At 38.6% G+C, this 288,358-nt stretch overlaps 2 protein-coding genes across 3 annotated transcripts; both read right to left on the bottom strand.

Annotated features, from left to right (window-relative positions):
* Positions 1-2,363: 2,363 nt before the first annotated feature.
* LOC111886313 (uncharacterized) lies at positions 2,364-4,270 on the bottom strand. Of its 2 annotated transcripts, XR_006188743.2 has the most exons (3): positions 4,030-4,270; positions 2,949-3,908; positions 2,364-2,862 (listed from the first exon to the last, which is right to left on the bottom strand). XR_006188743.2 is itself a non-coding variant. In XM_023882548.3 (2 exons), exons 1-2 carry the CDS (start codon positions 3,090-3,092, stop codon positions 2,491-2,493), a joined length of 516 nt encoding a protein of 171 aa, XP_023738316.3. In that variant the 5' UTR covers positions 3,093-3,104; the 3' UTR covers positions 2,364-2,490. The 2 variants fall into 2 exon arrangements, 1 of the variants encoding a protein (XP_023738316.3); XM_023882548.3 differs by lacking the exon at positions 4,030-4,270 and having other exon boundaries at positions 2,949-3,104.
* Positions 4,271-135,354: 131,084 nt separating this feature from the next.
* LOC111886275 (flocculation protein FLO11-like) lies at positions 135,355-136,082 on the bottom strand. Its single transcript, XM_023882510.1, has 2 exons — positions 135,746-136,082; positions 135,355-135,701 (listed from the first exon to the last, which is right to left on the bottom strand). The coding sequence occupies exons 1-2, from the start codon at positions 136,080-136,082 to the stop codon at positions 135,355-135,357; spliced, it is 684 nt and encodes a 227-aa protein (XP_023738278.1).
* Positions 136,083-288,358: the final 152,276 nt, after the last annotated feature.

Genomic DNA, 288,358 nt, shown 5'->3' with positions numbered 1-288,358 from the left:
ACATCATCTGAGATCGATCCCACCAATCATATTCTTTGACTTTGGCCATAGCAGAGTGCGAATATTATGATTTTGGCCACAACAGATGCTGACAAGTACACCTCCACCATAGAAGACACCTATGAGTCTTCCTTCACCACTGTAGACACCAATGAGCCTTAATTTCTAAAGCTCTCTCCCTCTCTTGGCGATTTCTTGCAGCTTTCTAAGTATTCACTTTGTGTTTATCGTCTTCCAGTGTTGTTGAAAAACTGATACTTCTACATTAAATCTTAGTTTTTTACTCTATTTCTTACGACCAATAGAAGCAAAGTAAAAACCATTAAAGAAAGGAGTTCGATCCGTGCAGTTCTCTAAGATCAAGATCAGCCATCAACACGTCAGTTTTACCTTTTTGTCTCGTGTTTACTTTCGTCCACTAACATGACACTCTTCTTCTACCTTTCTTGTAATCAGATCTAATCAAGAAGGATTAATCTGGTTTCTAGACGAAACTTGGTAATTATATTAATAATAATTGGATTTATTATTCACAAATAATCGACATATAATTCTTAATATTATTTATCGGTTTCCTTACGTGTCTGCTGGTTTGGATATTCAACATCTAGGTATGGTGTTGTAGTTAGAGATCATTTTATTTTTCCTTCTTCAAAATCGATATTGGTGTCTCCTGTAAATTTGAAAGCTTTTTCTTTTCCCTTTGCATTTTCTCAGATTTTGAAACATTTTTTCTCAATACGAACTACAACTTTTCCTTCTTTAAAATTGATTTTTCATCATGGGTGTATGCTATCTTTTGAATCGTATTGTTCTTTATTTATGGTTATTAAAGAATTGAATCATCAAGAGTGACCAATAATCTACCTAAATTGAGGAATTGACTCCACCACTTTTAGTCTATATTAGGGTTGTAATTCCTTATGATCATAATTCACAAACTAGAATATGACATGTATGTAAATGTAAGAACATGTAAAAGTTGGGTAAATGGTAGCTTACACAAGTTCTACTATGATTTTGGCCAAAGGTTAACATCGAGATCCATGTCAACATGAATTAGTGGAATTGAACATGTGTATTACAAATCAATTTGCTCCAATACTACTAAAATGGAATTGAACATGTGTATTACAAATCAATTTGCTATTTAATAGCTAACTATAATATGTACCCAAAAATCTTGTATATGCATAACTTAATATAACATGTGTTTAAAAAATAATAGAGAATAAAATGATAAGATTGTCATATTTAGCATTCAACACAGACAGTCAGATGTATAATCAAACAATGTGGCTTCAGTAAGAACTAGAAAGAATCAATCGAATCAGAGCTTCATACTCGGTTAGACCTCTAACTCAGTTAGCTTTATACCCGGTTAGACCTCTAACTCAGTTAGCAAATATCAAACAACCCATTAAAAAGAAAGGAAAAATAATTATTTTTTTAAAATTTTTTAATCTTAAAAAAAATCTATTATATGAAGTTATTATTAATATTATAATTATTAATATTATGCATAATTTTATTATTATATGTTTTATTCACATTAATGTTTTTATTATTTTTTATTATATGTACGTGTGTGTATATATATATATATATATATATATATATATATATATATATATATATATATATAGAGAGAGAGAGAGAGAGAGAGAGAGATAGAGACAAAATAGAGAGAGAGAAAGAGAGAGAGACAAATAAAGATCAAAGTTCTTTTAAGAATCAAAAAATTTGCGACAAGTTGAGAACTCCTAATTTGTTCTCATTTTTCAAAACAAAAACAACCAATATTAAAAAAATACAGCGTCTAAGCCATATCTAAGCTAAAAGAATAGTATTTGACTATTTGTTTTATTAGAAATGTTTTCATAAATTTGAGTCAATATATATATATATATATATATATATATATATATATATATATATATATATATATATATATATATATATATTTACGTCTGCAGTCCATATGATCGCGGTCGCGTAGTTATAACTGCGGATGCTTTAGTTCTCAACCACTAACAAATCCTTAAGTTCTCACAATAACTCAGAACTATATATATATATATATATATATATATATATATATATATATATATATATATATATATATATATATATATATATATATATATATATATATATATATATATATATATATCAAGGTTGCAGAAAACGCTAGACGTTACCTAGGCGGTGGACTGGGGTCTAGGGATTAATCGGCTAGACGGGGATTAATCGGGGACCATTAATTATTAGAAAAATAATTCAAAAAATTGTAAATCTAATTTTAATACTAAGAATATAAGTAAATAAGCATAAAAGTTTAATAATATCTTAATAAGTTTAACAAACACAACCATTTATCATCCAAAATAAACATAAAAGTTTAATAATAAGTTTAACAAGCACACCAAATCATATCCAACAAGTCCATAAAAGTTTAAAATAAGTTTTAACAAGCACAACAATTTTCTTCTAATCTTCACCACATACTTCCATTATTTGAACCCCATCCGACTCATATTCGTCTTCTTCTAACACTTGATCCTCACTCTCGGACTCAAAATCTTCATCAAAAAGTTCCCTCGTTTTTGGACTTTCTCGGGGTGCTTGACTAACATCGGTTTCAAGAGTTTCATCAACCGTTTTGGGGTCTACTTCATCTACATCACAATCATCGCAATCAACAATCCATTCTTGAGCGAAGAGAGAATGATTTGATAATAGCACTTCTATGTTTCTATCTTTTCTCTTTTTGTTTTTCTCCATTAAATTAGCATTGAATTGAACATAAACAAGATTGTTCAATTTGCTTGTCTCCAATCTATTTCGTTTCTTTGTGTGTACCTACAAATTTAAACACAACAGAGAGTTTAAACATGCTTAATATTTAAATTTTATAAAATATAAATTTAATGCTTTATATTACTAACCCCTTCAAACGTGCTCCAATTCCTTTCACAACCTGATGAACTACTAGTTAAAGAAAGAATCCTCATTGCAATCTTTGTCAAATGAGGAGTTGTGCCACCAAATAGTCCCCACCAACTAGCTATGATTTTGAAACAAAAACACATTATTAATCGATAAATATCAAAATTTTATAAAATAGATAAATAGATAACTAAAAGGAAAACGAATTACCCGGATCAAAGTCGGCATCATTCACCTTACAATGTTTAATTGCAAGATCGGAGCCAAATCTATCAACCTTCTTCTTGTACTTTGGCAAGTCAATAGTTACGACTTTCCTTTGTATCTCTAAATCTCCAAGAAATAATGTATCAAAAAAATCAAGAACCGCATCCATTACATCGGGATCAAATTGGAGTTGTGCATCATTATAATGGTAATACGGATTCAAAAGATAAGATGTCAAATGTAAAGTTGAATCTAGTCGACCTTTCATCTTTGTGTTTATGATATCTATAATAGGCTTGTAGTGTTTCTCGTTACCACCCAAAGATTTGATAATTTCTTCTTTTGCAACTTTAATCTCCCCATAAACAAAACCCATTGAGGGCTTCCAATCCGCATCAACCATTCGAAGGACTTTCACCAAAGTAGAGAACACTTTTAAACATTGTGTCACACCGGACCAAAATTGAACACTTGTCACCGTTTTATATGAGGCGATCCCTTTAGGCTTACCGGAAAATTTACATTCCTCCCATTTGTTGCTAGAGAACATATGTCTTAGTTGTTCCTTTTTTCGGACAAACTTTGTAATGTTAGAAAGGCCGAAGCAAATCTTGTGACTCCCGGTCGGATAATTTCCCTTTTGTTGGTGTAACTTCTTATCATCACCAAGGTTTTGTGGTGAGCGTAAATGAATATGGTTAGTTTCTTTGCTTGATCTAGGATTTTCTTAAACCTTGGGAGTGCTCCGATACCTTGAAAAACAAACACGATTAAATAACAAATTATAATATATAATTAAACATTTTTATACTACATAAACTACTAAAAAAATAAAATAATAAATACAATAAATAAATAAAATAATGTAAATACCTTCAAGCATGAGGTTAATGGTATGTGTTGCACATGATGTCCAAAAAATAGATGGTCTTTTCTCTTTTAGCAACTTCGCTACCCCCATGTTATTTGTGGCATTATCGGTCACAACTTGAACAACATTCTCAGGACCAACTTGTTGAATACAAGATTCCACATACTCATATATGTGTTGGCTTGTATGTGCTTCACCGGAACATTCTTTTGAAAATAAAAAACGGTACCCATCTTCGAATTAACACATAAAGTCATAATGCTTCTCCTCTTTCGATCGGACCAAGCATCCGTCATAATCGAGCATCCATCCTCTTTCCATTCGTTTTCGTTTTTTTTCAACAAATTTTTTGTTCATTCAACTTCAAGCTTTAGAAGTGGGTTACTCAAAGCATATCTAGTAGGACATGGAAGCCCGGTTCCAAATTGGCCAATAACCTCTAACATCATTTTGAAGCTATCCCTTTCAAAGGCATGAAAAGGAATCGCACTCTCGTATGCCCACCTACTAATAAATTTATGGACCGCTAATATTCTTTCTTTCCGGACAATATTGTTAAGATCAATATTTTTTCCCTTTCCCGCCTTCAAAACTTCTTCGGGGTTTATTATGTTTGTGAAGTTATCCATGGGGCCTATAACATTTGGAGCCTTCAACCCCAAAGAATTTTCTACTTCATCCACGCTATCATGCAATTCTTGTCTCGCCTCTACCCTTAAATCTTCAATATGAACTTTTTTAGCTTTCTTTTTCAACTTCCCTTCGTTAAGATAATTTAGACATTTCAATTGATCATCTTTTGTAGACTTTGGACATGAAGATACATTTCCCGTTACATGAGCAATATGTTGTTTCATCCTATAAATCCCCCCACCAAACACTTTTCCGCACAAGGTACATTTCAATCTATCCATGTTGCTTTTATCTGGGATGACACCATATTCCCAACCAACATCATCTGAATTACGTTTATGTGCACCAGTGGCGGTTGATCCAATAGATGTAGTAGATGCATTACATGCCATTGATTGTCAACTGTTATAAAAATATACATTAACACATTAAAAATTCTCACTAAATCAACAAACTTTGTATCATATCCATTTATCATCACTTCATCTAATATTTATTATTGAGTATATCATGATTATCATCACATTAACACATTAAAAATAGTTGAAAACTCACTCACATATCACTAAAAAAATCACATTAACAATAACACCGTATTGGTGTTATTCATATCAGAGGCTCTGTAAACAAGTTCTGTAAACCGACTAAACTCAATCATATTTCCAAACTCGCTTCTAATTAATTTTTAGCAAAAACAACCTGTTCTGTAAACTCAATCTCAGCTCTATATGAAGCAATGATACTGGAACTAAGTAAACTCAATCACATTAACAGAATAACAAGTACGAATGTTACCCAACTTTCGTATTCAACAGGTAGTAAAGATTAAAGAATCAGGCCAAAATACTGGAAACAAGTGTATAAACTAAACAAGTTGATACCGGAATTGGGCCAAAGTACGAATGTTACCCAACTTTCGTCTTCCATGTTTAACATAAAAATAAGCATATATTTCATCATTATTTTATCAGAAATCAATTGATTAAGACCTTAAACCGAGGACAATAGATAAAATTGAAATTTGATAGCAAAAATCGAGTTTGATAAACTAACCTGTGTCGATTATGAAGATTGTTGTCGAACACCGAATACAATGCAGCCCTAACAGCGGCTCTAACAGCAAAGATGGTGGATTTCACACATTGGGGTTGTAACAGGCGATGGCGATGACACTATTATCTTCTTCGATTTCATCTTTTAGTCAAGAGAGAAACCACAAAAAAGTTTTCAGCTTTTCGTCGAGAGAGAAACCACAGCGACGGGAATGAGCGAAGTGGGAACGAGCCCTAGAAAAAATTATCAGTTTTTACGATTTTGCCCCTAATCTTTTTTGAAAATCCGTTGACCGATGTTGACTAATTAAAGGCCTAGATCCGCTTATCTCCGATTAGCTCCGACTTTGACCGTCTTTGACCAGCCCCGATTACCTTGAGCGATTACACATAAAACGTGGTCGGTTGCAGTCCGCCTAGCGCCTAGGCGCCGATTAATCGGCCGCCTAAGCCGATTTTTATAACACTGATATATATATATATATATATATATATATATATATATATATATATATATATATATATATATATATATATATATAACTATGTGCATGTGTATGCATATGTATAGATGTCTATTTATGTTTTATGAATATGTACGTAATTGTACATTTTTATGATACATATACTTGCACATACATACACACGCATACAAATAAATTCAAATTAATAGACATGAACTCAAATATTTATTCCCGATGCATAGTTGCTTTAAAATAAAACTCATAACATTCAATAAATTAATAATGTGATTACTTGTAATGCCTATAAGCCAACCATAAGATATAGACAATAATAGCAAGGTTAATAATCATAATCACGATTAGGGAGGATGGAATCGTCCCCGTCCTTCCCGCTACCTGCCAAAGCCTCTGTGGAGGGAGTCACACCCGCCTAAACTGCATCCCTCCCAACCCATCTTCCCTATTTTTCTTCTGTGATTCAACCCTCCAGCGGTTTCTTGAACCCACTCAACACCCTCTCTTTCTCTCCTGCTCTCCTCCCGGTGCTTCTTCTTCTTCTCCTTGCTGGTCAAAACCGCTACCATTCTGTTCTCTCTTATAACATTAACTTTAATGAGAATGGTAACCATAAATGGTCTCTGCGGTTTTACAAAAGTCACAAATTCAATCGATGCTAAAAAAAATTTATTGAACACGAGGTGCGGCAGTAGAAAGGGTCTCATACCAAAAGTTAACAAACAACCAAACCATAGTATTAAAAAGATTTACAATTTACAATAATTTTTGATAAATTTTGAAAATAATTACAATATTATCGAAAATAACCCATGCATAATGCTTCAACAAGTGTTGTCTCTCTATGTGTCACTTACCATATGATCCTTGAAAAAGCATGTAAAATGAGCGGTCAACTACTGAAATAGTTGGGGAGTTCACATGTTTATAGCATAACATAGTTTCAAATCATGAAAATCAGAACATTGATTAAAGTTTCCTTAAATGGAAGTTTGTTGCTGAAACGAGTAACATGTTTGCATAAAACAGTAGTTTGTTGCCAATGTAAGTAAACACGTTTGCATAAACAGTAGTTCGTTGCTAAAGTAAGTAAGCATGTTTGCATAACAAAGTCCGTTGTTATCATAAGAAATAAATTATGTTGCTAAAAAAAGAAATAAAGTTCATTTTTTTCATCAGAAATAAACTTCTTTGCTAACATGAGATACAAAGTTCATATTTTCATGAGAAATAAAGTTCGTTGCTAATATGAGAAACAAAGTTTGTGTCACACCCCCAAACCAGAACGGCGGAAACCTTCGGGGGCGGAGGACGTCATGCTCAGTATCATAACCATAGTGAAGAAAGTAAACACAACCATCATAAATATAATTTAAAAGGTTACATCGTTTCATAATACATGTTTCCAAATAAATTACATATGATGTAAAAATAGTTCACAAAAAATCTACGCCTTAGCGTCTTGTCTTCAAAAAGTCTTGTGGTTACCTGTATTACTGATTACCTAAGAATACAAGTTGTTTTTTAAAGAGTATCAACATTAAAGCTGGTGGGTTCATAAGCAACTTATAAATGAAAAATGAATGTTGTTCCTTAAAGTTTGTTATGAGTTTGATTCCAAAAAATCCAATATTTTCAAAAAGGTTTATTGTAGTCTTAACTGAACCAGGACTTAGTATATGTAAGTAAATCATCATACGTATACGTGGTTTTATATGTAAATAAAACTCCTTTTTGTGAAATCCTTAAATTCCTGTGAACGGCGTGTTTGTTAATTTCCCATGTGAGTTGTTATAACCATACTATGACTCGAAGACCTCGTACTTGACGTTCTTCAAGCATCGGAATGTTATGACACTTGTCACCCCAGACCTGCCAGTCTAGCTGTTGCAAGCAGCTTAGGTGCGGGTTGTCAAACCCAATATAGATCTATATACAATTATCACGCTCTCCCTATAAGAGATTCTACCTATAATTACAGGACTTTTCTATAGTACTAAAGAGTACTCCAAAGATGAATGTCTCACAAATTTATTCATTAACATGTTCACGTAGTTTGTAATAAAATACTCACTTTGTAAATCGATAGTATTATCATTTGAGGTGCCCAAACTATACCTATTATAGTTTTATCAAAATGTTTTATGTTGTAAATGAAACCTTGTTATGCATGACCTTGTATTTCAATAGAATGACATTGAAAATGCTAAATATAAAATCTTACACACCTTGCTCAGCATGTTACAAGGTGTGAAAAATACTCTTAAACTTGTTTTAACAGTTTAATTATTAACTGCCACTGTTTTAGATTATTTATAGAAAAATCATCGTGAGTTGAAAACTAAATCCGTAAACTCAGAGAGTTTGGAAAACGAGTCTATTATGTTCACAAATTTTCTTATAAGGTGACAAGTGAGAGGGTGACACATGGAAGGCAAGTGGGTACACTTGACCCACTTGTGGGGTAAATATCCTCTTAATATAAAATAATGATTTTAAATTAATAAATCCTTGAGAAATAAATAAAATATGAGTTCTGGGAGTTTAAAATGGTAAAAATATGAATTTGGTGAAAAAAATCCCGTCAAAAACGTCAAAAACGGGCTTAGGAGGCGCAAGTAGTCGAAAACCGGAAGAAGGAAGAGAACCTGCGAGGTTCGGTCCTTAGGAGGTGAGAACCGAGAGAAGAGAGGAGTAGGGACCGATGGTACGTGAAGGGACCGAAGGTGGAGGCTCTGGTCCGAAAGTGGAGGTTCAGCTCGCAGATTTCGGTCCAAGGGGGGCTTCGCTTCTAACAGCTTCGGCCCTTATGAGAGGTTCCCTCTAAGAGGGTTCGGTTCCTAAGAGGGTTTCGGCCCTAAATGGCTATTTTTCAATATAACTTCTCGTTTTGAGTGATTTTTGGCCAGGTTAAGGGTCAGGATGACCCGATTGACTATAAAAAGTTGACAGAAATTTTGAGAGAGATTTGGGAGAGACTAGGAGAGATTTGGGAAAGATCCACTTTTAGCCATTTTCATTGAATAATCTTACAATGCAAGGTCCGTGGACCCCGTTATACTTTGTTTATGATTATTTTAAGTCCCCAAAAGGGTTCATAAACATGTCTTGATGCGTTTAACTCCCTTCTTAGGGTTTCACATTGATAACACATAGATTTACCGAGACACTCGAATTCTTGACACACAAATGTACGTTTTGATAGAATAACATTTAATCATACAAATATTATACAAGATTGACCGGTTTGACTTGTTGACTTAACTTTGACGTGTTGACTTTGGATTTGACTTGTTGACTTTGACTTTGACTTGAATTTGACGGTTGTCACATTATCCCCCCGTTAGAAGGAATTACATCCTGAAATTTGCATTTTGAGAGGGACTTTAAGGTTTGGGGAATAGATGTGGATACTTTTGCTTCATTTGATCCTAATGCTCCCATGTAAATTCGGGTCCTCGCTTGGCATTCTAGCGGACCTTTACGATGGGGATTCGACTTTGTTTCGTCGATTTGACCTCTCGATCCATGATTTCAACAGGTTCCCTCTATGAATTGGAGGTTCTCATTGATCTCAATTTCTTCCAAAGGAATGACAAGGGTCTCATTAGACAAATATTTCTTTAAGTTCGACACAAGAAAGGTAGGGTGCATGTTGCTGAGTTGCTGTGGTTATCGAAGCTTGTATGCCTCCGGGCCAATCCTGGCGAGGATTTCAAATGGCCCGATATACCTTGGATTTAACTTCCCATGTTTTCCAAAACGTATTAATCCCTTCCAAGTTAATACTTTCAGTAGTACTGTAACATCCCGAAATATCAAGAGTATGGTAGAAGGGCTAAAAAAGTAAATTGGGAAAGAGTGACTCGGCGAGTCCATGGGTGGACTCGGCGAGTAGAGTCGCGACTGGGTCGCATGTTAAGTAGCCGACTCGGCGAGTCAGTGAGATGGACTCGGCGAGTAGACGCTGAGTGGAGAAAACCCTAATTCTCGGGGTTGAGCCCTATATAAAGAACATGACAGCCCTCTCTCAGCCTCCTTATTCCCCCTTGAGTCCCAGAAACCCTAAAATCATGGAGAAGCACCATTGTTGAGCAAACTGGATCTTGGAGAGGTGATTGTGGAAGAGATTATAGAGAAGGAGAGGCTTAGAACAAGGGGCTTTGCTTGGATTCGAATTTCATTGCAGTTGGGACGTTCTTTGGAGGTAATATCTCGTCCTTGGGTTGTTGTTATGTTGTTTCTTCATTTTGGGGGTATTAGAGATTAGATATTTGGATGTGTTGGAGTTTAGAGGTTAGATCTGAGGTTGCTACCTCAGATCTTGTATGGAGAAGAGTTGGAATGCATGAAAGTCCCTGTGTTGAGTGTTGGATGGAGCTATCATGTCCCAAACCTTAGCCCTAATGTGTGAAATGCATAGATCTCTTTGGATTCACGTAAAGTTTGCCACTTTACGTGATGGATGAGTTGTAGGAGGCTAGATCTATGTTTTGGAGCAATTGCATGGCCTGGAATGCTTCTGAATGGATTCAGACCGGTGGTACTCGACGAGTCACATGGGTGTACTCGACGAGTTGCTTGAAGATGAGCCAGAACTCGACGAGTTGGAAGAACAACTCGGCGAGTAGGATGAAGATGGCCTGGAACTCGGCGAGTTGTATGAACAACTCGGCGAGTAGGTTGAAGATAGCCTTAGACTCGGCGAGTCTGTTCTTGGGCTCGGCGAGTCTTGTCGAAGAGTCCCAATATTTTTCTGGTTGAGTCGAGAATCGGCGAGTCAAGGGATGACTCGGTGAGTTGTGGACGAGTGGACTCAGAGTTGTTGGACTCGGTGAGTCTCGGGGTGACTCGGCGAGTTAGGTCGCGGATTGATGGAAGTTCTGTGTATGGGGACTCGGCGAGTCATCGGGTTGACTCGGCGAGTAGAGTCAGTCAGGGGTTGACTTTGACCTTGTCTTTGACCAAGGGTTGACAAGTGGTTTCCAGGGGCATTTTGGTAATTGTTGATTATTGTTTTGAGTTCAGTGCATTGGTGGTTGTCCAGTGGTGGGGATTGTATCAGTGATCGAAGCAGCTTGGGTTATCTGTTCAGTCGGCAGTTTCGAGGTGAGTAATCCTCACTATATCGACAGGGTCTAAGGCACCAAGGCCGACCCTTATCGGATTGAGATCCGGGTAGTTATTGTTATGTTGTTGCTATGTTATCTTTGCATCCCGAGAGCTAGGGTGGCATATAGAAACCTGTTTGAGATCGGTACCCTGAGAGATAGGCAGATGCTATGCTGGTGACCTGTTAGGTCGGTATCCTGGTTAGGATGATGATATGCTATGTGATCTGTTTGATCTGCTTGTTGAATGTGAATTGCTATATGATTGTATGTATATGTGCACATGGTTGTTGGACTGGAGTTGGGTTGAGGCGGGTCCTACTGTGTGTTGTAGGCCAAGATACCCAGGGCGGACCGGTTGTCCCAAAGGCCAAGCGAGTGGTCCGGATAGGCTGTAGGCCCTGAAAGGGCGGACCAGACGTGCCGAAGGCTCGGAGAGTGGACCAGATAGACTGAAGGCCCGACGTGGGCAGACCAGTCATACTGTAGACCCGGAGAGTGGACCAGGTGGATTGAAGGCCCGGGAGCGGGCGGACCAATCACACTGTAGACTCGATGTATGTGGATAGACTCAGAGGGTGGACCAGGTGGACTGAAGGCCGGTGCGGCGGACCAGTCACACAGTAGACCCGAAGTGCATGGCTGTTATGTGATCGGATATGTTATGGCATGTTATGCGTGTATGGTATTTGTGGTTGGTATTTTGGGGATATCTCACTAAGCTTTTGGGCTTACAGTTGTGGTTTCATGTTTTTCAGGTTCTTCAGGAGACTGTGGCAAGGCGAAGGCGTGATCGTACCGCTCCTCATGATTTTGTAGCATTGTGATTCTGGGATCATGTTATATGTTTTGTATTGAAAACCTTTTCGTAAAGATTTAATGGAATCGAGATGTTTTTGAAAAATTTAAAATTGGTTGTATTTTTCGGTCGTTACAAGTTGGTATCAGAGCCTTGGTTTGAGTGAATTGGAGGAACATTCATGTGACTCCAGTCTCAAATCGAGGAGAGTTTTCAAAAGAGTATTTACAATGGTTTTCAAAATGAGTAAGGGAGGATGCGGAGGTACGATCAGTTGGAGCCAGTAAGTAACCCCAAAATACCATGCATGTTATTTGTTTTTGAGCTTTGATAGAACAGCATGCTAGTGATAGGCTAGGGATCTTCAGGATTTCATGATATGTTGCCTGATTTGTGATGCCTGTAGCCTAGGGTTCCTTATGGGAGATTTTCAGTGTTCCTCTAGTGGTGAGGGTTGAGCGTTGTTATGCATGTTTCTCTAGGGTGTTGTGGTAGTACTTCATACAAATATGGGTAGGTGTGGAAGGTAGTATGGGCCCGTACTACTGAAAGCACAGGACCCATACGCGTATCAGGGAAACCATGATCTCTAGGGTTGGGTTGAGAGAGTTGGATCCCAGGTTGTGGGAAGAGTATGAGATTTTGTGTGGTGTTTTCAGTATGGAGATTCCGAGGCATGATGAGAGTGGATCCGGATCAGGATCGGGAGCTGGAGAGGGAGTTCCGGGCGGATCGGTGCCACCCGAGGTTATCGGTCAAATGAGCACGAGCGAGTTGGATGCGAGGATTCGTGAGATCCTGCGTGATGAGATTGTTGAGTTGTTCCGGGCTGAGTTGCCAGAGCTGTTCGGGTCAATTAAGACCGCCATGGTTGAGTATTTTGATGAGCGCTATGCAGCTCTCGCAGAGACGGCTGCCGCGACGGCTACATCGGCTGTAGCAGCGGCAGGGGGAGGAGCTAGTCGGGGTTTTCAGTATCGGGACTTCGATAATACGAAGCCTCCCACATTCGATGGAGTTCAGGACCCGATTGTTGCTATGAGGTTATTATTGTTGGGTTTTGAGCAATCTAACACTTCCTAAGTGTGCATGCAACCCTAATAAACCTTGGATCTATGTTTGTCTAAATACATGCAAAATAATAATTTTCCAAGGTTCATAACCTATCTAACATGGCATGGGGTACTTTTAAACATAAAATAATTAGATGAGATTACGTACCTTTTGATGATGAGTTCAATTCCTAAGGAGTTTGAGGGCCAAGCACCAATAGTGTGAATGCCTCAAATGGAATCACAAATCTCCACAAACTCTTGGAAAACTTTGAGAGAGTGTATACACACATAGAAATCGGTCACACACAAACACATATTCTTTCTAGTGACACTAGTCACAGTAGTGTGCATTTCATGCAACATAAGCATGCTTATATAGTGTACATGATTAGGGTGAAACCCTAATAACCCATGACCTTTCCTTTTCCAAGGATCCATGGGTTAAAAGCTCCATGGATCATCCATGGACTTTCATACAAGCCTAGCCCATTAACAAATGAGTATTAGCCCACAGCATATAAAACAATAGCCCACAATTTAATTAGTCTTCATTTTAATCTCTAAATTAATTCATAATTAATTTAAGACTAACACTAATTAAATAACTTCATATTAATATATTATAACTTACAATATATTAATAAACATATGTGTATAACTCTCATAAAATTATCCATAAATAGTTTGGATGAAATGCAACCCAAATGGACCATGCCGGGTCGGGTCAAGTATATACCAAATAAGTTATGGACTTAGACACCTTATCCAACAAACTCCCACTTGGATAAGTCTAATAACTATATTTGCGTATGTTACTTCAGGAACCAACCAGCAATCGTAGCTCTCGAAAACTCTGTTGAACTATGAAGCGCCATTTTAGATAAGTGATCATATGATCGTCTGTTCTCATGATATCAGCCGGACAAATACATGGAACAACGTCGTACTTATTGTCCAGCAATTTGTTTCCCGATTTTCGATTTGTTTGACAAAGAACTTAATCGAACACATCAATTTAGTTCTGACCGGCCGGTACATGGGTCACAACAAACTCATCGAGGGGCCCAGATATCGCTTCTATTTCTAGAAGTAACAGATAAACTTCGACTCATATGCTTGTTCTACTACTTGTTGAATTGTACACAAAGGCACGTTTTATAACATCAAGTTACTGATGCGTTTACGTGCAATCAATGCACAACCAACTCATAGGTAACAACTCATATCTCTAGGTTTGAAGATTTATATGATATTACCGTCTCACGATCACTCGAGATAAATTCCATGAAGTGATACAAGTGAGCGTGGGTTTATTCCAATATTCATAACTTATGAGCACTCATGAATGTTGTAGCAACCATTGCTATGACTAAACCCATTTAGCCATCTACAAACTCGATTCATGACAGTCTTGATTCATACCTACTTGCAACATATGAACGACTGTGGAGTGTTTAAATAACTTAGTCATTCGGAAAGAATAACCTAGCTATTTTGGAAGTCAAAACATGCAAAGTGAAACACAATAATAATCGAATCCAATATGGTCTCAGAACCCTTTTGAAGATAAATAGAACCACCTTTTATTTATCACCATATTGATTACACATTATTCATTGTAAAATGTTTCAAACAATCAACTTAAGACTTGAATAAAACAACAGTCGTCCCATGCTCCTAGCATGTACACTTTGTTTTTCTAAACAATAGTTATGCCATACTCCAAGTATGCACACTATGATCCTTACATTGTGATGTAGATCAATTGAACATGATTCCATTGATACTCATTTCACAATCCCAAATCCTTATTTTAAATGTGAGAATCCCCGATTCCTATCATTTACCAAAAAAAACTTTTAGATTTTAAACTTTTATGCAATGTTCCTCTTGTAATGATTATTCAGAAAGTCACCAAAACCTTGTCACCAGTCATTACAGAGTATTCCAAAGAAGGTCAACCTCTATGGAACGGAAGTCTCATATTCAAAGTACATTGCTTTGAACATCCTTCTTGCACTAAGGTTTTCTAATCTTACATAGATTGAATAACTTCCACCTATGGAGACATTTCCATAGTCCCATTTTGACTATCACTTCCAAACAAGAGTTACTTCTTTTCAGAATATGTCAATATGGTCCTTTCCGACAACTTACATCATACTTCCAACTTTCCCTGAGCAACCAATCTTTGGAGAACCGCATATTGTCCTCGACAATTGCTTAATCACTTTAGTCATATCCAGTTCTAGACTTTTCCCTTCTAAATGCCCTGAGCATTTGGAAAATTTAGAAAGGATGAATATTATAGCACATGCAATCGATCCTATATCTGAAGCATATGGGACACAATTCATGATGTTTGACATAAAGACATGATACTAGACCAGTCTTTTGCTACAATATCTTTTAGTTGCCATGTTTTCAAAATTTAACTATGAAGAGGGATGCCGTAATCATAATCGAATTTTGAAAACGCAATATATATAGAATTTCTTCAAGTTGAACCATTCCAACATAAAATTCATATATATATATATATATATATATATATATATATATATATATATATATATATATATATATATATATATATATATATATATATATATATATATTCTTGACTAAACATGATTAAAATCTCAATTTTTGAGAACGCAATATATATAGAATTTCCTTAAGTCGAACCATTCAGACATAAAATTCATATATATGTCCTTGACTAAAGATGATTAAAATGTCAATCTAACCTTTAGAATTGAAATGAAGTATAATTTCCTCTCCCTTAATTATAGCAAAACAACATTTCAACCCCTGCAACTTCACGAATTGAAACTTTGTTTTCTATAATTAACATTGCTAACTTGCAACACTAAACGTAATAATCATGCTCCCACTAACATGATGATTATCAGCAAAACACTTATGCTCCCACTAGCTCTAACATATTTCCAGAAATCTGCTGGACTTCTGAAATTTAGATTCATACACCCTTTCTTAGATAGCTCACATGTGTGTCTAAACAATTTTCAAAACTATGAAAAGGGATACCGTAATCATAGTCTTAATTGTTTAGACCGTTACCATTTCTCACAAGTCCATGTTAGTGTGCCGGTGAACCACACACGCTCCACTAACGACTTTTGAAAATGCAAATAACACAATTGATATCTACGTAAAATCTACTTAGTGAAAGCGTTTCCTCACCATCATTTTCATGAATCGGAGAGAAACCTTATGACACTTAGATTTTATAGTGTATGAGTTCCTATCCATGTGAATTTGTCAAAGCCATAATCACAAGATAAGATTAGTGACAAATTCAGCCTTACATGGATTAAACTTGTTCAATCTTAGTTTCTTGTCACCTTGGTAGCACGAGGCCCACCAATGCTTCCAAGTTGAACTCTGATAACTCACATGCAAATTCAACTTATTTGAAGTAGGTACAGAAATAAGAATTATGTCAACAACATAGGTTGCAAACCTTAAGTCGTGTGCTAGTGATAAATTATAGGTTTTACTCTTGATTAAATCTTGAAACTCTTTCAGGATCTTTAAGGCTCCCAATGACACCTTGACATATAAGTTTCCCGAGTAAGGAACCATTCCTTGACAAAACAAATATTCAAGGGATAGTGCGGATTCTTATCAAGACTAACACTTCACACAATTGGTCTTAGTTGGTCTTTTTCTCATCCAAGACATCACAACTTACCAATCTCAAATGTACAAGAGTAGAAAACATTTTACTCTTACATTTGACTAGTGTTAATAAATCTTCCTTTATGTCACTCAAAGTTACAATCTTGGAGTATGACTCTAAGAATTGTTTTGGAACGAAGTATGACTCATCTTCTTGATTTTAACCAATCCAACAATTCATGACCTCTCTTCTTAGCCATAACAATGCACTAAGACGTCCTTAGAGTATGAATTTGTGATATGGTTTCATAATCATTAAGATGATCATGAAATACGATACTAAAGTACTCTCCCATCCTTTCAGATTTGAGAAACTTTTATCTTTCTGCCTAATTTGATTCTTCTCATTTGTTTTGTTATACATTGTAACCTTTCCAATGTTACAGAATTATACTTAACCTTATAAGTATAATCATATTTACTAATCTTTAGTAAATCATGACAAATCAATCTTTGTGGTGGACCTTGACCAGCGCACACCCAGTGTACCTAATTCGTTAGTCCTTCAATTGACTCACATATACATGTGATCAAAGAATTAGTCTTAATTTTCAAAGATGAAAATTCTCATTCATCATACAATACAACTTGTATGATTCCAAGTTTCTATCCAATTGAAACTTGGGTGATGAAAAACTTTCTTCATTTGGTAAATTCAGACACTACCACAAATGAAAGAATCAAATCCACTTTCCAATATTGCTATTACTGGAAACATATAAGCAACAATTTTCCACAGATTCCATTGTAAGGATATTTTTAAAATAAATAAAATTAAAACTCTTTTTTTTTCTTTTATTTTAAAACTTTGCGGAAAAACTTATCCTTACAACCCACATGAAAACCTTGTTGTTATCTATTCATGAGCAATATATTATAACTCTTAAGCAACAGCTCAAAATTCTGATTACTGAACCATGCGATCGAAACCCACCTTCGCAATCAGAATCAACATATACTTATTTTAAGCTTCCTATTTGATTCTTAAAACATCAGCATGTGACCCATTCACATTATGTAATAAGAATCTCCAAATAGGAACTTAATAGAGTTAGACATTGGACTTTACCCGAAGTAGAGTCAAACCTCTTGACTTGATCAACCTTATGACCTTTCAGGTGAATAGGGCAGCTTCGCAACCAATGCCCCTTCCTTTGGCAACAAAACACATGGACCCTTTGGCACATGAGACTATCTCAGACTTAGCCTTTCTCTTTACCATTTGGTCAACCGAGTTGACTATGGCCGATCCCTTTCCATTGGGAAGAGAAATCTTTTTCTGGATATCCAATGCTACCATTGTCAATGTGCATTTAAGACTTGGGAAGTTGTTCTTTTAATCTAATTTGCTTTACTGGTGTTCCAAATCATTGTTGATTCCACAACACCAAGAAAATAGATAACATCATTAAGGGTCATGTCATAGTCCGTCTCATAGTAGTCCCAAAGAGACTCACTATGTTACAAAGAAAGTGATTGAACATCCAACTTTCACAGGACTTTGACACCCAACTCTCCCGGCTTGTCAATATGTGACTTTATCTCCAGGATGTGAGCACACATAGACTATGCTTGCCAATAGGGATTGAGTGACTTTAAACTTTTCAAGAACTTGTGGGTGAGGGAGAATAATTGGAGGAGGTGGAGGAAGTGAAGCATGATGTTGAGGGACACCATCTTCAAGAGATTTGGGAAGATCATAGTTGCCTGAACCAGACATCTATAATGGGAGAAAATCAAGTTAGTTGATTCAAAATCCTTAATATAACACCCAATATGAAATATTAAGGCTAGGACCCAACACAATATTTTATAATTTGGAAGAGGGATGCCGTAATCCAAACTATAAAATATTTGAAGGTAGGCGAATGACGATTCACCAATTTTCCACCATGAAAAACGAAATAATATATTAGGTTTTAATTGGATTTGAAATTCCTAGATCTTTTGAGATTCATTGAACTTTTCAATGGCATGTTTCAATCTCGAGTGTGCCCTCTCAAATTTTGTGACTGGGATGCCGAGGATCACAAAACAAGGTGTGAATAACCATACCAATTCACTTGGTACCCTTAATATTATCACCTAATCAATGTGCCGGTTAACCACACACGCTCCATTGATCTATGACAAACATTAAGTCACCCTTCGTGATCCTTACTAGTCCAAGTTAGTGTGCCGGTTAACCACACACGCTCCACCAACGACTTGGTAAGGTACAAAGTGTGAATTCCATGGGCTAGCACCAAATTCACATTTTTCCTAAAGTAACTAAGATTGGGAATTAAATAAAAAAATATTTAGTTACTTTATAATATTCATTATACTTTTAATGAGAATTTAAAGTCATTGTCCTACCCGTTCGGCTAACGACCCTCCACCGATCAAGCAAGCGGTGGGTAAGAGTGGACACCCATTAAGTCGCCATTTTATAGGCAACAACCTTATACCCACCTTATAGACCGGCTTCGTGAATGAGGCCTACTAACGGTAAAACGACTTGTTCTTATACATATATATAATAATTAACCATTAATTTTATAATAGTATAAGGGTAGAATTTTAACTTTTAAAACTTCTAGGGGTTGGAATTAAAGTTTATTAAAGTGTGTGAAACTTTACAAATACCAAAACTTGAGGGCAAGTTTTGTAACTCTTCAAAACTTCTCATTTCATAACTTATGAATTAAAGGTTCATAAAAATGAAGACTCTTCATTTTCATGTAACTTATGTGTTTAAATGTGTGTTAAAGAAAAGTGACCTTTGGATATCCATAACTTGAGGACAAATTATGGACTCCATTAAAACACATAAATGATCAAGAATTAATTCTAAACAATTCAGCAAATAATTCCTATCATCTTCTAAATTCATAAGAACATGAACATGATCATCAAAATTTCAAGAATTATATGAACACATAAAAAACATGGAATTTTGATATATGCTATTGCAAATGGATTAGAACAACCATTACACCAACTAAAATAAGTTTTAAAACATCAAAACAGTTTAGGGTAAAGTTTCTAGTCCATTTCCAGCAGCAAAAGTCGAAAATCTGCATTCTGAACCTTCTACTCGCCGAGTGCACGAACCTACTCGCCGAGTAGGATGAATTTTGCCTTGAACTCGGCGAGTCCCCCCATGGACTCGGCGAGTCCATCAGCCAGACATCAACAATTTCAACCTTTTTCACTATTTTGCATCAAGTATCAAACAAGCAAGCCTAGGCTCTGATACCACTGTTGGGTTTTGAGCAATCTAACACTTCCTAAGTGTGCATGCAACCCTAATAAACCTTGGATCTATGTTTGTCTAAATACATGCAAAATAATAATTTTCCAAGGTTCATAACCTATCTAACATGGCATGGGGTACTTTTAAACATAAAAGAATTAGATGAGATTACATACCTTTTGATGATGAGTTCAATTCCTAAGGAGTTTGAGGGACAAGCACCAATAGTGTGAATGCCTCAATTGGAATCACAAATCACCACAAACTCTTGGAAAACTTTGAGAGAGTGTATACACACATAGAAATCAGTCACACAAAAACGCATATTCTTTCTAGTTACACTAGTCACACTAGTGTGCATTTCACGCAACATAAGCATGCTTATATAGTGTACATGATTAGGGTGAAACCCTAATAACCGATGACCTTTCCTTTTCCAAGGATCCATGGGTTAAAAGCTCCATGGATCATCCATGGACTTTCATACAAGCCTAGCCCATTAACAAATGAGTATTAGCCCACACCATATAAAACAATAGCCCACAATTTAATTAGTCTTCATTTTAATCTCTAAATTAATTCATAATTAATTTAAGACTAACACTAATTAAATAACTTCATATTAATATATTATAACTTACAATATATTAATAAACATATATGTATAACCCTCATAAAATTATCCATAAATAATTTGGATGAAATGCAACCCAAATGGACCATGTCGGGTCGGGTCAAGTATATACCAAATAAGTTATGGACTTAGACACCTTATCCAACAGTTATCACACGTGGAGGGGTGTTTCTTCACGTGTTCATGCCCTACGGATCAGAGGGTGAGGTGTGCTCTGAACCTGTTGAGGCTCGGGGCGAAGGATTGGTGGAGATTGACCACGGGGTCATATTCGGAGGCGTAGAGGGCTGCGGTATCATGGGATCAGTTCCGAGAGATGTTCATCACTCGTTATGTTCCGCAGGTTGAAAGGGAGAGATTGGCTCAGGAGTTCCTTGAGCTGAAGCAGGATTCGGAGTCGGTGATTGAGATCACCAGGATGTTCACTGAGAGGGCGATGTTTTGCCCAGAGTTCACTTCGAAGCAGGCTCAGATGTCTCGATATCCGAGCATGCTCGAGAGGGACATCAGGCAGTTTGTGTCTGCGCAGAGGTGCGGGACATTGTTGGAGTTGCAGGAGGCCGTTAGGCGGCGTGAGTTAGAGATTGAGTTGCAGTTACGTGAGCTAAGGCAGGCTCTGGTGCAGTCGCAGCCAGCGCCGAAACGGTCCAAGACTGTTGATGTTAGAGTGGGGGATCTGAGCAGCCACACTTGTGTGAAGTGTGGGAGGGGTCACACCGGGGTTTGTAGGTCCGGTGGTGCATGCCGCAAGTGCGGAAAGGAGGGGCACTATGCGAGGGATTGTCGGCAGTCAGCGCCAGTTCGGGATTTGAGGATTTGCTATCATTGTCATCAGGTTGGGCATGTGAGGGTCAACTGTCCACAGCTTGTTGCAGGACCGGTGCAGGCTCCAGCACCAGCCACTTTGAGGATCACAGGTGGAGGTCAGGGTGGAGCAGAGCCCCCAAGGGCTTAGGGTCGTGCTTTTTAGCTGGTAGCAGAGGAGGTCAGGGCAGTGCCAGATGCAGTTGCGGGTATGTTTCTTTCTTGATGTCTTTTTATCTTGTGATTTTTGTGGTGTAATGTTTATGAGCTGGTATTTTGTTTGGTTTTCGATGTGGTATTCGTTATTTTGCGGGTTGTGGTTTTCGTTATGGGTTATTATTTTGCGAATTTTGTTGGTTATTATTAGTGGAGACTCGGCATTGGGTTGTAGGCCGGGTAGTATCTGCTTTCTGAGGAGTGGTTAGATGCAGATTGAGTTTCTTTCGAGCAGGATGATCGGTGTTGATGTGAGATCTCGTTGAGGTTGTTTATGCTTGTGAGAAGTAGTCCGCGTGTAAGTGTTTTCTTTGTGAAAGAGTTGTTCTGGGAGGTCGGTGATCGTGACCGGTGGTTGATAGTTAGTGCCCAAGTGGGGGAGACTTGGAGAATTCTCCGGGAGATCGACGAGCATTCAAGAGTGGTTAGCTGTTGGGATTCAGCAAGTGTTCTGTCATCCCAGATTATAGGCTGATAGGAGTAAGTGTCGGGCATGCGGGGCGGGATACAGACCTAGGGCATTAATTGTGGAGGGCTTGAGAGCAGGCCAGGATCGAGTATGTATGATGGAGTTAGAGTTCGGAACCCATTGAGGGCTAGAACGGTATACATAGGAGGACTTCCGAGGGGGATAGCTCGGAATGTTGAATGCTAGTTGAGCGGTCCGGATAGACTGAAGGCCGGAAGGCATACCAGTCAAACCAAAGGCTCGGAGAATGGTCCAGCCAAACTGAAGGCATTGAGAGCGGTCCAGATTGGCTGAAGGTTTTGAGAGAGTGGTCCAGATGGGCTGAAGGCCTGGTGAGGCGGTCCAGTCATGCTGAAGACTCTGCAGGTATTGTGGATCAGTTTGAGAATATGGTTTGTGTATGTTGCAGTGTGATTGCATTAGAAGGTCTAGCCCCGGGTAGTGATCTTGATTATTGGAGATAGTGCATGGGCTTGAGAGTCCCTGCGATGAGAGTCAGAGTATGTGTATTGGATGGATAGCGGATACGCTAAAAAGGGTGGTGTAGCGTTAGGCGAGCACCGTGGCACTTGTTGGAGTCGCAATATGGCCAAGTGGATTCCTTGGAAAAGGAAGTGAGAGAGGTGTGTAACTCCGAGAGGGAGTGCAAGTTCACGAAAGTGAAAGCGGCAGAGCAGAGTTATGATTAGAGTAATTCGAGTATGGTTTTTGAGCAGAGTGTTTGCGGCAGTGGATTAGAAGCTCATACGATTTGGGATGTCTGCTGGGGTTGCGGAGGAATTCCGCAGACGTAGAGCCAAGAGGCTCGGAAGGGATGCAGGGAGAGAGCCTTGGGCTCTCAGTGTGATTCTGATCAGGGTATTGGATATGTATTAGTGGTTCATCCTGGGGGGATGATGGGGGATATCATCAGTGTATCAGGTCTTCCCAACCTGAGGGTGCGGGAGCAAGTTCAGCCTGTGTATGTGATTGCAAGGGGAGAACTCGTGGGAGTTGCTCTGAGATTGAGAATGGGTCTTTCCGTCGTCACGGAACCGATAAGAGTGGGATTCGGATCGGGGATCCGATGGTTCATGGCTTTCTAAGCCCTTATGGGTCGAGTGATTGTTGAGATTTGGGGCAGTGATGCGTCATGGGTAATTTGCGGTTATTGAGTGTGATTATCAGAGGGTACAGCCGATGCCCGGCTCGAGACGGTAGTCAGGACACTGCAAGGAAAGAGAAAGTGTGTTTGAGTTTCGAAGGGTATGCCTTGAGGGACCTGGCCCGGTTAAGGCCAGGTGGCGCGTTGTGGGAGTATCATTGGGATTGAATTGCAGTAGGCTTGGAGGACGAAGCCTAATTTAAGTGGGGGAGAATTGTAACATCCCGAAATATCATGAGTAGAGTAGAAGGGATAAAAGAGTAAATTGGGAAAGAGTGACTCGACGAGTCCATGGGTGGACTCGGCGAGTAGAGTCGCGGCTGGGTCGCGTGTTAAGTAGCCGACTCGGCGAGTCAGTGAGATGGACTCGGCGAGTAGACGCTGAGTGGAGAAAACCCTAATTCTCGGGGTTGAGCCCTATATAAAGAACATGACAGCCCTCTCTCAGTCTCCTTATTCCCCTTTGAGTCCCAGAAACCCTAAAATCGTGGAGAAGCACCATTGTTGAGCAAATTGGATCTTGGAGAGGTGATTGTGGAAGAGATTCTAGAGAAGGAGAGGCTTAGAACAAGGGGCTTTGCTTGGATTCGAATTTCATTACAGTTGAGACGTTCTTCGGAGGTAATATCTCGTCCTTGGGCTGTTGTTATGTTGTTTCTTCATTTTAGGGGTATTAGAGATTAGATTTGGATGTGTTGGAGTTTAGAGGTTAGATCTGAGGTTGCTACCTCAGATCTGGTATGGAGAAGAGTTGGAATGCATGAAAGTCCCTGTGTTGACTGTTGGATGGAGCTATCATGTCCCAAACCTTAGCCCTAATGTGTAAAATGCATAGATCTCTTTGGATTCACGTAAAGTTTGCCACTTTACCTGATGGATGAGTTGTAGGAGGCTAGATCTATGTTTTGGAGCAATTGCATGGGCTGGAATGCTTCTGAATGGATTCAGACCGGTGGTACTCGGAAAGTCACATGGGTGTACTCGACGAGTTGCTTGAAGATGAGTCGGAACTCGACGAGTTAGAAGAACAAATCGGCGAGTTGGATGAAGATGGCCTGGAACTCGGCGAGTTGTATGAATAACTCGGCGAGTAGGTTGAAGATAGCCTTAGACTCGGCGAGTCTGTTCTTGGGCTCGGCGAGTCTTGTCGAAGAGTCCCAATATTTTTCTGGTTGAGTCGAGAATCGGCGAGTCAAGGCATGACTCGGTGAGTTGTGGGCGAGTGGACTCAGAGTTGTTGGACTCGGCGAGTCTTGGGGTGACTCGGCGAGTTAGGTCGCAGATTGAGGGAAGTTCTGTGTATGGGGACTCGGCGAGTCATCGGGTTGACTCAGCGAGTAGAGTCAGTCAGGGGTTGACTTTGACCTTGTCTTTGACCAAGGGTTGACAAGTGGTTTCCAGGGTCATTTTGGTAATTATTGATTATTGTTTTAAGTTCAATGCATTGGTGCTTGTCCAGTGGTGGGGATCGTATCAGTGATCGGAGCAGCTTGGGTTATCTGTTCAGTCGGCAGTTTCGAGGTGAGTTATCCTCACTATATCAACAGGGTCTAAGGCACCAAGGCCGACCCTTATCTGATTGAGATCCGGGTAGTTATTGTTATGTTGTTTCTATGTTATGTTTGCATCCCGAGAGCTAGGATGGCATATAGAGACCTATTTGAGATCGGTACCCTGAGAGATAAGGAGATGCTATGCTAGTGACCTGTTAGGTCGGTATCCTGGTTAGGATGATGATATGCTATGTGATCTGTTTGATCTGCTTGTTGACTGTGAATTTCTATATGATTGTATGTATATGTGCACATGGTTGCTGGACTGGAGTTGGGTTGAGGCGGGTCCTGCTGTGTGTTGTAGGCCAATATACCCAGGGCAGACCGGTTGTCTCGAAGTCCCAGCGAGCGGTCCGGATAGGCTGTAGGCCCCGAAAGGGCGGACCAGACGTGCCAAAGGCTCGGAGAGTGGACCAGATAGACTGAAGGCCCGGCGCGGGCAGACCAGTCATATTGTAGACTCAGAGAGTGGACCAGGTGGATTGAAGGCCTGGGAGCGGGTGGACCAATCACACTATAGACTCGATGTATGTGGATAGACTCAGAGGGTGGACCAGGTGGACTGAAGGCCGGTGCGGCGGACCAGTCACACATTAGACCCGAAGTGCATGGCAGTTTTGTGATCGGATATGTTATGGCATGTTATGCGTGTATGGTATTTGTGGTTGGTATTTTGGGGATATCTCACTAAGCTTTCGGGCTTACAGTTGTGGTTTCATGTTTTTCAGGTTCTTCAGGAGACTGTGGCAAGGCGAAGGCGTGATCGTACCGCTCCTCATGATTTTGTAGCATTGTGATTCTGGGATCATGTTGTATGTTTTGTATTGAAAACCTTTTCGTAAAGATTTAATGGAATCGAGATGTTTTTGAAAAATTTAAAATTGGTTGTATTTTTCGGTCGTTACAAGTACTCGATCTCCAACTTGGAACTCCAAAGGCTTCCGTCTTTTATCGGTGTAGCTGTTTTGTCGTTCTTGTGAAGCCTGCATCCATTCTCGAATTTGGACGATCTTTTCTGTTGTTTCCCTTATGATCTCCGGGCCAGTGAGTGTGTTGTTAGGAACTTTCCCTTTTGCTAGTTGTGTATCGCCCACCTCAGCCCAGCACAGGGGTGATCTGCACTGACGGCCATAAAGGGCTTCGAACGGGGCAACTTTGATACTAGTGTGATAACTATAATTGTATGATAATTCGATAAGAGGTAGGTGAGCATCCCACATTTTACCAAAGTCACCACACAAGCTCTTAGCATGTCCTCTAATGTTTGAATGATCCTTTCACTCTTCCCGTCGGTCTGTGGGTGGTTAGCTGTACTTATGTCCGGCCTAGTTCCCATAGCTTTCTGAAGTGACTGCCAGAATCATGACGTGAACCGACTATCTCTATCGGAGATAATGGATATCGGTACCCCGTGAAGTTACACAACTTCTTTAATGTAGATCCTTGTCAGTTTCTCCATTTTGTCAGTTTCCTTTATTGGCAGGAAGTGAGCGGATTTGGTTAATCTGTCGACGGTTACCCAAATGGTGTCAAGTCTACCCGTTGTCTTAGGTAACTTAGTAATGAACTCCATTGTAATTTTCTCCCACTTCCACTCGGGTATCACTGGTTGTTGAAGTAGTCCCGAGGGCTTCTGATACTCTACCTTGACCTTTGCGCAAGTCAGACACTTGCCCACGAAGGTAGCTATTTTCGGCTTTCATGTTCGGCCACCAATACACCTTCTTGAGGTCTAAATACATCTTGTCTGAGCCGGGATGCACCGAGTAACGAGTTTTGTGAGCTTCGTTCATGACAACTTCTCTGAATCCACCAAATTTCGGTGTCCAAATCCGCTTCATGAGACAACGAACATTGTCATCCCTGACTTCAAGATTTTTGTCCATTCCTCTCATTGCTTCGCCTACCACATTCTATGGTTTCAAGGCTTCTTCTTGTGCCTCCTTGATTTGTGTAGACAGGTGTGAATGGATGGTCATGGTTAATGCCTTTACTCGGTGGCCAGAGTATTCCTTTCTGGTTAAAGCGTCTGCCACCACGTTGGCTTTTCCTGGGTGGTAACGAATCTCGCATTTGTAATCGTTTAGCAATTATACCCATTGTCTTTTTCTCAAGTTGAGTTCTTTTTGGTTGAGGATATGATGAAGGCTTTTATGTTCGGTGAAGATAGTGCATTTGGTACCGTAGAGGTACTGCCTCCAAATTTTTAGGGCGAAAACTACCGCTCTTAGTTCGAGATCATGTGTCATATAGTTTACCTCATGCGTCTTCAGCTGTCTTGAGGCGTAGGCAATGACCTTTCCTCGTTGCATCAGCAAACATCTAAGACCTTGGTTTGATGCATCGCAATAAACCAAAAAGTCCTCTTTTCCCTATGCTAGGGACAAGATCCGAGCACTACACAAGGCTCGTTTCAGTGTTTGGAACGCAACCTCTTGCTTATCCCCCCAGGCGAAGGTTACTCCTTTTTGAGTCAAGGTGGTGAGTGGTTTTGTGATTTTGGAGAAGTTTTGGATGAATCTTCGATAGTAACTGGCGAGTCCTAAAAATTGTTGTATTTCTGTGGGTGTTCTTGGCATTGCCCAACTTTCGATTGCCTTGATCTTTGAAGGGTCCACATGTATTCCTTCCTTGCTGACTACATTTCCGAGGAAATCCACTTCTCGAATCCAGAACTCGCACTTTGAGAATTTTACGTACAATTTCTCTGCCCTCAGTGTTTCTAGGACTTGACGTAAATGTTGGCTATGTTCTTCCTCACTTCGGGAGTAGACTAGTATATCGTTGATGAAAACAATCACGAACTTGTCTAAGTAAGGTCAACACATCCTATCCATCAGGTCCATAAACACCACGGGTGCATTTGTTAAGCCAATGGGCATCACTACAAACTCGTAGTGACTATAGTGCAGTTCTGAAGGTTGTCTTGGGAATATCCTCCTCTTGAGCTTGTAGTTGATGGTATCTAGATGTAAGGTCAATCTTCGAGAATAAACTCTTTCCCTGTAGTTGGTCGAAGAGGTCATCGATTCGAGGCAAAGGGTACCGGTTTTTGATGGTGAGTTTGTTTAATTCGCGGTAGTCAATGCACATACGAAACGATCCGTCCTTCTTCTTAACGAACAAAATCGATGCTCCCTAAGGCGAGAAGCTTGGTCTAATGAAGCCTTTGCTCAGTAGCTCGTTTAATTGACTGGATAGTTCCTGCATCTCGGCTGGGGCTAGACGGTATTGCTATTTGGCTACAGGAGTAGCTCCATGAATTAGGTCGATTCGGAATTCGACTTGTCTAGCAGGGGGCACTCCTGGAGGTCTTACGGGAATACGTCAGGGAAATTACAGACCTCCAGAATGTCCTTTATATTTTTAGCTTCTTGATTCTTATCCACGACGTTGGCTAGGAAGGCGTGGTACTCCTTGCGGGGGTACTTTTAGGCCTTGACACACGAAATGATCTGAAAGTTTGAACTGGGGTTGTCACCATAGACGAAGAGGGTTTCGCCATTTGGTCGATTAAGGCGAACGGCCGTTTCGTGACATAGGATTTCAGCATGGTGAGGGCATAACCAATCCATGCCAATAATGACATCAAAACTTTTTATGGTGACTAGCATAAGGGCGATTTGGAAAGAGTGATTGTTTAGGGTGAGGGTACACTCAATGTAAAGGTCGTTAATGTTTTCTGTTTTTCCATTAGCAATTTCTACGGTGAATGTGTCTTTTAGTATTTGTGGTTTTTGTTTTAGCAGGCGTTTAAATTGACGGCTCACGAAGATTTTCTCCGCGCCACTATCGAAAAGAATGCATGCGTATGTATAGTTGAGGAGAAACGTACCGGTGACCACAATTGGGTCTGCAACTGCTTCCTCATGACCTATCGCCAGAACTCTGCCCACTCCACTAGTGTTGGGGTTTCTTGCCTTTGGGCAGTTCCGCTTGAAGTGTCTTACCTCTCCACAACCATAGCAGGTTTTACTTGCTCCTGTATTGGCAGCTTGTGCGTTTTGTTGGACTGCAGCTTTACAAAATCAAGTGGTGTGCCCCTTTTTGTTACAGTTGGTGCAATGCATTTCACGGCAAGCGCCATTATGGTGAAAGTTGCATTTGTTGCACTTTGGCAGGTTCCCGGTGTATTGCCTTATCGGAGTTGGGTTGGCAGCAGTTGTGGCGGCGTTTATAACAACCACTTGTTGTTTCTTGGCAGGATCTTTAGCAGGTTGACCCTTCTTCTTGTTCAAGAACTTCCTTTTGTTGTTTCCTCCTTTAGCTTGCTCGGAGGTGGTTGTCACAGTATCATTACTGGCTTTATGATCGATGGGTTGTTGTGCCAGTTCTTTGGCACTATCATAGGTAGTTAGCCATGAGGCCAATACACTTCCTTGCAGTTGGGAAGATAGTCCCCAAATGTATCTTTCGACCTTCTGGCTTTCCAACGGAACCATTCCTGGACACTGTTTGGCTAGATCATTAAATCTTGAGGTATAAGATAGGATGTTGAAGCCTGTCATTTTGAGACCCCAAAGTTCCTCTTCCAACTTTTGTATCTCTCCCCTTGGGCAGTACTCCTTCATCAACATGGTTTTCAGGTCTTCCTATGTTATCGAGTTAGCCACCGGAAGTGTCAATGTCTTGGCGTGGCCATTCCACCAGGGCATGCACATATTTGAAAGACGGATTCAGTTTTCTCGAACCATTGTAGCAATGCTATGACACCTCCGCTCCCATTGAAAGTTTTGGGTTTCGCATTAGTAGAGTGTTTGTAGGTACACTCTCTCGAGCGTCCGTGACTATCCTCGTTGTTAGAATTTGTGGGACCATTACTCGCACCACCCGCATTATTGGTGCTGATTTGGGACATTGTGGCTGCTATTGCGGGTCTTACGACAGCCTCAAACATTACTGGGTCAAACTGAGGGGGTGGTGGAGGTGGTGGTGGTGGTGGTGGAGCTCTTGCTGCGCCACCACGTCTAGGATTTCTATGAGGTGGAATTTTCTGCCATAACAAGAATGAAAAGACAATAAGTCTTTGAAATCGCTCCAAAAGTCGAGAGTGAAACTAAACATCATTAGTTCTTTATGCACATAAAGATTTCGACCTGTAAGGTTATTGTATGAATCCATTCATACTAGAGGTCTATATAGAATTTATGAATGCTGATGGATTTGATTTACATGAAATATTGAGATAGAATCCATACCGGGTCCATCCATCAATCGTCTGATGTATAATATTTATATATGATTAAGATTTAATAAACTTTCGAATCTAATTGTTCTACCCTGGGCCCACAACCAAACAAGGAACAGGATCCAAGGCGGAACCACCATTTCTAGGTCGACATGGTCTTAATTATATATAATTTGACTTATAAATCAAACAATCATAAATCGGACACCAGTAAATTTAGTCTGAAAACAATCCGTATTATGAACTTGGTGTGATAAAGTAATTAGTGTGTTAATTTCATTGATATAACTTAGTATACAATATTGGTAAAATTTGACCCTAAAAGGGTCTATGTTACACCAATGTACGGAAACATTTGACCGCCTAACTGATCCCAGAAGTGTAAACACTTAAATTGCGGGATCGAACATAACATACTAGAAAATAATAATAATATTTATCCGCAAAACTAGATTAAGCTGAAGCGAGCAGTGCAAGTACTACTTGCGGTGGTTGAAGCTCTACTGATCATGAAATGAAGACACGAAGTTCCTCATTTCGGCTGTCGATTCAGCCGCCTGGCGTTCTGCGTCCGTCAGACGTCCTTCTAGAGCAGCTCGGTGTTCTTGGAGTTCTTGTACTTCAGCTCGGGTCGCGGTCATCTCCTGTCGAAGAAGCTCGGTGCGGTCTCGAGTTCGATCGTGGTCATCATCCAACCGACGAATACGAAAGGAGTTGACTTGGCTGGTGGCACCAACTTGCATGAGATGTCGTGTGTTAACTCTTGATTTGTGACACCCCAAAACCGGAACGGCGGAAAGGTTCGGGGTTGGAGGACGTCATGTTAAGTATCACGAGATATGTATATGGTAAGCAAGTAATAAAAAACCATTTCATTTCAAAAGAAAGTGTTTACAATGTGTGTTCACAAAACATAGAATCCATACACAAATAACAAAATAAGACTTGAAGCTGAAATGCTTCATCTTCTAAATCCCCAACACGAGCACCTGTCTAATAGCCTCCTGAGCATACAAGTTATTTGAAAGAGTTAATCAGCAATTAAGCTGGTGAGTTCATAAGATTTTAGTGATGTGAGTAAGCTGTAAAGCGTTGTTGAAAATGTATATGTGAAAGTGATGTAATATGTAAAATGTTATGGAAAAATTTATATGTAAAACCGATGTACGCTGAAGTTCTATTTTGAAAAGTTCGCCTGTTCGTCTAGAAAATCCTATATTTCCTACTTGAATGAATGTTAAGTAAAATGACACTACAAGCCTTTGTATGAGTACTAAGCGAGTACAAGTTATATATAACTCAGAGTAAACAAACAATCGATTGAGCGCATCTTCCCTAAGCTCACAACCCAACGGGGAATAGAAAGTGAGGCGGATAGCACACATCCCATTGGTTGTTAGATCATTGTCATATATAACCCTGGTGTATTCACTTGTTACTCATGGAGTTATTTGTAATGGTTCCTTTAAATCTAATGAAAAGTTCTATTAAGAAAACCTATATTTCTTATAGTAAAATATTGACCACAGTGACCACTTTTATAATAGCTTTGTTTATACTACTATATATAACCTGATATCGAGTAGAAAGTTAATTGGGTGAATCTGCCCTAAGTCCACAACTCAACAAGGAACAGGAGGTAAGGCAGAAAACACACATTTAACTACCTATTGGGTATTAGTTTTATACATAAACATGGTGTATAAACTATGGTATTATAGAGTTACTCACCAAAAGTCTTTAAAATTGTATTGGCTTAATAATATGGATTAAACCCTTATCTGGAAAATCTCTAGTTTTGTATATCAAAAGTACTGACTTTGAGAAGTATGTTTTGTACTAGAAAAAATGTGCTTTGACACTGTGTCCTACAACCTGATCCATACTTGGTACCCTTATGATGACTTAATGTATACTAAGCATAAATATATATAGATTCGGGTAGATAATAGATTGGGGGAACTCGGTTCAAGACCACTATCAAACGAGAACAGGAAATGAGGTGAAGAAACACATCCTATTAGCTGTCGGGATCTATTAGTATATATGTATCCTATAGTGTATACATTAAGGAATCATAAGATTAGCATTATGGTCCTAACTTTTAAAAGTAGCCTTCTACCAAGACTCGACGGTTTTGAAAGTAGTCTTCTACCAAGACTAGACTGTTTTGAAAGTAGCCTTCTACTAAGACCCAATATGTACGGCTATTATTAATTAAATCTAATCTACCTCATCGATTATGTGAATATGACACATGGCAAAGGTATTAATAATATTGAAAATAGAATTTTATATCCTTCTGTAATTGTCATGTTGACAGTGTAAGTACAACAGTATTTGTAATAAGGGACTACTTTTAGTACTATTGTGCCTTAATTGAGGGTTAAGGCATAATTTGATGGCTAGATCCCATGCTAGACGCTCCCTTGTCAAGAGGTTCTAGGAACTACACGCGACCCCTGCATGAGTGCAAGTCGTGAACGTCCACATTACTATGATAATGTATACCCAATATAACCATCACAATGTAGAAGTGATTCATTGGTATAGTTAGATCCTAAAAACGTTCCATGCTATAGCACCTTATTATGTTCTGTTCTGTTATCATGTATTGATATCGTATTTATGTAAATGTATTCCATGTAAGCGTATCTATGTAAATATATTTATGTAAACGTATTTATGTAAACGTATACCACTTGTATAGACTCATGAAGTGAACTGACTCTTTTTGTGTTTCATTGTAGCGTTCTCCTAAACTATACCTATAATAGTTTATTAATGTGCTAACTGTACTGTTACTGAAAAGACTCCTTTATTTAATATTTTATGCTTATACTTTAAAAACGGAGTTTTGTATAACTATAAAGTAACATAACCTTTAAAAGAGTTTTGAATGGGGTTTACAACTTATAAATAACATAAGTAACATTTTGAAAGATGTTTATAACAAACATTTACACAATTATCATTTTGTTGAACTTGTATCCCCCCCCCCCCCCCCCTTAAAACAGTTAAAATAGTTTAAAAGATTCATTACCGGGTATGAACTCACCTGATGTGGGTGATTCAAATGGGTATGCGCGTACGGATGAGAAGTTCCACGAATGAAGTCTCGTGACACAATAAGTCCTAAATGACATATAAGGACACATATTGACATCAATATAGTGTTTATAAACAACTATATGAAAGGAAACACCTTCCGGGACTAGGAGATACCTTGGTTAAGTGTTGGAATCACATGTGATTCAACAAAGGGAAGTGAAAAGGCACTAAGAGGTGTTTACAGTTTTAGGACCAACTCCATTTGAGTTTATGGTCGTAAACCCATGAGTTTACTATCGTAAACTCATGTTCCTTTGACCATTTTGTGCTTTGAAGTCCTAGAAGTCATTTTGAAGCATCCTAACTTCAAGTCTAATCCTTACGAAGTGATTTGGGGATCATTTCACTCCTTAATGGAGTTTACGGTGCATGGACCGTTTCTCCATGTGTTTGCTTCCGTAAACTCCTAGGGACCATGGTATTTTGATTTTTTTGGGTACTAAACACATCATGGTAAGGTGGTAGGCTAGTTTCTTGGCTTAAGAAAGAAATATGGGGCATTATAACCCTCGTTGGGGTGTTTACGGTTTTGGGAGCTCCCCAAACCATAAACACACATACATGGGACATTTTTGTTGTTTTCATGTGCTAAACACATCAAACGAAGGTTCTATGTTTGCTTCTAAGGTTTGACAAGAGTTTAGGGACACTTTGGCAACCTTTTTAGGGTTTACGGTCCAAGAAGATTCCTGGGCCGTAAACACCTTATCTGTAACGTCCCAAAATTTAGGCTAAAAAAAATTCTTTTATAAAACATTACTTAAAACACAATTATCAATCCATAACATAATCAGAGTATTAATTTCCAAAACATATATTCATTATCAGAGTAAAACATCCCAGACTGTCTAATTTATGGTGTGTGCCATGCGATCACCCTGAGCTCTTCCCTCCGCTACCAGAAGTACCTGAAACCAAAACTGAAAACCGTAAGCACGAAGCTTTGTGAGTTCCCGCAACCTACCACATACAATGCAGAAACACACACTACACATACTAGGCCACACCCGTTATTCTAGGCCTCACCCCCTACCTCGGGCCTCGCCCGCTATAACGGCCACACCGCTCCAAGCCCTGCTTGGCTTCGAGCCTCGCTCGGATATAGATCTATTTCGCTTAGGCCTCGCCTAGCACTGGGCCTCCCTTGCCGACATATACTAACACATAAACATATCACAACACATAAACTAAACAGATACTACCAATCCTATTCTAAGGCCTCGCTTGTCTTGGATCTCGCCCATGTCCTGCAACTGATGGTTCCTGGAACCCTGTCCACTCTTCTACTGATAGTGAGATACGGGCCCGGCCCACACTCACCCTTTCCCTAACCTAGTCCTTGCCCCTACTCTGCTGCTAATGAGGTATGGAACACCGTCCACACTCTGCTATTGGTGAGATACGGTACCTCGCCCACACTCACCTCCCTACCAGGCACATACGTGTATCACACAAACAACAAGTATAACTATCATGCAAACTATTCCTTGCGCGCCCGCTCGCTAACATTGGACCTCGTCCTGAATATCATACTAGCATATTGTATCTAGGGCTAACCCCCGGGTCTTCCTACTCATAACTACATGGGCCGGTATTGTGGTCGTAGATCCATCCAGACAAAAGGGAAACTCACCTCGAACTACTAAACTTGCTGATAACCCCTCTGGATGATGACTGACAATTCCCTGAACTGCTGCTCCGCTCCCCTAGCTCCCTGAGCTACCAATATCAAAACATATATCACTTAGCTTAATTGGTCCACAAAATTCAACTAAGTCAACTCTGGTCAAAGTCAACCTTCTAGGTCAACCCTACTCGTCGAGTCTACCTACTGACTCACCGACTTCATATGCTCAGGGTCCTTCTATTCGCGACTCGACTCACCGAGTCAGCCCATGACTCGCCGAGTCCACCGATTTCCGAGTCCTATCCTGTCCAACTCACTGAGTCTCCTCTCGACTCACTGATCCGAGTCTTAACAGGAGGGGTTTCAGGGTTTCGCAACCTGACTCGCCGAGTCTGAGAACAGACTCGCCGAGTCCAAGGCAATCTTCAATAGACTCACTGAGTTGTTCTTCCAACTCGCCGAGTTCCTGCCCAACTTCGTCTAACTCGCCGAGTCCACCCATGTGACTCGCCGAGTCGCTCCTGATCTTAATCCATTCAGTGGTTTTTCGAGCCATGCAGGGGCTCCAAACTGTAGATATATCCTTTCCAAGCCTATTCCTCACGTAAAGTTGCAAACTTTACGTGTAGAGAAGGAGATCTAGGATAAACACACCATAAACTAGGGTTTAAGACAAAGAGGCTTAACAACCAACCCAAAGACTGATGCTTTATGATTTCCTAGACCAGAATACACTTAGATTTGAAGTAGCAACTTCAGATTTGGGCTCCAAATCGAAATGATTCAAGGACATGGCATAAAAGCCCCAAAACTCATATCCAAGATAGATCTAGATGCAAAGGAGTCCAAGTACTAACTTATTACCTCCAAATGCTCTGAGATGTCTTCCCGATCCCGAATCTATAGCCCCTTCTTGCTCCTCCAAGATCCCTCTTCCTTCTCCAAGCTTTAATGCACTTCTTCACGGCAAGAATTAGCCCAAAAACGGATATGGTGGCTAGGGTTTGGTGTTTAGGGTTAGAGAGGCAGAAAAGGAACCCTAGGGAAGAGAATGAGATGTTTAAATAGGCTCCAAGTCGCGGATTTAGGGGTTTCCTCGTTCAGATCAGACTCGCCGAGTCCCCTTAGCCGACTCGCCGAGTCGGTCACTTACTCTTCGACCCGGATCCCACTCGGACTCGCCGAGTTCCTCCTTGGACTCGTCGAGTCTGCCCCCTTTAACTTAGGGTTTCTTTCCTTTCTTGGCCTTCCTGATTTTGGGTGTTACAACTCTCCCCCACTTAAACTAAACTTCGTCCTCGAAGTTTGCCATAGCTAACCGCCTGCGATCGGCTTCCAATACTCTACTTATTAATCCAACAGTAGTTGCCTATCTTCACTGGCCTTACGCCCGGTCCTCCTGATGACCATTAATCCTTGCGGACAATAATCTCGGGTCAACCCTAACCCTGAACATTCTGGAAATACAACTTACTCAACCGACAATCCTTCTGGTACTCTTCGAGTACTGCAACTGAACCTATAGGAGTTCACCCCCTCTTTCCTGGTGTGTTTTCTTGCCTTCCCAAGGCGATGTTCCATAACCAACTATTTCCTTTGTCACTGTGAAGGTCCTATCCTTCACCAAATCCATTACTCCCGCTACCTCCAGTACGAGTCATTACCGCCAGTATCCACTGGGCATTTCTCTCTACTATAATTTGGTGTCGAGCACCCCACAATCAACTAACTGAATTCTACCATAGATTGCTTGCCAACCCTGCTACTGACCAAAAATTTTTGTTATTCCTTCTCTGCCTTCCGGATGAATCGAGACCACCCTGGTCTCCATCGACCTATCCATATCTGGACTACCGGCTCCCACCGGTTGCTGCGCCCCATCGCGATCTCCTAGTCGCTCCTAGCGACTCCCGATTATACCTCGACTATATATAGTTTCTCTATCTATTCTGCCACCCTGACACTACAAGTCATGGGATCCTCGATCCCCTATCTTGACACTACGGTCCCTACCAGGTCTCACATGCACTACTATAATCTCACGGGCCTCGCCTACGGGTCCCACCCGCCTAACCTTAAGTGATCTATCCTTCTAGTCTCACTTGTCTACCCACTCTGGCACGGACCTCGCCCACGGGTCTCACCCAACCATACTACTTAGCAACCCTGCTCTCAGGTCTCACCTATACTGCTACTCATATACGGGCCTCGCCCACGGGTCCCACCCAACTATATCCTGGAGCAGCCTCTCCCAAGGTCTGACCTTTCTAGGGCTATACCGGCATGCTCCCTACAATCCTCCACCACTACCCATTCTTGATCCCTACCTTGATCACTAGGAGATAAGGGCCTCGCCTAACTCCGGCTAACTGGAAGATACGGGCCTCCGCCCGATCTAACCGATCTAGCACTTAACAGCACCCTCCTGAAACTAGTGGGACACCTCCGAGCCCCACACAGATATGCTACAGTTACTGCACCCTATTTAATCTGCTCTATGGAAGAATTACGTCTACTCATCAATCTAGGATCCAAGGTATGTAGATGGCATATATAACACTCACAAGCAGGCCACACCATAATACAATACTCATACTAATAAGGATGCAGAACCATAACAGAATAATCATAAATAAAAGTCAACAAGGAATAGAAATTACACACCTGCAACATCTGGTGCTGCTCACGCCTCCATGGTAGTCATCTGAAAAGCCCTGCCTCCTACCGTAGACGCCTCTGCTCGGCCCTGACGTCTGTCTGTGATCCTCAATCTTGCAGGGGCAGGTGCCATCACCCGTCCTGCTGAAAGCAAACTGGGGCACTAGGCCTTCTTGTAGCCCCGTTGGTTGCAGTGAAAACATATCCAATCTGATCCCGGTTGGTGGTAACAGTGCAATCCCTGCTAAAATGACCAGTCCGACCGCACTTGAAACAGCCAGACTCACCACCGCTACCGCTCCTGCACGCACCCCCGTGCGTCCTGCCACACTTCCCGCACCGGCCTCAGTCCTGATAATCCCTCGATCTCGAATCTGATCCCTTTGGCCTTTTGCCCGAACCTGTGGCTACCTGAACCTCATCCGGCTTCCTCTTCCGGATCTGCTCTAAATCAATTTCCCTCTCTCTAGCCCGGGAAATCATATCTTCCAACGTTTTGCAGTCGGACCTGCTCACGAACTCCCTGATGTCAGCCTTCAACATCTAGTGATATCGGGCCTTCTTCATCTCCTCATCCGCGACATACTGCGGTACAAGAAGAGCCCTCTCCCTGAACATGGTGGTGATCTCCGCCACAGTCTCAGTAGTCTGCGTCAAATCCTGAAACTCCCGTGCCAACTGCTGCACCTCAATAATCGGTGAAAACTCAGCCCTAAACCTGGCTGAGAAATCGCTCCATGTCATCGCATCCAACGCGGAATCATCACTAATGGCATGACTAATCTCGTCCCACCAATCCCTTGCTCTGCCCTTCAGAAGACAGGAGGCGAGTCTGACCTTGTCCCCCTCGGGACACTGGCTCGTACGAAAGGCGTTGGCAACATCAGACAACCACCTGCTGCTAGCAATGGGGTCCCTAGCCCCATGGTAATCTGGTGCCTCGCAGGCCCTGAACTCTCGGAATGTCAAAGTGCGAGCCCCAATCAAATCCATCACCTCCGTACGGAAGGCTCCCAGCCTCTCATCTAAAATCTGCAGTATACCCTGCTTGACCGTGCCGAAGATCATAGGAGTCTGGTCTAGTATGTTGCGCGTAACCTCTGCTGATATAAACTCTCTCATACGCTCCTCGAGCTGCTCAGTCCCTGAACCCGAGCCTGATCCCTCTCCGGCGCCTGATCCGCCCACTGGCCTCTCTCGGAACGTCACCATGCTAAAAATATAACGCAATCACTATCAGAATACTTATCACTTCTGCGAGACCAAACACACGCACTACCAGGTTCCCATTCTTGTCTCGACCTTTCCCGAATCGAGTACAGATCCTCTGCTTTCAGTAGTACGGGCCCATACTACCTTCCACATCTATCCGTACTTTCCTCGAGAACTGCTTCAACTCCACCAGGTCCCTTTTCTACTACTATTGCTCCCAGCACTACCTCTTCCTAGGCTTGCCCTAGGGAAACCTCTGACTCAAACCAAACCAGTCCTCAGCCGCTGAAGGCCTCCTTGTGATGCCAATTAGCCATCACCTGGATACCATCACATGTGACGAGGCTCAGATAATCCTTCGAGTAAAAGACTCGTCCCTACAACGGTTGGACTCAAACAAGAGCTGCGCAATAGGGCCAAATCCAGCACTCTGAGATTATTCAACCCGGATCACATGTGACGTGACGTATCCACCTAATGGCTAACTCCCATCACTCAGAATCCTACAATGCACAAAGCAAGCAGCATTCAGACAAGGGAAAATCTAACCATAACATACTCAAGCAGTCATAATCTCATAAGCTCAGGCATAACCTAAACAGGCTATCCTACTACTGTCTAACCAGTATTATCATGCAGCTCCAAAAGCGCATATAACAGGAACATAAGGCATCCTTCCTAGATCCTTAGCCCTAATCTAGCATGCTGTTCTATTAACTGATAATCATAACATAAACTTGTATGGATATTTTGGGGTACTTACTTGAGCTCGGCTGATTGCATGCACCACACCCCTTTTCTCTTTTCAAAGTTCTTTTCTTTCTGAATTCTTTTTGCTTTTCTAAAGCTGTTTTCTTTCTCAACAATCTTTTTACAAAACTATCTTTTTATTTTGAAAACTTCTATACCAATTCCTTATTTTGAGTTTAGACACACAAGAGAGTACGTCCGAATCCCTTAAACCAAGGATCTGATACCAACTTGTAACGTCCCAAAATTTAGGCTAAAAAAATTCTTTTATAAAACATTACTTAAAACACAATTATCAATCCATAACATAATCAGAGTATTAATTTCCAAAACATATATTCATTATCAGAGTAAAACATCCCAGGCTGTCTAATTTATGGTGTGTGCCATGCGATCACCACAAGCTCTTCCCTCTGCTACCAGAAGTACCTGAAACCAAAACTGAAAACCGTAAGCACGAAGCTTAGTGAGTTCCCCCAACCTACCACATACCATGCATAAACACACACTGCACATACTGGGCCACGCCCGCTATTCTAGGCCTCGCCCCCTACCTCGGGCGTCGCCCGCTATAACGGCCCCGCCGCTCCAGGCCCCACCTAGCTTCGAGCCCCACTCGGATACAGATCTGTTTCGCTTAGGCCTCGCCTGTCACTGGGCCTCCCCCGCCGACATATACTAACACATAAACTAAACAGATACTACCAATCCTGTTCTAAGCCCTCGCTTGTCTTAGGCCTCGCCCATGTCCTGCAACTGATGGGTCATGGAACCCCGTCCACACTCCTACTGATAGTGAGATACGGGTCCGGCCCACATTCACCCTTTCCCTAACCTGGGCCTCGCCCCTACTCTTCTGCTAATGAGATATAGAACACCGTCCATACTCTGCTATTGGTGAGATACGGGACCTCGCCCACACTCACCTCCCTACGAGGCATATACATGTATCACACAGACAATAAGTATAACTATCATGCAAACTATTCCATGGGCGCCCGCCCGCTAACATTGGACCTCGTCCTGAATATCATACTAGCATACTTTGCCTAGGGCTAACCCCCGGGTCTTTCTACTCATAACTACATGGGTCGGCATTGTGGTCGTAGACCCTTCCATAAAAAAGGGAAACTCACCTCAAACTGTTGAACTTGCTGATAACCCCTCTAGATGTTGACCGACAATTCCCTAAACTGCTGCTCCCCTAGCTCCTCGAGCTACCAATATCAAAACATATATCACTTAGCTTAATTGGTCCACAAAAGTCAATTAAGTCAACTCTGGTCAAATTCAACCTTCCAGGTCAGCCCTACTCGCCGAGTCTACCTACTGAATCGCCGAGTTCATATGCTCAGGGTCCTTCTATTTGCGACTCGACTCGCCGAGTCAGCCCATGACTCGCCGAGTCCACCGATTTCCGAGTCCTGTCCTGTCCAAGTCACCGAGTCTCCTCTCGACTCACTGATCAGAGTCTTAACTCGAAGGGGTTCGGGGTTTCGCGACCTGACTCGCTGAGTCCAAGAACAGACTCGCCGAGTCCAAGGTAATCTTTAACAGACTCGTCGAGTTATTCTTCCAACTCGCCGAGTTCCTCCCCAACTTCATCTAACTCGCCGAGTCCACCCATGTGACTCGCAAAGTCGCTCCTGATCTTAATCCATTCAATGGCTTTTCAAGCCATGCAGGGGCTCCAAACTGTAGATCTATCCTTCCCAAGCCTATTCCTCACGTAAAGGTGCAAACTTTACATGTAGAGAAGGAGATCTAGGCTAAACACACCATAAACTAGGGTTTAAGACAAAGAGGCTTAACAACCAACCCAAAGACTGACGCTTTATGATTTTCTAGACCAGAATACACATAGATCTGAAGTAGCAACTTCAGATTTGGGCTCCAACTCGAAATGATTCAAGGACATGGCATAAAAGCCCCAAAACTCATAACCAAGATAGATCTAGATGCAAAGGAGTCCAAGTACTAGCTTATTACCTCCAAATGCTCTGAAATGTCTTCCCAATCCCGGATGTATAGCCCCTTCTCGCACCTCCAAGATCCCTCTTCCTTCTCCAAGCTTTTATGCACTCTTCAAGGCAAGAATTAGCCCAAAAACGGATATGGTGGCTAGGGTTTAGTGTTATGGGTTAGAGAGGCAGTAAAGGAACCCTAGGGAACAGAATGAGATGTTTAAATAGGCTCCAAGTCTCGGATTTAGGGTTTTCCTCGGTCAGACCAGACTCGCCGAGTCCCCTTAGCCGACTTGCCGAGTCGGTCACTTACTCTTCGACCTGGATCCGGCTCGGACTCGCCGAGTTCCTCCTTGGACTCGTCGTGACTGCCCCTTTAACTTAGGATTTTCTTTCCTTTCTCGGCCTTCCTGATTTTGGGTGTTACGTTATCCTTTGTGATTTTGGGTGTTTTCTTGATGCTCCTAAGGTTTAAACATGTCAAGGATAGTCTCTAGGTTCAGCTCCAAGGTTTGGAGGGACATTGGGCACATTTTAGCCACATTTTTAGTGTTCATGGTCCAAGAATATCTTGGGCCGTGAACACCTTGTCCTTGGGATTTTTGAATGATTTCATGATGTTTAACACTTGATCTAAACATATTAGGGCTAGAAACACTTATAAGTTGACGATCTTGAAGAAAAACGGGATGATACTTGAGAGAGAAATGGCTCAAGTCTTGGAAATGTGAAAAAGTGAATAAAATATCGAAGTCTCACTTATATAGTCTTTAGGGTTTACGGTCCCAATTCTATTTTTGGACCGTAAACTCCAAACTCTTGAAGTTTTGGGCACTTATTGCTACATAATAAACCATAGGGTATCCACTCTCCTGATATCTTCTGAAGCACTAACATTAAAACACTCAAACTTATTCCAAAAAGCTTGAAAGTTAGTAGAAATAGTTTTGACTCCTATTGAAGTGGATGGTTGTACAGAACAAAATTTTTTTGTTGGGTTGTCACATCATCCCCCCGTTAGAATGAATTTCGTCCCGAAATTAGCTCTGTTAGCATTGCTACTGGAGTTGCGCTCTTCTGATTTGCAGAATACTCACTCGTAGACCTGGCAACTTGCCCCAGTGTTCTTGATAGGATTCATAGTTGATCCATCTATCATTACCTCGTGTATACAAGCCGTATATAATTAGGATTAGTAGGACTGTCGGATGTGCGACTCTGCCCCAGGTCCACAACCCAACAGGGAACAGGAGATAGGGCAGAAACACACATACTACATCTGCGTAATCATACTCATATACCACCCTCGCGTATATACTAAATAATAATAGGCGGGTTGTATTCGTCCTTAGCCTCTGTGCTCGAACTTGGTCTGGCAGACGAGTGGTATTTCGTGACGGTCTGTGGACATCTAACGATAAAGCTTCGGAGGACAAAGTACTCTTCGCACGAGTACTTCGGGGGTTTAGAATGCGAACGATAAAGTTTAGTTTTAGGTCGCACTTTCGATACGAAGGACGAAAGTTTTGAGAACTTGCCGATCGAGGCGATAGAAACATATGAACTAAGTATGGTGAGGACCACGCTAACTCATGATGAAAGAAAACAACGGACTCTATACTAAACAAAGTTTTGGTCAAATGAAAGAAACGTATGATAAATGACGATGTATCCCTGGTATGCTCGATACTGTACTCCTAGTATGTTTCAACAATGTACTCCTTGTAACTGTTCTCTTGTTTCCTGTTTTCTATTTGAAGTTAACACTCCTATGTATTGTACCGCTATGTGCGCATACATACAAATAAAAGCGCTTTATTAACTGAAGGGATACTTTTATACCATAATCTCCCTTGGTACCACTATCATCGCCCGTCATATACAAGTTGTGAATTATTAAGATGGGTCAGGCAGTCGACTGAGTCTCTCTACCTCAAATCCTCAACCAATTAAGGAAAAGGAGACCTAAGCGGAGTCACTCACTCTAGGGCTGCGACATCTTAGTTGTGCACAACCTTGATGTATATGGTGAGCCATAATAGCTTCTCTAAGGGATCTTTTAGTTCTATTGAATACTATGACCTATTTCAACATGTGAGTTGTTATAGTTACTTTTAAGTGTCATCCCCAAATTTTAATCTTATATGAATATAAATTAATTTTAAAAGTAATTACTATTTTGAAAAACGTACCACTACTCGTCGACGACTCCGGGGTAGATTCTCCTGCGGTGATCATCAGAATGCATCCATCCGCTCCTGAGTTCCTTATTATTGGGCAGTTGCTCTGACGGTGTCCAGTCTCATCACAGCCATAGCAGGCTTGGTTTTCTTCAGTTCCGAGGACTTGGGAGATCGGTTGAGCCGGTGCCCTGCAGGAATGGACTGTGTGTCCCCTTCTGTGGCAGTTCCGACACTTCATTTCTCGGCGTACTCCAGTGTGGTGAAAGTTGCACTTTCCACACTTTGGAAGGTTTCCAGCATATCGACTAGCAGGTGCTGAAATAATAGGTGTCGTAACGGCGTACATAGTACTTGTTTGTTGCTCTCTCGGGGTATCTTATGTTGTTCGCTTCTTCTTCCTCTTGTTCCCGACTTCTGATTATTGTCCTCTTCCCTCGATGGTTCGGGAATAGGGATTTTTACGCTGTGGAGGACTCCATGATCGATGAATCTCTGAGCCAAGCGTTTAGCACTATCGAACGTGGCTGGTTTAGAAGATAACACATTTCCTTGGGTCGGAGCAGTCAGACCCCAAATGTATCTCTATCTTCTTCTTCTCCAAGTTAATCATCCCGGGGCATAGAGCTGCTAGTTCGCTAAACCGGTCCGTGTAGGTTACTATGTCTTAACCGACCATAGTGAGATCTCACAGTTCTTGTTCCAGTTTTTGAATTTCGCCTAACGGGCAATAATCTTCCCGCATTAACTCTTTTAGGTTTTCCCAACCTATTGAGTTTTCCACAGATAGGGTCAGTGACTTAACATGGCTGTTCCACTAAGTTAGGACCTTGCCATCGAAGGTGCAGGCAGCAAATTTCACTTTGCTTCCTTCTGGGCATAAACAGATTTCAAAAACCGACTCGGTTTTCTCGAACCATTGCATAAGGGGAACGACTCCTTCAGTCCCATTAAAGGACAATGGTTGGCATCTAGTGAAGTCCTTGTAAGAGAATTCTCTCGGGCGCATAGGGACCTCACCTTGAGTAGGATCAGTAAGCATTTCACCTCCACCTATACTGACGAGGTGATATTGAGCCATGGTTGTTGCCACCGCCGCAGCCACTGCAGCATTTATAGTTGCCATATCGATTTGCAAAGAAGGCGGTATCGAAGTTATCGGAGTAGTGTGTCTAGGTGATCTGCGAGGAGGCATCTTTGCTAAAAAGAAAACAAAGATGAAACGGGATAAGCTTAAAGCAATGGACACAAGCCGAAAGCTAAAAAAACAAGGTTATCCTAGTTCCAGATGTATCGGGTCCTGACGTCCACAGGGTTCTAGAAACAATTCATACATGAGTCTATACCTAATAAACTCTATGAATTTGAATTAACTATCCTAAAATGAATATTTGTTTCCTGAATAACTGTTACCAGCTGTATGTAAGAAAATAATTCTAACACATGTAATGTGAGCAGTGTTTCCACTCGCTCGATAACTTAATCTAATCAATATTTATTAGTGTGACGCGTAAGATGTTTTGGTTACTTCGGCCGATATTTCCTCGAAAACTTCTCATGAACTTGTCCTTGTTCCTCCTGGACTCTTCTGTTGTATACTCTGAGGATGTGGTTATATTTATCTAGGTTTGTCGTGCGAGAATGAAAGTGACTAAAGAACCTATGAGCTTTAGGGTAACTTTATGGGGTGATCCTTACGGAATCCTCCAATAATTGTACAAGGTACACAAGTTTGTATATAATGGGGGATTAGATAGACTTTCGAATAATTGTTCCCACCTCAACACTACACCCTTAAGAGGAATGGATAGCGAAGCTTACGCCATAGATTCTATGTCTATAAAATCCCGATTATATGTAACACTTTAGGAATATACCTTGCAAAATTATAGACTTATCCGTAAGGGTCTTTTAAATTCTCACATAAGTTATTTATCTGGACAAAAATACTCCTATAGTATCCTAATATAATGTACTTGGTATGATCTAAAATCGTTATCATGCTATCATATCATAGAATACTCCCATAGTACTCTAATTCTAACTGTACTTGTTCTGGTGATCTCTTGACTGGTGTTCAGGTAAGTTTTAACCCTGTTGCAACACCACATCATTCCCAAATACATGTTGGTCACATCTCGAATGAATATAGTTGATCAGACTATATTGATCCTAGCTATGGTTACATAATTGTTCGGGTTGACGACATTGCCTAACCTTTAAATACTTTTAGTTCTGTTCTCCTCGTGACACTAGTTCTATTATGTACATGTATAAGCAAGTAGGTATATTTTTATAACTTGAAGCTATATTCTAAAATATATCATTATCCAGAGCACTTAAGCCCCATTGTATTTATAGTTGTATACCTTTTATCGGTTGATATACTTAGTTCACTAGAAACAATACTCTGATATCAATCTGTCACACCCCAAAACCGAAACGGCGGAAACGTTCGGGGGTGGAAGACGTCATGTTAAGTATCACGAGATATGTATATGGTAAGCAAGTAATAAACAACCATTTCATTTCAAAAGAAAGTGTTTACAATGTGTGTTCACAAAACATAGAATTCATACACAAATAACAAAATAAGACTTGAAGCTGAAATGCTTCATCTTCTAAATCCCCAGCACGAGCACCTGTCTAATAGCCTCAAGAGAATACACGTTATTTGAAAGAGTTGATCAGCAATTAAGCTGGTGAGTTCATAAGATTTTAGTGATGCGAGTAAGCTATAAAGCGTTGTTGAAAATGTATATGTGAAAGTGATGTAATCTGTAAAATGTTATGGAAAAATGTATATGTAAAACCGATGTACGTTGAAGTTCTATTTTGAAAAGTTCGCCTGTTCGTCTAGAAAATCCTATATTTCCTACTTGAATGAATGTTAAGTAAAATGACACTACAAGCCTTTGTATGAGTACTAAGCGAGTACAAGTTATATATAACTCAGAGTAAACAAAAAATCGATTGAGCGCATCTTCCCTAAGCTCACAACCCAACGGGGAACAGAAAGTGAGGCGGATAGCACACATCCCATTGGTTGTTAGATCATTGTCATATATAACCCTGGTGTATTCACTTGTTACTCATGGAGTTATTTGTAATGGTTCCTTTAAATCTAATGAAAAGTTCTATTAAGAAAACCTATATTTCTTATAGTAAAATATTGACCACAGTGACCACTTTTATAATAGCTTTGTTTATACTGCTATATATAACCTGATATCGGGTAGAAAGTTAATTGGGTGAATCTGCCCTAAGTCCACAACCCAACGAGGAACAGGAGGTAAGGCGGAAAACACAGATTTAACTACCTATTGGGTATTAGTTTTATACATAAACATGGTCTATAAACTAAGGTATTATAGAGTTACTCACCTAAAGTCTTTAAAATTGTACTGGCTTAATAATATGGATTAAGCCCTTATCTGGAAAATCTCTAGTTTTGTATATCAAAAGTACTGACTTTGAGAAGTATGTTTTGTACTAGAAAAACTGTGTTTCGACTCTGTGTCCTACAACCTGATCCATACTTGGTACCCTTATGATGACTTAATGTATACTAAGCATAAATATATATAGATTCGGGTAGATAATATATTGGGGAACTCGGTTCAAGACCACAATCAAACGAGAACAAGAAATGAAATGAAGACACACATCCTATTAGCTGTCGGGATCTATTAGTATATATGTATCCTATATTGTATACATTAAGGAATCATAAGATTAGCATTATGGTCCTAACTTTTAAAAGTAGCCTTCTACCAAGACTCGACGGTTTTGAAAGTAGTCTTCTACCAAGACTCGACTGTTTTGAAAGTAGCCTTCTACCAAGACCCAATATGTACGACTATTATTAATTAAATCTAATCTACCTCATCGATTATGTGAAGAATACACATGGCAAAGGTATTAATAATATTGAAACTGGAATTTTATATCCTTCTGTAATTGTCGTGTTGACAGTTTAAGTACATCATTATTTGTAATAAGGGACTACTTTTAGTACTATTGTGCCTTAATTGAGGGTTAAGGCATAATGTGATGGCTAGATCCCATGCTACATGCTCCCTTGTCAAGAGATTCTAGGAACTACATGCGACCCCTGCATGAGTGCAAGTCGTGAACATCCACATTACTATGATCATGTATACCCAATATAACTATCACAATGCAGAAGTGATTCATTGGAATAGTTAGATCCTGAAAACGTTCCATGCTATAGCACCTTATTATGTTCTGTTCTGTTATCGTGTACTAATATCGTATTTATCTAAATGTATTCCATGTAAGCGTATCTATGTAAAAGTATTTATGTAAATGTATACCATTTGTATAGACTCATGAACTGAACTGACTCTTTCTGTGCTTCATTGTACCAGAAGAAATGAATAGCGTTCTCCTAAACTATACCTATAATAGTTTATTAATGTTCTAACTATACTGTTACTGAAAAGACTCCTTTATTTACTATGTTATGCTTATACTTTAAAAACGGAGTTTTGTATAACTATAAAGTAACATAACCTTTAAAAGAGTTTTGAAATGTATTGACAACTTATAAGTAACATAAGTAACATTTTGAAAGATGTTTATAACAAACATTTACACAATTATCATTGTGTTCAACTCGTATTCCCCCCTTAAAATAGTTAAAATAGTTTAAAAGATTCATTACTGGGTATGAACTCACCTGATGTGGGTGATTCAAACGGGTATGCGCGTACGGATGAGAAGTTACACGAATGAATTCCTGTGACACAATAAGTCCTAAATGAAATATAAGGACACATATTGACATGAATATACTGTTTATCAACAACTATATGAAAGGAAAAACCTTCGGGGACTAGGAGATACCTTGGTTAAGTGTTGGAATCACATGTGATTCAACAAAGGGAAGTGAAAAGGCACTAAGAGGTGTTTACGGTTTTAGGACCAACTGCATTTGAGTTTATGGTTGTAAACCCATGATTTTACTGCCGTAAACTCATGTTCCTTTGACCATTTTGTGCTTTGAAGTCCTAGAAGTCATTTTGAAGCATCCTAACTTCAAGTCTAAGCCTTAGGAAGTGATTTGGGGATCATTTCACTCCTTAATGGAGTTTGCGGCCCATGGACCATTTCTCCATGTGTTTGTTGCCGTAAACTCCTAGGGACCATGGTATTTTGAATTTTTTGGGTACTAAACACATCAAGTTAAGGTGGTAGGCTAGTTTCTTGGCTTAAGAAAGAAATATGGGGCATTATAACCCTCTTTGGGGTGTTTAAGGTTTTGGGATCTCCCCAAACCATAAACACACATACATGGGACATTTTTCTATTTTTCATGTGCTAAACACATCAAAGGAAGGTTCTATGTTTGCTTCTAAGGTTTAGCAAGAGTTTAGGGACACTTTGGCAACCTTTTTAGGGTTTACGGTCCAAGAAGATTCTTGGGCCGTAAACACCTTATCCTTTGTGATTTTGGGTGTTTTCTCGATGCTCCTAAGGTTTAAACATGTCAAGCATAGTCTCTAGGTTCAGTTGCAAGGTTTGGAGGGACATGGGGCACATTTTAGCCACATTTTTAGTATTCACGGTCCAAGACGATCTTGGGCCGTGAACACCTTGTCCTTGGGATTTTTGAATGATTTCATGATGTTTAACACTTTATCTAAACATATTATGGCTAGAAACACTTACAAGTTGAAGATCTTGAAGAGAAACGGGATGATACTTGAGAGAGAAATGGCTCTAGTCTGGGAAATGTGAAAAAGTGAATAAAATATCCAAGTCTCACTTATATAGTCTTTAGGGTTTACGATCCAAATTCTATTTTTGGACCGTAAACTCCAAACTCTTGAAGTTTTGGGCACTTATTGCTACATAGTAAACCATAGGGTATCCACTCTTCTGATATCTTCTGAAGCACTAACTTTAAAACACTCAAACTTATTCCAAAAAGCTTGAAAGTTAGCAGAAATAGTTTTGACTCCTATTGAAGTGGATGGTTGTACAGAACAAATTTTTTTTTTGGGTTGTGTGACAACCCAAAAATTTCTATTTTGTACAACCATCCACGTCGATTGAAGTCAATTCTGTTTTTGCTAAATTTCAAGCTTTTTGGAATAAGTTTTAGTGTTTTAAAGTTAGTGCTTCAGAAAGGTATCAAGAGAGAGGATACCCTTGGGTTTATTACGTAACAATAATTGTCCAAAACTTCAAGAGTTGGAATTTACAGTCCAAAAATGGTATTTGGACCGAAAACCCTCGAGACCATATATGAAAAACTTAGCCATTTGGAATTCATTTCTTACATTTCCAACTAGAGAAAACTCGAATTCTCTCTCAAGGATCTTCACCCGATCACCCCCAAGTGTAAGTACTTCAACCTAGAGTGTATTGAAGTGTGTTATATGCCTTAATAACATGAAAAATCAGCCAAAACACCAAGGAAATGGTGTTCACGGCCCAAGATCTTCTTGGACCGTGAACACTAAATTTAGGGCCAAAGTGTGCCCAATGTCCCTCCAAACCTTGGAAACCAAACATGGAACAACCCTTGACATATCTAGACCTCAAAATCATTAAGAAACAAGGGGTAGAAGTGAGTTCATGGCCAAGGATGTTCTTGGGCCGTGAACTCCATTTTATGGTGCCAAAATGCCCTAAATGCCTTCCTTAAGCCAAAAGACCAGCCTAGAACTTTAACTTGATGTGTTAAGGACCCAAAACAATCAAAATACCATCACCCATAGGTGATTACGGCCGCAAACACAAGCCAAAATGGTCCAAGGGCCAAAAACTCAAGTTAGGGGTGTTTTGATGCCACAAACACTTCCTAAGGCTTAAGCTTGAATTTAGGATGCTTCCTTATGACATTTTAGGACCTCATAAACATAAATGGCCATAAGTTTATGGTAGTAAACTCATTTGGGCTGTGAACTCCTCAAAAACTCCAAAAAAAAAAGTGGTTTTTCTTCGTCCTAGGATAGAGCTAAGGTCCCTAAATCATTCCCTAGCCTTCAAACTTGCATTCACACATGAGTAACCATGAGTTTACGGCCGTAAACTCCCTTGGGCCATAAACCCATGGTATTAAACTCATGTGAGTGCCTTTATACCTTCCTATGTTGAGTCACATGTGATTCCAACACTTGGTCAAGGTGTTTCCTAGTCCCGGAAGGTGTTTCCTTTCATATAGTTGTTATAAACACTATATTCATGTCAATATGTGTCCTTATATGTCATATAGGACTTATTGTGTCTCGGGACTTCATTTGTGGAACTTCTCATCCGTACGCACATACCCGTTTGAATCACCCGCATCAGGTGAGTTCATACCACGTAATGAATCTTTTAACTATTTTAACTGTTTTAAGGGGGGAATACAGGTTGAACACAATGATAATTGTGTAAATGTTTGTTATTAAACATCTTTCAAAATGTTACTTATGTTATTTATAAGTTGTCAAAACATTTCAAAACTCATTTAAAGTTCTGTTACTTGATAGTTATACAAAACTTCGTTTATAAAGTAAAAGCATAACTTAGTAGAGAAATGAGTCTTTTCAGTAACAGTTCAAGTAGGGCATTAGTAAACTATTATAGGTATAGTTTAGGAGAATTCCATTCATTACTTCTAGTACAATGAAGCACACAAAGAATCAATACCATAACAGAACAAACAGTGAAGAGAATCAAAAAATACCAGAACATAACAAACAGTGAAGAGAATCAAACAATATCAGAACAGAACATAACAAGTTAAGTTGCTATAGCATGATAACACACAAACAAGATCTAATTATACCAATGAATCACTAACGCATTAGTGATAGTTATATTGGGTATATATGATCATATAACTTTAATGTGAATTACACCGCTTGCATGGATTTGCTGGGGTCGCGTTTAGTTCCCTCAATCTCTTTACATTGAGAGCGTTTAGTAAGGGATTCTAGCTTTCACATTATGACAGTAATAAAACAAATATGTTTTAGGTTATTAGTACATCTGCAGGTCATTATAATCGACATCAGTGTACTTACTTCTCCCATTACTTTCATAAAGTGTCGGTAACACTTGAAAGTTGATCTATTTTCTAGTCGAGATAGTTATAAACTATGGAGAACATACTTTTACATTTGACAAAGGAATAATAGGGTTTAACTCGGAACAGAGGGTGCCTTGGTAGAAGGCTACGATTAAAGGTTAGGATCATGATTCTAGCTTTATGATTCCTTAATGTATACGCTATAGGATACATATATGCTAGTAGATTCCGGCAGCTAATAGGATGTGTGCTCTTCACTGTAATTCCTGTTCCCGTTGGATGTGGGCTTCCACCGAGGTCAACCAATCTATTATCTACCCGAATCTATATATATATCTATGCTCAGTATACATTAAGACATCATAAGGGTACCAGGTATGGATCAGGTCATAGGACACAGAGTCAACGCATAGTTATTCTAGTACAAAACTTACTTATCAAAGACAGTAGTTTTGGTAGACAAAACTAGAGATTTCCTAGAAAAGGGCTTAATCCATTTTATTAAGCCAGTACAGTTTAGAGACTTTAAGTGATTTAACTCTATAACACCTTAGTTTATACACCATGTTTATATATAAGACTGATATCCAATAGATAGTTAAATGTGTGTTTTCCCCTAACGTCCTGTTCCCGTTGGATGTGGGCTTAGGGCAGATTCTTCCAATTAACTATCTACCCGATATCAGATTATATATAGCAGTATAAACAAAGCTATTATAAAAGTAATCACCGTAGTCAATATTTTATTATAAGAAAAACAGGTTTTCTTAAAAGAACTCTCCATTTGATATAAAGGAACCATTACAAATAACTCCATGGGTAACAAGTGAATACACCAAGGTTATGTATGACAACGATCTAACAACCAACGGAATGTGTGCTATCCGCCTTACTTGTTGTTCCCCGTTGGGTTGTGAGTTTAGGGCAGATGTGCACAATAGATTGTTTATTTACTCCAAGTATATATAACTTGTACCCACTTAGTACGCATAGAAAGGCTTGTAGTGTCATTTTACTTAACTTCCATTAAAGTAGGAAATATAGGATTTTCTAAAGGAACAGGCGATCATTTCAAAATAGAACTTACAGCTTACATCACTTGTACTTATACATTTTCAACAACACCTTACAACTTACTCACATCACTAAAATCTTATGAACTCACCAGCTTAATTGCTGATCAACTCTTTCAAATAACTTGTATTCTCAGGAGACTATTAGACAGGTGCTCGTGCTGGGGATTTAGAAGATGAAGCATTTCAGCTTCAAGTCTTATTTTGTTATTTGTGTATGAATTCTATGTTTTGTGAACACACATTGTAAACACTTCCTTTTGAAATGAAATGGTTGTTTATTACTTTCTTACCATATACATATCTCGTGATAATTAACATGACGTCCTCCACCCCTGAACGTTTCTACGGTTCCGGTTTTGGGGTGTGACAGGTTGTCACATGTTTTCTCTTCGTAGCGTGTGACACGGTGAACTATGACAGGGAGGGCTCGGTCGGCTGACCCTCTTCTGCTGAGATCGTAGAAACCCCGTTGCATGCCATAGTGAGGTCGTTGGCCTTGGGGCGTCGGGCCCTGATAGTGTTGCGGAGGAACAGGGGCAGGGTGTGGATTGTAAACTTCGGGTTCCGAATCGGTTCCATCTGAGTCTTCTTCTTCTTCTTCACCGTCTACTAATTCTTCCTCTTCCATGGGTTCTTCATCCTCCATGGGTTCCACTTCCTCCATGGGTTCCTCTTCAGAATCTTCCTCCGGGTCTTCCACAATCCATCCAGCATTCCCTTGGTTGCGGAAATAGGGGTCACCCGGCAAGTGAAATCCTGCCATCGCGCCTGTACGAGAATAGGGATGAGAAGGATATGGAGAGAAATTTTAGTATAAGAAATTAGTTATTGTAAATATATAATGTGATCATTACCGTTTTTGTGTTAAAATACTCCTATAGTACTTTTATGTTTGCTTTACGAGATTTTGGTAAGTTGAAGACTTGTTGCTCATCATGATCCTTCTTCGGCATACATTGGTCATACCTTGGCCAAATATAGTTGATCTGGCTATATTCATCCAAGGTCTGACTACATACCCCAAAGCTGGATCATGGTGTCCAACTTGTCTTAATACTTTTACGTTATTGCTATTATGATACTAAACTAGTGAGTGCGATGGTACGAATACTTTTATAAAAACACGAATTTTTACTTTTAAAAGTATTTTTGAAAGGCTACGTCAAAGAATTTTGTCCCGTTGTATATAGTTTGTATATCTTATGTGGTTCGATATACTTAGTTCACTATAAACAAAGCTCAGATACCAATCTGTCACACCCCCAAACCGGAACGGCGGAAACGTTCGGGGGTGGAGGACGTCATGCTCAGTATTGTAACAATAGTGAAGAAAGTAAACACAACCATCATAAATATAATTTAAAAGGTTACGTCGTTGCAAAATACATGTTTCCAAATAAATTACATATGATGTCAAAATAGTTCAAAAGAAATCTACACCATAGCGTCTTGTCTTCAAAAAGTCTTGTGGTTACCTGTATTACTGATTACCTGAGAATACAAGTTGTTTTTGAAAGAGTATCAGCATTAAACCTGGTGAGTTCATAAGCAATTTATGAATGAAAAATGAATGTTGTTCCTTAAAGTTTGTTATGAGTTTGTTTCCAGAAAATCCAATATTTTCAAAAAGGTTTATTGTAGTCTTAACTAAACCAAGACTTAGTATATGTAAGTAAATCATCATACTTATATGTGGTTTTATATGCAAATAAAACTCCTTTTTGTGAAATCCATAAATTCCCGTGAACGGCATGTTTGTTAATTTTCCATGTGAGTTGTTATAACCGTACTATGACTCGAAGACCTCGTACTCGATGTTCTTCAAGCATCGGAATGTTATGACACTTGTCACCTGTAACACTTGTGTTTCTAGCCTAGGCATTTATATTGAGTTGATAGTCTAGGTTAACCTTTGTAACTCACTTTGAAGAAATGAAAAGCAATTATCTGAATATTATGTGAATTATGTGTTTTAGTCTTAATTATTAGGGCTTAATTAATTAAGATTAAAAATAAGCGTCAAAATTAAAGTGTGAGATAAGCCCAATATCTTTACATAAAGTTGTAGTGGTCGAAACAAGGATTTCGGGGATATAAAGAATACCAAAATCCGAGTTATAACGAAGAAGTTATGACCTGTCGAAGTTTCGCGACAAAACCGGCACGGTGCTGAATGTCGTAAAAAGTGAGTTTTTGATAAACTACTTTTTAGCCCTAGTAATCTAAACGAAAGTCGTAGTATTCGTTAAACCGAGAAGTTCGATAAAAAGAACACCCAAATCTGACTTCGTATGAGAAAGTTATGATTTTTCGAAGTTTCAGCTTAGCAGTAGACAGCTAAAAACTCGAATTTTAGATCGAGCGATTTTTAGCCGACACAACCTAAACGAGAATTGAAGGTCTCGTCATTAGGAGCACAACGGTAAAAAGTCTGACAAAAACGGACGTCGGATGAAGAAGTTATGAATTTTTAACGGATTTCCTATCCCGGTCTGTTAAAAATAATAATATAAAATTTAAATTCAAAATTAGCCGACGAAGTCTAAACGGAAGTTGTAGATCGTAATTTTAGCTATGCGTGCATATAAATAACGTCAAAAACGGAGCACGTATGCGAAAGTTATGGATTTTAGAAGTTTTGGCGTGAAAACCGAGAAATTTCGCATAGTCACAATTGCCACGTCACCCTCGCTTAGAAAGTGACACGTGTCCTGCTGAGTCACCTGGCTGCTGAGTCATTAGGCTGCTGAGTCACCGAGGCTGCTGAGTCATGCGAGCCACGTGTCCTCTTCTGATTCGACCGAGGAGGAGGCCCAATCCGAAGCAGCCAGCTCCCCAGCCGAAGCTTCGCCCAGCTGCCGCGTGTGTCCGAGCCTCGCATAGCCTAGCTCCGAGCCTCGCAGGTGCGCCAGCAAGCCGCGGTCCACTTAGAAGCCGACAGTGAGCCCTCGCATGTGCGAGGCATGTGCGAGCCATGCGAGCCATGTGCGAGACACCCCCTGCGAGCCGTCGGATCTCCGAAGCGTGCCATCTTCTCAGCCGTTGGATCAAACTTCGGACCCTATAAATAGAAGGGTACCTGCGAGGGTTTCCGGTTACTTTTGGAATTTTGCCACTTTTAGCCCCTTTCTCCATATTTTCTTCATCTTAACATCCCGCAAAGCCCCGGTATCAATTGTAAAGCCCGGAATACCCCACAAAGTGCCCGAGAAGCCCGGAAAATTTATCTTTTCGGTTTCGAAGCCCGACTTTTGCAGAGCCCGGTTTCTCAATAAAACTCTCGGTTTTATTAGAAACGATCGTTTTAGGAAACGAATTGCTGCACGATTTTCACCAAAATACGTGAGTGTGTAGTTACTTTCAATTTACACATAGATATGAAGTATTTACCTTGAAATACATGTTATGTGTAAATATGCTAATTGTTTATTCGAGGTGACTGTTGAATTGATGTTTTATACAAGTTTTAAACTGTATATGCTTTTTATCTACAAAATATGTTGGGTAGAACAAGGGTAGATGAAATAGTTGATGTGTGTTAAAATGGTGAGAGGCCTCGATGTCGATGTTGTTGTTGTTGTTGTTGTTGTAGTCATCTAGCGAAGTATAGATGACGACCACGGACTTTCTAGATAGTCCAGTGGAACACTAGCAGGTTCGCAACTTGTAGGTGTTGATGAATTAAATTTTCATTGGCGTACTTCATCCCCCTCATGGTTGCCTTAAGGACATGTATGGCTGAGGAAACCCCTTAGCAGTAGTGTCCATCCCGATGATAATCCTTAGGCTAGGTCCCTTGTGATAGGTGTTTAGGGACGTAAAGTGAGGACAACGGGAATGGGTAATCAGGGTTATTGTTGATTGGTGAACTTAATAAGTATATTATTATTGTGGGTTGAAAACCCTATATGCTCACCAGGCTCCCAAGCCTGACCCACTCAGTTTTATGATTACAGGTAGTGGACCCCGAGCATAGTCGGAGGATGACGAGAGATTTTTGGATTATAGGCCAGTAGTTGTAAATAACTGTTGAAAGGCTTATAATGTCTTGTTTATGCTTTTGATCTGTATCGAAACTGATGGGTTTTGAGCATTCTAACACTCCTAAGTGTACATGCAACCCTAAATACCTTGGATCTATGTTTTTCTCTATTAAACATGCAAATAAGAACTTCCAAGGTATTATCCTAATCTAGCATACAAATCAATGAATGTAACAAGATAGAATACATACCTTTTGATGTAGCTTGATGTCTTCAAGCTTTAAGAGCTTAGCCCCAATAGTGTGGAAGCCTCAAGTGGAATCACAATCACCAAAACACTTAGAATAGCTTGAGAGAATTCTACAACTCATGAAATCGGCTAGCCCTTTCACTTCACACTCTAGTGGCCGATTTTGGTCAAGAATAAGATGCTTATATAGTTAGGGTTACACCATGTAAACCCTAATGGCCTTTCATTTCTATGATCCATGGGTACAAATACACCATGGAGCATCCATGGACCATCCTATGGGTTTTATCCCAACTTGATTATCCATGGAGCATTAGCCCACTATACAAGTATGGATGATTTACACAATCAACCCATATATTTAATTAGTCTTCTTTTGATCACTTAATTAATCCTAGATTAATTCTTGATCAATACTAATTAAATAATCTTATTATTCTTATTATTAATATACTAGAACTTATAATATATTAATAACCATAAGTGTCTTATTTCTCTCATTATAGTCTATCCAAGTGCATGATGGTATGCAACCCAAATGGACCATGCCGGGTCGGGTAAAGTCTTACCAATTATAGTTATGGACTTAGAAATTAATCCAACAGGAACATGACATCCCGAGGTTTTGATATATATGTGGAAAATATATACCTTCTTAATGAAGGATTTTGATAAACTTTTATCATATATTGTTTGGGGACCAATTCCGCAATATCTTATAAAAAGATTTCTCTGATTTTATTTTAAAAAGCATAAATTAAATCGGTCTTTTCTGGCCGAGAAATATGGGGATGTCACAGTTGGTATCAGAGCATTAGTTTAAGTGAACTAAGAAATAGTAGAATTTATAGACTTGAACTTAGAATGCTAAGTGATGATTATGAGATGAGTGTCTACCATATTTTAGACACGAGCACTACTTTATTTTAGGCAAGATGCCTAAAACGCCCTTATGTGCTAAATGTTATGTGTTTGCCATGTGTGCCATTATTTGTTCGGATCTATGGTCTGTTGCCGACCGGATCTGGAAACCTTATGTGTGTAGCATTCTAAGCGTATGAATACGAGATTAGAACTAACATGTAAACGTTTCGGAGTGTTAAGGGAATTGACATGTCTAACAAGGATAAAGACCTAAATTTCGCCTTATTCGGTGTATAGATTGTAATGGCAAGAACTCGGAGTGGAGCTGGAAATGCAAACAGAAACCAACAACCTCAACCTCCAGTGGTGGAACAGGTGCCTATAGTAGGAGCTGCACCCGAACCCATCACTATGGCTGGAGTACGAACTATGATTCAGGCCATGTTGGCTGAACAGAGGGAGGAATTAAGGCAAATGTTGCTGAACGACAGGGATGAACCTTCAGTTCCTGTTGAACAACGTGAACTAAATGACGATCGATCTGAAGAAGGGAACAATAGCAGATCGGTTGGTCATAGTGAACCGCTTGTGGTTGGGAGGAATAACCATGAGGGTAGAGTGGAGAGAAATGGGTGCAAGTATAAGGACTTTATGACTTGAAAGCCATCGACCTTCAATGGAAAAGAAGATCCTGTCGGAGTAATGGACTGGATCTCGGAAATAGAGTTGGCTTTCATGACTTGTGATTGCCAAGGCAAGTTACAAACTACGTTTGCAGTACGTCAGTTCAGGGGTAGTGCTGCTCGTTGGTGGAGCACTTTGGGGAAAACCCTAAGCCCTAATGAGCCACTGCAATTAACTTGGGCAGAGTTCTTGGTGCACTTCAAGCACAAGTACTGCTCGGCCCAAAACGTACTTGAGTTAGAAAACCAATTTCTAACGTTGCAGAAGGGGAGTATGACCGTTGACAAATATACAAATAACTTCATAGACAAAATGGAGTTTGCTTTGCGTATTGTCCCAGATGAGTTGGCAAAAATAGACAGGTACGCAAAGGGACTTCCATGGGAGTATGCGGTGCCAGTACGTCAGGCACTTACTTTGGAGGCAGCTATCTGGGCTGCCAAGTCTGTTGAAGATATGATAAAAGGGAGAGCCGCTAGTAAGGTTGAAGTTGGCGAAAAGAGAAAGTTTGAAGGAACTTCAGGTTCCAATAAAAAGAACAAATTCTCGAAGACTGGTTCGAGAAAGTTTGGAGGAGGAAGCGAAGCCAAGTGGTGTGACAAGTGTAGGAAGAAACATGCTGGGAAGTGCAGCGTGGAACTCACTTGTTACAAATGTGGAAAGCCAGGGCATTATGCCAATGAATGCACCTTCAATAAGAACATATGTTTTGGGTGCAATGAAGAAGGGCATATTTTGAGGGACTGCCCGAAGAAGAAGGACGCAGCAAAACCCAATCTACCACCAAAGCCGAAGGCGAGAGCCTTTCAGATGACACTCGAAGCTGCGAAAGAAGAAGTCGATGTCGCTTCAGGTACCTTTCTCGTAAACGAATTGCCTGCCCAAATTTTGTTTGATTCTGGAGCCAATTACTCCTTTATATCGCATGAATTTGGTAGAAAGCTAGCTTTGCCTGTAGATATGCAAGTTAATGCTATAATAGTCGAGATTGCTAGTGGCAAGTTTGTACCTGTTAGCCATCGTATGAAAAACATCCTCATTGACTTGGATGGGAATAAGTTCCAAGAGGAATTATTTCCTATCGAGTTAAATGGATTCGACATAGTTTTAGGAATGGATTGGCTTAGCGCCAACGACGCAGAAATACTATGTAGAAAGAAGATAGTAAAAGTAAACCCGCCAGGGAAAGAATCGTTTATGGTGTACGGAGACAAACGCAGAGTAAACTCTGGAATCATTTCCCTAATGAAAGCCAGAAAGTGTTTGGCCAAGGGATGTACATCATATCTAGCGTTCGTGATCGATGCCAAGATAGAAAAGAAGGAGGTGCAGAATATTCCGGTGGTGTGTGATTATCCGGAAGTCTTTCCCGAAGATCTTCCCGGATTGCCCCCTGATCGACAAGTAGAATTTCGTATCGACTTGTTACCAGGAACGACGCCGATAGCGAAAGCACCGTATCGATTAGCGCCAACCGAAATTGTAACAACCCGAAGTTGTTCATCGCCGAAAACCCGTTCTACCCGAATAACTTGTCGGAAATCGAAATGTCCCGTTATCGTTTTTGGGCTTAGTTATCTAAAATTATATGTTTATTATCATTCAATGAGGGTCCAAACCATTTAGGAACTCATGAATTTAGCCCAAAACATTTATTTCTTAAGTTTTAGAAATATCCTCGTCGGGTGACGGAAACTCAATCGGGTGCGACCCAAAGCTTCGTTTAAGGCCGGTATCGGGTAGAATTCCACCGTGTCCAAGTTTTAGGAACTATATAAACATGTTTAAGCACTCATTTGAAGCTTTTTCCTTCTCTCTCTACTCTCTCTCTAACCTCTCTCCTAAATCCAAAGATTAAGTGTCCAAAACTCAATTTTAAGGCCTCAAATCTTTAAGGTACCTTCCTAGCCTTAATCTATAGCATGTTTAGCTTCCAAATTAGACACTTAATCATGAAATTGGACAATATATGTGAGTTTACGGCCCAGGAGGCTGCCTAGGCCGTAAACACCATTTTGAAGGGTTTTTAGCCCTTAAACTCCTTCCTAGACTCAATTGGACTTTAGATATGGCTAAGGGACTTCAAGATATGGACTTAGAACACTTAAAACTTTGATTTTGAGGACTTTGAAGGAGTTTACGGCCAAGGCATAAGCTTGGGCCGTAAACTCATGTTAATGGGGTTTTTCATGCCTTTAAACCCTTCCCAAATCACTTATATGGCTTAGATATGAATTATAGGACCTTGGTATTAGCATTTGGACACTTGAAACATAATTTTTGGGGGATTTAGACGAGTTTATGGCCAAGGATAGTCCTTGGGCCGTAAACTCCCCAAAACTTGGCATAAATCCAATTCTAAGGTGTTAGAAAGCCATCCAACACCACCAAAAGCCTTGGAATAAATCAAGGGACCAACCAAAAATAGTTTAAGGGCCTAAAACACATCACTTGTGGGATTTCTAAGAGTTTACGGCCAAGACCTGTTCTTGGGCCGTAAACTCCAAATTTTTTGGTGTTAGAATGCAAACTAAACACCCCTACAGCCTTTAGATGAATTTTAGAAGTCGTTTCATGCATGTTTTAGACCTTGAAACACATTGTAGCTTGACATATTAGAGTTTACGGCCATGAAGGGGGTTTCATGGGCCGTAAACTCCATAAATCCCTCATATGTCCCATATAAACTCATTTCTAGGCTTGTGGGAATTTTTAGAATCACATGTGATTGGTTTTAACAACATTTAGCATCATTTTCATAAGGATTAAGGAGTTTACGGCCAGGAGCCTATGCTAGGCCATAAACTCCCATAAATTAATCATTTTGGTGATTTTAGTCCATTCCAAGCATTTAGAACAAAACCTAGAAACATTTCCCATGTCCATGTAAGCCATTTAAGCCATTTAAACACCCAAAACCACACCCAGATGAGTTTACGGCCGTAAACTCATGTATGTGTGTGTTTTGTGGTTGTAAACTCATTTAAAAGTTTACTCATGGGGAGTAAACTCAAGTCCCAAGTCCCTAGTGTCATTTCCCATCCCTAAACGCCACCCGGGTCCTTCCAAACACTCGTATCGGAGTGTTTTCGCGACTAGAAGAAATTGTCCCTATCCAACAATCAATCTAAGTCCTAATTAGATACAAATGTGTATCTTTACCTTATAATTAGGAACCTTGTGTATTTACAAGCCCCAGATCAACTCTTAGCGTCCAAATCGACACATTTCTAGTCCGGTGAGTTCATACCCCTATGCCTTTTTCCGTGTTTTTCAATGTTTTCAGGGGGGGGGGGGGGGGGGGAATACAAGCAAAACCAAACTGTTTTCAAATCATAACATTTATGTGTTTCAAATAATATCTGGCAATCTTATAAACTCTTTTACTCCTTATGTATTTTGTTGAGCATAAGGAATGATTTATCAATTACAACTAAATGGATTTTAGTTAAGAAAATAACCAAACTAATCAAATTATTATGGGAATAATTTGGGGTTCTATGATTCTTTTTATATCGTGTACTGATATCTGTATTAAGTTATTAGATAAACTATGTCTGATTCAGTTTATCTCCGTATCATTCGAATGTTTTGCCAGATAGTTTCATTATATGTATCTATTTTTCAACTGTATCATGTCTTAAAATCTTTGTATGTTGTTATCGTATGAGAATCCTCTGAATAGTATAATACTAGCTTGTGAGATAGTCACTACCCTTTTATGGATGATCAAGTAAATCCTCTCCGGAAGTGTAACCAGAGTCTCCTGGAGGGAGAGCGAAGAGTTTGTGAATAGATCTATTCGGGACTGACAATCCCACACCTTAACTGCTAGCTACAGTTAGGCGGGCACGCCTGGGGTGACAAATTCTGGATATCATTCGACGTCTGACTAACGTCAAGGAGGTCTCGTTGTCATATCAGCATGGTTACCCGACTCACAATACATATTAATATAAACTTATTCACAGCTAGGATTTGTTTAGAATCTATATCTCGTTCGGGATGGTAATCCCATGGTTTTATGTCTATATTTCGTTCGGGATGATAATCCCATGATCTTGTATCTATATTTCGTTCGGGATGGCAATCCCATGGTTTTGAAACTAAATCTTATACGGGATGATAATCCCATGGTTTATCAAGCTATCTTATATCTACTTTCGGGATAGTGATCCCATGATCTTTATCGAATTATCTTATAACTGGTTCGGGATGTTAGTCCCAAGGTTTTCAAATACTAACTGGTCCGGGATGTTAGTCCCAAGATTTTCAAAATACCTTCTATCTATAGTTCGCCTAAATTATAGTTTTGTATATTAAACTATACTATGTGTTATTCAATCAATCTTGCAATTAGGAAAATATGGGATATTCCTGGGGTTAACTTATATCTTGTAACAGAACTGTAACGAAAGATAACTTAACTACTTTACATAAGAAAATATGGGATTTTCTTGGATATCAAAGCTTTTCAGAAAACTAAAGAAAACCAATACATTTTCACAAAACAAAACCGCTTATGAACTCACCAGCTTTATGCTGATTTTCAAACTGCTTGTATTCTCAGGTCCAAGTTAGACAGGTACCCGGCGATATCTTTTGGTGAAGACGAAGTGCTCCGAAGACTCGTCTCGTTTTGTTCATATGATATATGTATAACTTTTGTACAATTTACTTTTGAACCAAATGTAAACTTTCCTATATATGTAATGTAATGGTTGTTTACTGTGATTACTATGTACATTGGATTTGATACTCAACGTGGAGTCAACCCCGGGAACGTTTCCGCCTTTGGTTTTCGGGGTGTGACAGAAATGAAAGAACTTATGACACAACTTCAGGAGTGATTGGACAAAGGTTTCATTCGACCTAGTTCATCACCCTGGGGAGCCCCTGTGTTATTTGTAAAGAAGAAAGACGAAAGCATGAGAATGTGCATCGATTACAAAGAGCTGAACAAAGTGACGATAAAGAACAAGTACCCGTTGCCAAGGATCGATGACTTGTTCGACCAGTTGCAGGGTTCGAGCTATTTCTCGAAGATCGATCTTAGGTCGGGATACCATCAACTAAAGGTGAGAGAGCAGGACATCGAAAAGACTGCTTTTAGAACGAGATATGGACACTATGAATTTTTGGTTATGTCGTTCGGACTAACCAATGCCCCAGTAGCTTTCATGGATTTGATGAATAGGGTTTGTAAACCATTCTTAGATAAATCCGTGATAGTATTCATAGACGATATCTTGATTTATTCGAAAAGCAAGCAGGAGCATGAAAAGCATCTACGTGAAGTGCTAGAAGTCCTGAAAAAGGAGAAGTTGTATGCAAAGTTCTCCAAGTGTGAATTTTGGATTCAAGAAGTCCAATTTTTAGGTCATGTGGTTAACCAAGAAGGAATAATGGTTGACCCAGCAAAGATTGAAGCTGTAATGAAGTGGGAACAACCAAAAAGTCCTACGGAGATTCGAAGCTTTTTAGGATTAGCTGGATATTACCGAAGGTTTATCCAAGGCTTTTCTTCGATTGCTACTCCCTTAACAGCTTTGACCCACAAAGGAGCCACTTATGCTTGGAATGAGAAGCATAAGGAAGCCTTTGAGAAGTTGAAGAAGAGATTGTGTGAAGCACCGATTCTTTCATTGCCTGAAGGAGTTGATGACTTTGCAGTTTATAGCGATGCATCTGGAGTTGGGTTAGGTTGTGTTCTGACCCAAATGGATAAAGTGATCGCGTATGCATCGAGGCAATTGAAGGAGCATGAAAAGAACTACCCCACTCATGATTTGGAATTGGCAGCGGTAGTATTTGCCTTGAAGATATGGAGGCATTATCTTTATGGCACCAAGTGTAAACTTTTCACTGATCATAAGAGTCTCCAATATCTCTTTAATCCGAAGGAATTGAACATGAGGCAACGACGCTGGCTAGAGTTACTCAAGGACTACGACTGCGAGATACTTTACCACCCTGGTAAAGCAAATGTTGTTGCCGATGCTCTCAGTCGGAAGGTAAACCTTGAAAAGAAAAGGCCAAGAGCGTTGAGAATTGAAGTTGTCTCGACAATTGTGGAAAGTATAAAGAAAGCTCAGGAAGAAGCTTTAGAGAAAAATGACCGAAAGGAAGAACGTTTGGGAAAAACGTTAGTGTTCGGTACAAACAACCAAGGGTTGAAGGTATTTCAAGATAGAATTTGGGTACCTAAGACGGGCGGAATAAGAGATCTTCTGATGGAAGAAGCTCACAAGACCATGTACTCAATTCATCCCGGCAGTACGAAAATGTATAGGGATCTAAAACCCTATTATTGGTGGCCGACGATGAAGCTCGATGTTGCTAAGTATGTGGCCGAGTGTGTAACTTGTGCTAGGGTTAAGGCACAACATCAGAAACCGTATGGGAGTTTAGAACCTTTACCCGTACCCATGGGTAAATGGGAAGACGTCACCATGGATTTTGTGACTAAACTGCCCAGAACAAGGAATAGTCACGACATGATTTGGGTGGTCGTTGATCGCTTCACTAAGAGTGCGTATTCATAGCGGCCAAAGAGAAATGATCTGTGGATAAACTTGCGAATTCTTACGTGAAGGAAATTGTGAGGCTTCACGGTGTTCCGTTAACGATTGTGTCCGATCGTGACAGCCGTTTTACCTCAAGGTTTTGGAGGAGTCTACAAGAGGAATTGGGTACCAAGTTGTGTTTGAGTACAACTTACCATCCGCAAACCGATGGTCAGAGCGAGCGAACGATTCAAACATTGGAGGATATGCTGAGAGCATGTACCCTAGAATTCCAAGGTAACTGGGATGAACACTTACCTTTAGTAGAATTCTCCTATAATAATAGTTTCCACTCAAGCATTAAGATGTCACCTTATCATGCTTTGTATGGGGAGAAGTGTCGAACGCCCTCATGTTGGCTGGAAGCTGGGGAAAAGCAGTTTATGGGACCTGAAATAGTCCATGAGACTGCTGAAAAGTTGAAAGTGATAAGGGAAAGGATGTTAGCTGCTCAAGATCGACAAAAGAGTTATGCTGACAAGAAAAGACAACTGATATCCTTCGATGTTGGAGATTCGGTTTTACTTAAAGTCTCGCCGTGGAAGGGACTTATAAGATTTGGGAAACGAGGGAAGTTGAGTCCAAGGTTTATTGGACCATTTAAAGTTCTTCAGAGGATCGGGAATCAAGCTTACAAGCTAGAGTTACCGGAAGAACTAGAGGGTATTCATAACACCTTTCATGTGTGTTATTTGAGAAAGTTCACAGGAGATGTGCCCGACATAATTCCGATTTCTGAGTTAAGGTTGGATGAAAACAAGAGGTTGATCGAAGCACCTGAGGCAATCATTGACCGTAAGATTATGAAGTTACGACGCAAGATGGTCGATTTATTGCTTGTGCGTTGGAAACATACGAATGGACCAAATCTCACTTGGGAAACGGAGAGTGACATGATGAGTCGCTACCCGCAGTTGTTTGGTGATATGTGATTCCGGGGACGGAATCATCCTAAGGGGGAGAGAATTGTAACACTCGTGTTTCTAGCCTAGGCATTTATATTGAGTTGATAGTCTAGGTTAACCTTTGTAATTCATTTTGAAGAAATGAAAAGGAATTACGTGAATATTATGTGAATTATGTGTTTTAGGCTTAATTATTAGGGCTTAATTAATTAAGATTAAAAATAAGCGTCAAAATTAAAGTGTGAGATAAGCCCGATATCTTTACATAAAGTTGTAGTGGTCGAAACAAGGATTTCGGGGATATAAAGAATACCAAAATCCGAGTTATAACGAAGAAGTTATGACCTGTCGAAGTTTCGCGACAAAACCGGCACGGTGCTGAATGTCGTAAAAAGTGAGTTTTTTGATAAACTATTTTTTAGCCATAGTAATCTAAATGAAATTCGTAGTATTCGTTAAACCGAGAAGTTCGATAAAAAGAACGCCCAAATCTGACTTCGTATGAGGAAGTTATGATTTTTCGAAGTTTCAGCGTAGCAGTAGACAGCTAAAAACTCGAATTTTAGATCAAGCGATTTTTAGCCAACACAACCTAAACGAGAATTGAAGGTCTCGTCATTAGGAGCACAACGGTAAAAAGTCTGATGAAAACGGACGTCGGATGAAGAAGTTATGAATTTTTAACGAATTTCCTGTCCCGGTCTGTTAAAAATAATAATATAAAATTTAAAGTCAAAATTAGCCAACGAAGTCTAAACGGAAGTTGTAGATCATAATTTTAGCTACGCGTGCATATAAAGAACGTCAAAAACGGAGCTCGTATGCGAAAGTTATGGATTTTAGAAGTTTTGGCGCGAAAACCGAGAAATTTCGCATAGTCACAATTGCCACGTCACCCTCGCTTAGAAAGTGACACGTGTCCTGCTGAGTCACCTGGCTGCTGAGTCATTAGGCTGCTGAGTCACCTAGGCCGCTGAGTCATGCGAGCCATGTGTCCTCTTCTGATTCGACCGAGGAGGAGGCCCAATCCAAAGCAGCCAGCTCCCCAGCCGAAGCTTCGCCCAGCTGCCGCATTTGTTCGAGCCTCGCATAGCCTAGCTCCGAGCCTCGCAGGTGCGCCAGCAAGCCGCGGTCCACTTAGAAGCCGACAGCGAGCCCTCGCATGTGCGAGCCATGTGGGAGCCATGCGAGCCATGTGCGAGACACCCCCCGCGAGCCGTCGGATCTCCGAAGCGTGCCATCTTCTCAGCCGTTGGATTAAACTTTGGACCCTATAAATAGAAGGGTACCTGCGAGGGTTTCCGGTTACTTTTGGAATTTTGCCACTTTTAGCCCCTTTCTCCATATTTTCTTCATCTTAACATCCCGCAAAGCCCCGGTATCAATTGTAAAGCCTGGAATACCCCACGAAGTGCCCGAGAAGCCCGGAAAATTTATCTTTTCGGTTTCGAAGCCCGACTTTTGCAGAGCCCGGTTTCTCAATAAAACTCCCGGTTTTATTAGTAACGATCGTTTTAGGAAACGAATTGCTGCACGATTTTCACCAAAATACGTGAGTGTGTAGTTACTTTCAATTTACACATAGATATGAAGTATTTACCTTGAAATACATGTTATGTGTAAATATGCTAATTGTTTATTCGAGGTGACTGTTGAATTGATGTTTTATACAAGTTTTAAACTGTATATGCTTTTTATCTACAAAATATGTTGGGTAGAACATGGGTAGATGAAATAGTTGATGTGTGTTAAAATGGTGAGAGGCCTCGATGTCGATGTTGTTGTTGTTGTTGTTGTTGTAGTCACCTAGCGAAGTATAGATGACGACCACGGACTTTCTAGATAGTCCAGTGGAACACTAGCAGGTTCGCAACTTGTAGGTGTTGATGAATTAAATGTTCATTGGCGTACTTCATCCCCCTCATGGTTGCCTTAAGGACATGTATGGCTGAGGAAACCCCTTAGCAGTAGTGTCTATCCCGATGATAATCCTTAGGCTAGGTCCCTTGTGATAGGTGTTTAGGGACGTAAAGTGAGGACAACGGGAATGGGTAATCAGGGTTATTGTTGATTGGTGAACTTAATAAGTATATTATTATTGTGGGTTGAAAACCCTATATGCTCACCAGGCTCCCAAGCCTGACCCACTCAGTTTTATGATTATAGGTAGTGGACCCCGAGCATAGTCGGAGGATGACGAGAGATTTTTGGATTATAGGCCAGTAGTTGTAAATAACTGTTGAAAGGCTTATAATGTCTTGTTTATGCTTTTGATCTGTATCGGAACATGACATCCCAAGGTTTTGATATATATATGGAAAATATATACCTTCTTAATGAAGGATTTTGATAAACTTTTATCATATATTGTTTGGGGACCAATTCTGCAATATCTTATAAAAAGATTTCTTTGATTTTATTTTAAAAAGCATAAATTGAATCAGTCTTTTCTGGCCAAGAAATATGGGGATGTCACATCACCCTAGACCTGTCGGTCTATCTATTGCAAGCAGCTCAGGTGCGGGTTGTCAGAACCAATATAGATCTATACACAACTATCACGCTCTCCCTACAAGAGATTCTGGCTATAACTATAGGACTTTTCTGTAGTACTAAAGAGTACTCCGAAGATGAATGTCTCACAAATTTATTCATTAACATGTTCACGTAGTTTGTAATAAAATACTCGCCTTGTAAATCGATAGTATTATCATTTGAGGTGTCCAAACTATACCTGTTATAGTTTTATCAAAATGTTTTATGTTGTAAATGAAACCTTGTTATGCATGACCTTGTATTTAAATAGAATGACATTGAAAATGCTAAATATAAAATCTTACACACCTTGCTTAGCATGTTACAAGGTGTGAAAAATACTCTTAAACTTGTGGGGTAAATATCCTCTTAATATAAAATAATGATTTTAAATTAATAAATCCTTGAGAAATAAATAAAATATGAGTTCAGGGAATTTAAAATGGTAAAAATAGGAATTTCGTGAAAAAAATCCCGTCAAAAACGGGCTTAGGAGGCAAAAGTAGTCGAAAACCGGAAGAAGGAAGCAAACCTGCGAGGTTCGACCCTTAGGAGTTGAGAACCGAGAGAAGGGAGGAGTAGGGACCGAAGGTAGGTGAAGGGACCGAAGGTGGAGGCTCAAGCCCGAAGGTGGAGGTTCGGCTCGCAGGGTTCGGTCCGATGGGTGGCTTCGCTTCTGACGAGTTCGCTTCTGATGAGTTCGCTTCTGACAGTTGTGACCCTTATAAGAGGTTTCCTCTAAGAGGGTTCGATTCCTAAGAGGGTTTCGGCCCTAAATGGCTATTTTTCAATATAACTTCTCGTTTTGAGTGATTTTTGGCCAAGTTAAGGGTCGGGATGACCCGATTGACAATAAATAGTTGAGAGAGATTTTGAGAGAGATTTGGGAGACACTGGGAGAGATTTGGGAGAGATCCACTTTTAGCCATTTTCATTGAATAATCTTGTAATTTAGGGTCCGTGGACCCCGTTATACTTTGTTTATGATTATTTTAAGTCCTCAAAAGGGTTCATAGACGTGTTTTGATACGTTTAACTCCCTTCTTAAGGTTTCACATTGATAAACACATGGATCTACCGAGACACTCGAATTCTTGACACACAAATGTACGTTTTCATAGAATAACTTTTAATCATACAAGTATTATACAAGATTGACCGATTTGACTTGTTGACTTGACTTTGACTTGTTGACTTTGGCTTTGACTTGTTGACTTTGACTTTGACTTGAATTTGACGGTTGTCACAGTTTGTTTCCAACAAGAGAAACGGAGTCCGTATGTGCATAATGAACAATCCATGAGTTCACAACCCAAGACTAAAGACCGAGTTCCCTCGTAAATACTATGTCTACCGCTAACATAGGAAGAACTATAGTAAAATGCACTCTGCGAACCGTGCGAGTGAGGATTTGTCTACCTCCTAATAGCGCTATCATAATTATCATCGGCTTAGAAGAGTTAATGAATTGTGTGAAACATTCCAGGGACTTAGTGTGATATAGGCCTCACGAATCAAAGTAGCATACACATACATAGAAAAACATAGTAAACAAGTTTGATGCAATTCAAATTTAATAAAACGAACCAAATTATTTTTGGACATGCTTTTCCACCCCACAATGTAAAAACCGAAAATAGGTGTTTTGATTACTCACCACTTATTTCGTGATGATGCTAACGATTCCTTGAAGTAACTTTCACTTGTACCACTATCGATGTCCTACAATAGTGGTATACACTAGTGCTCTAGTCGAAATCTAATACTAGTATACTTTATCTTATACAATAGAATTTTGCTAACAATGTGTCAAAATTTTGATATTTATAACTTACAAACATTTTTCTATGAAATTTAGATTTCAATGAATCAATTTGTTATATAACAAATTCAAGTGTAAATTCTCATTTATGAAAGGAGACTTGCAATGTATTTTTAACATTTTAGGAAGTGTTTTAAAAGTTAAACATTCAAAAACTCAATCAAATAAGTTCTAAAATTTCCCAAACTTTGTCTTTCAGTTTTAACTAAAGTCAAAGACATTAAGATATATTTTCTTATATTTTGTATTTGACTAACTATTTTTCACCATTTTAATTCCTTGAATAATCATAAAATCTAGGAAAACTAGTAAATGGTCATGAAAAATTCTTAGATTTTTTTTGTAACTATTTCACAATGTCCCTAAACAGGGAAAAATATTGAAAGTCATTTTTGAACAGTAAAGCCTGATTTTTAAAAATTAAGTGTGTTTAATACCATGAAAAGAAGAAATAAATAGTAAAATGCTAAGATGAATCCTCAAAATTTTTTATTTGTGATTATAATGTAGTAAAAATGTCGTGCTAAAGTTTTATAATTTCTCAACAAGTTTAACTATTTTTACATTCTTTAATCCTTTTAATATACAGTAAATTTGGAAAAATAGTAAAAGGTTGTGAAAAATTCTCCAAAGTTTTTTGTGAAGGTTCTATAATGTATAGAAGCTTCGAAATATAATAAATGTGGTTTTTGTAACTCAGAAATTGATTTTTGTTATTTATTTGTGTTTATTAACAATAAAATCGAAAATAATGGTAAACAGTAATAGCAATTGCTCAAACTTTATGAAAGATGTTTATTTAGAATGTAGGTCCTTCATGAATTTTTTTCAGAGTTTATTTACTAGTGTAAGTATTTTATATGCTTTAACACTATTTTTAATTATTCTTATATAAAAATAAAGAAACTATATTTGGAGCTGAATTTTTCTAGAATGAATATTCATACAATGGTGGAAAATCGTGTTCTCATTTTGGATGTTGAAAACATTCGTAAAGGCTTAATAGATTATAGAGAAAAATTTGGTTATTGTGATTTTGGTAAAAATTGTTGATGTCACTTTGAGAATTTTTATAACATTTTGTGACTACTTTTAAGTTAGGATCTTTTTGTCCCTATAATTTTATGATGCTAGGAGTTGAAAATATATTTTTGAAGGATTTTTAGTGATGATTTACTCTCTTTAACATGCAACTTAAAACTAGTACTCCCAAGAAAAGAGTTGTTGGATCAACAGTTTTGCAAAGATTGTTCAAAATAGAAATCTTAATGATTTCCTGTAAGGCTTTTTTGTTTAGAAGACTAACTCAATTTACTATATCTAAAATAATCTCGATTTTTGGTTAAGAAATAAGTAAGAAATGGAAGTTTAAAGCCAAGTGTAGAAATCTAACAGATTGCATGCATTATAAGTGGTTGGAAAAGTGAGCTTTCATCATTACTTAGAGTAAATCCCTTGAAATATTTTAAAGATATCATAATCCATTTATGAAATGGTCAGGTTTCCAGAAATCAAATAGATTTAAAATCATAAAATACATACATGCATACGCATACAACAATCTTATTTCTCATGAACTCTGAAAATGAGTTTGGTGTTCTTAACTAGAAAACCGATTTTTGTGCTAAGATCATGAACATGAAACCAAGTTTTTCCACATGCATGGAGCTAAAACACATGTACATGATGTTCTAAAAACCATTTTAACCAAAAGAAAACAAGTTTGAAGAAGATGAAATAGTAGAAGTCGGTTTTTGAGGTAATATTCACATGCATGGCTTAAATCATGATCTTAACATCGGTTTGATCATGAATTTTCATCATTTCTAACACATATAAAATGTGATGGTGAGAATCTACAAACATTAAGATAAAAGAAATGATTCTAGTCCTTAGAAGGACATAAAATTCGAAAATGAGATGAAATGAGAGATATTTTGAAGTAAGAATGGAAAAATCATAAAAGAGATTATGTGCTTCATACCTTGACTTTGATTTGCGCTTCAAAAACACCAAAAATATTTACAAATTTCATGGGTTGAAGGTTGATTTTAGTGGGGGAAAGGTGGGGTTTTAGAGAGAAGAAAAAAGTGAAAATAATATCACATTTCTCTCGTCATCGCTTTGGGGTTATACTCCACCAAAATCACACACCAAAATCCAGAAGTGTAACTTGATTTATGAAAAATTGAGTGGGTAAATCTCTCCCACAAATTATTCTTCTAAGTTCATATTTTGCTAGAGAGAAGGGAGAGAGGGAAAGTTTTAGAGAGACAAGTGGAGAGATGAAGTTTGTAAGATGGCAAAATGACTATGGTTAGGGAAATGGTTATATTGAGGAGTGTATGTCTGATTTTGGGTGAGAAAAGAGGGAGATTCTCTCTCCTTTTTATTTATTTAAATTGTTTCATTCAAATTTTATAAACTTTTTCAAAATTTTTATAAAATTTCCATTTTAAATTGAATTTTGTTAATAACTCTTGGACTTTTGGCTTGTAAAATAAGGTTAAATATTAATTGCCTAAATTTTATTTTCTTGATTATATTTTCATAATTTTAGTTAATCTAAGATAATATTATAAGGTTCATAATAGTTTTTATAGAATTTTATATGTTAAATTTTATAAATTTAGGTTTTTAGAGCATTTAGGGTTTTTAGGAGTTTGTTATCTTTGGATATCAAAATAATTTGAGTTTTTGAGACTTCAAATTATTTTAGATTCTTATAACTCTTTTCCAGTTATAAAAATACATCAAATATGTTTTTGTCGGTTTATCGTCATTTCTATGTAGTGATTCTGAGATTCAAGTGAAATCGAAGAATCAAGCATACTAGTCCTAGTTTTCAACTTTGAATTAAGTTCCTATTACACTCTAATCTAATTTCTGCTTCTAGGTGAAGTGCATGATGTGCCTACATGAATGTACAAAGATGCTCGAGTCAAGGAATTACCAGAATTTGATAGTTGTTATAGTTCAAGTAGCTATAGAAGTTACGTATCAATGTGAAATCTTAGAAGGTTATTCCTTAGCTTCTAACTACAAAGTCTAGCATGTGTCGTGTCTATATGTGCAACTAAGTTTAATCAAGTCTAGAACTAACTCCAATTTTGATGGTGGTCACAAATGGTCCTTTTGTTCATACCGTAGGTTGTTTTCCATTAGTATATAAGTAATTTGGTTTTTTTGAGGTAACCATGGACTCTGTGTGTGTGTGACCATGCGCAAACCATAAGGACCGCTTATGTAATTTTGTTCTATATTTTATGTTTATGAGTTTGTGGCTTTTCCACTCATTTACTTTTAAAATGTTATTTTGACCACTCCATTATCTAAACTTTTCATGTTTATCCGCGTAGAATATATTATTTGATTTTCTTTAATAAATTTCGTTCATAAACCTAAAAAATAATAATTTTTATGAGTTGATTTTATGTATATGCTGGTATAGATTCAAGGTGATCAATGTTTCGATGTGAATTTACAACCCACTTAGTTATTAAAAAAATAAAAAAATAAAAAAATAAATCTTACCTGTTTTTTAATCCACATGTCGGTTTAAATTCGAGTTTGTCTATCTTTCGGAGTATTTTTTTGTTTTCGTGCTTAATTTTATGTTCGTTTCCTACGTATGAATCGGGTTACATATAATAACTTTTGTTCTTTAATTTAAAAATAATAATAATAATAATAACATTCGAGTTTATCTATATTTCAACGTTAATGTTTTTTTAATGTTTTTGTTCTTTTTTTTTTGAAAAAAATGGTGTTAATGGTCCTGTGGTTTACCAAATGTCACAAACTCAGTCTTTGCTAATTTTTTGATGAACATGTTTCCAAAACCTGCATGAATGCTTCGTTTTGCTAACACCATTAGTTTTCTCCCATTAGTTTGTGTTAATTTGGTCTTTTCATGTAGTAGGGACTGAGTTTGTGACCATGGATAAACAATAGGAACCATTTATATAGACAAAACTGCAAAAAATGGACCATGTGGTATGCGTTTTTTTCGGGTTTTCATCCAAACTCGACTTTTTTTTGGTGTCATCGTCCTTTCGACCACATTTCTATGTGTAAATAGTCCCTCTTAAAAATAAAATTACTATTATAACTTGTTATTTTATTTTTATATTATTTAATATCTATTTCAATATTTTAATAATTAAATCAATTGAAGGAGGCCTATACCTATCATCTCTCTCTATCTCTCTCTCTCTCTCTCTCTCCCCCTCTCTCCCTATCTAACTCTCTCAAACACATATCGATTACTAGCCACACCCTCCATTAAAGCAACCACCAAACACCATCATCAATTTGTGTTCTTCATCTTCTTCCCCCTTTCACTAAAAATCATATATCCAAATCTGATGAACACCTAAGAACAAAAATTGTATCCAGATTTGATGAATCTAAAGCAACCCCTTCGTTCACAAAATCACTTGTTCACTTTTGATTTTGTTGTTAAAGAGAGGAAAGAGAAGAAAGAGAGTTTAGATCCACCCAAGAACACCTTGACATAAACATTTTGTTGAACTACACACCCATATGTTTTTTTCTAGAATCGACTTCACACACACATACACCCACACATATTTGTTCAAGTTAGAATTCACACACACACATAGAGACACACACACTCGCACATATATGAAATTTTCATATTCGATTTCACACACCCACACGCAACTACATTTCCATCTGAAGAGAGAGAAAAGAGCTAAAGAACAAACATATTTGATTTCGAGGTTTATTCTTGAGAGTTCGATGTAAGAAAACCCAACCCTACATATTTGCAATGTATCTCTGCAACTATAAGCAATTCTAGTTTCGATTGATTTGACATCGATTTTAAGAGACATGAAAGAGGAGAAATGGATATATTGCAAGAGAATGAGAGCACACGACTTTGTTTGAATGATGATATTATTTCATGTGTGTGTGTTCATCAGATTTCGTGTGTGTGTGTGTGTTCATGTCACACCCCCGAACTAGACGGCGGAAACGTCCGAGGGCTCGCGTGACTTAAATTGAAATATCATCACAATGAGTATATATGAAACATAACACATTCAGCACCAAACATTACATAGTACGACTGACATTGTTTACATCAAGTACATGATTTACATTACATGATCCCAAAATATAAAGTGTTTGATGATTAGCAACTACAAAAGAAACTTTCAACACACTGGATGCTTCCTCGTTCTAATGATTTCCTGAGAATACAAGTTATTTTGAAAACGGTTAAGATATATAATGTTGGTGAGTTCATAAGTATGTTTGATGTAAAATAGTTTATGTCGTTTGTAAAACCCATAAAATCCGATATTTTCTGTAATAAGACTTTTCATGAAAATGTTGTGATGATTCTGTAAGCATATGCGTGAATGATTTCAAAACGTGTATAAATGAGAAGTTTTTCATTATAGTTATTGAAAGTACAAGTGAATAAGATTGGTTTCCCTAGAAAACCCGATGTTTTTCGATAAAATATTATGATTGATTTGTATTATTGTATCGTCACAGGGAATGAATATGATTTCCCATGATTTCTTAGATGGAATTGGATCTCTATGTGAGTCGTTATAACCAAGCATGATAATTACTAGTTCGTCTGTCTTGGCATTCTAATGAACACCGGAATTGATCTTAAGATTTTGTCACCCTAGACTGGTCGAGTCTAACTGTAGCGAACAGTTTAGGCGTGGGGGGGGGGGGGGGGAGGGGGTCACCCCCGTATAGATCTATACACAAACTCTCCCTCTCCCTCCAGGAGACTTTGATTATAACTACAGACTACGACTGACACTTATTGGTGTCGCCCGTTATTACTCACTTATTCCAAATGAATTTGATTAACCTTGATTAACGACCTGATTTTTTTTACTTGAATAGAAGGTAAGCCGAACAAACGAGGAGAAGAGGACTACTAGGCCCTACTAATTACGTATGTTATTTAAGGCTGTCGAGTATACGAAAGACGCGCTGGCACATTTCGCATAAGATTTATTTGGACCTTACTAGCAATGCTAATGGGCCACTGAGGCCCAATAGCATGTAAAAGCCATTGAGGGTCCCTTAAGCATGTAATTGGGTCACAGGAGGCCCAATAACATGTATTATTTATGTTAGGCCCAAAAGTCGTGTCAATGGGTTACGAAGGCCCAATAAGCATGATTAGAATCTTTCAACCCCATCAATTAGAATGTTTACTTGTTTTATATAGTATTAATGCTGCGAAATTGTTTAATCGATATGTCGTAATAATCACCAAATTGTTTTATAACGATTCATATATTTTTTAAAATATATATATATATATATATATATATATATATATATATATATATATATATATATATATATATATTTCTATTTAACCCGTATGTTATAAAGTTTCATATATCTTGACTCAATTATTTCATTATTAACATAATTTACTAAAAATATTAGTTTGGCCAATTCAGCCCTTAGTTTGGTAATGTTGGCAATTTTTAGCCCTTTTTATGAAAAATGACACATTAGGTCCTTGAACCATTTTTCTTGACATTTTTGACCTAAGCACTTAGTTAAATGATGTTTTAAGCCCAAAATTTTATTTAGGACAGTTTCAGCCCCTTAGTTAAAAGATTTGCATTTAAATCCACACTTTTCGCAATTTTTACAATTTTTACCCAAAATCCAAAATCTTTCAAATTTTGTCCCTTTTGATAAATAAGGCCATTTGACCCCTGAAATGGGTTTATTTACGTTTATAGTCCCTGTTTGGAGAAAACATTCCATTTCAGCCCCCATAAATTTGGTTTTTCGCATTTTTGGGCATAAATAGCCGAAAACCCAAATTTTAGCCCATTAAACTAAAATTTACATTTTTAGTCCTTTAGAAAGCCTAATATTTATAAAAGTCTTATTTTAGCTGTTTTGACCTTTTGATCCTTGTAGAAACTGTGAATGACATCTTTTTCCCCAACTTTTGTTTATTTATCAAAAAATGGACCAATAACAAATTTTATGTTGTAGTGTATTTATTATAAAGCTTGTATGGTATTTTATCTTGATGTGTTAAGTGAAATATAACCTAGATCACAAATTTTTCCTTCTTGAACTATAGATCTGGAAATATATATCATTTTTAGCATATATTTACCTCATAAACACAAGAAATTACACATAACATACAAATACACATAGATCTTCACAATTTAACTTGAATTCTCCCCCATAAATCATATGAAAACCGAAAATAGAGGGGTATGAACTCACCTTGAGTTTGTGGATTCGGTTTTTGAAGAAGATGTGGAAAGATGAAGTGATTTTTCGGCCCTAGCAACTCCCTTGAGTAGATCTCAAAGTCAAGAGGATTTCTAGGAGTATGATTAAAAATATAAGGTGGTAAGAAGAGTGATTAAGTTGTAAAAAGCAAGTATGTTTTCAAGATCTTACCACAAGTATGTATCTTGGAGTGATTCTTGGATGAAAACCTTCTTGAATGCCCTTAATCTTGAAAAATTTGAAGAAGGAATGAAGGTGTTCTTGAGAGGATTTGGAAGTGAATTAAGTGTGTGTGTGTGTGTGTGTGTGTGCGTTTGGTGATCCTCGGCCAAGAGTAGAAGAAGAGAGGGGAGAGAGTGAGATGAGCTAACATGTAGAGATATGATAATGGTGCATGGATATCCTATGTACATTTATGAGGTGGCGCCACAAATTTCAACCCTCATTTCAACCTTTCATTTCTTTTCTTTCCTTGGCTCGAGTTCAAGAGGCCCATAAGGAAAGCTTACGGCCCATTGGGCCCTTAGGGTAGCTCACGGCCTAATCTTTGTATAATAGAATGGATTTGAGTCCATTAAAGCTAATTGGATTTGTTATGACCCAATAAGGCCCATTAAAGATAAACTAGTCCACTTTAGGCTTATAAGACCCAAAAAGCATAAGTCTCATGAGAGTGGGTCCAATGAGAGCCCATTTAAGAATTCTAAGCCCAAAATAGTCAAATTGGCAGCTTATTGGCCCATTAGGCCCAATAAGGAAATCCTAGTCCATATAGGACTTAAACCGGGATTTCTAGGGTTTTTCAACTTTACTTGATGAATCTAGGTTTGACTGTGTTTCCATAGGTTAAACTTCAAGCATAACATGAATTAGGGTTACGAGTTTACAGTACATAATGTTTACAAGAGTATAGAATTTCCTAGCTAGAATGCTAGTTGTGACATCATCCCCCGTTAGAGGAAATTTCGTCCTGAAATTCTTTTTGAAGCTAAAGTTCAAGAATGCGAAAATAAGTGAGGGTACTTCTGTTTCATCTGGTCTTTGCGTTCCCAAGTGAATTCTGGTCCACAGTTTGCGTTCCATCGAACCTTCACTATTGGAATGCGACTTTGCTTAGTACGCTTCACCTCCTTGTCCATGATCTCGACGGCTTCTTCCACGAACAGGAGATTCTCGTTGATTTCGATTTCTTCCAACGGGATGACGAGAGTCTCGTCGGATAAGCATTTTTTCAAATTTGAAACATGGAACACGGGGTGTACATTGCTAAGTTCGATAAGTAGGTCCAAAATAGTCAAATTTGCAGCTTATTGGCCCATTAGGCCCAATAAGGAAATCCTAGTCCATATAGGACTTAAACTAGGATTTCTATGGCATTTTAGTCTTTTTAGTTTTTCGAGGTTCCAAAATCATAGACAAACATGGTCAAAAGGGCCATCAATCCAAAGAAAGTCAGGCTTTGGACAAAAACCCAGAAAAATAGAATACCATATGGACCATTTTTGCAGTTTTGTCTTTTTTTTTTAAAAAAAAAACATTTACTTGTTTTTTATGCATATGTCGGTTTAATTATGTTATGACGTATTTTGGTTTTATGTTTTCATGCTTAGTTTTATGTACATTTACTATATATATGAATCAAGTCACATATAATAATTTTTGTTCGTTAACTTAAACAAGTGTATTATATTCCAATTTGTCTATGTTTTGACGTAATTATTTATTTACATGTTTGTGCTTAATTTTATACACGTTTCCTAAATATGATTTGAGTCACATATATTAACTTTGGTTCATTAACTTAAAAACATATTTACGTACTTATTTTTATATATGTGTCGATATAAACCGAAAGGTCATCAACGTTTCGACATAAAATTATAAGTTTCGTTCATTAGTTTAAAATAATAGATGTTTTTTAAGTACGTGTCAGTATACCTTCGATTTTTCTACGTTCGACATAGTTTTTTTTCTCGTGCTTATTTTGTGTACGAAAAAAAATAAGCATGAAAACATAAAAAACAAATTACGTCGAAACGCAGACGAACTTGATATAAATAAAAAAATAAGTTTTTTTTTTTAAATTAATGAATGAAATTTCTAAATTTACATCGAAACATTGACCATCTTAACTTTATACCTGCACGCACATAAAAAAAATGTTTTTTCTAAGTGAACGAACGCAAATTATTATATATGACCAAACTCACAAGTTTCTTTTGTTTTTTATTTTCACAAAGTTTTGCACCATAAGTAAAACAATTAGTCTCGGATACCACTTTTGGGGATCAGAAGCATCGAGTACACAATGCATAGATAGCAGAAAAATCAAAACTTGATATACCTAAGTAAACATGCAAACTAGGATGTATGTTTTACTATTGCAGTATCCTACATTGAAATATGACATAGAACAAAATTACTAACCACTAGTTGACTTCCTTGTATCTCGTACATGCCAGCTTAGTTGCAATATGAAAGATCCAAAGGAGAAACCGTTTAATGGAATTAGACCCACACACCATATTACAAAAGGAATAACCTATAAACTAGGGTTTATCGAAAACTCAAGAACCCTATGAGATGGGGTGAGAATGCGTTTATAGAGAGGGATAGAACGAGATTGGAAGATTTTAGGTTAGAGAACACCTTGCTTTAGGGTTTACCCAAATTGCATAGTTATTGTTAAGCATGGAGTATTCAAGAACGATATAAACTCTAGGTTTATCCTTATCTAAAACAAACCTGACATATCCCTATCCAAGTGTAACAGCCCAAAAACTTAGGTAAAATTTTTCATATATTTACTAAAAACAATATCCATAGTAGTTCCCACAAAACCATTATACAATACAATGTTTAAAAGATAAGAGTAAACAAAATAACTAGTGTGGGATACTGGAGAGTGCATGATGTGCCATTAAGTCGAGCCCTTGCCCTTAGGGCCAGAAGAACATGAAACACCCAACAAACTGTAAGTAAGAGCCTAGTGAGTTTCCCAAAATACACCACACATACAAGCACATAAAAACTAAGAAATAGAAAGATGTACAAGAATTGCCATGGACTCCCTCCAAGATCTTTACTTGGAATGCTACGGCCTCCCCCATAGTCTGACAACCAAGTGCTACAGGCTCCCCCCATGGTCTTTACCTGGAATGCTACGGGCTCCCCTCATAGTCTGATAACCAAGTGCCACAAGCTCCCCCCATGGTCTTCACATAAAGAAATCCATACCACAAAGCATACAATTGCATAAAACAATCCGTACTGTGAGACCAATAGTGCCCTCACCAGAAACTTGGCGGTGATCTCCGCCACAGTTTCTGTAGTCTACTGCAAGTCCTGGAACTCTCTCACCAAAGTTTGCACCTCAATGGACGGTGCAAACACTTGATAAAACCTCCTCACAAACTCCTCGGAATACATCTCAGCCACACCCGCCGACCCCTCCTCACGTGTAACCTCCTCCCACCAGTCTCGTGTTCAGTCCCTCAACATACAGGATGTGAACCCCACTTTTTCCACCTCAAGGAAAAATCTCATGCGTTCGGCATCCTCCATGTCTGCCACCAAACATCGACTGGTGATAGGATCCCTGACCCCGAATAACTCAGGCGCACCACACGCCTTAAACTTGCAGAACGAGGGAGATCGGGCCCCAATCTGGCATGCAGCAATATCGGTTCAGAAAGACGTGAGTCGCTCCTCCATGATCTCCTTGATGCCCTCCTTGACGGTACGAAAGATCACCCGGGTAGCGTAAAGGATGCCACGAGTAACCTCAGTCGCAATAAGGTTGCACATCCTCTCGTCAATGGGATATGCACCACAGCCTGAACCCAAACCTCGCGTGATTATCATCATCCTCAACTGGAAAAAAAATACCACTTGACAAAAATGATAATGAATTCAAGGGGATTCCTCCTCACTGGACTCCTTAAAGCTTCCAGGCCTGACATCATTCGGGTAAAGGTTCTGTGCTTTCAGTAGTACGGTCCAATACTACCTTCCACACCTACATGTACCTTCCCCAAGGCCAAACCTGATACCTCTAATTCAACCAACCACAATTCATGAACGACAAAACACAACACCAATTCAAATCCTAGACTATTCTAGGATATCTCAATCCTTACCAAACCAGAAGCTTAAAGTAATCATAACAGGTTGCCCTATGCATGCAAGTTATACACAAACAGAATCACATAGACTGTCAAATAAGCTTCTACCCTAAACCACAACCAAACAAGGAACAAGAATAAGGCATAATTCATCATTCTAGGGCTATGCAATCCTAGAAATATACAAATTTGAAAACAAACTTATAGCAAGTAATCAATTCTTCAAACATAACAATAACATGCTGGTACATTGGAACCACTTACTTGAGCTCGGCCGATTACGCGCATTGCACTCTCCCTTTTTACTTACAAAAACCATTTTAAAGGGAATCTTTAACTTTTGGTTTCTTTTTGAAAAAGAGTATACCATTTCCTCAGTTTGAGTCTTGACACACCGAAGAGTGTGCTTGAATCCCTCAAACCAAGGCTCTGATACCAACTTGTAACAGCCCAAAAAACATAGGTAAAAAAACTTCATTTATTTACTAAAAACAATATCCATAGTTGTTCCCAAAAAAAACCATTATACAATACAATGTTCAAAAGGTTAGAGTAAACAAAATAACTAGTGTAGAAAACTGTAGAGTGCACGTTGCACCATCAAGTCGAGCTCTTGCCCTTAGAGCCAGAAGTACCTAAAACACCCAACAAATTGTAAGCAAAAGCCTAGTGAGTTTCCCAAAATACACCACCCAAGAATTGCCATGGACTCCCTCCATGGTCTTTACATGGAATGCTACGGGCTCTCCCATTGTCCGACAACCAAGTGCTATAGGCTCCCTCCATGGTCTTTACCTGGAACACTACAGGCTCCCTCCATACTCTGATAACCAAGTGCAACAGGCTCCCCATGGTCTTCACATAAAACAATCCATACCAAAAAGCATACAATTATATATCAACTAATCATTATATTTTAGATAATGGATCGGCATTGGCGCCTTCAACCCATGAGTACGATGGGAAGACTCACCTCAAAGATAGCCAAATCCTAGAAATGATGTGGCTGTTGTGAATCAGCTCCTACCACTGGAACAAAACCCAAGACTAAACTCAATAAATAACTATAGCTAAATTTAAACACTAGGCCCAACAAACTAGACCCACATATGGTCCAAGTCCATTGGGCCCACTAAGACCCAAACACGATCCTAGGCCCAACCGAGCAAGTCCAAAAGACAAGAACTCCAACACTAAAAGGAAACATTCAGTCCAAGCCCAACAAACAACACCCAACTCAAGCCCAAATCTCAAGAGTCTAAAAGATGGCCCAAGGAAAACTCCAATGATGAGCCGAAAAATGGGTGTTCCCACATGAGACACTGGGCGTTCGTCACCAGCCATAGATCGCGATCCTAAGTCGGAACGCAGAGCGTTCCTCAAACCTACGTGCGGTGTTCTCACTCTGTCTTCCAAAAATCGCCATTAATCATTTAATGCTTAAAGCCACACATCCCAAACATAGATCCAAGTTTTAAAGGACATCTAGAACCATAAAATCACTAACTTGGTGGCTTTGCATGCCCCAAAATGTCCCAACTTTAAGATATAGCATTCAACTTCCATAAAAGGGCTTAATCTCATGCATGGGGATTTTTCAACACTAAAGATGCAAAGTTTATGGATCTAAAACCTCAGAAAGACCAAGAGGAGCAACTCAAAGCTTCTGGAGAGAATACAAACTAAAAGACCTCACTAAGGGACCTAAAGGGGCTAAAATCCATTAATACTAAGATCTAAGCTTCTAATGAGCTAGGTTAGAGCTTTAAACATCAAATGAACTGGAAATGGAGCAGATAACCAAGATCTATAAGCTCCTACTTGAACCACCACCTTGCACCAAGCTTTAGTTCCTTGAATATGCTTCAAACATGCACCAGAACACACACAATGAGCTCACAACACTCTTGGAGGCTCTAGAGTTTCGAGATTAAGGTTTGGAGACTATGGAGGCAGGAAATGAGGCCAACACCTAGGACTTAAGGTGTTTAAATATGTCACAAACCATAAAAATTAGGGTTTGCACTTTACACGTGAACGTCATGCGTTCCCCAAGGGAACGCCCCACGTTCGAGCTCCGCTTCCAAAAATCCAAACTTGGCAGAAATGGTCCCTCATCCCCCTCAAACTCGCAAAACAAGGCCAAAAAGCGACAACTTAATATATAGGTGACCAAAAATAAATAATATATGGATCGAGCGTTACACCAAGGGATCTAGATATCGTCCCTGACATCTCTTTAGGAGGGTCTAGAATATTCCAATTAATCCATATAATTAATTAATATTCAACCTATTTAATTAATAAATCCTTTTAATTAATTTACCAAAATAAAATCTAACTAATTTATTAATAAATTAACACATTATTAATCTCCATTTCCGTATGCAATTGGGGCATGAAGCAATCCAAAAGAACCCTATCATTATAGGAAATATTACTAAAACAATTAATGATCTTGGAGATTATATATTTTCAACAAATTATTGGTGTGTTTAAAACATCGACGTCTGAAACTGTAATTAACCTCGTTAACTTTCACACACATTTCCTTCCATTTGGAGTTAACTTGATGTGTTGAACGATCTGAACATTCATGTTCTTTTTTAAAGTGATCGAGAACTCTTCCCCTTAAAAGCAAACGATCTTTGTTGATTTCCAAAATCATTATTTGCTAAAATGTAAATGTAAACTTCAATTAATTCCACTTCTTCCTTTCCGTACCATTGCTTGCACCGGTGGGATTTATTAGGAGTAGGATCCATTTGAAATGAAAGTAGATTGGTACTAGAGAAAGTGAGAATGAAATGGAGAGAATTAGAATGAAATTGTTGGAAGGTGCTTTTCATAGTGGTATAAGGTTATATTATAGTGACTAAAAACGATATAAAAAAATTAAAATGTGATTGTTGGTCAAAGAGGGAGGGAGGGAGGGAGAGAGTATCAATGATTTACATATCCCGATATCTCTTTTAATTGGTGGTACCGTAAGAGGAGGGTCGGGTGTAACAAACAATATCGGTGGTACCGGGTCCGACTCGCGACTCATGACACTCGGAGGCGAGCCTATGTTGCACTAAAGGGTGTCTATATACATCCCTTGTTATGGAATTCTCTATATATATTATATAGTAAATTTGGGATGGACACCTATGGAAATCACAAAATGACACACGTGACTTTGTGAAACAAGATTAAACAAAGTAGAAAAGTTCTAACTGTTTAGGAATCCGTATATTAAGTAATCTACAACTAACAAATGAATGTGCTTAATTGTAAAATATACGAAAAGAATCAAAGATAACCAAAGCCTTGAAAAACGATTTTTCATTTTTTCTGGGTCATTGGCCCTGCCGCTCAACCGTTATCCCCAAAAAAATTTCTTTTGATGCCTTTGGACATGGTCCTCTTCATTTAGGTGTTGTTTGATTTTCTGAAACAAAATTTCATAAAGTCTGGGGACCAGCTCTGCAGTAGAAGAAATTGACCAAACGGCTGCAGACTGTAATAAGAAGCATGTTTGTTTTTTTTAACATCTGCATACTGTTGTAGATATTAAAAAATTAAAATAAATTTTATTTTATAAACCGGATATAGTTTTTTAATACGGAAAATTTAATAATGTATAGCATTTCGACAAGAATTAATGATATTTCAGTAAAAGATAATGATATTTCAACAAAAAAATAAAAATATTTTAGTAAAAATAATGATATTTCATCAAAAACTATCATTATTCAATATAAAAAAACGAAAAAAAAATTCAACAAGAATAAAAAAAAAAAAAAAAAAAAAAAAAAACGAAATAAATTTTGAAATAAATTTTCAACAACATATAATCAAAATTTCAGCAAGAAAAAAAAAAAGGTTGGAAGAGACAGTACAAGTGTTGCGCCAAACAGAACACGCGCAAATGTTTTTGACTCCGAAACTTCCAAAAAACAAACAACTACGAGATTAAAAGTGATGCGCGTATGCTGCGCCTCGCAACAATAAAAGGTCTGAAGATGTTTTTCGAAAAAAACAAAAAGCACCTTAGCTTCACGAGTGGGTCAACTCTGAGTCTAACCATAAATGTCATTTTTTATGTCTTCAACTTTTCATCTCTTCCCAAATAATATTTTATTTTATTTGGTAATTTACTTAACTAATTTTGTATATGGTGTTGTTTGATTATAATTTTGTTATTTTGTTATATAAATCTTAGAATTATTATAATTACGACTTTGTAACTATTATTATGTGTAATGCACAATGGTGTAATTTATGACCCAATCCGAAACTAAATTATATTTTAACTTGTTTATATTTCTTCCAAGTCAGACATATGTCAGTTAGAATCGTAGATTCCTCACTTATGATGCTCCATTATTTCAACCTGAATAAGTCATTAATTTAATTATTTTTATCTTCTACTCCTAGCTCCATGGCTTCATTCCCATAAAATCTAGTGTTAACTTAATCAAACAATGTGACAGAGATAAGGTGTGTCGAGCATGTTGGATGTACTCTTGAAGCAAGGTCATGTGAATATCATGGATAAAAAAAAGAACCCTTAAAGACAATGTCATAGGTATTCTAATTATAAGATAAGTTGAATAATGGGTGACACTGTACACAAGAATATTGATCATTAATGGCGATAGGCATCCCTAAAGGGTCATCGTTATTGGTTCGTCGCTAATGCTCCAATGGTCGCCAATATTGCTAAAGGTGTCTCGCGCCTAATGTTCTATATCACCACTCATGCTTCGTCACCTGTAATACTCTTTGTCGCCCCTAATGCTCCTCGTTGCCACTTATTCTCTCTGTCGCCAGTAAAGGTGCCGCCACTAAATGTAGGTTTCTCTCTCTTTTTTTTTTCGTTTTTTTATTGTTTAGCATTAAAAATACAGAAAAATGGTATAAAAGTATAAAAGCTGCTATGAAATATTAATTGTAGAAATATAGATTAAGTGAAAGTTATGTTTTAATTCTAACAAAACATTACATAAATCCTACAGGTAGCAACTTCTAATCATCACTCCCATCGCTCCCCTCGTTCCTCCGGTATCATTTCGTGGTGGAAATGATCGAAACCATTCTTCAAGTGTCGTACTACATGGCAAGTCTTTTATTAGCATTGTTTGAAGCATATCCAACTACAAAAAAAAAAAAAAAAAAAAAAAAAAAAAAAAAAAAAAAAACACAATCTTATATGTTAAACCAACAACTTACTAAAATATAAGCAAAATACAAAATATATTACCAATATATCAAACCATAAATTACCAACCGTTGAGAGAAAAACTTGGAGAAACATTTGAACAAACATTAGTACAAGAGTGTAAGTTGCGGAATAAGTTAATCTCAAGGATCTTATCAGCTCAAGAATAATAAAAGTTAGAAGAGTTAGATTTTTAGATGCGGAAATGTAAAGGAAAAATAAATAACAAGAAGTTATATCAAGGATACACCAAGTTGTTTCAAAACAAGATTTGCATTCAAATACATGTTGGTAAACAAGAACAACTTAAGGTGAAGAGGAACTTGAGAGTTCTTATAAGATAGAGATATAGAGAGAATGATCTTTGTATTTCAATGAAGTTCAAAAAGATCGTAAAAGTTGTTGTTATAAAGAAAGGGAGTCTCTATTTATACATCCCTGAAAAGATACATGAATAATAAATTAATACTATTCTACTGACTTCAGTGAACATCCAAAGTTCACTGGACAAAACTATGCTAACAAGCTAAGTCAGTAATGTAGATCATTCTTCTCTTCGGTAGTAGATAAGGTTGTGGTTCACTTCAGTTCATTAAGTATCTTCTTTAACTCCGGTAGGAAAAATTCAATTACGGTAGCAACTCCAGTTGCGGTAGAAAAAACAGGACTGCGGTATCACTTCTCACTACAGTATCAGTAACTTATCAGGCCGCGGTTCCTTTAGCTAAAGAGGGTCACTTTTTGTATCAACAATTTCCCCCAAAGTGACCTCTTAGCTATCTTGTCTTCACTTGTTAAGCTTTAGGAACTGGATGAGAGTCTACCAAAATTTTCTAACTTCAAATAACCATTTAATTCCTCTTGACATTTCAGATCTGACTTCAACTATAGTGTGCTTCGAATATTGAAATGAAGCCGAAGTGGTGTCAAGTTGTTTCTTGGTGAGTCGGTGAATTGCGATCACTAGAATAAAATACTTTGGACCGTCTTGAGCCCATTTGTAGACAACTCCTAACTCTGGAAAATTAGTTGCCCCGAGTGACATTTCTTGAAACCCATTTGTGAAGGCTGGAACTGGATCAAGTGTTGGCAAGTTGAATTTTTAGGTGAGGATTGGGTAGATTTCTGCATCAATTCTTGCAAAGTCACACACCAGGGCCATGAGAAATTCACAATACCTTTCACAAGAAATTTTCATCATGTGATGCTTTTCTGATTTCAATTGAAGTACACGAGCAATGAAGAATATTTCCTAAAGGGTGACGTTCATGAAGCATGCCTGAGTCTGAATGTACTCATCACCTCTGCGGATCAAGGTGTATTGAAAGAAATCAGCCTACATAAACATTCTTGCCTTGTAGTTTTTGACTCCTTCTGGTCTATCATTAGACCAGATTCGCTTGAATTCAGAACCGTGCTTGGCTTGAAAGAGGTTTAAGCGCTCAAACTCCATTGGAAGTCTCTTTTCGTCTGGAAGATTCAAATCAAAAGATTCAAAGAATGGAAAGAACTTGGAGCTTGGAGATATTGGAATGTTCCAGTAGCCATCCGAAGGAGGTGCAACATAATAAGGACTGGCTTGTAATCATCATCCAATAACCTTCGGGTAGGATTAACCCAAGAGTTTACCAATGATTTGACCATCATTGTATCAAAGCCATGAGCTCTCCAAATCTGCTCAACAAATTTTGCTTCCCTCCAATCATATTTCCGTTGGGCCGTAGCTGGAGAATCATCAGAGTGTTCAGAAAACATTTCTGATGCAAGATTCTTGAAGTGCGGGGGAGTTTCTTGTCATGGAGGAGATTCATGCTTAGAGCCTTGAGAAGTAGATTTTTGAGGAGGTGATTACGGTGAGCAAATTTGAGTTAGTGTTTTGTTATGTTTTGCGGTAGGAGTTGGTTGAATTCTTGGAGGGGTTTGATGTTGCTGCTGAACCAAAGGAATTTTTAAATGAGACGGATCATGTTAAAGTTGAATTGAGGAATCTTGTTCTTGATTAATTCTGGTAGGGCTTTCACTTCCCCCTTTTGAGGAATCAACCACCTGTTGTTCCTCAAACCATTGCTTGAGTCCATCGATTTTGGAGAAGGTTTCATTGAACTGAGACTTGATTAAATAAGAGACTTGGAGATTGTTGGGAATTTCAGTGTTGAAGAGAAGTTCATATATTTCCTTTGTTAGATGCAGGATTTCATCAACACTGGAGTTTGCAGTAAGAGAATGCCTTAAGCCATTGATGGTATATTGGAGAACCACAAGACTTGCTTCATAGGCATTATAGGTTTCTTCTACAATTTTTTTGGAGAGAGTTGCTTGGTTTGCAAGAGTAGTCTTGATCTCATCTTTCAGTGCGGTAACTTCCTTGATAAGTTTTTCAACAGTGGAGAGAAATTCATTATGATCTTTTGTTCTTCTCTTATCAAACTGTCGAATACCCATTTCAACTCTTATAATCATTCTCTTTGCGGCCATGCACTCCCTTGTTTCCAATCGTTCCACTCGATCAACGAGTGATTGCGATGTGGCCGCATCAGGGTTCTGCGGTGGATTGGTGGCGACTACAGCCAAGATTTGATCAACTTTGGCCTGGGGACTTAAAACTTCCTTTCAAGAGACCGTAATCTTCTTCTTCTTTGCATTAGGTTTTGAAGTGGAATGTTGTGATCCACTGGACTCATTTTCGTCTATCACCATTAAGAAATCATCAGATGGAATGAGGTGTTGAACATCTTCAAGGTTTTCTTCATCGATCCCAAACATTGGGCTGAGCTTATTTCGATTGCAGTTCAATCATCATTAGATTCATGCTCTTTTCTTCCTGTTGAGGTGGCTTTGATGGACCAACACCACCTTCCATGACTTGAGCTTTTTGCATGGTTGCTTCCATTTTAGTCATCCATTACTGAATTTTTAGAATATCATGAACAACTTTGGCATTGCTAAAAGCATTTGACCAATACTTGGCTACTGATTGAATGGCTTCATCATTTTAATGTTGTTGTTGTAGGTGATGTGCTCTTCTTACTTTAACTACTCTCTGAAAAGCTTCAAATTTTCTGATTCCAGACTCAGTACGTGGACGGTATCGAGTCCAGGAATCATTAGAACCATAACCGTCAATTCCTTGTTGCCCCGAGGTGTCCCATAGTTTCATGGTTCCTTGCACATTCATGCTCCCCATGCCTAGACCACTTCTGAGTAATGTTGATGGAATAGGATTTCCTGAGCTTCCTTGGTCTCTTTGAATTGGAGTCAAGTTTGGCCTCGGCTCAGTTCTGGTAAAGGCTGAAGAAGTTCCTTGCGGTGCAACTAATGGTTGTAGTGTTTGTGTGACACGAACAAGAATAGAGTTCAACTCCTCAGGCTCAAAAAAGTGCAAGAGTGATGCCCTAGAGACCTTAGGGTGTCTCGAACCAATAGGACCCACTTGGGATCCGACTGGGGGGTGTCTCCATGGTGTGAAGAAATAGATACACTTAAAATATCTGAGTGTTGAGATAGGGTGTGAACGGGTGAGCCTGCGATAGCTCCAATGACTACCGGAGTCTTTTGAGAGACTGCTGTATTTTTCGTGCATCACATATGGCTCTGACTGGGGGTTAACTTTAGTTTATTTCTCCTAAAGATGTCACCAGATGATGAAGACTCTTGGTGAGTGTCATTGATGACATTCACAGAGGGATCAAGAGTCTTGGTAGGAGAGTTATGGACCGCAGCAGAGAAGCTTGCAGTTTTGGTTTTGCGTTTATTTGATATACCAGCTCCTTGTGTGACAATGTTAGCAGAATCTTTCTTGGAAATAACAAGAGATTTGAGTCTTTTAGGTTTGGGTTGAGTGTTTTGGTTTGTGGTAGTAGAAAGAACTTGTGTTGCGGTAGGGGCTGTGGTAAACTTACTCGGTCTTGGCGGGGAAGAGTGGTATGGTTCAATACCACTCATAGCCTTAATATGGTCAACTAACTCAATGTTTTAGATTCCAATGGACACAAGGATATACATGGCCAATCGTCTAAGAGGTCCAAAAATAGTTTGATCTTTAGAGGCTATGTACTGTTTTAGATCGCGAGTTGAAAACAGGTTTATGTCATTGCCCATATCGAGCTTTGCCTCCTTGTGAAGGTAAAAAATGCAGAGTGACCGAAATCGGTAAAAATTTAGTTCTGTAGCATCTTCTTTTGGAGCCTCCTTGGGAATATAATTCAAGAAATCATCCTATAAAATTTTACCATAATTGACCGCGTTGCCTGTGTAGATACTCCACATGATTTCCAGGAGCTTGATACCCATGTTATCAGTTCCACTTGTTCTTCCAGACAGACACCTGATAATAAAGTGACATACAAACTACCACACAGCCAGAAGATGATTCTTCTTAAACTCGCCAACGCCCTTGAGCTTTTTTCTGGTAAGCCATTTGGTACAGAGTTGACAACTCATCAGTTGGACTTGGAGTGTAGAATTTGGTAGATGGAAGAACTCGAAGGTTGATTGCTGAGAGAAAATTCTCTTTGGTTAGGACTACCAAAGAATCATTTACCAGGTTCAGATGAACCTCTTGTAGATTGTGACCAGATTGAAAAGAAGAGAATGTGTGATAGCCCGAACCTTTTTCCATTAACATTAACTGATTTCGTTAAATAAAATTAAAATTTTTATTTTAGTTCCATCAAATTCCTATGGTTTGGAAAATTGTTGGAATGATATTCCTTAATGATCGATAGATTGAAGCAGAATAATAAATGACAATGTAATAGATAACACAATAAAGAACACATGAATGGTTTAACTGGTGTCGAATGATTAAACTTTAACACCTCAGAAGAGCTCGATTAAGAACTTCGACTGTAGAGGTGTTTTGGGTTACAAAGCAATAATGATGATAATAAATGACCTCCTATCTAAGGCATATATGCATGCACTATAAATAACATAACCCTAACCTATAATCACGGATGGACAGGCCCAATCTGCATATACAAAAATAGCCCATGACACAACACTAAATACCCAACAATCTCCCCCTTTGCGTCAATGGAGCCGAGAGCTTAGTTCGGTTGAGCTATAGTAGACTTTTTGACGGTCTTGAACACACTTGGTATAATGGCTAAAATAGTTTGTCTAAAATTAATACACCGAATCATGTCCGTAAAATTCTTTTTGTCTAAGTCAGAGTTCTCCTTACACTGATGAATAAGATTGAGAATGTGTTCCAAGCAATCGGTGGAGAACAAGTGCTTATATTGAGTTTATAATCATTCTAGAGAGCTTATATTGAGGTTTTAATCACCTTTTGTCAAGAATATATATATATATATATATATATATATATATATATATATATATATATATATATATATATGAATTTCATGTTGGATTGGTTCAACTTAAGAAAACTCTATATATTGCGTTCTCAAAATTCGATTATGATTACGACATCCCTTTTCATAGTCAAATTTTGAGAATATGGCAAACAAAATTATTATGGCAAAAGACTGGTCTAGAACCATGTCTTTATGTGAAACATCATGAATCTTGTCCCATTTACTTTGGGTACAAGATCGATTACATGTACTATAATATTTATCCTTTCTGAATTTTCCAAATGCCTTGGGGCATTAAGGAGAAATATGTCTAGAATTGGATATGACTAAAGTGATTAAGCAATTGTCGAGGACAATCTAAGGTTTACCAAAGATTGGTTGTTCAAGGACAGTTGGAAGTATACTGTTAATATTGGAAGGACCATATTGACATAGTCTGAAAAGAGGCAACTCTTTTTCAGAAGTGATAGTCAAAATAGGAATATGGAGTTGTCTCTATAGGTGGAAGTTATATGTGTAAGATTAGAAACTTAATGCAAGAAGGATGTTCAAAGCAATGTGCTTTGAGACTTTGTCTCCATGGAATTGATCTCCATTGGAATACTCTGTAATGTCTGTTAACAAGTCATTGTGACTTTGTGCATGATCATTACAAGAGATTCAATGCATATAAGTTTAAAAACTAAACAGATTTTGGTAAATGTTAGGAATCTGGAATTCTTACATTTTTCTGATAAGGATTTGGGAGTGTGAAAAGAGAATCATTGAAAGTACGTTCAATCGATCTATTTCACAAAGTAAGGATCATAGACAAACATACAGAGCATACTTGATGTATTGCAAAGCTATTGTTTAGAAAACATAGTGTACATGCTTGGAGCATGGGACAACTAGTGTTTTTAATTCAAGTATAAAGTTGATAAAACCGAAAAAATGAATAATGAGTAATCAGTATGGTGATATATAGAAAGTGTTTTATTTATATTCATAGGTTTTGATACCATATTAGATTCATTTATTCTTGTGTTTCACTTTGCATGTTTTGACTTCCATAATAACTAGGTTATTCTTCCAGAATGACTAAGTTATTCAAACCATCCACATTCGGTCATATGTTGGAATTAGATATGAATCAAGACTGTCATGGGTTGGCTTGTAGAGGTCCAAGTTGGTGGACAATGTTGTGCTACAACACTCATGAGTGCTCATAAGTTCTGAGTGTTGGATTCAACCCGCTCTCATTTGAATCACTTCATGGATTTTATCACGAGTGATCATGAGACGATAATATATTATATTCTTCAAACCTAGAGATATGAGTTGTTACTATGAGTTGGTTGTACATTGATTGCACGAAACCACATTCGGTAACTCGGTGTTATAAAACGTGCCTTTGTGTATGATTCAACAAGTAGTAGAACAAGCCATATGAGTCGAAGTTTATCCATTCCTTTTACCTTCGGGATAAAAGCGATATCTGTGGTCCCCTCGATGATTTAATGATGACACATGTGAGTGCTTGGCCAAGCTAAGACTGATTTGATTTGTTCAATCAGTCAGTCGTCATGAATCGGAAATCGAGAAACTGTAGGGTCCATTAGGTGTTGCGTATTGGGCTCGGTCCATAGTCCAAATTTTGTATCCGGATTGGGCCTGTCCATCCGTGATTTTATTATTAGGGTTTAGTATTCATAGATGCTTGCATGCATCTTTGTACGTAAGTTTTCAGAGTCGATTATTCACAAAATATATCTTTTATCGATTGTAACCCTAGAAAGCCTGTACAGCGGAAGTTCTTTATCGAGCTCTGCTGAGGCGTGAATCTATTGAATCATTCATCATATTTTGATTCATTCTCTTGTTTGATATTTCTGTTTGAATTATTTTGATCAACCCATTTAAGATCTAATCGATCAAAGAGTTTTTCAACTCATCAATTGGTATCAGAGCAGGAGACTGTGTAATTCATACACATCTCTTCTGTGAAAGAAGTGATTAGGGTTTATTCCGCATTCATTGATATTTATTGAGCCGTCACTCCATAATTGACGTATCTCATTAATTATTCATCTTGCCCTAATATTACATATTACAAAGTCTGATCTTATAACAGGTTAAACGATCAAGCATGGACGATTCTCAATCCAATCCCATCAACATCTCTAACAGCATCGGATCAACCACCAAGATTCCAATCCTCCACACTCAAGACTATGAAGTGTGGACGCACCACTTTGAAGGTTACGTTATTGGATCTGAAGATAATGGGTATCTGATATGGGAAGCTATCACATCTGGCCCATTTGCTCATTCAAGTACTTCTAGAATCATTAAAACTCAAAAGGAGTATAATGATCTATTAAAAGATGTGAAAGACGTCGCTCGGGACGAAAAGGAGAAGTTCCAATGCAACATTAAGGCATTGAGATTAATTTGATTCGCTCTTCAATCCGACACGTTTCGATTAGTAAGTTCTTGTGGTACAGCAAAGGAAATATGGGATCGGCTGCGAGAGCTGTACTCCACAGATGAAGATCTGGAGCACTCAATTCAGACCCTACTTCTCTCTGAATTTGGAGAATTCAAGCAGATGCCAGAGGAGGTTGTTACACAAACATTTTATCGATTCAATCATCTTCTCAGCAAGATGATCAAACATGACATTGAATGAAAGCTCATCGAACAGAAGGTCACTTTCTTAAATGGCCTAAGACCCGAATGGAGGGCAGTTGTGTCGACGGTTAAAGCGCATGAGCAGTTCGATATCGTATTCCTTGGCAAAACTGGTGGGGATTCTGAAATCCCAGGAAAAGATTGTGCTACAAGAGAAGAGCGTGGTTTCAAACTTGGGGTCTATGGCTCTTCTGTCTAAAGGTAAGAATGCAGCAGAAGAAGAAGAAGATTTGAATCTGGGAGACTATTATTTAACATCTGAAGACTATGCAATGATGGTGTCAAATCCCAGAAGGTTCATCAAGAAGAAGTTCCCTACCAACAAGAACCGAAACTGGCAGGGAAGCTACAGCTCTGAAAAGGTGAAAGAGGATTCGAAGGTTGAGGAATCAAAGAAAGAAGCAAAGGGTGAAGCTGACTCTGGTGTCAGTTGTTTTTACTGTGGTGGGAAAAATCACTATGCAAAAGATTGCGTGTAGAAAAAGATGGCAGAGAAAGATGAGGAGAAGGATGAAGAAGCGAATCTCCTGAAAAGACTGGAGGAGATTAAAAGGAAGAATTCTAATACTAATCCCTCTATGAATGCTCATGTTGTGCAGGATTCGGTAGATGATGATGAGTTCGGTGGCGTACAGGCATGGTCAACCGACTCAGAAGATGATGAGGTGAGAAAGCCTTCTCATGGAAAGGCTTATGTGGCGAAGAGTAGTGATGCTGGTGGAAGATGTCTGATGGTGACGGATGTATCCCAGATGAGAGGATACAACACTGATGGAGGAAACGAAGTGGATAAGGAGCGAGAGGACGTGTGATTTATAGCGAAGCCTCTCAGTGTGCAGATCAGTGAACTAGATGAACTGATCAAGCAGGTACAATCCATTTTTATTTCATTTAAAATTCCACAAACATCATATGAAAAGGAATTAAATAACCTAAATTCAAGAATTTCAAATCTAGATAGTTGTTTAACTCAAACACGTGTCACGAATTCTAATCTAACTGACCAAATAAGCTGGGTATCATCCAAGAGTGAGGAGCGAAGGATATGCATAGAGCAGAAGGAGTTGGATCTGGTTAAGTCTAGGGATGAGAATATCTATTTGCAAAGAGACAATCTTAAGTTGTTGAAATAGAGAAATGGTTTTTGTTTGATTGCAAAAAGACTTTATACTAACATCACTCAGCTGCATTTAAACTGTGAAATAGGCCAGAAGATACATCGCATGATTTTGCCCTTCCTTGAGTTAAAGTAGGATGAAATCGATGCCGAAGCATACAACTGTGAAAGTGTTGTATCTTCAGATGATGTAAATCCCACTTATATGTATGGTCTGGACAAAATTAAATCTTTTATAAAGTCCAAAGACCATAAGGACATGCTTAAGAATGTTTTGGATGCAAATGATAAGTTGAAACTCAGGGCCGAAACTATAAACAAATTTGACTCATTGAGTACCAAATTAAGTTCAGAAAATAAAATTGATGTTGAAAATGCATCTGAACTTAATGAGGATGATGAGATGAGTGAAATCTCTGTAGAGGATGAGGTTGACTGTTCCGAGTTTATTAGGAGCGAACTCGAAAACCACAAAAACTTAATTTCTGAAAATTCTGTGGAATTCGCTCATCTGTCCAAAAACATGTCCCCAATCCTTAAAGAAAAGGCCGTTGTATATCAAAAGGATAGAACCACTCCAAATCAGGTTTATAAGGTCACAAGAGTAACCGAACATCAGACAGCCGAACTCACTGCCATAGTGAATGAAGATAATGCAAATGGTTGTGATGAATTTTTCTGGTCTGCACCGATAGACAACACAGATGAAACAATTCGTTTGTCGGAGCGAACATCATGGAAGGCCAAAGGTAGATATGTGGCAGAACCACTGAATAAACCTAACAACTTTGATGTGCCTAGTTCCAGCGGAACAAAAGAGGTTCCAGTGGAATATGTCTCCTCAACTAGCAAAACCTCTTCCATGAAAAGTGAACCTGTTGCTAAGAAGCCGAAACAGAAGGCAAATATTCACAGACACCCGAAACAGGTGAAAAATCAAAAGCAATAGAGAAATCTGAGATACAAGAAAAATCTCTCAGAGCGAAAACAATTTTGGCGCTCCCAAAATCCCCACTATACTCACTTTGACAGAAATTCCAAGCCAAAAGGAGAAGAAAATAAGAGTAAAAGGAGCTTCGGTCCATCAGATCAAAAGAACCAGAAGAAGACTTTCGGGACACAGGAAGAACAAAACCAGAAGGATAGGTTCGGTCCCGAAAGTAACAACAACCGAAAGGCTGGTTTCGGTCCACCAAACAACAGACAAAGACCAGAGTTCATCCCATCAAGCTTTTACAGTAGAAGACCCAGCTTCGGTCCAGCAACTCACAACAACTGGAAAAACAGTTTCTGTCCATCATCAAACAGCAACCGAAGGTCCAGGTTCGGTCCCTCAAATGACCACAACCGAAAGGGTCATTTCGAACCTCAAGTCAGGAAAGATTCTCATTCTGATTTCTTTTCCTCTAATTCTTCTCGTTCTCATTCTTCTTCTAAGCCTAATTCTCGTCCTACACCAAACTCACAATCGTCAAAGGATTTGAAAGGAAAAAGGAAGATTTCCTCAGCAAATGAAGACCGAAAGCAAGCTAAAGTCCAAATGCCTGAACATGAATCCAAAATACCTACATCTAACTCCAATAAAATCAAAGTGTTTACCATTAAGAGGAAAGATGAAACAACCTTAATAAAACGAACATATCTTGTTGATGTTTCTCTTACTATTCCTGTTTCTGTAAAAGGCTCACGAGGACCCAATAAACTTTGGGTTCCTAAATCTGCTTAACTTTTGCAGTTTATAAGTGACGTGCAGTTCAACGAAGAATGGTACATAGACAGTGGCTGCTCACGTCACATGACAGGAAGGAAGGAAGAGCTAAGGAAGTTTCGGTCACTTCAAAACGGTGGCAATGTCAAGTTTGGTAACAACTCTTATGGAACGATAAAGGGTTATGGGATGATAACCAATGAAGATTTTACAATCAGGAAGGTGGTGTATGTAGAGGGCTTGCAGCATAACCTCAGCAGTGTGTCTTAATTGGTGGGAGGTATAGGTCTCAAAGTCTTATTCGATGACGAAGGTTCAAAGATAATAGAGAAGAAATCCAACAAATTCATTCTCAAGTCTGAACGAAAAGGTGAAATGTTCCTTCTGAATCTCAGACCAATCAAAGGGAATCCAACAATATGTCTTTTGTCCAAAGCTCATTCAGACGAAAGTTGGTTGTGGCACTAAAGGCTCTCACATCTCAACTTCAAAGACATCAACAAGCTAGTCACCGGTGGTCATGTTCGGGGACTTCCATTTCTCAATTTCGATCGTGAACACTTATGTGCTGCATGTGAAATGGGGAAACAAAGTCGCCAAAGTCACCCAACAATCATAAACACCAAAGTTGTTAAACCACTTGAATTGTTTCACATCGACTTATGTGGTCCATCATCAATAGAGAGCATTGGCGGTAACAAGTACATCCTTGTGATTGTTGATGACTTCTCACGTTTTACTTGGGTTTTCTTTCTAAAGCACAAATCTGAGGCGACTCCCAAACTGAAGATCTTTATCAAGCAAGTCGAAGTGCAACTGAGAAAAGTCGTTCGAAACATCAGGAGCGACAATGGACTTCAATTCAAGAACAAAGAATTCGAAGATTTTTTAGCAGAAAAAGGCACCAGTCACACCTTCTCAGCCCCTATATACCTCAACAGAACGGAATTGTTGAAAGGAGAAACCGATCACTGTGTGAGGCGGCCCGAACCATGCTGAGTTTTGCTTCTCTTCCTCTATATTTCTGGGCTGACGCCATTGCTGCAGCTTGTTTGACTCAAACCAGATCTTATCTCAACAAGCGTTTCTCACTCACCCCTTATGAGATTATTAACAATAGGAAGCCGAATGTCAAGTTCTTTCATGTATTCGGTTCAAGGTGCTTCATCTTCAACTCCAAAGAACATCGCAACAAGTTTGATGTCAAAGCTGATGAAGGTATCTTTCTGGGATATTCTCTTACTTCAAAGGCATACAGGGTTTTGAATAAGCGTTCTAAAAGAATTGAAGAAACCTATTATGTGACGTTCGATGACAATTACGTCAAAAAGATGAAGTCTACTGAAGAAGCAATTAGAGAGATTTTCTCTCAAACAGGTCAAGTCACAGCATCGATCGCCAACTTCTTTGACCAGTTCATGGATTTGTTTGATGAACCTGAGAAAGCTGCTCACTCTGAGGCCACGGCAGTAGACAACAAGATTGATCACCTTAAGAAGATTGTCGAAAATGCAGCCAAACAAATGGGAGAAGAAGAACCAGTTCGAAAAGAACCTCCTCAGAGCGGTACTTCGGTCGAGGGGGAGAATCAGTTTTCTTCAAATCATCAAGACTCACATATCCAGGGGGAGAATCCAATCTTTGACGCACCCGAAAGCTCTGTTGAACCCCAAAGTCCTGTAGCACCCGAAAGCCCCGCTGCACCGGAAAGCCCAGTTGCACCCGGAAGTCCGGATCAACCCGAAAGCTCAGTCGAAGAAAGACTTCTTGGTTCATCATCTGTCGATGGGAGAACTCAGATATGCTCTATGATGATGACATTCAATCAGAGTTAGAAGAAATGGTAAATTCTGAATTGGATCCATCCTATGATCCAAATTATCCTCCTCTCACCAAATGGATCAGAGATCATTCTGTATCTCAAATAGTGGGTGATGCATCTGAAAAGGTTCTAACTCGATCTCAACTGAAGGCGAAGCAAACTACCTTATTCTCCAAAGTAGAATTCTGCATGTTTAATTCTTTCATCTCCAAAATAGAGCCGAAGACTGTTAATATTGCTCTCGATCATTCTGATTGGGTTCAAGAAATGCAAGACGAACTCAATGAGTTTGAAAGAAATAAGGTCTGGAGACTCATTCCAACACCAAAAGATGCATCGGTTGTCGGTCTCAAATGGGTGTTCAAAAACAAAATGGACAAGGAGGGAAATGTGATTCGAAATAAGGCTCGGCTAGTGGTGAAAGGTTATTGCCAGAAAGAAGGAATCGATTACGAAGAGACATTTTCTTCGGTAGCAAGGCTGGAATCCGTTCGAATATTTCTTGTCTATGCTACACACAAAAATTTCGAGGTCTACCAGATGGATGTGAAGTGCGCCTTTCTGAATGGGGAACTTGAAGAAACTGTGTACGTGGAGCAACCTCCTGGTTTTGTAAATGAAAAGCATCCAGATTACTGCTACATCTTGGATAAGTCTGTTTATGGTCTGAAACAAGAACCTAGGGCATGGTATGAAACATTAACTAAGTTTTTAAAGATGTCTAAATTCAAACAAGGTTCGGTTGACCCAACCTTCTTTCGTAAAAAGGAAGGTAACCACCTTATGATCGTTCAAATCTATGTCGATGATATCATCTTCGGCTCCACGAATCCTAGCCTAACAACTGAATTCAAGAAGTTGATGGAGACTAAATTTGAAATGAGCTCAATGGGTCCGATTAACTTTTTCCTTGGTTTAAATATTAGACAGGGACTCAAAGGCATCTTTATCAACCAGGAAGCATACACAAAGACCCTCCTTGCCAAATTTAGCATGATGGGAGACTCGAAGGTCAAAGTCCCTATGGCGTTTGGTACCAAGCTCACACCATCCTTGGAAAAACCAGCAGTCGACATAACGCTATATCGCCAAATGATTGGTTCCCTGATGTACCTCACCGCTAGCAGGCCAGATATAATGTTTTCAGTGTGTTATTGTGCCAGGTTCCAAGGAAATCCTCGTGAACCACATATGTTGGCAGTGAAAAATATATTCCGGTATTTGAAGCGAACCACCTCTCTCGGTCTCTGGTATCCGTCAAACTCAGGTTTCTTCGTTCAAGCCTACTTAGATGTAGACCTAGGAGGATGTGGTCTAGACCGGAAAATCACTACAGGAGGCTGTCAATTCCTTGACGAGAAATTGGTGAACTGGCAATCTAAGAAACAAACATGTATTTCTCTGTCTACAGTCGAAGCAGAGTACATTGCCGCTGCCTCCTGCACATCTCAAGTGATTTGGATCCAAAGCCAACTCCGGGATTATGGACTCAATATGAAAAAGATCCCACTATATTGCGACTCAGAAAGTGCAATTAGGATATGTCATAACCCAGTGCAACATTCCAAGACAAAGCATATAGCACTGAGGTATCACTTTATTAAGGATCATGTGGAAGAAGGAAACGTAGAAATTCACTTTGTTCGAACCAATGATCAACTGGCCAACATCTTCACCAAAGCCCTTCCTGAAGCAAGTTTCAATAAAATCCTACAAGGCCTAGGTATGATGGAATCGGAGTCGGTACCAATAACACCTTCTCAAAACTAAAAGTTGGAAGCGAAATGAACCGAACGCTCGGTCTATTTCGGGCTCGGTTCACATGGGAACCGAAATGAACCGAACACTCGGTCTATTTCGGGTTCGGTCCCACTGCACTTATTTTCGCTTATCTCAAAAAGGTGATATCTTTGGTTGTATACTTTTGTACAATTGTTTTCTAAAAATTCGAAAAATATTTTTTTTAAAACCGAAATAAACCGAGCGTTCGGTCTATTTCGGGTTCGGTTCAAAAAAATTTCAGTTTGGTTTGTTTTATTTTTCTCTTTACAAAAAGTATCAAAAATTCCAAAAATATTTTCTTTCTTTTTGTCTCTACTTCTGTTTATTTGAACAGTTTATGGAATATTGATGGGGCAGGTATCATTCTCACACTTTTTACTAGCTAAGTGTCCCTAGAAGCATGCTGCTGCATGTTGTCCAAAGCCTCAACTGATTTTGAATAAAGCCTTATTGACTCGGTATATACAAACCTTGTCTTCCCAATTAGGCTGCAACATTTATTCTAATCATGAGCTACCTTACTCTTTCCTCACATGAGTTAAGAGTTTTCTGCTTGGTCACTATTTTTATAGCAGAGGTACTTTAGTTTTCTTACACCACCTCAAATAATTTTTCTCCATCATATTCACTTCATACAAGTAACCCTTGAGACTCTCAGAACTTACCACTGAGTTTTTTATGGTTACACAATCTCTCTGTTTGTAATCTTAGATTCGTGTCACTACATGCTAAGTGAAACCCACAATTCAATACCCACTATGCATTGACGGTGAACAATTAAATTTGCTCTAGCTTTCACTTATGAATTAACGAATCCACTCAAGTGGTTGTACCATGAAATCTCTATTTTCCCTTTGCGTGATTCTTATGAAATTGTTACATACCATAACATTTCTTCACACAGAATCCGGTTTTAAATTTTCTTGAGATTTCACACCAAACATTTTCAACAAGTCACTAAAATATTGTTCAAACCTACTTGTTCAATAGATCACATCGGTCTCACAAGTACTTCATTCGGTTTCTATCTTATGTCAAGATCAGGAATTCTAAACTGAAGCGAAAGCCACCTTTATAAGCCTCATTAAAAGATGCCTTTCAACACTTCTTAACAAGTGCTTGATCGTAATTTAACGGGAAACCACACAAACACTTTAAAGTCTCTCGTGACTTTGAAGGAAGAGATTCGTGCCCGGGATGCATTGTTTGGTGTCTATATTGGCATCACAATTTCCCACATATATGTTGCTTTATTTCTTTATTCTTGACACTCTACGCATGAAAATCTTTTTGATTTTCCAAAAGTCTGGTTTCGTTCACTACAAGCTATTTTTATAGTTCTGGTATTTAATGCTATATTCTCAACGGGATGCTGTGGTTTATTTACGTGGTTGCTTTTATTTAGTGAAGATAGCTCATTTTAAGGATAAGATGATGACTCAGCCGGGAGACTAAAGGTTTCATGGAATTCAAAAAGGTATCTGATGGGAAGCGTGCAAAATGGAAACGTTTTTCTGTCTCATGCGTAATCATAGGAGCTGCTAACTGTCACACGTCAATCAACTCAGGAACCGATTCGTTTTTCAAGAAGATTTGGGGGCGGATTTTTCTTTCACCTCTACACACGGTATAAAGGGTAAACCCTAAGTTTTTTTTTACCTCTTTACTGCACCCAATTTTCTGAGAGCAAACAAAGACACTTTTCTACCACTGTTCATCTCCTTCTTCGAAGCACTTAACAATGGCGGATTCCTCCTCTGTTCATGAAACCTCCCACATTCTCCCTATCCGACCCCAGCAAAGCTCGGTCATTGATCTCACCCCATTTTCGTACGATGCCTTCATGTACCCTATAGTGGAGTGTCTTAAACACTCTCCACTGGTTCTCGCACTGACCAAGGTCGAAATCGTACCTATGGAGTGTTTATCCCTGATTTTCTCTACTGCCCACTACGACAAGTCTATTGATAGCATTTTCGTCGACATTCTTGATACCAAAACCTCCATCTCAATATAGCAATTCTGCTCGCTTCTAGGGTTTGAACCTGATGAGTCGAGGGTTAACCCTGAGTCGATTTCTGTGGGACAGTTGTTCTCCATGTTTTACAACATGGGTTACACTGAAATCCTGACCACTGTCACGAAGTTCAAGAAATCGTGTCTTCCTCCTCAGCGGAATGGCTTTTTCACAATCCTGTTCAAGGGTCTATCAGAGAGGAGCGCAGGTTCTGATGGGGCTATTCGTCTATTCATGACGATTCTCTATGGGCTGTAAACTGGTGTCAACCTCAACTATGGCTCAGTTTTATGGCAGCAGTTAATCCAAAGTCTTGCCTTTACTTCTCGCCATTTTGAAATTTCATATGCAAGGTTCTGGACGCTCGTCACCAAATGGGCAATGGACAAGTATCATGTCCCGATTGTGGCTACATCTCCACTCTCATCTATCGGAGTCTTCCACACTACGAAGATCATTGTGACGGATCCTTCCAAGTTTTAGTTTGTTGGTTCTATTCCAGAATCAATGTATACGTGTGTATCAGGGGAGAGTCGCATCATCAAGACCTACAAGGAGTTTCTTCCTTCGGGTCCCAGAGAGCTCACTCTAGAGATGATCCAGTCAATCCATGACGCTGACAAGCCTGCTCCCAGGGGCAAGAAACCAGAAAAGGGGAAAGACAAGAAGGTGGTCAAAGGGGCGAAAGGCCCTTCTCCTAAAAAGAGAAAACCCACGAAGGCAGCCCAATTACCTTCACCAAAGAAGAGGAAAACCCAGCCCAGGTGAAAACTCATTCTTGCCTCTTCCTCCAGTGAATCAGAGGATGAGGGTTCAGACACAGAGGAGTCGTTTCGTGGTGACACTCCTCCTCGCTCGCCTTCACCTGAGGTACCAATTTCAACCAAACCTGTTTCTCCTCCCCAATCTATATCTTTATTTCCATTCCCCCCATAACCTCCACTACTCATATTCCACCCACTTCTATTCCTGTACCACCTCCCATTTTCTCAGACGCTACAACAACAACAACCACTGGAGTTCGAACCAACGTATCTGATATGGGGGCTTGCACTTCAGCACCCAAACACACACTTGCAACCGAACCTACTTCCAAACCCGAACCTACTACCTCAACCGAACCTCCACCTTCGCCTTCATCTCCAAATCACTCAGCAGATACTGAGACTTTTCTTGGAGGGGAAGACATGACCTTCGATTCTGTCTACTACAGTCCCTACCAGGTTCAAAGCGATGATGACGATGATGCTCCTGTCACCAAAAAGCACATCAAGGAACTTCATGAGAAAATTGAGAGTCTCATCGCTTCCTCCTCCTCCTCTTGGTCCAACATCTCATAGACTGCCATTCAGGCCCTATTTGATTCTTTCACCAAGGCACATGAAGCTTCTATCAACTCCGCCACTGCTACTATAGAAGCATCTACAAAGGCCTGTGCTGCTGCGACTGAAAAAGTCAAAAAACTATTTCACGATGCTAACAGTCTTTTACAGTCTTTACAGGGAGCAGCTGACTCTAGTGCAGCGAAGGTCGATTTCGTTGTCGAGAAGCTGGCTACTTCATTCGCATCAGAACAACAATTCTTTGCCGGTCTTCGTCAGTCTCTTGAAGCTGACAATAAATCTTTCCAGGCGACTGTTGAGGAGCGATTGACCAAGCTCCAAGAAGATCTTGCTTCGGAGAATTCAGTGATGGATGCGCTTGCTTGTAAAACCACTGCTCTAAAGGTCAAGAGTCTTCAGCTTTCCCAATCAGAAAAGGAGGTTGCGTCTCTTCGATCTGAGCGAGCGGTCATTTCAACTTGTGTTTCGGATGTCCACGGCGCCCCCTCCAACATTATTGAAGCACACGAATCTATCCTCAACTACTCAGTAAGGAAAACTCTTGCTGAGAAGCTTGCTCCTGCCCTTGCCTTGCTCAGCAAAATTGAGGGGCTTCCTGAGTTCGTGGCCCATCCAAAATAAGGGGGAGAAGGAGTTTCAAAGGGCGAAAATCAATCTCAACCGCCTCCTACTTCTACATCAGCTTCAACTAAAGAAACCGAAACTCCAACAACTGGTCAGGCTTCGGGTTCGAGAGCTCAAGATAAAGGGAAAAAGGCTATGGTTGACAGTGATGGTGATGATGACAAAGAGACCATTGCTAATCTCTTGAAGAAACAGTCCAGGGATAAAGATTCAGACATGAGTGCTCGAATCGCTAGAGAGGCAGAAGCGAACGAAAGGAAGATGAAGGAGGCTCATGATCTCCTTGAAAGTCGAAAAACCCTATTCCCTCCATGGACTCTAGATAAGCTTATCAAAGAAGCTATCGATACTCCCAGTATCCTCTGGCTTGAACCGGTGATTTCCTTGGACAGGGTTAATTTTGTCGACTCTCAGTTCGACATGCCTTTGACCTGAAAGCCCTTCATATTTCATGCATTTTCCCACGTTGTTGATGTCCCTCATCCTCACCGGAAGGTCGATAGGGAGCTTGTTGAATTTTATCTGAGGTCTGCTCAGCCTCAGTATCAGACGTGGAGTGCGCAGAAGATCATCAATGTTCGGGTCCTCAAACCGTTTCGGGAGGGTAACTTCATAAATGCCAGGTTCAAAGTTTTGAGGGGGTCAGCTAAAACCTAACATGCCATTTCACTTACTGATCTTCCTAACCTGAATCCATATGATTGGATCATTTTGCATAACATCCTCCTCACCAATAAAGCTGAATATGGGCCGATCATAGATCACTTCAAGAGGATGTTGGTTTGCTACATCATGGAGGTTGCCAAGATGGATCAGGAGATTGCAAGTGTCTTCAAGAAGAAGCCCACCATCTCTCCAGTTGGTTCTGCAAGTGATTTGAATATGATGCAGATGGGGAGAATCAATCCAAAGTGGAACTCAATCATGTTCACCAGGAATGAAGGCCAAAAATGCCTATTCGCCTTGGCAGACAAGCATCTTTATACCACTTCGTGCTTGGAGCATGTTCTGGGGATCATTAATCGGTGCAAGCAGAATTCTGAAGATGACAAGAAGTATTTTGATGATATGATCCAGTGGTACATTCGTTTCAGACAGACCATTCTTGCCATCATTCCTCGTCTGTTCGATACCACGAAGAAAGTTCCTGCAGCAGGACCCAGCAAGCCTAAGTAGAGTCTCGCTCCAATTGACGCAAAGGGGGAGATTGTAGGGTCCATTAGGTGTTGCGTCTTGGGATCGGTCCATAGTCCAAATTTTTTATCCGGATTGGGCCGGTCCATCCGTGATTTTATTATTAGGGTTTAGTATTTATAGATGCTTCCATGCATCTTTGTACGTAAGTTTTCAGAGTCGATTATTCACATAATATATCTTTTATCGATTGTAACCCTAGAAAGCCTCTATAGCGGAAGTTCTTTATCGAGCTCTGCTGAGGCGTGAATCTATTGAATCATTCAGCATATTTTGATTCATTCTCTTGTTTGATATTTATGTTTGAATTATTTTGATCAACCTATTTAAGATCTAATCGATCAAAGAGTTTTTCAACTCATCAGAAACAACAAATGGACAGAGAGAATGATTATAATCCATGTCTCAGTCCATATGATATCTAGAATGGAAGAATATATGATCCCTTATCTAATGGACAAGTCATCGACAAAGGTTAGAGTTCGTTAACAAGATCAGAGTTCGACAGCAGCTTTAAGAACTATGATTGCCAGTTAGGTTTTGAAGTCATACTCAATAATAGTTTTAGACTTATCCAAGTGGGAGACTGTTGGATTAATGTCTAAGTCCATAACTATATTTGGTATATACTTAACCCGACCCGACATGGTCCATTTGGGTTGCACTTCACCGGCACAATTTATATGGATAATCTTTTGAGACTAGTATATATGATTATATTAATATATTATAAGTTCAAATATATTACTATGGAATCATATTATTTAATTAGTATTGATCAAGAATTAATTCAATGATCAAAATGAACTAATTAAATATGGACTCTTAGATATATGTGTGTGATGGGCCAAGTTCATTTAGGTTGGGCTAAGCTTTCATAGATAGTCCATGGAGTGTTTAACCCATGGATCATATGAAATGAAAGGTCATGGGTTTAACCCTAGTCTACACACTATATAAAGATGTCCTTAGTTGGTGAAATTGGCACTAGTGTGGGTACACTAAGAGGGCTAGCCGATTTCATTAGAGAGAACCAAGTATCCATATTCTCTAAAGCCTTCCAAGCTGTTTTGGTGATTTGTGATTCCACTTGAGGCTTCCACACTATTGGGGCTAAGCTCTTAAAGCTTGAAGACATCAAGCTACATCAAAAGGTATGTCATCTAACTAGTACTTTGTAGTATAAGAGCTTCATAATATGCTAGTTAGGATTAAGGCCTTAGAAAGTCCTTATTTGCATATATAATAGAGAAAACATAGATCCAAGGTTTATAGGGTTGCATGTTGTGACAACCGTCAAAATTTGAGTCGGTTCTAGATTTGAATAAACTTAGTTGCACATATAGGCATGGCACATACTAGACTTAGTAACTAGATCTTAACATATATAACCTGTTAGAAACTTGGAAATATTAGAAACAACGGATAATATGCTTGGATTTCACATTGGTATGTGAATTCTACTACCACTTAACTGTAGAGGCAATCCATATTTGGGTCACTCTTTGACTTGAACACTATTTCATGAATCATATACACACATCATGCACTTGACCTAGTGGTAGAAATTAGGTCAAAGTCACATAGAAACTTAAGTCAAAGCTGAAGACTAGGACTAGTATACTTGATTCCTCAATTTCGCTTGAATCTCGAAACCACTACATAGAGTGCCAATAAGCCAATAAAATAAGTTATAAACATTCTTATAACTATAAAAGAGTTATAATAACATAAGATAAATTTAAGTCTCAAAGATTCTATTGATTTTGATATCCAAAGATTTACAAACTCTCAAAAACCCTAAATGCCCTAAAAACCTAAATTTATGAAATTTAACCTTAACAATTCTATAAAGATAGTTATGAACCTCATAATATGATCTTATAATAATTAAAATTATAAATATGCATTCATGGAAAATAAAATTTAACTCATTAACATTTACCCTTAATTTATAAATCAAAAATTAAGGTTTTATGAATAAAAACTTGATTTTAGTGCAGATTTTATATAAAAATTGAGATATTTTATAAAAGAACTTAAATTTTATAAAAAAAAAATGAATGAGAAATGGGTATTATACTAAAAAATTTGGATCCCTCTCTCCCCATATCTCTCTTACCCTCTCATTCTCCAACACACACACACATCTTTCTTCTTTCTCTCTCTAGAAAACTCTCACTACCTTCTCTCTAATTTTTTTCTCCAAACAACACTCCATTTTCTCTCTTCATTTCTCTATACCTACGAAATTTTCCAGAGAATAAGTTTAAGAACACACCTCAAACTCAAATCTTCATCATCTAGTGGTGTTCATTAAGGTAGAACACGATTTCCTTTCATTTTCCTCCATGTTTTCAAGGTTTTTCTTGCATTTCCTTCTTCATCTTCTTCAAACTTGTTTTTTTTTTGTTAAAATGGTTTTTAGAACATCATGGATGTGTTCTAACACCATGCATGTATGATAAAAAAGGTTGCATGTTCATGATCTTAGTGCAAAAATCGATTTTAAGGACTAAAACATCAAAATCAAGTTAAGAGTTTTTGAGAAACAAAATTTTGTTCATAAATGCGTGTATACATTTTGATAAGTTTTAATCTTTTGATCTCTGGAAACATGACTAAAATATGAGTTTATCATGATATATTTAAAATATTTCAAAAGATTTACTCAAGGAAATGATGAAAACTCACTTTTCTAACGAATCATCATGCATGCAATCTGTCAGATTTCTTTACCTGACTTTAAAATGTCATATCTCACTCATTTCTTAACCAAAATTCATGATTATTTTTCTGAAATATAATATTTTGAGTTAGCTATCACACCCATCTGACCTCAATGGAAAATTCCAGTATTTCGATTTTTAACAATTTTTACAAAACTGTTGCTCAAACAGCACTTTCCTTATGAACATTTGTTTTGTGGTGCATGTTCAAAGGACTTATTCATCACTAAAAATCATTCAAAAATTATTTTCAACTCTTAACATCATGTATTAAGAGGTACAAGAAGATATTGATTTCAAAGTCTTTGGAACATGTTTCAAAGTCTTTAGGCATGTTTTTCGACATCAAAAATAAGAAAACAATTTTTCATTGTTATTAAAGTGTATGAAGATGTGTTCTGGAAATTTTCAGCTCAATATACATTTTCTTTATTTTTACATGAAAATAATAAGAAAATATAGTTTTAAATCATATAAAATACTTAAACTAGTAAATAAATTCTGGAAAAATTCTTGGATGATCCTTGAAGTTACTAATCGTCTCCCATTAAGTTTCATCCATTTTTGTTACTATTTAATATGGTTTTGAAATTTCTTTTTGTTTAGCTCTAATAAATCATAAAACCATATTAGGGAATATAAAAATGGTATCTAATAGTTTTCGCAGCTTATACTCTCCATGGAAGGCTTAGAAAAGTATTTCCAGAATATTTCATAATGTATTCCTATTTTTCTCCGATTTTTGTATTTATAATGGACTAAAAACAGGAAAAATAGTTTTACTCATCCAAAAATTATGCAAATTTACCAGAACACCTTGTAGTAAATTAGAAGGCTACATAAAATTTTGATGATTTTGCTCTTCTGTATACTATTTTTCTTCTATTTTCCCAAGATTAAATACACTTAAACCCAATTTTTATTAGAATAAATGCTCAAAAATCATAAAATTGGGTTAAACAATTTAGAAATTCATTTTTATATTTTTCGGAGCTTAATAATGTTTAATAACAGTGTTACAAAAATATTGGGCAGTTTTGGAAACTGGTTTCTATTTATTTCAATTTTTATTAGAATAAATGATTAAAAATCATAAAATTGGGTTACATAGTTTTAAAATCCATTTTTATATTTTATCAGATTAATTATGTGTAGTGGTGGTATTATAAAAAGTTTGGTGTATTTTGTTAACTGATTGCTATTTTTCATGAATTTTAGAACTAAATTGATTTATTTTTAGAATATTTAACCATTAGAACGACTCTTAAGATGTTAAATATTAGCATTTCAATAATGAGAATTTTCCACTTAAATTGTTATATAACAATTGATTCATTGAAATTAAATTTTCACAGAAAAATGTTTGTAACTTATCAATATTAAATTTTGACACACTATTGGCATAATTCTATTGTAGTAGTAAGTATACTAGTGTTAGATTTCGATTCGAGACTCACTAGCGAATACCATTATTGTAAGAATTGATTGTGGTACGAGTAGATCATAGTCAAGGCACCATTTGCATCATCTCAATGCATATTGTTAGTATTCACGCACTCCCCTATTTTCAGTTTTTATGTTTTGGGGTGGAAAAGCATGTCCCGAAAAACTATTATTTGAATTTTAAACTATATTATGTTATAAATTTGTGAGTACTCAACAACTATTTTTATAGTTGATGCTCGTTTTACATGCTTTTTCAGGAATTATCGAGTAAGTGGCACTTAGTGACACTTCACTTTTAGGTGCATTCGCATGTGTTGCATTTCTATTTTCATTGTAATTTCTTTTAAAAGTTGTTCAAACCCATTGTAAATTTGTAATGATTTTTAATACTATTGTTGGTGTTGTGTTTTAACTTTTGCTATGAAACCCTTTATACTGCCACGCCTCGAGTTTCCGCTTTAGCGGGGTGTGACAGAAAATGGTATCAGAGCTGAAGGTTATATAGAATACCGGTTTTCCTTTGGAAAACCACAACTATAGCCAAAAAATTTCTAAACGTTTTTTTTTAAATACTGAACATACTACTGGTATAACTAATTCGAGTACGCATTATTGGACTTTAATTAAGTATAGCCTTGGCAACGATGCTTAATTAAGGAAACTTAATGTGAGGCTAGAAACGGTTATACTAGAATTATGTTCAAAACAATTTTCAACTTTGAAAAACAAAATTTTTCGGTGTGCGTACGGGTGCATATTATAGGCATTCATCTAGATATACTTAGAAACTAAGTGCACTATTATAACAATGCCTTTATTTAGAAAATATTCTTGTCCCTTATCAAGTGTTAGGTTAACCACTTAGGTTATATCACTAGCCACTCTAGGAGCAATGCACTTAGTACTGAGAATGGGTATTCCTCGGTAGCTATTGACTTTAGATATAAGGTTAGTAGCAAGATATACACTAGTAATAATCTTAAGTCGAAACATATACCAATTATTCCTCAATACCTCATCATCGTCTTCGTACTAGAGTTACAACTAGAAAAAAACATTCCGATATCGACGCAAATGATAATTGGAGCATCGCGTAAGGAGGTAGATGAGTTGCCACTAAGTAATCATTTGGATACCATTAGCGGACATTCCAGATTCGACTCACGAGGAGACACAGAGGTTTAACCCATTGCTACCCATACATGAGACCTTATTAATATGCTACGATTTAATTCTACGTTGTTTCCACCTTGAGCTTAAAACTTAACATAGGATGTCCCTTTGACCTCTTTAAAAGGCGGTGAAACTGCATTGACACCATAAAACATTTTTCAAATAATTTTTTTTTCTTGTTCTTTATCTTGGGGAAAAGACACCGGTACTGGCCTTAGACTTGCCTTGTACTCGCCTTAGTATTTAGGTACGATCAACTACACTAACATGCTTATTCCTTATTTCTTAATCTTCCATCAAAAAGTTAGTTTGTTTCATCGTTTTTATTTATAATCGATAAAATACTTTATAACCACTTCATACAACTTACTTGACAATTCCTAGCAATGTAAGCCATATTCTCGCTAAAAATCTTTTTACAACTTGCTTTAACTTAACACTTTTCTTCAAAACTCAATTTAACCAATATTGTTTTTAACATTGCTATTTCAATTTCATTTCAAATCCATTTCAATGGATATATGTGCTTTTAAGGGCATATAAACCATTTTAAACCTTGCTTACCATTTTGGCATGTTTTCGAAAAACTTAGAAACATTTTCTTTTATAAAAAGTGCTTAAACTCTATGCTGTAAAACTTAAACATATGATGTTAAAGTTGATATTATGTGAAAAAGCTTCATCGGATCTTCAAACCACTTTTGTTTTAAGTCTTTTGACTACTTTCTCATTTAAGCATTGTACTTACTTAAATGTGTTTTCTTGAATCCCAACATTATCTTTTCACAACTTTCTACTTCACACATGTTTCTAAGATATCTCTAATTCCTAAATTTCCAACACACATCATTTGTTTATTTTATTTCATATTTTTTTATAATCAGTGTTTATAAAACTTACAGCATTGCAAAACTTAGTGTTCACTATTAAACTTCCAGCGACGTACTTTTGACAATGCACAGTTATTCATCTAAATACGTTAAATATTTAACTTATCCGTTTTAACCATTGTTGCACACCAGTCAAAAAGGTCAAAACTGTCATATTTCAATTGCAAGTTTTAGTGTTTCTTCTTTTTCACAAATGGCGTTTAACTTAATAGATAACTCGTGAATTTTTAACAAAACTTAGAAAACACTTTAGAACTTCTGCATTTCTTTTTAACCATTAATATACATCAAATATTAAAGTTTGAAATATATCTCAACCTGGTTTTAAATCTACATATGTGTATTGTTCTTATAATTTTAACAATAACAATCATTGTCGTCGCTACCTTCCTTTTTTCTTTCTTTCGTCCAAACTTTATTTCTTGCTCTCCTTTTGATTTTAGATCTCGCACGCCATAATATTAACATAATACATTGTCTAACTTTGTTTCTGTCTATTTTGATTCTCGTGGTATCATGTTCGTACACATAAAGAGTAGAAGTCTACCCTTTCTTTTTGAGCGATTAATATGTGTATAGTCTTGAAGAATAATTTTGATTTAGTCAACTTTGACATATTCAAATACGTTATTTATCATATCCTTTTTATTTATATTTTGAAATCTACTCTTAAACAAGTAATCCTTATTTACATTTGCTCTTTCGTTTTAAAGTCGGAAACTTGATTTAAAATGTAATTTTCATTGTATTTTTGTTACAATTAATAGACAAGATGAATACCATTGTTCTTATCATTTTTCTAAATCCATAAAATATATGTGAAGGAATACATTTTCTAATGCTTCTTCTTTTCTTTAAATACATCAAAAGTCTTGAATTTTACTATTATATATTCTCTAAATGATTGTTTTTGTAGAAACACTAAACTATGAATGCACTATTTCCAAAGACTGACATTTATTTTTACACCTTTCTTAAAATAGTATTTTACTTTGCAATTTTCAGTGAGTTCCTAAACTCTCAAACTTGTTTTCATAAGTATTCTACTCCTTATAAACTTGAATTTGTCCTGAGTTTGACAATTGGACAATTTCTCGAAAGTTAATACAAATATTTCTACACAAATTCCTTTAATGACGACTTAAACCTTTAACCATAATTAATCTTTATATTATTTCACTACTTTGTTGGATCGCCACATATGTATCTTCATTATCATAGAATTATTACACATTTTGATAATAGTGAGATTAATTATCATTTCTAAACACACATTTTGATAACAGTGAGATTTTTATCACTTCTAAGCACTTAAAATGCTATCTACACAATGTGATTTAATTTATCATAAAGTTTCACCGCCTTCATTAGAAACAATGACTCTCTAATTATATATACTCTTCGAATATAGTTCTATTATTGTAAGAGTAACCGTAGTAGTAATTATAGCCTCGGAGATCCTCAATCATTTCGTAATTTATTTTGTAGACGACACTTAAATAGCCTTTACATTTGAGATGTACCAAAACTTCGTTGCCTACCCTAACTACGTATTTTTAGGAACTTACCCTCGATCGCTTCCCTTTCATTCGTGCTACCCCTTCTTATTTCGAAATATATCTTTTCCAGAGGTAATAGCTAACCCAGAAGTGAACAAATTGTTCCTAATCTCTTCTTTATTAGGTGGTAAATTTACACTTAGTGCTAATTTAGAGTGCGACTTAAGCATCAATTTTGATTTAACGTTGAGTGCAGTTGGAGATTCAGCAAAGCTTATACCGCTCTCTTAATTCAAATAATATCTAACTAGATAATCTTTTTCAACTAGGTCAACATGGTTGGATCATGATTTCCTTAATCCTAATTTCTCGCAATCTAGACTGTAGGACTCGAATTAGGGAAACATTAATTTGATTATAGCTAAAGAGTTGGGCTCTTCCCTTGAGGAATTAACCCAAAATAATAAAAGAGCTCTTCAAGTCACCACCTCTCCAATTATACAATTGTATTCAGCTGAGTAATAATAGAATGTGTCACGAATTGAATTTCGGGACGAAATTTTTCAACCGGGGGAGACTGTGACAACCGTCAAAATTCGAGTCGGTTCTAGATTTGAATAAAATTAGTTACACATATAGGCACAACACATACTAGACTTAGTAACTAGATCTTAAGATATAACCTGTTAGAAACAATGGATAATATGCTTGGATTTCACATTGGTATGTGAATTCTACTACTACTTAACTATAGAGGCTATCCATATTTGGGTGACTCTTTGACTTGAACACCATTTCATGAATCATATACACATCTCATGCACTTGACCTAGTGGTAGATATTAGGTCAAAGTCACATAGAAACTTAAGTCAAAGTTGAAGAGTAGGACTAGTATACTTGATTCCTCAATTTTGCTTGAATCTCAAAACCACTACATAGAATGCCAATAAGCCAATAAAATAAGTTATAAATATTATTATAACTATAAAAGAGTTATAATACCATAATATAAATTTAAATCTCAAAGATTCTATTGATTTTGATATCCAAAGATTTACAAACTCTTAAAAACCCTAAATGCCCTAAAAACCTAAATTTATGAAATTTAACCTTAACAATTCTATAAAAATAGTCTTGAACCTTATAATATGATCTTATAATAATTAAAATTATAAAAATGCATTCATGGAAAATAAAATTTAACTCATTAACATTTACCCTTAATTTATAAATCAAAAATTAAGGTTTTATGAATAAAAACTTGATTTTAGTGCACATTTTAGATAAAAATTGAGATATTTTATAAAAGAACTTAAATTTTATAAAAGAAAATGAATGAGAAATGGGTATTATACTCAAAAATTCGGATCCCTCTCTCCCCATATCTCTCTTACACTCTCATTCTCTAACACACACACACATCTCTCTTCTTTCTCTCTCTAGCAAACTCTCTCTACATTCTCTCTAATTTTTTTTCTCGAAACACCACTCCATTTTCTCTCTTCATTTCTCTATACCCACGACATTTTCTATAGAATAAGTCCAAGAACACACCTCAAACTCAAATCTTCATCATCTAGTGGTGTTCATTAAGGTAGAACACAATTTCCTTTCATTTTCCTCCATGTTTTCAAGGTTTTTCTTGCATTTCCTTCATCTTCTTCAAACTTGTTTTTTTTTGTTAAAATGGTTTTTAGAACATCATGGATGTGTTCTAACACCAGGCATGTATGATAAAAAAGGTTTCATGTTCATGATCTTAGTGCAAAAATCGATTTGAAGGACTAAAACATCAAAATCAAGTTAAGAGTTTTTGAGAAACAAAATTTTGTTCATAAATGCGTGTATACATTTTTATAAGTTTTAATATTTTGATCTCTGGAAACATGACTAAAATATGAGTTTATCATGATATATTTAAAATATTTCAAAAGATTTATTTAAGGAAATGATGAAAACTCACTTTTCTAACCAATCATCATGTATGCAATCTGCCAGATTTCTTTACCTGAATTTAAACTGTCATACCTCACTCATTTCTTAACCAAAATTCGTGATTCTTTTTCTGAAATATGATATTTTGAGTTAGCTTTTACACCCAACTGAGCTCACTGGAAAATTCCAATATTTCGATTTTTCACAATTTTTACAAAACTATTGCTCAAACAGCACTTTCCTTATGAACATTTGTTTTGTGTTGCATGTTCAAAGGACTTATTCATCACTAAAAATCATTAAAAAATTATTTTGAACTCTGAACATCATTTATTAAGAGGTACAAAAAGATCTTGATTTAAAAGTCTTTGGAACATGTTGCAAAAATTCTCAAAGTAACATCAATAATCATTACCAAAATCACAAGAACCAAGTTTTCTCTATAATTTATTGAGCCTTTAGGCATGTTTTTCGACATCAAAAATAAGAAAAAAATATTATCATTGTTATTAAATTGTATGAAGATGTGTTCTGGAAATGTTCAGCTCAATATATACATTTTTTATTTTTACATGAAAATAATAAGAAAATATAGTGTTAAATCATATAAAATACTTAAGCTAGTAAATAAATTCTGGAAAAATTCTTGGATAATCCTTGAAGTTAATAAACATCTCCCATTAAGGTTCATCTATTTTATTTACTGTTTAATATGGTTTTGAAGTTTTTTTTTGTTTAACTCTAATAAATCATAAAACCACATTAGGGAATATAAAATTGGTATGTAATAATTTTCGCAGCTTATTTGTGGAAGACTTTGAAAAATATTTCCAGAATATTTCATAATTTATTCCTATTTTTCTCTGATTTTTGTATTTATAAAGGACTAAAAACAGGAAAAATAGTTTTACTCATCCAAAAATTATGAAAATTTACCAGAACACCTTGTAGTACATTAGGAGGCTGCATAAAATTTTTGATGATTTTTCTCTTCTTTATACTTTTTTTCTTCTATTTTCCCAAGATTAAATAAACTTGAACCCAATTTTTATTAGAATAAAAGTTAAAAAATCATAAAATTGGGTTAAACAGTTTAGAAATTCATTTTTATATTTTTCCCATCTTAATAATGTTTTATAACAGTGTTACAAAAATTTTAGGCAATTTTGGAAACTATTTTCTATTTATTTCAATTTGTATTAGAATAAATGCTCAAAAATCATACAATTGGGTTAAATAGTTTTGAAATTCATTTTTATACTTTTCCCAGCTTAATAATGTTTAATAACAGTGTTACAAAAATTTTGGGCAATTTTGGAAACCGTTTTCTATTTATTTCAATTTTTATTATAATAAATGATTAAAAATCATAAAATTGGGTTACATGGTTTTAAAATCCATTTTTATATTTTCTCAGATTAATTATGTGTAATGGTAGTATTATAAAAAGTTTGGTGTATTTTGTTAACTGATTGCTATTTTTCATGAATTTTTATCTATTTAGAGAATTAAATATATGAAAAATGGTGAAAAATAGTTAGACGAATCAAAAATTCAAGAAAATTTATCTTGATGTCTTTGACTTCAATTAAAACGGAAATGCAAAGTTTGGGAAATTTTAGAACTAAATTGATTTATTTTTAGAATATTTAACCATTAGAACGACTCTTAAGATGTTAAATATTAACATTTCAATAATGAGAATTTTCCACTTAAATTGTTATATAACAATTGATTCATTGAAATTAAATTTTCACAGAAAAATGTTTGTAACTTATCAATATTAAATTTTGACACACTATTGGCATAATTCTATTGTAGTAGTAAGTATACTAGTGTTAGATTTCGATTAGAGACTCACTAGCGAATACCATTATTGTAGGAATCGATTGTGGTACGAGTAGAGCGTAGTAAAGGCACCATTTGCATCATCTCAATGCATATCGTGACTATTCACGCACTCCCCTATTTTCAGTTTTTATGTTTTGGGGTGCAAAACCATGTCCCGAAAGACTATTATTTGAATGTTGTATTTAAATTGATTTGTATCAAACATGATTGCTAATTTATTGCTACATCTCTCTATGTATGTCTATGCAACACGGAACATGAGAACTTATCGTATTAAGACCCTTCCCTTATCTCTAACCATTAACTCTTTGAACCAATGGTCATTATGGATAGCGTTATTAGGAATTAACAACTCCTCACTTGCCCTATTGTTGGAGTGCATGATACCATATTCATCTATGGAACGATAAGCATAGATCTTGATAGGGCTTCAATCATAGGTTTGGTTGAGAACTTATTGTTTGCTCATACACATACAAACTCGTTACTCATTATAGCAATAAACTTGTTATTAGTTATGGCAATAAGCTCGTTTATAAATTATAGCAGTCAACTTTATTTCCCATGAGGATATGAAAGTTGCATCTCTTTTGGGCAACATACTTTATTTCTCATTATGACAACGAACTTTGTTTACAAAAACTTATTTACTTATTTTAGCAATGAACATTTGTTTATGGAAGCTGTTATAAATATTCAGATTATCATGAATTTCAAACTATATTATGTTATAAATTTGTGAATACTCACCAACTATTTTTATAGTTGACGCTCGTTTTACATGCTTTTTCAGGAATTATCGAGTAAGTGGCACTTAGGGACACTTCAATTTTAGGAGCATTCGCATGTGTTGTATTTCTATTTTCATTGTAATTTCTTTTAAAAGTTGTTCAAACCCATTGTAAATTTGTAATGATTTTTAATACTATGGTTGGTGTTGTTTTTTAACTTTTGCTATGAAACCCTTTATACTGCCACGCCTCGTGTTTCCGCTTTAGCGGGGTGTGACAGAAAATGGTATCAGAGCCGAAGGTTATATAGAATACCGGTTTTCCTTTGGAAAACCACAACTATAGCCAAAAATTTTCTAAACGTTTTTTTTAAACTGAACATCCTATTAGTATAACTAATTCGAGTACGCATTATTGGACTTTAATTAAGTATAGCCTTGCCAAATATGCTTAATTAAGGAAAGTTAATGTGAGGCTGGAAACGGTTATACTAGAATCATGTTCAAAACAATGTTCAACTTTGAAAAACAAAATTTTTCGGTGTGCGTACGGGTGCATATTATAGGCATTCATCTAGATACACTTATTAACTAAGTGCACTATTATAACAATGCCTTTATTTAGAAATATTCTTGTCCCTTATTAAGTGTTAGGTTAACCACTTAGGGTATATCACTAGCCACTCTAGGAGCAATGCACTTTGTACTGAGAATGGGTATTCCTCGGTAGCTATTGACTTTAGATATAAGGTTAGTAGCAAGATATACACTAGTAATAATCTTAAGTCGAAACCTATACCAATTATTCCTCAATACCTCTTCATCGTCTTCGTACTAGAGTTACAACTAAAAAAAACATTTCGATACCGACGCAAATGATAATTGGAGCATCGCGTAAGGAGGTAGATGAGTCGCCACTAAGTAATCACTTGGATACCATTAGTGGACATTCCAGATTCGACTCACGAGGAGACACAGAGGTTTAACCCATTGCTACCCATACATGAGACTTTATTAATATGCTACGATTTAACTCTACGTTGTTACCACCTTGAGCTTAAAACTTAACATAGGTTGTCCCTTTGACCTCTTTAAAAGGCGGTGAAACTGCATTGACACCATAAAATGTTTTTCAAATAAATTTTTTTTTTCTTGTTCTTTATCTTGGGGAAAAGACACCGGTACTGGCCTTAGACTTGCCTTGTACTCGCCTTAGTATTTAGGTACGATCAGCTACATTAACATACTTATTCCTTATTTCTTAATCTGCCATCAAAAAGTTAGTTCGTTTCATCAGTTTTATTTATCATCGATAAAATACTTTATAACCACTTAATACAACTTACTAGACAATTCCTAGCAATGTAAGCCATATTCTCGCTAAAAATCTTTTTAAAACTTGCTTTAACTTAACACTTTTCTTCAAAACTCAATTTAACCAATATTGGTTTTAACATTGCTATTTCAATTCATTTCAAATCCATTTCAATGGATATATGTGCTTTTAAGGGCATATAAACCATTTTAAACCTTGCTTACCATTTTGGCATGTTTTCGAAAAACTTAGAAACATTTTCTTTTATAAAACGTGCTTAAACTCTATGCTATAAAACTTAAACATATGACGTTAAAGTTGATATTATGTGAAAAAGCTTCATCGGATCTTCAAACCACTTTTGTTTTAAGTCTTTTGACTACTTTCTCATTTAAGCATTGTACTTACTTAAATGTGTTTTCTTCAATCCCAACATTATCTTTTCACAACTGTCTGCTTCACACATGTTTCTAAGATATCTCTAATTCCGAAATTTCCAACACACATCATTTGTTTATTTTATTTCATATTAGTTTTATAATCAGTGTTTATAAAACTTACAACATTGCAAAACTTAGTGTTCACTATTAAACTTCCAGCGACGTACTTTTGACAATGCACAATTATTCATCTAAATACGTTAAGTATTTACCTTATCTATTTTAACCATTGTTGCACACCAGTCAACAAGGTCAAAACTGTCATAATTTAATTGCGAGTTTTAGTGTTTCTTCTTTTTCACAAATGGCGTTTAACTTAATAGATAACTCGTGAATTTTTAGCAAAACTTAGAAAACACTTTAGAACTTCTGCATTTCTATTTAACCATTAATATACATCAAATATTAAAGTTTGAAATATATCTCAACCTGGTTTTAAATCTACATATATGTATTGTTCTTATAATTTTAACAATAACAATCATTGTCGTAGCTACCTTCCTTTTTTTTTCTTTCGTCCGAACTTTGTTTCCCGCTCTCCTTTTGATTTTAGATCTCGCACGCCATAATATTAACATAATACATTGTCTAACTTTGTTTCTGTCTATTTTGCTTCTCGTGGTATCATGTTCGTACACATAAAGACTAGAAGACTACCCTTTCGTTTTGAGTGATTAATATGTGTATAGTCTTGAAGAATAATTTTGATTTAGTCAACTTTGACATATTCAAAAACATTATTTATCAGATCCTTTTTATTTATATTTTGAAATCTACTCTTAAACGAGTAATCCTTATTTACATTTGCTCTTTTGTTTTAAAGTCGGAAACTTGATTTAAAATGTAATTTTCATTGTATTTTTGTTACAATTAATACACAAGATGAATACCATTGTTCTTATCATTTTTCTAAATCCATAAAATATATGTGCAGGAATACATTTTATAATGCTTCTTCTTTTCTTTAAATACATCAAAAGTCTTGAATTTTACTATTATATATTGTCTAAATGATTGTTTTTGTAGAAACACTAAAATATGAATGCACTATTTCCAAAGATTGACATTTATTTTTACACCTTTCTTAAAATAGTATTTTACTTTACAATTTTCAGTGACTTCCTAAACACTCAAACTTGTTTTCATAAGTATTCTGACTCCTTATAAACTTGAATTTGTCCTGAGTTTGACAATTGGACAATTTCTCAAAAGTTAATACAAATATTTCTACACAAATTCCTTTAATGACGACTTAAACCTTTAACCATAATTAATCTTTATATTATTTCACTACTTTGTTGGATCGCCACACATGTATCTTCATTATCATAGAATTATTACACATTTTGATAATAGTGAGATTAATTATCATTTCTAAACACACATTTTGATAACAGTGAGATTTTTATCACTTCTAAGAACTTAAAATGCTATCTACACAATGTGATTTAATTTATCATAAACTTTCACCGCCTTCATTAGAAACAACGACTCTCTAATTATATATACTCTTCGAATATAGTTCTATCATTGTAAGAGTAACCGTAGTAGTAATTATAGCCTCGAAGATCCTCAATCATTTCGTAATTTATTTTGTAGACGACACTTAAATAGCCTTTACATTTGAGACGTACCAAAACTTCGTTGCCTATCCTTACTACGTATTTTTAGGAACTTACCCTCGACCGCTTCCCTTTCATTCGTGCTACCCCTTCTTATTTCGAAATATATCTTTTCCAGAGGTAATAGCTAACCCAGAAGTGAAAAAATTGTTCCTAATCTCTTCTTTATTAGGTGGCGAATTTACACTTAGTGTTAATTTAGAATGCGACTTAAGCATCAATTTTGATTTAATGCTCAGGGTAGTTGGTGATTCAGCAAAACTTATACCGCTCTCTTAATTCAGATAATATCTAACTAGATGATCTTTTTCAACTAGGTCAACATGGTTGGATCATGATTTCCATGATCCTAATTTCTCGCAATCTAGACTGTAGAACTCGAATTAGGGAAACATTAATTTGATTATAGCTAACGAGTTGGGCTCTTCCCTTGAGGAATTAACCCAAAATAATAAAAGAGCTCTTCAAGTCACCACCTCTCCAATTATACAATTGTATTCAGCTGAGTTCTAATAGAATGTGTCACCAATTGAATTTCGGGACGAAATTCTTTCAACCGGGGGAGACTGTGACAACCGTCAAAATTCGAGTCGGTTCTAGATTTGAATAAACTTAGTTGCACATATAGGCACGACACATACTAGACTTAGTAACTAGATCTTAAGATATAACCTGTTAGAAACTTGGAAATATTAGAAACAATGGATAATATGCTTGGATTTCACATTGGTATGTGAATTCTACTACTACTTAACTATAGAGGCTATCCATATTTGGGTCACTCTTTGACTTGAACACCATTTCATGAATCATATACACACATCATGCACTTGACCTAGTGGTAGAAATTAGGTCAAAGTCACATAGAAACTTAAGTCAAAGTTGAAGAGTAGGACTAGTATACTTGATTCCTCAATTTCGCTTGAATCTCGAAACCACTACATAGAATGCCAGTAAGCCAATAAAATAAGTTATAAATATTATTATAACTATAAAAGAGTTATAATACCATAATATAAATTTAAATCTCAAAGATTCTATTGATTTTGATATCCAAAGATTTACAAACTCTCAAAAACCCTAAATGCCCTAAAAACCTAAATTTATGAAATTTAACCTTAAAAATTCTATAAAAATAGTTATGAACCTCATAATATGATCTTATAATAATTAAAATTATAAAAATGCATTCATGGAAAATAAAATTTAACTCATTAACATTTACCCTTAATTTATAAATCAAAAATTAAGGTTTTATGAATAAAAACTTGATTTTAGCGCACATTTAATATAAAAATTGAGATACTTTATAAAAGAACTTAAATTTTATAAAAGAAAATGAATGAGAAATGGGTATTATACTCAAAAATTCGGATCCCTCTCTCCCCATATCTCTCTTACACTCTCATTCTCCAACACACACACATCTCTCTTCTTTCTCTCTCTAGAAAACTCTCTTTACCTTCTCTCTAATTTTTTTTCTCGAAACACCACTCCATTTTCTCTCTTCATTTCTCTATACCCACGACATTTTCCAAAGAATAAATCCAAGGACACACCTCAAACTCAAATCTTCATCATCTAGTGGTGTTCATTAAGGTAGAACACGATTTCCTTTCATTTTCCTCCATGTTTTCAAGGTTTTTCTGGCATTTCCTTCTTCATCTTCTTCAAACTTGTTTTTTTTTTGTTAAAATGGTTTTTAGAACATCATGGATGTGTTCTAACACCATGCATGTATGATAAAAAAGGTTTCATGTTCATGATCTTAGTGCAAAAATCGATTTGAAGGACTAAAACATCAAAATCAAGTTAAGAGTTTTTGAGAAACAAAATTTTGTTCATAAATGCGTGTATACATTTTTATAAGTTTTAATATTTTGATCTCTGGAAACATGACTAAAATATGAGTTTATCATGATATATTTAAAATATTTCAAAAGATTTATTCAAGGAAATGATGAAAACTCACTTTTCTAACCAATCATCATGTATGCAATCTGCCAGATTTCTTTACCTGACTTTAAACTGTCATACCTCACTCATTTCTTAACCAAAATTCATGATTCTTTTTCTGAAATATAATATTTTGAGTTAGCTTTCACACCCATCTGAGCTCACTAGAAAATTCCAATATTTCGATTTTTAAAATTTGTTACAAAACTGTTGCTCAAATAGCACTTTCCTTATGAACATTTGTTTTGTGTTGCATGTTCAAAGGAGTTATTCATCACTAAAAATCATTCAAAAATTATTTTGAACTCTTAACATCATTTATTAAGAGGTACAAAAAGATCTTGATTTAAAAGTCTTTGGAACATGTTGCAAAAATTCTCAAAGTAACATCAATAATCTTTACCCAAATCACAAGAACCAAGTTTTCTCTATAACTTATTGAGCCTTTACGCATGTTTTTCTACATCAAAAATAAGACAAAAAAAATTTCATTGTTATTAAATTGTATGAAGATGTGTTCTGGAAATTTTCAGCTCAATATATATTTATCTTTATTTTTACATGAAAATAATAAGAATATATAGTGTTAAATGATATAAAATTCTTAAACTAGCAAAATAAATTCTGGAAAAATTCTTGGATGATCCTTGAAGTTAATAAACATCTCCCATTAAGTTTCATCTATTTTTGTTACTGTTTCATATGGTTTTGAAATTTCTTTTTGTTTAACTCTAATAAATCATAAAACCACATTAGGGAATATAAAAATGGTATCTAATAATTTTTGCAGCTTATCTGTGGAAGACTTAGAAAAATATTTCCAGAATATTTCATAATGTATTCCTATTTTTCTCTGATTTTTGTATTTATAATGGACTAAAAACAGGAAAAATAGTTTTACTCATCCAAAAATTATGAAAATTTACCAAAACACCTTGTATTACATTAGGAGGCTACATAAAAATTCTGATGATTTTTCTCTTCTTTATACTATTTTTCTTCTATTTTCCCAAGATTAAAAACACTTAAACCCATTTTTTATTAGAATAAATGCTCAAAAATCATAAAATTGGGTTAACCAATTTAGAAATTCATTTTTATATTTTTCCCATCTTAATAATGTTTTATAATAGTGTTACAAAAATTTTAGGCAATTTTGGAAACTATTTTCTATTTATTTAAATTTGTATTAGAATAAATGCTCAAAAATCATACAATTGGGTTAAATAGTTTTGAAATTCATTTTTATACTTTTCCCAGCTTAATAATGTTTAATAACAGTGTTACAAAAATTTTGGGCAATTTTGGAAACCGTTTTCTATTTATTTCAATTTTTATTATAATAAATGATTAAAAATCATAAAATTGGGTTACATGGTTTTAAAATCCATTTTTATATTTTCTCAGATTAATTATGTGTAATGGTAGTATTATAAAAAGTTTGGTGTATTTTGTTAACTGATTGCTATTTTTCATGAATTTTTATCTATTTAGAGAATTAAATATATGAAAAATGGTGAAAAATAGTTAGACGAATCAAAAATTCAAGAAAATTTATCTTGATGTCTTTGACTTCAATTAAAACGGAAATGCAAAGTTTGGGAAATTTTAGAACTAAATTGATTTATTTTTAGAATATTTAACCATTAGAACGACTCTTAAGATGTTAAATATTAGCATTTCAATAATGAGAATTTTCCACTTAAATTGTTATATAACAATTGATTCATTGAAATTAAATTTTCACAGAAAAATGTTTGTAACTTATCAATATTAAATTTTGACACACTATTGGCATAATTCTATTGTAGTAGTAAGTATACTAGTGTTAGATTTCGATTAGAGACTCACTAGCGAATACCATTATTGTAGGAATTGATTGTGGTACGAGTAGAGCGTAGTCAAGGCACCATTTGCATCATCTCAATGCATATTGTGACTATTCACGCACTCCCCTATTTTCAGTTTTTATGTTTTGGGGTGGAAAACCATGTCCCGAAAGACTATTATTTGAATGTTGTATTTAAATTGATTTGTATCAAACATGATTGCTAATTTATTGCTATATCTCTCTATGTATGTCTATGCAACACGGAACATGAGAACTTATCGTATTAAGACCCTTCCCTTATCTCTAACCATTAACTCTTTGAACCAATGGTCATTATAGATAACGCTATTAGGAATTAACAACTCCTCACTTGCCCTATTGTTGGAGTGCATGATACCATATTCATCTATGGAACGATAAGCATAGATCTTGATAGGGCTTCAACCATAGGTTTGGTTGAGAACTTATTGTTTGCTCATACACATACAAACTCGTTACTCATTATAGCAATAAGCTTGTTATTAGTTATGGCAATAAGCTCGTTTATAAATTATAGCAGTCAAATTTATTTCCCATGAGGATATGAATGTTGCATCTCTTTTGGGCAACATACTTTATTTCTCATGATGACAACGAACTTTGTTTACAAAAACTTATTTACTTATTTTAGCAATGAACATTTGTTTATGGAAACTATTATAAATATTCAGATTATCATGAATTTCAAACTATATTATGTTATAAATTTGTGAATACTCATCAACTATTTTTATAGTTGACGCTCGTTTTACATTCTTTTTCAGGAATTATCGAGTAAGTGGCACTTAGGGACACTTCAATTTTAGGAGCATTCGCATGTGTTGTATTTCTATTTTCATTGTAATTTCTTTTAAAAGTTGTTCAAACCCATTGTAAATTTGTAATGATTTTTAATACTATGGTTGGTGTTGTCTTTTAACTTTTGCTATGAAACCCTTTATACTGCCACGCCTCGTGTTTCCACTGTAGCGGGGTGTGACAGAAAATGGTATCAGAGCCGAAGGTTATATAGAATACCGGTTTTCCTTTGGAAAACCACAACTATAACCAAAAATTTTCTAAACGTTTTTTTTTTAAAACTGAACATCCTACTGGTATAACTAATTCGAGTACGCATTATTGGACTTTAATTAAGTATAGCCTTGCCAAATATGCTTAATTAAGGAATGTTAATGTGAGGCTGGAAACGGTTATACTAGAATTATGTTCAAAACAATTTTCAACTTTGAAAAACAAAATTTTTCGGTGTGCGTACGGGTGCATATTATAGGCATTCATCTAGATACACTTAGAAACTAAGTGCACTATTATAACAATGCCTTTATTTAGAAATATTCTTGTCCCTTATCAAGTGTTAGGTTAACCACTTAGGTTATATCACTAGCCACTCTAGGAGCAATGCACTTAGTACTGAGAATGGGTATTCCTCGATAGCTATTGACTTTAGATATAAGGTTAGTAGCAAGATATACACTAGTAATAATCTTAAGTCGAAACCTATACCAATTATTCCTCAATACCTCTTCATCGTCTTCGTACTAGAGTTACAACTAGAAAAAAACATTCTGATACCGACGCAAATGATAATTGGAGCATCGCGTAAGGAGGTAGATGAGTCGCCACTAAGTAATCACTTGGATACCATTAGCGGACATTCCAGATTCGACTCACGAGGAGACACAGAGGTTTAACCCATTGCTACCCATACATGAGACCTTATTAATATGCTACGATTTAATTCTACGTTGTTTCCAGCTTGAGCTTAAAACTTAACATAGGATGTCCCTTTGACCTCTTTAAAAGGCGGTGAAACTGCATTGACACCATAAAATGTTTTTCAGATAATTTTTTTTTCTTGTTCTTTATCTTGGGGAAAAGACATCGGTACTCGCCTTAGACTTGCCTTGTACTCGCCTTAGTATTTAGGTACGATCAGCTACACTAACATACTTATTCCTTATTTCTGAATCTTCCATCAAAAATTTAGTTCGTTTCATCGGTTTTATTTATCATCGATAAAATACTTTATAACCACTTCATACAACTTACTAGACAATTCCTAGCAATGTAAGCCATATTCTCGCTAAAAATCTTTTTACAACTTGCTTTAACTTAACACTTTTCTTCAAAACTCAATTTAACCAATATTGGTTTTAACATTGCTATTTCAATTTCATTTCAAATCCATTTCAATGGATATATGTGCTTTTAAGGGCATATAAACCATTTTAAACCTTGCTTACCATTTTGGCATGTTTTCGAAAAACTTAGAAACATTTTCTTTTATAAAAAGTGCTTAAACTCTATGCTATAAAACTTTAAACATATGACGTTAAAGTTCATATTATGTGTAAAAGTTTCATCGGATCTTCAAATAACTTTTGTTTTAAGTCTTTTGACTACTTTCTCATTTAAGCATTGTACTTACTTAAATGTATTTTCTTGAATCCTAACATTATCTTTTCACAACTTTCTACTTCACACACACATTTGTTTATTTTATTTCATATTAGTTTTATAATCAGTGTTTATAAAACTTACAGCATTGCAAAACTTAGTGTTCACTATTAAACTTCCAGCAACGTACTTTTGACAATGCACAGTTATTCATCTAAATACGTTAATTATTTACCTTATCCGTTTTAACCATTGTTGCACACCAGTCAAAAAGGTCAAAACTGTCATATTTCAATTGCAAGTTTTAGTGTTTCTTCTTTTTCACAAATGGCGTTTAACTTAATAGATAACTCGTGAATTTTTAGCAAAACTTAGAAAACACTTTAGAACTTCTGCATTTCTATTTAACCATTAATATACATCAAATATTAAAGTTTGAAATATATCTCAACCTGGTTTTAAATCTACATATATGTATTGTTCTTATAATTTTAACAATAACAATCATTGTCGCCGCTACCTTCCTTTTTTTTTTCTTTCGTCCGAACTTTATTTCTCGCTCTCCTTCTGATTTTAGATCTCGCACGCCATAATATTAACATAATACATTGTCTGACTTTGTTTCTGTCTATTTTGCTTCTCGTGGTATCATGTTCGTACACATAAAGACTAGAAGACTACGCTTTCGTTTTGAGCGATTAATATGTGTATAGTCTTGAAGAATAATTTTGATTTAGTCAACTTTAACATATTCAAATACATTATTTATCATATCCTTTTTATTTATATTTTGAAATCTACTCTTAAACAAGTAATCCTTATTTACATTTGCTCTTTTGTTTTAAAGTCGGAAACTTGATTTAAAATGTAATTTTCATTGTATTTTTGTTACAATTAATACACAAGATGAATACCATTGTTCTTATCATTTTTCTAAATTCATAAAATATATGTGAAAGAATACATTTTCTAATGCTTCTTCTTTTCTTTAAATACATCAAAAGTCTTGAATTTTACTATTATATATTCTCTAAATGATTGTTTTTGTAGAAACACTAAACTATGAATGCACTATTTCCAAAGACTGACATTTATTTTTACACCTTTCTTAAAATAGTATTTTACTTTGCAATTTTCAGTGAGTTCCTAAACTCTCAAACTTGTTTTCATAAGTATTCTGACTCCTTATAAACTTGAATTTGTCCTGAGTTTGACAATTTGACAATTTCTCAAAAGTTAATACAAATATTTCTACACAAATTCCTTTAATGACGACTTAAACCTTTAACCTTAATTAATCTTTATATTATTTCACTACTTTGTTGGATCACCACACATGTATCTTCATTATCATAGAATTATTACACATTTTGATAATAGTGAGATTAATTATCATTTCTAAACACACATTTTGATAACAGTGAGATTTTTATCTCTTCTTAGCACTTAAAATGCTATCTACACAATGTGATTTAATTTATCATAAACTTTCACCGCCTTCATTAGAAACAATGACTCTATAATTATATATACTCTTCGAAAATAGTTCTATTATTGTAAGAGTAACCGTAGTAGTAATTATAGACTCGGAGATCCTCAATCATTTCGTAATTTATTTTGTAGATGACACTTAAATAGCCTTTACATTTGAGATGTACCAAAACTTCGTTGCCTACCCTTACTACGTATTTTTAGGAACTTACCCTTGATCGCTTCCCTTTCATTCGTGCTACCCCTTCTTATTTCGAAATATAGCTTTTCTGGAGGTAATAGCTAACCCAGAAGTGAACAAATTATTCCTAATCTCTTCTTTATTAGGTGGTAAATTTACACTTAGTGCTAATTTAGAGTGCGACTTAAGCATCAATTTTGATTTAACGTTGAGTGCAGTTGGTGATTCAGCAAAACTTATACCGCTCTCTTAATTCAAATAATATCTAACTAGATAATCTTTTTCAACTAGGTCAACATGGTTGGATCATGATTTCCATGATCCTAATTTCTCGCAATCTAGACTGTAGAACTCGAATTAGGGAAACATTAATTTGATTATAGCTAAAGAGCTGGGCTCTTCCCTTGAGGAATTAACCCAAAATAATCAAAGATCTCTTCAAGTCACAAATTGAATTTAGGGACAAAATTCTTTCAACCGGGGGAGACTATGACAACCGTCAAAATTCGAGTCGGTTCTAGATTTGAATAAACTTAGTTGCACATATAGGCACGACACATACTAGACTTAGTAACTAGATCTTAAGATATAACTTGTTAGAAACTTGGAAATATTAGAAACAATGGTTAATATGCTTGGATTTCACATTGGTATGTGAATTCTACTACTACTTTACTGTAGAGGCTATCCATATTTGGGTCACTCTTTGACTTGAACACCATTTCAAGAATCATATACACACATCATGCACTTGACCTAGTGGTAGAAATTAGGTCAAAGTCACATAGAAACTTAAGTCAAAGTTGAAGAGTAGGACTAGTATACTTGATTCCTCAATTTCGCTTGAATCTCGAAACCACTACATAGAATGCCAATAAGCCAATAAAATAAGTTATAAACATTATTATAACTATAAAGGAGTTATAATACCATAAGATAAATTAAAGTCTCAAAGATTCTATTGATTTTGATATCCAAAGATTTACAAACTCTCAAAAACCCTAAATGCCCTAAAAACCCGAATTTATGAAATTTAACCTTAACAATTCTGTAAAAATAGTTATGAACCTCATAATATGATCTTATAATAATTAAGATTATAAAAATGCATTCATGGAAAATATAATTTAACTCATTAACATTTACCCTTAATTTATAAATCAAAAATTAAGGTTTTATGAATAAAAACTTGATTTTAGTGCACATTTTATATACAAAATTGAGATATTTTATAAAAGAACTTAAATTTTAAAAAAGAAAATGAATGATAAATGGGTATTGCACTCTCATTCTCCAACACACACACATCTCTCTTCTTTCTCTCTCTAGAAAATTCTCTTTGCCTTCTCTCTAATTTTTTTTCTCCAAACACCACTCCATTTTCTCTCTTCATTTCTATATACCCACGAAATTTTCCAGAGAATAAGTCCAAGAACACACCTCAAACTAAAATATTCATCATCTAGTGGTGTTCATTAAGGTAGAACACGATTTCCTTTCATTTTCCTCCATGTTTTCAAGGTTTTTCTTGCATTTCCTTCTTCATCTTCTTCAAACTTTTTTTTTTGTTAAAATGGTTTTTAGAACATCATGGATGTGTTCTGACACCATGCATGTACGATTAAAAAGGTTGCATGTTCATGATTTTAGTGCAAAAATCGATTTTAAGGACTAAAACATCAAAATTAAGTTAAGAGTTTTTGAGAAACAAAATTTTGTTCATAAATGCGTGTATACATTTTGATAAGTTTTAATCTTTTGATCTCTGGAAACATGACTAAAATATGAGTTTATAATGATATATTTAAAATATTTCAAAAGATTTACTCAAGGAAATGATGAAAACTCACTTTTCTAACCAATCATCATGCATGCAATCTGCCATATTTCTTTACCTAACTTTAAACTGTCATATCTCACTCATTTCTCAACCAAAATTCATGATTATTTTTCTGAAATATAATATTTTGAGTTAGCTTTCACACCCATCTGAGTTCACTGGAAAATTCGAATATTTCGATTTTTAACAATTTTTACAATACTGTTGCTCAAACAGCACTTTCCTTATGAACATTTGTTTTGTGTTGCATGTTCAAAGGACTTATTCATCACTAAAAATCACTCAAAAATTATTTTGAACTCTTAACATCATGTATTAAGAGGTACAAAAAGATCTTGATTTAATAGTCATTGGAACATGTTCCAAAAATTCTCAAAGTAACATCAATAATCTTTACCAAAATCACAAGAACCAAGTTTTCTTTGTAATTTATTGAGCCTTTAGGCATGTTTTTCGACATCAAAAATAAGAAAACAATTTTTCATTGTTATTAAATTGTATGAAGATGTGTTCTGGAAATTTTCAGCTCAATATATATTTTCTTTATTTTTACATGAAAATAATAAGAAAATATAGTGCTAAATCATATAAAATAATTAAACTAGAGAATAAATTCTAGAAAAATTCTGGGATGATGCTTGAAGTTAATGAACGTCTCCCATTAAGTTTCATCCATTTTTGTTAGTGTTTAATATGGTTTTGAAATTTCTTTTTATTTAGCTCTAAGAAATCATAAAACCATATTAGGGAATATAAAAATGGTATCTAATAATTTTCGCAGCTTATACTCTCTTTGGAAGACTTAGAAAAATATTTCCAGAATATTTCATAATGTATTCCTATTTTTCTCTGATTTTTGTATTTATAATGGACTAAAAACAGGAAAAATAGTTTTACTCATCCAAAAATTATGAAAATTTACCATAACACCTTGTAGTAAATTAGGAGGCTACATAAAATTTTGATGATTTTTCTCTTCTGTATACTATTTTTCTTCTATTTTCCCAAGATTAAATACACTTAAACCCAATTTTTATTAGAATAAATGCTCAAAAATCATAAAATTGGGTTAAAAAGTTTAGAAATTCATTTTTATATTTTTCAAAGCTTAATAATGTTTAATAACAGTGTTACAAAAATATTGGACAATTTTAGAAACTGGTTTCTATTTATTTCAAATTTTATTAGAATAAATGATTAAAAATCATAAAATTGGGTTACATAGTTTGGAAATCCATTTTTATACTTTTCTCAGATTAATTATGTGTAATGGCAGTATTATAAAAAGTTTGGTGTATTTTGTTAACCGATTGCTATTTTTCATGAATTTTTATCTATTTAGAGAATTAAATATATGAAAAATGGTGAAAAATAGTTAGACGAATCAAAAATTCAAGAAAATTTATCTTGAGGTCTTTGACTTCAATTAAAATTGAAATGCAAAGTTTAGGAAATTTTAGAACTAAATTGATTTAGTTTTAGAATATTTAACCATTAGAACGCCTCTTAAAATGTTAAATATTAGCATTTCAATAATGAGAATTTTCCACCTATATTGTTATATAACAATTGATTCATTGAAATTAAATTTTCACAGAAAAATGTTTGTAACTTATCAATATTAAATTTTGACACACTATTGGCATAATTCTATTGTAGTAGTAAGTATACTAGTGTTAGATTTCGATTAGAGACTCACTAGCGAATACCATTATTGTAGGAATCGATTGTGGTACGAGTAGAGCGTAGTCAAGGCACCATTTGCATCATCTCAATGCATATCGTGACTATTCACGCACTCCCCTATTTTCAGTTTTTATGTTTTGGGGTGGAAAACCATGTCCCGAAAGACTATTATTTGAATGTTGTATTTAAATTGATTTGTATCAAACATGATTGCTATTTTATTGCTATATCTCTCTATGTATGTCTATGCAACACGGAACATGAGAACTTATCATATTAAGGCCCTTCCCTTATCTCTAACCATTAACTCTTTGAGCCAATAGTCATTATGGATAGCGCTATTAGGAATTGACAACTCCTCACTCGCCCTATTGCTGGAGTGCGTGATACCATATTCATCTATGGAACGATAAGCATAGATCTTGATAGGGATTCAGTCATAGGTTTGGTTGAGAACTCATTGTTTGCTCATACACATACAAACTCGTTACTCATTATAGCAATAAACTTGTTATTTATTATGGCAATAAGCTCGTTTATAAATTATAGCAGTCAACTTTATTTCCCATGAGAATATGAACGTTGCATCTCTTTTGGGCAACATACTTTATTTCTCATGATGAAAACGAACTTTGTTTACAAAAACTTATTTACTTATTTTAGCAATGAACATTTGTTTATGGAAACTGTTATAAATATTCAGATTATCATGAATTTCAAACTATATTATGTTATAAATTTATGAGTACTCACCAACTATTTTTATAGTTGACGCTCGTTTTACATGCTTTTTCAGGAATTATCGAGTAAGTGGCACTTAGGGACACTTCAATTTTAGGAGCATTCGCATGTGTTGTATTTCTATTTTCATTGTAATTTCTTTTAAAAGTTGTTCAAACCCATTGTAAATTTGTAATGATTTTTAATACTATGGTTGGTGTTGTGTTTTAACTTTTGCTATGAAACCCTTTATACTGTCACGCCTCGTGTTTCCGCTTTAGCGGGGTGTGACACATGTATACCATAGGAGTGTTACAATGCTCTATTCCCAATAGTTTGAACCTCGGGTTATTTTGAAATTAACATTAACAAATTTCCCTGCAGGCCTAGGTTTCAACACCTTAACCGTTGTAATATTATGTGCACTCCAGGTCAGATACTGAGGTTGACCAAAGTTGAGATAGAAATCAACGAGTTCACGATCAACTTGAGGATGTGGGAAGGGAACTTCAACAGTTGAAGCAAAGAAGCGAAAAGTAAATGCCTTTCATGTTATAGGCATATCAAACTGTGAGTCCCTCGTATTCTCACAATCAAACAAAGTAACAGATTCTAGCCAGTACATGCTAGGAAACTCTATTTCTTCTTTGATCAGTGTTTCCCTAGTCCAAGGAGGGAAAAGAGTTTGTTTGCAAATAATAGTATCATGCTCTTCTTTCTTCTTTCGTTCCCTTTCTTATTCTTCCCCTGCAACCCGAAGATTTAATTTCATCTATCTCCTTATCCCTTTTCATGCGTTTCAGGGCATCAACAATAGTCTCTTTGTCTTCATCACTGTCATCATTTTCATCAGTGGCACCTTTCTTCTTCTCTCGATTACCAGAATTCGAAGCTACATTATCCTTCAGTTCGGTTTTGACAATCACCTTCGGTTTAATAGTAGGTTGAACAGGAGAAGCTTGTGATCTACCCTCTCCCCCTTGGTGCGGAGAAACAATCCTCTCCGAAACACCCTTCATCTCACGTAAAAGTTCAATCGCTGGAAGGAGCTTGGAGGAAAGGTGATTCCTGACGGTAAGAGTAAGAATCGGATGTAACTTTAGGATTATCTTCAGTCTTTTCTCCCACATCAGATGTGTTGACTTGTACTGGAGATTCGGTTGTGGTTGTGATGATCGGTGTAGTGGTGATAGTTGCTTGGGAAATAATTGGAGGTGGTAATGGGGTTGTGGATAAGGATATTGAGTTGACAGGTGGTGGTGGTGGAACAGTGGTAGTATTTTGAGTTGTAGGAGATGGAGGAATTGGGGCAACCGAAACTTGAACAGTAGTCTTCGATGGTGATGGAGGAGGAGTGGGAACAAAATCATTATGAGTGCCTTCTTGAGTTAAGACCGAGGTGGTGTATTACCCCTAAGAGAACCTTCACGTTGATCTTTCTCTTCCTCATCAGCATACTGCTCCTCATCATTACCAGAGCTGGAAGGTGAATGAGTCTTCGGTTTCCGAGCCATCTTCTTAACTTTCTTAGGAGCCGATGAAGCAGCTTTTTCAGCTTTTCGCTTCTTGGATTTAACAGGTTTGGAAGAAGGTCCTTCGGTTTCCACCTTCTTGGAGTTTGCTTTCTTTCCTCGCTTTGTTGGCTTCTCAACATCATCTAGAGCAACTTGCATTTCATGAGTCAATTGTCGTGGATTCTTAAGAGGAAGCAATCGGTACTCGGCCATCACATTACTTTCCATAGAAACACATCGATACATTGTTTCAAGAATTGAACCAATGTGTGGAAATTTTGTTGGATCAGCAACAATAATCTTCTTGGTGTGAAAGGTGCTATAGAGGAAAGCACAACATCCTTCATGACAGGGATCTGAAGAAAGTTAATTTCCCGACGAGTGACAAGAGTCTAGAAACGACCACAAGAAATTTCAGAGTGTTTGTTCGATAATGTCAAACTCTGCAGCGGTTGAGACCGGAGCAAGGAACCTTAATCAAAGTTGAGTCCATTGTAGAGACCATACAGAATAGTCATGAAACACTTGTTTAATCCATTAGACCCACCGACCCATTCAGATAACCCCTTGTGAAGAATAGTAAGTAAACCATTCCATTGTGGAGGTAAAAAAGATTTCTTGAACTTTGTGAAAGTGGTACGTACCTCAGTATAATCCATTTCATAGAACATTGTAAACAGCTGAGTTGTGGTGATGAAATCCGGAGAGATAACTAAAGCATCGACAGCAAGCCCTAACAGAGAGCAGAAACGACCTTTTGAGATTGATGCCTTATGATTAAAAATTTGAAAGTAGATCCTCTCCTTGGTCTTGACGTACGTCGCAGTAGAATATACTTGAGACAGCAGGGACATGGGAACTGATTCCACCTGCGTAAGAGCGATTACCAGTGGGGAGTACTTGAGACATTCAACGACATGTAACATATAGGAATCATATAAGAATGGAGATAGGTGAATGATCATGTTCTGATTAGGTTCGATTGCAAGCAATGAAGAGGATGCAGTTTGATCTTGAAGAGATGATGAATCCGCCATTGTTGATGTTAAGAAGAAGATGAACAGAAACAATCGCCTATTGTATCAAAGAAGGTAGTGATGTACAAGAGGTGTGAGAATCCTCTTGTATTAAAGAAAAAAAATTGTCTGTAATGATTATATGATCGCTGAAACGTCGCCTGAAAAAGCGAGATGTGACAGCTTGGATTCCTTAGATAGATGTCATCACGCGTGGGTATAGGAACCGTTTCAAATTCAGGCGCCCAAATTTAATACATATCTTATGATTCGATGCAAAATCTTATCCACATATTGTTGCTTCAAAAGAATCTTCAACTTACGGCCCAAACAAAACATAACTCATTCATTCGCTTCAAAGTGACCACTTTCGCTCCGTTTGACAACAAAACAAGCCATTGGTAACATGAACTAGAATTTTGGAAAATTACAAAGAATTTTCGTGCGAGAGTGTGCCAAAGATAAAGAAATAAATCAAAATATGTATCGGATGTGAGTGATGTCAAGTATGACATGAAGCAGATAATTTCGGGCACGAATCTCTTCCTTCAAAGTCAAGAGAGACTTGAAGTGCTTGTATGGTTCCCCAAAAAATAGAATCGAGTGTTTGTTAAGAAACACCGAAAGGCTTCTTTTTAGATAATGGCTTTAAGGGGTGGCTTATCTTCAACCGAACTTCGATACTTAATATAAGACCAAAAGATGAGTGAAGCAATTGTGAGACCGATGTGGTCTGTTGAACAAGTGGGTTGGATATCATTTGTTGTGACTAAGTATGTAATTGAAATCTAAAAAACAAAAACTAATCTGGATCTTTTGGGAAGAAATGCCTTGGTGTTAGGAAATTTCATAAAGATCACGCAAAAATAAAAAGAGATTTCGATAAGTAACAAGTGAGATCTTGAATTTTAAAATTCGCCGTCAATTCTTTATAGGTGTTGGATTTTGGGTCTCACTTAGCACATGGTGTACGCATCTAAGATCATAGACACAAATTTTGTGTAACCATAAACCTTAGTGGTAATAGCTGAGAGTCTCAAGCGTTACGTTGGTGAAATGAAATTTTATGGAGAATATAGAGGAGGTGGTTAAAGAACCAAAAGTACCCCTGCTATATAAAAGTGACAAAGCAGAAAACTTGTAGCTCATTTGAGAAGAGTAGGGTAGCTCATGACTTGAGCGAATGTAGCAGCCTAATTCGGAAAAAACGATAGGTATAGATCGAATCATTAAGGCCTTACTCATAGTCTTAGAGACTTTGGGCTACATGCAGCAGCATGCTTCTAGGGACACTTAACTAGTTCAAATAAGAATTGTCATAGATGCCCTAGCTCCAAATCATGTTGCAACATTATCCTTGGTACCTAGTAAAGAAATGAATAAAGACAAACAAACCACATACAAGCAAAACAAATATATTCACGACAAATAGAAGATAAAATCCTTTTGGTATTTTTAATTTTCTGAAAAATAATAAAAATAGAAAAATAAAAAAGAATAAATGAAATTAATTTTAAAAACTTTAGAAGAAATGAAATATAAAAAAGAAGAGAAAGCAAATATAAAGCTTAAAATAATTTATAAAGTATACAACCAAATCCAAACCTTTAAAAAAATGAAGCGAAACAAGCCGAGCATTCGGTTCATTTCGGTCCCCGAAAATTCTGGAGCCGAAATAAGTCGAGCGTTCGGTTCATTTCGGTCCCCAAAAAATCCGGAACCGAAATAGATCGAGCGTTCGCTCTATTTCGCTTGTCTAATTTTTAGAAAGAGGTTTGAGGGTTCGGTACCGACTCTGCTTCCATCATCCCCAAACCTTGTAAAATTTTATTGAATGTTTTTTATGGTAAGGCTTTAGTGATGATGCCAGCGACTTGATCAGAGGACCGAACGAAATGAACTTCCATGTTTCCATCTTCAACATGGTCCTTGATGAAATGATATCTTAGTGCAATATGCTTTGTCTTTGAGTGTTGCACCGGATTGTGACATATTCTTATTGCGCTTTTAGAGTCATAGTAGAGAGGTATTTTCTTCATACTTAATCCGTAGTCCCTTAATTGGCTTTATATCCAGATTACTTGTGAGGTACAGGATGCTGTAGCTATGTACTCAGCTTCGGCTGTTGAAAGAGACACGCAGGTTTGCTTCTTACACTGCCAGCTAATGAGTTTGCCATCAAGTAATTGGTGTCCACCAGTTGTGCTCTTTCGGTCCAGACCGCATCCTCCATGATCGGAATTAAAAAAGGCTTGAACAAAGAATCCGCATCTAGCAGGGTACCAGAGACCGAGAGACGATGTTCGCTTCAGATAGCAAAAAATGTTTTTCACTACTACCATGTGAGGTTCTCTTGGATTTGCTTGAAACCAGGCACAATAACAATCAGAGAACATAATGTATGGTTTACTAGTCGTTAGATACATAAGAAGCCCTATCATTTGACGATAGAGTGTTACGTCAACACCAGGTTTCTCTAGGGATGAAGTTAACTTCGTGCCAAAAGCCATGAGAACCTTCACCTTTGAATCTCCCGCCATACCGAACTTCACTAGCAAATTCTTCGTGTAAGCTTCCTGGTTGATAAAAATGCCTTCTGGTCCCTGTCTTATATTCAATCCACGGAAAACATTAATTGGACCCATTGCGCTCATTTCAAATTTAGTCTCCATCAGCTTCCTGAATTCAACTGTTAAGCTAGGATTTGTGGAGCCGAAGATGATATCATCGACATAAATCTGAACTATCATTAAATGTTCGTCTTCTTTCTTTCGAAAGAAGGTTGGGTCAACCGAACCTTGCTTGAATTTTGACATTTTAAGAAAGTGAGTTAACATTTAATACCAGGACCTCGGTGCTTGCTTCAGTCCATATACAGCTTTATCCAACACATAGCAGTGATCAGAGAATTTCTCGTTTACGAACCCAGGTGGTTGTTCAACGTATACAGTTTCTTCTAGTTCTCCATTTAAGAAAGCACATTTTACATCCATCTGGAAAACTTCGAAGTTTTTATGTGAAACATATGCCAAAAAGATTCTAACCAATTCCAACCTTGCCACTGGAGCGAAAGTCTCCTCGTAATCTGTTCCTTCTTCCTAACAGTATTCCTTCACCACTAGCCGAGCCTTATTGCGAATGATGTTGCCCTCTTTGTCTAATTTATTCCTGAAGACCCATTTTAAGCCGACTACAGAAGCATCCTTTGGGCGGGAATTATCCTCCAAACTTGATTACATTCAAACTCATTGAGTTCATCTTGCATAGCTTGTACCCAATCAACGTGATCAAGTGCAGCATTAACCGTCTTCGGTTCGATTTTGGAGACAAACGAATTAAACATGCAGAATTCAACATGAGAGAATAGAGCAGTTTGTTTCGCTTTCAATTAAGAGCGTGTGAGAACTCGCTCAGATGATTCACCAATAATTTTTATTTTGGGATGATCCTTAGTCCACTTTGTTAGAGGTGGGTAATTCGGGTCATAAATAGGATCCAACTCTGCATTTACCTCTTCTGCGAATTCTGATCGATCGACTTCATCCTTTGAATTTTCATTCTCCCCCTCAAATGGCAAAGTGTATCCCTTGTCAGGTTCAGGATCCTCCCCCTCGATTGGAGTTGGATTCTCACCCTCGGTTGGAGTTGGATTCTCCCCCTCGGTTGATAATTCGTTTGTATTAGATATAGATGAACCATCCCCTTGAATATTGAGCTGTTATTTGAAGGTTCAATTGAGGGTTGATCATCAATTTGTTTAGAAGGATCCTTTTCCATGTCTTTCACAGCTTCATCGATGATCCTTTTTAGATGGTTGATTTTGTTGTCTGTTGCATTCACCTCCGAGTGTATAGCCTTTTTTGCTTCATCAAATAGCCTTCTGTACTCTTCAAATAAGTTGGAAATGGGAACCAAGACTTGTCCTAATTCTGGAAATATTTCCCCCATGGTATTTTCGCTAGGTTGAACCTTCTTCATATAGTTTTCATCAAAGGTTACGTAATAGGTTTCTTCAATACGTTTAGAGTGTTTATTCAAAACCCTATAATCCTTTGAAGTGAGTGAATAACCGAGGAAGGTTCCCTGATCGGCTTTAACGTCGAACTTGTTTCGGTTCTCTTTGGAGTTGAAAATGAAGCACCTAGATCCGAACACATGAAAAAACTTAACGTTGGGCTTTCAATTGTTCAGAATCTCATACGGAGTGATTGAGAATCGCTTGTTAAGTAAGGATCAGTTTTGAGTATAGCATGTAGTTGCAACAGCATCAGCCCAGAAGTATAATAGAAGAGAAGCGAAGCTCAGCATGGTTCTGGATGCCTCACATAAGGAACGGTTTTGTCTTTCAACAATTCCATTATGTTGTGGAGTATAGGGAGTAGAGAAGTTGTGAGATACTCCTTTTTTGGCCAGAAAGTCTTCAAACTCTTTATTCTTGAACTCAAGCCCATTATCACTTCTAATGTTCCTCACCACCTTTCGCAGTTGTAGTTCCACTTGCTTGATAAACACCTTCAACTTGGGAGTCGCTTCTGATTTCTGTTATAGAAAGTAAACCAGGTGAAGCGTGAAAAATCATCTACTATGACAAGTATGAACTTACTACCGCCGATGCTTTCTATAGCCGAAGGTCCACATAAGTGAATATGCAGAAGTTCAAGAGCTTCAATGATCTTGGTATTGATACGTGTAGGATGGCTCTTTCGGATTTGTTTTCCCATCTCACATGTTGCACACAGGTCTTCCTTATCAAACTTAAGAAGAGGGAGGCCTCGAACATGATCACCAAGCACCAACGTATTAATATCTTTGAAGTTCATGTGTGATAGCCTTCGGTGCCAAAACCAGCTTTCGTTAGAGTTCGCCTTTGACAAAAGGCATATTGTTGGTTTTCCTCGAATTGGGTTGAGTTTTAAAGGATACATCTATCCCTTGAGCTCAGACTTCAACATCACTCTTTTGGATTGTTTTTCAATAATTTATGATCCCTCATCATCGAATGAGACTTTCAGTCCTGTTCCCACAACCAATTGAGATAAACTTATGAGATTGTGCTGCAATCCTTCCACGTACGCCACTTTTCGAATTGTGAACTCTCTGTTGGTTAAAATCCCATATCCTTTGATAGTTCCATAAGAGTTATTGCCAAACTTTACACATTTACCATCCTTAAGGGACCGAAACTCCCTCAGCTCTTCCTTCCTTCCTGTCATGTGACGTGAGCATCCACTATCTATTTACCATTCGTCATCGAACTGCTCGTCACTTATAACCTGGAAATTCAAGAAGATTTAGGAACCCAAAGTCTTTTGGGCCCTGGTGAGTCTTTTACAGAAAAAAGGAACAACAACAGAAAGATCAACCAAATAAGTTCCTTTTATTAGAGTGGTTTCGTCTTTCCTTTTGATGGTGTAAACTTTTATTTTATTTTTGTCTTGTCTAAATTGTAGTGTATCGATTGAAGTTTTGTTAGTTGGTTTTGGAATATTCTTTTGAGACCTAGGGTTAGCTGACTTTTTCTTATGATTGATGTTAGAGTTCGAATCAAGCTTTCCCTTTCCTTTAATATCCTTCGCTGAATAAGGCTTTTGTTGATTGCGAGAATTACCAAAACTAGACTTTCGGTTCTCAGTCTTGGTGTTGGGACCAAAGCTTGAAGTTCGGTTCTGAGATCTGGGGTTGGAACTGAGACTAGATGTTCGGTTCTGAGATAAATTGGGACTCAAATAAGGCTTTCGGTCCGAGAATAGTAAGAGTTTGGACCAAAACCGGACTGTCGGTTGTTCTTTGACTTGCATTTCCTTTGACATTTGTTTCTTTCTTGGAAGGAACATGGTTATGGTTTTGAGACTCCCAAAACCATTTTCGCTCATGCAGATTTTTCATGTATCTCTGATATCTTTCCCGTTTCTATTCAGCCAACTGCTTTTGAGATTTATGAATATTGAAGCTTGACTTCGGCTTCTCCTTGTGAGCTTCGGTTGTCTTGGAAGATACATTGGATGCTTTCTTTGATTCTTCCGGTATCTATTTGGTTCCACTTGATCTTGGTTTATCAAAACTTGAGTGTTTGTTAATGGGTTCAGCAACGTACCTTCCCCTTACTCTCCATGATGTTCGCTTTGATAAGCCGACAATTTCGTCTGCACTATTTGTCACACCCCAAAACCGGAACGGCGGAAACGTTCTGGGGTGGATGACGTCATGTCAAGTATCACAACACATGCATTATAGTAATCAAAGTACAACAACCATTGCATTAATAGTAATAGTTTTACATGGTTTACATATCAATGCATCAAAGTAATACAAGTAATAATATAAGTACTGCCTGGTACTAAGCTATCTTCATCAACAGCTCCGGGGATGTACCTGTCTAATGTTGACCTGAGAATATAAGTTATTTGAAAAGCAAGTATCATTTTATCCAAATAACTTCAATAAAAGTGTTAGTTTTAGAGTGTCCATTACATTAGTGTCTTTTCTAGAAAATCCTATATTTTCTTTAATAAAAGCAGTCTTCTACCAAGACTGGACGGAGTTATGTGGTAAAAACTAGTTTTCCCTTAATCGCTATCACTATCAACATACAGAATTTGATTATTAAAGAAAGCAAGAGAATCAGGGAAATAACATATGCCTCAGCAGTGAAGACTGCTGACTAAGGCAAAGGAATCATAGAATCCAAGAGAGTATCGAACAAACGACACACCAGGCTCAGTCTAACAAAGAGAGACACAGACCCCAGATGGTACCAAATGAAAGGTACAGCTAGCAAGGTCTAAGAACAGGGAATACAGACCCCAAATAGTATCAAATGAAAGATACAGCTAGCAAGGTCTACAACAGAGGATACAGACCCCAGAAAGTATCAAATGAAAGATACAGCTAGCAAGGTTTAAAAACAGTGTGACTCTGAGAGTGGGTTCCCAGCATACAGTGTAAATTGCTGGTAAAATATCGTTACCTTAAGGCCATAAATTATAAAGTAACCTGGGATACTCGTAACCATACTAACCAACACTAGAGTACCTAACGCCCTACAAGCATCTATAAAATGTGACATTTGTCACCCCTTGGCTTGGTAGGCCGTGGACTGTAGCTAGCAGTCAGGGTGTGGGGGTGTCAATCATGTATAGATCTATACACACAACGTCCGCTCTCCCTACAGGAGACTCTGGTTATCAACTAGACGACGGAGAAGGTCGTGTCCCGAAGACGCATCCCAAATAGTGGGTAGTGTGTTTCCAATATAAGTGTTGAACTAGAGGTAGAGACTCATAACTGAACTGACTAGAGTGAACCTATATGTCTATGCTCGTATACATAATATATAACTAATGAATCAAATGACCTTCTGACGGACATCCGATCCCACCAGACCACATCTCACCGAAGAAAACGAAATAGGGCGAACAAACCTTCCTAAGTCCTTCAACCATTATTTATATGCATCTATACAAGCATAGGCATACATCCAAATACGCTTGAGTGTGTAACAAGTGGAGACATATCGTGAAGTATAACCAAATCATGTGGAATAACCAAATCATGAAGTATAAGTGTACAATGTGGAATAACCGAATCGTGATGTATAATGAACAGTGTGGAATAACCGAATCGTGGGGTATAAGCGTACAGTGTGGAATAACCGAATCATGGAGTGTAAACATACAGTGTGGAATAACCGGATCGTGAAGTATAAGCGTTAACAGGTATAAGTGAATCACGAAGTGGAAGCGACTACAGGTGAAGTAAGAGCATCTAACAGGTATAAACGACTACAAGTACAAACGAAATAGAGGCAATAACAAGTATAAACGCATCACGGCGTGAAAGCGTTATCAAGTAGGAGTTTAAAACTAAGAAGGAGTATCAAACATGGAAGAAAACCTTTATTCTTGAGAAATCACGACAGGGTATTCTTTTGTAAAATAAGTTTGAAAACCTTTGGAAATTCTTTGGTAAACTCTCATAAATCAGTTTTAAATGAAACATTGGTAAAACAATATAAGTAAAAGATTTTAACGAGTGAAAACATTTTAGAAAGCCATTTATAGTGTCATACTCGGTAAAACAGTTTACAGTGTGGTAAATCCTTGTGCATGCGGGTTATCAATCACATGTGATTGATATGATAACTGGCATGTTTAACTTGTATCCCCCCTATAAAACATGTAAAAACATTTAAAAGTTTCATTCAGGGGTATGAACTCACCTGGTGTAAGTGGATCCGACGAAGGTGCCGGTTGGGTGCTCGGTGTCAAGTAAAGACTTGGACACACTTAGTGACCTATTTAACATATGATAACATATGTTCACATACAATTAGTACATTTAATACTAATTAAATAAGTATACACACTCTAAGGAGTGGAAAACACTTTGGTTAAGTGTTTGGGGTGTCCCGGGTAACATTTAAGGGTGTGAATCGCTTAGGAATGGAGTTTACTCTCCAAGAGTAAACTCTCCATACGGTGTTTACGGCCCTGGGACAGCTCCCCATGAGTTTACGACCGTAAACTCATGGTGAGGGGTTCTAGGATGTTTAAAGGCTTTATCTCGATCGTGGAATTTTGCTAGGTCCAAATCCAAAAGGTATGAATGGGTTTAAGGCATTTAAAGGGACCAAATGGGAGTTTACGGCCCATGAACCACCCCTATGGGAGTTCACGGCCGTGAACTCCTATACCTTGATTTTATTGAAGTTTTAAGCCCTTACTACACTCTTAGTAATTTATAATGAAGTATAAGGTCATTTAGGGGGATTAAAACTACCATTTGACATGGTTTAGAGGGTATTTACGGCCTAAGCATGTTCTTGGGTCGTAAACCCTCTTTTATGTCCCAAAAATGATTGTATTGTGGTGCAAACACTCCTAGGCTAAATCCCCAATTGGTTTCCAACCTCAAGGATGAATTTAAAGGCAAGTTTGGCATCATTTTAGGGGTTTACGGCCCTAGAGTGTTCTTGGGTTGTAAACTCCTTACTCCTTGCCTTCTTGGACGATTATTGAGCTATAATGACATGCAATGGGTTGTAAAACAAGCTAGGGTATAAGAACTTACGATCTGGAGGCGGAAACTTGCGGTTTTCGGGACGAAATCGGGTTTTATGAGAGAGATATAGAGAGAGAGTGAAAAGGGGTGGAATGAAGTCCATTCCCCCTTATATATGGGTTGGAGTTGGAGCTCAATGGGAATCTACCCGATACTGCCGTTAAACGGGGCTTTTGGTCGCACCCGATTTAGTGGTCGTGATAAAATTTAACCTTTTTCCAAATTACTATGGAAATGTAATTTAAGTGTTTTCATTTATTTTATTACGACTATAATGACATAAAATATAAATAAATAAAACATTTATTTATTTGGCAACCTTAAATTAACGGAACTTTTATAAAATGGAATATTCCGTTAACCGTAACAGGGTAATGTGACGGAATAAACTTTGGGTTGTCACACTATCGATAGAGGGAATTTCATCCCGAAATTCAGGTCTAGGCAAGGAAGTAGGTATGAATGATAGAGGCAGGAGGGTACTTCCTATTCGTTTTGTCCTCGCATTCCCAAGTGAACTCTGGTTTGTGCTTGTCATTCCAACAAACCTTCACTTACGGGATGCGGATTCCGTCTTGTGCAGTTAGCGTTTTCCGACTGGTGTATCTACGAGGTTAGGGTTCTCAATGGTTTCTATCAAGATGAGTGGGATACGAAGAGTGACGTCGGGTAAACACACATCAAGTCTAAGAAGTGGATCGATCGGTTGTGAAACTTGTGGAATATCCGGAAGTAGTAGTGTTCTGACGAGGGTTGGACCAAATCTCCATGAGGATTCTCAGATGGTCCTGAGCTCTCGGAAGGGTAGAGCTTCTCAGCACTTAGAACATAGTGTACTTCTATGGCAAGATCATCACTGGCGTGATCACCATTTCGAAGTTCCTAACGTTCTCTATTATACTGGTAGTGTAGTCCTTCAGGTTGGTTCTTAGGAAGCTCGGGTTGTCTTTAGTTTCGTGTTTCCTGTAAATTGGTTTTTAGAGGCTTTCTAGATCATCGGATGGGTTGTGTATTTATGGTTATCTGTCTGTTGTAGAGTGTCTATCTCAAGCTCGTGCAAAACGAACCTGCACTTGCGAATCTTGAGATATTTCTAACGGAAACCCTTGGGGTCATGGAGATAGGGTTTCACCAGACGAGTGTTGGACTATCTCGGGAGATGGTTCTACTATCTCTGCGTGAGATAGTATTCTTGGAACACCTGATAGTCCAATGAATCTCTAAGGCTTTGGTTTATTCTAGTGTGGAAAGTGCATGCTCCTGCATAACCCCTCGACTAACACCAAGGCTGGTGTTAAGTCTATAATCTCTTCGGGATCTGGGTCATGAGGCTTAACGCAACTAATTTTGCACTTTGATCAAGTATTCTTGGCTGCGGAGGTTTATAGGCACTACTTGTCTGTAACAGGGTGGACGAAGTGCCTGAGTAGTGCGAACATCTTCTGCAACTACTTTTCCAAAGTTCCTGAGTGTTTCCCGGTCTAGGTCAAACCTAGTGAGTATAGGTTCCCATCACTCGAAACTTTAATCTCTTTACTAACTGAGGGTGTTAGTTATCATGTGAGCTTAACCGGTATGACAACAAATTTCGGGTCTGTGGTCAGTATAGTGGCTCAACCCACAGTGGTTCTCTTGACTCCAGCTCCTATTTTATGGAATAGGATGAAGGGCTTTACTATGAGGTTTGTGGTAGAGCTCATACTTGGCTTAACCACTAATACTTGGTGTATGCAGGAGGTATATAATTGAGGTCGGTAGGATGTTCAGTTGTGCAACTCCACCCTAGACCCACAACCCAACGAGGAACAGGGAGTAGGGAGGAAGCACACATCTTAAATCTTCTTGATCTCAACTACATACCACCTTATGCATATACCTGGTTATAGTGGTCGTTCCTATGAGTTCTATTCTCTGGGTTCACGAACCTGATGTGCGAGGTGCGAAGGGTCTTTATGGGGAATCTACGAAGTATGCTTCGGATGGTTATTGTCTTCTGGAGTATCTTGCAGTGTCTTTCGCTTCGGTTTCCATATGACTAAGAGGGGTCGGTCAACAGCGCGCGGTACCCTTCTCTTGGGTACTTCGGAAGGTTTGAAATAAGAGGGACGACTGACGGATCGTATTAGGTTTGATTATTTGTATTATGTTTAGGTTCGGAAGAACCTTTATTTGCCGACATGGCTACAGAGAAAGTTCCTTTTACACAGCACAAAGGGCATACACATGGTTGCACTACGTCAAACCATGATAGGTAGAGTCGTCGAAGTTTGCATACTTCGACATGACATAAATGAAGATCAATAGGGTCATGCGCCGAACAGGCACACAAGTTCTAGGCATCTCGGGTTTCGTCCTGCGTATCACTTCCGCGGATACTTGGACCGATAGAGTCGACGTGGAACTATAGAGAGTCCTAAGTGTTTCCGAGTAGAGTACCTTCTCATGAATGGATTCTCACGAGGCATTTCTATAATCGCCTAACATATACTAGTCATGTATAATTAAGGTGGGGAGGACTGTTGACTGAGCGACTCCTCCCTAAATCCACAACCAAACGAGGAACAGGAAATGAGGCGACATTCACTCACTCTAGGTCTATCGATCTTAACTATACATGGCCGTAACGTATATGTTTAGCCATTATAGTTTTACCTGATGAATTTTAAATTTTATAATAGTGATGCGACTTTCGCCTTAATGGGGGAGTATTTACATTTGAATTAGCCTTTTAATGTTTTCAGTTTAGTTATATGAGATCGAGAGACATACCAAAATCTTTCGGGTTCCTTGATGCTTCTCCCTAAGTAGTAGAGTTAGGCTCCTCCTGTGTCCTTGTTGTTTCCTTCAGTTGGGCAATCTCTTTTGAAGTGTCCAATCTCACCACATAGTCGGCAAACTGGATTGGCCGTCACATTGGTGATTGATGCAATACGCTCCACTGGAGCTCTGCATACACGAGCAGTATGCCCCTTCATGTTGCACCTAGCACATATGAGTTCCCGGCAGACACCATGATGATGGTAGCTGCACTTGCTGTAGTGGGGGAGGCTTCCTAGGTATGGTCTTCTTGGAGTCAGGAGGGAAGGATTGACAAGGGTATTGACTGTCTCAGCTCGTTGACCTTCGGAAGGTCCTTGAGCCGAGGTACCTCCCTCCTCGATCTTGAGTTTTCTCTTTAGTGGATTCGGTTGAGGTCCTTGGGTGGCTGGGTATGCAGGTGTTGGTTGTTGCTGTCCATTTCTAGGATCAGAAATCCTGAGTTTGGACCAAAACCGGACTGTCGGTTGTTCTTTGACTTGCATTTCCTTTGACATTTGTTTCTTTCTTGGAAGGAACATGGTTATGGTTTTGAGACTCCCAAAACCATTTTCGCTCATGCAGATTTTTCATGTATCTCTGATATCTTTCCCGTTTCTATTCAGCCAACTGCTTTTGAGATTTATGAATATTGAAGCTTGACTTCGGCTTCTCCTTGTGAGCTTCGGTTGTCTTGGAAGATACATTGGATGCTTTCTTTGATTCTTCCGGTATCTATTTGGTTCCACTTGATCTTGGTTTATCAAAACTTGAGTGTTTGTTAATGGGTTCAGCAACGTACCTTCCCCTTACTCTCCATGATGTTCGCTTTGATAAGCCGACAATTTCGTCTGCACTATTTGTCACACCCCAAAACCGGAACGGCGGAAACGTTCTGGGGTGGATGACGTCATGTCAAGTATCACAACACATGCATTATAGTAATCAAAGTACAACAACCATTGCATTAATAGTAATAGTTTTACATGGTTTACATATCAATGCATCAAAGTAATACAAGTAATAATATAAGTACTGCCTGGTACTAAGCTATCTTCATCAACAGCTCCGGGGATGTACCTGTCTAATGTTGACCTGAGAATATAAGTTATTTGAAAAGCAAGTATCATTTTATCCAAATAACTTCAATAAAAGTGTTAGTTTTAGAGTGTCCATTACATTAGTGTCTTTTCTAGAAAATCCTATATTTTCTTTAATAAAAGCAGTCTTCTACCAAGACTGGACGGAGTTATGTGGTAAAAACTAGTTTTCCCTTAATCGCTATCACTATCAACATACAGAATTTGATTATTAAAGAAAGCAAGAGAATCAGGGAAATAACATATGCCTCAGCAGTGAAGACTGCTGACTAAGGCAAAGGAATCATAGAATCCAAGAGAGTATCGAACAAACGACACACCAGGCTCAGTCTAACAAAGAGAGACACAGACCCCAGATGGTACCAAATGAAAGGTACAGCTAGCAAGGTCTAAGAACAGGGAATACAGACCCCAAATAGTATCAAATGAAAGATACAGCTAGCAAGGTCTACAACAGAGGATACAGACCCCAGAAAGTATCAAATGAAAGATACAGCTAGCAAGGTTTAAAAACAGTGTGACTCTGAGAGTGGGTTCCCAGCATACAGTGTAAATTGCTGGTAAAATATCGTTACCTTAAGGCCATAAATTATAAAGTAACCTGGGATACTCGTAACCATACTAACCAACACTAGAGTACCTAACGCCCTACAAGCATCTATAAAATGTGACATTTGTCACCCCTTGGCTTGGTAGGCCGTGGACTGTAGCTAGCAGTCAGGGTGTGGGGGTGTCAATCATGTATAGATCTATACACACAACGTCCGCTCTCCCTACAGGAGACTCTGGTTATCAACTAGACGACGGAGAAGGTCGTGTCCCGAAGACGCATCCCAAATAGTGGGTAGTGTGTTTCCAATATAAGTGTTGAACTAGAGGTAGAGACTCATAACTGAACTGACTAGAGTGAACCTATATGTCTATGCTCGTATACATAATATATAACTAATGAATCAAATGACCTTCTGACGGACATCCGATCCCACCAGACCACATCTCACCGAAGAAAACGAAATAGGGCGAACAAACCTTCCTAAGTCCTTCAACCATTATTTATATGCATCTATACAAGCATAGGCATACATCCAAATACGCTTGAGTGTGTAACAAGTGGAGACATATCGTGAAGTATAACCAAATCATGTGGAATAACCAAATCATGAAGTATAAGTGTACAATGTGGAATAACCGAATCGTGATGTATAATGAACAGTGTGGAATAACCAAATCGTGGGGTATAAGCGTACAGTGTGGAATAACCGAATCATGGAGTGTAAACATACAGTGTGGAATAACCGGATCGTGAAGTATAAGCGTTAACAGGTATAAGTGAATCACGAAGTGGAAGCGACTACAGGTGAAGTAAGAGCATCTAACAGGTATAAACGACTACAAGTACAAACGAAATAGAGGCAATAACAAGTATAAACGCATCACGGCGTGAAAGCGTTATCAAGTAGGAGTTTAAAACTAAGAAGGAGTATCAAACATGGAAGAAAACCTTTATTCTTGAGAAATCACGACAGGGTATTCTTTTGTAAAATAAGTTTGAAAACCTTTGGAAATTCTTTGGTAAACTCTCATAAATCAGTTTTAAATGAAACATTGGTAAAACAATATAAGTAAAAGATTTTAACGAGTGAAAACATTTTAGAAAGCCATTTATAGTGTCATACTCGGTAAAACAGTTTACAGTGTGGTAAATCCTTGTGCATGCGGGTTATCAATCACATGTGATTGATATGATAACTGGCATGTTTAACTTGTATCCCCCCTATAAAACATGTAAAAACATTTAAAAGTTTCATTCAGGGGTATGAACTCACCTGGTGTAAGTGGATCCGACGAAGGTGCCGGTTGGGTGCTCGGTGTCAAGTAAAGACTTGGACACACTTAGTGACCTATTTAACATATGATAACATATGTTCACATACAATTAGTACATTTAATACTAATTAAATAAGTATACACACTCTAAGGAGTGGAAAACACTTTGGTTAAGTGTTTGGGGTGTCCCGGGTAACATTTAAGGGTGTGAATCGCTTAGGAATGGAGTTTACTCTCCAAGAGTAAACTCTCCATACGGTGTTTACGGCCCTGGGACAGCTCCCCATGAGTTTACGACCGTAAACTCATGGTGAGGGGTTCTAGGATGTTTAAAGGCTTTATCTCGATCGTGGAATTTTGCTAGGTCCAAATCCAAAAGGTATGAATGGGTTTAAGGCATTTAAAGGGACCAAATGGGAGTTTACGGCCCATGAACCACCCCTATGGGAGTTCACGGCCGTGAACTCCTATACCTTGATTTTATTGAAGTTTTAAGCCCTTACTACACTCTTAGTAATTTATAATGAAGTATAAGGTCATTTAGGGGGATTAAAACTACCATTTGACATGGTTTAGAGGGTATTTACGGCCTAAGCATGTTCTTGGGTCGTAAACCCTCTTTTATGTCCCAAAAATGATTGTATTGTGGTGCAAACACTCCTAGGCTAAATCCCCAATTGGTTTCCAACCTCAAGGATGAATTTAAAGGCAAGTTTGGCATCATTTTAGGGGTTTACGGCCCTAGAGTGTTCTTGGGTCGTAAACTCCTTACTCCTTGCCTTCTTGGACGATTATTGAGCTATAATGACATGCAATGGGTTGTAAAACAAGCTAGGGTACAAGAACTTACGATCTGGAGGCGGAAACTTGCGGTTTTCGGGACGAAATCGGGTTTTATGAGAGAGATATAGAGAGAGAGTGAAAAGGGGTGGAATGAAGTCCATTCCCCCTTATATATGGGTTGGAGTTGGAGCTCAATGGGAATCTACCCGATACTGCCGTTAAACGGGGCTTTTGGTCGCACCCGATTTAGTGGTCGTGATAAAATTTAACCTTTTTCCAAATTACTATGGAAATGTAATTTAAGTGTTTTCATTTATTTTATTACGACTATAATGACATAAAATATAAATAAATAAAACATTTATTTATTTGGCAACCTTAAATTAACGGAACTTTTATAAAATGGAATATTCCGTTAACCGTAACAGGGTAATGTGACGGAATAAACTTTGGGTTGTCACACTATCGATAGAGGGAATTTCATCCCGAAATTCAGGTCTAGGCAAGGAAGTAGGTATGAATGATAGAGGCAGGAGGGTACTTCCTATTCGTTTTGTCCTCGCATTCCCAAGTGAACTCTGGTTTGTGCTTGTCATTCCAACAAACCTTCACTTACGGGATGCGGATTCCGTCTTGTGCAGTTAGCGTTTTCCGACTGGTGTATCTACGAGGTTAGGGTTCTCAATGGTTTCTATCAAGGTGAGTGGGATACGAAGAGTGACGTCGGGTAAACACACATCAAGTCTAAGAAGTGGATCGATCGGTTGTGAAACTTGTGGAATATCCGGAAGTAGTAGTGTTCTGACGAGGGTTGGACCAAATCTCCATGAGGATTCTCAGATGGTCCTGAGCTCTCGGAAGGGTAGAGCTTCTCAGCACTTAGAACATAGTGTACTTCTATGGCAAGATCATCACTGGCGTGATCACCATTTCGAAGTTCCTAACGTTCTCTATTATACTGGTAGTGTAGTCCTTCAGGTTGGTTCTTAGGAAGCTCGGGTTGTCTTTAGTTTCGTGTTTCCTGTAAATTGGTTTTTAGAGGCTTTCTAGATCATCGGATGGGTTGTGTATTTATGGTTATCTGTCTGTTGTAGAGTGTCTATCTCAAGCTCGTGCAAAACGAACCTGCACTTGCGAATCTTGAGATATTTCTAACGGAAACCCTTGGGGTCATGGAGATAGGGTTTCACCAGACGAGTGTTGGACTATCTCGGGAGATGGTTCTACTATCTCTGCGTGAGATAGTATTCTTGGAACACCTGATAGTCCAATGAATCTCTAAGGCTTTGGTTTATTCTAGTGTGGAAAGTGCATGCTCCTGCATAACCCCTCGACTAACACCAAGGCTGGTGTTAAGTCTATAATCTCTTCGGGATCTGGGTCATGAGGCTTAACGCAACTAATTTTGCACTTTGATCAAGTATTCTTGGCTGCGGAGGTTTATAGGCACTACTTGTCTGTAACAGGGTGGACGAAGTGCCTGAGTAGTGCGAACATCTTCTGCAACTACTTTTCCAAAGTTCCTGAGTGTTTCCCGGTCTAGGTCAAACCTAGTGAGTATAGGTTCCCATCACTCGAAACTTTAATCTCTTTACTAACTGAGGGTGTTAGTTATCATGTGAGCTTAACCGGTATGACAACAAATTTCGGGTCTGTGGTCAGTATAGTGGCTCAACCCACAGTGGTTCTCTTGACTCCAGCTCCTATTTTATGGAATAGGATGAAGGGCTTTACTATGAGGTTTGTGGTAGAGCTCATACTTGGCTTAACCACTAATACTTGGTGTATGCAGGAGGTATATAATTGAGGTCGGTAGGATGTTCAGTTGTGCAACTCCACCCTAGACCCACAACCCAACGAGGAACAGGGAGTAGGGAGGAAGCACACATCTTAAATCTTCTTGATCTCAACTACATACCACCTTATGCATATACCTGGTTATAGTGGTCGTTCCTATGAGTTCTATTCTCTGGGTTCACGAACCTGATGTGCGAGGTGCGAAGGGTCTTTATGGGGAATCTACGAAGTATGCTTCGGATGGTTATTGTCTTCTGGAGTATCTTGCAGTGTCTTTCGCTTCGGTTTCCATATGACTAAGAGGGGTCGGTCAACAGCGCGCGGTACCCTTCTCTTGGGTACTTCGGAAGGTTTGAAATAAGAGGGACGACTGACGGATCGTATTAGGTTTGATTATTTGTATTATGTTTAGGTTCGGAAGAACCTTTATTTTCCGACATGGCTACAGAGAAAGTTCCTTTTACACAGCACAAAGGGCATACACATGGTTGCACTACGTCAAACCATGATAGGTAGAGTCGTCGAAGTTTGCATACTTCGACATGACATAAATGAAGATCAATAGGGTCATGCGCCGAACAGGCACACAAGTTCTAGGCATCTCGGGTTTCGTCCTGCGTATCACTTCCGCGGATACTTGGACCGATAGAGTCGACGTGGAACTATAGAGAGTCCTAAGTGTTTCCGAGTAGAGTACCTTCTCATGAATGGATTCTCACGAGGCATTTCTATAATCGCCTAACATATACTAGTCATGTATAATTAAGGTGGGGAGGACTGTTGACTGAGCGACTCCTCCCTAAATCCACAACCAAACGAGGAACAGGAAATGAGGCGACATTCACTCACTCTAGGTCTATCGATCTTAACTATACATGGCCGTAACGTATATGTTTAGCCATTATAGTTTTACCTGATGAATTTTAAATTTTATAATAGTGATGCGACTTTCGCCTTAATGGGGGAGTATTTACATTTGAATTAGCCTTTTAATGTTTTCAGTTTAGTTATATGAGATCGAGAGACATACCAAAATCTTTCGGGTTCCTTGATGCTTCTCCCTAAGTAGTAGAGTTAGGCTCCTCCTGTGTCCTTGTTGTTTCCTTCAGTTGGGCAATCTCTTTTGAAGTGTCCAATCTCACCACATAGTCGGCAAACTGGATTGGCCGTCACATTGGTGATTGATGCAATACGCTCCACTGGAGCTCTGCATACACGAGCAGTATGCCCCTTCATGTTGCACCTAGCACATATGAGTTCCCGGCAGACACCATGATGATGGTAGCTGCACTTGCTGTAGTGGGGGAGGCTTCCTAGGTATGGTCTTCTTGGAGTCAGGAGGGAAGGATTGACAAGGGTATTGACTGTCTCAGCTCGTTGACCTTCGGAAGGTCCTTGAGCCGAGGTACCTCCCTCCTCGATCTTGAGTTTTCTCTTTAGTGGATTCGGTTGAGGTCCTTGGGTGGCTGGGTATGCAGGTGTTGGTTGTTGCTGTCCATTTCTAGGATCAGAAATCCTGATAAGGCCCTTGCTAACATTAGCGTTGCTAGCATTCAGGTGAGCCATGACAACTGCTACGGCTATCGAGACCGCAACTTGGAATGTAGCTTCATCGAATAATAGAGTAGGTTTCTTGCTTGTGGACTGGTTACGCTTCTTCGGAGGCATGGTTTTTCCTACACGGAAAGGAATACAAGATAATGAGAGATGATGGCTAACCCTGGACATATCTGTCCTGACTGTATTAGGCATAAATTTTTCCCGTGCCTTGGGTACTGGTTGTCTGAGTGTCGACCTACATCCCTATGATGTAGTCCTGGTGTACAAGGTAGGAGTGTGAGTATCGGAAAAATTCCATAAGATGGGTGTCGTTCCTACTAAGTTACCTTAATACTGGGAAAGGTTTCACTCTCCGGCTTGGAGAGATTTGAGAACGGTTCGGAACGAGAATCGCGGAAAGAGAGGCATCATGAAAGCTCATGGCTAAACACTCTCAATAGAGGTGCGGGGATCCGCTCTAATCGTGTTACTGGCAACGGGAAACGACGATTTTACCTAACACGTAGCGTGAGTAGTGTCACCACTAAGTCACTAAATTGTAATATTTTATGGGTGTATTAGTGTGACGAACACGAGGAAAAGACACTTCTCGGGTTCCATGTACTGGCTCCCTCTGTCTGCCTCGTATCTTTGACTTGTATCGGCGTTGGTTTCCTTCGGGTAGTTACCTAGGGTTCTCTTCTCGTGAAGACGCATTGAATTTCTACTCCCCCTTACTTCCGAATCCGACTCCGGGTGTCATCAGTTCATGATGGATGACAGGAAATCTCGGAAGTTTAGGCGAATTTCTAACCGATGTCCCTAAAAAGATATAGGCACTTGGTGAATTCAATAGTCTCAACCCAGTTCATTTATTTCCGAGCAGGAAATCTTCTCAATGAACCTCTTCTGGTTCTGCATCAACTCTTCTGTCAAGCACTGAAGTGGATAGGGTTGTCTACCGGGTTCGTGCGAGAATGGAAATGTCTAAAGAATCCTAAGAGATTATTAACATTTCACTGAGTGATCCATATCGAGTCCTGCTACAATTACATAGGGTATACAAATCATATATAACTTAGATCCGATAGGCCTTCGAATATATGATACTACTCGGTATCCACATCCAAACAAGGAAAAGGAAGTAGAGCGAAACCACACATTCTTAGCCTATGGGATCCTTATTATATATAACCTTGGGAGTATACTCTCTGCAATTGTAGGTATATCAATAAGGATCTTTTTAGTTCTTCACACAACGTTAATTATGGATCCAAAAATACCCCTATGGTATTTTAATTTCTTGTTTGGTTCTTATCTTCTGATTATGGTTCTCGGATTAGTGTGAATCTTTTAGTGTTCCAAAATACTCCTATAGTATTTTTAACTTTATGTTTGGATCTAGCATTCCTAGTTGGTAAGTTTCAGACCTGTTGCAATACCACCATCACTCCCAAGCACACGTTCATCGCATCTCGAATAAATGTAGTTGATCAGGTTACATTTGTTCCAACTTACGATTACATAACTACCCAGGTTTGACGGTAATGCTTAACATCTGAAGACTTTTATTATTGTTCTTCTTGTGATACTTGTGTTCGAGTGTTTAGGTTTTGGATGTTCTTATACTTTGGTAAAATATGGTTATATTTTAAAGTATAATTCTTGGTCAGAGTGTTTTATCCCTTTGTATTTATAGGTTGTATATCTTTTATGAATTGATATACTTAGCTCACTATAAACAATGCTCTGATACCAATCTGTCACACCCCAAAACCGGAACGGCGGAAACGTTCTGGGGTGGATGACGTGATGTCAAGTATCACAACACATGCATTATAGTAATCAAAGTACAACAACCATTGCATTAATAGTAATAGTTTTACATGGTTTACATATCAATGCATCAAAGTAATACAAGTAATAATATAAGTACTGCCTGGTACTAAGCTATCTTCATCAACAGCTCCGGGGATGTACCTGTCTAATGTTGACCTGAGAATACAAGTTATTTGAAAAGCAAGTATCAGCATTTTTACAAATGCTGGTAAGTTTATAAGTATTTAGTGTCATTTTATCCAAATAACTTCAATAAAAGTGGTAGTTTTAGAGTTTCCATTACATTAGTGTCTTTTCTAGAAAATCCTATATTTTCTTTAATAAAAGCAGTCTTCTACCAAGACTGGACGGAGTTATGTGGTAATGTCACAACTAGAAATTTTGTGTCTTCTAATCACAACACTCAAGTAAAATGTTGAATCAAAAACTTAAGAGCATGTAAGATACTTACTTCATGGCAACAAAATTTCAATCAAGTACACCATACAAGCATTTCAAATAGTCAACAAGTAATTGGAAACCCTAGAAGTTCTTGTGTAGGTCCATTTTGGACTAGGACTTCCTTATTGGGCCCAATAGGCCAATAAGCTTCCAACTTGGCTATCTTGGGCTTAGAACCTTAAATGGGCTCTAACTGGACCCACTTTCATTTATTTCCAACATTTTGGGCCATATTGGGCCTAGAATGAAATAAATCAATTATATGAACTACTATGGACCATAATTAACCTAATCTAGCCTAATAAAGCATAAAAATCACACTTATATTTTATAAGGCCAACAATCATTCAACCTAATTCTAATATGGGCTTAGGGGAAAAAAGCCCAAAAATCCTTTCTCTCCTCTCTCTATTCTCGGCCCAAGACAAGCCCAAAAGAAAAGGAAGAGTTGACTTATTTCATGACACCTCATTTTTGTCCTTAGGTTTTCCATGCAACACACATATCTCCATGCAACAATCTTGTCAAGCTTCTCACTCCTTCCCTCCCTTCTTTTTTCGGCCGAGAGCACACACACACACACACACACACCTCACAAAAACATTCTCTAAATTACTCAAGAATCACCCACTCTCTCCATCCAAGATCTTGAAAATTTGGCTAGAAGCTTAAGGATCTTCATAAAGTGATTCATCATCTAAGGTAAGTTAATGGCTAACTTATGATCTAACTCCCTTCACTTCATAAAAATCTCTTCAAAATTCATTCAATCTTGTGATCTTGCACCTTAGAAGCTCCTAAACTCGAGATCTTCAAGGAAAGGTTGCTAGGGCCGAAAATCACGTCATTTTTTTCCATCTCTTCTCCAAAACCGAAACCACACCCAAAGGTGAGCTTCATACCCCCTATTTTTCGGTTTTTATAAGTTTTTTTTTGGAGGAGAATACAAGCAAATGTGTAGATCTATGAGTGTATGTATGCTTTGTGTGATTTCTATGTTTATTTACATATTCTTATGTGATTATGGTGTTGGATCTAGTCAAAAAGGAACTAAAAACCAAGATCTACATTATGTTGAATGAAATAAGTATAAATCATATTATTTCATACAAATCAACTCTAGAAAACTAACCAAGTTGGTTAATATGAACTCCTTTGGGCTAAAATCCCATTTTTGGACTTTAAATGTTAAAAATATAAAGTTAAAGGGCCCAAAATGTCAAAATACAAATTCTGATGGTTGAGGTGAGTTAAAACAGTTTCAAAAATGTATTTTCTGGAAAATTACTCTTTTGAAGGACTAAAATGGAAATTTTTAAACCTAATGGGCCAAAAATGCACTTTTCGGCCCAACAAGGCCCAAATTGCGAGATTTTCAAACTAGAGGGGCTGAATCTGTATTTTTCTATAAAACAGAGGACTACTAGTGCTCCAAGTCCATTTCAAGGGTTAAAAATACTTTTCATATTCAAAAGGGACTGAAGATGCAAAAATTTTCTATTTTGGGCCAAAAATGTAAAAATTGCGAAAATTGAGGTTTCAGCCGAGAAAACTTCATCTTGAGGGACTAAAACTATTTTTCAAATAAACTTGAGCTGAAAAATACCCTTTCAATAAGTTTTGATACTAAAGTGTTAAGAAAAATGGTTTAAGGACTAAAACGGAAGTTCTTTTATACAAAGGGCCAAAATTGAAAATTTATCCAAAAGAAAGGGGCTGCAAAAGAAAAATTCTAGTGATTTTAAACAATAAATCTGTTAGGATGGAATACTAGTACCACGACTATCGACGAAATATAATACACCTTCAACACCCAAAATCGTTATCAAACGAACTGATTCGGTCTCGAATCAATAACGAATCCGAACTTAATAACACGACGCTACTTCAATACACACGCGGAAATTTCGGGAAGTCAATACACACGTGGGAATACACCAGATGTCGATACACCATCTTTGGGCCCGAAAGTTTCAAATTGTGCTTGTTGGGCCTAGCTAGCCCAATGACATGATCTTTAGGCCCGAAGGAAACTCGCTTACATGTAGTTGGGTCTTATATGACCTAATTCCGTGTAAAAGGAATTTCAACGGCTTTTGTGCTGTTGGGCCCCAAGGGTCCTTTGGTACTACTACCGAAGTCGAGAATTCACCAATGCGAGTCGGGCTAAGGGCCCTTCGCATTCACGATAGCCTTGAACGACTTATGGAATTATCGGGGGCTTCGTACCCTCTTTTCCTCCTCGGTTGTGGGGCTATGAGAAGTCGGGTGGTTGGATTAAGTGAATAGTACGGACGGCGCCAAAGGGATCGGTTGTATAGTTGTAAACTAGTCATTTTCATTAATGTGTGTTTATAACAATTCACAATCCATAATTAATCCAATGTCACCGGGACTCATCGAATACACACGTCGCAACAAAATAACAAAATATAAGACGCTTAATTCAAAGTCTTAGGAAAACATCGGGTTTTCCTAGGGTTTTTCAATTCATACACCTACGAGATGCATACCAAGTTTAACAAATTCCTTTTTTTTTTTACATTTATAGAAACAAACAAGCATACTTACGGATCTTCACACTTTTTATACTATGCTCTTTTCAGAAAATATCGGATTTTCTGGTGGTTTTCAAAACAATACAAAACATTATATTTCAAACATTACTTATGAACTCACCAACATTTCATATGTTGACGTTTTTCAAAATACTTGTATTCTCAGGTAACAGGTAAATCGAAAGGGAAAAATGTACTCAGTAATGTCTTGCTGTTTGTTTAATTAGTATCGAACAATTTACTTTTGGGAATGTAATGTTATGGATCAATGTACTGAATGTAAACGCTACCAGTTGTAATACTTCAATGCTTGGTGATGTATGATGTTATGTTTCATGTATATTCATTGTGATGGTATTCAATTGAGTCACAATAGCCCTCGGACGTTTCCGCCGTCTGGTTCGGGGGTGTGACAGGTATAAAGTAGTTTTCCCTTAATCGCTATCACTATCAACATACATAATTTGATTATTAAAGAAAGCAAGAGAATCAGGGAAATAACATATGCCTCAGCAGTGAAGACTGGTGACTAAGGCAAAGGAATCATAGACTCCAGGAGGGTATCGAACAAACGACACGCCTCGCTCAGTCTAACAAAGAGAGACACAGACCCCAGATGGTACCATATGATAGGTATAGCTAGCAAGGCCTAAGAACAGGGAATACAGACCCCAGACAGTATCAAATGAAAGATACAACTAGCAAGGTCTAAAACATAGGATACAGACCCCAGACAGTATCAAATGAAAGATACAGCTTGCAAGGTTTAAAAACAGTGTGACTCTGAGAGTGGGTTCCCAACATACAGTGTAAATTGCTGGTAAAATACCGTTACCTTAAGGCCATGAATTATAAGGTAACCTGGGATACTCGTAACCATACTAACCGACACTAGAGTACCTGACGCCCTACAAGCGTCTATAAAATGTGACATTTGTCACCCCTTGGCTTGGTAGGCCGTGGACTGTAGCTAGTAGTCAGGGTGCAGGGGAGTCAATACCATACAGATCTATACACACAATGTCCGCTCTCCCTATAGGAGACTCTGGCTACCAACTAGACGACAGAGAAGGCCGTGTCCCGAAGATGCATCCCAAATAGTGGGTAGTGTGTTTCCAATATAAGTGTTGAACTAGAGGTAGAGACTCATAACTGAACTAACTAGAGTGAACCTATATGTCTATGCTTGTATACATAATATATAACTAATGAATCAAACGATCTTCGGACAGACATCCGATCCCACCAGACCACATCTCAACGAAGAAAAGGAAATAGGGCGGACAAACCTTCCTAATTCATTCAACCATTATTTATATACATCTATACAAGCATAGGCATACATCCACCTACGCTTGAGTGTGTAACAAGTGGAGACATATCGTGAAGTATAACCAGATCATGTGGAATAACCAAATCATGAAGTATAAGTGTACAGTGTGGAATAACCGAATTGTGGAGTATAAGCGTACAGTGTGGAATAACCAAATCGTGGAGTGTAAGCGTACAATGTGGAATAACCGGATCGTGAAGTATAAGCGTTAACAGGTATAAGTGTATCACGAAGTGGAAACGACAACAGGTGAAGTAAGAGCATCTAACAGGTATAAGCGACTACAAGTAGAAGAGAAATAGAGGCAATAACAAGTATAAACGCATCACGGCGTGAAAGCGTTATCAAGTAGGAGTTTAAAACTAAGAAGGAGTATCAAAACATGGAAGAAAACCTTTATTCTTGAGAAATCACGACAGGGTATTCTTTTGTAAAATAAGTTTGAAAACCTTTGGAAATTCTTTAGAAAACTCTCATAAATCAGTTTTAAATGAAGCATTGGTAAAACAATATAAGTAATATTTGAACGAGTGAAAACATTTTAGAAAGCCATTTATAGTGTCGTACTTGGTAAAACAGTTTACAGTGTGGTAAATCCTTGTGCATGCGGTTTATCAATCACATGTGATTGATATGATAATTGGCATGTTTAACTTGTATTCCCCCCTATAAAACATGTAAAAACATTTAAAAGTTTCATTCAGGGGTATGAACTCACCTGGTGTAAGTGGATCTGACGAAGGTGCCGGTTGGGTGCTCGGTGTCAAGTAAAGACTTGGACACACTTAGTGACCTATTTAACATATGATAACATATGTTCACATACAATTAGTACATTTAATACTAATTAAATAAGTATACACACTCTAAGGAGCGGAAAACACTTTGGTTAAGTGTTTGGGGTGTCCCGGGTAACATTTAAGCGTGTGAATGGCTTAGGAATGGACTTTACTCTCCAAGAGTAAACTCTCCGTATGGTGTTTACGGCCCTGGGACAACTCCCCATGAGTTTACGGCCGTAAACTCATGGTGAGGGGTTCTAGGATGTTTAAAGGCTTTATCTCGATCGTGGAATTTTGCTAGGTCCAAATCCAAAAGGTATGAATGGGTTTAAGGCATTTAAAGGGACCAAATGGGAGTTTACGGCCCATGAACCACCCCTATGGGAGTTCACGGCCGTGAACTCCTATACCTTGATTTTATTGAAGTTTTAAGCCCTTACTACACTCCTAGTAATTTATAATGAAGTATAAGGCCATTTGGGGGGGATTAAAAATACCATTTGACATGGTTTAGAGGGTGTTTACGGCCTAAGAATGTGCTTGGGCCTTTAACCCTCTTTTATGTCCCAAAAATGATTGTTTTGTGGTGCAAACACTCCTAGGCTAAATCCCCAATTAGTTTCCAACCTCAAGGATGAGTTTAAAGGCAAGTTTGGCATCATTTTAGGGGTTTATGGCCCTAGAGTGTTCTTGGGCCGTAAACTCCTTACTCCTTGCCTTCTTAGATGATTTTTGAGCTATAATGACATGAAATGGGTTTTAAAACAAGCTAGGTTACAAGAACTTATGATCTGGAGGCGGAAACTTGCGGTTTTCGGGACGAAATCGGGTTTTATGAGAGAGAGTATAGAGAGAGAGTGAAAAGGGGTGGAATGAAGTCCATTCCCCCTTATATATGGGTTGGAGTTGGAGCTCAGTGGGAATCTACCCGATACTGTCGTTAAACGGGGCTTTTGGTTGCACCCGATTTAGTGGTCGTAATAAAATTTAACCTTTTTCCAAATTACTATGGAAATGTAATTTAAGTGTTTTCATTTATTTTATTACGACTATAACGACATAAAATATAAATAAATAAAACATTTATTTATTTGGCGACCTCAAATTAATGGAACTTTTATAGAATGGAATATTCCGTTAACGGTAACGGAGTAATGTGACGGAATAAACTTTGGGTTGTCACACTATCGATAGGGGCAGACTATAAGTAATCGTCGCACCCTTCAGCATTGTCTGTGTCAACCAAGATTTTCGATTCTGCTGTTTGTTTTTCGATGATACCTTTAGCAACATACACATGATTTGGCACCGTTTGAACTTTTTGATAGACCATTGCTTTATCTTTGAGTTTCTTTGATTTGTCTTTAGAAAAGTTAGCATATTCAACCGAGTTTTCAGAGATGAGGGGTTTTTCTGTCTCGGTTTCACTCTTCAAAAACTCAGAACAATCAACCACATCATCCACTGAGATATGGCCCTTCTCACTTTCCTCATCAATTTCAAACGTGTTTTCTACATTCATTTTATGTTCTGAACATAATTTGGCATTTGACGAGTCAAATGTTTCTATGGTCTCGGACTTGATTTTCAACCTATCATTTTCATCCAAAAGATTTTTAAGCATACATTTGTGCTTCTTGGAGTCGATAAAGGTTTCAATCTTGTCTAGTCCATATTTGTAAGTGACCGAAATCTCATCTGAGGACATTATTCATTCCCATTCAACAATGACTTCATCCTCCTTAAATTCAAGGAAGGGTAAAATCATCTTATGAATCTTTTTCCCTATTTCACAATCTAGGTGCAGCTAAGTTATATGTGTATATAAGCGTTTTGCAATCAAACAAAAAACATTTTGTTGTTTCAAAAACTTTAAGTTATCGCTTCGTAAATAAATAATCTCATCCCTAGTCGTAACTAACTCCTGCTCCTTCAGTTGTATCCATGCCCTCCTTTCCTCACTCTTGGAAGACTTCCTTCTGAGTTGGTCAGTTAGGTTAGAATTCGCTGGGCAAGTTTGCATGACACTACCACTTAAGTTGGAAAATTTAAATTTTAGTTCGTTTAATTCTTCTTCATAATTAGTGACAGGAACTTTAAGTGATTCAAGGATGGTTTGTACCTTTTTGTTCAACCGATCGCAGTCGTTGATCCTTTCACTCACGGGCTTGGCTACAAAACACTTATTCCCTGTCAGGTTCGGCTCCTTATGCTCATCTTCGGATGTTCTTCCAGCAGTAACCATTAGACATCTCCTTGCCGAACTAGTAGCTTCCTATCCTACCAAGTATGCTCTTCCATGTTAGGGTTTTCTAACTTCTTCATCCTCAGAATCGGTTGAACAGACTTCAACGCCACCAAACTCATCTTCATCCACATTTTCCTGCACAATCAGGGCATTCATTCAAACATTAGTTGCCCTCTTTTTCTTTATTTCTTCCAACTTTCGCATGTAATAATCTTCATCATCTTCACCATCCCTTTTCTCAGCCATCTTTCTCAGCATACATTCCTTGGCAAAGTGGTTCTTGCCATGACAGTAGTGACAATCATACCCTGAGTCTCCCATAACCTTGCTTTCTTTCTTTTCATCTTCCTTATAAGAATTGCTCTTCGTCTCTTCCTTCACCTTCTTAGAACTATAGCTTCCTTTCCAGTTTCAGTTCTTATTGACAGGAAACTTCTTTCGAGCAAACTTCTTTGGGTTTGTCACCATCAATGCATACTCCTCATTGGTTGGATCACATTCTGACATGTCAGATTCTTCTTCCTCTTCAGCTACACTTTTGTTCTTTGAAACCTATGCCAGAGAACTTATACCTGACACAACCTTCGCTTCTTTAGTTACTGTGCTTTCATGTGATTTTAAGATACCCATCAGTTTCGCCAGCGAGTATGATTTAAATTGTTCATGAGCCTTTACTGTTGAGACCACTGCCATCCACTCAGCTCTCAAACCATTCAAGAATGTTACTTTCTGTTCGATCTCCTTCCTTTCAATACCATGCTTCATCATCTTGCTCAGCAAATTATTGTAACGATAAAACGTCTGGAGCAGTGTCTCTTCAGGTTTTTGTGAAAATGCTCCAAACTTAGAGAGCAGTCGGGTTTGGATCGAATGCTTTAGATCCTCATTGGTTGAATACAGTTCTTTCAGCTTCTCCCATATCTCTTTAGCGGTAGTGCATGAACTGACCAGACGGAAGGTATTGGCTTGTAATGTAAATCTGATCATCCTCAAGGCTTTGAGATTACACAACAACTTATCTTTTTTGTCCTGAAGTATTTTTCTACGTCCACCAAAAGTTGATTATACTCTTTTTGAGTCTTCACTGTCCTGTTTGTTCCATAATGAATAAACGAAATGATCGTGATAGCTTCCGAGATGAGATAACCATTATCTTCAGATCCAACTACGTAATCTTCAAAGTGATGCGCCCATACTTCGTAATCTTGGGTGTAGAGAATAGGAACCCTTGTAGTGGATCCAATATTGTTTGAGATGTTAATGGGATTGGTTTGGGAATCGTTGTGTGACAGGATGATCTTATTCCTCGAATCTGCTAGAATCAGACTTGAAAGCTTGAGATTAGGGTTTTATCAAACACTATAAATACCGTCGACAAGAAGAAGACGGCCTTAATATATTTGACAAAAGCGGAAACCCTAAAGAATTCTTCACACAGAAGGAATTCGTATGAGTAAAACAGACTCCTGCTCTAATACCAATTGTTGGAATGATATTCCATAATGATCGATAGATTCAAGCAGAATAAGAAACGACAACGTAATAGATAACACAATAAAGAACACATGAATGGTTTGACTGGTGTCGAATAATTAAACTTTAACACCTTAGAAGAGCTCATTTAGGAACTTCGACTGTAGAGGTGTTTTGGGTTACAAAGCAACAATGATGATAATAACTGACCTCCTATCTAAGGCATACATGAATGCATTATAAATAACGTAACCCTAACCTATAATAACGGATGGACAAGCCCAATCTGGATATACAAAAAGAGCCCATGACACAACACTGAATACCCAACAAAAATCATCTAAGATATATATATATATATATATATATATATATATATATATATATATATATATATATATATATATATATATATATATATGGGTCAGAACCAAAATCGAGCGATAACCCGAATTTCCTTCAAAAATCAGCAGTTTTCGGCCTGACTGGTGTTGACAGCGATAAACCCGATGACAGCCGTAAACTAGTTCACGGCTGGTGGACCCCACCACCGACCATGAACCCCCTCCTATATATACGTCATTACTACCCTCATATACACTTTTCTGGCCGAAAACTCCCTCATTCTCTCTCTAACCTCTCAACTGCAAACAACAAAATACCCTCTTTTCTTCCAAAAATCATCAAGAATCACCTTTGGGCGTTATTGTGGAGCATCTAAAACGTGTTTTTCGTCGGATCAAGCATAGTTGTTCTTGAGTTCACATCCGTACACCCTTCAAATCTTCAAACCTTCAAGGGCCGCAAACCGGTCACGACCGTGAACCCTTCAAAAATTCATAATTCCTTCAAGATCCCCGTTCAACGCCGTAAATGTCACACCCCAAAACCGATAACGGCGGAATACGTTCCGGGGTGGAGGACGTTATGTACAGTATCATCACGATTGCATAATAGTAAAAACAAGAAACAACAACCATTTCATTTACATAGTGAGTTTAATTACAAGCGTGTTCTGTAAAGTTTCAATAGACACCAAAAATATAACAAAAATAAGAGATGGACCTTGTATGCTCCATCTTTTCCAAAATGCTGCACCTATACCTGTCTATCTTTGACCTGAGGATACAAGTTATTTTGAAAATGAGTATCAGCATAAAGCTGGTGAGCTCATAAGTATTTAGTGTGGTTGAGGTATAAAATGTGTTAAAACTTATAGTGTTAAAAGCTGCAATCTGCATTTATAAGTAGTAGAAAACTCTAGAAAATCCTATATTTTCCAGAAAGTATATCGTAAGTGAAATCCTTTGAGCTGCGTGTAAACTTTATCATTGAAAACTTTTAGTTGTACAGGCACAGTAGTAAATCTCAAGTACGTAGTGTAGATAAGGAAAAGTTATGCCTGTTGTCAGTAGTAGTGGTGCAAACTTCCATTAGTAATAGATACTTACTTACTTCGGGATGTTAGCTTAGACTTTAGTCTTAGTGTATTAATGTGGATATAAGTGTATTCCTTTTTATGTGACCAATAGTGTGAGAAATAGAGAGTCCGATGACCTTCCCGGTCATACGTAGTGTAGTGAAGTAGTGCCACCCCTGAGCCTGGTCGGCTCGGACTATATTTAATAGTCGGGATATAATAGTGTTTGTCCTATATAGATCTATACATGTAGTGTCGCCTTCCTTCTGGAAAGCTCTGGTCACAAGATGTAAGCGCGGTAGAGTGTCTTATAGAGGAATAGTGTGTTATACTCTAGATTAGTGTTTTCTCTTGTATTATAGAGTAGTAGTCTTTTGTATAGTTCATAGAGCGTTCTCTTATACATGTATCATCTTGTAATGATAATAGTTATAGTGTGTTTATTAGTAGCAGTAACGAGTCGTAGTAGCCTTAACTATACCTATTATAGTTAACTTAGTGTGTATGGTTCTTGGCTTTTGTATAACAAAGGTATTGAATATGATGAAGACTTTTATATCTAACACAAATATACATGATATATAACTAAGAAATCAACGACAGTCGGACGGATAACAGATACCCTAAGACCACATCAAACAAGAAAAGGAAATAAGGCGAGCTATCGGTCCTAAGTCCTTCAAGTCTTACTTATATAAATATATTAATGTAGATACATTTTTTTTATAAGAAAAGTAACTTAAACACAGTTTGAAAATAATTTAATAACAATTTAACAAAAAGAATGCATTTAGATATTTTCTAAAAATAGTTTTGTTCTCAAAGCAGTTTTTTAAAATGTAGAGATCTTTTATAAAGAATGGTGATAAATCACATGTGATTTTTACTATGAATTGTAAATCACATGTGATTGATTTTCATAAATTGTACATTTGACTTGTATCCCCCCCTAAAACATGTAAAAACAGTTAAAAAGGTTCATTAAGGGGTATGAACTCACTTGAAACGAGTAAATCGGGTGAATGTGTTGGATGAGCGTTTGGTGTCAAGTAAGGACTTGTACACCCTTTATGACCCTAGTATCATATGAGATATATGTTTTACAAGAAATTAGTGACTTATACTTTTATTAAAACATTTACACATCCAAAATTGATTAAAAGTCTTATGGTTGAGTGCTAGAAGGTTAATGAGTTGCATGGAAGGAGTGTATGACCTCACACTGGAGTTTACTCTCCTAAAACCCACCCTAAGTGAGTTTACGGTTAGGAGGCCACATACCCCATGAGTTTACGTCTGTAAACTCATGGGAGGAGTGTTTTTGATAGCTTTCAAGTTTCATATGGAATTAGAAGTGGTTCTAGGGAATTATACAAGGCCAAAGGGGTGTCTAAGGGTCCAAGAGTTTACTCCCTTGGAGTTTACGGCCCAAAGGCCACTCCTTGGGAGTTTACGGCCGTAAGCCCCATGGCTTAGGCCGTGAACTCTTGTGCACCCTCAAATCTTTGATTTTAAAGTCCTTGTTTCAATCCCAACAATTTCTAGTGAAGGTATAGGGCCATTTAGGGGACTTAAACTCTCATTTGACATGGTTTGGGGGAGTTTACCCCTCAAATGATGATGTTTAATTGTTCCAAACTCGAAATGGAAATTCCCTAAGCCATATCTCAAGCCTAAACATGATTTGGAAGTGTTTTTGGGGCATTTTTGAATGGTTAGAGGGTGTTTACGGCCTAAGCATGTGCTTGGGCCGTAAACCCTCTTTTATACCCTAAAAATTATTGTTTTGAGGTTTAAACACTCCTAGGTAAATTCCCCAACCAGTATCTAAGCTTAAAAGAAGGAAAATCGGGACATTTGGCACCATTTTAGGTGTTTACGGCCTAAGGAGGTTCTTAGGCCGTAAACTCCTTTTTGATGGCCATTTTGTGTGATTTTTGAGCTATTGCAACAATAATTGATGTTTAGAACAAGTTAGGGTAGAAGATCTTACGTTTTGGAGGCGGAATTTGCAGTTTTGGAGTAAAAAACGAGCTAGAGAGAGAGAGTAGAGAGAGAGAGTGAAGCTTGAGTGGTAAAAGAGTTCTAGGAAGTGTTTCACCTTCCTTATATAGGTCTCGGATGTTGCACCTGGTACACGACTGCCCGATGCTAAAGATTAGCGAGGGTTAAACTTTTTACCCGGGTTAAATGGTTGAAATATTATAACTTTATCCCATTAAATGGAAATAAAATTTACAAGTTATATTTATTTTGTTATGACAATAATCACATGAAATACAAATAAATAAATATTTATTTATTTGACGACCCCAAATTACGGAACTTTTATAAAATGACATATTCCGTTAGTGGATACGGATTAATATAACGGAATAAACTTTGGGTTGTCACATCACCCCCCCCCCCCCCCCCCCCGTTAAGGGAATTTCGTCCCGAAATTTAGAATTCAAACAGTTAAGTTATTACAGTACTACTAAGCGAAGAGATGGGATATTTGAGCTTCATTTGATCCTCGCGCTCCCAAGTGAATTACGGTCCTCGTTTGGCGTTCCATCGAACCTTCACAATTGGGATGCGGCTTTGTTTCTTTCGTTTTACTTCTCGATCCATAATCTCCGCAGGCTCTTCCATGAAGTTGAGGCTCTCGTTAACTTCGATCTCGTCGAGTGGAATGACGAGAGTCTCGTCGGACAGGCATTTCTTCAAGTTTGAGACGTGGAAGGTAGGGTGTATGTTACTTAGCTCGTGGGGTAGGTTGAGTTTGTAAGCTACGGGGCCGATTCTAGCAAGAATCTCAAAAGGCCCTATAGACCTTGGGTTTAGCTTTCCACGCTTTCCGAAGCGTACCGTGCCCTTCCAGGGTGAGACCTTCAAAAGGACTCGGTCTCCCACCTGGAATTCCAAGGGTTTTCTTCGTTTGTCTGCGTAGCTTTTCTGTTGGTCCCTGGCGGCTTTTAATCGTTCGTGTATCTGTACAATCTTCTCGGTCGTTTCTCGAATGATCTCCGGACCCGTGAGAGCGCTGTCAGGAACTCGTCCTTTAGCAAACTAAGTGTCACCCACCTCAGCCCAACACAGAGGGGATCTTCACTTCCAGCTGTAAAGGGCTTCGAATGGAGCTGCCTTGATGCTCGTATGATAACTATTGTTGTAGGAAAACTCCACAAGAGATAAGTGCGTATCCCACGATTTACCAAAGTCAATCACACAGGCTCGCAACATATCTTCTAAGGTTTGGATCGTCCTCTCACTATTTCCGTCAGTCTGCGGATGGTAGGCTGTACTCATGTCTAGCCTCGTCCCTAATGCCTTTTGTAGTGATTGCCAAAATCTCGAAGTAAACCTACTATCTCTATCCGAGATAATAGATATGGGGACGCCATGCAGCCGTACTATTTCCTTAATGTATGTTCTCATGAGTTTCTCCATCTTGTCTGTTTCCTTGATGGGTAGGAAGTGCGCGGACTTGGTCAATCTTTCGACGATGACCCAAATGGTATCCAATCCACTCGTTGTCTTGGGCAGCTTGGTTATGAAATCCATTGTGATCCGCTCCCACTTCCATTCCGGTATCTCCGGTTGTTGGAGAAGACTCGATGGCTTCTGGTATTCGACCTTAACCTTTGCGCAAGTAAGGCACTTACTCACGAAGGTAGCAATCTCTGCTTTCATATTAGGCCACCAGTATAGCTTTTTGAGATCCAGATACATCTTATACGAACCTGGGTGAACGGAGTATCGAGTGTTATGTGCTTCCTTCACCACCAGGTCTTTGAAACCTCCATGGCACGGAGTCCAGATTCGGTCCATGAGATAATAGGCTCCGTCATCCTTGACCTCCAAACTCTTATCCATTCCACGCAGGGATTCTCCCGTCACATTCTCAAGCTTTAAGGCTTTGAGCTGAGCCTCCTTAATCTGTGCAGATAGATGCGAATGGATAGTCATCGTTAACGACTTGGCTCTTCGACCAGAATACTCTTTTCTGCTTAGGGTGTCTGCTACCACATTGGCTTTCCCTGGGTGATAACAAATTTCGCAGTCGTAATCATTGAGTAGTTCGACCCATCGACGTTGTCTCATGTTGAGCTCTTTCTGGTTCAATATGTGCTAGAGGCTTTTATGATCAGTGTATACTATGCTCTTCGTTCCATACAAGTAATGTCTCCAGATTTTTAGAGCGAAGACGACCTCCCCTAACTCGAGGTCATGAGTGGTGTAGTTAACCTCATGTGTCTTCAGCTGTCTTGAGGCATAGGCGATGACCCTACCTCGTTGCATCAAGACACAACCGAGCCCTTGGTTCGACACATCGCAGTATGCCACAAGAGATAAGACCGGTGCAGTGCGTAGAGCTCGCTTCAAGGTCTGGAATGCTTTCTCCTACTTCTCTTCCCAGTCAAATGTTAGGCCCTTCTGTGTCAACATGGTGAGAGGTTTCGCAATCCGAGAGAAGTTTTGAATGAATCTGCGGTAGTAGCCCACGAGGCCTAGAAATTGACAAATTTTCGTAGGCGTCTTCGATGCTGACCAGTTCTCGATAGCTTTAATCTTGGAGGGATCCACGTGGATTCTTTCTTCACTAACCATGTGTCCTAAGAATTCAACTCTTCGGATCCAAAATTCGCACTTAGAGAACTTCAAATATAACTTCTCTGATCGTAGGGTTTCTAGGACGCGTCGTAGATGATTCCTGTGTTCTTCCTCGCTCCGAGAGTAGACGAGTATATCATCAATAAAGACGATGACGAACTGATCTAAGTATGGACGACACACCCTATTCATCAAGTCCATGAACACTGCGGGTGCGTTATTCAATCCAAAGGGCATCACTACGAACTCGTAGTGCCCGTAACGGGTTCGGAAGGCTGTCTTCGGGACATCCTCCTCTAGCACCCATAACTGGTGGTACCCGGACCTGAGATCAATCTTGGAAAAGTAACTCGCTCCTTGTAGTTGGTCAAATAGGTTGTCGATACAGGGAAGAGGGTAGCGATTTTTGACCGTGAGTTTGTTGAGTTCCCTATAGTCGATGCACATACGGAATGATCCGTCCTTCTTCTTCACGAACAAGACCGGAGCTCCCCAAGATGAGAAGCTTGGTCTTATAAAGCCATTGCTAAGTAGCTCATTAAGTTGACCGGACAGTTCTTGCATCTCAGTAGGTGCTAAACGATAGGGAGACTTAGCTACGGGGGTAGCTCCTGGGACTAGGTTGATTCTGAACTCAACCTGACGTTTGGGAGGTAGACCCGGAAGGTCCTCGGGGAAGACGTCAGGGAAATCGCATACAACGGGGATGTCTTTTGGATCTTTTGCTTTCTGGCTTGTGTCAACGACGTGTGAAAGGAAGGCATGATATTCTTTACGCAAGTATTTCTGGGCCTAAATACTGGAGATGATACGAAGGCTCGTACCGGGTTTGTCTCCATAGATCAATAGAGTTTCGTGTTTCGGTGGATTAAGGCGAATGGCTTTGTCGAAGCATAGGATATCGACGCGATGAAGACTCAACCAGTCCATGCCAACGATGACATCGAAATTCTTGATTGAGACTGGTATGAGGTCGATTGGAAATGAGTGGTCGTCTAACGTGAGGGTACAGCCTATGTAGATTTCGTTAGAGCTTTCGGTCTTCCCGTTAGCCATTTCTACGACGGATGTTTCTTTTAGTGGTTGCGGGGATTATTTAAGTAAGTGTTTAAAGTTTTGGTTTATGAAGCTTCTTTCTGCACCACTATCGAATAAGACACAGGCATAAGAGTTGTTGAGAAGAAACGTACCCATGACTACTGTGGGATCCGCCACTGCTTCGTTGTGACCAATATCGAGTAGTCTTCCGGTTCCTCCTGCATTCCTAGCCTTCGAACAGTTTTTCTTGAAATGGCCAGCTTCACCGCAGCCATAAGAAGTCTGGGTCACTCCCGAACCGGGAACTTGCGAGTTAGGTTTGGGTGGGGCTCTGCAAAATCGGACAGTATGGCCCTTCCGGCCGCAGTTGCAACATTGCAATTCACGGCAGGGGTCGTTGTGGTGGAAGGGGCACTTGGGACACTTGGGCAGGTTTCCAACATAAGCTTTTGCCTATACAGGAGTAGCAGGAGTGGTGGCAGCATGGACAACCATGATTTGTTGGTTTTTGGAAGAAGATCGATTCCTTTTGTCCTTCTTCCGATCCCCACACTTCCTTTTGTTATCGGATGAGTTGGGTGGCACGGTGGTATTTGTCGGGGTTGTTGCTGTTGTGGAAGAAACCTCATGATTGATTAAACTCTGGGCCAATTTCTTGGTGTTGTCAAAGGTCGTAGGGCGTGAAGCTAGAACGTTTCCTCAATACGAGGGCATTAAACCCCAAATGTATAGCTCGATCTTCTTGCTCTCCGATGGGATCATGTTGGGACACATAGCCGCCAAGTCGCAGAACCTGGCGGTGTAAGCTGCTATGGCGGTCCCTGTCATCTTAAGGTTCCAGAGTTCCTCCTCAAGTTTATGAATTTCACCCTAGGGCAGTACTCCGCCCTCATGAGGTCCTTCAGTGTGTCCCAGCCCATGGCATTGGCTGTTACCAAAGAGAGTGCATTGACATGGCCGTTCCACCATGTAAGGGCTGTTAGTGAGGGTGGCAGTAGCGTACTTAATTTTGCTCTCCTTGGGGCATGAGCACATTTCAAAGACAGCCTCAGTTCTTTCGAACCATTGAGACAATGCTAGGATTCCTCCGGTCCCATCGAAGAAAGTAGGTTTGCAGTTCATGAAGTCCTTATAAGTGCATCCCCGCACTCTTTGATGGACTTCACCAAATCTAGAGTTGCCACCGCTCATATATCCAGAGTTCATTTGAGCCATGGTTGTCGTTACAACTGCAGTCACAGCTGTTTGAAACAGCACTGGATCGAACTGCGGAGGAGGAGGTGGTGGAGGAGGGGTTTGAGTTGCTGGTCTGCCTCTGTTTAGACGCTTGCGTGGAGACAACTTTCACTGAAAGTTCATAGAAGTGATAGCAATAGTAAGAGTCTATTGCTAATATGATAAGGGTGTTTTATGGACTAAATCAACATAATCCAAAGATCAGAAAGAGATTCATAGCAATAGAGTAGTTAACTGCCAATTCACTGGTATTAATGATGTAATGCAAGTTCGTGAAAGTGACCTAATAGTAGGTCTTACATCAAACCATAAGGAAAATGTTGGCAGTCTAGAGGCCTAATTAGAGTACTTTCAAAGCTGGAAATGTTTACAGACAAGTGCTCTCCGGAGCATAAAAAGGAAAGGCTAGTCCTTAACAAAAGGGTGAGGTAATTAGACATCCTCTATGGGCGACGGGTACTCGTTGGGCGGACCCTCAGATAAGCTAGTTGAAGCATAACTTCTTGGAGATGTCGTTCATGAGTCCTTTGACGTGCTTGCAGTTCCCTAACTTCGGCTCGGGATGCAGCTAGTTGTTGCTGCAGAGCCTCGTTCGTCCTCCTTGTCATATCCATAGCTTCTTCAAGTTGGCGGATGCGAACAGTGTTGAGATTCGAGCTGGCGTCCACTTCTACAACTCGGCAAATGGCTGCTTGACCCTGCTCGACATTCCTGGCAATCCTTCGGACCATGATGGGCAAAACTCGGTCCGCTGATCCTCCATCGCTTATGTTGTAGAAGCTTCGGTCTCCATTGTAAGGTAAAGGTTGGTCCTGCTCCTCGCTCCATCGGTTTAAGGATATTACCCACATGGGAGTGGGACCTTGAAATGCCGGACGAGGGTTGGGGTTTGGAGCTTCAGGGGGTAGGTTGTTAACTTCTGGCTCTGAGCTGGAGCTATCCAAGAAGCCTCCAACATGATGATCATCCAAAGGGATCGGGTGGTGATCGTCTGACTCCTCATCGAGCCATCCTCCGTTGCCCTGGTTTGGATAATACGGATCGCTGGGATGGTGGAAGTCAGCCATGCTATCTATGCGAGAAAGGGGGACTGAAAGTTAATAGACGTACTAATCTAGGATACTTATAAGATGAATCGTTATTATTCGACCCAATACTTGCGTAGTGCATACCAATTACATGTAACCGAAGCAAGATAGTCCTTCGAATAAGCAACCCTAACTTCAGATCCCCAATCAAACAAGAATAGGAAATGAAGCAAAGGCCACAGATTCTGAGTCTATAGCGCCCTAGTCACATGTAACCGTGGTGTATCCACTTAGCAACTATTGTCCTACCAGTAACGACCCTTTTAGTTATCACATATGCAGTTAGTGGTATCCAGAATATTCCTATAGTATTCTTGTTCTAACGTTCTTGTGGTAGTGTTGGTAAGGTTTTAGACTTGTTGCAACACCACAATCACTCTTAGGCACATGCTAGTCACTCCTGGATAAATGTAGTTGATCAGGCTACATCCCCCCAGATGTGACTATATGTCTCTAAGCTTAATTGTGTTGTTCAACAATCTTAATACTTTTGTTTTGTTCTAGTATGATACTGACCCTTTTGTAGTAATGAGTGTATATATATACTTAGTTAAATCTTTTAGCATTTAGAAGTATATATTCTTGGTCAGAGTGTTTTAGTCCCGAAGTGTTTATAGTTCGTATATCTTTTATAGGTTGATATACTTGATTCACTATAAACAATGCTCTGATACCAATCTGTCACACCCCAAAACCGATAACGGCGGAATACGTTCCGGGGTGGAGGACGTCATGTATAGTATCATCACAATTGCATAATAGTAAAAACAAGAAACAACAACCATTTCATTTACATAGTGAGTTTAATTACAAGTGTGTTCTTTAAAGTTTCAATATACACCAAAAATATAACAAAAATAAGAGATGGATCTTGTATGCTCCATCTTCTCCAAAATGGTGCACCTGTACCTGTCTATCTTTGACCTGAGGATACAAGTTATTTTGAAAACGAGTATCAGCATAAAGCTGGTGAACTCATAAGTATTTAGTGTGGTCGAGGTATAAAATGTGTTAAAACTTATAGTGTGAAAAGCTGCAATCTGCATTTATAAGTAGTAGAAAATCCTATATTTTCCAGAAAGTATATCGTAAGTGAAATCCTTTGAGCTGCGTGTAAACTTTATCATTGAAAACTTTTAGTTGTAAAAGCATAGTAGTAAATCTCAAGTATGTAGTGTAGATAAGGAGAAGTTATGCCTGTTGTCAGCAGTAGTGGTGCAAACTTCCATTAGTAATAGATACTTACTTACTTCGGGATGTTAGCTTAGACTTTAGTCTTAGTGTATTAATGTGGATATAAGTGTATTCCTTTTTATGTGACCAATAGTCTGAGAAATAGAGAGTCCGATGACCTTCCCGGTCATACGTAGTGTAGTGAAGTAGTGCCACCCCTGAGCCTGGTCGGCATGGACTGAATTTAACAGTCGGGATATAATAGTGTCTGTCCTGTATAGATCTATACATGTAGTGTCGCCTTCCTTCCGGAAAGCTCTGGTCAATAGATGTAAGCGCGGTAGAGTGTCTTATAGAGGAATAGTGTGTTATACTCTAGATTAGTGTTTTCTCTTGTATTATAGAGTAGTAGTCTTTTGTATAGTTCATAGAGCGTTCTCTTATACATGCATCATCTTGTAATGATAATAGTTATAGTGTGTTTAGTAGTAGTAGTAACGAGTAGTAGTAGCCTTAACTATACCTATTATAGTTAACTTAGTGTGTATGGTTCTCGGAATTTGTATAACAAAGGTATTGAATATGATGACGACTTTTATATCTAACACCAATATACATGATATATAACTAAGAAATCAACGACAGTCGGACAGATAACAGATACCCTAAGACCACATCAAACAAGAACAGGAAATAAGGCGAGCTATCGGTCCTAAGTCCTTCAAGTCTTACTTATATAAATATATTAATGTAGATACATTTTTTTATAAGAAAAGTAACTTAAACACAGTTTGAAAATAATTTAATAACAATTTAACAAAAAGAATGCATTTAGATATTTTCTAAAAATAGTTTTGTTCTCAAAGCAGTTTTTTAAAATGTAGAGATCTTTTATAAAGAATGGTGATAAATCACATGTGATTTGTACTATGAATTGTAAATCACATGTGATTGATTTTCATAAATTATACATTTGACTTGTATCCCCCCCCCCCCCTAAAACATGTAAAAACAATTAAAAAGGTTCATTAAGGGGTATGAACTCACCTGAAACGAGTAAATCGGGTGAATGTGTCGGATAAGTGTTTGGTGTCAAGTAAGGACTTGTACACCCTTTATGACCCTAGTATCATATGAGATATATGTTTTAAAAGAAATTAGTGACTTATACTTTTATTAAAACATTTACACATCCAAAATTGATTAAAGGTCTTATGGTTGAGTGCTAGAAGGTTAATGAGTTGCATGGAAGGAGTGTATGACCTCACACTGGAGTTTACTCTCCTAAAACCCACCCTAAGTGAGTTTACTCTCCTAAAATTGTTATTAGGATCCCGTTAAGTGTCGCGTACATTAATCCAGAGGTCTGCATTTGCAGTTTCGTTGTCCGACATTTCACGCAACCAACTGTGAGTTAATACCCCTATACTTTTATGTTTTTAATGTTTTCAGGGGGAGAGTACAAGCCAAAATCAAATTATTTGTGAATTTATACAAAAGGATTTCAAAACACTTAAAATTGAAGCAATGAATATAGTCATACGGTTTCCACATTTCATAAAATATTTAGGTATTTTGTCCCTTTTGTATTATGCTAAGCATAAGGGACGTTTTCGACTTACTGCCAAATTACATAGTTTTCAGAATCAATTCATGAACCAAATACATAATATTCATGCAAACTATAATAAGTATAGTTTGGGGTTTCAAAATACAACATCACAAATTCAGAGTTTATACATTGTTAAAGATATAAACTATGACATACTTAGTTTATTATATTCTCGGGTAACAAGTATACTTTATTACATAATTATTTAAGTATAATTGTTACTCTATAAAGTATACACACGAGTAAATACAACAGATTAATACAGAACTACATGTAAACTAGATTACACAGAATTGTGAGACTCTACTTCAAAATTGTACCCTTTGGTGTACTGAACTAAATCCTGTCATAGTATAACCAGAGTCTCCTGGAGGGAGAGCGTGAGATTTGTGAATAGATCTATTCGGGACTGACAATCCCACACCTGAACTACTAGCTACAGTTAGGCAGGCATGCCTGGGGTGACAAGTATCATATATCCGACACTTGTAGAACGTCGTAAAGGTCTTTAGGTTTAACATCCAAAATTTCAAACAAATTTAAACTTTTAAAAACATGTCAATTTCATCAAAATATTACAACTTTATTTTCAAAACATTGATTATCAGAGTCTTTTCCCAGAAACATGAACTGAACGATCACGCCTTGGCCTTGCCGCGATCCCCTGAGGTACCTGAAACAATAAACTAAAACTGTAAGCCCGAAAGCTTAGTGGGTCACCCCAAAATACCGATACACATACAGTCCACAGAGCAATATCAACATTAGCATATCATATCGAAACAGAACAGCATACACTGGGTCCCTAGCTTTACAAGCTGGACTACCCCCAGGCCCTCAGTACGAGTCTGGAATTTCTACTAGGCCCTCAGCTCGTATCTGGAATGCCATCGAGTCCTCAGTATGTGTCTGGAATGCGTACCGGGACATCAGCTCATATCTGGAATACTCTCGGGTTTGTTGGCTACCGCACGGAGCAGTATAACCTCAACCCACCCCACATAACATGTCGACATGTAACATATAAATGCACATACAGGTAATCAATCAGTATCACAGGCAGTCCTACAGATCTACCCGACTAGCACATCAATTGGCATACATCACCAACTCAAACTCAACATAACAATAACTACTAGGATATCAAATCCCATGGGCCGGCCTTGGTGCCTTAGACCCCTTAGTATAGTGAGGATAACTCACCTCGAAACGTCGACTCACAGAAATTAGCTCCAACCTTCGGGTTACTGACACGAGTCCCACCACCTATATTTATCACGAATTGCATACGAAAGTTTCTTATCCTTCTAGAACTGTCCTCAAAAGTCAATAGATCAACTTCGGTCAATGGTCAAAGTCAACAATCAAGGTCAACAGTCCATGTTGACCTGACTCGCCGAGTTCCCTCAGCTACTCGCCGAGTTTCCTTGGCTTTCGGTGCACTCGCCGAGTCATCGACTGACTCGTTGAGTTTCCCTTGTTTTTCGACTGAACTCTAAAGCCACTCGTTGGGTTTCCTAAGCGAGAATCGACGGGTACATACTGATGGGATTAAAACAACTTTTAATCTAAGAAGATCGATTAGATCTTGAACAAGTATATGAATTTAAAACAGTAAAAACGCAATAATAAGAACAAACAGCTTAAATCAAACGTGTCGAATGATTAAATAAAATCCTTAGAAGAGCTCGATTAAGAACATCAACTGTAAAGGATTGGAAGATTACAAGAACGATTACAGGAAAATATTATACTCTTGATCAATCGCTATATCGATAATCTCTCGAATCTTGACCTAATATGCATGCAAGCATTAACTTAAATACTATACATAAAAGGCTCTCGGTTGGACAGGCCCAAACCGGAGAATAAAATGCTAATCTAACGAGCCCAAAAGACGCAACATCAAAACTCTTTTCAGCCCAACAATCTCCCCCTTTGCGTCAATTTGGAGCGAGACCTTCACTTTCTACTTGGGCCGACGGCTGAAGCTGGTACTTTCTTCTTCACGGTACTAAACAGACACTTGGTTATGGAAAGGATGGTCTGTCTAAACCGGATGTACCAATTGATCATATCATTGAAGTACTTGATATCATCAGCCGAATTGTCTTTACACTCTTGATGATGAATAAGATGTGCTCCAAGCAAGTCGTAGTGTAAAGATGTTTGTCAGCTAAAGCGAAGAGACATTTTTGTCCTTCGGCTCTAGTGAACATCACAGAGTTTCGCCTCGAATCTATCTTGCCCATTTGCATTTGATTCAGATCACTGGCCGATCCCACAGGCTTGACTTTCGGTTTCTTCTTAAAAACTGTGGCAACCTCCTGATCCATTAGGGCCACCTCCATGATATAGCATGCCAGCATCCTTTTGACATGGTCTAAGATGGGACCATATTCGGCTTCGTTTGTCAGCAGGATATTGTACAAGACTATCCAATCATGAGGGTTCAGATTGGGCAGATCCGCCAGAGAGATCATGTGAGTAGTTCTTGCAGATCCTCGGATAAGCTTGAACTTGACGTTTGTGAATCTCCCCACGGCAAAAGGCTTCATCACCCGAACATTGACAATCTTCTGGGCGCTCCATGTAAGGTACTAAGGGCGAGCGGCCTCCAGGTAGAAGTCAATGAGCTCCCTGTCAAGCTCATCGTTCGGATGCGGGACTTCAGAAATATTAGAGAAGGCGTGGAAGATGAACGCCTTTCGAGTTAGCGGCATATCAAACTGCGAATCAATAGTGTTGTTGCAGTCGAAAGATATCACCGGCTCGAGCCACAGTATGCTTGGAGTCTCTATGGCCTCTTTTATCAAACGATCCCTGGTCCAGGCAGGGAAGAGCAACTTTCGGCTCTCAAGGAGATCGTGGGCTTCTTTTTGCTTTCGTTCGGCTTCTTCAGCCTCACGCGCCACACGACTGGCATCACCTTCAGCATTGCGACTGTTCTTTCTTTTTAACATGTCCGCAATGGTATCCTTGTCTTCATCTTCATCTTCATCCTCTGCTATGTGTTTGCCCTTGTTCTTCACACCCGAACCCGAGGCATGACCAGTTGGGGGTGGTTCGGTTGTGTGAGTAGCTTTGGAGGACGGAGGTGGTTTCGATCCTTTCTTCTCTTCTCCCCCTTGTTTCGGAATGGACACGAAACTGGGTAGGCCTTCAATTTTGCTTAAGAGGTCCATGGCCGGAGATAGCTTTTCAGCAAGGGTGCGCCTCACCGAATGATTAAGGATGGGATCGTGTGCTTCCAGGATGTTAGATAGAGCTGCGTGGACATCCGAAACACACGTCTTTATGACCTCCCTCTCGGATCGAAGAGCTTCCAATTGTTGTTCGGAGTTGGAAAGCTGCGTGCTCTTGACCTTTAGGGCAGCTGTTTTACTCGCCAGAGCGTCCATCAGAGAGTTCTCTGCCGCAAGATCCTCTTGTAGTTTTGCCAGACGGGCATCGATAGAGGCACGGAGTGCCGAGTTGTCGTCGCTGATATTTTGTCGGAGGGTAGCGAACGAAGTCAACTCCGTGGAGACGAACTTGGCCAATTGCTGAACAATCGGTTCCAGAGTTGTCTTTGTGGCATTGGCGCTTTCCTGCAGAGACTTCAGCAGGTCAGAAGCGTCATTGAATAGTTTATCGACTTTTTCGGTCGCAGCCTCACAGGCTCGGGTGGAGGCGGCTATCGCAGCAGTTGCTGAGGCCACTGAGTCATGTTGAGCCCTGGAGAAGGCATCAACTATCTTCTGAAGGGCAACTTCAGACAAGGATGACTGCTGGTTGGAAGAGGAGGCGAGAAGTTGATCAACCTTCTCGTTAAGGTCGCGGAGATGCTTCTTTGTCACTGGAGCATCATCCTCCTCATCACTTTGAACTTGAAACGGACTATAGTAGACCGAATCAAAGTTCATGTGATCACCACCAAGGTATTGATCATCGCCATTGGAGGCGTCTTCTGGAGATTGAGGTGGTGGTGAAGCTGATTGATCCCGTTGTATACCCCATACATAATCGACAGGAAAAGACGACTGGCCCCGTCCGATCCTGAGCTCCTTTCTGACAGTCCCTTGAAGAGAACTGTAAATAACCCATTCCACTGGGGCGGTAGGCAGGACTTCTTGAACCTTGCGACGGAGGTAAGAACTTCCGTGTAGCCCATGTTGTAGAACATGTTGTAGAGCATACCAACCGGAATCGTCTCCGGGTGAACACGCGATGGGTCAGCAGCAAACCCAAGCATGGTGCAGAAGCGGGGTCGAGAAATCGACGTTTTGTGTTCCGCCACTTCGAAAAAGACCCTGTCGACGGCCTTGTCGTAGTAAGCCGTTGCGTAGACCTGAGATAAGGCCACCATTGGCACCGTTTCAATCCTTGACAGTGCAGGAGCAAGCTGGGAGTATTTGAGACATTCGATGACCGGCGACATATAAGAATCATACGCCAGTGGGTTGAGATCAATCACGAGGCATTGCTGAGGACGGATTGGAAGAATCTGAGAAGTAGCATGGACGGAAGAGGATTCAGCCATTGTTGCAGGTTTGGGGAAGAAGATAACCGGGAGAGAGTTTGGAAGTATTTTTGCTTTGGAAATTATGGGGCAGTAAAGAGGTAAAAGGTGGTGTTGATGGGTTTTTATAGTAGGTGATAGGAGAGAGAAAAATCGTTTCAAATCTCTTATGGAAATACGAAACGGGTTTTTTGGAGTGACTGATTGGTGACAGTTGGGACGTGCGATGATCACGTAGGAGAGAGAGTGTCAGATTCCTAGGATCACGCCTCTCAATAAGCGCCGGTTCAGAGAAAGAAATCGTTTCCATTTCCACACGCGCCTGTAACTCCATAGATATGACGCTTCGATATTGCACATGCGTACTCAAGTGTCAGAAAAAGCGCGGCCGTTTCAAATTCACGCGCCCTCCTTTTTACCGTCGTTTGAATTTCTATCCTTTTAACTCCCGCCGAGTCAGCAACTTTTTGTCTTTTCCCCTTTTTTAATCAGCTGTATTCAATATAGGACCCACGTGGCTGATTTTTGGCCTCAACTTCATTAGCAACGCTTCAGTAATAATCCAGCCTGTAAAGTAATTAGTAACGGAATTTTTGAAAATCTAGGATTTTCGTGCAAAGAGTGTAAAAGAAAAAGAAATAAAGCAACTCTTTTTAGGATAATCTGTGATGTCCATAAGGACATGAAACTGATGATCCCGGACACGAATCTCTTCCTTCAAGGTTAAGAAGAACCTCAAAGTGTTAATGTGGAATCCCGTTGAATTACGATCAAACATTTGTTAAGAAATGTTGAAAGGCTTCTTTTAATTAGGCTAAGTAATGGTGGGTTCGCTTTGATTCAACAATACAATTCTTGATATAAGAACGAATGTGAACAAAGTACTTGTGAGACCGGTGTAGTCTGTTGAACAAGTAGGTTGGAGTTGATTTTTGAAGTGGCTTGGATTAATATGAAATCTCAGATAAAAAAAATTTAAAACTAGATCCCTTGGGAAGAAATGTTATGGTTTGTAACAATTTCATTGGAATCATGCAAAGAGAATAAAAATTGAGACTCCATGAAGGTACATTCGTCAATTCATTGGTGAAGACTTGATAAAGTTAATTGGTCACCGTCAATTCGTTGGTGTTGAATTTTGGGTTTCACTCAGCTCGTAGTGGCACGAAACTAAGATCATAAACACAGATGTTGTGTAACCATAAACCTCAGTGGTAGTTTCTGAGAGTCTCAAGGGTTACAGTGATGAAACGAATGTTATGGAGAAATATAATGGGGATGGTGAAAGAAGACATAGTACCTCTGCTGCGAACAAAAGGACCAAGCAGGAAACTCTTATCTCATGTGAGAAGAGAGTGAGGTAGCTCACGATTAGAATAAATGTGTTAGCCTTATAGGGAAGACAAGGTTTGTGTATACCAGGTCATGAAGGCTATTATTCAAAATCTTATGAGGCTTGGGACACATACAGCAGCATGCTTCTAGGGACACTTAAGTAAGGCATCGAATATATTCCCATAAACAAATGAGCACACAATAAAAACATTTTTGGATTTTTGATATTATTAGAAAAAAAATATAAAATATTGAAAAGAAAAAAAATATGATAAAAAAAAAACTTTCGAAAAATGGAAAAACCGAACCCGAACGTTCGGTTGGTTTCGGTTGGAAAAAGTTGAAAAACCGAACCCGAACCTTCGGTTGGTTTCGGTTCTTGAAAATTTTGAAAAACCGAACCCGAACCTTCTGGGGGTTTCGGTTTTGGAAAATTTTTAAGAAACCAAGGAGTTTAGATATGCAATATGAAAAAAACTTTTTACACAAAGAAAAACAAATTTTGCACAAGAAATATACAACACAAAAAAACTACCTTTGAAGTAATGAGCGAGTGAGATGGTTGAACCGAACCCGAACGTTCGGTTGGTTTCGCTTCTTACGTTTGAGATTGAGAGGTAGTGTGAGGTACTGACTCTGATTCCATCATTCCTAGCCCTTGCAATATTTTATTGAACGATGGTTCTGGAAGAGCTTTGGTAAAAACGTCAGCCAGTTGATCAGTGGTTCTTACGAAGTGAACTTCGACATTTCCATCTTCCACATGATCTTTGATGAAGTGATACCTCAGTGCTGTGTGTTTGGTTTTAGAGTGTTGCACTGGGTTATGACAGATCCTAATTGCACTTTCAGAGTCACAATATAGAGGGATCTTCTTCATATTGAGTCCATAGTCTCGAAGTTGACTCTGGATCCAAATCACTTGTGATGTGCAGGATGCAGCGGCAATATATTCCGCTTCAGCAGTAGACAGCGACACACATGTTTGTTTCTTGGATTGCCAGCTGACCAACTTCCCATCAAGAAATTGACAGCCACCAGTTGTGCTTTTGCGGTCGAGTCCACATCCTCCAAGGTCAGCATCAGAATAGGCTTGAACGAAGAAGCCTGAATTGGATGGATACCATAGACCTAAGGAGGCGGTTCGCTTGAGATAGCGTAGGATGTTCTTCACTGCCAGCATGTGAGGTTCGCGTGGGTTAGCCTAAAATCGAGCACAATAACACACAGAAAACATGATATCAGGCCTGCTAGCAGTTAGATACATCAGTGAGCCTATCATTTGACGATAGAGCGTGATGTCGACAGCCGGTTTGTCTAGAGAAGGGGTAAGCTTGGTGCCGAATGCCATTGGGACTTTGACTTTTGAGTCTCCCATCATGCCAAACTTTGCTAGGAGAGTCTTTGTGTAAGCTTCCTGATTGATAAAGATGCCTTCGGGTCCCTGTCTTATATTTAAACCAAGGAAAAAATTAATAGGACCCATTGAGCTCATTTCAAACTTAGTCTCCATCATCTTCCTGAATTCAGCTGTTAAGCTGGGATTCGTAGAGCCAAAGATGATGTCATCGACATAAATTTGAACTATCATAAGGTGGTTACCTTCCTTTTTGCGAAAGAAGGTTGGGTCAACCGAACCTTGTTTGAATTTGGACATCTTTAAAAATTTTGTAAGCGTTTCATACCAGGCTCTCGGAGCTTGTTTGAGGCCGTACACAGCTTTATCCAGAATATAGCAATGATTTGGATACTTTTCGTTCACGAACCCAGGAGGTTGCTCCACATACACAGTTTCTTCAAGTTCTCCATTGAGAAATGCACACTTGATGTCCATTTGGAAGACCTCAAAGTTTTTGTGAGCAGCATAGGCCAGAAATATTCTAACCGATTCTAGCCTAGCTACTGGAGCGAACGTCTCTTCATAATCTATCCCTTCCTCCTGACAGTATCCCTTGACAACCAGACGAGCTTTGTTCCTTATGACATTACCTTCCTTGTCCATTTTGTTTCTAAAAACCCATTTAAGACCAACAACTGAAGCATCCGGAGGAGTTGGAATGAGGCGCCAGACTTTGTTCCTTTCGAACTCGTTCAGTTCGTCTTGCATTGCTTGAACCCAATCAGAGTGATCGAGGGCAGTGTTCACTGTCTTCGGTTCAACTTTTGATACAAATGAGTTAAACATACAAAACTCAACCTTTGAGAATAGGGATGTCTGTTTTGCCTTTAGTTGAGATCGGGTCAGAACCTTTTCAGATACATCACCAACTACTTGAGAGATAGGATGATCTCTGGTCCATTTTGTAAGAGGAGGGTAATTCGGATCGAAGGTTGGATCTAGTTCAGCATTGATCATCTCTTCGGGCTCAGATTGGCTATCGTCATCAAGCGTCATATCATCATGCTCCCCCTCAAATAATGAGTCTTGAGAAACATGAGGCTCAGGATTTTGTTGTGGTGCTGGATTTTCAGACGTTGAAGCACCTTCGTATGGAGGGGCATCTTCGGTTGGAGAGGCACCTTCGGTTGGTGAAGGACCTTCGGTTGAAGTAGTAGAGCTTGGCTCCCCCTGGACTTGTGAGCTTGGCTCCCCCTCGACATGTGAGCTTGGCTCCCCCTCGACAGAAGCAGTGTTGGTTGGAGATTCATCAGTGAGCGATTCTCCTTCATGCATTCTTTTCGCAGCATCTTCGACAATTTGTTTCATATGATCAATTTTGTTGTCAGCTGCACCTGCTTCTGAGAGAGAAGCTTTTTCCGGTTCATCAAAGAGTTCCAGAAATTTCTCGTACAAATTGGCGATTGAGACCGTGACTTGGCCAGTTTGAGGAAATATTTCCCCGGCAGTGTCATCTATGGCCTGTAGCTTCTTGACGTAGTTATCGTCGAAGGTCACATAGTATGTCTCTTCAATCCTTCTTGATCGTTTGTTTAGGACCCTGTACGCCTTGGATGTAAGTGAGTAACCCAGAAAGATTCCCTCGTCAGCTTTGACATCAAACTTGTTGCGGTGTTCTTTAGAGTTAAAGATGAAACACCTTGAGCCAAACACATGGAAAAATTTCACGTTGGGCTTTCTGTTGTTTAATATCTCATATGGTGTGAGCGTGAATCGCTTGTTGAGATAGGACCTGTTTTGAGTATAACAAGCAGCAGAAATAGCGTCAGCCCAAAAATAAAGAGGTAAGGAAGCGAAACTTAACATAGTGCGGGCAGCTTCACACAGAGATCGGTTTCGTCTTTCGACTATCCCGTTCTGCTGTGGTGTGTAGGGAGCTGAGAAATTATGACTAATTCCCTTTTCTGCAAGAAACTCTTCAAACTCCCTGTTCTTGAATTCGAGACCATTGTCGCTCCTGATGTTTCGAACGACCTTCTTGAGCTGGACTTCAATTTGCTTGATAAACACTTTCAGCTTTTGAGTCGCTTCAGATTTGAGTTTAAGAAAGAACACCCATGTAAATCGAGAGAAGTCATCAACGATAACAAGAATGTACTTGCTACCACCGATGCTTTCAATAGATGAAGGACCACACAAATCGATATGAAGCAATTCGAGTGGTTCAACAACTTTTGTGTTAATTACGGATGGGTGACTTTGACGACTCTGCTTTCCCATTTCGCATGCAGCACATAAATGCTCTCTGTCAAACTTGAGCAATGGAAGACCCCTAACGTGACCTCCAGTGACAAGTCGGTTGATATCTTTGAAATTGAGATGAGAGAGTCTTCTGTGCCACAACCAGCTTTCGTCGGATTGAGCTTTTGATAGCAGACATATGGCTGGGTTTCCTTTGATGGGTTTCATGTTCAGAGGAAACATTTCACCCTTTCGCTCTGACTTCAGAATCACTTTCTTTGTCTTTTTCTCTATGATTTCAGAACCTTCATCATCGAATGAAACTTTGAGACCTGTACCTCCGACAAGCTGAGATACACTGATGAGGTTGTGTTGAAGTCCTTCCACATAGGCCACCTTCCTTATGGTAAATTCACCATTCGTTATCATCCCATATCCCTTTATGGTGCCGAAAGAGTTATTTCCAAACTTAACGTTGCCACCATTTGCAAGAGATCTGTATTCCCTGAGCTCCTCTTTCCTCCCTGTCATGTGACGCGAGCAGCCACTGTCGATGTACCATTCTTCGTCAAACTGCTCGTCACTTATAACCTGCAAAAATTAAGAAGATTTAGGAACCCAAAGTTTCTTGGGTCCACGTGAGCTTTTCATGGGAAAAGGAATAGTAAGAGAGATGTCAACTAGATATGTTCGTTTTATTAGAGTTGTTTCATCTTTCTTTTTAATGGTAAAGACTTTTATTTTATTGACATTAGGGATGTTCGTTTTGGACTCAGGTTTGGATTCATTGACCTTCTGCTTTCCCTTCTGTTCAGCAGATGGATGAGGTTTTTGAGAACCAACGGAATTAGCGTTAGAGTAAGATGGAGATGAATGGTTGGAAGTGGAAGAACGAGAAGAATTAGGAAGAGAGGATTTGGATTTGGATGGAGATGTCTTCCTTGCTGATGACTCTAGGTGACCCTTTTGCTTTTGATCGTTGGTGGGGTTAACCTTTGAGTCTTGTTCCTTTTTTATTTCAGAGCCGAACCTCTGTGTTCGGTTGGAGTTGTTCTTGGAACCGAACCTTTGTTTTCGGTCGAAGTCCTTTTCAGAACCGAACCTTGGCTTTCGGTTGGTGTTTTCTTGTGAACCGAACCTTAGCTTTCGGTTGGTGTTTTCTTGTGAACCGAACCTTAGCTTTCGGTTGGTATTTTCTTGTGAACCGAACCTTGGCTTTCGGTTGGAGGAACTTTCAGGCTTTCGTACAGGATTGTTTTCATACTTCAGATTCTTGTCCTTGTGTGTATAGTATGCGTTCTGGGAGTGCCAGAATTGTTTCCTTTCAGAAAGATTTTTCCTGTATCTTTGGTTCCTCTCTATCTTCTTATCCCTCATCTGCTTAGGTTGATGATGAACGTTCGCTCTTGTTTTTGCTGTCACTTTGACTGATTCCTTTTGAACTTCAGGAGTTTTTCTTTGAGCAGAGGGAACAGATGGAATATCGGAAGAAGATTCAGTTTGCCCTGAGGAAGTGGAAGGAGTATCTGATGAAGTTTCGCTTCGAGCTGTAGGTGTTGAAGGAATGTCTTCTTTTGCTAAACGATCATCCTCTTGAGGAATTTCTTTGGTACCACTGGTGCTTGGTTCACTGAAATTATCAGGCTTGTTCAAGGGTTCAGGTATGTATCTCCCTTTTCTCATCCAAGAGGTTCTTTCAGATAGGCCGACGGTTTCGTTTCCATTATCAATAGGAGCTTCCCAGAAATACTCATCACAGCCATCAGCATTGTCTTCGTTAACAATAGCTGTGAGTTCAGCTGTTTGATGTTCGGTTACTCCAGTCACCTTGTATACTTGATTTGGAGTGGTCCTGACCTTTTGATACACAACAACTTTTTCTACTAATTTCGGGGACTTTTGTTGGGACAATCTAGCGAATTCCACAGAGTTTTCAGAAATAAGATTTTTGTGGTTTTCAATTTCGCTTTTAACAAATTCTGAGCAGTCAACCGTATCCTCCACAGAAATTTCACTCATGTTTTCGTCCTCGTTAAGCTCAGATGCATTTTCAACATCGATTTTGTTTTCTGAGCTTACGTTGGCGTTTAGAGAGTCAAATTTTTGCATGGTTTCGGTTCTCAGTTTAAGTCTGTCATTTTCGTCCAAAAGGTTTTTGAGCATGTCCTTGTGGTCTTTGGACTTAATGAAGGACTCAATTTTGTCCAGTCCATACATATAGGTCGGATTGACATCATCAGACGATATCACACTCTCACAATTGTAGGCTTCGACATCGATATCATCCTCCTTAAATTCTAGAAAGGGCAAAATCATGCGATGGATCTTTTGTCCTATCTCACAATCCAAGTGAAGTTGAGTAATATTGGAATATAAACGTTTAGCTATTAAACAAAAAACATTTCGTTGTTTTAACAATTTCAAATTGTCTCTCTGCAAATAAATGTTTTCGTCTTTAACTTTAATTAATTCCGACTCTTTTAACTCAATCCACATTCGCCGCTCCTCACTCTTCGACGCCGCCCTGCTTAATTGATCAGTCAGGTTAGAATTGGTGACTCGAGTTTGAGTTAGGCTACTATCTAAATGAGAAATTCTTGTATTAATATTTTTTAGTTCTTTCTCGTAAGAAGATGGTGGTACTTTAGATGAAATAAAAGCAGATTGTACCTTCTTTATCAGTTCATCGAGTTCATTGAACTGCTGGCTGAGTGGTTTGGCCGTAAAGCACATATCCTCCTGCACCTTCGGTCCATTGCTTCCTCCATCGGTGTTGTATCCCCTTATTTGAGACCCTTCAGACACCATGAAGCATTTTCCACCACTGCTTTCCTCCTTAGCCACATATGCCTTTCCATGAGTAGGCTTCCTCACTTCTTCGTCTTCTGAGTCAGTAGACCAAACTTCAGTGCTACCGAACTCATCGTCATTGACCGAACCCTGCACAATAAGAGCATTAATAGAAGGGTTAGCGGTAGACTTCTTCTTTCTCAACTCATCCAATCTCTTCTGCAGCACAGCTTCCTCATCATTTCCATTGTCCTTTTCAGCCATCTTCTTAAGAACACAGTCCTTAGCGTAGTGGTTCTTGCCACCACAATAGAAAACAGCTTACTCCGGAATCGCCATCTGCTTTCGGTTCCTTTTTGGGCTCCTCAGCTTTCGGTTCATTGTTTGCTTTTTCTGAGTTGTAACTCCCCTGCCAGTTTCGGTTTTTGTTGCTGGGGAATCTCTTCTTTATGAACCTCTTAGGATTGGATACCATCATGGCATAATCCTCAGTTGAGAGGTCATATTCTTCCAAGTTGAGCTCTTCATCCTCCACCACAGCTTTACTTTTAGATAGGAGGGCCAACGAACCAAGACTGGAGACAACATTCTTCTCTTGAACCACAATCTTCTCTTGGGACTTTAGAATACCCACCAGTTTCGCCAAAGAATATGATTTAAACTGTTCATGGGCTTTGACTGTGGAAACAACTGCTCTCCATTCAGATCGCAGTCCGTTCAAGAACGTAACCTTTTGTTCGATGAGCTTCCTTTCAATGTCGTGTTTGATCATCTTGCTGAGAAGATGATTGAAGCGATCAAACGTCTGGGTCACAGTTTCTTCGGCCCCTTGCCTGAATTCACCAAATTCAGATAGAAGCAAGGTTTGGATGGAATGTTCAAGATCTTCGTCTGTGGAATACAGTTCGCGAAGTCTATCCCACACTTCCTTCACCGTAGTGCATGAGCTGACCAGCCTGAATGTGTCGGACTGAAGGGCGAATCTGATCAACCTAAGTGCCTTAATATTGCACTGGAGTTTGTCTTTTTCATCTTGCGCGATATTCGTCACGTCCTTGAGCAGATCATTGTACTCTTTTTGCGTCTTAATGATTCTGGACGTCGTAGAATGAGAAAACGGTCCACTGATGATGGCTTCCCATATGAGATAACCATTGTCCTCCGATCCAATCACATAATCTTCGAAATGATGCGCCCATACTTCATAGTCATGGGTGTACAAGATTGGAATCTTTGTCGTTGAACCGATGCTGTTGGAGATATTAATAGGGTTTGATTGCGTTGCGTCCATAATGATCGTAAAAACCTGTTCAAAGATCAGACTTGTAATAAAGCAGATTAGGGCAAAATAATAAATACTAAGATACGTCAATTAAGATTAGGTCAATAAATATCAATAATTGCGGAAAAACCCTAATGGTAATCTTTTTCACAGAAAAGATGTGTATCGATTACATAGTCTCCTGCTCTGATACCAATTGATGGGATTAAAACAACTTTTAATCTAAGAAGATCGATTAGATCTTGAACAAGTATATGAATTTAAAACAGTAAAAACGCAATAATAAGAACAAACAGCTTGAATCAAACGTGTCGAATGATTAAATAAAATCCTTAGAAGAGCTCGATTAAGAACATCAACTGTAAAGGATTGGAAGATTACAAGAACGATTACAGGAAAATATTATACTCTTGATCAATCGCTATATCGATAATCTCTCGAATCTTGACCTAATATGCATGCAAGCATTAACTTAAATACTATACATAAAAGGCTCTCGGTTGGACAGGCCCAAACCGGAGAATAAAACGCTAATCTAACGAGCCCAAAAGACGCAACATCAAAACTCTTTTCAGCCCAACACATACATGTGCATATCTTTGGGGGAAGTTCATCCAACTTGCTGAGTTGTTCATCAACTCGCCGAGTTTCATGACGATCTTCATCGGACTCGCCGAGTTGTTCATCCAACTCGTCGAGTTCACGGCTTTCTTCATTAGACTCGCCGAGTCATCCTTGCGACTCACCGAGTCCATTCGGTCCTTTTTCCATATAGACATATTTCGACCCATGCGGTAGCTCCAATTCGTAGATCTAGGCTTCTATGTCATACTTATCACGTAAAGTCAGAAATTTGTGTACATGCATTGCCTTTAAGGCTCTAAATGCCAAGTCTAAGTTCTTAATGGGGATTCATGCCCAAGAGGGACCTCATACATGATCAATTTTGAGACTTTATGTTGCTAGAGCTTAGAGAGGGTTCAGATCTAAAGTTACAACTTCAGAAACAACTCATTGTTCAACTTATCAACCCATAAAGTCCATAGAAAACCATAGAACTTCAAAAAAAAAAAAGGAAAAATCACTGAAGAGATGGTGATTTAGGATACCTCTGGAAGATGACAACTGAAATAGTGCTGATTTCCCCACCTTACTTGCTCCAACCACCTCTTCCTTCATGCCTTCTCCTTCAAAATCTTCAAACAAGCTTCACACACTCACTAAAGTACACACACTTGAATCAAGGACTCTTTAAGACTGTAAAGAGACCCAAGGGAGGATAAGGCTCCATTAAATAGGGACACAAACCCTGGGAATTAGGGTTTCACTTGCCAGCTCCTACTCGCCGAGTCCCACTAGTGGACTCGCCGAGTCAGTCACTTAAGTTGCGATCTAATCCCGCTGCTACTTGACGAGTAGGGCAACCGACACGTGAAGTAGGGCCAAAATCAAGAAACTTTAATTGAACAATACCCGAGAATCGGGGTGTTACAACTCCCCCCCTCTTGAACTAGACTTCACCCTCGAAGTTCGCTGGAATAAACAATGTCGGGTAGTGCTCGCGCATCTCCGCCTCCGGCTCCCATGTCCACTCGGATCCCCTCCGATGATCCCACTGTACCTTTACTAAAGGTATTTCCTTGTTACGCAAAATCTTCGTCTTTCTTTCCAAAATTCCCACAAGCCTTTCCACATAGTTCAGGCGCTCGTCGATCTGAACATCATCCAATGATACCACAGCCTCCTGGTCTGTAATGCACTTTCGCAATTGCGATACGTGAAAAGTATTGTGGATCCGACTAAGCTCTTCCGGAAGCTCTAGTCTATAAGCCACCTTGCAAACCCTTGTAGTGATCCTGAATGGCCCAATGTATCGAGGGCCCAATTTTCCCCTTTTCCTCAAATGGATCACACCCTTCCAGGGCGAGACCTTCAGAAGTACCATGTCGCCTGTCTGAAATTCCAATTCAGATCAGCGTTTGTTGGCATAACTTTTCTGCCGACTCTAAGCTGTCTGTAATCTCTGTCTGATCTGCTGAATCTTCTCGGTCGTCTGCAAAACCACCTTCGTCCGGCCCATTACCCTGTGAACCACCTCCCCCCAACAAATCGGGGTGCGACATCTCCGCCCGTACAACAACTCGAATGGCGGGGCGCTAAGGCTAGAATGATAGTTGTTGTTGTAGGCGAACTCTGCAAGCGGTAGGTGAGAATCCCAGCTCCCAGCGAAGTCGATGGCACACGCCCTCAGCTTGTCCTCGAGGGTCTGAATAGTCTGCTCGCTCTGGCCGTCTGTCTGAGGGTGGAATGATGCGCTGAAGTGCAACCGCGTGACCAGTTCCTCGTGAAACTTCTGCCAGAAACGGGAGGTAAACCTCACATCCCGATCCGAGACAATGGAAACGGGAATTCCATGGCGAGACACGATCTCGCGAACGTACACCTCGGCCAACTTCTGGGCCAACGAACTCTCCCGTATGGCCAAGAAATCGGCACTCTTGGTCAATCGGTCCATGATGACCCAAATGGCATCGAACCCCTTCACCGTCTTTGGCAGCTTGGTGATAAAGTCCATCGTGATCTGCTCCCACTTCCACATGGGAATCTCTAGGGGCTGCAGCTTGCCATGCGACCTCTAATGTTCGGCCTTGACCATCCTGCAGGTCAAGCACCTCTCGACGTACCAAGCGATCTCGCGCTTCATACCCGGCCACCAATAGCTCAAACTCAAATCCTGGTACATCTTGGTGGCCCTCGGGTGGATGGAAATGTGAGGCTTATGAGCCTCTTCCATAACCATCTGCCTGATCCCACCAGACATCGGAACCCAAACCCGACTATACCTGGTCAGTAATCCCCAACTATCCTGCACGAACCTGGTGTTTTCACCCTTGATCCTTTCCCTCTTCAAATTTTCCAGTCGCATGCCCTCCATCTGGGCATCCCTGATCAAGCTCACAAGCGGGGAGTCTACAACTATTTTCATATATGTTACGGGAGTGGGAGACCCTGCCGACTTGCGGCTCAAAGCATCCACAACCACATTCGCTTTACCATGGTGATAAAGGATCTCGCAATCGTAGTCCTTGACTACATCGAGCCACCTGTGCTGCCTCATGTTTAGGTTTGGCTGGTCCATGATGTGTCTCAAGCTCTTGTGATCCATGTACATGGTACAGTGGACCCCATAAAGGTAATGTCTCCATATCATGAGGGCGAACACCACCACCCCCAGCTCCAAATCGTGCGTAGGGTATCGAGTCTCATGCGGTTTCAACTGCCGCGATGCGTAGGCTATCACTCGTCCTCTCTGCATGAGAACCGCCCCTAACCCTATGATGGAGTCATCATAGAACACCACAAGATCCTCAACTCCCTCCGGGAGTGTCAGGATTGGCGCCTCACACAGACGCTAACGGAGAGTCTCGAACGCTCCCTGTTATTCGGGACCCCACCGAAAATCCACCCTTTTTCTCGTGAGACAAGTGAGGGGTACTGCAATCTTAGAGAAATCCCGTATGAATCTCCGGTAGTATCCTACCAATCCCAAAAAGCTCCTAATATCCGAGGGGGATTTCGGAACCCCCCACTGCATAACCGCCTCGATCTTGGCCGGATCGACCAAAATCCATTCTTGGTTAACGAGATGTCCAAGGAACTGGACCTCTCGCAATCAAAACTCACACTTCGAGAACGTGGTGTACAGCCGTTCCCACCTCAGGACCCCCAATAGCTCTCGCAGATGCTCCTCATGTTGCTCTCTGGTCTTGGAATACACCAAGATATCATCTATAAACACTATGACCGAGTGGTCGAGCATCGGTCTGCAGACCCGATTCATCAGGTCCATAAACACCATTGGCGCGTTGGTGAGCCCAAACGGCATCACCACGAACTCGTAATGACCATAACGAGTTCAGAATGCGGTCTTCTCCACGTCCTCCTCCCTAACCCTTGCATGGTGGTACCTGGACCTCAAATCGATCTTGGAAAACCAAGATGCGCCCTGCAGATGATCCGAGAGGTCGTCTATCCTCGGGAGTGGATAACGGTTCTTCATTGTTAGCTTGTTTAACTCCCGGTAATAAATTCACATCCGGTGTGATCCGTCCTTCTTCCGGACGAAAAGAATCGGCGCTTGTCACACCCCAAAACCGGAACGGCGGAAACGTTCGGGGGTGGAGGACGTCATGTTAAGTATCACGAGATATGTATATGGTAAGCAAGTAATAAACAACCATTTCATTTCAAAAGAAAGTGTTTACAAAGTGTGTTCACAAAACATAGAATTCATACACAAATAAGAAAATAAGACTTGAAGGTAAAATGCTTCATCTTCTAAATCCCCAACACGAGCACATGTCTAATAGTCTCCTGAGAATACAAGTTATTTGAAAGATTTGATCAGCAATTAAGCTGGTGAGTTCATAAGATTTTAGTGATGTGAGTAAGCTGTAAAAATGTGGTTTAAAATGTATATGTAAAGTACTGTAAGCTGTAAGGTGTTGTTTTGTAAAGTTTGACTGTTCCTCTAGAAAATCATATATTTCCTACTTAAAATGGGAGTTGAGTAAACTGACACTACAAGCCTTTCTATGCGTAATAAGTGGGTACAAGTTATATATACTTGGAGTAAACAAACAATCGATTATGCGCATCTGCCCTCAACCTATAACCCGACGAGGTACAGTAAGTAAGGCGGATAGCACATATTCCATTCGTTATTAGATCGTTTTCATATATAACCTTGGGGTATTCACTTGTTACTCATGGAGTTATTTGTAATGATTCCTTTAAGTCTAATGGAGAGTTCCTTTTAAGAAAACCTATATTTCTTATAATAAAATATTGACTATGGTGATTACTTTTATAATAGCTTTGTTTATACTGCTATATATAATTTGGTATCGGGTAGATAATAGATTGGGTGACCTTGGTGTAAACCCACATCCAACGGGAACAGGACGTACAGCGAAGAACACACATCCTATTAGCTGTCGGATATTAGTCTTATATATAAACATGGATTAAGCCCATAACTGGGAAATCACTAGTTTTGTATATCCAACAGTAGTGACTTTGAAACGAAAGTTTGGTACTAGAAAAATTGTGCATTGACTCTGTGTCCTATGACCTGATCCATACCTGGTACCCTTATTATGACTTAATGTATACTAAGCATAAAAATATATAGATTCGGGTAGATAATAGATTGGGTGACCTCGGTGTAAGCCTACATCCAACGGGAACAAGACGTACAACGAAGAAAACACATCCTATTAGCTGTCGACATCTACTTAACAATTATGTATCCTATAGTGTATACATTACGGAATCATAAGGTTAGCATCATGGTCCTAACTTTTAAAAGTAGCCTTCTACCAAGACTCGATTGTTTTGAAAGCAGTCTTCTACCAAGACCCTACTGTTTTGAAAGCAGTCTTCTACCAAGACTCTACTGTTATGAAAGCAGTCTTCAACCAAGACCATATTGTTATGAAAGCTGTCTTCTACCAAGACTCTACTGTTATGAAAGCAGTCTTCTACCAAGACCCTACTATTTTGAAAGCAGTCTTCTACCAAGACTCTACTATTATTGTCAACTGTAAAGTACATTCTCCCTAGTTTATAACCTATCTCGAATAGAGAATAGATTAACCTTCAAGTGTTACCTACACTTTATGAAAGTAATGGGAGAAATGAGTACCCTGATGTTGTTTATAATGACATACGGAGGTACTATCAACCTAAAAACATATGTGTGACTTATTACGGTCATAATGTGACAGCTAGAACTCCTACTAACTCGCTCTCATGTATGGAGATTGAGGGAACCAAACGCGACCTGAGAAAATCCATGCAAGCTGTGTAATTCACATTAAAGTTAGATCATGTATGCGTGTTGTCATGCTATAGCAAATTAACTTTTTAGTTATGTTATGTTCTATTCTGTTCTGATATTGACTCTTTGTGTGCTTCATTGTACTAAAAGTAATGATTAGTATTCTCTTAAACTATACCTATAATAGTTGACTAATGCTCTAACTGGACTGTTACTGAAAAGACTCATTTATCTACAAAGTTATGCTTATACTTTAAAATGAAGTTTTGTATAACTATAAAGTAACATAACCTTTAGAAGATTTTTGAAATGTTTTAACAACTTATAAATAACACAATTAACATTTTGAAAGAATGTTTAACAAAAAATAATTACACAATTATCATTGTTTTCAACTTGTATTCCCCCCCTTAAAACAGTTAAAATAGTTAAAAGATTCATTACGGGGTATGAACTCACCTGATGTGAGTGATTCAAACGGGTATGCGCGTACGGATGAGAAGTTCCATGAATGAAGTTCCGAGACACAATAAGTCCTAAATGATATTTAAGGAAACATAATGACATGAATATAGTGTTTATAAACAACTATATGAAATGAAACACCTTCCGGGACAAGGAAACACCTTCCGGGACTAGGAAACACCTTAACCAAGTGTTGGAATCACATGTGATTCAACCTAGGAGGGTATTAAGGCACTTATATGAGTTTACTACCATGATTTCATAGCCCAAGGTAGTTTACGGCTGTAAACTCATGGTTACTCATGGGTTATTGCTAGTTTGATGTCTAGGGAATTATTTAGGGACATTAGCTTTAGCCTAGGGTGAGAAATACCACCTTCTTTGGAGTTTTTGAGGTGTTCACGGCCCAAATGAGTTTACTACCGTAAACTCATGGCCAAATATGTTTATGAGGGTCTTAAAGGTCATAAAGAAGCATTCTAAATTCATGCCTAAGCCCTTGGAAGTGTTTGTGGCATCAAAACACCTCTATTTTGAGTTTTCGGCCCATGGACCATTTGGTCATGTGTTTGCGGCCGTAAACACTTATGGGAGATGATATTTTGGTTGTTTTGGGTCCTAAACACATCTAGGTAAAGTTCTATGCTTGTCTCTTGGGTTATGGAAGGCATTTAGGGCATTTTGGCACCCTAAAATGGAGTTCACGGCCCAAGAACTTACTTGGCCGTGAACTCACTTTTGGTCCTTGATTTTAATTGCTTTTGATGCCTACACATGTCAAGGTTTATCCCATGTTTGGTTTCCAAGGTCTAGGGGTCATTGGGCACACTTTGGCCCTTGAAATGGAGTTTACTCTCCAAGGTGTTCTTGGGCGGTAAACTCACAGATCTTGGTGTTTTCCTATGATTTCTAGTGTATTAAGCATATATAAAGCTTTAAAACAACACTAGATAGAAGTACTCACTTTCCGGAACAAAAGTTCGAAGATCCTTGAGAGAGAATTTGGCTTTTCTCTAGTTGGAATTGTAACTAATGAATAATTTGGTTCAGAATTCTATATATAGTCCTGGGATTTTTGGCAGAAAATATTTTATTCCCGGAAAAAAATCTAATATCATAGAGTTTTGGAATAACAGAGTTGCACAAGACCCAAGTGCAACCTCTCTCCTGATATCTCCTTAAGTTTAAATCGTGAACTGCTCAAACTTATCCCAAAAGTTTTGAAAGTTACCAGAAACAGACTTGGCTTCTATTGAAGTGGAAATTTTTGGGTTGTCACATCATCCCCTCGTTAGAATGAATTTCGTCCCGAAATTAGCTCTCTTAGCATTACTACTGGGGGTTGAGCTCTTCTGTTTGGTAGAATACTTACTCGTAGACCTGGCAACTTGCCCTAGTGTTCTTGATAGGATTCATACTTGGTCCATCTATCATTACCTCGTTCATAGAAGTCGTATATAATTAGGATTAGTAGGACTGTCGGATGTGCGACTCCGTTCTAGGTCCACAACTCAACGGAGAACAGGAGATAGGGCGGAAACACACATACTAGATCTGCGTAATCATACTCATATACCACCCTCGCGTATACACTAAATAATAATAGGCGGGCTGTATTCGTCCTTAGCCTTTGTGCTAGAACTTGGTCTGTTGGACGAGTGGTATGTCGTGACGGTCTGTGGATATGTAACGATAATACTCCAGAGAATAAAGTACTCTTCGCATGAGTACTTCGGGGTTTGGAATGCGAAAGATAAAGTTTAGGTTTAGGTCGGACCTTTTATACGAATGACAAAAGTTTCGAGAACTTGCCGATCGAGGAGATAGAAACATATGAACTCAGTATGGTGAGGACCACGCCAACTCATGACGAAAGGAAAAGAACAGACTCTATACTGAACAAAGTTTTGGTCAAATGAAAGAAACGTCTGATAAACGACGATGTATCATCAGTATGATTTGTATTGTACTCCTTGTATGTTCAACAATGTACTCCTTGTAACTGTTCTCTTGTTTCCTGTTTTCTATTTTGAAATTAACACTCCTATGTATCGTACCGCTATGTGCGCATACATACAAATAAAAGTGTTTTACTAACTGAAAGGATACTTTTATACTATGATCCCCCATGGTACCACTACCATCGCCCGTCATATAAAAGTTGTGAATACTTAAGATGATTCAGGCAGTCGACTGAGCATCTCTGCCTCAAATCCTCAACCAATTAAGGAAAGGGGACCTAAGTGGAGTCGCTCACTCTAGGTTTGCAACATCTCAGTTGTGCACAACCCTGATGTATATGGTGAGTCATAATAGCTTCTCTAAGGGATCTTTTAATTCTCTTGAATATTACGACCTATTTCAACATGTGAGTTGTTAAAGATACTTTTAAGTCTCATCCCCAAATTTTAATCTTATATGAATATAAATTAATTTTTTTAAAAGTAAGTACTATTTTGAAAAACATACCACTACTCGACGACGACTCTAGGCTAGATTCTCCAACGGTGATCATTAGAATATGTCCATCCGTGCATGAGTTCCTGATTATCGGGCAGTCCTTCTGACGGTGTCCAGTCTCAGCCATAACAGGCTTGGTTTTCTTCAGTTCCGAGGACTTGGGAGATCGGTTGAGCCGGTGCCCTGCAGTAACGGACTGTGTGTCCCTTTTTGTGGCAGTTTAGACACTGCATTTCTCGGCACACTCCAGTGTGGTGAAAGTTGCACTTTCCACACTTTGGAAGGTTTCCAGCATAACGACTGGCAGATGCTGAAGCAGTAGGCATCGTAGCGGCGTACATAGTACTCTCTTGTTGCTCTTGTGGGATGTCTTGTGTTGTTCGCTTCTTCTTTCTCTTGTTCTCCGACTCTTGATTATAGTCCTCTTCCCTTGATGACTCGGGAATAAGGACTTTTACGCTGTGGCGAACTCCATGATCGATGAGTCGCTGAGCCAAGCGTTTAGCACTATCGAACGTGGCTGGGTTAGAAGATAACACATTTCCTTGGGTCGGAGCAGTCAGACCCCAAATGTATCTCTCTATCTTCTTCTTTTCTGAGGTAATCATCTCGGGACATAGAGCTGCTAGTTCGTTGAACCGGTCCGTGTAGGTCACTATGTCTGAGCCGACCATAGTGAGATCCCACAACTGTTGTTCCAGTTTTTGAATCTCTCCTAACGGGCAATATTCTTCCCGCATTAAATCCTTTAGGTTTTCCCAACCTATGGAGTTTGCCACTGATAGGGTCAGTGACTTAACATGGCTATTCCACCATGTTACGGCCGTGCCATCGAAGGTGCAGGCAGCAAACTTCACTTTGCTTCCTTCGGGGCATGAATAGATTTCGAAGGCCGACTCTGTTTTCTCGAACCATTGCAGGAGGGCAATGAATCCTTCAGTCCCTTTAAAGGACAGTGGTTGACATCTGGTGGAGTCCTTATAGGAGAACTCCCCCTAGCACACAGGGACCTCACCTTGAGTAGAATCGGTAGGCACTTCACCTCCACCTGTACTGGTGGAGTGATATTGTGCCATGGCTGTTGCCACAGCCTCGGCCACTGCAGCGTTCAAAGTTGTTGCATCGATTTGTGGAGAAGGTATGGGAGTTATCGGAGTAGCGTGTCTGGGTGATCTGCGAGGAGGCATATTTGCTAAAAGAAAACAAAGATGAGACGAAATAAGTCTATAGCAACGGACACAAGCCGAAAGCTGAAAAGACAAGGTTATCCTAGTTCTGGATGTATCGGGTCCTGACTTCCACAGGGTTCTAGGAACAATTCATAAATAAGTCTATACTTAATAAACTCTATGAATTTGAAATAACTATCCTTGAATGAATATTTGTTTCCTGAATAACTGTTATCAGTTGCATGTATGAAAATAATTCTAACACATGAAATGTGAGCAGTGTTTCCACTCGCTCGCTAGTTTAACCAAGTTAATATTTTATTAGTGTGATGCGTAAGACGTTTTTGGTTACTTCGGCTGATCTTTCCTTGAAACCTTCTCATTGGTTTGTCCTTGTTCCTCCTGAACTCTTCTGTTGTCTACTATGAGGAAGTGGTTATGTTTATCTTGGCTTGTCCTGCGAGAATGAAAGTGACTAAAGAACCTATGAGCTTTAAGGTAACTTTATGGGGTGATCCTTACGGAATCTTCCTATAATTATACTAGGTATACCAGTTGGTATTGTATATAATTGAAGATCAAATAGACCTTCGAACAATCGATCCCACCTCAACACTACTTCCTTAAAAGGAATGGATAGCGAAGCGTCGGTCACAGATTCTATGTCTATAAGATCTTGACAATATATAAAACTTTAGGAATATACCCTGTAAGATTATAGGCCTATCCGCAAGGGTCTTTTAAGTTATCACATAAGTTATGTATCTGGACTAAAATACTCCTATAGTATCCTAACGTAATGTACTTGGTATGATCTAAAATCGTTATCGCGTTATAGTATCATAGAATACTCCCATAGTACTCTAATTCTAACTGTACTTGTTTTGACGTTCTCTTGACTGGTGATAAGGTAAGTTTTAACCTTGTTGCCACACCACATCATTTCCAAACACATGTTGGTCACATCTCGAATGAATATAGTTGATCAGGCTATATTGATCCTAGCTATGATTACATAACTGTTCGGGTTAACGACAGTGCCCAACCTTGAAATACTTTTAGTTCTGTTCTCCTCGTGATCCTAGTTCTATTATGTACATGTATGAGCAAGTAGGTATATTTTTATAACTTGTAGTTATATTCTAAAATATATCATTATCCAGAGCACTAAAGCCCCATTGTATTTATAGACGTATATCTTTTATCGGTTGATATACTTAGTTCACTATAAACAATGCTCTGATACCAATCTGTCACACCCCAAAACCGGAACGGCGGAAACGTTCGGGGGTGGAGGACGTCATGTTAAGTATCACGAGATATGTATATGGTAAGCAAGTAATAAACAACAATTTCATTTCAAAAGAAAGTGTTTACAAAGTGTGTTCACAAAACATAGAATTCATACACAAATAACAAAATAAGACTTGAAGCTGAAATGCTTCATCTTCTAAATCCCTAGCACGAGCACCTGTCTAATAGTCTCCTAAGAATACAAGTTATTTGAAAGAGTTGATTAGCAATTAAGCTAGTGAGTTCATAAGATTTTAGTGATGTGAGTAAGCTGTAAAAATGTGGTTTAAAATGGATATGTAAAGTACTGTAAGTTGTAAGGTGTTGTTTTGTAAAGTTTGCCTATTCCTCTAGAAAATCATATATTTCCTACTTAAAATGGGAGTTGAGTAAAATGACACTACAAGCCTCTCTATGCATAATAAGTGGGTACAAGTTATATATACTTGGAGTAAACAAACAATTGATTATGTGCATCTGCCCTCAACCTACAACCCGATGAGGTACAGTAAGTAAGGCAGATAGCACATATTCCATTGGTTATTAGATCTTTGTCATATATAACCTTGGGATATTCACTTGTTACTCATCGATTTATTTGTAATGATTCCTTTATGTCTAATGGAGAGTTTGTTTTAAGAAAACCTATATTTCTTATAATAAAATATTGACTGTGGTGATTACTTTTATAATAGCTTTGTTTATACTGCTATATATAATTTGGTATCGGGTAGATAATAGATTGGGTGACCTTGGTGTAAACCCACATCCAAAGGGAACAGGACGTACAGCGAAGAACACACATCCTATTAGTTGTCGGATATTAGTCTTATATATAAACATGGGGTATAAACTAAGGTATTATAGCGTTAACTCACTTAAAGTCTTTAAAACTGTGTTGGCTTAATAAAATGGATTAAGCCCTTAACTGGGAAATCACTAGTTTTGTATATCCAACAGTACTGACTTTGAAACGAAAGTTTTGTACTAGAAAAACTGTGCATTGACTATGTGTCCTATGACCTGATCCATACCTGGTACCCTTATGATGACTTAATGTATACTAAGCATAAATATATATAGATTCGGGTAGATAATAGATTGGGTGACCTCGGTGTAAGCCTACATCCAATGGGAACAAGACGTACAGCGAAGAACACACATCCTACTAGTTGTCGGCATCTACTTAACATATATGTATCCTATAGTGTATACATTACGGAATCATAAGGTTAGCATCATGCTCCTAACTTTTAAAAGTAGCCTTCTAACAAGACTCGATTGTTTTGAAAGCAGTCTTCTACCAAGACCCTATTGTTTTGAAAGCAGTCTTCTACCAAGACTCTACTGTTATGAAAGCAGTCTTCTACCAAGACCCTACTGTTTTGAAAGCAGTCTTCTACCAAGACTCTACTGTTATGAAACCAGTCTTCTACCAGGACCATACAATTTTGAAAGCAGTCTTCTACCAAGACTTTATTGTTATTGTCAACTGTAAAGTACATTCTCCCTAGTTTATAACCTATCCCGAATAGAGAATAGATTAACCTTCAAGTGTTACCGATACTTTATGAAATTAATGGGAGAAATGAGTACCCTGATGTCGTTTATAATGACATACGGAGGTACTATCAGCCTAAAAACATATGTGTGTTTTATTACGGTCATAATGTGAAATCTAGAACCCCTACTAACCCGCTCTCATCTATGGAGATTAAGGGAACCAAACGCGACCTGAGCAAATCCATGCAAGCCGTGTAATTCACATTAAAGTTAGATCCTATCTGCGTGTTGTCATGCTATAGAAAATTAACTTTTTAGTTATGTTATGTGATGTTCTGTTCTGTTCTAATATTGACTCTTTGTGTGCTTCATTGTACTAAAAGTAATGATTAGTATTCTCTTAAACCATACCTATAATAGTTTACTAATGCTATAACTGGACTGTTACTGAAAAGACTCATTTATCTACAAAGTTATGCTTATACTTTAAAATGGAGTTTTGTATAACTATAAAGTAACATAACCTTTAGAAGAGTTTTGAAATGTTTTAACAACTTATAAATAGCATAAGTAACATTCTGAAAGAATGTTTAACAACAAATAATTACACAATTATCATTGTGTTCAACTTGTATTCCCCCCCCCCCCCTTAAAACAGTTAAAATAGTTAAAAGATTCATTACGGGGTATGAACTCACCTGATGTTGGTGATTCAAACGGGTATGCGCGTACAGATGAGAAGTTCCACAAATGAAGTCCCGAGACACAATAAGTCCTAAATGATATTTAAGGCACATAATTACATGAATATAGTGTTTATAAACAACTATATGAAAGGAAACACCTTCCGGGACTAGGAAACACCTTCCGGGACTAGGAAACACCTTAACCAAGTGTTGGAATCACATGTGATTCAACCTAGGAGGGTATTAAGGCACTTATATGAGTTTACTACCATGATTTCATAGCCCAAGGTAGTTTACGGCTGTAAACTCATGGTTACTCATGGGTTATTGCTAGTTTGATGTCTAGGGAATTATTTAGGGACATTAGCTCTAGCCTAGGGTGAGAAATACCACCTTCTTTGGAGTTTTTGAGGTGTTCACGGCCCAAATGAGTTTACTACCATAAACTCATGGCCAAATATGTTTATGAGGGTCTTAAAGGTCATAAAGAAGCATTCTAAATTCATGCCTAAGCCCTTGGAAGTGTTTCTGGCATCAAAACACCTCTATTTTGAGTTTACGGCCCATGGACCATTTGGTCATGTGTTTGCGGCCGTAAACACTTACGGGAGATGATATTTTGGTTGTTTTGGGTCCTAAACACATCTAGTTAAAGTTCTATGCTTGTCTCTTGGGTTATGGAAGGCATTTAGGGCATTTTGGCACCCTAAAATGGAGTTCACGGCCCAAGAACTTACTTGGCCGTGAACTCACTTTTGGTCCTTGATTTTAATTGCTTTTGATGCCTACACATGTCAAGGTTTATCCCATGTTTGGTTTCCAAGGTCTAGGGGTCATTGGGCATACTTTGGCCCTTGAAATGGAGTTTACTCTCCAAGGTGTTCTTGGGCGGTAAACTCACAGATCTTGGTGTTTTCCTTTGATTTCTAGTGTATTAAGCATATATAAAGCTTTAAAACAACACTAGATAGAAGTACTCACTTTCCGTAACAAAAGTTCGAAGATCCTTGAGAGAGAATTTGGCTTTTCTCTAGTTGGAATTGTAACTAATGAATAATTTGGTTCAGAATTCTATATATAGTCCTGGGATTTTTGGCAGAAAATATTTTATTCCCGGAAAGAACTCTAATATCATAGAGTTTTGGAATAACAGAGTTGCACAAGACCCAAGTGCAACCTCTCTCCTGATATCTCCTTAAGTTTAAATCCTGAACTGCTCAAACTTATCCCAAAAGTTTTGAAAGTTACCAGAAACAGACTTGGCTTCTATTGAAGTGGATATTTTTGGGTTGTCACAACGCTCCCCATGGAGAACTACTAGGTCAAATGAACTACTTGCCCAACAGTTCCTGCAGCTGCGACGACAGTTACTGCATCTCAGGTGGCACCAATCGGTACGACGACTTAGCGATAGGGGCCGCACCTGGCACCAGGTCGATCCTGAACTCGACGTGCTTCTCCGGAGGTATCCCTGGAAACTCCTATGGAAACACATCTGCGAACTCTCTGACCACTGGTACATCGGAGACCGAAATCTGGTCCCAAACTCGGTATCTACCACGTACGCTAGATAACTCATACACCCATGTTGAATGTACTGCGGAGCCCTGGCGGCTGAGAAAAAACCTAAGCCTACTCTAGTGCCCTCACCGTATATAACCAGTTCTCCCCCACTTGGGGTTCGAACCACCACTCGCTGACCCTCGTAATCAATCATAACACCGGACCTACTGAGCCAATCCATGCCCACAATCACGCACACCTCCCCCATGGGAATCGGAATCAAGTCTATCGAAAAAGACACCCCAAAAATCTCCAAGTCACATCCTCGATAAACTGAAGAAGCAGAAATGTCGAGTTCGTTAGCGATGGATAATCGCAACGGTCACTCTAACTCGCCTATAGGCGTACTAAACTCCCCACTAAAAGACTGAAATACAAAAGACTGACTCGCCCCCGAGTCAAATAAGACCAAAGCAGGAAAATAATTCACCAAAAACATACCTAATTACAGGTACAACAGATAAGTATATAACAGATAAATAAAACAAGATGAGGATAGAAACATACCAGCAACCACATCTGGTGCTGCTCTGGCCTCATCCGGCGTAAGCTGGAAAGCACGACCCTGAGCCTTCGGAGGCTCTGTCCTATCTGATCTCCCGTCTGTGATCTTCAAAGTAGCCGTTGCTGCAGCCTGCACCGGCTTGGCGGTTTGTACTGGACAGTTGGCCCTCATGTGGCCGACCTGATTGCAGTGATAACATAAGCTCTTACCCTGAACTGTGGCAGTCTGGCGACAATCTTTCGCGTAATGCCCCTCCCTGCCACATTTGTGGCACTCACTACCAGCCCGACATATCCCCGAATGACCCTTGCCACACTTCCGACAAGTTCGGCCCTGTTGACCCCTGGTCCTAGTATCTGCAGTCTTAGGCCGCTTCGGTGCTGGCTGTGACAGTACCGGGGCCGGCCGCTGCTCCCTCAGCTACAGCTCAATCTCCAACTCCCGCCTTCTGGCGGCCTCCCGTAACTCTAGAAGAGTATCACATCGCTGGGTGGATACAAACTGTCGGATATCAGTGTTGAGCATACTCAGATAACGGGTCATCTGAGACTGCTCGGAAGCAAACTCTAGGCAAAGCATCGCCGTCTTAGTGAACATATGGGTGATCTTCTTCACCGACTCTCGATCCTATCTCAGACTCAGAAACTCCTGTGCCAAACGTTCCCGCTCAACCCTCGGAATGTAACGACCGTGGAACATATCCCTGAACTGCTCCCAAGTAACAGCAGCTCTCTGATCATCAGTATAAGCCCCAGTCGCAAGTCTCCACCAATCCTTGGCCCCGGAACTAAGCAGATTAAGAGCACACCTGACCTTTTGGTCAGTAGGACACGAGCAGGTAAAGAAACACCCCTCCACATCCGAAATCCATTTCATAGCCTTGATGGGATCCTATGTCCCATCAAAAGTAGGGGGCTTCGTGTTCTCGAAGTCTCGGTACTGAAAACCCCTACCTACTCCTCCCCCTGTCGTAGTTACAGCTGATGCAGCTGCTGCGGCGGCTGTCTCTATGAGGGCTGCATAACGCTCATCGAAATACTCCACCATGGCGGTCTTAATTGACCCAAACATTTCTATCAATTCGGCCCAGAACAACGCAACAACCTCTTCATGCAGGATTGCTCAAATCCTGTTGTCTATCTCCTCCGGCCTCATTTGGCCGATCATCTCGGGTGCTGTCAGCTCCCCCTGTCTGCCCTCTCCTGATCTCGACCCTGATCCTGACCCGGATCTAGTCACAAAGCTCCTAGTCATGACCATTCTGAAACACAACAAAAGGTATTAGATAACTTCATACACAACAACTAGGGGCCAACCCCCAACAAAACCCTGGGAGTTGTGACTTCCTTGTCACGCGTATGGGTCCTATGCTTTCAGTAGCATGGGCCCATACTACCTTCTACACCTACCCATATTTCTTCCAAGTATCACCACAACGCCCTGGTAATACATATAATCACATCGAGCACTCAATTCTGGTTCCTAAAGGAATGCTAGACAACACGAATTCGGCGGACTTATCCCAACAACCTACCCACTCACAAAACTTCCACCAACCCTGCAACACTAATGTATGCTAGCCATACATAACGCTGGACCCGATAGACTTTTGAATATTCAATTCTACCCTAAGCTCCCAATCAAACAAGAACAGAACATAAAGCTAAATCAAACATTCTCAGGCAATAAGGACTTAATTATGTATAGCTGTGATGCATACACTAAATCACTACAGTAATGATGTCAATTTCATGTAAAGGAAACCCTGGGCTAGCAGACACCACGTAATCAGGCAATTTTATCATGCAATTCCTGAAGATCCCTAGCCTAGCACTAGCATGCTGTTCTGACATGTCACATAATCAAATAACTGTATGGTATTTTGGGGTTTGCTTACTGGATCCGGCTGATCGTACACCCTGCATCCTCCTGATTTATTTTGAAAACCAATTTATTACAACATGTTTGAAAACCGCTCCTTGATTTGAGACTGGATTCACACGAATGTTCCTCCAATTCACTCAAACCAAGGCTCTGATACCAACTTGTAACATCCAAAATTTCAAACAAATTTAAACTTTTAAAAACATGTCAGGTTCATCAAAATATTACAACTTTGTTTTCAAAACATTGATTATCAGAGTCTTTTCCCAGAAACATAACATAGTAGGAGGAGCTATACGATCACGCCTTGGCTTTGCCGCGATCCCCTGAGGTACCTGAAACAATAAACTAAAACAGTAAGCCCGAAAGCTTAGTGGGTCACCCCAAAATACCGATACACATACAGTCCACATAGCAATATCAACATTAGCATATCATATCGAAACAGAATAGCATACACTAGGTCCCCAGCTTTACAAGCTGGACTACCCCCAGGCCCTCAGTATGAGTCTAGAATGCCTACCGGGCTCTCAGCTCGTATCTGGAATGCCATCGAGTCCTCAGTATGAGTCTGGAATGCCTACCGGGCCCTCAGCTCATATCTGGAATACTCTCGGGTTTGTTGGCTACTGCACGGAGCAGTACAACCTCAACCCACCCCACATAACATGTCGACATGTAACAGATAAATGCACATACAGGTAATCAGTCAGTATCACAGGCAGTCCTATAGATCTACCCGACTAGCACATCAACTGGCATACATCACTAACTCAAACTCAACATAACAATAACTACTAGGATATCAAATCCCATGGGCCGGCCTTGGTGCCTTAGACCCCTTAGTATAGTGAGGATAACTCACCTCGAAATGTCGACTCACAGAAATTAGCTCCAACCTTCAGGTTACTGACATGAGTCCCACCACCTATATATATCACAAATTGCATACGTAAGTTTCTGATCCTTCTAGAACTATCCTCAAAATTCAATAGATCAACTTGGGTCAATGGTCAAAGTCAACAGTCAAGGTCAACAGTCCATGTTGACCTAACTCGCCGAGTTCCCTCGGCTACTCGCCGAGTTTCCTTGGCTTCCGGTGCACTCGCCGAGTCATCGAGTGACTCGTCGAGTTTCCCTTGCTTTTCTACTGAACTCTAAAGCCACTCGTCGGGTTTCCTAAGCGAGACTCGATAGGTACATACGTGTGCATATTTTTGGGGGAAGTTCATCCGACTCACCGAGTTGTTCATCAACTCGCCGAGTTTCATGACGATCTTCATCGGACTCGCCGAGTTGTTCATCCAAATCGTCGAGTTCACAGATTTCTTCATTAGACTCGCCGAGTCATCCTTTTGACTCACCGAGTCCGTTCGGTCCTTTTTCCATACAAACTTATTCTGAGCCATGCAGTGGCTCTAATTCGTAGATATAGGCTTCTATGGCATACTTATCACGTAAAGTCACAAACTTTACGTACATGCATTGCCTTTAAGGATCTAAATGTCAAGTCTAAGTTCTTAATGGGGCTTCATGCCCAAGAGGGACCTCATACATGATCAATTCTGAGACTTTATGTTGCTAGAGCTTAGAGAGGGTTCAGATCTGAAGTTACAACTTCAGATCCAACTCATTGTTCAACTTATCATCCCATAAGGTCCATAGGAAACCCTAGAAGTTGATAAAAAGGAAAACTCACAGAAGAGATGGTGATTTAGGATACCTCTGGAAGATGACAACTGAAATAGTGCTAATTTCCCCACCTTACTTGCTCCAACCTCCTCTTCCTTCAAGCCTTCTCCTTCAAAATCTTCAAATCAAGCTTCACACACTCACCAAAGTACACCCACTCGAAGCCGGGACTCTCTAAGACTATAAAGAGACCCAAAGGAGGCTAAGGCTCCTTTAAATAGGGACACAAAACCCGGGAATTAGGGTTTCACTTGCCAGCTCCTACTCGCTGAGTCCCACTAGTGGAATCGCCGAGTCAGTCACTTAAGTTTCGATCCAATCCCACTGTTATTCGACGAGCAGGGCAACCGACTCGTCGAGTAAGGCCAAAACCAAGAAACTTTAATTGATCAATACCTAAGAATCGGGGTGTTACATTAGGTCATAGCAAGCATGGTTATACGACTCACAATAGTATAAACTAACCTTTTTGTTTACGGGATTTCATTCTTCTTTTGTTTTATTTTCATTAATAGAACTATTTCAAAATACAACTGGAGGATTCCACGGATTTCAACTTACTGTTTTATTTTAATTAATAAGACTAATATATATATATATATATATATATATATATATATATATATATATATATATATATATATATATATACTGGTGATATCCAGGGTTTTTATACAAAAAGGGGTTTTACAATGAAAACTGTAATATACAATTCATCTGGTGGTAATCAGGCATTCAAACTAATACTTCATGGTACACTGTGACAAACTCATATGTTAGAAAATATTGGATTTTCTTGGAAATCATACAATTTTTTCACTGATTCGGAAACAAGATTTTATTACAAAAAAATGTTTATGAACTCACCAGCTTAATGTTGATACTCTTTTTAAAACCGCTTGTATTCTCAGGAAATCGGTAGACAGGTACCTTAGCAAACTTTTGAGAAGACGGGGCATATTGAGTCACGTATTTATATTTTCTTATACTTTTGATGTATATAAATATGAATCAAGCAGATGTAAATACCTTTTTTATATATTCAATGTAATGGTTGTGTTTACTTTGATTACTATGATGCGATTGTTGTGATACTACACATGACGTCCTCCACCCCCGAACGTTTCTGTCGTTTCGGTTTAGGGGTGTGACAGATTTGTGTCAGGGCTATTGTTTATAGTGAACTAAGTATACTGAACCTGACATGGTATACAACTACAAACAGTAAAGGGTCGAATCGCTCTAAAACTAAAAGTATACTTTAAAATTTTAAGTATTTTACAAAAGTATACAAGTATACATATGAACAAGAAGCTAACATAGTAAGAACTACATAGAAGTATTTAGGGAGAGTTGGACACTACGGTTAAAACTGAATAGTTATGTAGTCATATGTGGGGCCAATATAACCTGATCAGTATAGAAGGCTTATCGTCATTTTTCCCTTGTATCTTTTACAAAAAGATGCCTCCCAGGAAGAGACCCAACAGAAAGAGCAACAACCCTCCGACAGATCCTCAGCCACCACCTCCTCAATTCGATCATGTAATGTTCCAAGCAGCAGTTACAGCCGTTGTGGCTGCCACAATGTTGCACATTAATTCTAGCGGCTCTAGCGGGTCCGGAAGTGGTACCCATCCCCTTAATCTTGAGGGTGGTTAGGGACACCAGAAGGAGTGTTCCTAATAAAGATTTCATGAATGTGAAGCCCAAATCCTTCGACGACAATAGAGGAGTCATTACCCTAACTCGGTGATTCGAGAATATCGAATCAATTTTCAATATTTGTGCTTGTTATGAGGCCAGCAAGGTGAAGTTTGCCGCATGTACATTCACCGATAGAGCATTGACTTGGTGGAAAAGCCGGGTCAAATCCCTAACTCTGCCAGTAACTAATGCCATGGGCTGGGAGAGTTTAAAGGAACTTATGCTTGCTGAGTACTGCCCAAGAGGCGAAATGCAGAAGTTGGAGCATGAGCTTTGGAACCTGAAGATGAATGGTCCCGATATTTCCGCCTATACAACTAGATTCTGCGATCTGGCTCTTCTCAGTCCGGGAATGGTCACCCCGGAAAGCAAGAAAATAGAGAGGTACATTTGGGGATTGACGCCCCCAAATCAAGGAAATGTTTTGGCTGCTAAACCTCTCACATTTGATAGCACCAAGTGTTTAGCACAAACTCTTATAGATCACGGGGTTGATCTTGATGTAGTGGTGGGAAGAAAAAGTTTTGGAACGAGCGTAAGGGCTACTCTTCCCAAGAGCCCTCCAAGAAACAACAAGTAGTGGCAGTTCATGTTGCTACCGCTCCTGCCGTTGTTCCTGCAATTCAAGCACCTGGCAGTAGATATGTTGGTACTCTTCCAAGGTGCGACAAGTGCAACTTTCATCATCACGGACCCTGCTGTGATTTGCAATGCAACAGCTGTGTCAAGAAGGGGCACACACCTCGATTTTGCAAGACACTAGCCCAACCAACCGATCAGTCTCCAGGAGTGGGCGTTGGTCAAGCCTGTTATGGCTGTGGGGAGATCGGTCACTTCAAGAGAAATTGTCCTAAGGCAACAACAATTGGCAACATAGGGAGAGTACTAGCTATGGGCCAGGAGGAGGATGTCGCAGATCCCACCATAGTAATGGGTACGCTCCTCCTTGACAACTCTTATGCATGCATTCTTTTTGATTCTGGTGTGGAGAGAAGTTTTGTTAGTCATGTATTTAAACATCTACTCAAGCATAAACCCCAACCTTTAATTGAAACAGTTACCGTCGAGATGGCTAACTGAAAAAAAGGGAGCACTAAGGACGTATTCATAGGTTGTACCCTTACCTTAAACGACCATTCCTTTCTAATCGACCTTATGCCAGTTTCCATAAAAAGATTCGATGTCATCATCGGCATGGATTGGTTGAGCCCCAATCATGCTGATATCCTTTGTTATGAAAAATCCATTAGCCTCAATCTATCATCTGGTGAAGCCCTTATTATTCATGGTGATAAACTTAGCTCAAATCTTCGTATCATTTCATGCATCAAAGCCCATAAATATCTCTGAAAGGAGTGCCATGCATTCCTTGCCCATGTCGTTAATAAGAAGCAGGAACTTAAAGACCTCATGAGCATCCTTGAAGTCTGCAACTTTCCTAATGTCTTCCCCGAAGACCTTCCCGGAATCCCTCCCGAGCGCCAAGTCGAGTTTCGTATCAACTTAATCCCCGGAGCTACTCCTGTAGCCAAATCCCCTTATTGTCTAGCGCCGGTAGAAATGCAAGAATTATCCAGCCAGATCAATGAACTACTCAGCAATGGATTAATCAGACCAAGTTCCTCACTTTGGGGAGCCCCGATCTTGTTTGTGAAAAAGAAAGATGGATCCTTTCGGATGTCCATAGATTATTGTGAATTGAACAAGCTCACCATCAAAAACCGTTATCCCTTACCCAGAATCGACGGCCTCTTCGATCAACTCCAAGGAGCTGGCTATTTCTCAAAAATAGACCTACGATCAGGGTACCACCAGTTGTGTGTCCATGAGAGTGATGTTCCCAAGACAGCATTCCGAACTCGCTATGGTCACTACGAGTTTATAGTAATGCCCTTTGGTCTAACCAACGCACCGGCTGTATTCATGGATCTGATGAATCGTTTGTGCCGCACATTCCCAGACAAGTTCGTAATAGTGTCCATTGATGATATACTTGTCTACTCTTGGAGTGAGGAAGATCATAGACAACACTTTAGGCTAGTGCTAGAAACTCTAAGGGCGGAGAAACTTAATGCAAAATTTTCAAAGTGTGAATTCTGGATCAGAAAAGTAACTTTCATTGGTCACATAGTTAGTGAGGAAGGCATACACGTGGACCCTTTAAAAATCAAGGTGATTGAAAATCGGTCAGCACCGAAGACACCCACAGAAATCTGTCAATTCTTGGGTCTCGATGGCTACTATCGTAGGTTTATCCATAACTTCTCCAGGATTGCTAAGCCTTTAACCACCCTGACTCAAAAAGGTGTACCCTTTAGTTGGGGAGAAAAACAAGACACTATGTTCCAAACATTGAAGGAGACCCTATGCAGTGCACCTATTTTGTCTCTGCCTGAGGGGACGGAGGACTTCGTGGTCTATTATGATGCATCCAATCAGGGGCTAGGTTGTGCGCTCATGCAGCGAGGAAGGGTTATTGCCTAAGCTTCGAGATAGTTGAAAGCACACGAAGTATATTATACAACTCATGATTTGGATTTAGGATCAGTGGTCTTCGCATTAAAGATTTGGAGACACTATTGAAGGGTTTTGAGCATTCTAACACTCCTATGGTGTACATGTAACCCTATAAACTTTGGATCTTTGTTTTCTCTATTATACATGCAAATGTTTGACATTTCAAGGTTTCATCCTAACTAGCATAATAAGAAGTAACTATACAACAAGAATCAAGTAGAATGGCATACCTTTTGATGTTGTAGCTTGATTCCATGGAGCTTAACAGCCTAGTGCCTCAAGTGTGACACCTCAAATGGTTCACACAACACCACCAAAAACTTGGAATAACCTGAGAGAGAAGTTCTTATACTCAAGTCGGCTATCCCTCATGTGTACACACCTTAGTCCAATTTCTTGAGCCATGGGGTCCTTATATATTGTTGCTATTAGGGTTACACCATGTAACTCATATCTTTCCATATTCTTCAAGCTCCATTGGTTAAAACCTCCATGGAGAATCCATAGGTTTAGCCTAACATGAAGAACTATGGATCATAAGCCCACATATATAAGAATGAATGATTTACACAATCAATCCCCATATATTTAATTAGTCTCCTTTTGATCACAAAATTAATTCCAAATTAATTTTGATCAATACTAATTAAATAATATGTTTTCATATTAATATATTAGAACTTATAATATATTAACAAATCATAAATATCCTTTTCTCACAAAAGTCTATCTAAATTATTTCGATGCCATGCAACCCAAAGGGACCATGCCAAATCGGGTCAAGTACATACCAATTATAGTTATGGGCTTAGACACTAATCCAATAGTCTCCCAGTTAGATAAGTCTAAAACTATTATTGTGTATGACTCCAAAACCCGACTAGCAATCGTAGCTCTTAAAAACCATTGTCGAACTCTGAACAAATGAATGATGCGTCCATTAGATAAAGGATCATATATTCCTCCATTCTAGATATCATATTGACTGAGACATGGAATATAATCATTCTCTCTGTCCATTTTTTGTTTCCCGATTTCCGATTTATGACAACCAACTAATTGAACAAATCAAATCAGTCCAGGCTTGGCCAAAAACTTCGGGATGTCATCATTAAATCATCGACGGGCCCACAGATATCGCTTTTATCCCTTCAAGGGTAAAACTAATGGATAAACTTCGACTCATATGCTTGTTCTACTACTTGTCGAATCATACATAAAGGCACGTTTTATAACATCGAGTTACCAATGCGTTTTCGTACAATCAATGTATAACCTACTCATAGGCAACAACTCATATCTCTAGGTTTGAAGTGTATAAGATATTATCGTCTCATGATCACTTGTGATAAAATCCGTGAAGTGAGTCAAATGAGCATAGGTTTAATCCAATGCTCAGAAATTATGAGCACTCATGAATGTTGCATCAACTCTTGCTTTGTCCACTACCTTGGACATCTACAAACCAACTTCATGACAGTCTTGGTTCATATATACTTCCAACATATGACCGACTGTAGATGGTTTGGATAAATTAGTCATTCAGGAAGAACGACCTAGTTATTCTGGAAGTCAAAACATGCAAAGTGAAACACAAGAATAATCGAATCCAATGTGGTCTCTGAATTTATGAATATAAATAGAACACCTTTTATTTATCACCATATTTATTACACATTATTCATTGAATACTGTTTCAAACTATCAACTTTATACTTGAATTAAAACAATAGTTCTCCCATGCTCCGAGCATGTACACTATGTTTTCTAAATACTAGTCATGCCATACACCAAGTATGCACACTATGTTTTTCCAAACATTAGTTATGCCATCTACCAAGTATGCACACTAAGTTTGTCTATGATCTTTACTTTGTGAAATAGATCGATTTAACATAATTCCAATGATTCTCATTTCACAATCCCAAATCCTTACAGCAAATGCAAGAATTCCAAATTCCTGCCATTTACCTAAATATATTAGATTCTAAACTTATATGCACTAATCCTCTATGATGATTATGCACAAAGTCACAAAGACTTGTCAACAGACATTACAGAGTATTCAAATGGAGATCAACTCCATGGAAACAAAGTCTCAGATTCAAAGTACATTGCTTTGAACATCCTTCTTGCATTAAGTTTTCTAATTTACACAGATTGAGTAACTTCTACCTATGGAGACAACTCCATATTCCCATTTTGACTATCACTTCTAAACAAGAGCTGCCTCTTTTCAGAGTATGCTATGGTCCTTCTAAAATTAACATTACACTTCCAACTGTCCCCGAGCAAACAATCTTTGGCAAACCTTAGATTTTCCTCGACAATTGCTTAATCAAATTAGTCATATCCGGTTCAAGTACTTTTTCCCTCTTAATGCTCTAGGCATTTGGAAAAATTTAGAACAGATGAATATTATAGCACATTCAATCGACCATATATCTGACGCATATGGGACACGATTCATGATGTCTCACATAAATACATGATACTAGACCAATATTTTTGCTATAATATTTCTATTTCTATTTTCCAAGTTCTCATAATTCAGATTATGAAAAGGGATGTCGTAATCATAATCGAATTTTAGAACGCAAACAATGGACCCATATATAGAATTTCCTTATGTTGAGCCATTCCAACATAAAATTCTTATAAATATCCTTGACTAAAGATGATTAAGACCTCAATCTAAACGTTAGAATTGAAATGAAGTATAATTTTTTCTCCCTTAATTATAGCAAAACAACTTTTCCCAATTGAAACTTTTATTTTCTATAATTAATATTGCTTACTTGCAACACTTATCATAATTATCATGCTCCCACTAACATGATGATTATTAGCATAACACTTATGCTCACTAGCTTTGGCATGTATTCAGAAATTAGCTAGACTTCTAGAAATCAATACTTTATTGACTTTCTTACCAAAGTTCAAATTTCTGATACGAGATACTTTGATAAAACTTTATCAAGATCATACACCTTTCCTTAGATAGCACACATGTCTGTCTAAACAAATTCAGAACTATGAAAAAGGATGTCGTAATCAAAGTCATAATTGTTTAGACCTTTTCCATTCCTCACAAGTCCATGTTAGTGTGTCGGTTAACCACACACGCTCCACTAACGACTTTGAGGATGAAAAGATCACAATTGCTATCTACCTAAAATTTACTTAGTGAAAGCGTTTCATCACCATCCTTTTCATGAATCGGAGAGAAACATTGACAATTAGATTTTATGGTGTATGTTTTCCTATCCATGTGAATTTGTCAAAATCATAATCACAAGACAAGGTTAGTGACAAATCCAAACTCATATGGATTGATGTTGTGCAATCTTAACTTCTTGCCACCTGGCAGCACAAGGGTCTGCCATTGCTTCCAAGTTGTTATGCAACCAATTGAGAACTCTCAGAACTCATATGCAAAGTCAAATTTAACTGGAATGGGCACAGAAATAGAAATATGTCAACATGATAGGTTATAAACTTCACGTCGTGTGCTAGTGATAAACTACATGTTTTTATTCTTTATTAGACTCTTTCAAGATCTTTTAGGCTCCCACTGTCATCTTGACATATAAGACCCTCTTGCCAAATGTCCAAGAGATAGTATGTATTCTTTATCAAGACAAACACTTCACACAATTGGATTTAGTTGGTCTTTCTTTTATCAAAAACATCACAACTTACCAATTTTAAATGTACAAGGACACATTTTACTCTTACATTTGACAAGTGTTAACAAACCTTCTTTAAAATATGTCACTCAAGTTATAATCTTCGAGTATGACTCTAAGAATTGTTTTGGAACGAAGTATGACTCATCTTCTTGATTTAACCATTTCAACAATTCATGACTCCTCTTCTTAGCCATAACAATGCACTAAGATGTCCTTAGAGGACCAATTGTGATATGGTTTCTTAATCATTGAGATGATCACAAAACATGATACTAAAGTACTCACCATCTTTTCAGATCTGAGAAACTTTTACCTTTTCTGCCTAATTTGATTCTTCCCATTTGTTCTGCCATACATCAAAACTTTTCCAATGTTTCAAAATTATACTTAAACTTGTAAGCATAACCATATTTCTAAACTTTAGTAAATCATGACGAATAGTCTTATCGATCATTTGTGGTGGACTTGACCAGTGCACAAGAATGTGTACTCAATCTCTTAGTCCTTTACTAGACTCACATATGCATGTGAACAAGAAATTAGTCTTAATTTTCCAGAGATGAAAACTCTCATTCATCATACTATACAACTTGAATGATTCCAAGTTTCGCTCCAATTGAAAACTTGGGTGATGATGAGAATCTTTCCTTATTTGGTAAATTTAGACACTACCACAAATGAAAGAATCAAATTCATATTTTCATTATTTCTAGAAACATACAAATATCAATTTTTCATAAATGCCATTGCAAGGAGATATAATAAAATAAAACAAAATTTTATTTATTTATAAAAATGTGGAAAAACCTTTTCCTTACAATGCAACTTTAAATGAAAAACTATGCTATTACATATTTTTCTAGCAATCTATGATAACTCCTAAGTAGTGGCTCAAGAATCCGATCTTCGAACCATGCGATTGAAATCCATCTTCGTGATCAGATTCAGCATACTCTTTCTTTAGGTTCCTTTCCCTTTGCTTGATCCTGTCATACATTAAAATGTATTAAGAATCTTCAAATACGAACTTAATTGAGTTAGATAGTGGACTTACCTGAAGTAGAGTCAAACTTTTTGACTAAACCTTCTGTCAGATCTTTCCGGTAGTTAGGGCAGCTTCGCAACCAATTCCCCTTCCTTTAGCAATCGAACCATATGGACTCCTTGGTAATGGTACATGGGACTATCTCAGACTTGGCCTTTCTTTTTACCATTTGGTCAACCGAATTAACTATGGCTGATCCCTTTCCATTGGGAAGAGAAAGCTTTTCTGGATGTCCAATGTTACCATTGTCAATGTCCATGGAAGTTTGGGAAGTTGATCTCCTAATCAAATTTTCTTTACCAGTGCTCCAAATCATTGCTGATTCAGCAGCACCAAGCAAATAGATAAGATCATTAAGGGTCATGTCATAGTCTGTTACATAGTAGTCTCAAAGGAAACTCACTATGTGACTTAGAAAGTGATTCAACAACCAACTTTTTCAAGACTTTGACACCCAACTCTCCCGGCTTGTCAATATGTGACTTCATCTCCAAGATGTGAGCACACATAGACCTTGCTTGGCAATATACTTTGAGTGACCTTGAACTATTCAAGAACTTGTGGGTTAGGGAGAATAATTCAAGGAGGTGGAGGAAGAGAAGTTTGATTTCCCTGAGATTTGGGAATATTATAGTTGTCTAAACCAGACATCAACACTGGAAGAAATTCAAGATAGTTGATTTCAAGTCCTTAATATAACACCCAATATGAAATATTAAGGTTAGGACCCAACACAATATTTTATAACCTGGAACAGGGATGTCGTAATCCTATGTCACACCCCCAAACCGGAACGGAGGAAACGTTCGGGGTGGAGGACGTCATGTGTAGTATCACAATAATTGTATCACAGCAAGCATAGTAAACACAACCAGACATTGAATACATATGTGAAAAAGGTTTTCATTGTTTAATACATGGGTTTTTATTCCTAGTAAAAGTATATAGACAGACACGACTCTAACTCCTCGTCTTCTCTGAACTCCTGGAAGTACATGTCTACTAATTCCCTGAGAATACAAGCGGTTTTTAAAGAATATCAGCATAAAGCTGGTGAGTTCATAAGCGGTAGTTTGTAATGAAAACTTGTTGAGGAGCTCGTAAAAGTATTTTGTATAGTTTCAAGAAAATCTAATATTTTCTTTATTAAAAATGTAGTGTTATTAGTTCTGTAGTAAACTATGAATATTTGTATGTTTCTAAGAAAATCCGATATTTTCTTTAGTGAAAATCTAGCGTTATCGATTCTGTGTAACACCATGAATGTTCATTACTGAAAACTGTAGTGATATGCAAAAATACTACCTCATGTGACTAGCTAAAGCTAATCATCAAGTATAAGTATTTTGTATGTGAAGCCATTGCACAATTGGTTCTGTTTGAAAACCCTGGCTTTGGCCAGTATACGTAGTGTGTTTTAGTTCTATTTAGTATAAATAAAACCGTTGAAGAGTGTCAGATTGTAAACTAAAGGTGATTTATACATAATGGGAGTCGTATAACCATACTTGATATAACTAGAGACCTTTCCAACGTTCTTCAGGCATCGAATTAAATGACATTTGTCACCCTGGGCATGCCTGCCCAACTGTAGCTAGAAGTTCGGGTGTGGGATTGTCAGTCCCGAATAGATCTATTCACAAATCTAACGCTCTCCCTCCAAGAGACTCTGGTTATACTATGATAGGATTTATTCATGTACACCTAAGGGTACAGTAGTGAAGTAGCGCATCACTATATCGTACAATCTAGTTTACGTGTGGTGTAGTAGCGTTCTACCGTAGTGAAAATCTGAATGTATACTGTTCATAGAGATAATTACTGTTATGAAAAACATGATAGAGTAGTGGTGCAAACTATAAACTATTCTTGTTCTTAGTGCATACGTTTAGTAGGGAAAGTTTCTATACTTGTTATGTTTAGAAAAATCCCAAACTATACCGATTATAGTTTGCATGTATAACGTAGTGAATAGCGAATCCGGAAAACTATGTAATTTTAGTGAAAAACGACCCTTATGCTCAGCACAGTACAAAAGGGTTAAAGTATGAAGTTTGCATAAGTTTTAAAAACATTTATGTTTAGCTTGTATTCCCCCCTGAAAACATTAAAAATACGGAAAAATGTAGGGGTATGAACTCAGCTCGAGTGATTTGAGCGAAGGATCGATACGGAATGTGGGATGTTCAAGTGAAGCCTTGAACACGATTTGATCCTAATCAACAAGTAATGAAACATAAAGGAGTCAAATGATGGTATTTCTCCACTAGAAGTGATGAAGAACCATTCTAAGAACTTGGGACAACTTGCACTAAGTGTTAGGACCTCAAAGGATTGCATGAGTGGGGTGTATGACCACTTTAAAGGTGTTTACGACCATGGGTGTGCGGCCATACACTCAAGAAATGTGGTGTCTTTGAAGTGCTCTCAAGGTCCATACTCACATCCACAAAGTGTTCAAGGTCTATACTCAATTGAAGTGCAACATAGGGGTCCTAGAGGTGGGTTTATGGCCCTAAAATGAGTGTATGGTTGCACACAAAACTATGTGTGGTCGCACACTTGGGTGTGCTGCCACATAATTGGAGTGTTCTGCCGCACATAGGTGTGTGCGGTCGTACACCCCTCAAAATGATGCCTAAATTGTCCATTCCAAGGTGCAACAAGGCTACGGCATGTCAACATCGATTATGGAAGTTAAACTCTCACTTTGGAGGGTGTTTTAAGGGTGTGCGGCCAACTTTATGAAGGTGTGCGGCCGCATTCCTTCAAGGGATGAAGAACATGATGAATCTTGATGAATCAATGCTTAGATTAAGTGGTTCTTCATGTAAGGGATGGATTACTCAAGTTTTTCAACCATTGGGAGGGTTTGCGGTTGAAGAGTCTTGAGAGAAAAAGTGTTGTGTGCTGCCAAGATGTTAAACGAATGAAAGGAAAGGGGTCTACCCTTTATATTGGGTGATTGTGCTACCAGGAGATGTGTGTGCGGCCGCACACCCATGTGTACGGCCGTACACTCCCTCTAAGGGTGTGTATGGCCTTGTTTTGACAGTATACAACTTGCTAACTCATTCCTAAAGTCAACCTTGGTCATACTCAAGCTTAGAATCGCTTAAACGAACCCTCAAACAGTGCCAGAAGTCAACGAAACATATTTAACTTTGATTGAAATGGCTGAGTGTGCGACACAAAAGTTTCGGGTTGTCACATCATCCCCCCGTTAGAGGGAATTTCGTCCCGAAATTCAAGAATAAGAATGTAACTCATGGTCATAGAAAAAGATGTAGGCACTTAAGGTTCATGAGACTCTCGCGCTCCCAAGTGAATCCAAGTTCCTGATTGACATTCTAGTGGACCTTCACTTTCGGGATGTGACGTTATTTCTTTCGCTCGGCTTCTCGATCTGTGAGCTCGGATGATTCTCTCACCAAGTGTAGACTCTCGTCTAACTCGAGGCTGTCGAGGGGAAATTGTAAGTGTCTCATCGGACGGACACTCATTTTGGTTTGGAACGAGGAAGACGAAATGAGTGTCGCCAAGCGCTTGAGGTAACTGGAGCTCGTGCACTATGGGACCGATCCTAGCAAGGATGTCAGATGGTCTAACGTATCTTGGATTTAGCTTTCTACGCTTTCCAAAGCGTATCAGGCTTTTCCAGGGTGAAACCTATAAGAAAGTCGTGTTCACTAATCTGGGACTCCAATGGTTTTTGTCTATTATCGACATAGCCCCTTTCGTACGATCTTTTCTGTTGTCGCTCAAGTGATCTCAGGACTCGTGAGAGTGCTGTCGGAGACTTGACTCTTTTCTATTTGCGTGTCGCCTGCCTCGGCCCAGCACAGATGGGGTATGTACTTATGGCTGCAGAGAGCTTCGAACGGCGCAGCCTTGCTACTAGAAAGGTCGCCATCGTGGCAATAACGTTCAATTAAGGATAGATGTGGGTCCCATGACACATCTTCAATTGTCCGGATGGTACTCTTACTTTATCCTTCTCTTTACAGATGATACTCTTCGTATGAATACTTTCGGATTTCGAAGAGAGATGAATTCTTTGAAGTTCACATCTGGTTGTCGTCATGAGTGACGGGAGTTTTGCGATTGAACGATTTAAGACAAAAGGGTTTGGTATAACATAGACTCAGTCGAGCTAGACAGGATGGTTTCATAGAATCGTGCGTCAGTTTAGTCTGGGAGGATAGTTTTGCTAGCATATCGGCATCCCTAAATGAACGTCTCTGGTATTTTTTGCGTTTGATTTATACTTTGTGGGTACTACAGATGCGAGGGTCCAAATGTTTCGAAACTATGGGCTCTCGATGGGATGGTTCTTAGTAGATTTTCCTATGATTACTTGGCGTATACGAGTTATGTATAACCACCACTGACCCTAGCGCATTCACTTAAGCTATCATGATTTGCTTATTAGGGCTTTAAACCTTATAAGGATTACATGATTCAATCTGGACGAGAATGTAATCCCAATTATGAACAATTATTGGGGTTTTTGAACACGTACCAAAACAAGGTAGGGTCCATCAATGCTTCCTTCTTCACTAAGGTCAGACTCCTCTGATTCCCTCGTTGTTCTTTTCTGTTGGGCAATCTATTGTGAAGTGTCCCATTTTGCCACATGTACCACACACTTGAACTATGCTACCGTCGGTAGTCGAAGTGATGTGTTGAGTCGGGGTTTTCGCGAAGCGAGCCTTCTGACCATCCTTAGCCCCCGGACAATTTCTTTTGAAATGTCCGAGTTTGCCACAATTGTAGCAAACCTGACCCACCTTTTCCCCAGAAATCAAAGCTTTTTATAGTGCTAGTGCTCTACAATAACGAGCGGTGTGTCCTTGCCTATTGCAGTTCTTAGATTTCGATTCATAGCATTCTCCCACGTGGTGGAAGTTGCATTCCTCACAATTTGGAAGTTTTCCAGCATATCGTCGCACTGATGTTGGCACCGGTCTGGCGGATGTGGTGGTTGTAGGAGTTATCACGGGTTGTTGTCCCTTGGCAAGTTTCTGAGACAACTTGCGCTCCTTCTTGTTCCAAATTTTTCATTTGGTGCTCTTAGGTTTGAGAGTTGGAGTGTCCTCCTGGATAAGCCCTTGTTGGTTTCCTGATGTGTTGCTACAGTTCGAGATGTGCAAACTGTTCCCATTCGCACTTAGGTTATTAGCGTTAAGTGTTGGGTTATGAGCATTCTAACACTCCTATGGTGCACATGCAAGCCTATAAACCTTGGATCTACGTTTTCTCTATTATACATGCAAATAAGAACTTTCCAAGGCTTTAATCCTAACTAGCATAACATGAGGCAACTATACTATAAAGACTAGTTAGATGACATACCTTTTGATGTAGCTTGATGTCTTCAAGCTTTAAGGGCTTAGCCCTAATACTGTGGAAGCCTCATGTGGAATCACAAATCACCAAAACACCTTGGAAGACTTTGAGAGGATATCATGCACACTTGAAATCGGCCCACTCTTATGTCTTTACACACTAGTGCCATTTCTTGTGCCAAAGGCCTCTTTATATAGTATGGAGGATTAGGGTTAAACCCTAATACCCATGACCTTTCATTTCCTTGGATCCATGGGTTAAAGCTCCATGGACTATCCATGAAGACTTAGCCCGACCTAAATGAACTTGGCCCATTCCATATATATATATATATATATATATATATATATATATATATATATATATATATATATATATATATATATATATATATATATATATATATATATATATATATAAGAGTCCATATCTAATTAGTTCCTTTTGATCACCTAATTAATTCTAAATTAATTCTTGATCAATACCAATTAAATAATATCATTCCATATTAATATATTAGAACTTATAATATATTAATATAAATCATAAATATACTATTCTCAGAAAACTATCCATATAAATTGTGTCGGTGAAGTGCAACTCAAATGGACCATGCTGGGTCGGGTTAAGTACACACCAAATATAGTTATGGACTTAGACATTAATCCAACAGTCTCCCACTTGGATAAGTCTAAAACTATTATTGAGTATGACTTCAAAACCTAACTAGCAATCGTAGCTCTTAAAGTCGCGGTCGAACTCTGACCTTGTAAGTGACTTGTCCATTAGATAGGGGATCATATATTCCTCCATTCTAGATATCATATGGACTGAGACATGGATTATAATCATTCTCTCTGTCCATTTGTTGTTTCCTGATTTCCGATTTATGACGACTGACTGATTGAACAAATCAAATCAGTCCTAGCTTGGCCAAGCACTCACATGTGTCATCTTTAAATCATCAAGGGGCCCACAGATATCGCTTTTATCCCGAAGGTAAAAGTAATGGATAAACATTGACTCATATGGCTTGTTTTGGTACTTGTTGAATCATACACAAAGGCACATTTTATAACATCGAGTTACCAATGCGTTTTCGTGCAATCAATGTACTATCAACTCATAGTAACAACTCATATCTCTAGGTTTGAAGAATATAAGATATTATCGTCTCATGATCACTCATGATAAACTCCATGAAGTGATTCAAATGAGCGCAGGTTGAATCCAATACTCAGAACTTATGAGCACTCATGAGTGTTGTAGCACAACTTTGTCCACCAACTTGCACCTCTACAAACCAACCCATGACAGTCTTGATTCAGATCTACTTCCAACATATGACCGACTATGGATAGTTTGAATAACTTAGTCATTCTGGAAGAATAACCTAGTTATTATGGAAGTCAAAACATGCAAAGTGAAACACAAGAATAAATGAATCTAATATGGTATCAAAACCAATGAATATAAATAAAACACTTTCTATTATCACCATACTGATTACTCATTATTCATTGTTTCGGTTTTATCAACCTTATATTTGAATTAAAACCCTAGTTGTACCATGCTCCAAGCATGTACACTATGTTTTCTAAACACTAGTCATGCCACACACCAAGTATGCATACTATGTTTGTCTATGATCTTTACTTTGTGAAATAGACCAGTTGAACATAGCTCCAGTGATTCTCATTTCACAGTCCCAATTCCATACTGCAAATGCAAGAATTCCAAATTCATGCCATTTACTGAAATATGTTAGATTCTAAACTTATATGCATTGATCCTCTTGTAATGATTATGCACACATTCACAAAGACTTGGCAACAATCATTATAGAGTATTCCAAAGGAGATTTACTCCTTGGAAATATCCTTCTTGTATTAAGTTTCCTAATCTTACAGATTGAATACTTTCTAACTTTGAAACATTTCCATATTCCATTTTGACTATCACTTCTGAACAGGAGTTGCCTCCTTACAGATTATGACAATATGGTCCTTCCAAAATTAACACTATACTTCCAACTGTCCTTGAGAAACCAATCTTTGGTATACCTTAGATTGTCCTCAACAATTGCTCAATCATTTTAGTCATATCCAATTCTAGACCTTTTCCCTTCTTAATGCCCCAGGCATTTGGAAAATTTTAGAAAGGATGAATATAGCACATGTAATCAATCCTATATCCGAAGCATATGGGACACAATTCATGATGTCTCACATAAAGACTAAACAATCTTTTGCTATAATATTTCCATTTCTATTTTCCAAGGTCTCATAATTCAGATTATGAAAAGGGATGACGTAATCATAATCGAATTTTAGAACGCAAATAATGAACCCATATATAGAATTTCCTTATGTTGAGCCATTCCAACATGAAATTCATATATATTCTTGACTAAATTCGATTAAAACCTCAATCTAGGCTTTTAGATTTGAGATGAAGAATAATTTCTCTCCCTTAATTATAGCAAAACAACTTTTTCCCAATTGAGACCTTTTGTTTTCTATAATTAACATTGATAACTTGCAACCTTTATCATAATTATCATGCTCCCCCTAACATGATGATTATTAGCATAACACTTATGCTCCCACTAGCTTTGATATGTACTCAGAAATCAGTTGGACCTCTAGAAGTCAATACTTTATTGACATTCTTACCAAAGTTCAGATTTCTGATACTAGATTGCTTTGATAAGGCTTTATCAAAATTATACACCGCATCTTAGATAGCTCACAGGTATGTCTAAACAATTTCAGAACTATGAAAAGGGATGTCGTAATAATAGTCTAAATTGTTTAGACCTTTTTCCATTTCTCATAAGTCAATGTTAGTGTGCCGGTTAACCACGCACGCTCCACTAACGACTTTGAGAACTGCAAATATCACAATTGCTATCTACTTAAAATCTACTTAGTGAAAGAGTTTCCTTACCATCATTTTCATGAATCGGAGAGAAACCTTATGACACTTAGATTTTATGCTATATGTGTTCTTATCCACGTGAATTTGTCAAACAATAATCACAAGACAAGTTTAGTGACAAATCCTAACTCATATGGATTGAACTTGTGCAATCTTTACTTCTTGCCACCTGGCAGCTCAAGGGCCTGTCATTGCTTCCAAGTAGTTATGTAAACAATTGAGAACATGTAGAACTCCAATGTATAGCCAACTTAACTTGAATGGGCACAAAAATGTCAACACGAGAGATTATAAACCTCTAGTTGTGTGCTAGTGATGAAATACAGGATTTATGCTTGATTACTTCTTGAGACCCTTTCAGGATCTTTTAGACTCTCACTGTCTCCTTGACATATAAGACTATCTTGCCAAATATTCAAGAGATAGTGCGGATTCTTTATCAAGACAAACACTTCACACAATTGACCTAAGTTGGTCTTTGTTTTATCCAAAACATCACAACTTACCAATTTCAAATGTATAAGAGTAGGACACTTTTACTCTTACATTTGACAAGTGTTTTAAACCTTTCTTTAAGATATGTCACTCAACTTACAGTCTTGGAGTATGACTCTAAGACTTGTTTTGGAAAGAAGTATGAATCATTTTCTTGATTTAACCATTTAAACAATTCATAACTCCTCTACTTAACTATCAGAATGCACTTAGAGGATGAATTGTGATAAGGTCTCAAAATCATTAAGATGATCTTAAAACATGATACTAAAGTGCTCTCCCATCTTTTTAGATTTGAGAAACTTTTATCCTTCTGCCTAATTTGATTCTTCTTATTCGTTCTGTCATACATTGAAAATCTTCTAATGTTTTAGAATTATACTTAAGCTTGTAAGTATAATCATATTTACTAAACCTTAGCAAATCATGACGAATAGTCTTATTCATCTTTTGTGGTGGACTTTGACAAGTGCACAAGAAAGTGTACTTGATCCCTTAGTCCTTCTCTTGAGTCACATATACATGTGAACACGGAACTAGTCTTAATTTTCCAAAGTTGAATATTCTCACACATCACACTCAACACCTTGTATGATTCCAAGTTTTGGTCCAATTGAAACTTAGGTGATGAGAATATTTCCTTATTTGGTAAATTTAGACACTACCACAAATGAAAGAATCAAATTCATATTTCCAATATTGCTATGAACACACAAACATCAAGTTTTCATGAATGTCATTTTAAGGAGATAAAAATAAAGTAAAACAAACTTTTATTTATTTTAAAATGCGGAAAACTTTTCCTTACAATGCAACTTGAAATGAAAACTATGTTATTACATGTTTCCTAGCAATCTTTCATAACTCCTAAGAAGTAGCTCTAGAATCTGATCTTCAATCAAGCGATAGAAATCCATCTTTGCGGCCAGATTCAGCATACTATATCTTTAAGTTTCCTTCACTTTTCCTTTGATTCATAAAACATCAACATGTGACCCAGTCACATCATGTAATACGAATCTCAGAATAGAAACTTAATTTAGTTAGATAGTGGACTTTACTTGTAGTAGAGTCAAACTTATTGACTTTACCAGCCTTATGATCTTTCAGGTAAATTTGGGAGCTTCGAAACCGATGCCCCATCCTTTGGCAATCTAACATATGGACCCTTTGGTAATGGTACATAGGACTATCACAGACTTAGCTTTTCGCTTTAGCATTTGGTCAACCGAGTTGACTATAGCTGATCCCTTTCCATTGGGAAGAGAATGCTTTTTCTGGATTTCCAGTGTCATCATTGTCAATGTCCATAATGTTTTGGGAAGTTGATCTCCTAATCAAATTTGCTTTACTAGTACACCAAATCATTTCTGATTTAGCTGCACCAAGCAAATAGATAAGATCATTAAGGGTCTTGTAATAGTCTATTTCATAGGAGTGCCAAAGGAATTCATTATGTGACTTAGGAAGTGATTGAACCACTAACTTTCTCAAGACTTTGACACCCAACTCTCCCCACTTGTCAGTATGTGACTTCATCTCCAAGATGTGATCACACCTAGACCTTGCCTTGCCAATAGGGCTTGAGTAACCTTGAACTTGTGGTTTAGGGAGAATAATTGGAGGAGGTGGAGGAAGTAAAGTTCCAAGAGATTTGGGAAGATCATAGATGTATGAACGTAGACATCTTTTGGGAGATATTCAAGATAGTTGATGTAAAGCCCTTAATATCACACCCAATTTGAAATATTAAGGCTAGGACCCGACAAACTATTTTATAACATAGAAGAGGGATGCCGTAATCCAAGCTATAAAATATTTGAAGGTAGGTGAATGACAATTCACCAATTTCCACCATGAAAAACGAAATAAATTATTAGGTTTTAATTGGTTTTGAAACTCATAGTTCTTTTGAGATTCATTTAACTTTTCAATGGCATGTTTCAATCTAGAGTGTGCCCTTCAGGTTTTGTGACTGGGATGCCGAGGATCACAAAACAAGGTATGAAGTAACCATGCAAATTACTTGGTACCCTTAAGTGTTTACCCCTCAATTGATGTGCTGGCTAACCACACACGCTCCATTGATACTATGATAAACATTAAGTTACCCTTTGCCTACCTTGTTAAATACAAGTTAGTGTTCCGGTTAACCACACACGCTCCACTAATTGTCTTAAACAAAGTGCAAAGTGTATTTTCATGGATTAGCACATTATTCACATTTTCCTAAGTAACTAAGATTGGGTATTTACAAACGGTTTAGTTACTTAGTATTTATCATTAATACTTTTAATGAAGGGAGAATTTATAGTCTTTGTCCTACCCGTTCGGCTAACGACCCTCCACCAGTCAAGGAAGCGGTGGGTGAGAGTGGACACCTATTAAACTGCCATTTTATAGGTTGTAACCTTATACCCCCCCCCCCTTATAGACCGGCTTCGTGAATGAGGCCTACTAACGGTAAGACTGACTTTACTCTTATACATATATATATATATATATAAATTTTATTAACTTATAATATTATAAAGTATAAGAGTTGAATTTTAACTATTAAAATTCTAAGGGCTAACTTTCAATTAAAGTATTCATAAGTGAAAACTTTTCAAATTCCAAACTTGAGGGCAAGTTTTGAAACTATTCAAAACTAATTAATTCCATAACTTATGTGTTTAAAGTAGTTTTAAATTAAAAAAACTCTTCAAGTTCCATAACTTGAGGACAAATTTTGGAAGACTTTAAACTAATTAAGAAAGTGACTCTTCATAATTCATAACTTATGGGAGCTTTATGAGTTTAACTAAGGTTACACATATTTTATTTAATGAAGAGACTCTTGAACCTCCACAACTTGAGGACAAGTTATGGAGTCATAAAACCATTTAATGAGACAAGACTCTTCATTTTTGTAACCTATGACAACTTTTATGAGTTTTAAGAAACTTAAATGTGACTTTTCATGTAACCTGAGGACAAGTTACACAAACACATTTTAAAATCAACTTTTAGATTTAAATGGACTGAAAACAACTATTCAATTAACTTTTCTATTAATCTAAGCAACTCATATGAACAAAGATGATACACATCAAACTTTTTCATGTAATTAGCATAACTTTTAAACTAATACAAAACATGAATCTATTGACAATTATCTTTGGAATTGGATTAGCATGAACATTACCACATCAAAAATAGGTTTATAAGTTCAAAAACAACTTAAGGTAATGTTCCTAGTCCAATTTGTGACATCCCCATTTTTCACTGCCAGAAAGACCGATTTTGTTTATGCTTTATAAAAATCAGAGTACTTCTTTTTATAAAAATGTTGCGGAATTTGTTCCCAGAAAAATACGATAAATATGTTATTAAAACATTTTCGAAGAAACGTATTTATTTCATTTTAAAATGTTTGGGATGTCATCGTTAATACAGAAACATAAGAATAAATAGAACTTACAATTATTTACACTAGTGATCTACATCTCTTTAAATCTCTCAATGTAATGTCACTTCATATCGTCACCTGTGATATAAATAAACTGAGTGGGTCAGGTTGGGAAACCTGGTGAGTACATAGGGTTTTCAACCCACAATAATATAATTATTATGTTCGATCATCAAAGAATTAACCCAATTACCCATCCCCATTACCTTCTTTATTCTTAAGGATCTACCTTAAGAATCAGCTATTTCTCATTCATTCATTCCTAAGGATCATCCTAAGGAAACAACATGAAGTCCATTGTTGCCAATGACACATTGGTTAAGCGCAGCTGCTAATCTTGTCACTTAGGCGCAACTGCCAGAATTGTGACATTTTCTATGAGGTGCTTCTGCCGATATTGACCTTTAAACGCTACTGTCATGGTCATAAGGCTCCCCATTAGGCGCAGTTGCCGATACTGTCCATAGAGCGCAGCTGCTAGGACGTTTACGGTAGATCTAAAACATCAACGGGTTGTGGCGCAGCTGCCAGTGTTCATCTATAGGGTATTAGGTCCAATGCTGCCAATGTATACCTATAGGGCACTAGGTCCATGCTACTAATGTTCCTCTATTTAAGCTTTTATCCCTCATCATTCATCTACCCATGTTTTACCCAACATATTTTGTAGATATAAAATACTTTACACAGTTTACATCATTTAAAACATGTATAAAAATCTTTCACCAGCATAGACAGCAAGTATTCAGACAATATGCACACATAGTATGTAATTTATAATAAAATACTTCATATCTATGTGTAAGCTGAAAGGGACCATGCACTCACCTGAGTAGGTGGTGACTCAGCACTCGAACAGCGCTTCGATACTCTCAAAACAATTTCCTTCGATAAAACCTAGTATCAATACCACTAGGGTTTAGTCTAACCATAACCGCGACAAACTAATAGTCTGACTATTATTATTATTATTATATAAGCATTAAATAACACTCAATATAACTCATAATAATAGCCCAAATACTCATTATAAGTTCCTAATAATGTTACTATATTAAAACATAAGCTATACTAAAGATAGGTTAGGCGTAGCTCACTTACAGCGGGTTTTCTCGAAAACCGGGCTTCACTGGAGCAGCGTTCCCAAGCCGAAAGGCTCTTTTCTCGGGACTCCGGGAGCCTCGGGGCTTCCTTCGGGTGCTAGGGGGTTTACCTAGGCTTTTAGGGGTTAGGGGGCTAGAGAGAGTCTAGAGAGAGAAAGAATAGTTTGGGAAGGTGTGAAGAATGAGGGAACCCGGCACCTCTATTTATAGGGGTGCTGACTGGCCTACTCGCCGAGTAGGGGGGCCTACTCGCCGAGTTGGTCCATGTGGTCGCCTTCTGGTGGTGCCACGTGTCCAATTCTGGTGGTGCCACGTCACCCCTATCGCGTATCAGCCTTCGAACTTAGAAAAATCATAACTCTCGCATACAAGTTCCGTTTTCGACGTTCTTTATATCCAAGCGTAGGTAAAATCAAGATCTACAACTTTCATTTAGACTCCGTCGGCTAATTCTCGACCGATCTCAAATTTAACAGTAGGAGGCGTTTAGATTGTTAAATGACCACGAAGAATTTCTAACTCCTTCATACGAACTCCGTTTTTGTCCATCTTTTTACCATTGAGTTCCTATTAATGAGATCTTCAACTCTCATTTAGGTCGTGTAAGCCAAAAACCGCTCGAACTAAATTCGAGTTTCGGGACGTGCACTACTAAGTCGAATCTTAGAAAAATCATAACTTCCTCATACGAAGTCAGATTTGGGCGTTCTTTTAATCGACGCTCTTAGTTTAACATATTCTACAACTTTCATTTAGATTGCTAAGGCTATATCTCGCTCTATCGTAAATTCACTATTTACGCTTCCCGGTGCCGTGTCGGTTTTGCCGTAAAACTTCGACGGGCCATAACTTCTTCGTTATAACTCGGATTTCGGTGTTCTTTATATGTATCGAAACCTTGTGACATATTCTACAACTTGGTTGAGTTTATTTATTCTAAATAATCTTTTTGTCGAAAAGTTGTTTTCGACCCCTATTGCCTCTAATTTTACTAGCCCGGATCTACGGGCGTTACAATTATCTCCCCCTTAGGATGATTACGTCCCAGAATCATCAACGAAACAGGGTCGTATAATGACTCCATACGTCATTTCTTCATCCTAGGTATTAATTATAACTTCTATATTCCTTCAAGTCTATCTTTTAGACTCATTGACTGTAAGCAGTACTTGATCGTGCACCTGCTCTCCACCTCAGGCTAGACTCCCAATTATGACCTTCAAGTCACAATCTCGATCCTTACTGGATACGAACTTGAGATGATTTCTTTTATTACTACTAAGGACCGATGTGTCATATTCTAATGACCTATCATCGTACATTGCAACACTTAGACTTAGGTCTCTTAGAGTTAAACTCTAAAACAGACTATGCCTTCCTTCATGTTCTAATGTGATATAATCACACTTTAACATTAGGCATTTCTAGCTATCAACTTCTTTAACAATGAGCGCGATATTTCTATTGATCGCTTTGATTTCAATCGTTTGGTTTAAGTCGGACGCTACACCGATCTTGATTTTCTAAACCACATAGCATACTTAGCGAGTCGGACTCAATTTGATATGACCACTAGGGTTGGAATATCAACAATCTTCTTATTCATTACCAAAACGATGGTAACGACACACTAGAATAAAACGAAATCAATTACCAGCTTCTTGGTAACCTTGTGACTTTCCCTGATCCAAGTGTGAGTGTTGTGCTTCCGGTAGTATAGGCCTCTACTACCATTCACACCTACTCATACTCGTCCCAAGTATTGTCCCGCAGTTTTTCCAAGTTATCATACAAGAAAACCACACAAAAACTTAATACATCAGATAACAAAACAAAGGTTTTATATTATTTCTTGAAACGATTACATAGGTGTTCAAGTTCACCCTAGATTATGCCTCTAATAAGCTACATCATATGACACTATCTATATGGCTTCTTCATAATTCGATCTCTATATATCCATCCTTACTCCTGATTCCTTGCATCGTCAGCTGCTTCATCAAGGATCATTTGAAATGCTCTTGCCTTTGGTTTCAGCGGCACATTTGGCTTTGTAGCCCCTCCTCTCTTTGGGAAATCTTGCTTGAAGTGCCCTTCCTCGTTACATTCGTAACACACCCTTTTGTTGAATTTACACTCGTTGGCATAATGCCCTTGCTTCCCACACTTGAAACAAGTCACCTCCTCACCGCATTTTCCAAAGTGTTTCTTTTTGCACTTCTCACACCATCTTTCTTCACTCCCTCCTCCTCTAAACTTCCTTGTATTGGACTTGCTTCTCTCATCGGGATTCGCAGACCCCTCAAACTTCCTCTTTTCACCAACCTCGGTCTTGTTGGCAGCTCTTCCCTTGATCATATCCTCAACCGACTTGGCAGCCCAGATAGCTGCCTCCAAGGTAGGTGCCTGACGCATTGGCACCGCGTACTCCCATGGAAGTCCCTTTGCGTACTTATCAATTTTCGCCAGCTCATCCGGAACAAGACGCAAGACAAACTCCATCTTTTCTGTGAAGTTGTTCGTGTATTCATCGATTGACATGCTTCCTTTCTTCAGAGTCAGGAATTGGTTTTCTAGCTCAAGCAAATTTTGGGCTGAGCAGTACTTACGTTTGAATTGCACCAGAAACTCTGCCCATGTCAGTTGCAGGGGCTCATTGGGGCTCAAAGTCTTCCCTAGGGTATTCCACCAGCGAACAGCGCCTCCTCTGAATTGACGTACTGCAAACATGGTTTGTAGCTTGCCTTTGCAACCACATGTCATGAAGGCCAATTCCATCTCTGAGATCCAATCCATGACTCCGATCGGATCTTCCTTCCCAGTGAAAGTAGATGGCTTGCAGGTTAGAAAATCTTTGTACTTGCATCCATTCCTCTCGACTCCTTCATATTGATTGTTCCTCCTAATCACCGGTGGATCAGCTTGACCAACGGTCCTGTTGTCGTTCCCTTCCTCAGACTGCCCGTCATTCAGCTCGGGCTGCTCAATAGGCATCGTAAGTTCCTCTCGAGCTTGTTGAAGTAAACTCCTTGTTTCCTCCATTTGACGATCCAACATCACCTGGATCATCGCTTGCACTCCGGCCATCGTTATTGGCTCAGCAGCGGCTAACACAACCGGTATCTACTCAATCACCGGGGGCTGATCTCGGTTCCCATTTGCATTCACGTTTCCGCTACAGGTTCTTGCCATCTTGATCTATACACCGAATAAGGTTAATCTAGATCTTTACTTAGGATTGACGGTTAAATCATCCGTATCACTCCGAAACGTTTATATGCTAGTTCTAATATCGTAGTCGTACATTTAGAATCTAAACACATAAGGTTTCCAGATCCGATCGGCAACAGACCATAGATCCGAACAACTAACAGCATATCAGGCACAAGTATTTAGCACATAAAAGCATTTTAGGCACAATTTCTAAAATAAGCTAGTGCTCACACCTCGCAATCATCGCTTAGCATTCTAAGTTTAAGTCTAGAAATAAATCCATATTCCTAGTTCACTTAAACTAATGCTCTGATACCAACTGTGACATCCCCATTTTCACGGAGGGCAGCAGATCCCATAAGAACTCTGCAATTAATCGTGCTCGGGCGGGAGTAGTACCAGGATGGGTGACCCCCTGGGAAGTCCTCGTGCCGAGTGGCCCAAAGCGGACAATATTGTTATACGTGCCAAAGGGGGATGTTACAAATGGTATCAAAGCCAGGGCACGGGTCGATGTGTTCGATGGGAATGTCGAACCCTATAATAGGGGGTGAAAGTGGGTTAGATCTGATCCCACATTGGCTTGGAAGGAGAACGAAACATTTCCTTATAAAGGGGTGTGGATACCTTCCCTATCACAACGCGTTTTAAAGCTGTGAGGGCAGCAGATCCCATAAGAACTCTGCAGTCAAGCGTGCTCGGGCGGGAGTAGTACCAGGATGGGTGACCCCCTGGGAAGTCCTCGTGCCGAGTGGCCCAAAGCGGACAATATTGTGATACGTGCCAGAGGGGGATGTTACACAATTCCATCCAAAAAAGTGGAATATATGCTGTTTGGGGGTCCAACTCGTCGAGTGCACGAACAAACTCGGCGAGTTGGATGCATTTTGCCTTGGACTCGTCGAGTCCCTTTATGGACACGGCGAGTCAGTTGTGCAGAGAGCACCAAAATTCGATTTTTAAGCAGTTTTTTAAATTGTAACAAGAAAACAACCCTAGTCTCTGATACCACTGTTGGGTTATGAGCGTTCTAACACTCCTATGGTGTAAATGAAACCCTATAAACCTTGGATCTATGTTTTCTCTATTATACATGCAAATAAGAACTTTCCAAGGCTTTAATCCTAACTAGCATAATATGAGGCAACTATACTACAAAGACTAGTTAGATGACATACCTTTTGATGTAGCTTGATGTCTTCAAGCTTTAAGAGCTTAGCCCCAATAGTGTGGAAGCCTCAAGTGGAATCACAAATCACCAAAACACATTGGAAGACTTTGAGAGAATATCATGCATACTTGAAATTGGCCCACTCTTATGTCTTTACACACTAGTGCCATTTCTTGTGCCAAATGCCTCTTTATATAGTATGGAGGATTAGGTTTAAACCCTAATACCCATGACCTTTCATTTCCTTGGATCCATGGGTTAAAGCTTCATGGACTATCCATGAAGACTTAGCCTAACCTAAATGAACTTGGCCCATTTCATATATATATATATATATATATATATATATATATATATATATATATATATATATATATATATATATATATATATATATATATAAGAGTCCATATTTAATTAGTTCCTTTTGATCACTTAATTAATTCTTGATCAATACCAATTAAATAATATGATTCCATATTAATATATTAGAACTTATGATATATTAATATAAATCATAAATACTATTCTAAGAACACTATCCATATAAATTGTGTCGGTGAAGTGCAACCAAAATGGACCATGCCGGGTCGGGTCAAGTACATACCAAATATAGTTATGGACGTAGACATTAATCCAACATTAAGAACAGCTAGCGCGACTGCTATGGCTGTTGTGACAGTAGCTTGGAACATAGCTGAATCCATCTGAAGGATTGGTGTCTTACCGGTGGGTTGGTTACGTTTCTTTGGAGGCATGATCTGCTACATGTCAAGAAAAGAAGTTTGTGAGCAACAATGGTTGCCTCTGGATATATCCTAAATGTTCATCTATGCATTGGGATTTTCTTCATTGCTATCTGACTCTCATTGATTCGACCCACATCCCCATGATATGGTCTTAGCAAGAATAGAAAACAATCTGAACACAACAGAGTTCACATAAAATAAGTTTACGAACTCCTGGTTGCTCAGCTCCTTGCGCTGGTTGGATAACTCTCACATTTTCGTCGGCTCGAGACGATATGGAGATTTAGCTATAAGGATAGTTTCGGGGATCGAGTCGATATGGGATTCAACTAGACACTCGGAACAAATCCTTTGAATCTCTTTGGGGAAGACATCAGGAATATTGCATACTTCGGAGATGCTCCTAGGCTTGAAGCAGGAAATGATACAAAGGTTCGAAAAATCTTGTCACTGAGATCAGTGAGGATTTCGTCGAAGGAAAGATTGAGAAGAATCAATTTCTCGAAGCAAAGGATATCAGCACGATTTGAGGCTTAACCATTATGTGCCGATTAGGATATCGAAGTTGATACGAAAATGATGGGGATAAGGAATAATCATCTGAATATATCTTATGATTCACGTTTTGAGGACAAAACAATGATGTGACCTTGATAAAGTTGCTTACTTTTTATGCTATCGATATAAGGTATACTTTTGACAATGAAAATCTTCAACTAAAATATGATAGTTGCCACCATTGTCGATATCAAGATTACATAGAGTTTGGAAAAATTTGACCTAGGAGTAGGTCTACAACATACCAACATAGGAACAATTTGACAACATAAAGAACTAGTGACTCGGTACTTGCAAGACAAGAATGCCTACAGAGAAAGGAGCTACTTAGAACATAAATAGGAAAGCTATCCTTCAAACCAAAAGGAAGGACAGGCAGAATATTTCTTACTGGCGATGGGCACTTATCGGGCGGAACCTTAGGTTAGTCAACTAGCGCTCCATTTCAAGTAGGCGACTCTCATATACTGATTGGCGTGCTCGGAGCTCTATGACCTCAGCTCGAGTTGCAGCTAGCTCTCGCTATTGCGCTTCATGGTCTCTCAATCTCCTGCCATGAGCAACCTCGAGACTGTGAAAACGGTTTGTGTTGGCATCCAAGTCTGCCTCGAGTTCCACAGTTCGGTGAATGGTCGTCGTGTTCATTTCGACATTGCGGGCCATTAGGCGGACTATGATTGGAAGGGCTCTATCTGCGGATCCTCCTGTGTCCACATTGTAGAAGCGGTGATCCCCATTGTACGAGCGGGGTTGGCCTTGTTCGTGACTCCACCTATCCAGGCTTCCGACCCACATAGGCGTTGGGCCTTCGAGTACAAGCTGAGGCTTGGCATTTGGTATTAGGGCCACTGGGGGTAAGTTCTCGACTTCTGGTTCCGAGTTAGTCTCTCCAGGAAATGGTCCGGCCATGCCATCGTCAAAAGGGATTTCATGGTTTCCTTCTGGCTCTGTTTGGATCCATCCATCATCTCCTTGGTTAGGAAAGTACGGGTCGCCAGGAAGATGGAATCCATCCATGTTATCTATGCTAGGCGAGGGTAAAGGAATAGTTAATCGGCATCAAATCTATAATACTCCTAATATTTTATAGTTACATGATTGATTCTCCTGGTTCAAACTTCGGTTCGGTTGTTATAGCATCCTAAAATACTCCTATAGTATTTTAATCCTTATGTTTGGTTCTAGAACTCTTCTGGTATCTAGATAAGTTTTAGGCTTGCGGCAACACCTCAGTCACTCCCAAGCGCATGTTGGTCATGTCTCAAATGAATATAGTTGATCAGGCTATATTAACCCTAGACATGATTACATAACTGCCTAGGTTTAACCACGATGTCCAACGTCCAAATACTTTTTTTTGTTCTTCTTACGAAACGGATTCTGCTACTCGTTTATGCTTATATACTTTTATAAAAATACATGTATTTTTGAAAGTATACTTTTAGTTTAGAGCACTTAGGCCCCTTAGTATTTATAGTTGTATGTCATGTAAGGTTCGGTAAACTTAGTTCGCTATAAACAAGGGCTCTGATACCAATCTCTCACACCCCCAAACCGGAACGGCGGAAACGTTCGGGGGTGGAGGACGTCATGTGTAGTATCACAACAATTGTATGATAGCAAGCATAGTAAGCACAACCAGACATTGAATACATATGTGAAAAAGGTTTACATTGTTTAATACATAGTTTTTATTCCTAGTAAAAGTAAATAGACAGACACGGCTCTAGCTCCTCGTCTTCTCTGAACTCCTGGAAGTACATGTCTACTAATTCCCTGAGAAGACAAGCGGTTTTTAAAGAATATCAGCATAAAGCTGGTGAGTTCATAAGCGGTAGTTTGTAATGAAAACTTGTTGATGAGCTCGTAAAAGTATTTTGTATAGTTTCAAGAAAATCTAATATTTTCTTTAGTAAAAATGTAGTGTTATCAGTTCTGTAGTAACCTATGAATATATGTATGTTTCCAAGAAAATCCGATATTTTCTTTAGTGAAAATCTAGCGTTATCGATTATGTGTAAGACCATGAATGTTCGTTACTGAAAATTGTAGTGATATGCGAAAATACTACCTCATGTGACTAGCTAAAGCTAATCAAGAAGTATAAGTATTTTGTATGTGAAGCCATTGCACAATTGGTTCTGTTTGAAAACCCTGGCTTTGGCCATTATACGTAGTGTGTTTTAGTTCTATTTAGTATAAATAAAACCGTTGAAGAGTGTCAGATTGTAAACTAAAGGTGATTTATACATAATGTGAGTCGTATAACCATACTTGATATGACTAGAGACCTTTCCAACGTTCTTAAGGTGTCGAGTTAAATGACATTTGTCACCCTCGGCATGCCTGCCCAACTGTAGCTAGCAGTTCGGGTGTGGGATTGTCAGCCCCTGATAGATCTATTAACAAATCTAACGCTCTCCCTCCAGGAGACTCTGGTTATACTATGATAGGATTTATCCCTGTACACCTAAGGGTATAGTAGTGAAGGAGCGCCTCAGAGTATCGTACAATCTAGTTTACCTATAGTGTAGTAGCGTTCTACTGTAGTGAAAATCTGAATGTATACCGTTCATAGAGATAATTATTGTTATGAAAAACGTGATAGAGTAGTGGTGCAATCTGTAAACTATTCCTGCTCTTAGTGCATACGTTTAGTAGGGAAAGTTTCTATACTTGTTATGTTTAGAAAAATCCCAAACTATACCGATTATAGTTTGCTTGTATAACTTAGTGAATAGCGAATCTGGAAAACTATGTAATTTTAGTGAAAAACGACCGTTATGCTCAACACAGTACAAAAGGGTTAGAGTATGAAGTTTACATAAGTTTTGAAAAGATTTATGTTTAGCTTGTATTCCCCCCTGAAAACATTAAAAATACGGAAAAATGTAGGGGTATGAACTCACCTCGGGTGCTTTGAACGAAGGATCGATACGGAATGCGGGATGTTCAAGTGAAGCCTTGAACACGATTTGATCCTAATCAACAAGTAATGACACATAAAGGACTCAAATGATGGTATTTCACCACTAGAAGTGACGAATAACCATTCTAAGAACTTGGGACAACTTGCACTAAGTGTTAGGACCTCAAAGGATTGCATGAGTGAGGTGTATGGCCACTTTAAAGGTGTGTACGGCAATGGTTGTGCGGCCCAAAGGGTGTGCGGCCATACACTCATGAAATGTGGTGTCTTTGAAGTGCTCTCAAGGTCCATACTCACATCCACAAAGTATTCAAGGTCTATACTCAATTGAAGTGAAAGATAAGGGTCCTAGAGGTGGGTTTATAGCCCTAAAATTAGTATATGGTCGCACACAAGAGTGTGTGGTCGCACACTTCGGTGTGTTGTCGCACACTTGGAGTCTGCTGCCTCACAAGGGTGTGTGCGGCCGTACACAGGTGTGTGCGGTCGTACACCCCTCAAAATGATGCCCAAATTGTCCATTCCAAGGTGCAACAAGGCTAGGGGCATGTCTACATCGATTATGGAAGTTAAACTCTCTCTTTGGAGGGTGTTTTGAGGGTGTGCGGCCGTACTCCTTCAAGGGATGAAGAACATGATGAATCTTAATGAATCAAGGCTTAGATGAAGTGGTTCTTCATGTATAACAAGCTAAGGGATGGACTACTCATGTTTTTGAAGCCTTGGGAGGGTTTGCGGTTGAAGAGTCTTGAGAGAAAAAGTGTTGTGTGCTGCCAGGATGTTAAAGGAATGAAAGGAAAGGGGTCTACCCTTTATATAGGGTGAGTGTGCTTCCAGGAGGTGTGTGTGCGGCTGCACACCAATGTGTACGGCCGTACACTCCCTCTAAGGGTGTGTATGACCTTGTTTTGACAGTATACAACTTGCTGACTCATTCCTAAACTCACCCTTGGTCATACTCAAGCTTAGAATCGCTTAAACGAACCCTCAAACAGTGCCAGAAGTCAACGAAACATATTTAACTTTGATTGAAATGGCTGAGTGTGCGAGACAGAAGTTTCGGGTTGTCACATCATCCCCCGTTAGAGGGAATTTCATCCCGCAATTCAAGAATAAGAATGTAACCCATGGTCTTGTAAAAATATGTAGGTACTTAAGGTTCATGGGACTCTCGCACTCCCAAGTGAATCCAAGTTCCTGATTGACATTCTAGTAGACCTTCACTATCAGGATGTGACGTTATTTCATTCGCTCGGCTTCTCGATCCGTGAGCTAGGATGATTCTCTCACCAAGTGTAGAATCTCGTCTAACTCGACGCTGTCGAGGGGAAATTGTAAGTGTCTCGTCGGACGGACACTCATTTCGGTTTGGAACGAGGAAGACGAAATGATCGTCGCCAAGCGCTCGAGGTAATTGGAGTTCGTGCGATATGGGACCAATCCTAGCAAGGATCTCGGATGGTCTAACGTATCTTGGATTTAGCTTTCTACGCTTTCCGAAGCGTATCAGGATTTTCCAGGGTGAAACCTGTAAGAAAGACGTGCTCACTAATCTGGGACTCCAATGGTTTTTGTCTATTATCGACATAGCCCCTTTCATACGATCTTTTCTGCTATCCCTCGGGTGATCTCAGGACTCGTGAGAGTGGTGTCGGAGACTCGACTCTTGTCTATTTGTGTGTCGCCCGCCTCAGCCCAGCACAGATAGGGTCTATACTTATGGCTGCAGAGAGCTTCGAATGGCACAGCCTTGCTACTGGAAAGGTCGCCGTTGTGGCAATAACGTTCAATTAAGGATAGATGTGGGTCCCATGACACATCTTCAATTGTCTGGATAGTTCTCTTACTTTGTCCTTCTCTTTGCGGATGATACTCTTTGTATGAATAGTTTCGGATTTCGAAGAGAGATGAATTCTTTGAAGTTCGCATCTGGTTGTCGTCACGAGCGAAGGGAGTTTCGCGATAGAATGATTTAATACAAAAGGGTTTGGTATAACGTAGACTCGGTCGATCTAGACAGGATGATGTCATAGAATCGTGTGTCAGGTTAGTCTAGGAGGATCTTTGCTAGCCTATTGGCATCCCTAAATGAACGTCTCTGGTATTTTCTGCGTTTGATTTGGACTTTGTGGGTACTACTAATGCGAGGGTCTAGATGTTTTGAAACTATGGGATCTTGTTGGGATAGTTCTTACTAGATTTTCCTATGATTGCTTGGCGTATACGAGTCATGTATAACTACCATTGACCCTAGCGTATTCACTTAAGCTATCATGATTTGCTTATTAGGGCTTTAAACCTTATAAGGATTACATGATTCAATCTGGACGAGAATGTAATCCCAATTATGAACAATTATTGGGGTTTTCGAAAAGGTACCAAAACAAGGCAAGGTCCATCGATGCTTCTTTCTTCACTAAGGTCAGACTCCTCCAATTTCCTCATTTTTCTTTTCTGTTGGGTAGTCTATTATGAAGTCTCCGATTTCGCCACATGTACCACACACTTGAACTATGCTAGCATCGGTAATGGAAGTGATGTGTTGAGTCAGGGTTTTTGCGAAGCGAGCCTTCTGACCATCCTTATCCCCTGTACAATTTCTTTTGAAATGTTCGGGTTCCCCACAATTGTAGCTAACCTGACCCACCTTTTCCCCAAAAATCAAAGCGTTTGACAGTGCTAGTTCTCTACAGTAACGAGCGATGTATCCTTGCCTATTGCAGTTCTTACATTTCGATTCACAACATTTTCCCACGTGGTGGAAGTTGCATCCCTCACAATTTGGAAGTTTTCCAGCATATCGTTGCACTGACGTTGGCACCGGTCCGGCGGATGTGGTTGTTGTAGGAGTTATCACACGTTGTTGTCCCTTGGCAAGTTTCTGAGACAACTTGCGCTCCTTCTTGTTCCAAATTTTTCGTTTGGTGCTCTTAGGTTTGGAAGTTGGAGTATCCTCCTGGATAAGCCCTTGTTGGTTTCCTGATGTGTTGCTATAGTTCGAGATGTGGAAACGGTTCCCATTCCCATTTGGGTTGTTAGCGTTAAGAACAGCTAGGGCGGCTGCTACGGCTGCTGTGATAGTAGATTGGAACGTAGCTGAATCCATCTGAAGGATTGGTGTCTTACCGGTGGGTTGGTTACGTTTCTTTGGAGGCATGATCTGCTACATCTCAAGAAAAGATGTTTGTGAGCAACAATGGTTGCCTCTGGATATATCCTAAATGTTCATCTATGCATTTGGATTTTCTACATTGCTATCTGACTCTCATTGATTCGACCCACATCCTTATGATATGGTCTTCGCAAGAATAGAAAACGATCTTAACACAACAGATTTCACATAAAATAAGTTTACGAACTCCTAGTTTCTCAGCTCCTTGCGCTGGTTGAATAACTCTCATATTTTCGTCGGCTTTAGACGATATGGAGATCTAGCTATAAGGATAGTTTCAGGGATCGAGTCGATACGGGATTTAGCTAGACACTCGGAAGAAATCCTTTGAATATCTTTGGGGAAGACATCAGGAAAGTTGCATACTTCGGAGACGCTCCTAGGCTTGACGCAGGAAATGATACGAAGGTTCGAAAAATCTTGTCATTGAGATCTGTGAGGATTTCGTCGAAGGGAAGATTAAGACGAATTGATTTCTCGAAGCAAAGGATATCAGCAAGATTTGAGGCTTAACCATTCCGTGCTGATTAAGATATCGAAGCTTATACAAAAATGATGGGGATAAGGAATAATCATCTGAATATATCTTATGATTCACGTTTTGAGGAAAAAATAATGATGGGACCTTGATAAAGTTGCTTACTTTTTATGCTATCAATCTAAGGCATACTTTTGACAATGAAAATATTCAACTGAAATATGATAGTTGCCACCATTGTCGATATCAAGATTACACAGAGTTTGGAAAAATTTGACCTAGGAGTAGGTCTACCACATACCAACAGAGGAACAATTTGACAACATAAAGAACTAGTGACTCGGTACTTGCAAGACAAGAATGCCTATAGAGAAAGGATCTACTTAGAACATAAATAGGAAAGCTATCCTTCAAACCAAAAGGAAGGACAGGCAAAATATTTTCTATTGGCGATGGGCACTTCTCAGGCGGCACCTTAGGTTAGTCAACCGGCGCTCCATTTCAATAGGCGACTCTCGTATACTGATTGGCATGCTCAGAGCTCTACGCCCTCAGCTCGAGTTACAGCTAGCTCTCGCTATTAGGCTTCATGGTCTCTCAAACTCCTCCCATGAGCAACCTCGAGACTGTAAATACGGTTTGTGTTGGCATCCAAGTCTGCCTCGAGTTCCACAGTTCAGTGAATGGCCGCTTCATTTTGACATTGCGGGCCACTCGGCGGACTATGATTGGAAGGGATCTATTTGCGAATACTCCTCCGACCACATTGTAGAAGCGGCGATCCCCATTATATGGGCGGGTTTGGCCTTGTTCGTGACTTCACCTATCCAGGCTTCCGACCCACATAGGCATTGGGCCTTCGAGTACAAGCTGAGGGTTGGGATTTGGTATTGGGGCCACTGGGAGTAAATTCTCGACTTTTGGTTCCGAGTCAGTCTCTCCAGGGAATGGTTCGGCCATGCCATCGTCAAAAGGGATTCCATGGTTTCCTTCTGGCTCTGTTTCAATCCATCCATCATCTCCTTGGTTAGGAAAGTACGGGTCGCCAGGAAGATGGAATCCATCCATGTTATCTACGCGAGGCGAGGGTAAAGGAATAGTTAATCGGCATCAAATCTATAATACTCCTAATGTTTTGTAGTTACATGATTGATTCTCCTGGGTAAAACTCCAGTTCGGTTGTTATAGCATCCTAAAATACTCCTATAGTATTTTAATCCTTATGCTTGGTTCTAGAACTCTTCTGGTATCTAGATAAGTTTTAGGCTTGCTGCAACACCTCAGTCACTCCCAAGCACATGTTGGTCATGTCTCAAATGAATATAGTTGATCAGGCTATATTGACCCTAGACATGATTACATAACTGCCTAGGTTTAACCGCGATGTCCAACGTCCAAATAATTTTGTTTTGTTCTTCTTACGACACGGATTCTACTACTTGTGTATGCTTATATACTTTTATAAAAATACATGTATTTTTGAAAGTATACTTTTAGTTTAGAGCACTTAGGCCCCTTAGTATTTATAGTTGTATGCCATGTAAGGTTCGGTAAACTTAGTTCGCTATAAACAAGGGCTCTGATACCAATCTGTCACACCCCCAAACCGGAATGGTGGAAACGTTCGGGGGTGGAGGACGTCATGCGTAGTATCACAACAATTGTATCATAGAAAGCATAGTAAGCACAACCAGACATTGAATACATATGTGAAAAAGGTTTTCATTGTTTAATACATGGGTTTTTATTCCTAGTAAAAGTATATAGACAGACACGACTCTAACTCCTCGTCTTCTCTGAACTCCTGGAAGTACATGTCTACTAATTCCCTGAGAATACAAGCGGTTTTTAAAGAATATCAGCATAAAGCTGGTGAGTTCATAAGCGGTAGTTTGTAATGAAAACTTGTTGATGAGCTCGTAAAAGTATTTTGTATAGTTTCAAGAAAATCTAATATTTTCTTTAGTAAAAATGTAGTGTTATCAGTTCTGTAGTAAACTATGAATATTTGTATGTTTCTAAGAAAATCCGATATTTTCTTTAGTGAAAATCTAGCGTTATCGATTCTGTGTAACACCATGAATGTTCATTACTGAAAACTGTAGTGATATGCGAAAATACTACCTCATGTGACTAGCTAAAGCTAATCATCAAGTATAAGTATGTTGTATGTGAAGCCATTGCACAATTCGTTCTGTTTGAAAACCCTGGCTTTGGCCAGTATACGTAGTGTGTTTTAGTTCTATTTAGTATAAATAAAACCGTTGAAGAGTGTCAGATTGTAAACTAAAGGTGATTTATACATAATGTGAGTCGTATAACCATACTTGATATGACTAGAGACCTTTCCAACGTTCTTCAGGCATCGAATTAAATGACATTTGTCACCCTCGGCATGCCTACCCAACTGTAGCTAGCAGTTCGGGTGTGGGATTGTCAGTCCCGAATAGATCTATTTACAAATCTCACGCTCTGTCTCCAGGAGACTCTGGTTATACTATGATAGGATTTATCCTTGTACACTTAAGGGTACAGTAGTGAAGTAGTGCCTCACAGTATCGTACAATCTAGTTTACATGTAGTGTACTAGTGTTCTACCGTAGTGAAAATCCAAATGTATACTGTTCATAGAGATAATTACTGTTATGAAAAACGTGATAGAGTAGTGGTGCAAACAGTAAATTATTCATGTTCTTAGTGCATACGTTTAGTATTAAAAGTTTCTATATTTGTTATGTTTAGAAAAATCCCAAACTATACCGATTATAGTTTGCATGTATAACGTAGTGAATAGCGAATCCGGAAAACTATGTAATTTTAGTGAAAAACGACCCTTATGCTCAACACAGTACAAAAGGGTTAAAGTATGAAGTTTGCATAAGTTTTGAAAAGATTTATGTTTAGCTTGTATTCCCCCCTGAAAACATTAAAAATACGGAAAAATGTAGGGGTATGAACTCACCTCGGGTGATTTGAACGAAGGATCGATATGGAATGCGGGATGTTCAAGTGAAGCCTTGAACATGATTTGATCCTAATCAACAATTAATGACACATAAAGGAGTCAAATGATAGTATTTCACCACTAGAAGTGACGAATAACCATTCTAAGAACTTGGTACAACTTGCACTAAGTGTTAGGACCTCAAAGGATTGCATGAGTGAGGTATATGGCCACTTTAAAGGTGTGTACAACCATGGGTGTGCGTCCCAAAGGGTGTATGCATGTACACTCATGAAATGTGGTGTCTTTGAAGTGCTCTCAAGGTACATACTCACATCCACAAAGTGTTCAAGGTCTATACTCAATTGAAGTGCAAGATAGGGGTCCTAGAGGTGGGTTTATAGCCCTAAAATGAGTGTATGGTCGCACACAAGAGTGTGTGGTCGCACACTTGGGTGTGCTGCCGCACACTTGGAGTCTGCTGCTGCACAAGGGTGTGTGCGGCCGTACACAGGTGTGTGCGGTCGTACACCCCTCAAAATGATGCCCAAATTCTCCATTCCAAGGTACAACAAGGCTAGGGGCATGTCTAAATCGATTATGGAAGTTAAACTCTCACTTTGGAGGGTGTTTTAACGGTGTGCGGCCAGCCTTATGAAGGTGTGCGGCCGCACTCCTTCAAGGGATGAAGAACATGATGAATCTTGATGAATCAAGGCTTAGATGAAGTGGTTCTTCATGTATAACAAGCTAAGGCATGGATTACTCACGTTTTTTAAATCTTGGGAGGGTTTGCGGTTGAAGAGTCTTGAGAGAAAAAGTGTTGTGTGCTGCTAGGATGTTAAAGGAATGAAAGGAAAGGGGTCTACCCTTTATATAGGGTGAGTGTGTTGCCAAGAGGTGTGTGTGCGGCTGCACACCAATGTGTACGGCCGTACACTCCCTCTAAGGGTGTGTATGGCGTTGTTTTGATAGTATACAACTTGCTGACTCATTCCTAAACTCACCCTTGGTCATACTCAAGCTTAGAATCGCTTAAACGAACTCTCAAACAGTGCTAGAAGTCAACGAAACATATTTAACTTTGATTGAAATGGCTGAGTGTGCAAGACATAAGTTTCGGGTTGTCACATCCAAGCTATAAAATATTTGAAGATAGGCGAATGACAATTCACCAATTTCCGCCATGAAAAACGAAATAATTTATTAGGTTTTAATTGGATTTGAAACTCCAAGATCTTTTGAGATTCATTGAACTTTTCAATGGCATGTTTCAATCTCGATTGTTCCCTCTCAGGTTTTGTGACTGGGATGCCGAGGATCACAAAACAAGATGTGAATAACCATGCAAATATACTTGGTACCCTTAATATTTATCACTTAATTGATGTACCGGTTAACCACACGTGCTCCACCGATCCTATGATAAACATTAAGTTTCCCTTTGCCTACCTTGTTAAATCCAGGTTAGTGTGCCAGTTAATCACACACGCTCCACTAACGATTTAAGCAAAGTGCAATGTGTAATTTCATTGGCTAGCACCAAATTCACATTTTCCTAAAGTAACTAGGATTGGGAACTAATAAAAGGTTTAGTTACTTTATATTTATCAGTATACTTATAATGAAGAGAGAATTATAGTCCTTATCCAACCCGTTCGGCTAACAACCCTCCACCAGTCAAGGAAGCGGTAGGTGAGAGTGGACACCCATTAAACTACCATTTTATAGGCAGTAACCGTATACCGCCTTATAGACCAGCTTCGTGAATGAGGCCTACTAACGCTAAGACTGACTTTGTTTTTATACACACACACACACACACACACACACACATATATATATATATATATATATATATATATATATATATATATATATATATATATATATTAACTTATAATACTATAAAGTATAAAGATTGAATTTTAACTTTTAAAATTCTAAGGGTTTCATTTGGAATTAAAGTATTCATGAGGGGAAACTTTACAAATTCCAAAACTTGAGGGCATGTTTTGAACTATTCAAAAACTTTTCAATTTCATAACTTATGTGTTTAAAGTAGTTTTAAGGAAAAACTCATCAAGTTCCATAACTTGAGAACAAGTTATGGAACACTTTATGACATTTAAAAATGAGACTCTCCATTTTCATAACTTATGGAAATCTTATGAGTTTTTACTAATCATAAATGTGACTTTTCATATAACTTGAGGACAAGTTACAAAAACACATATTATGAATAATTTTTAGATCAATTTGGATTGAAAACATATTATCACATAACTTTTCTATTAATCTAAATCAACTCATAAGAACAAGATAATTCAAATCAAACACTTTTCTTGTAATTTGCCTAACCATTAAACTAATACAAAACATGAATCTATTGACAATTATCTATGAAATTGGATTAGCATGAACATTACCACATCAAAAAAAAGGTTTACAAATTCAAAAACAGCTTAGGGTAATGTTCCTAGTCCAATTCCAGCCAAAAAACTCGAAAATCTGCCAACTTGAAGACAAAGTCATCGAGTTCCTTACAAGAACTCATCGAGTTCATGCCTTAACACATGAACTCGTCGAGTTTATAGCCAGAACTCGTCGAGTTTTCGGTCTGGGAAGATTCTCAGCTTTGAAAAATAAGTTGCATCAAGTATAATTGAAAACAAACCTAGGCTCTGATACCACTGAAGGGTTTTGAGCATTCTAACACTCTTGTGGTGTACATGCAACCCTATAAAACTTGGATCTATGTTTTATCTATTATACATGCAAATTTTTTATATTCCAAGGTTTAATCCTAACTAGCATAATAAGAAGTAACTATACTACAAGAATCTAGTAGAATGACATACCTTTTGATGTTGTAGCTTGATTCCCTGGACCTTAAGAGCCTAGTGTCTCAAGTGTGACACCTCAAATGGTTAACACAACACCACCAACAACTTGGAATAACTTGATAGAGAAGTTCTTATGCTCAAATCGGCTAGCCCTCATGTGTATACACCTTAGTCCAATTTCTTGAGCCATGGGGTCCTTATATATTCTTGCTATTAGGGTTACACCATGTAACTCATGTCTTTCCATATTCTTCATGCTCCATGGGTTAAAACCTCCATGGATTATCCATGGGTTTAGCCCAACATGAAGAACTATGGATCATAAGCCCACATATATAAGAATGAATGATTTACCCAATCAATCCCCATATATTTAATTAGTCTCCTTTTGATCACAAAATTAATTCCAAATTAATTCTTGATCAATACTAATTAAATAATATGATTTCATATTAATATATTAGAACTTATAATATATTAACAAATCGTAAGAGCCTACAACATATCTTCAATCAGAAAGACATGAGTTACATGGTGTAACCAAGTGTTACTAATGCAACTATTATCTATACGGAACCAAGTGTACTGTCTTCACCAACCATAAGAGCCTACAACATATCTTCAATCAGAAAGAATTGAGTATGAGGCAATGGTGATGGGTAGAGCTACTCAGTGATTATGAGTACGAAATACGCTATCATCTCGGTAAGGCCAATGTGGTAGCGGATGCCCTCATCCGGAAAGAGTATTCAGGTAGTAGAGTGAAGGCACTTGCAATGATCATCCATTCCCATCAGTCCGCTCAAATCAAAGAGGCTCAGCTGGAAGCCTTAAAACCAGAGAAAATGTCAGATGAAGCCTTGAGGGGAATGGAAAAGAACTTGGAGATCAGAGGAGACGGAGTTTACTATTTCATGAACCGGATCTGGACCCCAAAGTTCGGCGGTTACAGGGAGGATGTCATGAACGAAGCTCGTAGGACTAGATACTCTGTTCATCTAGTTCGGATAAGATGTACCTAGATCTCAAAAAGCTCTATTGGTAGCCAAACATGAAAGCAGAGATCGCTACTTTCGTGGGCAAGTGCCTGACTTGCGCCAAGGTGAAAGTGGAATATCAAAAGCCATCACGTCTACCTCAATAGCCAGAAATACCTGAGTGGAAGTGGGAAAGGATTACGATGGATTTCATCACTAAGTTGCCCAAGTCTCCGAGTGGGTACGATGCCATCTGGGTAATTGTCGATCAATTGACTAAATCCGACCACTTCTTGTCAATCAAAGAAACATTCAAGATCGAGAGACTTACTCGAATCTACATCCAATAGATAGTTCATATGCATGGTGTGCTTGTGTCCATTATTTCCGATCAGGATAGCAGATTCACCTCAAGATTTTGGCAGTCACTGTAGAAGGCTCTTGGAACTAAGCTAGATATGATCACAGCCTACCATCCTCAAACCGATGGGCAGAGTGAGAGAACCATTCAGAAATTGGAAGACATGTTGAGAGCATGTGGCAAAGACTTTGGTAAGTCATGGGACACCCATTTGTCCTTTGTCAAATTCTCCTACAACAACAGCTATCACACCAGTATCAAGGCTGAGCCGTTTGAAGCCCTCTATGGCTGTAAGTGCAGGTCGCCTATGTGTTGGGCTGAGGTGGTTGACACGCAGTTAGCTAGAGGTCAAGTCCCAGATAGCTCTCTCACTGGCCCAGAAATCATCTGAGAAACCACAGAAAAGATCGTACAAATCCGCAACCGATTAAAAGCTTCAAGAGATAGACAAAAGAGATACGCCGATAAGAGAAGAAAACCTTTGGAATTCCAGGTTGGTAACCATGTTCTATTGAAGTTCTCACCCTGGAAAAGCATGATATGCTTTGGAAAGCGTGGAAAGCTGAATCCAAGATACATAGGACCATTCGAGATCCTCACCAAGATCGGTCCCGTAGCGTACAAACTTTATTACCCCAAGAACTTAGCAATATTCATCCCGTCTTCCATGTGTCGAACCTTAAAAATTGTCTATCTGACCAAAACCTTGTGATCCCTCTTTATGAGACCGAGGTCAATGAGAACCTTTAATTTCACGGAAGAACCAGTCAAAATCATGCATCGAGAAGTCAAACGAACAAAACAAAGTCGCATACCAATAGTGAAGGTCCGTTGGAATGCCAAGCGGGGACCTGAATTCACTTGGGAGCGCGAAGATCAGATTAAACAAAAATACCCACATCTTTTTCCGAGTCCTTGATTGTATTTTAGGTTTGAATTTCGAGACAAAATTCCCTCTATCGAGGGGATGATGTGACAACCGAACTTTTTTCCGTTAACATTAACTGATTGCGTTAAATAAATTTTAAATTTTTATTTTAGTTCTGTCAAATTCCTATAGTTTGAAAAATCATTTAAGATATATAGTTGTATTATATATATATATATATATATATATATGAGTCGGAACCAAAATCGCGCGAAAACCCAAATTTCCTTCAAAAATCAGCAGTTTCCGGCCTGACTGGTGTTCACGGCCATAAACCCGATCACGGCCGTAAACTAGTTCACGGTTGGTGGACCCCACCACCGACCATGAACCCCCTCCTATATATACATGATTCCTACCCTCATATACACTTTTCTGGCCGAAAACTCTCCCATTCTCTCTAACCTCTCAACCACGAACACCAAAATAGCCTCTTTTCTTCCAAAAATCATCAAGAATCACCTTTGGGCATTACTGTGGAGCATCTAAAATGCGTTTTTCGTCGGATCAAGCATATTTGTTCTTGAGTTCACGGTCGTACACTCTTCAAATCTTCAAACCTTCAAGGGCCGCAAACCGTTCACGGCCGTGAACCCTTCAAAAATTCATAATGCCTTCAAGAACACTGTTCACGGCCGTAAACCCTTCAAGGGGATGTTCACAGCCGAGAGCAGTTCACGGTCGCAAACCCTCCCTAAGTGGTGAACTTGGCTGAAAAACCTGCTTTCCCCGATTCAATCGAGTCCCAGTAACATACCTAAACCAAAAGCAAGTGTTTTTCCAACACTATAAATAATGGTTTCGCTAATAAAATACATATAAGTATTTAATTGTTATTTGGATCCCATTAAGTGTCGCGTACACCAATCTGAGGGTCTTCATTTCAAGTTTCGTTGTCCGACATTTCACGCAACCAATTGTGAGTTCATACCCCTATACTTGTATGTTCTTAATGTTTTCAAGGGGAGAGTACAAGCCAAACACAAATGATTTGTGAATTTATACAAAAGGATTTCAAAACACTTAAAACTGATGCAATAAATATAGTTGTTTGGTCAAAAATATCGTTTATACTTTAATTTTTTTGAAAAATGTATTTTTGTGTTTTTGACCGTAAACAACTTGGTGTTTACGGTCGTAAACGAGTTTATGGTTGTGTTTACGGCCATAAACCCATTTACAGCCCATTTCCACCAAGCCCATGTTCCCCTTGTATAAATATAGGTGTTAGGGTGTGAGGAACAGATTGATGAACAGAAGAGAACATAGGAGCTTATATGTGTGTGTGAATCTGTTGTAACTGGAACTTTAATTCTAATCAATTCATACAGAGATTCATATTATTCTTCTTCTCCTTCTCTTCTATTTTATCTGACATCATCGGTTTGATTGGGATTCCGCACCATCAAACGGATCTGATTGATACACAAGCAAATTAGGGACTTACAGTTGGTATCAGAGCTTGGATTGTATCAGTCATGTTTTTCATATCTGGAGTTTATTTGATCTTATTTTCGAATTATTTTTGCGTTTTTGGATAAATCTCTTAAAATTAAGGGGGGTTTGTTCTTTGCATTTTTTATAAAAACGAGTTTTTGATCGAGTTTTTGAGCAAAAAAGGGTGAAAAATGTCGTTTTTTGAAGGGTTTACGGCCTTTGAAGGGTTCCCGGCCGTAAACAGTTTGCGGCTAGGGTTTCGGAGTTCACGGCCCGACCTTGCGGCCTCGGTTTACGGTCCTCGGTGGTTTACAGCTCGGGTTTATTGTTAGCAGCATCCGGTTCGCACCAGGTCCTCGCAGCAGCTAGTTCGTCGCCTCGCTTCGCATATATATAAAAAAAAAATTGGAAACGAGATTGGGGGCTGCCGAGAATCGAACTCGAGACGTCTGATTCATCGACCAGCGCCTTGAACAACTCCTCTAGCATCACCTTTGTTCCTTTCCTCCGCATTCTTTATTCACAAACACTCCTTTTCGGTTCCAAGTTTCGCAAAATTGTCACTTTTAGCCCAAAAAATTAAATTTCTTTTAAATTTTAAATTCCTTTTTCATCCAAAATTAATAAAAAAAATAAAAATAAAAATAAAAAATAAAAAATAAAATAATAATAATAATGATAATTAAATAAAAAATTAATTAAAATTAATAAATTTTAATTTTTGACTTTTATTTTTTAACTTTTGACCTTAAATTTTGACTTTGACTTTTAAGTTTGACCTTTGACTTTAAAACTTTGATTTTTTCATTTAACTTTTAAAATTTCAAATTTAGCTTTTCGGTTTGACTTTTAAGTTTGACTTTTGAGTTTAACTTTTTAAATTTGACTTTTAAGGTTGACTTTCGAGGTTTAAAATCAAAGGGTTTGACTTTTAAGTTTGATTTTGGCTTCTAGTTGTGCTTTTTAATTGATTTTAAGGTCTACGAGGGAGTTGAAAACATGAAAGAGAGTCGTCAGGATATGTTAAGACAAAATTTCAACATTTTCGATTATATCCCTGGAGAAACCTTCGGAACTCAGTTGCAGCGATTTACTACACTTACTACTGAGATGAATATAGTTGGGATCTTCTTGTCTAAGTTTGAGATAAACAAAAAGCTACTGAATTCACTTCCGAAATCGTGGGATATGAACGTGGCTGTCATCAAGAAGACAAAAGATCTCAATCATCTTAGTCTTGCTGATGTAATTGAAGAACTTGATGCTTTGAAGTGTAGAAAAACAATGAGTTCTGAAAAAATTCCGATCACTAAAGTTACATGTACTCCAGCTTGTGAAACTACGATTAAATTTCTTCGGGAACAAATTGATTTGTTAAAAAGAGAAGTTGAGGACCTGAGATATGAAGGATATCAACTCAGGAAAGGACAGAAACCCCTGAAGGCTGAATTAGAAGCAAAAACCAAGGACTTTAGGAAACTTCAGGAAAAGTATAGCAACAAGTGTGAAAGTTATGACTATATTAAGAGACAACTTGTTGCTTTAACTGAAGAACTTGACACTTTGAAAATTAAGTGTGGAAAAACAGACGTCAGTTTCAAAAATTATACTGCGTCAAGTCAGACAGTCGAGTCCTTATTTGAAACCCAATTAAAATTTAAATATAATCAAAACAAGGGTCTAGGGTATGATAGTGTTCCTCCACCATTCAATCATAACTATACATCCATCCCTATGACTCAGGAAGAAATTGACAGGGAGGCACATCTTCAATATGGCAAACCAGCTGGATTTGTATCAGGAGGTATTCAGGTAGAAAATTCTAATGTTTCTACTTCATGTGTAGGTAAAGTAGTAGAAGATGAGAACAAGGAGAACACTACTGAACAAACCAATGACACCCTGAACTCAGAATCTGTTGCTTCGAATTCTGTTACTCCTAACAAACCTGTCGTTGAGAAACACAGGCCTCCAATTCCAGAGCAACAGAGTTATTGTTACAAGTGTGAATGTGGGAACAATAAGAGACAAAGCAAGGATACGTCACCAGGGGCAGGAATAAACAACTTCACAGTGAAGAAAAAGGCATGTTTTCACTGTGGAACACCTGGACACATTGCCAAAAATTGTCCTAATCGCGCATACGTTCCCTACAGCACACAAGGATGGAAAAACACGCCAAGTGGGAGATACTTCAAAAGAAATCCTTCCAGTTCACATTCAGACAATGTTGACTGGAACGCGCAGAAGGCAAAGAATCAAACCCACAAGGCCAAGAATCCGAATGCCAAGGGCAAGAAGGGAGTGCCGGCCAAGAAGCCCAATCCAAGAGATGCTCCAGTGAAACAAATATTGGCTAAGTCAAAGTCATCTCGAAGATCGACTTCAAGTTCCAAATCAAGTGCCGAGGCACCCATCGGATCGAACAAGAAATGCGTTAAACCCAAATATAGATGGGTACCAAAGGTGAAAACTCCAAATCTTCTAATGACTCTAATATTTCATCGTCTTATGTTTGTGATAAGCAGGATATGTCATGGGAGAGAGTACCCTGCATTGATGACAAAGGTCAACCTAGTTTCAAAATGGACTGAGTTCCAAAGATCAACTGATCCCGCTTTGTGTCGGAGCAGCTATGGAGGCATATCATCAGACTTCGGTTTGTTGGTAGTGGCTATTCCAGGCACATGATAGGGCACATCTCTCAACTATACACCACTCAGAACATTGTTTGAGAGTATGTGTCCTTTGCAGGAAATGAAGAAAAGACGGGATCACACATGGGGTTATTGCTTAATGACATGAAGAATTTCCGGATCTGTTCTGAGATTATGCGTGCTGTTCTCAGACCTTCTGGATGAAAATTCAATCGATGACTTACGGTTTGAATTTTCATCTCTATACTCCTGAATTTTTCTTAACCTGATTCGCTTTAAAGACTAATTTTTGTTTTAGGATAGTTTAAATTTGCGCATTTACTTTCATTTCTCTCCTATGCACAAATTTAGGGGGAGAAATAAAAACAAAACAAAAATTAGAAAATTTTAAATTAAAAAATACAAAAACATTAGAAAATCAGAAAATCAAAAATATGGTGTTAATGGAATGTGCTTGCAGGAGATGTTTTGGGAAGTGATATAATCATGTGATAACAGGCAATCTGAATCTATGTAAGGGACTGAATCTGAATTGTCTAGGCTTTGTGTTCGATGCGCTGGTAGGCACGAAAGATTTTAAACGGACTTGACTAGGAAGAGTTAAAACTTAAGTAATTCAAGGACTTGACAAATATTGAACTAGTTAGATCCGTTTAGCCTGACAATACGACGCTCGGATAGGTTGAGCAGGGAGATATACATGGGATTATATCGGTCACACTAAAAGAACCTGTATCTAGAATTGTGGATTCACTTTTCCTTGATGTGCGGATTCTGTCCTTAATTCCGGTTGGATGGGGTGACTGGGGAATTCCGATAAATTAGGTCTATAGAAGGTTATTTTCTTTCTTTCTGTCTGTTAGACATATGTTGCCTCCTCTGCGTGATCGAGAGATCCGACCTGGACTGTAACATATGCAACTCTATCTCTCTACATCTTCTATCTATGCACTTCTTTCTATGTGTTAGCCATATATTGTCTCCTTTGCATGACTCAAAATCCAACCTGGTACACAGTATATGCACCATTCTCTTCTCAATCCCTATGAAACTTCATTTAGTCATATGTTTCATCCTTTGCGTAGTCATATGTTTCATCCTTTGTGTGATTGGAATAGATATGACCTAGATGTACACCATATGCATTCTAAATCTATCTTCTCTCTTAATAATTGTCTGCTCACCTGGTGTAAGGAGTATTATGGAAGTCATTGATGGCTGGAGCATATCAGGAAGCGAGAAACACGTTCTAGTACAATTAAAATTGAACACATACAGTTTGTCTGTAGATCTCACTGCTCAATTTAGGTGGACAATAATATCTTTGGTCGTCGTCAGCTGAATGGTCCTTAAGGAATATTATCTAGTAACTTAGGATCACATTGTCTTGTCACTTATAGTATGTCCTAATTTTGTCACAATCTTGCGTGTTTAAGTGGACCAAAATACCGGTGATTGACCAAATCTATTCATGAAGGGAGAGGTACTGATAAACAGATAAAGGTTGTCTAAAAACTTTGATCCCAAATCACTCTTAAAGTTAGCTATTATTTTTGTTTTTGTTAAGTTTGTTCATAGTGTTCTTCTAATTTAAATATAAGGGGGAGAATTTAAAAAAACAAACAAAAATCAAAAAAAAATCCAAAAATCCAAAAATACTTTTCTTTCTATTTTAATTTGTATGCTAAGTTTTCTTTTAGTTTTGTTTTTTCTTGAAAAGTGATTTCAGGTGAAGATGAAACTCATGGAGTTTGTGTTGAAGATTTCTGAGCTAAAGCCTCGTCTGTGAGCATCGAAGAATTCTCATTCGAAGGAGCAAGAAATGAAGAATATTCTTTCAGCATTCAATCCTTCAACCCTAGAAGCAAGGTGAAGCAGAAATTGAAGATTATGTGACGGATTGCATTGAAGCCTCCTCAAGCAGTCTGATGCTATCTATAAACCTGCTGAAGTGATCCAGAAAATTATTTCTCTATGAAGTTTTCTCTGAAGATTCTCAAGCTGAAAGCGTCATCTTTCAAGAATCAGTACATCAAGCATCCTCACCCAATGTGCATTCAATGCCAAATCTTGAAAAATTGCCCAAGTGCTCAAGATGAAGTCATTCATTGAAGATAAATGTTGAAGCCATGCTTCCAATGAAGATTGACAAGAAGAGTCAGCTACTTTTTAGGGGGAGCTTGTTGGGTCAATTGAGAAAAGAAAGTTATAAACCAAGGGGGAGATTGTTGGGTCAAAAATATGGTTTATACTTTACTTTTCTTGAAAAATGTATTTTTGTGTTTTGGACCATAAACAACTTGGTGTTTATGGCCGTAAACAAGTTTAAGGTTGTGTTTACGGCCGTAAACCCATTTACGGCCCATTTGCACCAAGCCCATGTTCCCCTTGTATAAATATAGGTGTTAGGGTGTGAGGAACAAATTGATGAACAGAAGAGAATATAGGAGCTTATATGTGTGTGTGTGTGAATCTTTTGTATCTGGAACTTTAATTCTAATCAATTCATACAGAGATTCATATTATTCTTCTTCTCCTTCTCTTCTATTTTATCTGACATCATTCATTTGATTGGGATTCCGCACCATCAAACGGATCTGATTGATACACAGGCAAATTAGGGACTTACAATAGTCATACAGTTTCCACATTTCATAAAATATTTAAATATTTTATGACTTTTGTATTATGCTGAGCATAAGGGACGTTTTCGACTTAGTGCCAAATTACATAGTTTTCAGAATCAATTCATGAACCAAATACATAATATTCATCCAAACAATAATAGGTATATTTGGGTTTCAAAATACAGCATCACAAATTCAGAGTTTATACATTGTTAAACATAAAAACTATGACATACTTAGTTTATTATATTCTCGGGTAACAAGTATACATTATTACATAATTATTGAAGTATAATTGTTACTCTATAAAGTATACACCTGAGTAAATACAATAGATTAGTACAGAACTACACGTAAACTAGATTATACAGAATTGTGAGACTCTACTTCAAAATTGTACCCTTTGGTGTACTAAACTAAATCCTATCATAGTATAACCAGAGTCTCCTAGAGCGAGAGCATGAGATTTGTGAATATATTTATTCGGTATTGACAATCCCACACCTAAACTGCTACCTACAGTTAGGCAAGCATGCCTGGGGTGACAAATGTCATATATCCGACACTTGAAGAACATCATAAATGTCTCTAGCTCATATCAAGCATGGTTATATGACTCACAATAGTATAAACTAACCTTTTTGTTTACGGATTTCATTCTTCTTTAGTTTTATTTTCACTAATAGAACTATTTCATAATACAACTGGAGGATTCCAGGGATTTCAATTCATGGTTTTATTTTAATTAATAAGACTAATATATATATATATATATATATATATATATATATATGTGTGTGTGTGTGTGTGTGTGTCTATATATATATATATATATATATATATATATATATATATATATATAGAAGTATGTTCATGCGAAAACATAAATGTTGCGCGAAAACGCGAAAACAGATTTTATCTTAAAAAAATCAAACACATTGACTATAAAAATTAAATTTATTTGCAATAAATTAAAGATAATAAGTTTACATTGAATTGTGTTATGATAATATAGATTTAAAGGCTGTTTTAACAACAATTTTTTTTCACATCCTTAGAAACTTTTAAATTCATGTTTTCATAATAAAAATGTCAAAAATCATGTTTTGCCAATATGAAACAGTTTCTCATGTATCATTGTTTAGCATCATATAGTTCGAAGTTTGGTTGGATTATTGTCCAATATATATATATATATATATATATATATATATATATATATATATATATATATATATATATATATATATAGATCCGGTAAGAAATTTTTTTTGGTAGGAAGGTAAGATGTTTTTTTCTACATATTTTTTTGACGAACAAAAGAAATGAATCACTAGATGGTTCATTTGTAAGATGATTCACAAGAAAAAATTCCCAAAAAAACATCTTTATGATTCATTTTTAAGTAAATTAAGAAAAAAATCACTTTTGTGACAATTTTAGTGAATAACAACAAAATCATTGTATAAACGAATCATCGAGATGTTTTTTTGAGAATTTTTTCTTGAGAATCATCTTACAAATGAATCATCTAATGATTCATTTTGTTTGTTCACGAAAAAAATATGTAGAAAAAAAAACTTCTTACCTTCCTACCAAAAATTTCCTTCTTATTTGATCTTGACTCTATATATATATATATATATATATATATATATATATATATATATATATATATATATATATATATATATAGGGTTAGTTTATATTGTTCTAACTATCTATTGTGTGCATGTATGATTGATTCTGGACCAATCATTTTAGTTGTTTTAAAAAAGTAATTAATGCATATTGGATGTTAAAGATATAATGAGCATTAATTAGAACTTCAGCATTTAATATGCATTAATTACTTTCTTAAAATAACTAAAATGATTGGTCCAGAGTCAATCCTAGAAGCACACAATAGATAGTAAAAAAATTTGAACCTAACTCTCTCTCTCTCTCTCTCTCTGTGTGTATATATATATTGGTGATATCCAGGGTTTTCATACAAAAAGGGGTTTTACATTCAAAACTGTAATATACAATTCATCTGGTGGTAATCAAGCATTCAAACTAATACTTCATGGTACCCTATAACAAATTCATATGTTAGAAAATACTGAATTTTCTTGGAAATCATACAAACTTTTTTACTAATTCAGTAACGGGATTTTATTACAAAAACATGCTTATGAACTCACCAGCTTAATGCTGATACTCTTTTCAAAATCGCTAGTATTCTCAGGAAATCAGTGGACAGGTACCTCAGCAGACTTTTGAGAAGACGGAGCATATAGAGTCACGTCTTTATATTTTGCTATACTTTTGATGTATGTAAATATGAATCGAGCAGATCTAAATACATTTTTATATATTCAATGTAATGGTTGTGTTTACTTTGATTACTATGATGCGATTGTTGTGATGCTACACATGACGTCCTCCACCCTCGAACGTTTCCGCCATTTTCGGTTTGGGGGTGTGACAGAATGAGTATTTGAAAAGGACCGCCATTAGAATAGCTTCATTGAAAGCTTCAAACGCCCCATAAATAGGATATTTTGGTAGGAACTTGATCATCAATCTCACAGCTTTATTGTAGGAGGGATGAACTTCTAACGTAGCTCTGAAGTTACTTGAAGCATTGGATGGTGTGATATCGGGAGCATTCCATACATGGGCTAAGGGCCAGGGAAGGCATTCCAGACTCATGTTGTGCGCTCGGAGGCAACCCAGTCCTATGTTGAGGACCTTATAAGGGTATTCCATTCATAGGATGTGTGCCTAGTGAACAAGGTTGTTCATTTCTTCTGCTTGCAGTGCTATCGGTGTTGACGCGCTGATGGGAGTTGGGCGACTCAAAAATCAGATGGTTTTGATAAGGGAAGCAGTAAGGGAGTATCAGTTAAGTATCAGAAAGTGCATGTGGAATTTATGCATTATATTTCTATTTGATCGTAAGTTGTTTTTAGGGTTTTGATTTTCAAGTTGGGAAATTGGTTATGAAGTTGCAATTCATAAGTTATTTATGAATGTCTTGAGTGGTTGTTTAGGTGGGGGTACACCTGAGACAATAAGGGGTTGGATGTAATGAGGAAATTTTTGGTTTAATCATCTTTGCTCGTTGAAGCAGTGGTTGATAATGACATAGGAGAGAGTCAAGGGTTATTAAGGTTTTCATACATCATATGGTTTGGTTTTCGGTGAAGTGCGCGATCAGTATGTTTTGAGGATCATTTTACATGTTTCTGGTAGTGTCTCTAGTTAGGGACTGGGGGGGGGGGGGGGGGGGGGGGGGGGGAATTTATAATTTGATGCTCATCAGTTTTATGGAAGGGCTTACAAGATGATATTGTGAGTCGCCATTTCCGAGTGGGCTTATGGTGGAAACTTGCGTTGGGAATTGTGAGTGTATCCATGCAAGGTCTGTATTCAGGTAGATGTGTGTTATAAAATCTTTATGTTAAGGCATCAACTAGAGAGTTCAGGATTTAGCTTATGTGTATGTGCTCTGGGATAGTTCTACATGTGTGAAGGTCGGGCAAGTGATGAGGCATCAGGATTATATCAACATCGTATTGGTCCGTCAGTTAAAGAAATCTATATCGTCTATCTCTTTATGTTCATGGAATTGTTATCATCAGGGGTTGAATAGATCGTTTGAGGGAGAAGTTGTTGGGTTTTGAGCATTCTAACACTCCTAAGGTGTGCATACAACCCTAAATACCTTGGATCTATGTTTTCTCTATTATAAATGCAAATATGAACTTACCAAGGTATTACCTATAACAAGCATAAAATTGTCATATACAACACAAGAATCTAGTTAGGATAACATACCTTATTGTGGAGCTTGAATTGTTGATGTATCTAGCCTTAAGAGCTTAGCCCCAATAGTGTGGAAGCCTCAAGTGGAATCACAAATCACCATCAACAACTTGGAAGAACTTGAGAGAATATGGAGCTCACTAAAATCGGCCACCTTTTCTTTTTTACACACACTAGTACCAATTTTGTGAGCCGAGGACCCCTTTATATATTATGGAGGATTAGGGTTACATCCATGTAAACCCTAATACCCATAACCCTTCATTTACAAAGGATCCACGGGTTAAAAGCTCCATGGACTATCCATGGACTTCCATACACTTTTAGCCCATCCTAAATAAACCTTGGCCCATTCCATATATATATATATATATATATATATATATATATATATATATATATATATATATATATATATATATATATATATAAGTGTCAATATTTAATTCGCCTCTTTTGATCACTAAATTAATTCCAAATTAATTCCTGATCAATACTAATTAAATAATATGATTTCATATTAATATATTATAACTTATAATACATTAATAAATCACAAATATCCTTTTCTCATAAGTCTATCCATACAAATTGTTCTGGTGAAGTGCAACCCAAATGGACCATGCTACTCTCGGGTCAAGTACATACCAATAATAGTTATGGGCTTAGACATCTAATCCAACAGTCTCCCGCTTGGATAAGCCTAAAACTTTTATTGCAAGTACGACTTCATAACCCGACTAGCAATCATAGCTCTTAAAACCGTTGTCGAACTCTGAACAAATCAAATGACGCGTCCATTAGATAAGTGATCATATTCCTCCATTCTAGATATCATATGGACTGAGACATGGATTATAATCATTCTCTCTGTCCATTTGTTGTTTCCCGATTTTCGATTTATGACAACTGACTAATTAAACAAATCAAATCAGTCTAGGATGGGCCAAGCACTTAGGGGTGTCATCACTAAATCATCGAGGGGCCCACAGATATCGCTTTTATCCTTATAAGGTAAAAGGAATGGATAAAATTCGACTCATATGCTTGTACTAACTACTTGTTGAATCATACACAAAGGCACGTTTTATAATATCGAGTTACCAATGCATTTTCGTGCAATCAATGTATAACCAACTCATAGTCAACAACTCATATCTCTAGGTTTGAAGAATATAAGATATTATCATCTCATGATTCACTCGTGATAGAATCCATGAAGTGATTCAAATGAGCATGAGTTTAATCCAATACTTAGAACTTATGAGCACTCATGAATGTTGTAGCAACCATTGCTATGTCTAGTGCACCTTAGACAAATCTGACAAGCCATATTCATGACAGTCTTGATTCATATCTACTTCCAACATATGATCGACTGTGGATGGTTTCAATAACTTAGTCATTCAGGAAGAATGACCTAGTTATTCTGGAAGTCAAAAACATGCAAAGTGAAACACAAGAATAATACTAATCCTATATGGCCCCAACACTTTGAGAGTAAATAAAAACACCTTTCATCTAAGCACCATATTGATTACTCATTATTCAATGTTTCGATTTTATCAACTTAATACTTAAATAAAAACAATAGTCATGCCATGCACCAAACATGCACACTATGTTTACCTATGGTCCTTTCTCTTGTGAAATAGATCAATTGAACTTCACTCCAATGATGCTCATTTCATAATACAAATCCTTTTTTTAAATGTAAGAGTACCAAACTCTTGCCATTTACTGTAATCTGTTAGATTCTAAACTTATATGCAATGATTCTCTTGTAACGACTATGCACAAAAGTCACAAACACTTGGCAACATACATTACAAAGTATTCCAATGGAGATCAATTCCATGGAAACGAAGTCTCATATTCAAAGTATATTCCTTTGGACATCCTTCTTTGCATTAAGTTTTTTAATCTTACACAGATTCAGAGAATAACTTCCACCTATGAAAACAATTCCATATTACCATTTTGACTATCACTTCTGAACAAGAGTTACCTCTTTTCAAAATATTTTAATATGGTCCTTTCCAAAGTTTACATTAGACTTCCAATTGTCCATGAGCAACCAATCTTTGGTAAACCTCAGATTGTCCTGGACAATTGTTTAATCATTTTAGTCATATCCAGTTCTATTTCTTTTTCCCTCTTAATGCCCTAATCATTTGGAAAATTTAGAATGGATTTAATCGATCCTATACCTGAAGCATACGGTACACGATTCATGCTATAAAATTTTATTTACCATGTTCTCACAATTTGAACTATGAAGAGGGATGTCTTAATCATAATTGAATTTTAAGAATGCCACATATATAGAATTCCTTATGTTGAACCATTCCAACATAACATTCATATATATCCTTGACTAAAGCTGATTAAAATCTCAATCTAAGCTTGTAGAATTGAAATGAAGTATAAAATCCTCTCCCTTAATTATAGCAAAACAACTTTTCAAATCCCGAATTGAAACTTTTGTTTTCTATAATTAACATTGCTAACTTGCAACACTTAACATAATAATCATGCTCCCACTAACATGATGATTATTAGCATAACACTTATGCTCCCACTAGCTCTGATAGGTACTCAGAAATCAGCTGGACTTTTAGAAATCAATACTTTATTGAATTTCTTACCAAAGTTCAGATTTCTGATACGAGATTGCTTTCATAAGATTTTATCAAAATCATACACCTTTCCTTGGATAGCTTACATGTGTGTCTAAACAATTTTAGAACTATGAAAAAGGATGTCGTAATCATAGTCTCAATTGTTTAGACCTTTTCCATTTCTCACAAGTCTATGTTAGTGTGCCGATTAACCACATGCGCTCCACTAACGACTTTGAGAATGCAAATGTCACAATTGTTATCTACGTAGTGAAGGCGTTTCCTCACCATCATTCTCATGAATTAGAGTGAAACCTTATGACACTTAGATTTTATGGTGTATGTGTAACAGCCCGGATTTCCAGGTATCTTTTATGTTTTCAGTTATTGATGTTTGTGAGGGGACTCGGCGAGTTGGAGCTCAGACTCGCCGAGTAGGATCGCGATTCTGGACGCGGGTTCGCGCCTGGACTCGGCGAGTCCGCGCTGTTTAATGAAACCCTAATTTCTCGGGTTTGGGACCTATTTAAAGGGCCTCATGGCCGACATTTGTGCTCACCAGTCCCTTGAGTGAAACCCTAATCGAGTGTGAGCGTTTGGAGCAAAGTAGGAGGCCATTATTGATCTTGGAGGTGTCATCTTGCAAGGGAAAGGGAGGATCAGCTAAGGGAAAGCAAGAGGAGCCACTTTCTGAGAGTTTGGAGTCCAGAACATCGCTATTGTGGTAATATCTTCGAGCTATCCTCTTCTATGTTGATGTTTGCATTGATTTAGGGCTTATTGAGCCCTTTTGTGGCTAGATCTAGTGCTCCCTTGGTCCCTTAAGTGATTTAGACCATAGATCTGGACCCTTGGAGGTCCAGAGTGTCCCTTTTGCCCAAGCTTTTTGTGAATCAATGGAGGTTTTGGATTGGAATCCTTATGTCTTAGCTCAAAATGCCATTTATGAGCCATGGGGTGTGTTATGAACACCAAGATAAGGACTTTACATGTTGAATCAGTCTAGGAAGGCCAGATCTATGAATTGTTGGAACAGATCTGACCTTAGAAGCAAGTTTGAGTGATTGCATGGCATGGACTCGCCGAGTCCGATGATCAGACTCGGCGAGTAGCTTGAAGATTGCCTTCAGATCGCCCAGTGAGTGGTCCAGTCGAGTCATAGGTTGACTCAGTGAGTCAGGGCGAGTCAGAGAGGGTTGACAGGTGGACTGAGTTGAGTTGGGACTCGCCGAGTTGTTCTTGAGACTCGGCGAGTTGAGTCGGGGTGGCCCCGCGATTCTTCCAGGTGGAACTCGTCGAGTCAGGGAGAGAACTCGACGTGTCAAAAGGGAATCCTAGAGAGATTGGTGAAAACGTCTAGACTCGCCGAGTCGCCCTAGTGCACTCGCCAAGTCCGGTCAAAGTTAACCGTTGACCATTGACCGTTGACCAAGAGTTGACTAGTGTTGACTTATAAAGGGTAGTCAACCTTAGTGGTAAAAATGTTAATAAGAGATGTATGATGATATAGGGAGATTGTAGCTCGGAGGATCGAGCACGTGTGATTCCAGGATTTGCTAGCTATTGATATTCACGAGGTGAGTCTTCTCACTATACTGTACCCGGAAGGGTTTTGACTGTGTGACCGGAAGGTCGGATATTGTATGAGACGTATGTGCTATATGTGAAAAGTTAATTGTTATATGCGCTAAGTATAATATGCTTGATATGGGCCGGAAGGCATTATGTTATGTGCCGGAAGGTGAATATGTTATGGGCCGGAAGGCGAATATGTTATGGGCCGGAAGGCATTATGTTATGGGCCGGAAGGCATTATGTTATGGGCCGGAAGGCGAATATGTTATGGGCCAGAAGGCGTTGTAATGTGGACCGGAAGGTCAGGGCCTGGAAAGGCGTATGTGCGTAAGTTGTATTCTGGGGAACTCACTAAGCATTTATGCTTACAGTTGTTGTGTATGTGTTTCAGGTACTAGCGAGGACCGTGGGAAGGCGCCGGCGTGATCTGTACACACTGATGGACGATTTATGATCTTGGGATTTATATGATTGTATTATGACATGATACGTTGGATATTTATGCCTTGTTTTGGATGAAAATACATTTTTTTAGAAATGAAAATTTTGTTTTAAAATTTCTGTTGTTACAATTTGGTATCAGAGCCTTGGTTTGAGGGATTCGGGTACACCTTCGGGCGTAACTGAACTCAAACCGAGGATTTGAGGGAAACTTTTAAAAACAAAGGCATAAAATTTTTATAAAGGATTTTGTGGTAAACAAAAAAAATGAAGCAGTGTGTACGATCAGCCAGCGCCCGAACGGTAAAGATCCCCAAAATACCCTTACAATGATGAGCTAAGAGATATGATATGATATGAATTGTTATGCATGCTAGAAGACTAGGTATTCATGATAGGACTAGAGTGGCCTGATTTGTGATACCTTAGTCTAAGGAAGTCTGTTGCTATGAGATGCTTTGTGAGCGAGCGGGTGGTTAGTGTATAACAAGAGTAGAGTACTCAGGATCCGGGGTTTGGGGAGGAGGACTTGGGATGAATGCTGATGCGGTGTGGTCGGTAGGATTGGGCCCGTACTACCGAAGACACCGGGTCAGTGGGCGACCCAAGTAAGAATCCCTGGGTATCGGAGACTGAGTAGGGTTGCGTTATCGAGTGAGATTATGCTCGATAGAGTCTCTGATAGTTCTATGTTGTATTTCAGAGGCATCATGGTTGGATCACGCCACAGACCGAGTACGAGCAGTGTGAGTAACGAGGAGATTCGTCAGATGATTCATGAGGAAGTGGCTGCAGCGATCCAGGCTGAGATTCCGGAGATGTTTGGGTCTATTAAGACCACTTTGATGGAGACCTTTGATGAGCAGTACGCCGCGTTGACTGAGGCTACAGCCGCTATAGCTACCGCAGCTGTGGCCGCTGCCAGACCACAGGGAGGTGACTCGTTGCTGTTTCGGGAGTTCAGCAACACGAAGCCACCTGAGTTTGACGGGATGCAGGATCCGATCGCTGCGATGAGATGGATTGCGGATATCGAGGGATGCTTCTACACTTGTTCATGTCCGGAGCATCTGAGAGTACGGTTCGCCTTGAACCAGCTCCGTCTGGTAGCGAAGGATTGGTGGAAGTTTGTGACGGCGAACTTCACTTTGGCAGAGATTTCAGCTGTGACGTGGGAGAGGTTTACCTCTATGTTTAGAGACGAGTACGTTCCCCCAATGGAGAGGGAACGGTTGGTTCAGGAGTTCTTGACCCTCAAGCAGGGTAATGATTCAGTTACGGTGATCACGCGGAAGTTTCATGAGAGGGCAATGTTCTGCCCCAAGCAGGTGTCCACAGAGCAGGCTCGGATGAGCCGGTATTTGGGTGTGTTGAGGAGGGATATCCGGGAGTTCGTGTCGAACTCAACATATCATACCTTTGCTGAGCTTCAGGCGAATGCCAGGAAGCGCGAGATCGAGTTGGAGACCCAGGCCAGGGAGGAGGCCGAGTCTCAACGGGTGGATCGGCGGCCGGCTCAGTCTCAGCCGGCAGCTAAGCGGACTAAGTCCGCCGATTCGAGGACGGGAGGTCCGAAGGGCCGCACTTGCGGAAAGTGCGGCAAGGGTCACGAGGTGACATGTCGATCAGGTGCTTGCTACAAGTGTGGCAAGGAGGGGCACGTCGCTAGGGATTGCCCCAAGGGGTTTATGGTTTGCTTTCATTGCAACTAGACCGGCCATCGGAAGGCCGAGTGCCCTCAGCTTCATCAGGGATCTGCACCTGCTGCCAGGGCTACTGAGATTCGACCAGTGAAGGTCGAGGCCCCGAGGGCTTGTGGGAGAGCTTTCCAGTTGACTGCGGAGGAGGTCCGCGCTGCGCCTGATGTTGCGGCAGGTATGCTTTATTTCATGTATTTATTTTGATGTTGAGATATTAATCTTATGTTATGATATGTGTAGGTACTTTCCTTGTGAATTCTGTACCTGCTTTAGTGTTATTTGACTCGGGTGCAAGTCGGTCTTTTGTATATTTGGCCTTTAGTCGGCATATCAGTGTTAGCCGTGAGCCGTTGAGTCGGCCTCTGAGAGTTTCTATAGCTGACGAGAGAGTGATTTGTGCCATGGAGGTTCTCCGGGGATGTGTATTAGAGATTTTCGGGGTCGAGTTTCCGATTGATCTGGTTCCTATTGCGATGGGTGATGTCTGTGTCATTGTGGGCATGGACTGGTTGAGCCGATTCGGCGCAGTTATCAACTGTGAGCGTCAGCTGGTGACCATACGAGACCCTAGTGGGGGAGTTCTTTCAGTGTACGGCGAGGGTACATGTTCGGGATCAGCTTTTTGTTCGGCCGCTAGGGCGAGGCAGTGTCCACAGCAGGGCTGTAAGGGTTATGTGGCGTATGTGATGGATATGCGGGTGGCTTCCGAGAGGCCGAGTTCAGTTGAGGAGGTTTCGGTGGTGCGTGAGTTTCCAGATGTTTTTCCCGAGGAGTTGCTGGGTGTGCCTCCTATGAGGCAAGTGGAGTTCAGTATCGAATTGGTTCCGGGGGCCGCTCCTATCGCTAAGGTTCCTTATCGCCTTGCACCTCCAGAGATGCAAGAGTTATCCTCGCAGCTTCAGGAGCTGCTGGGGAAGGGATTTATTCGGCCGAGTAGCTCGCCGTGGGGAGCACCTATTTTGTTCGTCAACAAGAAGGATGGTTCACACCGGATTTGCATTGATTACCGGGAGTTGAACAAGCTGACGATCAAGAATCGTTACCCGTTACCGAGGATCGACGATTTGTTCGATCAGTTGCAGGGAGCATCTTGGTTCTCCAAGATCCATTTGAGGTCTGGATATCATCAGGTGAGAGTGCAGGATGAGGACGTCTAGAAGACAGCGTTCAGGACGCGTTATGGACATTATGAGTTTGTGGTGATGCCTTTTGGGCTCACCAATGCCCCGGCGGTGTTCATGGATCTTATGAACAGAGTATGTAGGCCGATGTTGGATCGATCGGTGATTGTATTTATTGATGATATTCTGGTATATTCGAGATCTAGAGAGCAGCATGAGGAGCATTTGAGGGAGGTCCTTGAGGTCCTGAGATCGGAGAAACTTTATGCAAAGTTCTCCAAGTGTGATTTCTGGTTACGGGAGGTCCAATTCTTAGGACATCTTGTTAACCAGGAAGGGATACTGGTCGATCCGGCCAAGGTTGAGGCAGTGATGAATTGGGAAGTGCCGAAGTCACCCTCTGAGATCAGGAGTTTCCTTGGGTTGGCAGGGTATTATCGGAGATTTATCAAGGATTTCTCCAAGATCGCAGTGCCACTCACCAGATTGACCCGGAAGGGTGTTGCTTTTTCATGGGGTCCCGAGCAGCAGACCTCCTTTGAGACACTTCGCCAAAGGTTGTGCGAAGCCCCGGTATTAACTCTCCCGGAAAGGATGGAGGATTTTGTAGTATATTGTGATGCATCGATTTTGGGGCTAGGAGCGGTACTGATGCAGAGGGGGCATGTGATAGCATATGCATCGAGGCAGCTGAAGCCTCATGAGATGAGATATCCCACTCATGATCTAGAGTTGGGGGCAGTAGTGTTCGCCCTCAAGATTTGGCGTCACTACTTGTATGGGGTTCGGTGTACGATATACACGGACCATAAGAGTTTGAGGTACTTGATGGATCAGCCCAACCTAAATATGCGGCAGAGGAGGTGGTTGGATGTGGTCAAGGATTATGATTGTGAGATCCTGTACCACCCAGCCAAGGCTAATGTGGTAGCCGATGCGTTGAGCCGTAGGGCGGAGAGTACTCCACTACGGAATGTATGCTTGAGATTGACCGTGATCGCTCCGGTACTGGATGCCATTCGTGGGGCACAGGCCGAGGCTGTGCAACCTGAGATGCAGAAGAAGGAACGGGTCGTGGGGTTGGTTTCGGAGTTTGTCACGGATGGTCGAGGGCTTATGACTTTTCAGGGTCGGATTTGGGTACCGTTTGTGGGCGGTACGCGTACTACTTTGATGGAGGAAGAGCATCGATCGAAATTTTCGATTCATCCCGGGGCTACAAAGATGTATTTGGATTTGAGAAAGGAGTATTGGTGGCCCTGTATGAAGAGAGACGTCGCATGGTTTGTTGAGAGGTGCTTAACCTGCCGTAGGATTAAGGCCGAGCACCAGAGGCCGCATGGCAAGTTGCAGCCATTGGAGGTTCCCGAGTGGAAGTGGGAACAGATTACTATGGATTTCATCACCAAATTGTCGAGGACTGCCAAAGGAGTTGATGCAATTTGGGTGATTGTGGACAGGTTGACGAAGAACGCTCACTTCCTTGCCATCAGTGAGAGTTATTCAGCGGAGAAATTAGCGGAGGTGTATGTGAGAGAAGTGGTATCTCGGCATGGGGTGCCGATCTCGATTGTTTCGGACCGTGATGTGCGTTTCACTTCCAGATTCTGGAAGAAATTTCATGAGGAGTTGGGTACTAAACTGCATTTTAGTACCGCATATCATCCCCAGACAGACGGTCAGAGTGAGCGGACGATTCAGACGCTTGAGGATATGCTCCGCGCATGTGTGTTGGACTTCAGGGGTAGTTGGGATGCGTATTTACCCTTGGCAGAGTTCTCTTACAACAACAGCCATCATTCGAGCATTGGTATGTCACCCTTTGAGCTGTTGTATGGGAGGAGGTGTCGGACCCACATTTGCTGGGGTGAGGTTGGGCAGAGAGTGATGGGTAGTACAGAGATCGTGCTTCAGACGACAGAGTAGATTCAGCAGGTCAGACAGAGGTTGTTGACCGCCCAGAGCCGACAAAAGAGTTATGCGGACAGACGTCGATCCGAGCTTGAGTTTCAGGTCGGTGATCTCGTTCTCCTGAAGGTCTCTCCTTGGAAAGGAGTGATTCGATTCAGGAAAAGGGGCAAATTGGGGCCCCGATATATTGGTCCATTCCGTGTGGTTGCGAGGGTAGGCCGGGTAGCCTATCGTTTGGATTTGCCAGCAGAGTTAGGGCAGATTCACGACACTTTTCATGTGTCGCGGCTGAGAAAGTGTATAGCCGATGAGTCGGCAGTGGTTCCATTAGAGGATATTCAGGTGGATGCGAGCCTGAATTATGCCGAGAGGCCGGTGGCCATCAGAGATCGGAAGATCAAGGTTCTGAGGAACAAGGAAAGTACCCTTAGTGTTGGTTCAGTGGCAACAGCGGAAGGGATCAGAGATGACCTGGGAGCCGGAGCGAGAGATGCGTGAGCAGCATCCGGAGCTATTTTTAGAGCGAGACTTCGAGGGTGAAGTCTAGTTCTAGTGGGGGAGAGTTGTAACAGCCCAGATTTCCAAGTATCTTTTATGTTTTCAGTTTTTGATGTTTGTGTGACAACCCGATATTTCAACTCTTTGTAATGACCTAAAAAGTCAAGTTTTGTAACCACTTTTGAGTTAATAAAATTAACTTTGATAATAAATTGTCCAAAAAGTTCTATTTAAATTCCCTCTATGTTTAAATGTCATTAAACCATGATCGTACGTAAAAAGAACGCCCAAAACCGACTTCGTATATTGAAGTTAAGATTTTTCCAAGTTCGGCTTAGCAGCAGACAACTAAAAACTCGAATCGGAGATCGAGCGACTTTTGGCCGGAATGACCTAAACGAGAATCGAAGGTCTCAACAATGGTATTTCAGCGGTGAAAAGTCTGGCAAAAACCGACGTCAGATAAAGAAGTTATGAATTTTTAAAGAAATTCTTTAATCACGTCATTTTATAAATAAATAATAAAAATAATTTCGGAATTTGCCAACGGAGTCTAAACGAAAGTTGTAGAGCGTAGTCTCACCTACGCGTGGATATAAAGACCATCGAAAACGGAGTTCGTATGAAGAAGATATGATTTTTTGAAGTTTATTAAATAAATTATATATAAATTTAATTCAAAAATCCGGTAATATCCGAAGGAGGAGTCAGCATCCTCATCCGAGTTACGCGCTGTGTAACCCCGTACGCCCCGCGTACCCGAGGGCCTTGGTCTCGGTCCGTCCACGTCGCCCCTATGCGAAGCTACGGACCCGCCCCATCCGACCCGCCCCATCCGATCCGTCCCATCCGAAGCTGAGGCAGTCGATGACTCGCTCATGCATGACGTACGCGTACGCGCTGCGTACGAGCATACGCCCCGCGTACCGAGGCTTCTCAGACCCCCTATAAATAGAAATGCGAGGGTTTCAGGAAAATCACCCCATTTCTCTCCTTTCTCTCACGATCTTGCCACGATTTCCGTGCCCGTTCAAACCCGAAGCTATGGTCTTTTTGCTCAAGTCCCGAGGGTCGATTTTACTCCCGAGATTCCCGAGAATCCCGAGAAAAATCCGTTTCCCAAGACGAAACTCTGCCCGGTTTTCCATCTCGCTATCTTCAAACTTTCAAGTGAGTTCATACCCCTTTAATCAACCTTTGAAATGATTTTAAATGTTTTAAATACTTATGGGGGGAACACAAGTTAAATACTTATAGTTATTGCTTCAATCACATGTGATTGCATTAATCACATGTGATTAATAACTAGGGAAACCAGTGATTTTATCACTGTTCAAACTGTCTATCAAACTATTTTATTTCAAAATGTTTTACAAACCCTTTTACTTTTCAAACTTATTTACAACTGTGATTCAAACAAATGTTCCTTATACTTAAACTGTTTTATCAAACCTATGCCTTCAAATTGTTTTATAGATTGACATCAAGTCGATCTTTTCTTAAAATAATACTTATGTATCAAATGTCTTATAAAAACTTATTTATGCTTTTATATTATAAATTGCATGCCCATATATGTATAGATGTATAAATAATGTTTAAAGGGCTTAGGAAGGCCATCCGCCCTATTTCCTTTTTCTCGATTTGGATGTGGTCTGGTGGGATTTCGGGTGACCATCCGAAGGTCGTTTCAATATTAATTATATATCAAATATACATATATAGACACAAAAGTACTTCCATATTCATACGTACTAGACACACCATTAGTAAGTTACCATCGGGGTAACACACGATCATACTATTACAACTGCTAAATCAATGAGTCAGTTCATTCATGAGTCCATATACAACTATACTAGGAAGAGAACATATACAACTATACTATGAGAACATATACAACTATACTAGGAAGAGAACATATACAACTATACTAGAACGAGAAACATTACCCTTACATTAATACGTTAACAATTGTGATCCACTGTATCGGAGCATGCCTTAAATGTCATGGCCCGAGTTATAGCCAAAATTCTCTTGGAGGGAGAGCGTGAGTTTGCATATAGATCTATACTGGATTGACTATCCTACACCTTGCTGCTAGCTACAGCCGGACCTGCAGGTTTACGGGTGTCAAACGTCATTCCGTTATTACGACCATTCGTATGTCGTTGTTACCAGTCGATAGCATGGTGCAATTATCACATTTTACCTTAATATAAATCCGATTTAAGGTAGTTAGTACAGCAGTAGTTACTATAAAACTAAGCTACAGTACTACAATGATTTACCCATTACATATTTTTAGTGATAACCTCACTTGAACTTTAATGTACAAACTATATTTTGTTAAAAGATAGTTGCACTTGGGAAATTACACACTTTTACAACAAACGAACATACAAAACAGTTAAGCCTTGGTAGAAGGTTACTTTAATAGAAAATATAGGTTTTTCTGAGAGATTCAAACTTTTACAAACACTTACATACATTTTACAAAACTTATACTTGAGACACGTTCAAACGTTTTTGATAACAAACACCGACACTAAAATACTTATGAACTCACCAGCTTAATGCTGATAAACTCTTTCAAAATAACTTGTATTCTCAGGTCATCAGTAGACAGGTACCGATGCCAGCTTTTCAGAAGATGGAGCGCATTCAAGACTCATCATATTATTATTTTGATTTACGTTATATTTTTGGTGTCTAAAACTGTACAGAACACGCTTGTATTAAAATTATATATTTAATGCAATGGATGATGTTGTTTGCTTATTTACATTTACTGTGTTGTGATACTTTACATGACGTCCTCCGCCCCAGAACGTTTCCGCCGTTCTTGGTTTTGGGGTGTGACAGATTGGTATCAGAGCATTGTTTATAGTGAATCAAGTATATCAACCCATAAAAGATATACTAAACTATAAACCCATTAGGGATTAAAGCCCTCTGACCAAGAGTCTATACTTTAAATATTAAAATATTTAATGAAGTATACTAGTCTGCATTCACATTTTCCTAAGTAACTAAGATTGGGAATTTATAAGTTTTTAGTTACTTAGTATTTATCATTATACTTTTAATGAAGGGAGAATTATAGTCCTTTCCTACCTGTTCGGCTAACGACCATCCACCAGCCAAGGAAGCGGTGGGTGAGAGTGGACACCCATTAAGCTGCCATTTTATAGGCAACAATCTTATACCCCCCTTATAGACTGGCTTCGTAAATGAGGCCTACCAAAGGTAAGACTGACTTGCTCTTATACATATATATTACTAACTTATAATACTATAAAGTATAAGGGTTGAATTTTAACTTTTAAAACTCTAGGGTTTGGAATTAAAGTGTGTGTGAGACTTTACAAATTCCAAAACATGAGGGAAAGTTTTGAAACTATTAAAAAACGTTTCATTTCTATAACATATGAGTTTAATATGGATTTTAATGGCAAGACTCTTGGACATCCATAACTTTAGGACAAGTTATGGAGCTAATAAAACAATTTATGGAAAAAGACTCTTCAAGTTCATAACCTAAGACTCTTTAATAATTCTTTTAAAGAAAAACTTTTGGTTTTCCATAACTTGAGGACAAATTATGGAATCCATTAAAGGTCATTTAGATCATCAAATAAACAAACAAATATGTCAAGGAAAACTATGATCTAGATTAAACTCATATGAATAAGATAATTCAAATCAAACAATTTTTCATGTAATTAGGCTAACCATTAAACTAATACGAAACATGATTCTATTGACAATTATCTTTTGAATTGGATTATAATGATCATTATCACATTAAAAACGGGTTTATAAGTTCAAAAACAGCTTAGTGTAATGATTCTAGTCCAATTCCTACCTTGAAACTCGAAAATATGCGGTCTGGGGGTCCAACTCATCGAGTGCATGAACCAACTCGATGAGTTGGATGAATTTATGCATGGACTCGGCGAGTCCATCAGTGGACACGGCAAATCCACTGTCCAGAACCGCAGAAAATCAATTTTTTCAGCATTTTTCAGAAATTTGCATCAAGTATAATTGAAAACAAGCCTAGGCTCTGATACCACTGTTGGGTTTTGAGCATTCTAACACTCCTAAGGTGTGCATGCAACCCTAAATACCTTGGATCTATGTTTTCTCTATTATACATGCAAATATGAACTTACCAAGGTATTACCTATAACTAGCATACAATTGTCATATACAACACAAGAATTTAGTTAGAATAACATACCTTATTGTGGAGCTTGAAGTCTTGATGTATCTAGCCTTAAGATCTTAGCCCCAATAGTGTGGAAGCCTCAAGTGGAATCACAAATCACCATCAACAACTTGGAAGAACTTGAGAGAATATGGAGCTCACTAAACTCGGCCACCTTTTCTTTTTTACAGACACTAGTGCGAATTTTTTGAGCCAAGGACCCCTTTATATATTATGGAGGATTAGGGTTACATCCATGTAAACCCTAATACCCATGACCTTTCATTTACAAAGGATCCATGGGTTAAAAGCTCCATGGACTATCCATGGACTTCCATACACTTTTAGCCCATCCTAAATAAACCTTGGCCCATTCCATATATATATATATATATATATATATATATATATATATATATATATGTATGTATGTATGTATATATATAAGAGTCCATATTAATTAGCCTCTTTTGATCACTAAATTAATTCCAAATTAATTCTTGATCAATACTAATTAAATAATATAATTTCATATTAACATATTATAACTTATAATATATTAATAAATCATAAATATCCTTTTCTCATAAGTCTATCCATACAAATTGTTCCGGTGAAGTGCAACCCAAATGGACCATGCTACTCTCGGGTGAAGTACATACCAATAATAGTTATGGGCTTAGACATCTAATCCAACAGAAGTGTCATGGATTTAGCATGGGTTTAGTTTGGGCAGTATGTCAGGGAGTTAGACCAGTTTGATACTTCATGTTTCAAATAAAGATGGTTAGGTTTCTGCATGGCATTGCGGATTCGTCGGCTTCGAGTAGGAAATCATGTTGGGTTCAGTTGCCTTGGGAAGGCAATTGTATGTTCAAGGATGTGGTTGTGTCCCTTAGGATGTCGGACATGCATGGAATGATAAGGAATGAATTCGAGGACAAATTTGAATTTAAGTGGGGGAGAGTTTTAACACCCGGTTTCGAATCACTTCATTATTTGGGGTTGCGGCCCGATCATCGGTTATCTTAAGGCTTGGGATCTTGGAGAAGATGGATTTGGCCATTTTTGGATGAGGGTGTTAAAGTCTAAGTGATCCAAGTTTTCGATGGAGTTTCGGAGCCCAATGGCATAATTGTAATTTGATTAGTCGGTTCTTTATGAATTTTGGGTTTGGTTCGGGGAAGGATATGATGGGTTGCTAGAAGTGTATGGCTTCTCGTCACCTTTCTGTGGACATAAAGTTCGTCAGAAATGGACTTACATCGAGGAAGTTATGCTCTTGGAGTATTTAGGGTTTGGAGGGAACCCTAGTACGCGAGGCGTACCAAGGGAGTACGCGGGGCGTACAGCTGCATAGTCAGTATGCTTGGCGTAAAGAGGTATACATTAGGCATAATGTGAAGGGTGGTGTAGGGGTGTGAGGCCTCGTACGCTGTGCGTACGAGGGTTAGTTAGAAAACCCTAATCTTTTGTGTTGTGCCCTATATAAGCTTTATGATATCCCTTTTGGTCATTCCTAAGTCAGCCTCCATGCTCTAACAACCCTAATTCGACCCCTGGCCCATGTTTGGTGATCTCGAAGCTCTTGTGAGGTTTGTGGAGGCTTTTGTGGACCTAAAAGAAGAAGGAGGAACTTGAATACTTTTTGTTTGAAGGAAAGCTTTGAGATCCATCATATGTATCTCCTTTTGGCGGCTTGGGAGATATAAAGTCCTAACCTTGCCTTTTCATTGCATAGATCTTCTTCTTGGTTCATTTTTAGTCATTTTGATTCTTTTGGTTGATGATTGGGAATTTAAGTCGTTTGTGAAGCTGTAATTGTAGATTTGGATATATCATGGGTTCTTTCGGCATAAAGGTGCAAACTTTATGATGGTTTTGGTTCCATGCATGTATTAAGTCAAGTATTAAGCCCTTTTGAGCTCGAGAGTCCCATTTAGCCATGCATGCACATAAAGTTAGCAACTTTATGTGATTGACCACCTTGGGAAAGTCAGATTTGAGCATGGATTAAGTGCTTAATTAGAAAGTTAGCTTTGGGTTGGTGAGTACGTTGGGCATACAAGTATCTACGTCGCGCGTGCAAGCCTCCCATGGGGCTAGATGTTGATGCGTTGTCATCTTGGTATCTGATAGTGTATGTATCTTTTGGATTTGTAATCAAAGATTTTGCGTGGGTTCAACTGTTGATGGGGTGTTGTCTTGTTACTAGCAGTTTGGGAATCTGTCAGCCAGCAGCCAGGGATCGTATGGATGATTCAGTAGTGTGAGTTGAGTTTTCCTCACTATACTTTCAGATCGAAGGCACCAAGGTCGGCCCATTGGTTGGATAACCAGTTATTGTTGATATGCTGAGAATGGAATAAATATGAATGCTAGTCTTAATATGCTAGTCTGGTATGGCTACCTGTGATTCTGTCTGCATGATTACCTGTATATGTTTGTTAGCTATCGGCATATTGTGTTGGGTTGAGGTTGTACTATTTCGTGTTGTATCCAACAAACCATGGAGCATTCTATATATGAGATGAGGGCTAGGTAGGGCATGCCAGACTCATATTGAGGGCTCAGGTGAATTCCAGATACGAGCTGAGGACCTGATTGGTATGCCAGACTCGTAGTGAGGGCTTGAGAGTATTGGAGCAATCCAGATATGAGTTGAGAGTCGGGTAGGGCATGACAGACTCTGAGGGCTCAGTATCATTCCAGATACGAGCTAAGGACCCAGTGAGTATACCAGACTCATACTGAGGGCTGAACATTGGTATTCTATTTTGATGACTGATTAGGTTGGAGCAATCCAGACATAAACTGTGAGCCCCGAGGGCAAGCCATACTTATTTTGTAGACTCAAGAGCAGGCTATATATGAGTTATGGACTTGATAGGCAAGCCAAGCTCATATCGTGGGCTCAAGGGTAATCCAATCTCTTAGTTGTGGACCCAATTACATGTTATTTATATATGTTATTTGCTTGTGTGTTGGTACTTTGGGGGAACTCACTAAGCTTTGTGCTTACACTTTTGTTTATGGTTTCAGGTCTTCAGTTGATTCGTGGCAAAGCGAAGGTGTGACCGTACACATCCTTGGTTTTACAACATATTGGATCATGGGAGACTCTGATTTTAAATCATGTTTTGGAAACAATGTTTTTGTAAACACTTTTGTTAATAAATGATTTTTTTGTTGAAAAGTTTAAATTTGTTGATATTTTTGGGATGTTACATTACTCATAAATTTCGGTCGAAGCAACATATTGACCAGGGCAAACTGATTAGCCAAATATGCAGCATATGTGGAATTCCTTTACACAAAGGTGAACATGCTTTATCCAATAATGGAAATCTCTTTTAAATTCCTTATCTAGAAACTTCCTTCTAAGGAATTTTTACAGCTCCTTGGAACATAAGCATAAGAGTCACGGAAAGTATATTGACCTTGTTTGGTGGTAGGAACGATTATGTTTTGTCGAAGAATTATTTAGGATTTAGTCTTAAAACATTATATGTCTTGACGCCATATAACATTTTAGTCGGGAGGGGGTAGGGGGTTGTAACACCCCGATTTTCAGGAATGAAGTTCTAGAGATTTTGACCTTTTTGAGAGCCTACTCGACAAATTAGAGGACCCAACTCGTCGTGTAGGAACTTTTATGGTCGTTCATACCATGGGACCAACTCGACAAGTTGGATCTGGGAAGGGAAACCCTGATTTTTAGGGTTTGACACCCTGTTTAATCACCTTAACTCTCATTTTCTTGTCTCATCTTCAACCCCCATCGTCCTAAGCCCTAGCCAGGAAACCTTAATCCATTTTTGAAGTGTTTAGAGCCATTCCTTGGGATTTGAAGCTTGTGAAGGAAGGAGGAGCTTGGGGATTCAAGAGGAAGCTTGTAAATCTAGAGTTCAAGTTACATTTCGGACTCATTTGAGGTATAAATTTTATACCTTGGATTTATATCACTTAGATCTTCATTTAGGATAGTATGTTGTCACTTTTGGGCCATTTTGAAGTCACTTTCAGGATTTGAGTGCATTATGGAGTTATGACTTCAGATCTAGGAACATATGAGCTCATGAAGCTTAAATTTGTCACCTTTATTAAGCTATGACCCTTCCCCATGCCCTATATCTCCTTTATAACTTGGATTTGGTGTTTCTAACTCAGAACACCATGCATGAACATAAAGTTAGCAACTTTACGTGTTATGTTAGCCTACGGAGACCAAATCTATGATTTAGAAGCATTGAACTTGACCGGAAACGATTGAATGAATTTAGACTTAGGGGGACTCGAGGATTTGTTCATCCAACTCGGCGAGTTGGGTCGTGGTCTGTCACACCCTCGAACCGGGATGGCGGAAACGTCCAGGGGCGGTTAACGTCATTTTACAGTATCATAACAATTGAATATGAATGAAACATAGCAACCAAACATCATACATTGGAAACATACACATACATATTTTACATATTGAACTTGTTCATCAGTTACACGAAAGTAAGAAAGCAAAATTTCTTGAATTCGCACCACTTGATCTCATAGCCGAGCTTATTACCTGTTCCTGAGAATACAAGTCGTTTTGAAAAGCGTCAACTAAAAAGTTGGTGAGTTTATAAGCATTTTTTTATAAAATGGTTTTCTACTTGTTTATGGTAGATCTCATAGTGTTTTTAGAAAATCCGATATTTTCTATAAAATAATTTGTAAGTCTTGTTCTAAAACTGTGAATATATGCATGCATGTCCTAGGTTATCATTTGTTTGCAAAAGTGAAACGAATATTCCTAGAAAAATCCAATATTTTCTAAAGGGAAACGTTTTGAAATATTTGTGTCTGATCTTATATTAATGCATTTGTGTTAATGTTTGCAAGAAATAGAAAGAGAATGATCCCAAACAACCCGATGTTGTCCGCGTAAGAGAATGTTGGGATCTCAACCCCCGAGGTTGAGTACCAGCGCGTATAAGTTACCGATTTATCCAAAAATAAGGTTTCCCGTAAATTTTATAACGTTAATTCCTCTAAGTGAGTCACTATAACCATACTAGATAATGACAATTTCGCCTGTCATGGCGTTTTTGGACGCCGACGGAATAGAATAAGGTTTTTGTCACCCTAGACTGGCCTAGTCTAACTGTAGCGAACAGCTCAGGTGTGGGGTGTCATCCTCATATAAATCTATACACAAACCCCCGCTCTCCCTCCAAGAGACTCTGGTTATAACTACAGGCTGCGATTGTACACTCAATAAGTGTCAACTGACACGTCTCACTAGATCCTTAATCGAATTTACGCGAAAAGAGAAAGAAAAACATATAAGGTATATCCCACACCCACTAAACATGTAAGTGGATAACTAAGGCCCACTAAACATGCATATTATTGTCAGGCTCAAAAGGAATGAGAATGTATATACCGGGCCCAGTATACTTGTAAAAGGACAACTAAGACCCACTAAACATGTAAAAGGACACTAAGGCTCACTAAACATGTAAAAGGACACTAAGGCCCACTAAACATGCAAAAGGACACTAAGGAACACTAAGCATGTAAAAGGAAACTAAGGCCCACTAAATATGCAAAAGGACACTAAGGCCCACTAAGCATGTAAAAGGACACTAAGGCTTACTAAACATGTATATTATTTACAGGCCCAATAAGGACGTATATATATATATATATATATATATATATATATATATATATATATATTAAGTACATATAATTTAACATGTCTAGATGTTTTAAAAGTATATATAACTTATACAAACTTGCATCTAACATATGTATAAGAAGCATGATAAAAATAATTTCTTGTTTTTGACATTTCTGTCCCTGTTTTCAGAAAAAATATAGAAAAATCATCGTAAGTAGAAATTCGGTTCTGTAAACTCTGAGATTTTGGAAAATGAGTCTACTTTATTCATAATTTTTATTAAGATTTTTAATGGCCTCAAACCAGTGTGAAAATATTAATCTTCACAGACTCGTCCGAAATTATTCCGGAAATGATAGGCAGTTTTGTAAGAATCGCCAAAAATCGTAAAAAAATCGTATAATTGCATGAGAGTAGTCATTTTAAAGGTATAAACCTGAACGTTTTGCATGTAAAACAGTTTCGAAAAATATTATAATTAGTGTGGTCAAAACAGTCCGTAATTAGACCAAATCGTTTATGTTAAAAGCTGATTTTTGAGTTTAGGTTATACATGTTTGAACACAACACTTATTTTTGTTATTTTGAGTGTATAATCCCAGATATACAAGTTTATATGTAATATATATGACAACACATACTTTTCTCATGGTTTTTATGAATATCTAAGTGATAAACTTCATGTTCAAGTAAAGATCTAAAAGTTAAACACAAAACCAATGGTGCATGCAAATATCCAATGGTTAAACAAGAGTTGACATCCTCCCCTCGAAAACATGAAAAATACAAAAGATATGTGGGTGTGAAGCTCACCTTGGGGTTTTTGAGATGTAGATGAATAAGAAGATGAAATTTCGAGCCTAGCTTGTGTTCTTCGTAAGCTCTCGAAATGGAGGTGGTTCTAAGGTCCAAAATCACGAAAATGAAGTGTAAGAGGAAGGATTTTGGTGTAAACTTGGACAAAACAAGAGAGTTAACCAAGACTTACCAAACTTATGAAGCTTGAAGAAGACCTCTTTGAAGGACCCACACACCCACGAAATTTGAGAAGAAGGAATGAGAGAAATTTGGGTTTTTGAGAGTAGGAAATGGAAGGATGTTCTTCAATATAAGTGAGGGGAGTGAAAGTGTGAAGTATTTATGTGTGTATGGGCCGAGATATAAGAGAGGGAGGAAAAGAGATTGGATCTTGGTATATTTGATACATGTTGGACAATGGTACCATGCCTAGATGTTTGTAGGTTAAACACATTTTTATTTAGTATGTAATTATGAGGTGTCAAGTTTATTACCCAAGCTTATTTCTCTTTTTTTAAATAGGCCAACCGATTAGAAGAGGTATTCGGCACAAGGTTGGCCTAAATGAAATTTCTGCCCACTAATGTTCTAGGAAAGGTTTTAGCCCAATTAAGGGGTTTTCGGTTCGAAGGGCCTAAAAATAATAATTCTCAGCCTGAATAAGGTTCTAGTATATGTTTTCGAGCCCAAAAAAAAGCTCGTTAGAGGAGTTTACTTGTACAAGGGCCAACTTCCTAACCCAAATTTGCTAGTTGTGACATGGTCCCCCAACCTTTTTTTTGTTACTGAGTAAACTCGTTGAGTCTAGGAAATGACTCAGCGAGTTGGAAATGGTTTTGAGCTATGAAGATTGAGGAACTCGACGAGTTCAAGGAGAGACTCGGCAACTTGTGAGTGAAATGTCTCGACTCTGTTTGAAGGGGAACTCGACGAGTAGGATCGAGATTTCCAGAGTTTCATGGATCAAGAACTTGACGAGTTGATGGACCAACTAGGCGAGTTGAGTCAACCAGGATGTTGAATTTCACCAGAATGTTGACTTTGACGTTGAATTTGACCAAGGTTGACCCTTAGAGGGTTATGAAGTATGGGAAGGATGCTAGAGGGTGGTCCCATGTAAGGGTTGGGGCCCAATTTGGAAAATTGGGCCATTAGTGGGCTCTTATGGGTTATGGATCGTGGTGGGAGACCCTAATTGCTAATTGGGTGATGTTTTGGGGATAATGATAGCTCAAGGAGTTTCCAGGACAGCAACTAAGGACCCCTTGCAGTGGACTTCAACGGTATGAGGTGAGTTACCTTCTAGTAGAAGTGTGTCTAAGACCACAATGTCGGCCTACTAGTAGGAGTTGTTTGATTAGATGATTGTCTTTGTGATAATTGTCTAGTATGACACTATATGTTATGCTTTATGTGCTAGTATGTTATGTTATCATGTGATAGTGGTAGGAGGGGTGGTTAGACCCCGCAACCGGTTGTGACAAACCGGAGGGTAGGTCAAGCACCCCAGATATGCCTAACAGTATGTTTATGTTATGTTATTATGTGGTAGTTGTAGGGGTGAAATAGTCCACGTAGCCGGTCGAGATAAACCGGAGGGTAGGTCGGGCACCCCAGAATTGCCTGGCAGGGTAGGTCGGGCACCCCAGAATTGTCTGGCAGGGTAGGTCGGGCACCCAGATATGCCTGGCAGTATGTGAGCATGTGGTATGATGGGGGAAATCACTAACCTTCGTGCTTACGGTTTTTAATTTTGGTTTCAGGTACTTTGTTTTCAATGGAAGGAGTCGGCTCGATCGCAGCGCGTCACACTATGCTTTCCGCACAAGAGATCTTTGGGATTATACTCTGATATTGATTTATGATGACGTCTTTTGATTATTGACATACTGGTTTTGACATGGGATGATATTATGAATGTTTTTACATTATTGGTTTTTATAACAACTTATTTAAAAATCAAATTTTTTGTCTTGAAATTTGGGATGTTACAAGTTGATATCAGAGCCTTGGTTTGAGGGATTCAGACACACTCTCGGGTGTGTCTGGACTCAAACTGAGGACTTGGTATGAAATTTTTCAAAGAAAAATCATTGTTATAAAAATAATTTTGAAAAGAGAAAAAGAAATTTGAAAAGAACAAGGTGTGTGATGCGTGCAATCAGCCGAGCTCAAGAAAGTTTTCCCCAAGATACCCATACATGTTATGTTATGTTATGTTATGATATGAATTGAGAATATGTGAATTGCATGCTAGATTAGGGCTAAGGATATAGGAAGGATGCCTGATATGCCTATTGTATGTGCTTGTAGACCTGCATGCTAGTACTGATCAGTCAATGATAGGATAGCATGTTTAGGTTATGTCTGATTGTATGAGACTTAGAATCTCATGCTAACATAGATTCTTGATAAGAGGATAGAATGGTTTGATTGAAGTATGTTGGTTTGATTTTTCCATTGTCCAAATGCTACTTGCTTTGTGCTTTGTGGGGCTCTTAGTAATGTGGATTAGCTACTAAATGAATATGCTAAGTCACATGTAGCACAGGCTGGATAATCTCAGAGTGATGGACTTGACCCTATTGCGCAGCTCTCGTCTAAGTCTAACCATTCTAGGGATGAGTCTTTTAGTCGTAGGATTATCTGATCTCTACCACATGTGGCTATATTCATGAGGTAGCTAATTGACATTACTGGGAATCTTTCAGCAGCTGAGGACTGGGTGGGTTCGGGAACCTAGGAAAGCCTAGGATATGCTTTAGTGGGTTAGTGGCGCAGGTTAGTGAGTTTTGAGTGCATTAGTTTGAGGAAGTTACTTAGAGGATTCGGGAGGATTGCTGAGGAAAGTATGGATATGTATGGAAGGTAGTATTGGGCTCATACTACTGAAAGCATAGGAACCATACTCGAATCGCCGAGATTCTTGGAGAATCTGAGAAGCTTCGGGGAGGAGAATCCTTGAGTATGTTTTGACCAGTGGTTTTGGGGTTTATCAGATTGGAGATGAACACTCAGGGAGACAGTTCTAGTTTAGGATTAGATCTCGGCTCGGGTGGTGAGTGGGTCGGGGGAAGGATTGCTAAGATTTTGAGCTCGTGTTGGATTGAGGAGATGGAAAGTGTTTTCCGCACTAGTCCCTACCCCATAGGAGTCAAGGTTCAGTTGCCTTGGATCTCTTGTATCGGGCGGCGAGGAGATGCTGGGAATTAATTGCGCGATCTATTGCGCTTTCTGAGTTGGAGACTATGTCTTGCGAGGAGTTTGTGACCCGGTTTGGGGCAGAGGATGTTCCAGCTGTTACAGTTCATCCATTGGCAAGCGAGTTAGTAAGCATGACAGGGTGTCAGATCCTAAAAGATATGACTTCCAGAGTCCGAGGACGCGAGATCGATTTGGAGCACATTGAGAAGAGGAGCGCATATCAAGTGCATGTTTTGGAGGGTCTCGGAAAGAGACCTAAGACTTCTGACCAACATTCGAGAGGCCAGCAGAACGTCAGTGCAGCACATGTGCGA

This window comes from Lactuca sativa, chromosome 2, assembly GCF_002870075.4.
Source record: "Lactuca sativa cultivar Salinas chromosome 2, Lsat_Salinas_v11, whole genome shotgun sequence".
In the NCBI taxonomy this organism is placed as follows: Eukaryota; Viridiplantae; Streptophyta; class Magnoliopsida; order Asterales; family Asteraceae; genus Lactuca; species Lactuca sativa.
The sequence above is the reverse complement of the archived record's forward strand: the minus strand, read 5'-3'. Positions and strand labels throughout refer to the sequence as shown.

Bases quoted from the DNA above. Each gene is read 5' to 3' on its own strand.
- LOC111886313 (XM_023882548.3), bottom strand. From the start codon at position 3,092: ATGTGTTTTTGTTTCAAAATCATAGCTAGTTGGTGGGGACTATTTGGT. The intron at 2,863-2,948 runs GTTAGTAATATA...TTAAATTTGTAG, and splicing joins ATTGGAGCACGTTTGAAGGG to GTACACACAAAGAAACGAAA.
- LOC111886275 (XM_023882510.1), bottom strand. From the start codon at position 136,082: ATGTATCGATGTGTTTCTATGGAAAGTAATGTGATGGCCGAGTACCGA. The intron at 135,702-135,745 runs GTTCTCTTAGGG...TAACTCAAGAAG, and splicing joins AGAGAAAGATCAACGTGAAG to GCACTCATAATGATTTTGTT.